A 288,358-nucleotide genomic window follows, 5' to 3' on the forward strand; every position below is an offset into this window, starting at 1 on the left:
TTAACTAAAGACAGGTAGGGCGCCTGGGTGGCTCAGCTGATTAAGTGTCCGACTTCAACTCAGGTCATGATCTCATGGTTCGTGGGTTCCAGCCCCGCATCGGGCTCTGTGCTGACAGCTCAGAGCCTGGAGCCTGCTTCGGATTCTGTGTCTCCCTCTCTCTCTCTCTGCCCCTGTCCTGCTCATGCTCTGTCTCTCTCTCTCTCAAAAATAAACATTAAAAATTTTTTTTAATTAAAAAAGACAGGTAAAGCCACTTTTCTGCTATGGTTTAAAGATGCTAACTCATGGATATTCACTGCTAAAGTTCTGATGTGCTCACTGTTAGAAAATGTTATTTGGATTGTCTCCCTTTCCCTGTCTAGGGTTCTACTAGTCTCAAACTTACAATAGGATCTTGAGCAGGCTAATTATCAGTTCTTCAATTTCTTCATCTGTAAAATGGGATAATTCAGTACAATCACACTATTTCTAATGGAACTGTGTAAATATTTCCCCAAACATATGGTTTTAATATAGTTCAAAATGCAGTCTTGTAACTACATTAACAAAAATTGGCAAGTACTGGCCCTTTAAGGACTAACCTTAAAGAGCTAAGCATAATTGTCAATAGTCATTGTATAGCGATTATTCAAATGTTAACAGGTGGTTCACACCTGAAAGCAATTTCTTATGTTAAATAAGTTAAACAGTCCCTTGGACTTCCATATAGGTGATCGCTTTGCTCTTCTAACAAATAGTGTTCTACCAACTGGGCTACCAACATTAGCCTAATCTGAGTGCACACACCTATACGGTTTTCTTGCACTTTTCCATTCTTATCCATTCTGCCACAGTGATGTCCAGTATTCATCATCTGTAGGGCTGACTGCAGGAATGAAGAGAAGGGGTGGGGGGGGCGATACCATCTGCCGCCAGGGGTTTCACTTTGCTCGCATCCCCCGACACAATCTGAGCTCCCCACCCTTCTTCAGCAGGCACATGTATTTACTTCATTATACAGAAACTCTCTTCAGGGGAATTTTTCATCACTAAATTAATAAAACGGGGACTCCGTTGGAATCAAGAAACAGAAGCTCCTCTACCTGATCACAGGTTAGTGCTGAAAATCTTATTCCTAAATCCATGTATTCATAAACACAGAGGAACACTCTGCTTCCCATCTTTGTAGTGCCTATGTGTGACCGGTAAAATCACCTGGCTGGCAAAGCTGGCCATCTTTCCTTCTGAGATAAATTGTGTTTTCACTTCTCCGAAAGGTCCTAACATTCTCTACAAGTTTATAAGTAGAGGAGTTTCTGAACCCAGAGTCCTATTTTATCAAATTTCCTTGCTTCCAATATTTTGACAGGTGGAATTTTCCATTATTTCCACATGTGTGTTCTAACAAGTGGTCTCTCCTAAGGGCTCCTCAATCTCTGTTGCATTTGATGTTTTGCCTCTGCTGTTTCTACATCCTCTGCTTTAGACCGATCATTACCTCTGGGCCCACAAAGTGCTAGAAAACAGCATCTGTAGAACCAAAGAGGAACATGTCCTGAGGAATGGCTTATAAATTTAAAAGCAAGATGGGCTGACTCTCTGTTCAGAGGGGCCTCTTCCTGGTTTTGTTGTTGTTGTTGTTGTTGTTGTTGTTTTTCTGTTTTCCATCTAACTTTGGATAAGGTTGTAACGGACAAATAACCCACAGATAGTCTGCATTCATTTTAGAATTAAATTGAGCATTTTACTAAGAAATAACATCCGTCCTTTAGATATAATGATACTTCCAACAATAGTCATTATTCATGAGTGCTTACTATTTGCCAGGCACTGAGCCGAGTGCTTTTCCGACACATATTTAATCCTCAAACCCACCATACAAGATAGATGTTATTATTTCCATTTTCAGGTAAAGAAATTGAGACTTAAAAAATGAAGTAACTTGCCACAGTGACAGGTGTGATAGAACTAGATCTAAGTCCATCGCATTTGCACCTAATGGACACACTATACTGTGTCCCAGAGGTTTGTTTGGAAAGGTTTTTGTTAATAATTAACAACGTATTCACCCTCTACTGTGTGCTACTGCATTAGTCTATCCACAGGTCTTGCTGTCCTTTTCCTCTCTAGTCTGTTATCTGTCCATACATCAGAATAGCGTCTCCCAAGGAGTAATTCTGAAACCATTTGCATCAGAATCATCTGGATGCCTGTTCAGACTGCAGCTCCCAGACTCACCCCAGAGATACTGAATGAGAACCACCTGCACTTTTAATAAACACCCCAGTTGATTCTCCTGCACGCTAAAATTTGAGAATCACTTCTATCAGTACATCATCTGTTCATAATCTTCAAATGGTTTTCCCAAAATGATACAATGCTCGCGGCAGGCTGAGTAATGACCTCACAAAGATGTCCGCATCCCAATCTCTGAAACCTGTGAATATGTAACTTCACAAGGCAAAATGGACTTTACAGATGTGATTAAGTTAAGGATCTTGAGATGGGAAGATTATTATCCTGAATTACCCAGTTGGGCCCAAGGTAATCACAAGGGTTATTAGAAGAGGGAAGCAGGAGGGTCAGAGTCAGAGAAGATAACTTGACAACAGAACCAGGCAATGGAATGATGGGGGTGGAGGGTAGCACACCAGCCCAGGGATGCAGGCAGCCTCTAGAAGCTGGAAAAGGCAAGGAGACAGATTCTTCCCTCGAGCCTCCAGAAGGAATGAGGTGGTCTACCAGCAGAGTTTGGAGTTCTTACCCCCAGGCTGTAAGAGAATATATTTAGTGCTTTAAGCCACTAAATTCGTGGAGATTTGTTACAGCAACAACAGGGGACAATACATTGTTTAAAGCCCTCCACAGGTCCTCAGTGGGCCAACTCCTTCTCACTCCATGCCTCTTCTCTCCCATCTCTCCACACTGAACTTGAAGCTCCGGTCATGCTAAACCACATCCAATTCCAAAAATGCCAAGCTCCTTAATACTGTACTTGAACATTTGCTTCCCCCAAACATGTCAGCTTGAGGAACACCAGTTTATCCTGGAAAGAAATCCAAACGTCACTCCTTAATACCTAGAGATGGAACCAATTCTCTCCTCTGTAATGGAACTTGGATATATATATACACTGTTGTTCTCATCACGTTCTGCTATAAATATGTGAAGCCCACAGCTACAACCCATTCATCTTTATACCCCAGGGCCCATTCACAGTGCCTGGTCCAGAGTAAATGCCCAATAAAAGTTAGTTGAATTGAACTAAACCCTGAGTAGTTGGCTGGAAAGCTGTAGATGTATTCCCAAATGCCACCTTTAAAGAAAAGCATTTAAGAAAGTCCTATTTTATAACTTCCAGCAGATCCTATATCACTGCTGTTTTCCCATGTATCCTCAGTGATAACAAATTCCCACCCATCCTTTTGAAAGGTTTGGATTTAGGAGGTAAAAAAAAAACAAAAACAAATGAATACTATACAAAGATATCTACTAACCAAGGAGGATGATCCAGCCATAAAGTATGATTTTAGATCGAAATGAGTCAAAGCTATCATGTGAAATGACTCGTAAACCAGCTCTGATGGCATTGACAATATTCAAGTTCTGGTATTTTAGTCTTTTAAAGCCTATAAAGTATTTATGATTATATTATCAAAGTATACTATTCGCCCAAAAAGCTGAAAACATGACTCTCCTACAAAACAGAATGAATGCACGTGAAAGGATGTATCGAGCTCATGAGTGAATGAGGAAAACTGTAAGTTGGTAAACTGATTCAAAGAGCATTGGAAATTTAATAAAAGGCTGTTAAAACAGTTTGTTAAATTAGATACAGAACTGGTTAGTGCCCTGTAAGGCACCAAACCAAAACCTTTACGGTTACCTTATCTGCTTAACAAAGATGATTTCTAGCAAACCATCTACCTACAAACCCACAAGTCAATGTATAACTTCACATAGTTCGAGCCCTTAATTATTGATAGACAACAAAGTCAATGAACAGTACCCTCCCCCAGAAAAGGAAATAAACCGAGAGAGGACATGTGGTTATCCTTATAGTTTAATATACAGGTTTTTGATAACTTTTTCAATAGTATTTTAAAAAATAGATTACAAAGATGGCATCTGACTAGTACCACAAAACTTCAGAGGAAGTAAAACACATTGGGAAAATGTGGAGATTCACATAGAACTGGGCCTTAAAGAAGAAAAGGACAAGTAGACATCAATAGGCTTTAAGTATCATTTTACAATACATTAAGACCAAATTTTTCTCCAAAGAAAGGACTCTAATAATTTTAATATGTAAACAATTTAAAGAGATTTAGAAATTCACTTTACTTTTCCAGAGCTATGACTATTCTGAAAATCAAGGTACAGCTGTAGCTCCTGTTGCCAAACTCTGAATCCAGAATTCTCTTCCACCTGCAGGCCAGTGCACCTGTGTCACCACCACCAGCGCTAGCCCCTGGCAATCCCCCACCCTTTTCTCCCCCTACTGCGCCTGCACTTCAACCACACCAAACAACTTTTCACTGGCCACATAGGACACGGCCTTTCTTTACCTCTCCACCGTTGTGCAACTACGGATGTGTGTGTGAGAGCGCATGCGCATGTGTGCTCTACGAGAATCTCAGAAGAGATGCTACTTGAACGTTAGAGGAGTAACGAGGGAACTACAACACTAAAAGGAAGCTCCAGGGAGATGAAGATGAACAGAAAAAAGAAAACAATGATTGAAAGCTTGGGGCAAGACGCTGGAGGGTAATCATTCAGACACATGAGATGTGAATAACTGTAGGGCTGTAATCAACGTGGAGGAACACAGCGAAGGAAAAAGGTGCTGCTCAGCCCTGAACTTGTACGCCGGCCTCCTACTCCACAGGCCCTTTGTTCTGTGTGGTCTAACTTTTAAAATCGTAATTATGATTAACATAGTCTTCTATTTGGTTGCCTCTCAGTAACCACCAAGTCACAGAGCCTTTTGACAGTATCTGCTTATGGTTTCTGAAAGCTATAGGAGTGTGCACAGCTGTTCATTGTCCTCTTATGGATTCATTCAAGTTAGATTCATTAAGTGTGAACTCTGAGAAAATATTAACTGTGTATATAATTAACTATGTAAATAAAGTACATTAATATTTTATGAAGTACTATTAAGATCTGCTAGAATGGCAGAAACTATACTTCGTTTAGTTAGGAATATTACAGTATTCTGCATTCATATCTTCTATCTCTCCAGCTTGGTTATAATGTAGTTAGATATATTTGAAGATAAGGAGATTTCTCACTCACTTTTGTATTCCCACGGTGGACCACAACGTCTGAGAAGAACATGGCAGGAACATGCAGTAATTGACAATTTAAGGAATGTTAAATAAATGAGCTGAGGGATGAACAGAAAGTAGTGTTCTTTGATTTTCAAACTTTTTTGAAAAGTGGAGCTTCTTTAAAAATGTATACAAAATCCCGATACATGGAAGAGATCAAAGTGGATGGCTCGGAGAGAAGCTGAACAATGGCGTGGGCAGAGCTCTCTTCCCATTCTCTCCACCTCCCACCAACATAGCTCAGGAAAAAAGTGGCATCAGAAATATCATCCTGACAGATCAAGGTAGAAAGTGACTTTTAAAAAACATTAGCTCTGGTGCAGAGGTGCCTGAGTGGCTCAGTTGGGTAAGCGTCCAATTTCGGCTCAGGCCATGATCTCACGGTTCCTAAGTTTGAGCCACGTGTCGGGCTCTGTGCCCACAGCTCAGAGCCTGGAGCCTGCTTAGGATTCTGTGTCTTCCTCTCTCTCTGCCCCTCCCACCCCCCCCCCCCCCCACTCTGTCTCTCTTGCTCTCAAGAATGAATAAACTTAAAAAAGAAATTAGCTCTGGTGCCTTTTCATACTTTTCCCCCCTATCTCCATAACAACTTTTAATAGAGTAAAACAAGACTGTATACCATCTCAAATTTTGTTTGCCAGGTCTGTGATGTCTCATGAAAATGTGCAGAAATTGTCAATCACTTTGGAAGTGAAAAGTTCAACCAGATAACATATTGCCAGGTTCTTTCTCTTTTTTTTCTTTTTCATTCATTGGAATGCTCTAAAAATCATTCTTCTATTTCACAGGCATCTGTGACGAGCAAAAAGTACTGAGTTCTGTCAAGTTCACACGAAACGGAAATTCACAGAAGTCAACACTTCCAATCAATGCAAATGATCTTGATGGAGAAATTGACAAGATTTACTGAGGGATGTATCCAGGCGCCTTCTCTTGTCAGGCCATAGAATCCCCAAGCTCTGTGATCTGTCATTAAACTAACTGGGGGACCCAGGAATTGGTGCTGGGGCAAGGTCAGGAACAGGAAAAAAAAAAGTTTAAGACAGGATAAAAGAGCAATTTTAAAATCATTACTTTTTAACAATGAACACAGCTATTATTCTGAACCCCAAATCATGGATGTGATTGTCAAAAAGACAAAAGAATAGCAGGATAAACTGTTGAAACCAATCTCTTTATAGTAGATAGTAAAAATCTCATTGCAATTCAAAAGATAAATGGCAATTAAGTACTTTCTGTTAAGTGTTTATTGTTCACCTTTTATGTGGGTGGCCTTTTAAGTGATTTTCTTTTTAAAGGAAAAGAAAGTTTGTTCTCTCCACCATTTGAACCAAACATGATGCAAATGCATGCAACCATCAATTTTAAAATAATAATCGTCTTGATTTTCTAAGCCGATAAACCAACCACCATGCACCACTTCCTTTTCAGGCGGTTGTTTGCTTGGCTTATCACGGTTAACTATTGCACTGTGACTCTGCATGAAGACGGTAATGTAATTAAATCCTATTAACACATCAGGAATAAAGCCCTTTAATGGGCACACAAGGCTTTGAGAGGCAGCTCGTTCCTGAGCAGATTTAATATCCTTAAATTAAGCAAGTGTGAATGGGAAGATGAATCTTATTAAAAACTTAAATCTGATTATATTTGAAAATTATTGGTTTCTTAATGTAATAAATTATCCAATACAGACTAGAACAAATAATATGTCCTAGCTTCACATAACTCCACTCTATAACAAGTGACAAAAGAAATTATGTGTGACTGTGGGGCAAAAAGAAAGGTCTTTTTATAAAAGTCATTTTGCATAATGAAATACCTAAATCATTTTAATAAACATTTGGGGGGGGGGAGTGCAAATGACACAGTTGGAGAGGGAATCATTTACCCTATTCAGAAAGGGAATGTGGAAATAGTGATGCTAATGTTTTTTTTTAAATTGCCATTCTGGCCAATTTGTTGTAAATTCTGAAAAGAAAAGCTGCAGCTTCTGTTGTTGGTAGCGAATTCCTTCTCCAGAAGGCTAATGCAAATGTAAGCCATCTGCCACGCATTCTGCTGAGAAAGCTGGAGTCGCAAACAATGGGCCAACAGTCTCTGAATACTAACACACACACTCCGCGGGCAAGAAAAGTTTGCATTTTCCCCAAAGGTATACTTTGCCTTGCCTCCTTTCCCATCATCACCAGGACCACCAGGCACCCACTCTCTCTCCCCCAATCCAACTGGCACCAGGCAGGCTTCCACATGATTAGTCTGATGATGTTCACAAGGAGAAGCCCCAAGAGAATCATTTCTGTTCAAACTGACTGAAGCAGGAAGGCGAGACCTGTTAAATTATTTAACCAGACAAATGCTTCACAGTGTGCGTGTTTTAACTTATTCCTATTTTAGCAGAATCTGGCTTCGCCCACTGCACTACACATCCGAGCCTCTGCGTGGGCTTTATCCTTTCATGACTGGTCCCTTTCCGAGGGCTCAGGAACACTGACCTCAGCTCATCTGAAAGCCACCGCCTCACCAGCAGATGGGTGCATTAAACAGAATGCACCGGGCAAGGGTGCCGGCGCGTGAAACCAGGGTCTGCTCGCACACTTTCAAGTAATTCTTTCCACTCCATTCGAGGAAACTGGAATGCTCAGTTGTTTGGCAAGTGTGCCCAAATGGCTCATTCGACGACGTGATGAAACATTTTAAGTATTGTTTGGAGTTTGGTGACGGGGCGGAGCGAGAGGCGACCCCCAGTGAAAAGCCATCGCACAAATGCTAGCTTCCCTTCTCCCCAGATCTGGCCCCTGCCAGCTTTCCTCTCCAATCTCTTCTTGCTCCGATTACCATGTACTCTCGGGCCTCTTGCTGGAGGTTTCCCAAACTTGCTAGACTGTATCCTATCTTCCTGCCTGCGTACAGCTGCGTTCACTGCCTAGAATGCCTTCGCAAGACCCTCCCGCTACACACCTCCTAGGCAGGGGTCTAGAGTTTGCTCTAGAGTCGATCGTCCTGGGTTCAAATCCCAGCTTCCTCACTTGGTAGTTGTGTGGCTGTGGACACGTTACCTAACTTCCCTATGCCACAGTGGACTCCTAGAAGGAGCATAATAAGAATATAACCTACCCCGGAGACTAACTAGGGGAAGACACAGAAAGCACTTGGCACAGTATCTAGAATACTGCGTGTTCAATAACAGCTATGACTAGCCTTTCTTTTCTGGAACCTCAGGCTCTCATTTGCCATCCCCTCTCTCTCACTCCTTGATATTAGTTAATCTTTCTCTGCATGACCACGTTCTTCTGTGCAAGTACATGCTTATGCTATGCCATTCATCATCTATTTAATTAGGTGCTTATATCTGTCTTTTCTGTTAGGCTATACATTTCTTAAGAGCTTATTCTTACTTGTTGTATCCACAAGGCTTAATACAGTACCAGACTTATAAAAATTGCTTCATAAATATTTATTAGCTAAATATAAGAATTAATGAATGAATGACTTTAGTTAAGAGCTGGATTAAGCGTATAAACCAAGATAGAGAGGAGATAAATGCTTCCCATCATATATTTAACGGCGATGGCCAGAGAAGACCAGAAAAGGACTTTCAGGTACTGAGGAGGATGGAGAGCAACTAGAACGTTTAATACATTGCTGATGAGAATGTAAACTGCCTCAATAACTATAAAAAGCTATTTAGCAGTAGCTCTAATAAAGCTAAATATATCCCTATCTGATGGCCCAGCAATTCCACTATTTAATATACACCCAGTAGAAATGAATGAACATATTCGCAAAAAAGATACGTAAAGCATATTCACCACAACTTCTCAAAATAGCCTCAAACTTGAAACAACACAAACACCCATCAGCAGGAGAATGGATTAAAAATGCTTACAGTACCTTTATATAGTGAAATATACCTAGAATTTTTTAAAAAAGAGGGAATGCAAGAATCCCCCTCATCCTAAATTTTACTTTCCACAGTTTCAGTTATGCCGGGTAAACCATGGTCTGGAAGCAGGTGATGTTCCTCCTGACATATTTTCAGAAGGTCAATAGTAGCCTAACAGGGAGTCACAAAGCCTGCACAATTCACCTCACTTCATCTTGCAGGCATTTTATCATCTCAGATCATTACAAGAAGAGTAAATACTATACAATAAGATATCTTGAAGCAGACCACATTCACATAACTTTTATTATAGTATGTTATTATAATTGTTCTATTATGTTATTGGTTCTTGTTGATAATCTCTTACAGTATCTAATTTAGAAATTAAACTTGGGGCACCTAGGTGGCTTGGTCGGTTGGGCGTCCAACTTCGGCTCAGGTCATGATCTCACGGTCCGTGAGTTCGAGCCCCGCGTCGGGCTCTGTGCTGATCGCTCAGAGCCTGGAGCCTGTTTCAGATTCTGTGTCTCCCTCTCTCTCTGCCCCTCCCCTGTTCATGCTCTGTCTCTCTCTGTCTCAAAAATAAATAAACGTTAAAAAAAATAAATAAAACGTTTAAAAAAAAAAGAAATTAAACTTTATCATATGTGTATGTGTATATATATATATATATATATATATATATATATATATATATGAAAAAACACAGAATATATAGGGGTTTAGTACTACCTGTGGTTTCAGGCATCCACTAAAAGTCTCCTATGAATAAAGGGTGCTACTACACTGATATAAACAAAAATAGAAATAAATCTCCAAAATATTATGTTTAGCAAAAGAATCCAGATACACAAAAGTATGTATTATAGAATTCCATTTATATCAAGTTCAAGAACAAAGCTAACTAGGATAGCAAAACTCAGAATAGTGATTATTTCAAGGGGGAACTTTCTAGGGTAATGGGGATGTTCTATATCTTGGTCTGAATGGTAGTTAACACAAATACATACATTTGTAAAAATCCATTGAGCAATACATTTCAGGTCTGTGCACTTTACTCTGTATAAATTATGCCTCAAAACAATTGTCATAACACTGCTGGCAGGCATGTACATTGGTACAGCCTTTCTGGAATGCTGTCTGTTAATAGATATCAAAAGCATCCCCAAACCATTGACTCAGAAAGCCCACTTGTAGGAATTTATCCAAAGAAAATAATTAAACAAATGCACAAATGTATATGTATAAGGATATCTACTGAACTGAAGTTTACAATAACAAAAACTGAGAATACCATAAGCATTTAATGGTGTGGAATGTTGCACAATGAAATACTAGGGAAACAAAAATTTATAGGTCTATAATTATTGAAATGGGAAGATAATCCCAAAAGATTATTTAGTGAAAAAAAGGCAGATGACAGAGGAGTACTTTGGTATGATCTTATTTTGTTAACACATAAATATACATATACACACATACATATATATGTACATATATATTTGCCCAGGAAAAAAGTCTCCAAGAATACACAACCAAGTGCCACAATGGTTTTCTCTGGATGGGATTTCTCTGATTTGGTTGTTTTATTTTTGTCTGTTGCTTTCCATTAATTTTTTTTTATTATGACCATTTGTCAGTTGGGAAATTTAAATAAATACATAGATACACGATAGCTGAATACACATAAATGTGCATGTGCAGACATCCATTCAACAGAAATGCACCAACATGACCTAAGGCCGTATATGATACAAGAAGGCTGCACTCTCTTTTTAAGTAAAAAGTTGTCTTGAGAAGGCAAGGAGGCTACAGGCCACCTCTATAAAACAAGGGTAAGTCCTGCATGACGGATGAGAACAGGAGCAGTCCCTGGGGAGGTGCCATTTTGAAAGACTTGCTATGTTGGACAGAGTCAGATGGGAGACTGTCTTTTTTGGGGCCCCCTTAGGGGACATGTTTAAGAGACTCATGACCTGCTAAAATCCAAAAAGAAGAATATCCTCTTAATTAATCCTAAACTGTAATTGGATGACCAGCCAAATCTTCAAGTTCAAGAATGTGGTTTTACATACACACTAAAGTCTTTTTAACATCAGATTTCATCAAATAATAAAAAGCTGGGGGAGAAGAAATAGATAGACAGAGAGAGATAGGGATAGATACAGAGAGGAGACAGAGATAGAGATGCCCATTTCTAGTCATTGCCAGTGAAAAGTAAATTCTCATTTCTGGCATTCTCGTGTGATCATGCTTTGTCTGAGTTTCTTTCTTTTCTTTCTCTTTGATTTTCTGTTGATTCTCAATGGTTGGGTGTAAGGTCACTAAGATTCCTTCAGTATTTTTCTCAGTGTATAATTATTACAACTCAAGGACTTGGAATCTGTCCGAGATTACAGTCCGTTTAAACAACCTTGCCCCATCCTATATGCCCCACACTACTCATCAACCTCTTCTACTCTGTTTTTAGACCTAGATGCCCTGATCCAAACCACAGGTTATAATTTTTATATAATTATTTTTAATTTGGAAAAAGCCCAGAAACTTATAGAGACATTGCAAATATAAAGAACTTTTGCCTTAAAAGATTTTAGAGTAAGTTGCGGGCCTGATGCTCCATCATCCCAGAAAACCTTACTATGTGTATCTGACAAACACATTCCCCTGTATAACCAGAAAAAATCGGGACATCAACACTGATACATCACTAATAATCCTCAGAATCCCCTTCAAGTTCTGCCAACTGTCCTCATAATGTCCTATAGATCAGATGAATGCAGTTCAGAATCACACAGGGCATTTAGCTGTCATGTCTCACCTATCTCTTTCAGTCTGGAAAAGTTACTCAGTCTTTCCTTGACTCTTAGGACCTCAACATTTCTGAAGATTATAAGCCATTTATTTCGTAAACAACCCTCAATTTAGATTTTTCTGATGTTTCTCATGAAACAGGTTATACATCTTTGACATGAATGTCACAGGAGATGCTGTGTTCTTCTCATTGTTTCCTCTCAAGGGGCACAGAATCTTGATTTGTCTCATTACTGATGTTCACTTTGATCACTTAATTAAGTTGGTATCTACTAGGCTTCTCCACTGAAGTTATTCATTCTCCCTTGTAATTAATAAATTGCTGAATATACTGATATTTAAAGGCAGTCCAAGGAAGAAAAAAAATGAAAAAGGATTAATCAAAAGTAATAGGTAAGTGAATTCGAAGAAAATAGTTCCATGAAATCCAACACAAAAGAGACCTTCTGAAAATGAGAATAAGATCAATCATGTGAAAAGTTACAAAAATAAAAGATCTAAAGAATAGCCATTGGCTTTTGCAACTATAAGATCAGTGGTGACAGTGGCTAGTCAGTTTCAGGAGAGTGGATGTCATAGTTTGAGGACCGAAGGGAGAGCAGATCAAGAGGACATGGGTAGGATGGTCTTAGTCTTTCCAGCCCGAGTCAAGAGGGAAGATGAAGATGAACAGAGTCAGAACAAAGAACAAAGAAACTATGGGAGTTTATACCTGATGGCTTCTATTTTCTCCACGAACTTGTGTCAACTACTAATGGAAACAGGGCATGGATGAGGTGGAGGTTTGGGGAAGATAGTCAAGGTGACAGCTGCTAACCATGGAGGTTGATAAAGGGAGTTTCCTAGGAAATCAGGAAGCACATTCGCTCTAAGAGAACTTTTCTCTTTAGTCATTTGCCTTATGTCTCCAAGCCCTCTAGGCAATGTTTCCTGACTGGAATTCTACTGCTGATGGCTGAAATCTCAGCATTCTATATCTCAGACCCGAAATGAAAAGAAGACAGAGGAAAGAAATGCGTTACAACCATAATCACTGGAAAGATGGTCAAGGGAGAGTCATATAGCAGGTGATTATTTTGAAATTGGCCCTCTAACATATGGTTTTAAAGAACACCACGTTGGCCACATCTCCCCTGGTCACATATGCCTTTCGGGCTTACTGACTTCTCCAGTCACTCTTGTCCCTATGTGCAGACCCACCTCAGGCCAGCACTAGCCTCATACCAACTATGGAACCAGGAGTCCATACCCTCTTCAAGGGCTCCCACATAGTGCAGATCTTGGGCTCTGATCTCTCAGCTGCTTATCTTGCTCTGTTGTTCTGAGCAAGAAAAAGCAGCTCTAGTGTTTCCTGTATTCAAACTTCAAATACCTCTTTCTTTCCATTGAATCATCTTTTTTCCCTTTAAAAAAAAAGTTTATTTATTTATTTGGAGAGAGAGAAAGAGAGTGTGAGTGGGGGGAGGGGCAGAGAAGGAGAGAGAGAGAGAGAGAGAGAGGGAGGGAGAATCCCAAGCAGGCTCCATGCTGTCAGCACAGAGCCTGATGTGGGGCTTGAATTCACAAACTGTGACATCATGATCTGAGCCAAAATCAAGAGTCGGATTCTTTTTTTTTTTTTTTAACGTTTTATTTATTTTTGAGACAGGGAGAGACAGAGCATGAACAGGGGAGGGTCAGAGAGAGGGAGACACAGAATCTGAAACAGGCTCCAGGCTCTGAGCCATCAGCACAGAGCCCGACGCGAGGCTCGAACTCACGGACCGCGAGATCATGACCTGAGCAGAAGTCGGATGCCCAACCGACTGAGCCACCCAGGCGCCCCAAGAGTCGGATTCTTAACCAACTGAGCCACCCAGGCGCCTGGTTGGACCTTAATCTTATGTCCATACATAATGAAAGGCTTTGCTATTCCTAGCCAGAGAATATCCTCACAATTTTTAAATCCACTGGCATCTCTTCCTCCCACCCCTACCTACCTCCATGTATACTTACATATATACCTGCATGCATACATACGTATGTGCACCTGTCCCATCATTTCTCCCAGACCTACTGAGGGGTTTGTGCTGTTCCTGTCATACTTACCAACCCTATGCATTTGTGAGCAGTTAACTAGCCAGTAGGATTAACTGGAACAACTGATGATTAAACATATACAGTCTTAAGCTAGTTACTCTTGTGCTCTAAACACCTGAGTTCTTGGCCACAGTGTCTGGGCACATTAGTCACACACATTCAGCCCCATTAAAGCCAAATTCCCTTGTGGCCTTTAAGTGGAGTCTGAAATGGTTATTAAACCTTGTCCTTACAAAAATATTTTTATATCCAGTGTCATGGTAAGACCCCTTAGAACATATTTGCATACATTGGATACCGTTGGCCAACCATAGCTTCTCACTCTCAGCAACACTGCACGCTGTAGGAGCCATCCATCCTTTATTTGTGGCAGAAACTAAAAACCTCTATAGGACAACAACAAGCCAGAAAATGAGTTTGGAGCATAGTAATTTACACATGTATCACCAGGGCAGGCCACGAACATAATCTATGGGACTCTTTAGGCCTCCAGTCTTTCATAAGACAAGCAGCAAGTCAAGTTGTATTTGAGAAATATTCAGTCTTAAAATGTTGATAGGAGACGCTGTTCTCTATAGTGAGCACCCCACAAAAATACTCTGCGCACACACAAACACAGTTTCCCAGCAAGCAGTGCTTGTACCTGCAAGTTTTCTCTTAGCTGTGTGGCCGTAAAACTTGCTCCTGTCACAGCAACCACAACTGTTCTGGCTTGTGGATTCTAGACACAAGTATCCAGACACACAATTGGCCCAGTTTCCCCATCTGGTTCTGCAAAACACAATGCTTTGTCCTTCTACGATGATAAGACGAGGCAAGTGCACACGCACACACACACACGCACACACCACTTACTTGGAAGGAGGGATACATATTTTTTCACATTAGTAAAATATCCCGAGAACTTCTCTTCAGTTTTATGGCAACCGGACTCTAAGAAAATAGTAAATAAAGCACAAATTCCAAATGAATAGAGGAAAGCTGCCATTCTCGTTGGGATCACTAAAGCATATGATGTTTTAACCATCTCAGTGAGTCTGTTTCATGATGTCATATGGAGGGGTCATTTGAACAAATTTAAAGAAAGAGTGATATGTGTCCTCAATGTGTATTCCTTAACCACACTAATCTCAAAGACCACATCCCATCGCCAAGCCCAAACCCTACCTTTGTGCTTCCCTTCTCACACTCACTACCTTATGCAGAGCTATCACTGGGAGCTGGTACAATGGTGTGATTCCCCAGGTCCTGCATTTTGAAGGGATTCATAGCCACAGCAGAAAGAGGTAGAGATGAAGAACTGATGTCTGGTAGGTCAGGTTTCAGCATGAAAAAAGAACCTAACTCTCACTGTCTTCCATTTTAAAGAAGACCTATTCCTGGCCCCTCGGGACCCACCAAGTGCTTTCCTTGATCCTCTTACACCTGTTGATCAAGAATGACCTTTGTGCTCATTTCAACCCAAATTTCTCTTCCATTAAAAGGTAGGAGGGTGATGGAAATACAATTTGCTTAGTCCCAAGCTCCACGGCTCCTAAACGTGAACGTGAGTCTCTGCACTGTCTCCTTCCAACCTCCATTCTGTGGGGCTGACAGCTGGGCTGTCTCAAATGTGTCTCCAATACTGTAAGCTCCCACACTCATCTGCCTGTAAGTCCAAAATCTAAAAATTAAAAAGTAATAAAAAAATGCCAGCTTTACTTAACACTTAAATTAATAAATTATCTTTCTCTTTATCAAACATATTTTAACCATTTAATTATATGTCTGTTCTTAGATGATATCGAAAGCACAGTTCCTCTTGGGTAGACACATAATAAATGTTAAGCGGGAAAAAATACATAAAGTAAATGAATAGCTGGCTATCTTAGCTATAGTACATCTGTCAGGGTTAACAGCTTCCACTGCTGGTGAGCACATTTCTCTTTGCACTTCACATTTCATTCTTTCTTCCTGAATTTTTCCCCCAAGTCCCCACCCTCATCCACTAACATTTAACAATTGAAATTTTCAAAATTCTTAAAATTCCCTTTCTCACTTGTCTATCTCTTGATCAACATGTTTTAGTCATGTTGATTTTCTATCAACTCCCTTAACACACATTTGTATACATTGTCTTCTACACCTGAAACACAATTTCTCTACTCCAAGGTCATTTCTTCTGTCCAACTGCTATTCACCCTTTGGGTCTCCTCTTAAAAGTCCTCTCTTTAGAGACTTCCAAGCCTAGATTAGGAAACTCTCCTGCCATAATATCTCCATGGTATACATCATAATTGTATTCAATAACTATAATTATGTTTATTATTTGTTTCTCCCATTAGAGTCTAAGCTCTTGAGACTGTCGTTCCCCACTGACTAGAAACTACAGCACTGCTAGATTAAATTTTAAGTATCTATTCTAAAACACACACACACACAACTCTAGGTGCATAAGAAAAACTGAGATGTTAAAGAGAAAAAGAGCAGTAGGCAAGAGTTAACCCCTCCATGCAGAAGTAAAATTATGACAACAAAAGCACAATGTCTGGGAGGGAAGAAATGGAAGTCTACTGCTATAAGCTTCTTAGGTTATATGTGATTAGCATATCCCTGAAAGTAGACTATGATAAGTTAAAGGTGTACAGTATAAACACTAAATTGACCACTTAAAAAAAAATAAAAAGTTGCAACTCTAAGCATGTTTTTTTTATGCCAATAAAACTGACAGCTTAGATAAAATGCATATATTTCTGAAGAGATACAGACTACCAAAATTTATTCAAGAAAAAAAATGGATAATCTGAACAACCTTATATCTGGTAAAGATATTTATTTATTTATTTTTAAGTTTATTTATTTATTTTGAGGGAGGAAAGGGCAGAGAGAGAGAGAGGGAAAGAGAAAGAATCCCAAGCAGGCTCTGCACTGTCAGCCCAGAGCCCGACACAGGGTTCGATCTCAGGAACTGTGAGATCATGACCTAAAGCTGAAATCAAGAGTCAGTTGCTTAACTGATGGAGTCATCCAGACACCCCTAAAGAGATTTAATTTGTAGTTAAAAACCTTCCCACAGTGAAAACTCCAGGCCCAGAAGGCTTCATTGGTAAATTATACCAAGCATTTAAGGAGGACATAATACCAATTCTATACATACTCATCCAGAAAATTGAAGACGAGAAAATACTTCCTACCTCATTTTATCAGCATAATCCTGGTAATAAACCAGATAAAAGTACTATGAAAAGAAGAAGAAAAAAACCTGCTCATTCACTCACAAATATAGATGCAATTCTTAACAAAACTTTATAAAAGCCAACTTAATAATATATTTAAAGGGTAATATGTGGTGACCAATGGGATTTATCCTGGGCATGCAAGGGTGGTTAACATGGGAAAATCAATCAATGTAATTTGTCGTGTCAACAGACTAAAGAAAAAAAGCGTATGTTTATCTAAAAAGATACAGAAAACGCATTTGACAAAATCCAACAGTCATTTCTAATTCGTTTTTATCTCCCAATAAATTAGGAAGAAAAGGGACTTCCTCAACCTAATAAAGGGGTATCTATGAAAAAAGTAATGCACATCATACTTCATAGTGAAAGACCAAATGCTTTCCTCCTAAGATCAGGAGCAAAGCAGGGACGTCCTTTCTTACCACTTCTGTTCAACATAGTACTAAAGGTTATAAGAACTTCAAAAAGGCAAGGGGAAAAAAGACATTGAGAGTGAAACGGAAAAAGTAAAACTGTCTCTACTCTTAGGGAACATGATTGTCTATGTAGAAAATCCAAAGCACTATTTAAAAAGCTATTAAAACTAATAATGGAATTTTATAAGGTTGTAGGGTACAAGATCAATTTAAAAAATCATTTGTATTTATATATATTAATGATGAACTATCAAAAATTAATATTTTAAAGTAATATAATTTAAAGCCCTCAAAAAATAAAATACTTAGGAATAAATGGGACAAAAGATATGTAAAATCTGTACACTGAAAACATTAGAACATTGCTTAGAGAAATTAAAGATCTAATAAATGGAGAGATAGGTCATGTTCATGGGTCATATAACTAAATATTGTTAAAATGCCAATTTCCCCAAAACTGATCTAGAGATTCAGTATAAACTCAATAAACTTAAGCAAGATTTTTTTTAGAAACTAAAGAGCTAAATCTAAAATTCATGTGGAAATGAGAAGGAAATATAATACCAAACAATTCTGAAAATAAATAATAAAACTGGAAGACTTACACTAAGTGACTCCAAAACCTTTTATAAAACTATAGTAATCAAGACAGTCTGGCACTGGCATCAAGACGACAAATAAATTGATAGGACAGAATTGAGAGTCCAGAAATAAACCCACATGCATATGGCCACTTGAGGCTTTCAAAAATTTTATTTTGAAATTATTAAATTATTATGGTTCCCAGAAAGTTGAACAAAATGTACAGGGAGATCCTATAAGCCTTTCACTCAGCCTCCTGCTATGGTAACAACTTGCATACTACGTATAGTACAATATCACAACCCGGAAACTGACATCCTCAGATACAGTTAGTTTTACCGTCTCATCTGTGTGTGTATATAGTTCAATGCAATCTGATCACATGCGTATCTTCATGAAATCACACCACAATCAAGTGACAGCTCTGTTCTATCAGCAAGGCTCCCTCTTGCTACCCCTTTATAGCCACACCCACTCTCTCCACCTTTTACTTTCTAACCTCTGGGAACCGCTAATGTTTTTTCCATTTCTATAATACTTTTATTTCAAAGATGTTATACAAATGTAATCATACAGTGTACAAGATTGTGAGCTTTTTTCACTGAGCACAAATTTTCCTTAAAATCCATCCGTGTTGTTCCAGGTAGGATCAATTTATTTTTGACAAAGGAACAAAAGCAAAAGAAAAATAAGTCTTTTTAATAAATGTTGTTGGAATTAACATTCCATTTTTTTGCATTAACATTCCAAATAATGGAAAATAATTTCAACTTATATAATATGCAAAAGTTCATTCAAAATGAATTATATATCTAAATGTAAACCCCAAACCATAAAATTTCTAGAAGACAACACATATTTGTAATCTTAAGTTAGGCAAAGATTGCATTGATAGGACACAAAGAGAATGATCCATAAAAGAATATGTTAATAAATTGATTTCATCAAAATTAAGAACATCTGCTTTTCAAAAGACACTGTTAAATGAATTAAAACACAAGACAAAGACAGGGAGAAAATATTTGCAAAGCATACATGTTAAAGTACTTGTGTCCACAATACATAAAGAACCCTTTAAAGAAATTATAAGAAAATAAGCAAACATTTTAAAAATGGACAAAAGTCTGATTAGACATCTTACCAGAGAAATAACAACAGCCAATAAGCACATGAAAAAATGTTTATCGTCATTAGTCGTTAAGAAAATGCAAATTAAAACCCAGTGAGGTATCACTACATATCTATCAGAATGTCCAAAATTAAAATGACCTACCTCCAATACAAAGTTAAGTGCTGGTGAGAATTTTGAAGAACTGGAACCATCATACACTTCTGGTTGGCAAGAAAAGTGGTACTTTTCCTTTAGTTGGAAAATAACTAAGCAGTTTCTTAAAATATTAAACACACCTACCATATAACTCACAAATTCCATTCGCAGGGAAATGCAATCATATTTCCATATAAAGACTAGCACATGAATGCCATAGCAGTTTTGTTTGTAACAGCCAAAAATTGGAAACAGCATAGATGTTCTCAACAGGTGAATGGATAAATAAATTATAGTATCTACATTTGTTCTAGTTAGGATTCTCCAGAGCAACAGAAACCAATAGACTATAAAAAGAGATTAATGAGGCTCCCGGGTGGCTCAGTCAGTTAAGTGTCAAACTTCGGCTCAAGTCATAATTTCATGATTCATGGGTTCAAGCCCCGTGTCAGGCTCTGGGCTGACGGCTCAGAGCCTGGAGCCTGCTTCAGAGGGAGCCAGCTTCTCCCTCTCTGTCTGCCCCTCCCCAGCTCATGCTCTCTTTCTCTCTCTCAATCTCTCTCAAAAATAAACGAACATTTAAAAAAAATGTTTTTAAAAGAGAGATTTATTATGAAGAAATTGCCCTCACAATTGTGGAGACGGAGAAATCCCACAATCTGCAAGCTGAAGACCAGGAAAACCAGTGGTGTAATTTGATCTGGGTCCAAAGGTATGAAAGCCAAAGGAGCCCCAGTCTGAGGGCAGGAGAATGGGAGAGATGTCCCAGCTCAAACAATGAGGCAATGAAGAAAAGGAGCAAATACCTGCTTCCTCCACATGTTTGCTCTACTTAAGCCCTCAAAAGATCGTATGATACAACTCACATTGGGGAGAGCATCCTACTTTGTGAGTCCACCAGCTCAAATCGAATCTCCTCTGAAACACCCTGACAGACACACCCAGAAATAATGTTCCACCAACTTTGGGGTAATCCTTTATGCAGTCAAGTTAATACATAACATTACCTATCACACCACACAGTGGAATACTACTCAGAGGCAAAAATTAATAAGCTATTGACATACTCAAAAACATGGATGGATCTCCAAATTATTTTGCTGAATGAAAGAAGTCAGACAAAAAGAGTATGTATTGGATGACTGTATTTATGTAAAACTGTAGGGGAAACAACTGTAAAATGCAAAGTATTCTTTAGCAACAGAAAGCAGAACAGTAGTTGCCTTGGGTTGGTGGCGGGGCAGCGCGGGGAGATAAGTTAGGAGGCTGTAATATATGGCAGGGTGACTATAGTTAGCCATACTGTATTTTATATATGGAAGTTGCTAAGAAAGTACATTTTAAACTTCCTCACCGGCGCGCCTGGGTGGCTCGGTCGGTTAAGCGTCTGACTTCAGCTCAGGTCACGATCTCGCGGTCCGTGAGTTCGAGCCCCGCGTCGGGCTCTGGGCTGACGGCTCAGAGCCTGGAGCCTGTTTCAGATTCTGTGTCTCCCTCTCTCTCTGCCCCTCCCCTGTTCATGCTCTGTCTCTCTCTGTCTCAAAAAATAAATAAATGTTGAAAAAAATAAACTTCCTCACCACACACACACACACACACACACACACACACACAATTGTACCTACAAAAGCAATAGGTGTGTTAACTAATTTAATTGTGGTAATGGTTTCACAGTATATATGTATATTGAAGCATCACTTCATACACCTTAAACTTACACAATGTTAGGGGCACCTGGGTAGCTCAGTCAGTTAAGCATCTGACTTCAGCTCAGGTCATGATCTCACAGGTAGTGAGTTGGAGCCCTGAGTCAGGCTCTGTGCTATCAGCCTACAGCCTGGAGCCCACTTTGGATTCTGTCTCTCTCTCTCTCTCTCTCTCTCTCTCTGCCCCTCCTCCACTTGTGCTCTGTCTCTCAAAAATAAATAAACGTTAAAAAATTTTTTTTAAACTTGTACAATGTTATATGGCAATTATATCTCCATAAAGATGGCGGGGGGGGAAAAGTACTGAGAGAAAAATGACTATCAATTTAGAAAATTTATAACCAGCTAAACAATCATTACAAATTAAGATCAAAGGAAGCATTTCAGACCAAGATCAAGAAAGGGTTTTGGGTGAAAGAATGGAGAACAGATGTCCTTCCATAAGAAGGAAATCAAACCTGGGGGAAATGAGTATGTTGCAAGAAACAAGGGTGAGCAAAGGAATGGGCCAATGTTTCAGGAATCCTAAATAACCATTGACTGAAATAAAATTAAAAAGGCAAAACAATGACTAATATTGGGTAGTTAAAAACATGATAGAATTAAAATACTAAGTAACAATCACATGGAAACAAGGAGGGCTTAATAAAGTCAATCAGTAAATTGTTTTAAGTCCGTCCATATGCTCTTCAGGAGGCTCACAAGATGATCAATTTTGAATTTTTAAGGCAAGACTTCACATTAAAATCTAAAAATAACTACCAAAGGGATAAGCAGGCAGAAATTCTGGTTAGCACAGAACCAACACAGAGAAGGTGCTTGCTAAAATGGCTAAATAAATAACTTGCATGTTTTCTATATTTCACATAGCATGTGCACCAGTACTTTTTAATGTGATGGTATATCTATTATTGAGCTTCATAACTCAATATAAGGATTCTCCCCAGAAACAGAACCACTAGGACACACAGTTGGATTCCATAGTCTTGGGACAGAATCCACTGGAGGCAATGAGGCAGGAAAGCACAGTGCATACAAGTTTGACCTCCTGAGTAGAAATCCCAGCTCTGTCATTGATGACTCAAATGATCTTGAGCCAGAGACTTAATCTCTGATTATCTCAGTCTCCTTACCTTTAATGCTATTGAACTTTATGTGGTGCAATCAATTACTGACATAATTCATAAACAAATGAAATGTTTAACACAGTGTCTGGCACATGGTAAGCATTCAATAAATGGTAGTTTCTATTATTTCTTCATCTCTAGGTCTTTCCCAGAACATGCTGGTAAGTTATGAAGACAAGGCCTTGGTCAGCTGGTCAGAGGTAAGTATTAAATTGCTCATGAATAATCCCCTTCTTTCTGGCCTCCTAGGATTCTGGCTCCTGCAATTCCATGGAGGCGACCTATGGCCTAGTGCTTAGGATGACCAATCCTGGTCAACCCCAAGCTTGGATGCCACACACAACATGCCAAGGGAGAAGCTAGTACCAGAGAAATGGATGTGGTGAACCCTTCCCCTAGATTGCCCTGATAGACATTTTCAACTGCGAGACTTAGAGCTCTGTTCCCTAATCCCACAAGTGAGGGCCTGGTTCTCCCTTTACCACTAATGCTGAGCTGGCAAGAGAGGGCTGGAGCCAAGGCTCTGCCACGTCATATTACTGTTATATCGACACCACTGATTTTGTCAAAGGAGGGCCCAGTGCTTCCCTACTCAAGCAGCTGGTACATCTCCCAGGCTCCTGTGGCCCTGCCAGACCGCCATGTGTTGCCCTGGAATGCAATGGACAGTGGCAGACCTCACACCATTGCCGTTCCAGCTCAGAATGTTTCCCTAACGAACACTGCTCCAAAAGTCTCTGTGTGAACACTGCTTGGCTATTTGCCCTTGTGTATATGACAACCAGCTAACTAGAAATAAGATACAGCAACAGATATCCAACCATATGGATCCTGCTCTCCTGGCTGTAACTTACCTTCCCTGACACACTGCAGGCATCCACAGCCCTTGAGATCCTCTTGAGGATAAGCACTGATGTCATTTTTGTTCTGCCTTATCTTAAGCATCAACTCTTTGACCACTTTTCCTCCTCTGTTCTGCCTCTGCCTAGTCTGTCTCTTGTCCACGGCTCTTCTCCCCTGGCCAATGTCACTGGTAACTTTACACTACAACTAAGATCTCATTTAGTATTAAGTAAAGAAATGGAGATCCTCCTCTCTCCATGGGGAAGTTGGGAAGCAGGGATCAGGGTAGGTAAAGAGACGGAGGTCCCTAGAAGCACTCCCTAACACTGCTGGCCTGGGACTGTTTACTGTGTGATCACTATGCAACTGTTTGAGGAAACTGCTATGGAAAGCAGGAAAAGATCCATCAACCTCAACCTGCCAGTCTCTGCACACCCACTAGAGCTAGACGGTGACCCAATTAATGAGTGGTCAACAAATATAAAGTGGTAGTTGAAAAAAATGAAATAGGAAATTGCTAAAAATGCAACATTCATATTTGCAACAACCTAGATGAATTAAATAACAGGCTAACCAATCTCTTTTTTTTTAAACCCTGCATGGCATAGATTTTTTTTTTTTAATTAAGAGGCTAAAGATACATAGCCAATTGGGACTTTTTCTAATGCAGATGTATAGAAACATCATAGAAAGACACTTTCTACCTCCATCTTCCATTCATTCAACAAACATGTATCGGGAATTAAGGCTACATTACTCATATGCATAGAGTGGAAATTCTAGGATACTACTTGAATCTTTGTCTCTTCCATATAAGAAACAATAAACAATATCTGTTAGAGAGACTAGGTCTGGAAATACTGACTTCAGAAAAGAATTTAGCATAAGGCATGTCTAAGGGGATTTCATTAGTGGTGGAGCAGAAGGTACCCAAGCTGAAGGGATCTCGGCCTGGGGCAGCTCGGTGATATACACCCCAAAGGCAGTGTTACAGCAGGACTCTGCTGCAGAATCACCTGGAAGGTCGCCTCTCTTCCTACCAAACTTGAGTGCAAAGAAACCTGGTGGCTATTTATTTCTTCAACTTGAACAGACCTCTGACCTGATGGCTAAGGGGGGCTCTCTTTGTAAATCTTCACACCCAAACAAAATCTATCTGTCAACTTTCAGGGAAGCAAATACAAAAACAAAATGTGCTTTTTAAAGACTTGACTAATTCATATCTTGGGAAGAATCTCACCTTGATTCCTTTGAGGGCTCATCTCTTAAACTCCCCAACTCACTCTATGCTCCTTATTAATTATCAAAAATTTCATATGCCCTGGTTATTTGGATAGTCTGCTAAGTTCTTATGGCAACAAGCAAACACATTTTTTTTTTAATTTGCCAAAATCTGCTGTTCTCTTTCCCTTGGAAGCACAGAGAATGAGTTCTTGTGGTTTCTTAGATGGATGACAGATTTCAATCTAATTAATCCAGAGCCCTGTGTATAGAAATGACTGCAAAGCAAACATGTCTATTAACAAAAAGCAGTGATTACTGGTTGGCACTGGGCCAGTATCTCTACATAAGCAATGAACTGATGCCTACAACTGTCTCTGTGCCATATGGGTTCTGCTGTAGCAATGAATTTGATCCAATGCAAGGTTAAGGAATGTCAAATTTAACTGGGGTTTAATTGATACTGGTAAGAGGTTCTAAATAAAGAAACAGGGAATGCACTATCAGAAACAGGCAACATGTCAGGCCCCATCCTCCCCACTTGTTGTCAATGCAGTCACAGCTAGACATTCAAAGTAGTTTTCAAACTCAACCTTACAGATATGGTTTTTTTTTTTGGGGGGGGGGAGTTAGATTAACAAGTTTATCAGCAGCTAATTGAAGCTGAACACCCTCTCATTAATCAGTCTGGTTACTTCTCTTAAAGTTCTTGCTTACACAAACCATGCAGATAACGCAAACTCAACATGGCCAGCACGACCTCCTTCTATTCCCCAAACTCACTCTTCCTTCTGTATTTCCTGCTCAGATTATGGTCCCACTGAATGCCAAAGTGAAAGACCTACAAGTCATCTTGACTCCAACTTTCTCATCTGCCACATCCAGTAAGTCACCGAGACCCATAACTGCAACTTCCTAGACATCTCGCTCAGGTGCCCACTTGCCTCCCCTGCCACCTGCAACAAAAGCCCTCATCATCTCTCACCTGAATTAAACAGCCTCTTAGCTGGAAGGCCTCCCACCTTCCTCCAAGCTGCTGGACACTTTCCTGCTTAAAACCCCTGAGGGTTTGTTTTCTGTATCTCCTAAGACAGAATTCAGACCTTGCTCCAGCCACCCTGGGTCCTCGTCCTTCCCCGGGCATGGGCATTCATCTTTGCCAGCACTTCTCCCTCTGCTGAAAACATCCTCGCCATCCCCTTAAATTTTTACTTGAAAATTAAGAGGGAAAAGCTCCAATCTTACTTTTCTGAGAAGTCTTTCCCACCCTCAAGCAGAGCTGGTCTCTTTTTCCTGTGCTCCCACAGCTCTTTGTTCATAACTTTATTATAGCCCTGATCTGATGCATTAGAGCTGTGTTTATGTCTATCTATCCATCTCGATTATGAGGCCCTATGATTCCTATCCATCTCAGTTATGGAAAATCATGCCATTTATCTTGATACAGCCTCGTTCCCCACAGAGCTGGGCCTGACTCTCCGGGTGGAGGGAAGAATACACAGAAGGGCATATTCAAGCATGTGGATAGGCTTATGAAACCACATTAACAACAGAATCCAGCATCTTGCTCATAATGTGACAGAGCAGATACCTCCTCTACATCCAGGAGTTGGACTCAAGTTCAACCAGGTGTGTCTTGTACCAATTAGCAATGACAACAACTAACGTTTGTTGAGTACTGCATTTTGCTAAGCACTTTATTTGATTTGTTATTCACAACAGTTCTATAGGATAAGGATTTTACTCTGCTTTGTTGAGTCTCCACTCTGGGATTTGGCACATGTTGGGTACGCAATCAATATTGTTAATAAATGAATGGTATACACACTGCATTATTACCCTCATTTTACTGATAAATTGAGATGTACAAAAGTTAAATAACTTATTTAAGAGTTATAGACTGAATTATAGTTCTCTAAAATTCATGTATTGAAGCCCTAACATCTAATATGACTGAATTTGTAGATAGGGCTCTTAGGAGGTTATTAAGGTTAAATGAGGTCATAAGAGTCCAATAGGATTAGTGGCCTTATAAAAAGAGGGGTGGAGAGAGAAAGATCTCTCTCTCCATGCACATGCACAAGAAAAGGCCAAGTAAGAACACAGCAATAAAGCAGCCATTTGTAAGCCAGGAAGAGAGTCCCCACCAGAACTCAACCATACTAGTGCCCTGATCTCAGATTTCCCCCAGAAAGTTGAGAAAATAATTTTTTTTAATGCTTATTCACTTTTGAGAAAGAGAGAGAGAGAGAGAAAGAGAGAGAACGAAAAGGGGAAGGGCAGAGAGAAGGGGGGATAGAGGATCCAAAGCGGGCTATTCACTGACAGCACAGAGACCAACGCAGGGCTCGAACTCATGAACTGCGAGATCATGATCTGAGCCAAAGTCAGACACTTAATGGACTGAGCCACGCAGGTGCCTCCCACCTCTTTTTTTTTCTTTTTCTTTTTTTTTTCCTTTTTCTTTCTTTCTTCTTTCTTTCTTTCTTTTTTCTTTTGAGAAAATAAATTTCTATTGTTTAAATTTCTATTGTTTCTATTGTTAACCTGGTCTATCGCAGCCTGAATTGACAATACATCAAGTTACTCAGGGCAATTAGGAAATTTAAGAATCAAGCTTTGAACCTGGATGAACAGATTCCAAAACTTTTACTCAGCTGTTCTGCAATATTTATCACACTATATGTGATCCTTTAGTTGGCCCTGAATTCAGTCTAATGGTTCATAATCAGCCATTTTTTTTAGGAAATTGAGTGGGCCAGTATAGAATAGAGTATGATTGAATAGAATAGAAAAATACCAGAGTGTATCACATGTAGGAAAAATAAGTATTATTCTTCTAAAACTTTTGTTCTTAGAGTATGTGGGTGTGGAGAGGTATATGTATCCCAGTGTAAAATGTATTTCTTACTGTGAGCCATAGTCAAAAAAATATTTTTAAAACACCATAGTTTCTCCTATACTGCTTCAAAAACAGCCCATTGATCCTATCTCTAGCCAAACCTTATCTGATATAAGCACCGTTGGCAAACCCCAATATTTGTATTATTTATACAATGTCATATTCACAGTTCATCCCAGCACAGCATGGCTTATCACTTAAGATCTACATATCACATATATATATATATATACCTTACTCATTTTATGCCACCATTTTCCCTTAAAGAGGGCATAGAAGCTGGGCTACAAGCCTGACTGCCCATCCTTACTCCCTGTTTCCCATGACCCTTAACTCTGTATCCCTGTGGTGCTCAGCTCAGGGCATATCCATTATACATGCACACTCAATATATATATAATAAATTCAATCAGCTGAACAAATCAAGTGGATTATATCTACTGGAGAGTCTTAATAGACCCCCATAAAAATCTGGAGATTACAAACAGGAAATTCAGTCCCTAAGGATTCTAGATCCAGTTACAGAAAGATCAAGCAGGCACTAGCTTTGTTCCTAGAAAACTTGGCTTTTCAAGCTTAGAATCACTCCATCAGTGAATTTTTTAATGCTAAGACAGTGTAAACATCCAAAATTTTCTTTCTGTCTCTGTCTTGATTTCCACAAGGTAGTCAGGCTTATCAACAGTGGTGGGGGAAGGTGGGGGATGTCCACCCCAGTGAGACAGGCTTGGGAGCACAGGTCACAGTCACCTCAGGGACCAGTTGGAGAGAAGAGGACCTTCCCCAAAGGAAGCGACTTCACCTAGGGAGACAGGCACAGGTACCCAGGAAGCAGGACACAGGCCTGCTACTCTCTATTCATGGAATTTGTAAATCAGCATGAAGTCCTATTGACTGAAGATGTGTGACTTTGTTCCTCCTGTACGCTGAGGGAAATGCAGTGCCAATGCACAGTGCAACGACACACCATGGATTCTTTAACCAGGAGGCCCAGAAAAATGGGAGATCCCACATGCTATCAGCTAGCAGATGCTGAAAGGACCAGCCCCAGGTGACACTCAAACCACATGGGCTGGCCCTAGGTATGATGGGCCATCCAGCTGTGCATTCACAGCTCTGTGTCTACACTTGGGGGACATCACTACTGGGCTGCCTTCATCAGCACAACCTTACTCTCCCAGAAGACTCTCATAAAGAGCTTTATTGTTCATTCCAAGTAACTTCTGGAAAGACCCATCAACTCCTCAATAGGAAGCAGGAAACAACAGTTTATACAGTAAAACTCTTTGAACCTTTGGGGAAAAAAAACTGGATCATATGGGTAGCTATCGCCACAGAATGATCTGTCTGGATCCTGAGTATGGAAGCCAGACATGCTCCAGAAGGACAGATGTAGGGTGTGCTGTCCATTGGTCAGCACTATGGACTGTTCTGAAGTGTACCTGTCTGACTTTCGAATAGTGGAAATCCCTTTGATCTGGGATCTGTCCCCAAACACCTGGCTTGTTGGCTCTCTACTATACAGCCACTTCACAAAGGGTGCCTCAAACTGAGAGTATGCATTCCAGTGTCAGAGCCGATCTAACTCTCCACCAAGGAGTCCCCTCTTCCAATTGCTGAGATAATCCCTCTTCTTCTGGATGGATATGGTCTCTCATGGGGATAGGGGTGAGGGAGTAGAAGAGATAGGTTCAGCTTTCCCCCCACTCCTCAACTCACCATCATCCTTTTCCAAGGTCCTATACATTCTGTGACCCAGATCAGAACCTAACACAGGTGGGAGTCAGTGGAGAGAATCTCTGGTCCACCTTATTCTAATGTAAAGTGTTTTTGTTAGTTTTCTGACTGCTCAGCATCTATTCCATTTTAATTTAGTAATAGATCCCAATTTTTGACAAGCTACTTCTCTCCCTGTATGTCTAATAACCAAGAGACCCCATCATCCCCAGCCAAAGGGGCAGCCATATGACCCTAACTGGCCAATCAAGTGCTCCCTTCCTAGAATTTGAATCATGAGAATAACAGTAAAATAGAACTCTTTTATTGCTAGGGCAGCCCTCCACCCTGACAAGACAGTTGGGTAGAACTTCTGGAGATGCATATTTCCTGTGTATTCCAAACCCAGTTCTTTGATCTCATGAGCAACTTCCAAAGCTTTTGATAAATATCTCTTTTGCATAAATTAGCCAGCATTTGTTTCTATTGCTTATAACCAAAAATTCCTAACAGTTTCCTATAGTAAGAACAAAGATCAAGCCTGGAAGTCTTGGGATCAGGAGACAGAGGGTAAGGAGGGTAATAAATCTACAATTGTCAGGTAACCACACCCAACCAAGAGACCATGAGCCCAGACTCTATATTACTTATGTCTAAAATTTTTAATGTTTATTTATATGAGAGAGAGAGAGAGAGAGAGAGAGAGAGAGAGAGAGAGAAAGCATGAGCAAGGGAAAGGCAGGGAGAGAGGGAGACACAGAATCTGAAACAGTCTCCAGGCTCTGAACTGTCAGCACAGAGCCCGATATGGGGCTCAAACCCACGAACCATGAGATCATGACCTGGGCCAAAGTCAGACGCTTAACCGACTGAGTCACCCCAGGTGCCCCTATATTACTTGTGTCTAAATCCTTACACATTTAGCACACACCTTATGCAGAGCTGACACTCAAGATATATTTATTGAATTGAAGCACAGATAAAACTTACTAGGAGAATATGACTAGGAGAGAGAGGAATAAATGGTGCTAAAACATTGTGAACAGTAGACCTTTTGGAGGAAAGAAACAGCTCTCAAAAAAGTCACTGTTACCTCTTTGCCTCTCTCTCCCTCTATCTTGCTTCCACTCCACACCGCCCCCCCCCCCCCCGCCCACTTTCAACAACAAATAAAAATTTCAAAGCTTCATCCTGGCCCTCTCATTTGTTAGGGCAGAAAATGCAGCGTCTGTTATACCATGGAGTAAAGCATCGAAGCAATGTAAAATAAAACCAATGTAAAATAAAGGCTTTTCAAAGAATTCCTAAATTTTGATCCTTTCTGATATTCCCCTGACTCCAGTTAATAAAAATAGCTACAGTTAATAAAACATTCTATCCACTCCTTTTCAATGCTGCCTATTATTCTTGAATGCTCAAAAGCCCCAGGCTCCCAGCCAGGTCAAAAGGTTTCACAAAACATCCACGAATTATTTCGAAGCAGAGAGACTCCCACAGCATGTCTCCCCGGAAGCTGTAAGGCAAGAAAATCCATCCTCTCTTTCTGATCGAAAGCCAGAATTCACTGGAGGAGACATAAAGAAACCACCAGATAAAGGTTTCTTCTCATTTTGCACCTTCAACCTGTAATCCCAGGTACACCCCTCACCTAAGTAGGCGCATTCTCTCCCAGAAGAAGAATCCCAGTGTACCTTCTATGACAATATATTTTCAACTTCTTTTTATAACAACTACAAATTCAGTTTAAAAAAAAAAAAAAACAATTCCATTCTCCAGTGTGCTGGAGGGCACGAGTAGTTTTTTTCTCCCAAGCATGAAGGGAGAAAATTCTCCCACCTTAGCCCTATTGCCTTTTCTCTTTCAATAAGACTTTAGCGGGTTCAAGTTGAGCCTGCTAAAGAGGAATCTCTGTTCACTCCCCTGTCAAACCAGACCTTTATGTTCAGCCCTTTGGCTTTGCTGGATGTTGTCATAAATACTGCAGACCCTGCAAGAAACGCAGTATTTATGGCCCAAGGGCCATCTGCATCTCATTCCTTATCCCAAACCCCATTTCTTCATGTGTGGATTGTGACTTTAGGGTGAGACCCTTAAACCCCAAATTCCTGTAGCTGCTAATATATATAATTCTACCCTCATTCAGGCCTGATCCACCGCCAAACAATTGATCTAGGGCGGGACCTTACATATCCTACTAACATTGTCAGCAGCGAAAAGGCTTTGAAACTCAGAAAGGTAATACAGGTTCCAGAAAAGGCCAACACAGTGAGGTACAAATCACTCTGCTGTAATTTTTGCATTTTTGAAATCAAATCGAGCTATCTGGTAACCAGAATCCACACTCTCCAATGCACTCAAAATGTTCAGTTATCAGTTAATATCTTGCCTTTGTCTCTCGTTAGGATGGCTTCAACAAATTTATGATAAGTCTGCCGGAATCAAGTGTCCAGAATCTATTTGCTTTATGAATTCTTCAGTCAAATCATTCCTCATCTTGGTCTGGTGAACCTTAAAATTTGGAGGACATGGTGGGCATTTTTTTTTTGCTTTGTTTTTACTGCATAGTCTTTGTACATGACCACTGAATAATAATTTTAAGCCAAGTGAATATTGCAAGTACCACTTCCCGAGCCCATAACATTTCACGTTCATTCATTCAAAAGTCATTCCTCGAGCACTTATGTTCTGTCAGGCTTGGTACTAGGCACAATACAGGAAATAGCAAAGCAGATGGTGCATTTTTATATTTTAGCATTTTTTTGAGAGAGAGAGAGAAAGAGAGAGCAAGAGCGTGTGAGCAGGGGAGAGAGGCAGAGCAAGAAAAAGAAAGGGAGAGAGAATCTTAAGCAGGCTCCAAGCTCAACACAGAGCCTAATGTGGGGCTTGATCCCATGATCTTGGGATCATGACCTGAGCCGAAGTCAAGAGTCAGACACTAAGCCAACTGAGCCACCCAGATGCCCTATTTTAGCATTTTGAATGTGCCACTGGCCATCTTCACCCCAGGGAACAATCTCCTTCATTAGCAAAAAAGGCTTTTTTGTAGAGATTGCTTTGCTGTCCTATTTCTGGGCAAAATTACAACTTCTGTTAGAGTCTGCATTTCCGCTTAGCCTTCTATCAGACTTAGGGTTTTAAAAATTATGACATTTTATTGCAGCAAAATTGAGTCCTCAGGCCAGATCCTTCTACAGCAATTACAATTACAACAAAAAAGTTCATTATAACTCAAAAAATATTCCAAAGACCTGCTGATGACGAACAGAGGCAGTGTTCTATTGACTTCTAAGTGTCTTCCCACTGGCAGTAAGAGCCACATTAGCTGGTAGGTCTCTGTGGCAGCTTTTGTTAACTGTTGTGCCCTCTCCCCACCATTACTATTTGCAGGATTCTCTTCCAGGAGAGGGTTTTGCTGTAACTACCATCCTCTATAAACCTTGCCCCACTTCCTTCCTCACAGTGATCTAAAACATCCAAAAACTAAAAATTAGCTCCTTCTTACCAAAAACAAAGGAGAGGAGTGCTGCTCAACTCTCTAAATCCAGCCAGGGGCGCCTGGGTGGTTCAGTCGGTTAAGCGTCCGACTTCGGCTCAGGTCACGATCTCACAGTCTGTGAGTTCGAGCCCCGCGTCGGGCTCTGGGCTGATGGCTCAGAGCCTGGAGCCTGCTTCTGATTCTGTGTCTCCCTCTCTCTCTGCCCCTCCCCCATTCATGCTCTGTCTCTCTCTGTCTCAAAAATAAATAAAAACGTGAAAAAAAAATTAAAAAAAAAAAAAAAAAAAAAAAAAAAAAAAAAAAACTCTCTAAATCCAGCCCGTCTCTTCCACTGAGCAATCAGGGTTCAACTAAATCATGCCCTAACCCAGCTTTCTACTTCATTTTCATTAACAGGAAATTCTGGTCAGCTGCTCAGCTCAGCACCTTCCAAATGGGCCCTATTTTCCTCATCATGATTCCTTCACTCAAAACATCTGCCCCACCTAGAGTATCCTTCAAAATTCTAACTATTCCTGAATACTAATTCAAATCCCCACCTCACAAAAGCCTTCACTTACAACTGATCCAGACTGAAGTCATCATACCCACCTTGTTCCCAGTTACAGTAATTAGACAACTGAAAGACATGGAGGGCCTGAGTTAGGACACTGGTAGCAAGAATCCACAAAGAAAATAGATTCAAAATCCATAATGGTGGTCAAATGGTCACGGCTACATGGCTGCTGGTGGATAAAATTATGGATGCTTCTTTGCCAGAAAATTGATTAGGAATGAGGCTAAGGCCATGGAAAGGACATGAAAGATCCCATACAATTTCTACTAAGGTACAATATTTAGAATCTGAGGCAGAAATGACCACTGGTCTGAGCTATGGGAAAAATTCTCAAGAGTTTGTATTTCCTCAAAGGAAGTAAGAAGAATCATCTCCATACCACAGAGATCTGCTGCTGATTCTAACTACAATAATCTCTCATTCTGAAATTGCTTCCCCTCCCCCCACCCCACTGGTTCTTTCATCAAAGACACCCAACTTGAATGAAAGATAACTGACGTCACTTCTGAGATTTTATTACTTGAAGTATGGAAAGTGAAGGTTATAGCTCTCACGGCCCTTGAGCTATACATGTGCATGTCTCAGTCTGTCTTGCCTGAAATAAATTTCCTACAATCACTGTTTTACAATATGCTAAAGATATATTACCAAAATAAGCTTGCTTCTCCACAGACTAAGTGAGCCAAAGGCATTGTGTTCCATCTTTACAATGAAATGCAGATTTCTCATTGAAAGACTAATCTTCAGTTTCAAAAGATTGAACAAAATGGTGCTTAAAAAGAATTATAGCTGGTTAAATATAAGCTGCTAAAAACATCCAAGACAAGAATATTCTTTGAGTATCAAAGCATTTTTATCTGCTTATGAGTTAAACAATTTTTTTTCAACAGAAGACCATGTCCTACTATTTTCTTCCGAGATCAGCAAACGAAAATCAGTAAATATGCTAACCCAGAGCTTTCTTCACCTAAATGATCTTATTTCTCCCTAATTGTGTCAATGAGATTACTTCGTACTGGGAAGATTGGCCCCTCCACTAGCCTTGACATCTTACTAGCAAGACTGAAGAGTTAAAATTCCCCTCCCCTGGCCTGGACCCACTTACAGCAGGATTGAAGTGAGTACTGGTGGCACATTCATGCACCACTTCTCCAGATCACTGCTCACTGGCAGGCCAGTTCAAGAACACTCTGCTTAGGGGCACCTGGGTGGCTCAGTCGGTTAAGCATCTGACTTCAGCCCAGGTCATGATCCTGCTCTTTGTAGTTTGAGCCCCATGTTGGGCTCTGTGCTGACAGCTCGGAGCCTGAAGGCTGCTTTGGATTCTATGTCTCCCTCTCTCTCTGCCCCTCCCCTGCTTGCACTCTGTCTCTCTGTCTCCCCAAAATAAATAAACATTTAAACAAAATTTTTTAAAAAAGAACACTCTGCTTAAAATTATCCACCCTTTCCTTAGAAGATTTGGGAATGAATTTCAATGTTTTTTTTTTGTTGTTTTTTTTTATCTCTGTCACCTTCTGGGCACCAAATAGTAGTCTCTATCCCTCCATATAACCCACTCTCCTTTCCCCTCACCATCCCCCAGACCCTTCCCTTGGGTCTTCTAGAACTCATGGTCTGTCAGGACTAAAAACACCCATATATTCAACTTCTCTGAATACATATGTTACTTTCTCACTCCAGCTGATAGCTCAACTAGATCCTACAGGTACTGCTTTCTCTGCAGCCCTCAAGTGGTGGTTATCTGTTCTCTGATCCCATCTGTCTCAATCGAAGGGGTAGATCTCATTTCTCATTGCCACATCCAGATGAATACTCCTGATTCTGCCCTGCAAACCTCATCTTTACCACCTACACTTTTCAATGCAATGATCTACTTTCCTCTCTGCCAATCGAAAGAATTTTCCCCTTGCTCACTCTCTTTCTCTCCACTTCTATTCCTGTAATATTTTTTGGTGGGTTCAACAGCCACAAGAATCCTTGATTTTTTTCACCTGCCATTGGAATCATCCTGTATCCCATCTCAGCCACTTGCCTTCATGATCACACCCTCTCTCTTTTCATCACCAGTAATTTCACTTCAAATTTTCAGTTTCAAGTATCCCTTTCTCTAATTATCATAACCCATGATCTTTTTAACTCATTTCTCTTTTTACTTCAACTCTAAAAATGCTTTGGCTCCCTTAGGATATCCAAATTGGCTTCACCACTCTTCTGTCCATCAGGCTCTCACTTCCCCCATACAACAGCTTAAATTCCATGGTCCATGTCTAAAATCACTGCCTCATATCCATTCCTGGTTCTCCTGCTCATCTCTCCTCCCAGGTACTCAGCTGTCAATACTGCAATCCTGGCTAAATTTGGCTTTCTGCCTGCCCCATGCCTACACCCAAACTAACACAAAGTGTCAGAGACAAATCTACAACCCTTCTAAATAATTCCACTTTAAGTCCATGACCACAAATGTCGACTCTGCCCTCAAGAGTCACCAAGAATGGCAGTGTCCTGTCCTAGTCAATTCATTCTCCTACCCTCGGAGACAAGTATATCTCCCACTCCTTTCTTCACTTAGAACTCCAACCCATCCTATACATTCTTCTCTCAGGTGATAACTTCATTTCTTATTTTACTAAGAAAAACAAAACACTCAGAAGAGAACATTCTCATCCTGCAGGCAATTTTACATCCTATCTCCTGCTGTGCCCACATTTCACCTGTCCTTCCTGTAACAGTGATGGAACCATATGTCCTTTCGGAGGCCTCCCCCTCCCCTTATGTAGTGAATCCATCCCCTCTCGCTGGCTCAAGAACTTTGGCACGGCAATTATCTCCAGTCTCTCCTGAGTAAGCATGTTTGGCTGCCTACCAGGTCACACACATCAGCAAACATATTGTAATATTTTCGTTTTGATAAAACCAAGCCCTCCCTTGGCCCCGCATCTTCCTCCAGGCTCTGTTAGTGCCACTCTCCATTTCTTGGCTCCCATTCACAGCAAAACTATTTAAAAGAGTGTGTATGCTCTCTATACCCAATGTCTCACTTCCTATTCTTTCTTGAACCCCTTCCATTCGGTTTAATATCCCCTCCGTGTCACTAAAGCCACTCCTTTTAAGGTCTCTAATGACCTGTGTGTTGTCAAACTTGAAAATCTTTTCTTAGACTTCACCTAATTTGGCTTTCCAGTATCATTTGATAATTTATCACTCCCTCTTTTTTGGAACACTTTTTTCCCTTAAAGTTGGAACATGTTGTGTTTCTAGTTTATTTCTTACCTTGATGTCTGTTACTTCCCACTTTTATTTACTGGATTCCTCATTCCTACCTGAGGCTCAATCTTCAGATCTCTTCTCTATCAACACTCATATCCCTCAAATGATTTGATCTCTTCCATTGCTTTCAGTTCTACCTATGTGCTACAGCCCCAAATTCACATCTGCCTCCTCTGGCTTCTCCCATAAACTCCACATATATCTAACTGTCTACGTGACATCACCACTTAGATGTCTAGCAGGAACCTCTGCAGGTGTACTTCAGAACAGTCAAAGAATCCATGCCACTGATGACCAATAACCACAAGGTGTTTAGCTTCACTAGTAATCAAGATGTGGCAAACAAAAAGCAAAATGCGTTTTTCCCATCGCATCATTATTACCAATTATGCTGCCACAAATATTTATGTGCAGGTCATCAGTGCACATGCACATGCAATTCTGTTGGGAATGCAGTTCTGTTGGGTCCTAAGGGCTTGCAGAAGTTCAACTCAAGATAAAGTCAAATGTTTCCCTTTTTTTATTAAAAAAATTTTTAATGTTTATTTATTTTTGAAGGAGAGAGAGACAGAGTTTGAGTGAGGGAGGGGCAGAGGGAGAGAGAGACACAGAATCTGAAGCAGGCTCCGGGCTCTGAGCTGTCAGCACAGAGCTCTACACAGGACTCCAATTCACAAGCAGTGAGGCCATGACCTGAGCCGAAGTCAGATGCTTAACCAGCTGAGCCACCCAGGCGCCCCAAACCCAAACTTTTCAAAAGTGTTTATACACTTTTGTTTAATTTCCTTGACTATGTTTCAATTTCCTGTCTTAAACCAACCTGTCTCCACTACCAGTCATGTTAATTTTCATCATTCTGCTGTGGGGGTAGTGTTATGATATCATGTTTTTAATTTGCGTCTTCTTGATTCCTAGTCAGGTTCAACTCCTTTTCACTACAGGCCAAGCAAACTAAACTCTGGTATTTAGGGATGCAAGCTCAGATGGTTAAACTAGAAAGAAAACCAATGGAGCGATGATCATAAAAATCAGAGCAATGGTTACCCTTGAGGGCAATGGAAGTGGGGCAGGGGCCTTCAGAATGCTGCCAGTACCATAGTTTTTGCCCTGTGCCGTAGGGACACAGTGCTCACTTTGTGATCACACACTGGGCTGTAAAGCCTTCTTTTGTACATTTTTCTGTATTCATTTTATTTCACAGTAAAAGTTTCAAATAAAAGGGTAAGTCACAAAATCAGTATTATTTGAGTACCTACTGTGTGCAGGGTCATATGACAGATATTGGGGATGCAACAATTAATGAGGGAGGTTCTTGCCCTCAAGGTTATTGTGAATCACATGATTAGTAGGTGGGCAGCATGAACTGCTCCTGTAGAACTGAGAGAACCTGTAAGAGATGTCAAGGAGAAGGGGGATTTGTGATGGGCTGTCAAACATGGGTAGCATTACATAAGCCAAGAATGGGAGGAGGCATTATGCACACCTTGTAATTTGTGACTGGAGACAACTCAGTCTCTACACAGGCACACAGAGACACACACACTGACACTCAGGTGCCCATAGTCACACACATACTCATTATATCTGTGTGCTAGGGCTGCCATAACAAAGTACCACAGGCTGGGTGGCTTAACCAACAGAAGCATATTGTCTCAAAGTTCTGGAAGCTAGAAGTTGGAAATCAAGACATGGGAAGAGTTGGTTCTTTCTGAGGTCTATGAGGAAGAATCTGCTCCTGGCCTGGAGATGGCCATCTTCCCCCTGGATCTCTTCACATTATCTTCTTTCTTTGAGTGTCACTGTGTCAAAAGGTTTCATTTTATAAGGATACTGGTCATATTGGATTAGGGCCCACCCTAATGACCTCATTTTAATTTGATGATCTCTGTAAAGACCCTGTCTCCAAATATGGTCACATTCTCAGGTACTGGGAGTTAGGACTTCAACATATGAATTTGAGGGGGTTCGGGGGGGGGGGAATTCATTCCAGAACACTCACACATACATATATACTCACAAATACATATATACATGTACTCCCATACACCTACACAATCACACATACACATTCCCATTCACACATAGACTCATTCACATACCCTCACATACATCCAAGCATATGAATTGCTCCTGGAGAGCAAACTCTCCCACATACTCATACGCACACCCACATATTCTCAAAATACACTTACACATCCAGATTATACTTTCTCACACTACTCATACACACATGTGAGCATCACACACACACACACACACACACACACACACACCTCACATCGGTAGGGGAGATGCTCTTTCTCCCACTCTGCCTCTCAGGGCACCCTGTCTCCTTGGAGGAATGTGACCTAAGCCAAGGAAAGCAGAACTTTTGGCAAGGGTGAGTCAGACTGGAACTAAGGGAAGATGGCCCCCTCCCACTCTGGTGGCAAATTTGGGAAGATGTGCACCAGGCTGCAACTGGAAACACTATTTCCCAGACATCTGTGGGATAAGCCTGTCTGCTAGAGAGAAATGAAGGAGAGTCAAGTGAGAGAAGAAGAAAAAGCCTCAATGACCCTTACCCCCGGTTCCAGCTATCCATGCAGTCAGCTGCACCCTGACTGGCTAACAATTTAGTAACTTCCCTTCACTGCCCCTGTTAGTTTGGGTTGGGTTTCTGTCACTTGTAATTTAAAGAATCCAGGTTCCTTAAAAGGGCTTTCTAATGGAAGCCTAGGGAGCATGAAGGGTACTATGATAATAGAAGGCGAGTGACCAAAATGGAACTTGTGGCCACAGCTGATTTTTCCTTTCCTTTTGGTTCCATTTTGTTTTATTGTTCCAGAGGCATACTGTTCTCCAACCACACCCTTCTTTCAACACTTCACCAACCTCTCCCCCTGCAAACTTTGCAATCCTCCTTCCTCCTCACAGCACAACTGTTTGTAGGTCAGTCTCTCCAAAAGCACAGCCTACCCACTCTATGAAAGCTCTGTACCCTCATGGGATCCCCTAACTCAGAATTTTGATTGTTTCCTCCATAGCACTTAATTCCACTTTGGAATCATTTGGGGTGCTATTTCCTTGAGCTTCTCTCTCTTCTCCCTTGGACTATAAGCCCCCTAAGGAGAGGAACTGGGGTGTGTTGTTCCCCATTTTCTTTCTGGAACCCAGCACCTAGTGCGGTGCTGCTGGGTGATCCAAGGTCAGGAGGAGAGACAAGGATGAGGCTGATGTGGCTTCTCCATTTCTGCAGTCACTTCCCAGCTGCGGCCCCCAATCCAGGCCTCCTGCAAAGACTGTTTTCAACTGGCAGTTTCATCTGGCATCTCTTCACCTCTAGCTCACTGAAAGTTGTGCCGCTTTCAACTCCTCCGCAACCCCTTCCCTCAGTCTCCCGTGCTTTACCCTGCAGAAATCTCCCGCGGCACTACCTGTGTGCTTAAGGGACGTGATGTCTGGGCCCCTTATTTTTAGCACAGCCACAGGCCCGTCACTTTGTTTTGGTTTCCACCAATGAGAAAATAAATGTGTTGAGAATTTTAAAGCGACCAAACGAGTTTTAATTCAGTGTCCTCTCCCCTCTCCTTCCCTGTTTGGAATTTCTTAACCCCTAAGGCTTTTTCAGAGGGCATGCCACAGGCAATGCTGGACTTTTTGGGACAGAGTGGTGAACAGCAAGGTCTTGCTCAGAAACATGCATGGTGACACGCATGCCACTTTCTGTTTGGAGAACCTCTTTGGGGCTAAGGAGAGAGGATGGCTCTAAAGTCCCTATTCACAAAATCCTGTCTGAGGGAAAACAACTGTTTTTCAAAGTAACCCGCGTGGGAGAAATGACCATGGTTTATTAACATTAGATACGAGAGCTCTCATTTACCACAAAGAGTGCTCCAGGGGAAAAACTAGTTAACTGTGGTGTATTTAACACACCTGAAAACCACATTTCCTCCTCCCTTTCCTTTCAGATACTCCATCTCTGGAAGGCCAAACGTACAAGTTACTGATAACAGTACCGTGTAGTATCGCGTGTCAGAAACCAGTGTGGAATGTTACACTCGTTTTGCCTGTAACTTCTTACAGCCTTTAAATTGCCATCTCTCTAACTACATGTCTTCAAACAATATTGCCATTTGAGCGGTATCAATCAGACAGGATTGCCCTTGGACGTCAAAACTCTGAGTCAGCCCTCGTGAATAAATTCTGATGACTCCTGTATTCCAGAGAGAAAATGTATTTTTTTCAGACGGTCATGAGTTGTGAGCGAGCATTTAAGAAAAAATAATATCGACTTCTCATTTGTAGGTGTCTGATGCTAAAATTAGTGTATTTTGCTACCAGAACCACCCCAGGCCTAGCTCCTTCTTAGCCGTGGCCTTAACACTCCATTGCTTTGCCTAATTCCTAATTCTAAGCAACTCTCATGACCTAGTTTGTTTTGTTGATTAAAAAAACGCACCGGTTTAAACATCACATTTCAAGTTTGATTGCTGTGGGACAGACTGGCTCATAAATCTTCGCTAGGCTACTAGTAACTAGGGAGAAGTCGCTCTCTTCAGTAAACATCCCCTGCTTCTCAGTAATAGGGTGCCTTCCATCACCCAGAGGTTTTTTCCTTTTAATTGAGTGTTTGTTGAAGCATGACTCTGAGATAGGAGGCCTATTCAGGAATAGAAATTGCAGCCCAAAGTGCCCATTACTTACCTGAGACAGGGCCCGAGACCAGCTGCACCTTACAGAGCTGGGATGCCTGGGCATGTGATTCAGGCTGCCTGGCCAAATAGCAACACTGCCGAAAACCATGGAGGCGCAGGGAGATCAGGGGAGCCTGGGTCTGGGTAGCCTCTCTACCTCCTGCAAAGAGGACAGCTAAAGAAGAAAAAAATGCACCCTCTCTGTCTTTGCTTCCTCCCCACCCCCCACCCCCACCCCCGGGCAAAATTCCTCCCCAGAATGGAAAAATTCAACTTCTCTGCACACCAGAACACCAGATCTGTATTTTCCCAATCCATTTTTCCTCTCTAGAAGTCAGGGAGTCTGCTTCTAAAGCTCCCCCTACTCTTTGAAAGGAGAAGAGAACGAACGTTTTCTGAATCTCCATTTTGAGCTAGGCATTGTATTAGCTGCTTTCGGTACAGCATTGTCTTAATTCTTCCAACAAGGCAATTCGCTTGGTCCACGTGTTGTGAACAGCTACTGGGAAGACGTTTGCTCTGTCTTAGCTTTCCAAGTGCTGATCTCGTGGGCCCCATTTTTCCTAACCTGGAGTTCTTCGTACACATCAATATGGATAAGGTTTTACTTTGAACTGTTCATTCTTCCAGGAATGACAGATGTCAGATTAAACTGCAAAACTCCCCAACTTTACATTCACTGCATTCACCTCCAATCAATAAACGCATCCTGGTGCTTCTCAGCAGGAAGACACTCCTCATTATGGCCTTCCTCAGCAATGCCAGGGAACTGCTCCTCCCAGCCCTTCAGAGCTTACACTATTTTGCACATACACTTCTCACCCCTGATGGGAAGCAGTATAGTGTCTTCAAATGTGATTATTTGAATTCTAGCAGAAACAGTTGAGGTATATCTGAGTGGCCCCCTGTCCTGAACTGAACCTCCCCGTGCTACAGAAATGGGTTATTATGGATACCTAAGAATAGCTATAGCTTTTCTCTTTGCTGGGATAAATTACAGTGTGACTCCTCCCTGGCATCCAGCATGTTGTGAGCCCTTTGCCTTCAGACAAAATGGCGCCAAAATCACAAATATGTGCCTCACAGAAATACTCGAAGGTTGTTCCTCCCTCTATTCTCCAACACAGCAAAATCTCTGCTTTGATCCTGGTCCTCACTACTCTATTCCTTTGCCCCAACGTCTTCTCTGTCAATGGGCTCCTGAAAGTCTCTGTTCTCCCTCCTATCACCTATCTACTTCTCAGTAACAGCTTAAAACCCTCCCCAAGAAGGGGACTGGCTGCTGAGCTGGGTTTTCAAAGCACCGTAACATGCAGAGCACTGCAGGTGGAAGAAATACATGCCCGAGAATGAAACATGTGTTTGGGGATATCATGATCAGGGATTATTAGCCTATAAAAAGCAGACACCAACTCTGCTTCAAGGTCAAATAAAAAGGAAGGTTATTATTAGGACTTAAAGGAAGAATAAGGAAACCAATTTCAGGCAGTAATGCCAGGAACTAGTGCCACACAACCTCTTCTCTCCACTTTAACCCGAACATCTGACCCATTCTCCTCTCTGGCAATCAGCTCCCTCTGCCTCCTATTTTATGCCTATTCTCCTAATTTTGGTATCTGTATGGGAAGGGCTACCTGGGAACATTAGCCTTAATTCCAAAGGCCTCAAAGCTTCAACATCTCACTGTTCAAACTATATACAGAAAAGTAATCTGATTGGTCCAGCTTGGGTCAGGTAATCACCCCCAGTCCAATCGGCTGTGGCTGGTGTGTTCTACTGTGCAGGTGGCTGCTTAGATCTATTTCTTCAGCCCCTAAGTGGGGTGGAAGTCACCTCCAAATGGAGGAAGTAGGCAAACTAATTGTGTCTAGGCAAAGGGAGCTCTCAGGGCTCAGTATTCCTGTAACTTAAAAAACAAGAGAATGGTATAAATGTGTTGTTTTTTTTTGGTTTTTTTTGGTTTTTTTTTTGCTAGCTGATGAGTACTCCTAGACATGACGCGTATAAATTGTTGCTTATTGGTTAAATGAACTAAAAATATTTTTATGTATTTCCCACCTTTTTAAAAGTAGATTTGATGAGTCCTTTTTCCCCCATGTTAAAACATTATCAACTGGTCAATGTCTCAGGAGAAAAGAAAGAAATACTCCAATCAAACCTTTCTTCTCTAGCATTTTCCATCAACTCTAGCAGGACCTCGGTCCCTTCTAGTGAGAGTGATTTTCATCAGTATTCTCCATGCCAGATACCTAACCATTTCTCTGTAGTCTTTTCCTACTTCTCTGTGCCATGGAGTCTGGCATTGGTTTATACAGTATCTAATTCCCAAGCTAGATTACAAGCTTTTAAACATCAAAACCTGTTTTTATTTTCTTGCTTCTGTATTTCCTTTAGTGTCACATTAGGTACTTAAATACTCATTGGAGATTGATTCTTTGGGCATCTATTATAATAAACTTTAACACTTTATTACAGTTCAAGAAGCAACCATCTATGACATATATTGGCCACTATAGTTTTGGTCACAAATTGCAGAAACCAACCTAAACTCGCTTAGGCAAGAAATGAGAATGTATTGGAAAAATATCAGAGAATACCACATCTAGGTTATGGAAGGGACAGAGGTGTAAGGTGGACAAAGATCAAGGGGGCTCACAGATTCAAAAAGAAGTCTCTCTCTTTTTCTCTCCACCTCCCTCTCTGCCCATCTCTCCCACAGCCTCTCTCCTTCTCTCTGGCTTTCTCTGTGTTCATTTTCCCTCACAGTTACTTCTGATGGTTTTTTTCACATCTTACATCTTTCACCACTGGAGAAGGCCTGACTCTCTTTCTTGGTATGAGTTCTTAAATCCTGAGATAGGATACCAGTTGGCTCAGTTTAGATCAGATGCCACCTTTGAATCAATAAAGTGTATCTGGGGATGGGGCTGAGCTGTGGACTTTAAGAACGTGGCTTTGCCTACATGCATGGAGAAGAAAAGCACTTCCACAAAAAGATGTTTGAGCCAGGGTAATACTAATTACTGGTGATCGGTAAGCCCCTATGTCTCTGTGGTTTCACATGATGAAAGTTTATTTCTTGCTCATGGCATAGTTCTGGTCAGATGACTCTTCTCCACAGGGTGCCGAGGAGGAAGGTGCAATGGGTTTTGGTGAAATCATCCGGTGTCTACTATAAGAGGTGTACTGTTCCCTCGTGAAGGGAATCAAGGAAAGGGCATTCCTGATCTCTCAAACAATAGGTGTCCATTGTGCTGGACATAATACATCAGTGTGTAACACGGTCACCAAGGAACAGTTATTTATGAAAAAACTACAAACAGATAAAAAAAAAAGATACAGATAATCAACAAAACTGAACATTAATTTATGAAAAAAACAAGAAAAATAAGAAAAATGGGGATTTTAAGAAAACGTCTCATATGTTCAGATGCACCATCCTGAGTAATACTCTTGTTTGACTACATGATGGTCTTACGAAGTACCAGGTTTTTGTTTTCTCCTCCACTGCCCCAGAAAATGATAAAGTCATTTTATTTGTATAGCTGTCCCCACCAGAGATCTTTATAAGTGCCAGAGATTGCAATGAGCTAACACAGTAAAAGCTGGAATCAAGACCTTTCCTCGTTCCAATTCCTTGATCCCAGGCTTAACTGCATTTCCTCACAGGATCTTTATTTGCCACAAAGAGACCGCAGCTGATTCCTTCCTTTTTCCGGCCCTGACCTCATCATTTCAATTAAGCAGCCTTTTGGAACAAAGCATATTGCAGTCTTTATCAGTCTCTTTTACTTATCTCCAGGTCAAAGAGCTGCCTCAGACTCTCACCTGCACTTTCCTATGACGCCTCTGGGCCCTGCTCTCCTACATGTTCCTCTTTTCCTTTTCTCCCTCCTAACAGAACATCCACCAGCTCTATCATTTCCCTATGTCACTGGTGAGAATGCCTCCATACCCCATCCAGGCAGGTGCCTCCGGCCACCCTTATCACCTTGTTTTCTCTTAAACCTTATGCCAAAGTGATTGCTGGGACAGTCCTTAGGGAGGGGGCAGAGCAAAAACAGCAATCTTGGATGAAGCTAAAAACTGCAGGACGGGGGGCGCCTGGGTGGCTCAGTCGGTTAAGCGTCCGACTTTGGCTCAGGTCATGATCTCGCGGTCCGTGAGTTCGAGCCCCGCGTCGGGCTCTGGGCTGACCGCTCAGAGCCTGGAGCCTGTTTCAGATTCTGTGTCTCCCTCTCTCTGACTCTCACCCGTTCATGCTCTGTCTCTCTCTGTCTCAAAAATAAATAAACGTTAAAAAAAAAATTAAAAAAAAAAACAAAACTGCAGGACAGAAAGAAAATCTACCTATGCACAATGACAGCTCCAAAGAAGCCTCCAAGACTGGCGAATGGGTACAAACATTTGTAATTTAGGGAGAAGCTCAAGTCAAACCTTTACATTCACAAAAGCATCCCAAATGACTGCCTCTGAGTCATAGTTCATTTTTAGGACTCAGGACTTAAGTCCAACCTGAAATAGGACCCAATAAGCATCACACAGTGTTCCTCCCCAAATCACCCACATTCCCACAATGCCTTTACAAAAGAACCTACCCAATATGCCATCCACTTGCCTCTCTTCGATTGGAAACATCGAAGCATGGTAAAAAGCAGAGTGAACCACCCACCACATAACAGAGTAGCAGAGATAGTTCGGGAAATAAAACTCAGGATTTCATCCCTGGAGCCTACCTTAGCATGCAGTCATTCTGCTGCACGTGTTTTTCATAATGTACCTCCGGGGTTTGAATTATTGCTGGGTTTTGCTTTTTTAGGTGGACAGGGAGAATTCAGGTGGAGAACACTAGTAAAATGCAAGAAGTTAAAGCATTATTGGTATAACAAATAGAGAATGTTTTGTTCCAGTTGAAAGAGCTCCAATATTTCATCCCAAAGTCATCTTCTGGGAAAACCGAAATGTAAGGAGTCTGACACACACTGAATAAGATTTAGTAGGCACATTTCCAGGGTATGCACAGAGCCCGTGTTTTGCTGATTTTACACTTCCTCTTTAACCTTAGGTCTACCTGGCCAAATATCTATAGTGCCTCATGCGAGCAAACTTTCAGGGCAATGTAGTCAACAGAGCACAACATTTTTATTATATATTAGTTTCTCTTTTCACATGCTCGCATTTGCAAGACATAATCCCTGATCATAGTCGACTTTTCCCCCAAATTACACAAAAACAGTTTGAATGGCATTTAGTTCCATAGGAAAAAGGATTGGAATAAAAAAATTGCCCAGATATTAATAATGATTGCTAGATAAAGGTATTATTATGTGTGATTTTTTTTTCTACTTCTATTTTCTATTATTTCTGCAATCTCTGCCTGGAGTTCCAGATTGCTTTTTTTTTTTTTTTTTTTTTATCATAAATGAAAAATAAAGTTAAAACCTATGAAGGAAATGTCCAGTTCCAAGTTTGCCCATGTCACCTCTAGAGGCAGATAGGGAGCTCCTTGAGGCTGTCGTACAGAGGTGGTGTGATATTCGCTCCACTGGAGCGCCTGGGTTTAAACCCTAGCACAGCTCCTGGCTGGATACCTGTTTGACCTTGGGCTCACTGCATCATACCTCAGTGCTTCGGGTTTCTCATTGCTCATCTGTAAATCTATTAGAGTAGGCAGTTAGTTAGGTTCTAACAGCATACCTGGAGGTGGGCAACCAGGAAGTCATGGCCAGCATTCGGGAAGGTCAGAGGTCTGTCCTGGCAGCAGTCTATAAGAAGCCTGGATCAAACCAGACCGGACCAAGATGGTGGATACCATGACCGGAAACCCCTGACCAAATTAGGAAGAAAAAGCGCGGAAACCCTGCTTCCCGCCCAAGTAATGAATCTTCCGCCCAGTAGTTAGCAACTGTCAGTAAAGGAAAGAAACCCAACCCCCAAGGCGCGGGGCTCTCTGGAGCTCACCTGCCCTGTGTGCTATTCGCTTTAATAAACTTTCCCGCTGGTGTCATTTGTCCAGTGTGATGCGTGTCTGTCCTTGTATTCATTCTCCTAACAAGACCAAGAACCTTCCCTGGCTCCCTCGGGTCTGGCTGGGTCTAGACTCCAGGGCCAGGCATCTGCCCAGTTCACCCCGGAACAATCAGACAAATAATCGTAATACCTATGAGACAGGGAAACCGAAAGTACCTCGTGAGAATAAAGGTTGGGTTTGGGTTTTTTTTCCCTTTGCTTCTTATCCGGCTTCTCTTCTTACTAGGACCTGCACCCCCGCCCCCACTCCACTCTATATACGCCTCAGAATGCAAACACCGTATGTCCTTCTTGTTTTTGTTTTTGTTTCTTTCAGTAGGCTCCATGCTAGGCGTTGACGCAGAACTTGAACTTGGGACACTGAGGCTGATAATGTGAGCTGAGATTAAGAATTGGATGCTTAAATGAAATTAGTCAGAGAAAGACAAATATCATTATGACTTCACTCCTATGAGGAACTTAAGATACAAAACAAATGAACATAAGGGAAGGGAAGCAAAAAGAATATAAAACAGGGAGGGGGAAAAAACATAAGAGACTCCTAAATATAGAAACAGAGGGTTGCTGAAGGGGTTGTGGGAGGACGGATGGGCTAAACGGGTAAGGAACATTAATGAAGATACTTGTTGGGATGAGCACTGGGTGTTATACATAGGGGATGAATCACTGGAATCTACTCCTGAAATCATTGTTGCACTATATGCTAACTAACTTGGATGTAAAGTAAAAAATGAATGAATGAATGAATGAATGAATGAATGAATGAATTTTTAATAAAAGGATTGGATGCTTAACCACATGAGCCACCCGGGTGCCCTGTGTATGTCTTCCTTGGGACAAAGGGACAAAGACTTAATGGTTTCTCTAGAATAGATAACATCTGAGTAAGGACCAGGTGAGAATGACCTGGTGAAGGTACCATAGGCATATTCTATACCACTGGTACTAAACATCTTAATGCCAAGATCCCTGGTTTCAGGGAGTAAGTGACTTATGATGGACTCGTTCGAAAGGACATAAGCACCAGACCACAGTCCTCAATAAAAACCCCCAGAACCAGAACAAATACGAGACCCACGCTCCTTTCCTTTCCAAGTCTCCTGGATGGTTCATCTATCTGCTTTCTCTCTCTCTGTTTAATAAACTGCTTTCACCTCCTGCTGGCTCACGTTTGATTTCCATCCTGTGTGAAGTCAAGGACCCTCTTGGCTGGTCCTGCGGGACCCCCTCTGGGTCCTTGGACCTGGCCCGCCTACATCAAAACCTCTTTACAAGCTAAAAGGCACAGGAGTCAGGAAATTATAGTTTCCTCCAATATAGGTCAGGGTTTATAAAGGTAGGGAATAAAGTTGAAAGTAAATGGGCAAATGATTGGCATAGCCATTATCCTTATTTGCCAAGAAATAGCTCTTTAAAAGCATTTCATATTTGCTTAAAACTGCATTAGGTAGTATTCCATTCTGTTACCTTTTTTTAGCTTCCTCCTAAGCAAATTTTGGGAATACACCAACCCCCAGGGTCAGGTCCAGTGACTATCCTTAAAGAATATTGCCTTCCACCCCCACACCCACCAAGACTCAAGCCCATAATTCTCTTGAAGTGTTGTAAAGTACACTGACTCCCTTCCAGGACCATGTACATAACAGGGGCCTGATTTCCTCACGTGCTCCTGAAGACACGCACAACACATTCTTATGCATAGTGAGACTTATGTACTTCAGTTTTCCATATCTGTGGCATGGAATGCTATTACCTATCATACCTTGAAGCCCAGTTTTTGCAAAAGTACCTTAAAAACTGTGAAGTACTTTTACATGCATGACTTGTCATTATCTTTTGATTACTGTTCTTTATTGCTACCCCATGCCACTCCTCTCATCAGGGACAATTTGGTCATTCTGATGTGCTAAAAAACATCATGAATGTGTGTCAAAAAAAAGTAGTCAACAAACAGAATAGCCTTTGCTAAATTTCCATGTGATCCCAAGCCAAATCAGCCTTAAGACGTCCTGATACAGAAAATGAATTTAGGGGATGCCTGGGTGGCTCAATCAGTTAAGCGTCCTGTTGAGGGAGCATAAGGCAAGCTGACAGGCCGCAAACCCCAGCCCCCTCCCAGGTAGGATACGCGTGATATTCCTCAGGCACTCCTGGCTGCCCAAGAACAAAGCAAAGGGGGAAAACAAATGGTAAACTGATAGAGATCAGAGTCCTGCAGGACCTAAGTCTCCATCACCCCTCCATAGTGATGTGGGGAAACAAGGCAGGAGGAAATGGCAGATAGAACTAAGTTTCCTTATACCCTGCAGCCCATTGACAAACTTGAGGCAGGCAGAGTAAAATGTCTCTCCAGGAACTCCCTACTGTCTTAATGCTAATGCTTTTGCTGGAGGGAAAAACAACCTTAGCTTGACAATAGCCAGGCCTCTAGTGTCCTGTAAGTCTTTAGCATATGAAAATCTCACTGGAAACTTCCCTTGGACTTTACCTCTCCCAACTCCATGGTTTGTATTCAGTCTCTCCTCATGGTCCTGGGACAGCTCTTCCTGCCCACGGGTCCTGTCCCCATGCTTCAATAAAGTCACCTTTTTGCACCAAAGATGTATTCAAGAATTCTTTCTTAGCGGGTGATGGGCATTGAGGAGGGCACTTGTTGTGATGAGCACTGGGTGTTGTATGTAAGCCAATTTGACAGTAAATTATATTTAAAAAAATAAAGTGAGGAAGGCTAAAAAAAAAAAAGAATTATTTCTTGGCTGTCAGCTCTGGACCCCACGAACCCCATTATCACCCCCCAAAAAACCTCATCAGGACCGACTGTTGATTTCAGCTCAGATCATGAATCCAGGGTTGGGGAGTCGAGCCCCTTGTTGGGTTCCACACTGAGTTTGGAGTCTGCTTAAGATTCTCCCCCCACCCCTAGCTTGCATGCCCTTATTTTCTTTCCCTCTCTGTCTCTCTCTACAAAAAATAAAAATAAAATAAAATAAATTAAAAAAAAATAAATTAAATTAAATTAAATTAACCTGGTCACATGTTAGAGTTCTCAGCCAGCCTGACCACACAGATGCATACAAGTTGGAGTCATCTGCCAAAATATGACAATTGAGGGGTCTACAAGCATGCTTTTGTTATCTCAAAAGCATTCTTAAGCACATTTTTTTCAATATATGAAATTTATTGTCAAATTGGTCTTAAGCACATTTTAAAACACACACCATTGAGCGAACAGAAAATCTAAGTCAACCCTAAAACAGAATCACAAGCACTGCCCCCTTATGGAATGTACATAGTACAGACATCATCTCATTTTATCCTCACAGTCTCCTCTGAGATGAGTATTATTATCCCCACTTTACTGATGGGGAAACTGAGGTTCAGAGATCTATAGTATCTTTCTCAGGACCATGCAGCCAGTAAGCAGCAGAGCTAAAAGTTGGACCAATTATAACGCTCTGGCATTCTATCCACTCATGACACTGCATCCTACAATAGAATGTGCCCCTTCATGTCCCCCCATAAATATTTCTTCTCATCAATCTCTAATTTGTCCAACCCAGCCTGACATCTGCTCCTTAGAGGACCCAGACTAAACAGCATCTCTTATTTAGTTCTAGTTCTTTCTCTCGCCTTCCGGTCTCAGGTTCCAGCACTCAGGGCCCCAGCACCCAACTTCAGCATCAGCGCACCTGGGCAATGCACCCATCCCACCCACACCACTACTCCTGGGCCCCCAAATGGGCGAGGGACTAAATGTTTTCCCCATTTGCAATACCTCTCACTGCAAAGCATCAATTCAATCCTCCTTTGCTGCTTGAATGGTCCCTCATCAGAGAAGAAAAAGAATGTTATAAATCTACTGCTGCTAAGGTGTAAATATTAACAGCTTAATGTGCTCTCTCTCCAGGGAGCCTGCATTTTAAAGAGGCCAAATCGAGAGGGCAATCACTTAACCCAAAGAAATGAATAAATCTACAGATATTTCTTGAGTACGCAAGTCAGGGAGCTCAAGAGAAGCTGAATTCAAATTTAAAGAGTGTAGCTCCCAGATGGAATTTAAATAATGGTGCCCCTTGGCTGGGAGAGCTTTTCCTCTCCGAGCAACTTACCCTGCTCAACAACACTTTGAGGCCTTCTAGATAAAACCTTCTCTCCCCACAAAAGTTGCATTTTGTTTAAAGGTTGACCCAGACAAGATCTTGTTCCTGCAGGGGATAGAGGAGTTTCAATTCAGCCCGAGACCATCCAAGCTCCAGCAGGCGAGGACCGTCAGCATGATTCTCTACTCTTGTCTTCCCCTGGTTCCTTCAAGTTACAGCCTTTCAGTTACAACAAGCTGGAGAACTCTACCGTGCCATGTTTTTATCAGAGGGGACTCCATCTTACAAAGCACTAGCCAGGCTCTTCACTGAGCACCTAGGGCAGGCTGTTTCATTTACATAGGCTTGCTCCCCTGAACAGAAGAAAACAAGCAATACCGTCAGCTTCCTAAAAGCTGAGTGAAGAATAAGTTAATACTTTCTAAGTACTTTAAAATATACGACAGGGTAACTGACCTCCTATTGTTGGCTGGAAGGTGTCATGGGTGCTTGAATATTAAAACAAAATAAATACCTCAAAGCACTTAACAGGGTGAATAACCATGCAGTCATTCAAATGAATGCCCTCAGTGTAGAGTCTCCAAAGTCAAGCAGATTACATGCACACAGACCTCTTTTTTCACTCCAAAAAAAAGAGAACAAAAATGCTCTCACCCATGCACATACATATAAAAGCAACAACAAAATCATGTCATACGTGGGGCACCTGGGTGGCTCAATTCGTTCAGCATCCGACTTCAGCTTAGGTCATTGATAAAGTTTTGGGGGGATGCTGGGGTTCATGGGGTCTGGAGCCGACAGCCGAAAAAGAATTCTTGAAGACGTCTTTGGTGCAAAAAGGTGATTTTATTAAAGCACAGGGACAGCACCCTTGGGCAGGAAGAGCTGCACGGCAAGTGTAGGGGGTGACCATTTTATGGAGTTAGGAGAAATAAAGTCAAGAGGGAGTTTCCAAAGACACTTTCACAAGCTAGAGACTTACTGGAGGCCTCGCTATTGTCACATTAAGGTTGTTTTTCCCTCTAGCAAAGTGTTAACATTAAAACAGTAGAGAATTCCTGGACTTTAGGCCATTGATGGAATTGCCTTTTTCCTGTAAAATGGGGGAGACTCTTACTTGTTTTTTGTCCTCTCCTGTTTTGGGGTAGCCAGGAGTGTCCAAGGAATACCATACATGTCCCACCTGGGATGGGGGTGGGGGGGGGGCTGTTAGCCTGTACTTTCCCTCAGTTTGCCTCACACTCCCTCATCAGTGATGATCTCAAGGTCTGTGGGTTCCAGCCCAACATCAGGCTCTGCATTGACAGTTCAGAGCCTGCTTGGGATTCTCTCTCTCTGCCCCCCTCTCTCTGCCCCTCCCCCACTTGTGTGCATGTGCTCTTTCTCTCTCTCAAAATAAATGAGTGAATTTAAAAAAAAAATCCATGTAATGCAAAGTTAATGCATCATTATTTTTCTGCATTTTAAACACAAAAGTCTAGAAACTTGCAGTTATTATACGTCAAGGTCTCTGGCTCCAGGCCAGCTAGCAGCTGATGGACAATGGCCCCCAAGTTACTAATCTGCAGACCTGCTTCCACTTCAGTCATCAGCTTACCATGGGACACTAACAAAGGCATTCATCCAACCCGTGTCTGCATTTTCCCATCTATAAAAGTAAAACAATGCATTCAAATGATTTTGTGTTGGCCATTAGCTTCACAGGAAGGTTGTGAATATTCATGGGATGTGCCTCAAAATTCTTTCTTACTCTTAGAGGAAAAATCTCACTGTGAATCAAAGACATTCCAAAAACAGAGGGATGTCATGTCTCCTGAAATAACTCACCCTGAGTTATCAGAGTGAGACTGCTGAAGAACATTGGTGGATCAGAAAGGACATTCCAACCAAGAGAGAAGGAACTGAACCAAGAAAAGGCTGAAGCTGATGACTATGTCCCTTCCAGTGATGGGATCCAGGGCTGCAGCAGCCTGGGCATCAGACAGTTTTAAGTAGCCTTATTCAAAAGCAAATAGGCTGCACCTTCCCTCCCCCACCCCTTCTACTCTACAGGAGAGTTACTTCAAAACACAATCTCCTCAATACCAGAAAGTTCCTCCAGAGGGCTATAGGTGCAGATCAATCATCACCTCCTCCTGAGAGTCTTCCCTGATCACAACTGTCCCTTCTCTAGTTCCCCCATTAGATGCCCCTGTCTATGATCCAGTGAGACCTTTTATATTGCACTGTAAATCCTGCCCTACTCCTATGTCTTCCTGTAAACCATGTGTTCCTTGAGGGTAGAAGTTATAGGGAAGGAAAAATAATTCTCCCTCTACCTCTCTGAGTTTTTGTCTGAAACTCTTCCAATAAAAAAACAGGTTAATGGGGCACCAGGGTGGCTCAGTCAGTTGAGTGTCCAATTCTTGATTTTGGCTCAGGTCATGATTTCAAAGTCTGTGGGATTAAGTCCCACAACAGGTCCCATGCTGACAGTGTAGAGCCTTCTTGGGATTTTCTCTCTCTCCCTCTCTCTCTGCTCCTCTCCCAACTATTTCTCTTTCTCTCTCTTTCAAAATAAATAAATAAACTTAAGAGAAGATTAATAACAGAAAACAAATAGACATTGATTAAAATGTATATCCCATATTTACATGACAGATACACATAGGGAAAAAAGAGTAACTCAAAGGGGAGGCTTAGAGTTCAAGCTTTAAAAAAAAATCTTAATAAGATAAGGGGAGGGGCACCTGGGTGGCTCAGTTGGTTAAACATCTGACTTCAGTTCAGGTCATGATCTCATGATTCATGTGTTCAAACCCTGCATCAGGCTCTCTGTTGTCATCACAGAGCCCGCTTCAGATCCTGTCTCCCTCTCTCTCTCTCTCTCTCTCTCTCTCTCTCTCTCTCTCTCTCTCTGCCCCTCCCCCTCCCCCACTCTCTCTCTCAAAAATAAATAAACATTTTAAAAAATAAGAAACGGGGAGAGGGTATATATAGGCAACTTAGAGGAGAGTGAATGGTTTTTAGGAAAGATGAATGGGCCCTCAGAAAAGTAGATAGGAGGTGTGATAGTTTGTGACAAAGTTTGTCTGGCTGCAGTGTTAATTTCCAGTCTCCTCTCCTGTGATAAGAGACAATCTTCCCTGGTTGATAAAACTCTTAAGAGGGTATGTATGACAACTGAGTTCTTTTTTGGAGGATCTGTCTTGGGGCAGATAAGGGATGTTCATAGAAAGTCCCTTCCTGCATTTGCCACTTTTCAAGTACCTACAGCTTAACATACATAATCGATATGCCAAAGTAACATATTTTGGAGTGGCATATTTTGGGGGAACATAACCTTCAAGGTTATGTTATGTCTTTAACAGGGGCCTAGCACAATTCCTGGCACATAGTAAGTGCTCAGTAAATGTCTAATGGGTAAGTGAATGAATGAAATTACAAAGGGAGATAAATTACAGTTATGCCCTTAAACTGCTAAAAACCTAGAAAGGTGGACAAGACTAGAAACCAAAGATTTAGGACAAAGCAGAATATTTAAAGGTGCAATTAAAACTCTGTATGAATTTAAAAGAAGACGGGCACCTGGGTGGCTCAGTCAGTTAAGCATCCGACTGACTCAGGTCATGATCTCACAGTTAGTGAGTTCGAGCCCCACGTCAGGCTCTGTGCTGACAGCTCAGAGCCTGGAGCCTGCTTTGGATTCTGTTTCTCCCTCTCTCGCTACCCCTCCCTCACTCATGCTCTATCTCTCAAAGATAAATAAACATTAAAAAAATTTTTTTAAAGAAGAAACCATTCCAGGAGGAAAGGAAAAACATGAGGCTTTAAACAGGATCTTAAACAAGGAATGACATCCAAGAAGAGACAGGACCTCTGCAGTCTTTACTGGGCTCCCAAGGCCCCCAACCATATATCCTACAAGCCCCTCACTCCCTTCACACCAGCCATACTGACCTCTCACTTTTCTCTCAAGCTCACCAGCAATTCTCTACCTCAGGACATTTGCGCCTATAATTCCTTCTGTTTGGAGTGTTCTTCCTGCAGATACTTGACTGGTGAACTTCCTCACTTCCTTCACATCTTTGCTTCAGTGTTACTTCTCTAACCACTCTGCTCTAAACTGAAACCCACCATACCCCATCCCTGCTACCAATGCTTTTATCCTTCCCTGCTTCGATTTGTCTTTTTTTTTTTTTAATGATAGGTCTTATTAAACATACGCTAAAGCAACTTTTTAAACTGACTAATTGTAAACTCGGGCCCAAGTTTTATTTCAACTCACCACAGGGAAAAGACTCCTGAGAAAGCCAATTCCCAGATTTTTTTTCTTGTTAGACATGTTTCTAGCATGGGGAAAGTGGTTAGATAATATTGTTAGACTAGGTACAACAAAAGATGTCTGGTTAAAAGTTATTAGGACTGTCACAAGACAGATGATTAGCTGAGCTGAAAAATCTAACTTCCCAAAAGGGAACCTTAATCTCATTCAAGTGTAGTGACATAAGTAGCATATTTAACACTCAGAGCAGACCATTTTTTCTCTCTCCTCTTTACAGTAGAATTCGTTTTAGGAATAATCATGAAATTAGCAATAATAATGGCCAGAGGAGAATCAGAAACTGTGGACATTTTCTATCATTGATCCTTCTACACATATGCATGCCAGTAATAAAATTTAACAATGAACAAAGAAAAAAAATAAATATCACAGTACAAAAAAGGAATAAAAGCAATCGGTTGATAATTTTCATCGCATTTATTCTCTTTTTTGGAAAAAAAGAGAAATAGTATGCCTACATAATGTTTGCCTCAGAAATGAATACATTTCTGTTTAATAACAAATAATAATTTTCTAAGAATGAGACAGGTGTTGGAAATCACCCTGAATGCAGTGATGGCCAATCTGCAGGTGAGAAGCATGGCCATCAACCCTCCCCTTCTGCATGTCTGCCAGGGGACTGACCTGGGCTTTCCGTCAGTCAGTGACTAAGACCAAAGCACAGGACTCTTCCCTCAACACTTCGGGGCACCACACAATAAAGATGAAAGACAGGGGGGAAAAATAAGAATTTTCTAAAAACAAATTTCTATTTTAAAGATATTATTCAAATGCAGTAGAATATCTCACGTATGAACTGAAATTTTCACTTACCAAGCGAAAATATGCCACTTCACTATTCACACTCTGTTTCATTGTTTTAAATTGCAAACACAGATAAAATCTTCAAGTGGTCATAAGGAATGACAGAATTGATACAACCTGAGTTGTTCTATTTCTTTGCCTCAATAATCACTCAGCTATTGTTGTTTACATCAAATCTACTATTTACATGCAAACATGGATACTAAGCTGGGGATAGAGGACATGTACTGAAGCAAACCCTAATAATACTGCATTTACTTTGCCAGGGGCAGGGGAGAACACTTTATTAGTAGGAATTATCTACATGGATTTTCCTGTACAACGCAGTATTTATTAAATAGGCAATGCATATGTGCTACTTGGTGTTTACATGTATATTAAAATTGAACAGTAACCATAACAATTGTTTAGAAATTAGATCAACAAAAGGTTTTCTCAAAGAAGACTACTCTATTACTGGCATTGTTTAAAAGTACCAGTCTATGGTGACAATTACAGGAAGACCAACTTTGTGTCAGTTTCATCACTATTTTGTTACTCTCAAGCCCTTTTTGCTGGCACTGGGGTGGATATTCCCATTGTCTTCCCCTTGCTAGGCCTCAGCTCTCATCTAACAAAGTATTCTGGAAGCATTTTATCAGAAATCCAAAAAGTTGGGTTTCGGATAATTCTCTTTCTCATGTAATAGGTAATTTACTTAATTATTTTGTTTATTGCTTATCTCCTCCATAAGGGCAGGGATACATGTCTGTTTTACTCACTGTTATATTCCAAACATCTAGAACAGCATCTGGCGCATGGGAAGTACTCGACATTTATTTGATTAAATTGAAAAATCTTCACTAATTCTCAGCTATCATTAATTTATGGATAGATTCTCATCTGTGTTGAATGAACTGTCTTTCTCTCCAAAGAGCAATGTCCACGACCCAACAAGCTGCTCCCTCAGTTTTTGCAGTATCACAATTAAGAATTCTTGTTCCCAATCACATAAGCCCCGTGTCCCTTCCTAGAACTGTGGAGCTGTGCCTGCTAATTCTCCAAGTTCGTTCTGAGGACACTAATTCTGGGAGGTAGTAATGCTGGTCTGCAGGAGGAGACAGGAGAAAAAGACCCTGGGATCAAATCAGTTTAGGAAGTTTTTTATTAAACAAAATTAAGGAAACATTACTTTGTTTTTGTTTTTTTCCACTGCAACACATTTCAGGGCTTGTGCTATATTGTCATTGTGACTTTCCAGTATTATAAGCAGGATTTCCAAAACTTATCCGATCATAATTGTGAAAATTTCTGAAAAATTCTGTACTTTAGTAAAGTGATCTCCTGATCTCCTAGCACCGTGGACTCTTACTCCAAACATGAATATGATCAAAGTGGCTGCCCCACGGGACAGCTGTGAGAAGAAACGAATCCACAGGCAGTACGTTGAACCATTGAACACTGACTGATGCATGATCAACATGCAGTGAATGTTAGCTATTGGTCATATAATTTTGTGTGCAGTTACCTTAATCTGAGGAACTCAGTATTTTTCTTAGTCCATTTTATAAATGGACAAACCAAGGCAGAGAGAGAAAACAATTGGCTTGGAAAAAAACAAAAACAAAACCACCAAAAAACCATTGCCAGTAAGATGACTTTAAGCAATAGTAAGGCAATGAAAATCACAAACAATGACAATATAGTTTGTCCTCAAATTTAACATAGTACTTTACAGTCATGTTTATCGCCCTAATATTCCCGTCAAACCCAGGGAAATATGACAGAATGCCAGGGTAAACAGGGTCATCTTCTTTGGAGTATCCATTGTGCGTCAGGATTTGGGGATAAAGAAGTGTACTACTTTAATAATTTTAAATATATGTACCTTTTATTTTTTTATTTTTTTCATGTTTATTTATTTTTGAGAGAGAGACAGAGCATCAGTGGGGGAGGAGCAGAGAGAGAGGGAGACACAGAATGCAAAGCAGGCTCCAGGCTCTGAGCTATCAGCACAGGGCCCTACTCAGGGCTCGAACCCACGAACAGTGAGATCATGACCTGAGCCGAAGTTGGACGCTTAACCGACTGAGCCACCCAGGCGCCCCAAATATATGTACCTTTTATTTATTTATTTATTTTTTTGTTTTTTTGTTTTTTTATATGTACCTTTTAAATGGAACTATTTCAGAATTGAATGCAATTTAATTTAAAGAAATTTTTAAAAAACATGAACATTCAAAGAAATATTTCCTGCCTGCAGGAGGCAGCATTGAGCAAAACCTCAGTGCCCTTGAGCCCTCTTTCTCCTTCCTCTGACAGGAGGGGTACTTTGACAGCCGCCCTCAGATGCACTGCCCAGTACTGAGCCCTGTGTGTAAAGGAAGCAAAGAGAAAAGAACATATGCTATCAAATGTGATTCACAATTCAAATACGTTTTGGTGTCTTATTCTTTTCACACTCTGAGAAACCATCTGATAATGTGCTTGTTTTGTAAAAGAGTAAAACTCTTCAGATAATATAAAGATTTTATAGCTGCTGCACAGATTTAATAAGCAAAAGACTTGCTAGCATGAACCAAGTTCAAGCCAAACCACTGTACAATTTAATTCAACACAATATTCCTCTGTTTAAAGTGCATGTAATTGCCAATTTATATAGTCACCAAGACCAAAGGTTTGCTAAATAGAGCTCTGCAAACAAACACAGTATGGAAAGCTTTATCCCCAAGTACCATACACCAAGAATGAACGAAGCTAATCATTAATCAATCATGCATCTAATTCATTCCCAGGACTTCTTTGAACTGTACAATTATACCAATGAATAAAATCAAACCAACCTATGTTAGTATTCCTCTAGACCTTATCACCATAAAGTTTTAAAAAATCTTCACAAACTCAACACAACATGTAAAATGAAAATGACATTATCTTAAATGGTATTATATCATTGTTTCCCTCCTTTATAAAGATTTCCTTTATGAAGAGTTATTCTTAAATAGCACTGACCTTTCTGAAACTTTATCCAAGTGCTCTCTTATACTTAAAGAAGTTTTAATTTAACGCCTGAACAATATAGCACTTTTTTGTGGGTGGGTGTGTATCTCAATTAAGTACATCCTACTATAAAAATCCATCTGGCAACTTTCCTTTTGCATCTAGTTGTGATTTTTGAGATGCATAATGCTGCATACCGATAAATCTATTGGCACTGACTGGAAGAGAATATTCAACATTCATGACAGAGGTTTTTTCTGGGGAACTGGGGAGAAGAATGAGACAACAGGCATGTGAACTTTGTAATTTTATTTACTGTATTAAATATTGAAGTAAATCTGACAAAATGGCAACAATTGCTAATTGTGTATGAGGTATACCTGGGTGATTTCCTTGTGCTTTTCTGCCATTTTTTAATCTCTCAAAACTAAGTAAATATATTAAGGGTTTGAAAATATATTCCTATTCTCTCACTTAAATAAACAAAAACAAATCTTCTTTTTATAAGAAAATCTCGGTTTATTGCTAAAAAAAAAAAGAAAAAAAGAAAATCTGGGTTTAAAAGATGGCAGAGTCCTTGATTTTGCTCCTTCCTTCCCTCCTTCCTTCCATTCCTTCAGAAACTACTTTTTTTTAAGGGCTTGCTCTATGGCAGGCACTGTCCTAGATGCTGGGGATATAATGGTGAAAAAAAGAAGATCCATCCTCAGCATTGACACTCATAAAAGAGTGGGTAGACAGACAATGAAGAAATTAAAGAAATAATTGCCTGGTACCTTACAAAGTGATAAATACTATGGAAAGTAATAGATACAGAGGATTAGGAGTGGGAGTAGTCAGGAAGGTGTCACTACAAAGGTAACATCTGAGTAGGCTGAAGGAAGAGATGGTGTGAGTCAGGTGGCTATCTAGGGTTAAAAACATTGCAGGCAGAAGAGAAAGCAAGTGCAAAGTCCCTGAGGTAGGATCATGCATGGAGTGCTCAAAAACTGGCGAGGAGGCCAGCACGGCTGGAGTACAGTAAGCAAGAGGTGTGTAGCAGGAAATAATATCAAATGTGTAATACAAGGGATGGGGAGAGGTGGCTAGAAGGAAGCCCAGGTGGATAGGAAATTATAAAGTTGGCTCTAATGTCTATGTCCATGCTAACTCAAAGTGTGATCAGCAGATCAGCAACAGCATCCTCACCTGGAAGCTTATAAGAAATGCAAATTCTTGGGGCACCTGCGTGGCTCTGTCGGGTAAGCATCCAACTTCAGCTCAGGTCATGATCTCACGGTCCGTGAGTTCGAGCCCCGCATCGGGCTCTGTGCTGTCAGTTCAGAGCCTGGAGCCTGCTTCGGATTCTGTGTCTCCCTCTCTCGCTGCTCCTCCCCCACTCACGCTCTATCTCCCTCTATCAAAAAATGAATAAATGTTAAAAAAAAGAAAGAAATGCAAATTCTTGGAAGTCACCCAGACCTACTGAATCAAATCTGTGGGGGTATTTGAACTCTCCATGTGATTCTCATTTACTCTAAACCTTGAGAAACATTCTGTAATAAAAAGAAGAACCCGCCAATCTTAGCTTCAAAACTCCTGAAAATTCAATTCTGTCCCTTAGGAATCATCTAACAATAGACTAATTGCACAATCTGTCCAGGCTTCAGCTTCCTCATCTGTAAAGCAGACAAATTCATGTCTGCCTCCCCTTTAATCAAGAGACTTCCTTTAAATTTTTTTAAATCAAATTTGATGGCGAATGTTAAAGAAATGTGACTGCAAATCTTTTGACAGACGTGAGTCTTTATTATTATGAACATGAGCCCCCAAGCCCATCTGCCCTCAGGGGTTTGCTCTTTTCCTGTGCCCCCATCCCCATGTTGTTGAGCTAGTTAAGATATGTGTGTGAAAGGCCTACGGTGAATCTGGCCTGGTTTTGTTCAACTTGGCATGGAACCTCAACATTTGAGACTGCAGCTGGTGTGGTGCCATTATGATGTATATGGTACCTGGCCTCACTTTGGCAGGCAAGACCGACTCAGCCAAGCATTTCAGACTAGGATAATGGGACGACAGAGATGCTGTGGGATGCTTAGCTCAAAATGCTTCCATCACTCTCTCTACCCCAAAGTATTTGTTACGTTTTATGCAAACAACACTTGTTTGCTGAGAGTTGGTATATGCAGTGGGGAAAACCCTGGGATTTGGAGTCAAAAGAGAAGGGCTCAAGCCCCCAGTTTGACTATGCATAAGCTAGATGACCCCAAGAGCGTACATCACCATGCTAGCCTGCCTTCCTTCTCTGCCCTCCAAGTTGGTGGGAGGTTAAGCAGGATGTTGTGCATGAAAGCTCTCTGTAAAAAATAAAGCAGCACTTAGGAGAATAGGACATTGTCATCATATCCAGTTTCCCAGTCAGCAAGTTGATAAACATTCAATGAATATGTACTGAGACCGGAACAAGCCTGGCTCTGTGCTAGGCTCCAGGACACAATGAGTAAGACAGATTAAAATCACACCCCATGTGGCACTTACATCCTAGTATGGGAACAGAGAGAAGACAGGGCACCACAAATAAAAAAAATATAGTTTGTCAAATGGTGGTAAGTGCATTAGAGAAAAATAAAGAAGAAAAATGAGCAGAGGGAACATTGAGGGGAGAGGTTACAATCCAGAGAAAGGGTGACTGGGAAGGCTTCCTCAGCAAGAAGGACAATTTGACCAAAAACCCGAAGGAGGGGATGAAGTCCACCTGCCACCTTGTTGATACCAATTTCGGATATACTTGGTCGTTACACAACTGTGATCCAGAATATTTGCAGAATTTTCCTTATTTGTTAATATTTCTACCCTCTTATATCACTTTTGGGGCAGTTAGCCAAGTACCACCCGTGCCACGGGTAACACAAAGGCACAAACTCAAGCCACATGAGCACCTTATCTGAGAACATGTTGTGTACTGGGGTGTCTGGGACAGTGCCCAGTTGTTGAATGAGCTCCTCTTCTGTCAACCCCAGGATCCAGCAACCTTCCCTCAATGTTAGCATAGGAATCACATACTCCATAGACTAGAGATAAACTCCATGTCTGCCTTGTTTTTATTGTTAATATCATTGTTTTCATTCTATCATTAGCTTTCATTTGCATCTTGCACAGGCTTAATATTTTGCAGTTTTAATGAGTAGAGGAACAATTATTGTTTCACAGAAGAAAGGACTATAGCACTTTCATGTAGTAAAGGAGGGACAGACATTCCTTACAGAATAGATGGATTCTTAGGTGTATTTTTAGATTCAACAACAGTGGACTCCAGAAACCTCATGTGAAATGGCAATATTAAATGCACTACATAATCAAGTGAGAAAATGCTTCTGCTTTCCAGTGGCAGATGTGAAGATGGGGATTAGGAGACCTGGAAATATGAGCATCTGAAAAAAGGTGGAAGGGAGTGTGGGAGTGGATCCCAAGAGATGAGGGGCTGCCAAAGTTGAAGAGGCAAGACAGCAAATGGGAATTCCCTGGGCCAGAATGGGCAGGGAGTTTAAGACCAGTGAAAATAAACATTTCATTTTATTTCTTTTAAATGTTTATTTATTTTGAGAGAGAGAGAGAGAGAGAGAGAGAGAATGAGCAGGGGAGGGGCAGAGAGAGAGGGAGAGAGAACCCTAAGCAGGATTCTTGATGTCAGTGCAGAGCCTGACATAGGGCTCAATCTCACAAACCAGGAGATCATGACCTGAGCCAAAATCAAAGTCAGATGCCTGACAGACTGAGCCATGCAGGTGGCCTCCTTTTTAAAAATATTTCATTTTAAATATATTTCCTATCTCATGCTCTAGCTCTGCTCCATTATTTAAACCTTCAGTAAAATCTGAAGGCATGTGGTATTATCTTTAGGGGAAGAAGGAGAAAGGACCACATCTGCAACAGCAACTATGGAAAGCAAGATGGCAACCAAAGTCTTAGCAGGGACCAGAGTTGAAAGCCAGAGACAACCAGGCAAATGTGAGCTCCCAGTAACCACACCCAAGAGAATCCTAGGAAACGTGAGAAAGGAGTTGGTCTTGCCTCAACCGAAAAGATGGTGGCTTAAGTCATTTTGTGTTTACCTTAAAGTTAAGGTAGGTCTCAGATAACTAGAGGTTATGGGGACTAGAATCTCACTGCACACCTCTAGAGGGCATCATTCACATCACAGTCTGCGTCCAAGATGGCAGCCTTGTTGGGGACACTCATACATCATACATCATCTCATCTAATCTTCACAACACTCCTGGAAGAAAGGCATTATTATCCCTGCCTTAGAGATGAGGAAACTGACACCCTGAAGAAACACCATTTGTCCAAGTTATCATGTGTCTGATAATTAGGTGAAATCAGTAATGACATTCAGCTTATTCCAACCTCCAAATCCTGTCTAATTCCATATATCCCCTGCTTCCATGAAATGATGACTACCAGAGGGTCCTTTCCATACAGTGCCTCACTGCCACTTTAGAACTACACTCCTCCACCTAAAGTAGAGCAGCAAAGACAAAAAAAAAAAAAAAAACAACAAAAAAAAAAAACACTAATTTTTAAGCACAGCACCCTGGGTAATGCAAATTTGTGCAAATGTGTGCACATAGATCTGAATAAAAAACAGAAGTGCAGAAGAGTTAATACGTAAAAGGAAATTGTAGCATATGAAACACCTCACTTGCTTCTTTTGCCTTATTCCTAAGTCTAAACATCATTCCACTTTAAATACATAAAGCAGTTTCCTAAGACAACTCTAAAGGATCAGCATATTCTCCTCTTTTCCTCTCCCCTACAAATACAACTTATTTTAAAAGTCACTGAGGTGTTAGACTGACCTTAGCCAATCAACTTCCAGCACCAGAGGAGTTCTGAAAGCAAGTCAAGTCTTATTTCCCTGGAGATTTCCCCCTTTTCCATTATCTTCCTCTCTCACCAATAACATCCTGATATCTTCCATTTCACTCACAATCAGAACATCTGGCTCTGCCCACCTCCATACGAAGCCTTCTCTGCATTTCCATTTTCTTGGTTATATCTTCATTTTCATGCAGTCGTTAGACCCTTCTCTATGTGACTCAACCTTCAATCAGACAAACTTTTCTCTGCTTCTTTGATGTCGTGACTCCAAGGGAAATCAAGTGGCTACAGAGAAGTGTTCTACAGTTTGTTGCTCTAATTAACCAACAAGAATTTAGGTTTGTGACAAGTTGATTTCTTAGGATAAATCATATCATGTCACTCTGCTGGACACTGTGACCCTGTTCCTGGAGAAGCTTGTCAGGAGTGAGGAGACTTCACCAAAGAAAGACAGGGGGCACTATTAGTGGTAACTGAAAAGGGGGCATCCCTTCTCCTTCCTAGGCTAGCTCCTGGTTATTCCTAGCCACTCAAATAAAAGCATGAGATCTTCCAGAAACTCTGATGCCTGTTTTTTGGGGGCGGGGTGGGGGGATCTGTTTTTGATGGTGTAAGCTTCCCCAGTTCATATTTACAACAAAAATTTTTTAGGAAGTAACTGGACAAGGATAAAAAAAGATGTTTTTCTTTCCTTTCATACAACTGTTTTTGACAATCCAGGTATTTCTCTGCTGTAATAATCCAACCCATGAAACTCCACCTACACCATGGGGACATTTCTGCAGGGGCTGTCACCTTGATCACCTGCACAGATCTTTTCTACTTTAGTTCAAGTTGACAGAGGAGTTATTATATCCCTTCTCTGGCTATTCTTCAATGGAACTGCATAGAGAAAGATACAAGAAGCACTTTGGAGGCTGAGAGAGTTCCTGTCTCCCAAATTTACTAGCCTTCCATTCTGTGAGATGCAATGACCTTGAAGCTAAGCAGGCGTCCTGGTAGGTGGATCTGTTAGGAACCAAAATCCTTGAGACAAAAAGGAAATGTATGGGTTCATGTCGGTCAAAAGCTACAACAAATGGCAAGGCTGAATTCAGGTGCTCCAAAACTGGAGCCTCTTGAGGCACCTGAGTGGTTCAGTCAGTTAAGTGTCTAACTCTTGATCTCAGCTCAGGTCATGATCTCATGGTTCTTGAGATCAAGCCTTCTGTTGGGTGCTGCACTGACAGCGTGGAGCCTGCTTGGGATTCTCTCTCTCTCTCTCTCTCTCTCTCTCTCTCTCTCTCTCTCTCTCTTTCTCTCTCTCTCTCTCAAAAGAAAGAAATAAAAACTTTAAACAAAAAGAAAAAGAAAGAAAGAAAAGAAAGCTGCCTCTTTCAATGCCATCCCCCTGCACTGCATGGCAAGCAGGCTGCCAGCAGCTCCACATCCATTTTCTATCATCCTGTAAAGCCTACTGGAAGGAGGGATTCCTCCAAGAAGCTCACAAGCAAATCTTAAGATTGTACGTCATTGCCATGATCCTAGGAGGTAAAATAGATAGAGCACAAGCCCACCCAGGAGCTGACAGTGAGGGTATAGACAGAACCACATAAACTGTGAGTCACGGGAGAAATGGTCGCAAATGAGATCAAGTTGTTGTTAGCAGAAAAAAAACGAGCAAGTACTGGACAAAGACAATAATTCCCTATAGGGAGATGAACGAAGGTGGACCCTCAGCCCAAACACAAGCATTTTACTCATTTCCAGCTGACCCTAGAATTTGTCAAGTTTCCCACACTCAGTGTTTTGGAGGATCTGCACAATCAGATGGTAAAGAGAGGAAGGAAACAGTGTACGCTAACCCAGCTGTGCTAGAAAAGGATGGATTTTCCTTGTTGAGGGGTATGATCACACACCCTGGACCAAAGCCCACCGCCATCCCTAGAAAACTGAGTGAACGACTATTCTTCCTCTTCCAGCCCACCTTCCTCACCCTAAGGCTGCAGAATAGGACCTTTTTTTGCTCCTTTCTTTTCCCTCCCAAGTGGTCCTTGATGATCACCTAAATCTAACATTCTTTTAATGTAAATCCCCTCTTTACTGATGGTAGGTCAACAAGACCACAGGTAAGCTCAGCTACACCAATAGCTAACTGAATTTTAAACTCAGAACTCTACAATAAACATCCGAAACCAGTCATGTCAAAACAAATTCTTAAATACAGCACCACCAGAGCAAAGATCAAAATTCCACTGATAAGCCAGAAGTCTCTCTGCATACAACTGGGGGAAGCAGAAAGAAACACTTCAGTTTGCTCCAGATGTTATGCTTCCTTATAGATGATTTTATGTTCCACACTCTGTGGGGGATGGCCCCAATGTCCACCACTTACTCAGTAAAAAAGAATCAAAATATAATTCCAACTATATACTTGTTGGATAGTTATTAAGAGATCCAAAGCCTAGATTGACAGAAAATAGATTTGGCAATTATGGTGAATGCTTCAGGTACCTTCGACAGTCATGAAGGAAGAGATATTTTGGGGGTGCTCAAGGTGATCCAGGAAGTTCTGTCACACAATATGGGATGGATGTCAGTGTTATTAGTTATATCTGATAGGATCCATTGGTTACAAACTATTGAAATTCACTCTGGCTAGCTCAACCAAAATGGGGATTTATCGCAAAGCTACAGCGTGGCTCACAGAATTGAAAGAGTAGCTTAAAAATGGATGCAGAAGGGGCAAAAGTAAAGGTTGCTCCAGGGATCAAGGCAGCAGCAGCAAATTGATATCCTGACAGGGTACAGCTCGGATAAATCATCTCCAGCTGCTTTTCCATCCAGGTACCATTCTGCCATAGTTTAGTGTCTCAAGAGAAAAACTGGCCCAGATTGGGTCACACATCATTGCCTGGCTAGAGCAGGTGGCAGTACAGAGAAGGGGTAGAAGTCACCCTGATTGACTATTTCACCAAGGCTGCACCCAATGTGGGGAAGGTAATTCTGCATGCCATCGGGGAGCTAACTATTTAGCTACAGAAAAGGGCCATGGTGCTTAGTAGACAAAGAATAGAGAGAGAAGAGGAGGGAGGGAGAAAGAGAAAGAGAGGAGAAAGGGAAGAAGGGAGGAGAAAAGGAGAAAATGAAAAGGGAGGGAGGTGGGAGGGAGGGGCAGAAAGAAAAGGGACAGAGGAGAGAAGAGAGGAGAAAACAAACTCTCCACCATACTGTAGTCATTATTCCTGCATATCATCTCTCTGTGTTTTTTACACCTCTGTAACATAGTCATAATACCAACTTCCCAAAGTATTGCAGAATTAAATGAGATCATGTCTGGCATGTAGTAAGAACTCTATGAATGCTGGCTCTTTTTAGATTGTTATTATTATCTCTGCCACATGAAGTTCAATCCCCAAGTGAGCAAAGCCTTGGAGGAGGAGGGAATTGGGGAAGGCATGTGGAAGGGAGGCACTCTGAGCAGGAGCACTGAGGCAGGAATGCACACAGAGTATATGGGGAAGCAGGGGGATGGTGAGCTGGCTTCAGGAAAGGGGTGACCAGGGGGCCAGAATCCTTTGCCCTTCAAAGTGATGGATGCTGTTGAGCATTTTTGCCTACATCTAAACTCTCTGGGTGATCTTATGGGCTTCCAGAGCCATCAGGCCACGCATGATGAAAACGCTAGCTGAATCAGCCTTTGCCTAAAATGGCTCCATTGTGTCACGGTCAACAGAATGACTTGGGAGTCAAAGTTCCGCTTGAATCCCAGCCCCACCTCTAAATGGCTGTGCATCCTCGGGGAAATTGCCAAATCTCCTTTGTCCTCAGTTTCCTCAACTGTCAAATGGAACAGTAGGAGTGCCCTTCTCATGGGTTATTGAGACAATTAAATGGGATAATGCAGATGTTCCATTAGCCATAATGACTAGATCATCCCTCGTTATGAAGAAGCTAGGAAGCCCTGGCCAACCCTTAGAATGGAGCAGGGATAGGTGAATGACACACATCTAACACCCACCCCTAGGAACTCTAAGTGCCACTGAATTTGCTGTGCTTCCACTTGTGACCCTTCAATTTGCCTTCAGGTCAGTTCACCACACATTTATTACCTTCCATAAGTCAGACGCAGGCTGGGTACTGGGGATACAAGCATGAGCAAGACATACTCTTTGCCCTCAGGTAGCTCTTATTCTTATAGAGTAGTATGTAAATGGAGAATTATAAAAGCATTCTAAGTATTCAGACAGAAATCCGGGGAAATCCAGAGGAAGGGCAAACATTAGGCCCAATTTGAGAAGCTCCACCAGAGGCAATGACCCCTGAGCTGAGTGTCAAGGTAAGAATGAAAGTTGGCCAGGAATAAACGTGGGGAAAAGATGTTCCAGGCAAGAGAAGCAAAGGTCAAGGCACAGAGGAGTGAAACTGCATGGGGTCTAGGGAATCACAAGCAGTTAAGCATTGTGTCAAGTGCAAAGCACTGCATACGGAGCCTGGGGAGATGGGATACTCATTCCTGAAGTCACTTTTATGCCACAAAGAGATAATGTCCCTTATCATCTCTGGCTCACATTTCTCATTGCTTTCCCTCCATTCAGTACACTCAGTGACCTGCTTCATGGCATTTAAACACAGCACATGTGTTCCCACCACATGGCCTTCGCCTTTGCCATCAGCTCCTTCTTCCCACAAAATAGGCATGTCTGGCCCCTTCTCATTAAGGTCCAAGTTCAAGTGCCATCTCCTAAGAGAGACCTTCTCTAACCACCCTGTCTACTCCTTCTCTTTTCCACCAGTCACTCAAGTACCTGATCCTGGGTTTTCATACTTCCTTATTCTTATTTAAAATTATCTTACTTGTTTGTTTGACATCTGACCTCCCCCATATCACTAGAATGAAAGCTCCATGAGATATTTGACCTATTTTAGGTACAACTCTAGCACCTACATCAGAATCTAGTACACTGGAAGCATTCACTAAATACTTGTTGTGCCTGACAGATGCCATGCCAAGGAACATCAGGTAGGGCTTAAGAGCCCAGACCCCAAGATCGAAATGCTTGGATTTAAATCCCTCTCTACCATTCACAGTCGTGTGACTTTAGACAAGTCACTGAACCTCTCTACAGCTTAGTTTCCTTTCTGTAAATGGATGTAATTATCGCATCTACTTTATAAGAGTGCTAGGAGGACCACGTAAAATGCTCAGCCCAGCACGGTGTCTGAAACATAGTAAATGCTCAATAAAGTTTGGGCATGTATTTTATATGAAAAGCCACTTAAGGAGCTATTATCAAAAAGAAATGGGAAACCATCTGTTCCTCCCAAATAACCGCTAAATTCTAGATAACCTTAACTTACTTAAAATAATCAAGCAATCAATCATCCAAGATGACAGTGAAGCAACGGAAGGAGATGCAAATGCAGTGTCTTCAAAATGGAAAAACTCAGGAGTGCCAAGGCACAGATGGGACGTAAGTTGACAGGATGCTGCCTAACCTGGAAGTGGGGTATTTATCCATAAGGTCTGAATCTGCATTTTCGGCAGGCATTGTAATGCATAGGTGAAGACTCAGGCCAGGTCCCAGATGACCGACATCCCGGATACATCCAACGAGCAGGTACACACTTCATCAGAGAGGTACAGCCTCTGCACTGTCCATTAATATACCTTCCCCCTGCCACACCAGCACAAGCTCCCAGGTCTTTCACGCTTGGCTTCTGCCTAAGTCTGCTCCAAATGATGCCAATCACAGTCCCACACTGCCCGGCAATCCCTTCCGCCCAGGTGACCTAAAGGAAACCTCCAGCAGAGTAGAGGTATTATCAGAGTCGAAATGAGCACTCGATTTGCTCTGTTCTTAGACGCCAATTACTCACAACTCAGAGTCAATTTTGACCAGGGGGGAAAGAAGGGATATTTGAGGGAAGAACCCTGAAATAAATACAGCTTCCAATGAAGCAAGCTGTCCTAGTAGACACTATGTCCCTATTCTGGTCCATCAGCTACACAGACTGCCAACTAGCTAGCCTATTCTACACACAAACATATGCATATACATAATAGCAGTGCATTTCTGATGGGCATTTCTCGGCAAGCAAGTGTATTATTAAAAAATAGAGATTTGGGTTGCGGTGAAATGGGAAGGGGGAGGCATCCCCATCAGCCTGCTACGTTTTCATTGCTAGTATCAGCTGCTCTGTTCCATCCTAAAAGGGAACTGCTCTCTTCCCCATCATCATGTCATTTTTATTATGCCAACAAATGATAAGGCAAAAACCCATCATCACAAACCAACCTGTGAAAAACCAACTAACAATATGAAGTTGAAAATGAAGAAGAAAGTCTTGCATTTCCTTTTACCTATAGGGGGAAAAATGATGAAGCCCAAGGAAAGCCCCCATCACCATTCAGCAGTCCATCTTACTTTAAAATATACAGCACACAGACTGAACAGGAAGATTTCTGCTATGCACGGCAATTGTTCCATTTTCTGTATTTCATAACCTGCAATTTTGAAGCCATGCTTGGTACACACGCTTGTAAAATAGTCATATCAGATAAAAGCAGAGGGATGCTAAACTATTGGAAAATAAATCAAATTCTCAGCAAGCAGTTATATCCATCATGTTGCAGCAAGCACACGTATAGTTTAAGCTCTGCGCGCACAGTCTATCCATTGTAATGATTTGGGGTCAGGATCCTGCCACATGCATTTAGCATTCACTAAGAAGTAAGCCCAGGAGTGTAGCAGGAAAGAGTGCCGAGCTATAGCTCATGGTCCTGGAAGTTGCCCTCAGTGCATTTGTTTGAGTACAGCCATTGTATCTAAGTCGCAAGGCAGAGAAGAATTAACACATGCATAGAACTTGACCATTTACAAGGTGCTTACATGAGCAGTATCTCACTTGATCCTTAAAAGAACCTCAGGAGACAAATGGAAAAAAGCATTCATGTGTTATAGCACCAAAAGACATTTGGAAACATCTATAAAATGTTGAGAAAAAATTCTGAAAACCCATCCACATCCACTCCCCTTCAAAATTGGGAGGGAGGTGTGGGAAGGATATATTTCAGCAACATCTTGCCCTGGATTCAACATATTCACATGTGACATCGATGAATATTTCATGGCTTTGACTTTTCTCCTTGTAGTACAAATAGCTAGTTTATTAAATTAATTAAATAAGGCTAGTTTATTAGACAATCACACAAGAATCTGTGATGCCTCATTTAAGCACCAAATATGAAAATTACTCAGGGAGAGGAACCAAAGCTTAGAAAATACCATTAAACAAAAGAACTGCACATCACACAGTGCCCTATTATGAGGTCTTGAAAACTATTTCATAGTGTTCTAATGTAAAAAGTAGAGACATTGAAAAGCCATAGGTTTACTTTTATAAAAAACAAAACGTAAAGCTTCAAATTCCAAATATGAATATCACAGTAAAGCCTCATGACCTCATCTAAACCTAAGTATTGCCCAAAGGCCCTATCTCTAAATACCATCATATTGGAGGTTAGGGCTTCAACATACAAATGGGGCGGGGGAAGGCAGGGGACACATTGAGTCCATAGCAGCCCTATTTCCAATTCTTGATGTACATCCTCTTCAGGACCTTCAGGGCTTAACAGGAATTCTTTTACTGATACCTATCATACCTCATCTCTTAAATTTATATATAAAGCCAAAGAGTTGACCTGGTCATAGCTGAGGCTATGTAAGAATAATGCTGCTAGTACCCTCATATAAAAGGATCAAAAAACAAAAGCTGACATATTAAAGAGCCCATATAATAAACCCTTTTAATGATCCTGAAAACCCCTTTCAGGTGTTCTTCTAAAGGTTTAAAAATTCTTTGCTACTTAAAATCATTTTTCCCAATATGTAGCAATTAATATAAATAAATATTGGTTTATTTATCTTTCAATCTTTATATTTTTAGTCTTATTTGCTATTTTAGTAATTGTTTTCTTCTCTACTTTTCAATATAAATGTATGGTATTTCAGCTGCATTACAGATGAAAAGAGTTGTATGGAAAACTCACCATATTTATGTGGGAAAAGTGCTTTCAGAGTTCCAAATAAGCATTTAAAAAATAAATAAATAAATTTATAGGGAAGAAATAATCGGTAAATTGAAGACTATCCCATAGATGACATCCCATTTACCAACATAATATGTAAGATTTGAGGCAATATAATAACATTCAGAAAAATGTATTTTCAAATTTAATGAAACAGAGGAAGATAAAGCCAAGAATCAGATGATAGCAAGTACCAATGTATAATTACTGATTATCTATGAAAGTGGAAAACTTTATTGCAATACCAGGGTTGCCAAATATGAATTGAAGAATAAATCTTTCTACCTTATTAGAAAAGTTGGCACTTGCTCCAAACAACTTAAAAAAAAATGTTCTAGAGCCAACAGTATTTCTGTGGCATTTAGAAACCAAGAAGAACAATCAACCAAAATGAAATCAACCAGAGATATCTAGAGATGACTTTCCCCTAAAGAGTAGATGTCATCTGCTCGGAATCCCCCAGTTCTCAGTCTGAAACTGTAAGGAAATTCCAATCTCTTATAGTTGTGAGCAGAAGTTCCCCTGCCCAGAGTTAGCCAAGATATGTCATATATATCAGGTCCTGATGAAGAGGATGTTCAAATCTGTTACTGTTTCTACACCCTACTCCTTCCAACCCCACCTTCAACTTCTAAAAAACCAGCGGATCTAAGGTTATCTTTGGTGGAAGTGCCCAGCACTGTTCAACAAATGCTACATGACCTACATGATCACTACTCACCATGTCTTCTATTTCTACAAAGTTCAACTCCAACCTCTCCAAAGAAGCAGATCCAGGGCATGGGCACCATGAACTGAATCTTTCCAGGATTCTGATGAATTTTTGTCTCCCATTTTGAAATCGTCTTTCCCAAAAACCTCAAGTATAAATCAAACAAGATCACTGAACTGGGAAGAAAACAAGTTGAAGGGAAACTCCTGGATATAGGACAGACAGGAGATACCCAAATCATTTGAAAGCCCCCCTGCACTTCCACCTTCCTGGAACTTTTGATCCATTATTTAAGAGGGTGAGAATCACTCATCACTGCCCTTTTTAAAAAGACATGAGAAGATGGTAAGGTTAATGATATTAATAAGGTAGTTTATATAGCAACTTTAGTCTAATGAGTTCTAGATTCATATTACAAGTGCTTGGATTCTAGAATTTTTGCTTTATTAAATGTACCCTCTTTGTAGGTTTTTTTTTTTCCCATTCAAATGTGAGGTATTATGCCTACACACTTAAAAATACGCCACATAAATTATGTTAAAACTCATAGTAAGTATCTGTACTGGAAGGAAAACTCTGTTCTCTGAGAATCTAATGCCTGAAACTTAGTAGAGACTCAGTATACACATCTCAAAGAAATGAATGAAACGTTACTCGTTGTGAATGTACTAAACTAATGCCATGTCCATGTACATTATTCCATCACCTAGGTATTGTTCTTATTTTATGAATGAGGAAAGAGTTACTTGCCCAAGGACACAGAGCTGATAAATGGTTATAGGGAGACACTATGAGTGGCTGGGAAGTTGGCACAGGGTCAGTGTCCACGAACCTAGGTTCTCGTTCTGGCCATGCCAACAATATTCTGTGACCTTGTGTATGGTTCTTAACTCATCTTGTCCTCAGTTTCCCTAGCTACGGTTCTCTTCCAGTTCTCAAATACTACAATTCTATAAATGCATGCCATCCTGCACCTGCATTTCAGTTAAAGATCCTTTCAGACAAGTGGCTGGATGAAATTCTCCCAGATGTGATGTAAAACCACGCGGTTCTTCTATCGTGCAACACTCTTCGTATTAGTCATGCCTTGAGTGCACTACCTCGATTTTCTAATCCATGCAAGTGCTTAATTTGTTGTATGTAATTTGTTCCCTTTCAAGTTAATATCCCTGTATTATAAAAATCAATAAACACACATTGAAAATAATTACAAAGATATAAACCTCTTACTTTGCAAAAATACGTGGTAATGCATGCATTTTTCTACTCAGCAACATTTACTACGTGTTAAAATGATGCTCTATGCAATCTTAGGCAGAAGAAAATGTTTCCTAGGGAAATTTCAAACATCTACACGAAAAAAGAGAATACACATAATCAACATAACGATCTTAAGAATGGGATCAACAGAAATAAAATCGCCTCCTTTGGTTCTTCTGGGAGAATAGCTAGTTAAAGATAAAAATCAATGCTAGCAAGAGGGGTGGCTTCGTTAGCCAGCATCAACTTACTGCTGTTCAGTGGGCACATTTGTTTATGGCTTTGCTACAAAAGCATTGCAGGATCAATGAAGTTGTTTGGGGGCCCTGGATTTCTTACTCTGTAGGATTACTAGCGCCAACCCCATGCAGGCTAGCAAGGTAGGCAGCTGGGCAACACAGGCCCACATGGTGGAAGCTTGTGTTCTGGGCTCTGACCACCGTGTCCAAAGAAACTTTGAAGTCAGACTTCAGTGGATTCAGGCATTGGGATTCAGCTTTTTACAAAGTGTGCTTCATAAGACACTCATTCAGGTCAATTAAATTTCAGGAATATTGCATCTCTATTCTCTTTTTGAAGGGTCACGAGGCACATTAGCATATTAAAGTTTCTAAGAAGTTGTAAAGATATATGCTTAAATTGGCTTAGGTCACAATCTCCGAGTTTATTTGCCAATAGAAGCCCCTCCACCACAATATCTATGAAAACCTTACAGAGCATTCTAGGGAGCACATTCTCTTTAGCCACTTCTCGAGCTGCTGATTCTCTAACGTGAAGACTCAACAAGAGAAGGAAGAGGCACCCCATTCGTGGATCACCTACAGTGGGCCTAGCTTTGCTCGCTGGGCTTTGCACGCACGATTTCCTTTAATCTTCACACAATCCTATGAAATAATACCTTATTATCCCCACCTGACAACTAAGGGAACTGAAAATTATAGGTAAAACTAACAAAGATGCTCACAAATCAGGTTAAAAAATCAGGTTATAAATACATATTTATAAATATATGCATATATTCCATATATCTAATGTAAAGATTGTTATCTAGTACTTTATAGGGATTTATTTTTAGTTAAAAAAAACATTAGGGGCACCTGGGTGTCTCAGCCAGCTAAGCATACGACTCTTAACTTCGGCTCAGGTCATGATCTGGCATTTGTGAGTTCAGCCCTGCGTCAGACTTTGTGCTGATGGTGGAAGCCTGCGTGGGATTCTGTCTCCCTCTCTCTCTGCCCCTCCCCTGTTTGCTTTCTGTCTCTTTCTCTCAAAACAAATAAAAATAAACTTAAAAAAAATTACAAATAACATTAGCTGCCAACATTTAAAACCCAAGAATATTTCAAATTTAAGAAAAAAATCAGAACTTTTAGCAATGAGAGGATACTTCCTCTGTGTAATGTTCTGTTGATGTAAAGTAGTAGCTGCCCCTTTAGGCTGATGTAAAGAGGCCCCCAATCTCCACTTTCCTCAAATCCCACCTGCTGACTTGACTCACGTATACGAGCTGTCGCACCTATACAAACATTCAAGTATGTGACACTTGGTCTAGAATGATCTACACCAAAATGTTCTTTAGTAAAAAGTACTGTGACTGGTCCTAGGTTACAACCAATCACAATAGCCCTTACCTTCTCAAAACATACTCCAGCAGGAAAGACAGACAATTAAACAAGGAATTTCATAACTGCTTGGAAAGTATTAAAAGATAAGAAAATGAAGGGGGACCTTAGGAGCTCAAGATAGGAGCACACAGAGGAAGTGGTTTTTAAGCAGAGAACTGAAAGATTAATAGGCATTGTCTAGGAAAACAAAAAGGAGGTAAAGACAATTACAGGAAGACCTCATCAGTAAACACCTACTGAGCAACTTCTATGAGCTGATAATCATGTGGGGAGATAAGGCCACCAGACCATCAAGAAAGATGAGCACATGGTTCATACAGGTTAATAATTTGAGCTAGGTCCTGAGGCAAGGAGGTGTTCTTTTTTTTTTTTTTTTTTTTTTTAGTGTTTATTTATTTTTGAGAGAGAGAGAGTGAGACAGAGTGCGAACAGAGGAGGGACAGAGAGAGAGAGAGAAAGAGACAGAATCTGAAGAAGGCTCCAGGCTCTGAGCTGTCAGCACAGAGCCGGATGTGGGGCTTGAACCCACAAAACATGAGATCATGACCTGAGCCGGAGTCGGGTGCTTAACTGACTGAGCCACCCAGGTGACCCAGGGAGGTGTTCTTTTTAACAAAGTCACTGAGACTGGCAGGAAGAAGGCTGAGAAAACAACATGATATGGTCATAAGAGCAGAGTGTCCTCAGGCACTGCAAACTCTGGTCCCCAACATGTATGGGATCCCTGTATACAAGCCCCACATCCATAGGGAGCTGGCACGAGCTGAATTTGCATAGAAGGAATGTGTTAACTGAGCATACATGGGGGAGGTCAATGGCCGTGGGAACAGGTAGACCAGGGAGGTTTGATATGTCAGCAACGGATATGTCTGTCCCACCACAGTCCTGAAAAGTTGGATCATCAGATCTGTTAGTCTTGCCAGGACTTATCTTCTCAATCAAAAATAAGGTTTGGGTCTTATGACCACTTGAAATGTTTCAGGAAATATGCCCAGCAATGTAAATTTATATATATACACACATATACATAATTTTACTCGTATATTTGTATATCTATTCAAATGCTTATATATTTGTATGTGTTCTCATTTAATCCAATTTAATTACAAAATAAGTAATTAGGTAGAAATTAGTATCTCATTTTATAGAAGACATAACTGAGACTCACTGGTTATACATTTTTTTTCCTTTTTTTTTTTTTTTTTTTGAGAGAGAGAGAGAGAGAAGAGCGGGAGACGGGGCAGAGGGAGACAGAATCTTAAGCATGCTCCACACTCAGCGTGGAGCCTGATGCAGGGCTCAATCCCACATCCCTGGGATCATGACCAGAGCCAAAATCAACAGTCAGGAGCTCAACCGAGTAAGCCACCCAGGTGCCCCTCACTGGTAACATACATCTTACTGAATGTTACACAACAGTAGTAGTAAATGGAGGAGCCAGGACTGAACTTAGACACTCCAACCCCAAAGCTCACATCCTAAGTTGGGGTTTTGCAAACTATAGGTTAAGACCCATTACTGGGTCATAACATCTACTTAGGGGTTTGCAATAAGTGTTTTTAGGTGAAATAAAATAGAATAAACTATCATGCTTCACACTAAGTATTATCTCATGAAGTTTTTATTTCTGATTGATGTGCCTACTAGGTCCCAATGTAAAATTATTTCTTACTATATATCATGGTTGAAAGAGTTTTAAAGCCATTGTTCTAAGATCTTATAAAGGTATATAAAAAGCAAGTCAAATCTACTTTTACATTTAGTAATTGACCCTTTTTGAAAGGATAAAATTACCCAAAATGAGGTCTGCTCTGAAAAATTCGTGGATTTATGATCACTCAGTAGAGGAGGGGGGTGGAGATAAAGATTTAGGAATTATATTCATTGGAATAGGAGGTTATGGTGTGGTAACAAACACCTAGCTTAAAATCACAAAGGTTTGCTTCTCAAAATCATGACATGCCCAGGTGCTCTGTGTCATACTCACCAGGGCCTTTCTATGCCTAAAAAAGGACTTTCACAATCCCATTGTGACTGAGGAGGAAATGTGGACAATAAGGTACTGGGTTTCAAGCTTCCACACTGAAGTTACACATGTCACTTCTTGCATTTTATTAGCAAACAAAGCCCTGTCATCACAGCTAATTTCAAAAGGGCAGCAAGTACATCCTGCCATATATCTGGGAAGCAGAAACCCAAAATATTGGATGACCAACACTGATGACTGCCATAGGAATCACAGTCATGTAGACAACAGGTGAAGCTATGAGGATGAATGAGATCTTCTACTCCCAGGGAGGAAGAAAATTATAAAACACATTTTAATAATATCACCCCTATACTCATATTTCCAAAGCACCTACTGGTAGCTTAAACTCACGATGTCCTGGGGCTCCTGGGTGGCTCAGTTGGTTGAGCATCCGACTTTGGCTCAGTCATGATCTCGCGGTCTGTGAGTTCGAGCCCCGCTTCGGGCTCTGTGCTGACAGCTCAGAGCCTGGAGCCTGCTTCAGATTCTGTGTCTCCCTCTCTCTCTGCCCCTCCCCTGCTCATGCTCTGTCTCTCTCTCTCTGTCAAAAATAAATAAAACATTAAAAAAAATTTTTTTAAATAAATAAACTCACGATGTCCTAAATCAAACTCATTATCCTCCCTACAAAGTGAGTTCCTTTGACTGTGCTTCCATTTTGATTAATATCACTACTATTCACTTAGTTGCCCAAATGAGTCACCTTGGAGTCACCTTCAACTCCTCCTTCACCTTCACTGGCATAGCAAATCAATCACAGCCCTGCCTCCAATAAATATCTCACAAATCCACCCTTACTTCTCTATTCCCTCTCTATTTTTCTTTTCTTTTTTTTTTTCTTTTTGGAATTTTCCAAATATCTTTTCTTGAAAATTCTCCCTATTGTGGAAAAACCCAGGTAAAGACACAATTAAAGAAGAAAACATTTAGAGAAACCTTAAGAGAAGAAAAATGGGGAAAGAGGAACAAGTGTCAGGGATATGTATATAGTTACCTGCCTCAAAAGAAAGTCACCCTTTAGAGTTCTTCTCCCTGCCTCTAACTTGGAAGGTTTATACTTTTTGTTTTATTTTGTTTTTTATAAATTTATTTATTTTTGAGAGAGAGAGCACTCAAGTGGGTAGGGGCAGAGACAGGGGAACAGAAAATCTGAAGTAGGCTCTGCACCGTCAGCAGAGAGCCCGATGAAAGGCTCAAACTCACACACTGTGAGATCATGACCTGGGCTGAAGTTGGACGCTTAAACGACTGAGCCACCCCCCAGAAGGTTTATAGTTTTAAAGAGAGAGCCTGATTCCTTGCACAGAATAGTTTATAGTGTTCCAGGAGTTGAAATTGTGAGACTGCATAAAATCTCCAAGGGAGAAAATGGTGAAAAAGAACAGAAAGATAAAGAGTAAACTTTGGGATGTGTATATACTGACGAGTAAGGAATGAAAAGAAAGCAAAGTCAGAGAAAGACAGTAAAGAAATGGGCAGAAGAGTGGGAGAAGTAGGAGAATGAAGTGTGCACCAAAAGAAAGATAATCAACTGCTAAATGCAGGTACAGTCCAGGAAGAAGACCACCCCCAAGAATTTTTGACTTGGTCATTGAGTGGTTGTATCCTTAGAGTCAACAGATACAGTGGGAGTGTGAAAAGAGGAGCTCGAACCCAGGCAGCAAGAAGTAAGGGGATGGTCCTGTGGCAGCAAAGGTAGCATCCTCCACCAAAAATTTGCTAGTGAGGTCAGAGAGAAAGTTCCATGAGACAACGAAACCAAAGGAAGATGTTGTCCAAGGTAAGGAAGACATGAACATTATGATTTTTTTTGACCAAGTGGAAAGAGAGAAGAGGATAGACTGAAAAAGGTAGAGAGAAAGGATAACTAAAGGAAAAATATCCATTTCCTCTAGTCTACCCAACCCCAACCTAACCCCATTGGTAGAATAGCAGCTAAGGAGGGATAAAGGAGTATTTTTATCACTCCATTTTTTTTCTGCCATTGCCCTTTAAATGTACCCATTACTTCACATAAAATTTTTTCACATAATAACTTTAAAAAAAGACTCGTCCATATTGATGAGAGAATTTTCTAAGTGGTATTTTTGGTAAGGTTTCCAACCTTGCCCTCCTCCCTCCAAAAAACTCCACTCTTTTATGAAGATATAGTTTGAAGTAATATTATTATTAGCTAGCATTTATTTCATCCTTATCATGTGTCAAAACTCTTGCTGATTGTCAATACAAATTTATGAAGTAGTTACCACTTCCATTTCCTGAATGAGAACACTGAGGTCAGAGTGGTTAAGTAATTTGCGAGGGTAATATTTACTCCACTATCTAGGGCTTTCATCCACTCTGGTACAATGACTAAGTTAGCAATTCATCATCATACAGAAGAGCTAATACAAACTTTGGAATTCTACCGCCTTTAAAATACTAAAAAAATCAAGAGGAAGATATATAGTTTATTTTCTTCTTTTCCTAGCCATTGAGATGAGAATCAAATACAAGTTACAATGTTTGTATTCATCTTCCACCAGCAATCGATGAGATTCCCTACAACTTCCTCAACACTGTGTGTCATCAAACATATGGATTTTTGCCAGTCTGTAGGTTAAAATATGTCATCTCAGAGGAGACTTAATTTGCATTTTTCTGTGCATGAAGTCTAGGATTTTTTTTATACATTGAAAAGCCACTGGGATTTCTTTTTCTGTAATCTACATGTATCTTTTTTTCCATTTTCTGCTATATTATTGGCCTGTTTCTTATCCATTTCTTACCCGTATATATTAGAGTGATTAACCCTTTAGAAGTTGAAAATTTTGGGGACGCCTGAGTGGCTCAGTCAGTTAAAACTCTGACTCCTGATTTCACCTCAGGTCATGATCTCACATTTCCTGAGATCGAGCCTCCAGTCATGCTCTGTGCTGACAGTGTGGAGCCTGCTTGAGATTCTGTCTCCCTCTCTCTGCCTCTCCCCCACTCCCTCTCTTTCTCTCTCTCTCTCTTTCTCTGAAAATAAATTAAAAAAAAAAGAAGTTGAAAATGTTTGCAATTTATATTGTCTTTTGACTTTGATTATGGTGTTTTCTACGTGCAAAAGTGTTTTTTTTTTTTTTTTTTTAGTGTAGTTGTATTTATCATGCTCTTCTTTTAGATTTTACATTATTGTCAGAAAGATTTCCCACTCTAAGGACTTAAGGGAATTTCCTTCGCCTCCATGTTTTCTCCCAGTACTGTCAAGGCTTTGTTCCTTAACTTAAATCTTTGATCCATTTGGAATATATTCTACCATAATGGTTGAGAAGATCTTTTTTTTTTCAGATGTTTATAGAGTTGGCCCAACACTAATTTTTGAATAATCTACTTTCACCATGTACTAAATTCCAATATATATTGAGGTCTATTGTTGTGTATATTTGACTACTTCTAGATTCTCTACTTTGTTTCATTAATCTGTTTCTATTCATTTACCTGGCACATGGTTTCATCTACTTAAGCTTTAAAATATGATTTGATATATGGTATTACCTGTGTCGTTTCCCTCCCACCAGGTCCACCACCATACCCTTCCTTCTCAGCATTTTGTTGGCTATTCTTAATTTTCAGTGTAAATTTTGTAATTGAACTATCTAGTTTCAAAAAACCAAATTCTTATTTTCATTAGAATTAGCTCAGAAAAAAAATGACATCTTTATGATGTTAAGCATTTCTATTGATTTGTTCAAGGTTTGCCAGTAGAATTCTTTTGTGTTCCTAGGGAGTGTTTTAAAGTTTGTTGTTATTCTTACTGTTGTTTAAATAGGTCATTTAAACATGTATTCTTAGGTTTTTAATATTATGAGTCACTACTATATCTAGGGTATTTTTCCCCATCCTATCTTCTGTTCGTATATGAAAGCTATCAATTTTTTTGTACTAATTTTGTTCCCACTAATTACCAAATTCTCTATTTGTAACATTTTTTTCAACTAATTCTCTTGAGAATTTCAGGTAAAAGATTACATATTATCTACAAATAATGGTGTTTTTATTTCCTTCTTTTCAGCTACCTGCTTTGGCTAGTACTTCTCAAGCAATGTTAGGTAATATTAGCAATAGCAGACATCCTTAACTTTTACTTGTCTTTAAAAGGAATGCCACTCTTTTTGCCAGTCAACTTGATTCTGGCATTTCCATTGAGCCAAATACATTTTATCACATTAAGAAAATATTCATCTATCCCTATATTATTGGGATAAATATTTATAACGACTCTATTAGACTAAAATTTGAATCCTTTAACACTGTGGCAGATTTGAAACATGGGCACAAATTCTTTGACACTCCTTCCTCTAGAGAAGTGGGGTGTCTCTGCTTCCTGCCTTGAGTCTGTGTGGACTGGTACTTCAGCCAGTAGACCACAGCAGAAGTGATGCTACATGACTCTAGGGCTACTTCATAAAGGGCCATGCAGCTTTCTCCTTTTTTTCTGGGAACACTTGCTCTTAGATTGCCAATGTAAGAAGTCTGGTGATCCTGAAGGCACCATGCCGTGAGGGAGCCCAGACAATATGGAGATATCACACTTTGGGGCTCTGGTTGATTTCCAGCTGAACCCAGGCTTTAGTCGTCTCAGCCCATGCACAAACCATGTGAGTGAAGAATCTCCCAGATATGTCTAACCCCCAGCCATTCAGATGAGGCCCCAGATACTGTGCAGCAAAGTCACCTGTGCTGTTTTCTTACTCTCCCTCTCTTTCTTTTTCCTACTCATTTCTCTCTCCCCTTCATCACCCACTGGTATATTATTAATTTTCTGTTATCTTTGTACTGATAAATAAACTTTTCACTTTTATTACTTTATCTCTCAGCTTTAAATAAAATAATTTGTCAGTTATTCCCCATGAGGACTCAGCAAACTTATTCTGCATTTCAGTATATCTTTCATATTTTCCTTTGACTCCCACCTGTCTTCTGTGTTCTTCTATTTCTGCTTTGTGGTCTTCATTCATCAAGGTAATTGCTTCATTGAGTATATTTTTATTTTAATTCATAGAAAATTGTGAGGACAAGATTTTTATCTACTTAGGAGTGTTCTCCATCTGCTGGTTAGTTTTGTTGCTTTTTCCCACGTTTTTTCATCACAGGATCTTTCTAGCAATGCATTAAAAAAAAAAAAAAAACACAACTTTTCATCAGTGAATGAGTTACAATTTCCCAAATCAGCCATTTTCAAGAAGTTCTTTTACTAGGGAGGGGCCAGGGTAGCCTTCCAGGCTCCATTCTCCTTCACTGCTGCCCTAGAATTAGGCTGTTCCCTGCCAATACAGCTCATCTTCAGATTCTTTATTAAGCCCTTTACTGTATTTCTCAAAGCGGGAGAGGAGCACTCCCACACCAGCCCTGCTAACCTGAATTCCTGTGCAATTTTGTTAACATTAGCACTTCAAGTGAGCCCTGCCCCTTCAGGAAGAGTACTTTTGCTGGCACCCCCTATGTTCCACCATCCCCGGGATGTCTCACCATCTGGGCTGCTTCTTTTTGTTTCCTCCTCTACAGCTACTACACAGTGTCAGCTTCTCCTGGCAGCTCTAACAGGTGTTGCCGAGTCTGTGGTTTATATTTGTCTCCTGGTTGAAAATGACAGGGGCTCTTCCTTTTCTGTTTTTTTTCTTTCTTTTCCTTTTGTATGATCCCTAAGACAAGAAGGGGGGAAGTGCTGTCATGCAGCCTCATGCATACCAGGAGTCTGACAACATTATTAGGGATATACTCTTCTCTTGAGAAGCTTTATGCTTCCCATTTTATCATGGTTGACTTTGGTTTTGTTACTCTGATTTTAATGAATTTACCCTCGATAAAAATAGTTCACTTTCTTCTCACTCAGTGTGTGTATAAAACTTGTTTAGTCCATCAGAGGCTTTCTTAGCTAGAGTAAACCATCTCATCTGGGAAAGCATAAAAATAATGTAAAGGGAATGATAAGCCCAGATGCAATAGAATTCTTCCACTCAGTCAATCCTGAAATGGAAGCAGGATTATTGCAAACCAACTTATGATGCCTTACCAGCTGCTGAATTGGATCCCGCTTTAACTCTGCAAGATGACAGGATGAACTTATTTTCTTTCATGTAATGAAACCAGGATCTTTCATGGTCAGTAAGAGTGTGGAAGCATCTGGATTCATTGACTGCAACAGACCTTAATAGTGTGTAACTCGCTGGGGGAAAATTGTGTGTATCATATTGTCATTTTGCATCTGTTACTCTGATTAGGATCATTGTAATACATTCAAATTCATTAATGGTGGCTACTTTGGATCCCTAAATAATTAATGGAATCATAGGTGTCTCCCTGAGCAACAACCCAATGGCACTGAGTATTAGGCAGTGCTGTGAGCTCTGAATAAACAGCTCTGACATGGCTGCATCTGTTTTACCAGGCACCTCCTCTTGCACCAGCTTTCTTAGCCAAGCCTGCAAAAAGGTGCAGAGCCAAGAGTAGAAACCAAAGGACAGAGTAAAGCAGTCCTCGTGCATCATTGTGGTTTTAAATGTAGGATACCAGGGGCGGCTGGTGAAGCATTTCTTGGTTTCGGCTCAAGTCATGATTTCATGGTTCATGAGTTCAAGCCCCGCGTCAGGCTCTGTGCTGACAGTGCAGAGCCTGCTTGGGATTCTCCGTCTTCCTCTGTCTCTGCCCCTCCCCCACTCACTTTCTCTCACTCTCTCTCAAAATAAAGAAATAAACATTTAAAAAATAAAAGATAAGTGAATGATGCCAGGACCCAAGTCATCCAGTGACATCCATCTCTGGATGGTGGTGCCTGGGAATCAGCATTTTAATAGCCACCCGAGTGATTCTTGTGTGCCCTAAAGACTAAGAAACTCTGGATAGAGACCTCTTGCTCAGGGACAAAAAAAAAGGTTAGCAAGATGGGGAAAATATTATGTTGTGAATTTTCCTTACCCCAATGCCTAATAGCATTTCAAGGCTTGAAGGAATTTCTCCTACTTCCTCCTTACAAAAAATCTCTGCCTACTCTGCCTGATTTTGTTTGCTCTGCCCAGTTCAGCATGCACTCTGAGGATGAACATTTGACCACATGTGAAGCAAAAATGTTAATATTCTGAGATATTTCTGAGAGCAAATTTAAAGGCATAAAAAGGAAAAGCCAATTTATTAGACCACGATTAAAAACGCGCACGCAATTAACTATGAAAGTGCTTGTTTCCCAATATCCCGAGGACAACGATTCTTGGCAGATTTTTCAATTTATCTGCATTTCATCAAAGTAGAAGACTATACACATAAACGGCAGTGGCATATCCTGGGGCATTGCAGAGGTCATGAAAGATCTATAATCCACACAAATTGCAAACATTAATAAAGATAATACCCTAGTCAGGAACTGTGGAGTTAATGTGTGTTTGTAAATGTCTCAGAGACTAGATGGAAAGAGGAGGAAGAGAGAGAGAAATGAAAGTAGAAAGTGAAGGGTACCTGGATGGCTCAGTTGGTTAAGCCTCCGACTTTGATTTTGGCTCAGGTCATGATCTCATGGTTCCTGAGTTCGAGTGTCACATTGGGCTCTCTGCTGTCAGTGCAGAGTCCGCTTCTGATCCTCTGTCCCTGTCTCTCTGCCCCTGCCCCTGCTTGCGTGCTCTTGCTCTCCCTCTCAAAAATAAACATTAAAAAATTAAAACAAAGAAAGAAAGAAAGAAAGTAGAAAGCAAAGGTGGGGGAGGGGAGGAGAAGAACAGATCAAGGAACTCTGAAGCAATTTACACACCAGAAATCACAGTCATCCTGTGGAAGGAAGCCAGCATAGGTCGGCCTTCTTCAAGGCTGCACTTCTAGACGCCCTCTAGAAAGTATCCATAGATGAGCTCAGTGGCCCCACTCAAGGTGACCACTAGAAAATTAAACAATTAGCAGTATATCAAAGTAGCCAAAAGGAGCCAGAAAAATTCTTGCAAACTCCAGATGTCTAAGTCACTACTCACACAGCAAAATGTCATGAGCACATGAAGCTAATACATGGCAGGCAAGAGACATCATTTGCAAATGGAAATGAGTATTGAGAGAAGAACAAATTTTAGCAAAATGGTACTCGTTAGCCACCATTTGTCAGGCCTTATTAAGTGTCATGCATTAATTTATTTAAATTTAATCCTTTCCGCAACCTTTCCAGAGTACACTCATTTTACTGAGGAGAAAACTAAATATGTGGTAAGGACGTTCATCTTGTGACTAGTGGAGCCGGCCGTACAATCTAACTCCAAAGTCCGTGCTTTTAACCACAATCCTACAGAAGAGGCTGGATCCCTTCAGTGAGTTACGCTTGAAAATTGCCCTTCTGGTAAGATACACAGGAGGGAGAGGCTCCATCTTTGGGTCTACATTCAGTTTGGCTGGATGAGAGACGCCGAGAGGTCTAGGGACACTAACCTGGCTTTGGACATAGGCAGCACAGCTGACATTATGGATGAGAGCTGAGACTGGAAATGAAGAACTTCTGGGTCCATCAGACTGTAACTTACATGTAGGTAGTAGATATTCATTAAATAAATTACTTAATTTTTACTTTGCCAACCTGTATTCCCACTGTTAAACATAATATTGCCTGTCACATAGTAAATGCCCCATAAATTCATGATGAATGAATCAGTAAATACATGAACTGCTAAATGAATGCATAGGTTTATAAAGAACTAAGCATAGCCATACTTATCTGTAGGAAATCCTGGCACACAGACCAAAGCACCAGCCCTACTATCACCAGTTGTATTTGTAGACATTGGCCCCTAAGCTCTACACGAGTATAGTCACTGTCCGAGCTGCTTATGTAACAGACTGTGCCAAAAGCAGTAATAAATGAGGCTTAGGCCATTAGCATTCCCAGGCTATGACACACACCACCAGGGTTTTCGTCCATGGACATTCTTTTTTAGCATTTCCTTGTGCTGCCCTTTTACAGAAGAATCAATCTGGACTTTTAATCATTTGCTCTTTGACCTAAAGCCTATGGATTTACAGCATCCTTTTCAGGGCCATGGGATCTTTATCTTGGATTTTCCCAGTTTAAAAATCAATCTTAACTAATCAGAGCTAATTAGAGATCAACAAAAGCTTCCAATCTCTATCTAGGACCTGTGAAAGTATTTTAAAACCTATACAATTTATAACTGAGTTGAAGTTCATTTTATGGGCAAGTATAGGAAGGACCCATATTTAGCAAATAGATTCTTTAGTTGTACAAATTTCAATTAACAGATGCCTTAATGACGGAAAGAAACGGAGGAAAAGAAGTTAGACCTCCAAAGTTAGAAACATGTTTTCACCACTATTAGGCGTGACCTTGAACAAATCACTAGGCCACACTAGATCTATTTGCCCCACTGAGACATGAAGTGTTGAGCTCTCTGCTAGTTCTACAAACACCCAAGTGTCATTTATTATAGTGCCTTGTTTATCAACAAGATGGTGAATCATTTAAGGATGTGAAGTAAACTTTCTTCTTCCATCCCTCCCATTGCTTCCAGAACAGTTCAACACAAAAAGCTAATTATTTGGTCAACTGGATTGTAGTAAATCAAGGTCCCGCATGTTTGCCTAGCAAGAATATGAAAACTTTGCCAAATTTATGTAAAGAAGGCACTTCAGTAATCAGAATATACTGCAGTTGGGGGGATTTTTCTTTTTTATTTCTCACACATGTGTCATCGTGTGTGTGTGTGTGTGTGTGTGTGTGTGTGTGTGTGTGTGTGTGTTTAAGACAATCCATGCTTCTTTCACTCTTGGTTAAAAATTTTAAGGGTATTCATGATTTCCCCAAGTGAAATTTCCATTGAAAATGGAAAATACTCAATTTCTGTTTGCACTAAATGGTTTAAAATGCATGACAATTAACAAATGAGTCACAAGCAGCCTCTTCCTGTATCTAATGCACTGCAAGCCAGATTCATCAATTACAGCAAGGATACAATATTCACTTTACCAAACATCCAGGTTTCTTAGGCTTTGTGCCTGTTTGTTTGTTTGTTTGTTTGCCTTCTATTCTCTTTCTACGTGCTCTATTCATAAATTGTCTCCAGCAAATTATAGCAAAGGTGTCTCTCTTCTCTATTGCCACTTTGCAATCTATACTTAACTGCAGGGTAACAGCAATGGAAGCCATAACTAACAGCACCAACTCCAGCCTTCTAAATCTGCAACTACAGCTTGGGAAGAATCTTGTATCGGGGTGTTACATGCTAGATTTGATGTGGATGTTGTAGTCTGAAGCGAAAATTATTTCTACAGCTGGAATATAACATTTGCATAAGTTACAATTAAAAGGGAAAATATAATTACAAATTTTCAACTTAATTTGAATGGTTTGTAAAATGCTCATTTGGCATAGGCAACAGCTTGCAGGCAAACAGAACACAGTCTCAGAGTTGTGTCCCTTTGTCTGAGTAGCAGTGGTGAACTCATTCTGAAGGGTTTGCTTTAACCCCTGAATCCCAACATAACCAGCAGTGAGAACCTAAGGTACAGGGCACTGTTTGCTTTCAAAACAGGATTGCAACATACACAGCAATTCACAAATATTTGCATCTTTTAATTGTTTCTAAAACAGAAGTGGCAAGTGGCATCGAACAGGAATGTTATTTCTCTTGTGGAGTGAATGAGCAGTGGAATTTTAACTAGTTTCATTTCCTTTCAGCTCTCAGATCTGAAATCTGTGGTCACATCTCCTGTACAATGTGTTCTTCATATCACAGTCTCTTTAATGGCTCCTGTTTCTGATTTTCTCCCCTCCTTAATTACATGTCTTTTTCTTGTAGCTACTTCATGCTGAAGGCATGTCATTCTTCCCAGACGCAGACTCGGCTAGGTGTCCGTGCACTGAGTCCGTCTGTTCGTTTGTTTTCAGGGTTTCTTTCTAAGAAGCAAAGGAATCCTTTTATTATCCTCAAACGTGAGAATCAAAATTTTCATAAAATACTTTGTACAGCATGTGCACTTGAAATCCTGCGTCCCCAAAGTCATGATAACCGTGATTATTATGGAACATGCATTGTGTTGCATCAATAGTTTTGAAAAACGAGAGAAAAAGGAGAAAATTATTCCATTCAGTCTTTCTCAGGAAAAAAATGCATCCAAAAAGACATATGAACAGGAAAAATTGCTATTATTATGAATTACACAATTAAGTATGCTTTTCTATGTTTTTGATCCTTCTTTTCATAGCAATCTTCCAAATAATGAGACACCAGAACATACTCTTGGAAAAAAACAAATTATAAAAACCTATCCTTTGTTCTATTTGCCCTGGAAACTGAAAAAGAAATTCTATGGCAAAAGGAAAATATAAAGTAATAACATAACCTTATTTTATCTTTTTCCTGAGAAACCACAAAGGCGCTGGGTTGATTCAGAGTATTGTTAAGTAGCATGATTTTTTTTTAATCACAGAAACCCTGTCTATTTATGGGATAACAAATACAGGACAGTGAGAGGGCCACCACACCACCTTCAGGACAATGCGCCGCTACTTGGAATGACTGGCTGAAACTAACAAGCAAATTACCTAAATGATGTTCTGGTGCAACGTCATCTTCTGTGCCCCAGACTTGGAATAATTTTATCACTCCAAACTAGGGTACAAAATGAAAAATACATATGCATATATATTTTATTTATGTTGATTACACATATATTTTATTTATATTGAAAAAAATTCTAGGATTTTAATAAATTTTATACTGGGACCTGTAGGCTCCTGGCAATCTAGTCCAATAGCTTTCCCATTTCTTTTCTTCTTGGTGCATAAACCCTAAGTTTATATCCAAAGTCATAAGCCAGAAGCAGACCATTTACCATAATGAATGGTATTTCCCAAATGGTAGAACATTTACTGGTGGGAGGATAATTTTAGTTGCCACATAGCCAAATATTTTCATTGTTACCTATTTTTTTAAAAATATAACATCACATTATACTTTTGATTTCACCAATTTTATTACTTAGAATTGCTCCCTTTTAAATTGATTTAAAGATGGGGTGCCTAGGTGGCTAAGTCGGTTAAGAGCCCGACTTCAGCTCAAATCATAATCTCATGATTCATGAGTTCCAGCCCCACGTCAAGCTCTTTGCTGACAGCTTGGAGCCTGGAGCCTGCTTTGGATTCTGTGTCTCCCTCTCTCTCCCCTGACCTCTCCTGCTCGTGCTTTGTCTCTCTCTCTGTCTCTCTGTCTCTCTCTCAAAAATAAATAAACATTTAAAAAAATTAAGTTGATTTAAAGAAAAATGTGGAGAAAAATATCACAGATGGTATGCAGGCATAGCAAAGTCATGAAAGAGTTATAGAAATGACTTATGTTTAAGAAACAGTATTCTAGAAAATCACTTCTCTATCAGGGCTGAGTTCTTAATTAAAAAAAATTAATGTTTATTTATTTTTGAGAAAGAGAGAGCATGAGCAGGGGAGAGGCAGAGAGAGAGGGAGACACAGAATCTGAAGGAGGCTTCAGGCTCCGAGCTGTCAACACAGAGCTCAACATGGGGCTTGAACTCACAAGTCTCAAAATCATGACCTGAACTGCAGTTGGACTCTTAACTGACTGAGCCACCCAGGTGCCCCTGAATTCTTAATTTTTTTTTTAATTAAAAGGGCATTTCTCAAAAAAATTTTCAAGGAAAATGAACACCTCAAGAAAGAATAAACTATTTTAATGTTTACTTTTCTCCTGGACTCATGGAAAACACTTCTCAAAAAGAGTAAAACCACTACAGCATAGTGATTTGCCTTGAACACGGAGAGTAGATTGGGAGCAAGCACTCTCAGGAAGATTCAGGAATTTTTCCAGAAGGCATCTCACAAGAAGCCAAGAGAGGCAGGGATTAAGAAGAGTGTTGGCCAGGGGCACCTGGGTGGCTCAGTCGGTTGAGCGTCAGACTTCGGCTCAGGTCATGATCTCACAGTTCGTGAGTTCGGCCAGCACTGGGCTCTGTGCTGACAGCTCAGAGCCTGCAGCCTGCTTCCGATTCTGTGTTTTCCTCTCTCTCTGCCCCTCCCCTACACGCGCTCTGTTTCTCTCTGACTCTCAAAAATAAAGAAAACTAATAAAAAAAAATTTTTTAGAAGAGTGTTGGCCAAGTTGCAGACAAGGTACAGGTTATTCCTAGTAGCTCAGCAGGTGACTTCAGGGCAGGATTGGGGTGATGCCACCCATGAAGGAGACCCTGGGTGGAGTCCCAGAGGCGGAAGCAAATGAAAGTGCCTGAATGGCCAGCCATCCTTCTCTCCCCATGCTCCATGCCACTCCACATCTTATGCTTTCCCTCCGGCCCTCTCCCTCCTCCTGTCTTTCATCAACTGAAATGGCAATAGGGGCATAGAAATCTAGTTTTTCATTATTTACTTTCTATAAAGTTTTTCATTTTTTCTTCTGAATTTTAAATGTAGATGACTTTAAAGTTTTATATTTCCAGTTCTCCAAAAAGACTAGAATTAGTCTAAAAATAGTCCTAAGTTGGTTTTCACTTATAAATGGTTCTAGGATATATATTTTGTATGATTCAGTGCTCCTCCCACCCCCAACATTGAAAATAGAGCAATAATTACAGCTGAAGCAAATGGACCCTTTTCCTCCTCTTGGTGGGAAGAGTATACATGTAATATAAGAATAATTAATGGACTGGAAGAAGACAAAGACCTTCAGACAGATGCTTCTGAGAACCACTGTATTTTGGTGTTCTTTGTAGTAATTTGAAGAAGTCATGCCATTTCAAATGGTAATCAAGGGAAATCTAGAGTAATTCACTATGAAGAGAAAACAGACCATTCTTAAAATGTTTCTTTACACCGTTTTCCATATGAACTGTACCTCCTAGAGTAAATGTTAGAATGAATGGATGGGATAGAGCTGGTCTTTTCCCATCAAATTCTTCAGAGCACTGCAGCAGTTGGAGGCTGGGGTGAGGAGCTGTAGGGTAAGGAGAAAGACACTATTTGACAAGCTCTTGGGACTACACACTATCCCCTCTGACCACTGTAACTCCACTGTTACCTGTCTGATAGATGGGAATCAAAAAAATGTTCCTTTTTTTTTTAAATAAAAGGGTGCCCCTGTTTTTAAAACTTGGAAAATCATGGGAATAGAAAAATTCATGTTCCCGGATTGACCCTGGAAAAACAGAACCAATTATAAGGATGGTGAATGTTTCTTCAGACTGATCATTTCTTTTTAATTCCTCAAAGGCTCATTAAGTTAGATCCTGCTCCTCTGTGACCTTAGAAATCATTTCCCACTCTCCATACCCCCTACTCTTTGTGGGGTGGAAGGGACACATAGATTAGATTGATGGGGTTATTCTCCCTACTGTTTTATGTAAATTTGCCAAAGAAATAAGATACCTGTTCTGACAAGAGTCAGGCAAGTCTAAATATTTCTTACAGACAGAGCTGACAAAATTCAAAAGTAGTTTGGTTACAAGAGACTCATTAATTTCAAATGGGCATTTGATTCCCAAAGGGAAGACAAACTTCATCAGTTGGAGCATTGTGATGTCACAGAGGAACTTCATTAGTGCACCACTTAGAAGGGAGCCATGAGAGTAAGTAAAATGAAATGTAAATAAATGCCTAATTAGGTGTCCATGAAAAACTGAAGAGTATCTAAAGTTGTTAGAGATGACTGTACTTGGAAGGCAGCTTCTTAGACTAAGAATCAGTGCTTTCATAACCTTCATGGAGGAGGCTGGAAGATTCTGCGGAGGTCTCCAGAAGACTGGTTAACTTGGATGAAGCCATTGAAGACAATCAGGTATGACATCATTCCCATGGTTGAGGTCCTCTGGAGCAGAAGTTCTAGAACTTCTTAGGGCCATTCTAGTAGAATAGAATACTCAGAAATCACCCCCACTTCTGCTGAGGGTGGGGTGGGAACAGGCACAGGGAGAGGAAACTTTATCACAAGGAATGAGCAAAATGGAACTGATTTTGATAAAGGCATTGTAAGTATTCAGTTAACATTAGAACCATGAAGATACGATCTTGTCTCAACCAATATTATAAAAGTTAGTCCACAGACCAAGCAGACATCAAGTAGACTTTAAACCATAAATTGAAACCTTCTACTCAACAGGAACACTAGAGAGCTCTTTTCTCTAGCACTCAGGCATTAAAGCTGTTGCTACTTCTCCCGTCTTTCCACCCCATACTTGCCTACAAAATAACGTCCAGATTTCTTAGCATGCATCAAGGCCCTTTAAGATCCACCCCATTCTCTTTTCCCCAGCTTACCTCTCACCGTGTCTTAACCTGTTCCCTTATACATCATGCAGTCTGTACTCGGTCTAGTTATACCCTTTTATCCAAAGTCTCTGAATGGCAAAATCATATTCATCTTTCAGAATCCAGTTCAAATTACACTTCCTTCCCTAAAGAGTTCCCTAAAGAAATCCCTAAAGGATTTCTCCTTTGTGTGTTACAGACACATTTCAAGCGTCTACTTTAGCACTTATCTAATCAAGGGTATCAGGAGGGCAGTTCTCCCTCGGCTTATGGTTAGATACATCTGCACAGATCTAGAAGACAATGGTTTGCACGCAGGAATTGTGCGCATAGGGCACTGAGAGGGCTAACTGAGTAGGTAACAAGCCCCAGGATGACAGGGAAAGGGAGAATTGGAGTACAGTGTGGTGTTGGTCTCCTGTATCTGTCCCTAGCCTACCCCCACAGACATATGCCTGGGTCATATAGACTGGGATTGAGAGTGTGAATTCTAAAGCTCTGTGTCTGGATTCAAATTTCACTTCTGTTACATACTAGTTGCCTTGAGTGAGTCAGTTAACCTCTCTAGCTTCAGGGCAGATGGTAATAATAGCGCTCCTGCCTCATGGTTCTGTCATGAGAATTATACAAGTTAATGAATACAAAGCTCCCCAACAGTGCTTGTCACACAATAAGCATCATATAATAAGTATCAGCTATTATACTTAGGAAGAGAGATGACAGTTAAGTAAAAAACTGAAAATCCTATAAGGCCTTAGGGCACATGCAGCACTAACTTGGAACCACTAAGTTGAAAGAAAACAAAAATAGGTGTTCTTCCCAACTCCACCATTGGCCAGAAGCAGCATGGCGCTTTGAAGTGGTGGCATCTATTGGGACTGGAAATAGAGGGCTCCAATGCTTGACAGGGGCAGCTGTGCTCAGAGGGGTCGATTCTCAGCAGAGACAGAAGCAGTGCCCATCAGGAGCAATGGCCATCACTGTGTGGCCTTTGTCATACCGAGAGGTGATGTTGCAAGACATCCAAGGTGTCCGGTGAGTGCAGAGCAATGTAAGTGATAGAGGAGCCTGGTTCAAGTGAAGCCACCCAGTGGACACAGCAACTGTCAACAAAGACAGGGATGGCACCATAAGAAGGGTCAGTACTCCGTGGACCCCACAAGGTGAGACATCAGTCTTACCCACATGGAAATATTTTCTGGGTCACCCAAAAATACTTGGGAGGAGGGCTTTTGCCAGGGTGCAGAGGTCCTCTAGGGTGCAGTGTGATCAATTCCTCAAATTATCATCGGTGTGGCTTTATTTGTACAGAAAGGGAATACTGAGACACCATTAAAAGCACAAGCTTTGGTTTCAGACAGACTTGTGCTTCAGCTGAAAGTATTTACTAAGCATCTATTCTATGCCCCAGGCTCTGCTCTGGTCGGTGGAAATACCACAGTGAACAAGGCAAATAGGATTCCTCCTCACATAGAGCTACCTTAGAGAGGGGACACAGACAAATAACAAGAAAACAAATTAATGGGACCTTGCCTGTTTAAGAGCCATGAAGGCAATAAAATAGATGATATGGTGTACAGATTGGGTGGAGAGAGCTGCTTACATATGGCAGCCAAGTAAAGTCTCTCCATCACAGTGAGGGCTAATAGCCAGGAAGAGGCAGCTCAGGGACGATCTGGGGACAGAATGTGGGACCCTAAGGTAGGGAGACTTGGCATATTAGAGGAACATAAAGAGGGATAGTAAGTCCGAGGGCGCCTGGGTGGCTCAGTCGGTTAAGCATCCGACTTTAGCTCAGGTCATGATCTCACTGCTCCTGAGTTCGAGCCCCACATGGGGCTCGGTTGCTGAAAGCTCAGAGCCTGGAACCTGTTTCAGATTCTAGGTCTCCCTCTCTCTCCATCTCTCCCTGACTCGTTCTCTCTCTCTCTCTCAAAAAGTAACAAACATTAAAAAATTAAAAAAAAAAAAAGGATAGTAAGTCCAAAACAAGAGTCAGCAAACTATGGTATGGGGGCCAAATCCAGCCCGCTACTTGTTTATGTAAATAAAGTTTTATTAGAACACAGCCCACACTCATTTGTTGTCTCTAGCTGCTTTCGTGCTATAATAACAGAGTTGAGTGCTATAATAATAGAAATGAATAGTTGCCACAGAGGCTGAATGGCCTGCAAAACCTGTAAGATTTAATATCTGGCCCTTTACACAATGTGTGCCAATCTCTGGACTAAAGCCTAGTGAACAAGCGGGGTGAAAGCCGTAGGAACTGAAGTTTAAGGGGTGCCGGGAGGCAGCAAACTGCAGGGTACTACAGACCATGGCAGAGAAGTCAGCTTATATTCCACACGTGACGGAAAGCCCCTGAAAGGGTCCAAGCAAGGGAGACACGTGATCTGATTCACGTTCTCCACTGTGGGAACTGCATAGAGAGGGACTGCAGGGGCAAAGTAGCAGCAGGGAAGCCAGTTATGAGGATGCTATCCATGCAGATGGGGACTAGTAGTCAAGATGTATTCGCTCAGGTATATAACAAGCATGAGAATCCCAACTCGGCTGTATAACCACACACAAGTTACTCCAACGCTTTCAGCCTCAGTTTCTTGTCAGTAAAACCCTCAGACCACTATTGTGTGGGTTAAATTACAAATGCACCTGAGGTATATGTCAAAAAGTAAGTGTTCAGTGGATGTTAGCCATTATTGTTCTGTTGTTGAGTCGTTGTTGACTGGTGAGGCCCATGGAGCACTGGGTCCCAGCATGGGCCTCTCCGTGCTGGGTAGTGTGGCACGCTTCTCTCCCTGACTAGACCTGTAAGTACCCTGGAAACCAGGAAGCTTTTATTCATCTTTATATCCCCCAAACTGTGCCTGGCACATGGTAGATGTTTAATAAATATTTATTGATTAAACTATCAAGGCGTTTTTGGTTTTTTTGAAAAAAGGGAAGGTATTATTCATTCTGCCATTTTCACCAGACATGTTTTGTGTTTTCAGGGTTGAGGTGGTATATTTTGATGGCACAACCATTCTGAAGATACAGAGGTAGTTGTCTCTATGGAGAGCTAGTACCTAGCGCCCCCTCTGGTGCAAAGGGAAACTCAGATACTGCTCCCCATGAACCTCTAACACGACAAAATATGTCAGTGACGGTAATTATATATGAAATCTGGACTAAAAAGTCGCCATACCCAAGAAATTCACACATATCAGACACCATCTACATATCAAAAATCTCAGCCACAAAGTGGACCCAATAAGAGTCAAAAAATATTGTTCTTAGTGTCAGATTTTTTTCAGACTTTTGCTTCAAAACAGTTGGACATTGTGATGCCTTGTCCAGCCACATCAAAGGGAGTCTCTACTTTATATCATTATCTCGTTTCTTTTATTGATTCATTATCCTGCCTAGAAAACTAGAAGGATCGCTCCCCAAATTGAAATTTCAGAATTTTTTGTCAATTTTCTTATTCTCTGACACACCATGACCAAGAAAGACTGGAAATCTACCCTTCACAAGGAGTTAATTTTCTCATCATAAAATGATCCATACTGTCTAAACAACTGTTTCAAATGAAATTAAGTATGATAGACACATTTGCAAATGGCATATGATATCCATAAAGTAGGTGCATACTTTGTGACATTTTTATTTTTCAAAAAAGAGGTTTTAATGCCAGATGGGTTGTACAATACAGAATTATAAAACCCTGGAAGGGCCAACTCAAATGACATGTTACTAGGTGTATATCATCTGTGTTTTCACAGTGCTATATGTGTCCTTCCTATGCATTTATCACTATATCAAAAACATTAATTAGAATTTTTTTTAAATCAAAGTAAGACTGAGAAAAATGTCTCAGTAGTAGTCACCAAATCTAGCAGTCCTAAGCAAACTTAGTAATTTAGCCAACAAACTCCAAAAGTACAGGAAACTTAAAAGAAGAAAAAGATTTAAAACAACACAATATTAAAGATGAGAATCCCCTACAATAGTGAAGGAAAAGGTGGAAATCCTTGAAACATCAGTGAGCAGCCATGAGGAGGTAGTTGTGTGTGTGTGTGTGTGTGTGTGTGTGTGTGTGTGTGTGTGTGTTTAACAGGAAGCCTGGCATCTCACAAATAACGTATGTTGCATATTATGTGGCAGTTGCTATAGTAACAACCTTTATTTTCTGAAACAGTACACAGATGTGTACAACATACTAACTTGCTGGTTATAAATTACGGCTTTTCCCATAGTTCAATAACTTAAGAATTCTATGTTTTTGAAATCTCAGAAGTTCTGTTGTTATTCAATCTCTTTTATGAGATAATTTTCCTTGTACTTTCAAAATGAGAGCATTCCGAGACAGGCTGAGAGAAAGAAGGGATGAGAAAATGGGGGATATCAGAGAGTAACAACAGACTGAAGACTGTTTCCTACGGAGTCTGGATGGAACCCACTGACTGAAATGAGAACATTATTTTAATGAATTAGGCATCATGTACAATAGTGATGAGAAAGAAGTTGCTAGCAAAATGATGTTACAAATAAAGTTATGAATTGATTTTTTATTACAAGGTGCCATATTTACAGTTTTAAAATAAACAGAGATTATTTCTTAGAAATGTCACAAACATTAATATAATTTTATAAGCTACAACAGTGTGGGGGAGTGAATTAGCCTGGTTACCTGACTTCAAATGAAGTTTTTTTGAATCTTCATTCAAGGCCTGAGTCTGGGAAAAAATGTATATTCCTATTTTCATAAGAGATTAGCATCCCTTTGTCAGGTTACAAAACAGAAGACAGATTTTTACTGAGTGGGATATTTTTCTTTTCATATTTTAACCTTAATCAACAAATATTTATCACGTGCTTTGTACATGCAGGGAGCTAACTATCTGTGCCCAGATGTGCATAGATACATGTAGAAACACAAATTATAGAAAAATTGAGTTCTGTAGATGGTTCTTTTCTGATTCTAAATATTTACATATGTTTTCCATGTGCTGGATCTGAACATTTTCTTTAATAGACAGTTCACACTGTAAAGTTTTAAACCTTGTCAAAAAGAGCAATCTCTGCAGGATTTGTCAGGCTAAAGTTTATTACCTGGGAAACACATTTGAAAATAAGGTTATATAGTTAACATTTATAGTTAAAAGCCAACTTTCTACAATTTTAGATAGGTAAGTAGGTAGGTAGGTAGGTAGGTAGGTAGGTAGATAAATAGATAGATAGACAGATATAGATATAAGGAAGGGTGCAAGGATCCTCATATAGAAAGTAAAAAAAGACCCCTGATTGAGAAAGTCCAGACCTTACAATGCTACTAAATTTACCTAACAAACACCAAACACTCAGAAATGCTATTTCAAGTGACAATACAGTCACATTCAAATGAAAAATTGTCTTATAGCTGCAATGGCACAGGATGAGAAACACTGAACACAGTGCAGATAAGAACAAATCATTTTGAAAAGCTTGCACCATTAAGTGGCTGTTAAAATTTTTGCTAATGCTTTACACACACACACACACACACACACACACACACACACACACACACTCCTTTCCGTATCATTCTGAGATATATTAAAAACAGGACCATGACTAATCCATTCAAGTCCTTACGTTATCAGAGAGAAAAGAGAGAGAGAGGGAGAGTTAAGTTATCACCTGATGGGGGCTTAGAGCCTAGAACTGGGAACCCAAAAGAAAAAGAGTACTTCACTGGTAGATGCATTTTAAAAGTATTACTTAAATTACATTTAAGTCATCAGACAATTATGAACTTTCTTCTCTTTTATATTTATATGGCATATTTATTGAATTGCACAGTATGCTTTTACAATAAAGTGCTTTTTACGTTGCCGCCTTTGTTCATCCAAAATAAAACTGACAGTTATCCTTTTATAAGCTATTCCGAGAACATTTTCTCTTCTTTGAAGCTGATTGATGCACTACTTTAAATGTTCCTGCAAATATCTTTTCAATTCAAGTTTTTGCATAATGTAATAAGAAGATAAAAGAATTCTATACTTCAACGAGAGACATTACAAAGCAAGTAGAGACATTATCAAGGGCATTAACATGCTCCTAATAGCAATAAAACCTTTTAACTGTCTGATGTAGAACACGCTCCCACCAAACCACCACATATTATGGTAATTGGCTCCAATTTCTGAATCTTACATTGTAAAGTTACAAAGAGTTAGGTGGAACTGAAAAACAAATCCAGAACACTCATCTTGTTAGCGTTCCCATTATGAAATGTTTGCTTGCTACCTTGAAGGAGAACTGGTCTGGTCTGTGGAGCTGTTCTTTCCTGTGCTATCATATTTTTGCATCCTGTCTCATCGTTATTCCTACTGACTCTGATATAAATACATATTTTTCCCCCAAATAACCCTTTTCTAACTCCAAAACACCACAGTAATATAAATAGCATTTTTCTCAGAATTTCAGTGTAACAAATGGGTTCTCTGTTCATGCCTGTGTCACATCTCATTCACTTTATGTGTTCTTTCATCACAGGAAGATACAATAGGGGAAAATATTCCGCGAGGACGCTTTGATTTTTCTTTACAACACACCACTAAATTACGTGAGTAGCCTTTCCATCGTGGTGGAGAGGAAATATAATTTCAAACTAAAGTTGAGCCCAGTTTCTGTTAAATTAAATAGCAAAGAAAAAAAATAGTTCTTGGCTTTATTCTTCTTAGATGGGGAGCAGGGCAGTAGGGAATTGACACAAGTCGGTCCTTGGTGATTAACCTGCAGTTTATGGTTGTGTTTCCCGGTGACGTGCCCATCACGCAGGAAGCTTCTCGGAGGCTGTGGAGAGCAGCCTGTCTGCTTTGAGAAGTGCAGATCTATCAGGATCCAGAATCGGGCTCTGAAAAAGCTGTCATTTCATGTCTCTAAAACAGCCTCTGATTTAATGTACAAGATGTCAAGAAGTAAAGGACAATAAAATAAAAGCCAAAAAGGAGAACTATTTCAATTAAGAAGCATTTCTATACCAATTCTTGGAAATCACGTAAAATAAAAACTGTCAGAATCAATCTGTGTTTAAAAGGTTGATTTTTGTGGCACTTACATAGAAACTGCAAGACAGGAAAAAAATACAAATTATTAACAGAGCAATTGAACCTTAAAAAATTCCTTTCTCACTAGATAGATATTTGGTTATTAAATTTTCCTAAGGGACCTAGGGGAAGTGTTTGTATAGCAGATGCTGGGAGTTGGGAGAGAGAAGGAAAGCAATAAATCCTCATACGGAAAAAAGTAACAAATGGAAGCTGCAGTCCTGTAAGAAGAAGGAGTTTTGTGTATTTCCAAGAATTTAATATTTTGATTGCCGATAATTAGAACCCTCATATAAGACTTTAGGAGTTTACCTTTCATTGCCATGATTTTCCAATGGTGTTTGAATGTCCTTTTCAGAGAAAGATAAATATTTCTTCAAGGACTGCCCTATCACCCCAGTAATCAAATATCTTAAAGGTGAACTGAGAAAAAAATCTTTGTGAAATTTGAAGCAACCTTTTAGCTAAGAGTATAATAATAATAAATAAAGAGATAAGCATTGTCAAAAATAAATAAATAAAATCCTTCCTTTGGAAGGCATAAATTTTATTTTTATTTCTTTTTAAAAATATGCTATTTAAGAAACATACATTATAACTCCAACCTACTCCTGTCCTTAGAATTTTTATGATGCTATGCTTTTTATTCCATATTTTCTGTTAGGAGAGAGATTGGGCAGGGAAAGAAGAGGTGAATTTACTTGCTGTCCCCCATTGATTTGTACATTTCAGGGATATGCCCCTTTCCATGGTCTATTTCTAGCTCCTTTATTTAAAAAAAAAAAAGTTTCTCTGAAGGGAATACTTTACAGAAGAAAATTCACTCCCTTATCATCAAATCAAGAACTTTTCTTAAAGTAACTCTAAGCACAAGCAATAAGAGGAGCAGCCTAAGAACTGCCTCCAATCACAAGAAGAAAAATAACAAAATCAGCTCACTCGTGATTTCCTTAATATACTTAAAAGAGATACAATCCCACTGATGCCTCTAAAAATAAAATGAGGAGAGGGCAACTTTATTGATTCCCTGCAAACCCACGAACGTGTAACTTATTGATAATACTAAACACTGTCTAAGCCTTTAGTGATTTCCAACCAAAAGTCTGCCTCTGAATGAAGGTTTAAATCATCGTATTAATATATTAAGGGGGGAAATTATCATGGGAGACACTTGGAAATTAATTAAAAACTCTGCACTCAGTTTGTTTGTGAGAGGAGATAAATATCACACATGGGAAATGATGCCTGACAACCGCCATAGTTTTCAGATCCAAAATTAGACCCTGACAGCTATGTCTTTGTATGACTCTCCTTGGGGTATAATATGCAGAGATATAGAATGGGAAGATTTCTGATAGAACTATTTATTACTGACACTTCTGAAACACTCCACGTGTGGCATCAGCAAAGCATGCTCCACCTTAGACAGAAATGTCAGGTTTTCTTCCAAGATTTTCCTTCTATTCCTCTTCCCCCCCTTCCCATCCCTCCCTCCCCATCCACCACCACCCCCCCTTCTTCTCCAAAATATGATTTTTTTTTAGAAGTTCAACAGCAGCCCCTGGTGGAACTCAGCAGTTGTTTCAGCCTGAGCACAGTTGTTCAAGAAACTCCATCCCTGCTGTCAATAGACAGAAAAGTATGTCCATGTGCCTATCACCACACCTGCGTGCTGTTCCTACAGGTCAGAGATCAGGATAAAACCCTGAATGTACAAAAGCTGTGCTTTGTGATGGTAATTGTAGCCAATTTCAGTAGCTGGAGTTTTGAAAAAAATATATATGTAACAATCAATAAACATCTGTCTCAAATGTCACATTCATTTTATGCATGAAGACCAATAATTAACTGCTCGTGAATAATGCTTACCACAGAGTGCGCCGAAACGAGGAGATCTCTCACACTTGAGCCAGCGATCACCATTTTGTTTGGCTTATGTTGTGACAGAATCAGCTTTGTCACTTAGCAAAATGAGCTATACAAAACGACAATTCTATGCAAAGAAGGGATTTCTCTGGGTCACAGCTCCCAAAGTACCACAGAATGCCACTATCTGGCCCCCTCAAAATGGCAAGCTAGACTTAGAAGAAAGCCCACCAAAATGCTCTTCAGAAAGATCATGACTATTCATTTTCCTGCTTAGTTGGCAACACGGATTATCATTTGGGGACAAGGAGGAGATGGGAACATCTTTGGGGACGAAGATGGCTCTTTGCCTTAGGCAGGGTAAGTCTGTGCACTTCATAAAGGTGCCTGGTAGAGGCGCGCAAATCCAGCTTCCCTTCCTAGGGAGCCATCTGCCTAGAGGACAGACACCTGTGTCTTAACATAAAGTCATGGTTCTATTGCTGAGCTCTGGGCCTTTGGAGCTGCAGAGAGGTTGCCTTTTCCTCATTCACACAAAGGTGTGAGCCATATAGGCTAGAGGTAGCCTTGGTCCTAGACAAGGAAAGAAGAGAATTATATACTGATGAAGTTCACTTTCCTGATTCTCAGGTGTAACAGGGTTGGGGGACATGGTAGGCATTCACCTCCATGAGGCTCGTGTGAGGACAAAGGAACAATGGGTGATTTGCTCAAAATACCCAAAGGTTTACTTGAGTAAATTTACTCACCATCTTTCACTTGTGTGTTTTGACTTTTCACTTCTTACATGATGCAGTTTATTAAAAGGAAACGCAAAGAGAACTTCTAAAGCTTTCAATAGCTTTATGATAAATACTAGAATAGGGGCGCCTGGGTGGCTCAGTCAGTTAAGCGGCCGACTTCGGCTCAGGTCATGATCTCGCGGTCCGTGAGTTCGAGCCCCGCGTCGGGCTCTGTGCTGACAGCTCAGAGCCTGGAGCCTGTTTCAGATTCTATGTCTCCCTCTCTCTGACCCTCCCCCGTTCATGCTCTGTCTCTCTCTGTCTCAAAAATAAATAAACGTTAAAAAAATTTTTTTAAAGTACTAGAATAATATTCCTATTAAAAAGTGGTTTTTAAATTTTGAAAGCATTATACTTTACATTAGCCCTTCCCTTGCCCCTGAGACCGCTTACATCTCTTGATTAATCTCATGTGAAACCAAATCAGCGAGCTGATATGTTGAGACCAGAGATAATCCCATGACAGGCTGCCTCCTGAGAACCTCATGGGCACTGTATTTGACACTAGGGAATAAGAGGTATAAAAAGAAATAATACCAGTCTCCAATGAATTACAATCTAGTGGAGGAACTATATCTATCTAGATAATTTTAATATAATGTGGTAGCAGCATGCAGAGTCTTAACAGACAAAGTGAGACCTCTATCTTGCTTTCTATAGGGATGACACTTACACAGATTCTTAAAGAAAGATTATAAATGAGCTACAGAAAAGAGAGGTAGAGGGCAAGATAGGAGGAGAATCACTAGGACCCAAGGGTAAGGGTGTAAAACTACACAGTAGATCTAAAGAACTTCGGGCAGTTTGATACTGCTAGAACACCAAGTACAAGATGGTAAATAGGAATAGAATGTAGGGAAATGGGTAAGGCCAGTCATGAAGGGCCTGCCTGCCTTCCAAGGGAATTGGGATTGTCCTTTAGGCCATGGAAAGCAATGAAAAGACTTTTTAAGGAGTTGCTCTTCTGAGAGCGGACTGAGACTGGAGGTTGGAAGACTGGTCAGGGCTTTTTGTGATTGTCCAAGAGAAAGAGGATAGAGACCTGAATCCTGGGGGTGGTAACAGGGTTGGAGAAGAAATGGTAGGTTTCAGAAATCGTCACAGGTGAAAACCGAGAGCAGTTAGTGACTTAGTGGTTATGGGCACCGAGGGGGCTGTCTTGGATAACTCCCAGGGTCTGGGTGTAAGAGACAAAGTAGATTGTGATGTTGTCAAGTGACTTAGAGAGTACAGGGGCCAGAATAGGTTTGAGGGGAGAAGATGACACTCTAAAGTAATACTTCTCAAAATATGTCCTCAAGTACCCTCTACTGACCTCCAGACAGCTGCTTGTAACACTGGTATTAACACTGCCCACAAATGCCATGGCCAGAGAGGACCTCACAGATGAAGTCCAATTGCTTTCAAACTGTGTACCGTGGGGGTGACGGGGGAGGTAGAGCCGGCCGGGATACAGTCTGCCTTCCCTGATTCAACCCAAGAGAGTCTACTCTTCCTATTGTATATATTAGAATTCTTCAGAAGATTTGGTTTGAAAAAGGAAAACCACAGTTTGGAAACCACTTCCTTTTACAGAGAGGAAACTGAGGCCCACAGAGGTTAGAATAACTTGTCTGCAGACACAAGTTGATAGCAGAGGCTGAGCTACACCTCAGGCACCTAGTTTACCCATGTCAATCCTGCTATGCTGTGGTTTCCTGCATGAAGTAATTGTTTACTTTTGCTATGTCTTAGAAAATGGGCAGAAACCTCCTCATCTCCACCATGCAGTGAGCAGTTTCCTTGGGTTTATTTTTTCAATAAACGTTTATTGAACATCTTCTGCATGCCAAGACCTCTTTTACCGAGACTACCTGAGCGTTTCTGTTTGGACCCCTGGCTGTGGTTGTTGATTCTTTGGTAGAGTTCTAATGATGCCCCATTAATATTCCACCATGACTGGATACAGTAAGATCCAGGATTAGGGATACTGGGGACTATTTTAGTCCCAAGTAAACAGTATTATTATCAAAGGCATGAGTTTCCTAATTCACTGGGGGATATAGCTAACTTATATTTTTTTAATTTAATTTTTGAAAATACATTTTTTAAAAAATCCATGAAACTCCTAACATACAATAAAGTGCTATTCATAATTTTTTTAAGGAATTGCTTCTCAGATGTCACATTCATCTTTCCATACACAGTCCAGGGCTCACCGGAAATAATGCCTCAACATTCAATAAGCTTAACTTTATGAAACTTAGAACTCATATCTGAAGTAATTACAGGATAAATTGCTTTCAAAAAGTGAGAATTCAGACCAATAAACTTGATAACCTTTCTTCCCCATCATAGAACTCAACAGCTGCTTGTCCCAATAAGGTAATTTCTAAAACAAGGAAAAGCACATCCCTATTCAACCTAGAGAAACAAATAGAGACACATGTTAGCTGAGGGATGATGGTAGCCCATTGATATCTCAAGACCATTCCATCTTGGGAATCTTGTCCCAAATTCCTAGAAGGGAGGAGCAGTCTGCTTCTCTGTCAGGTGTGTGAGTGAGGGTAGGAAATGGGACGCAGGTGGGGGAAGACATCCTGCTTGAGAACTGCTTGAGGGTTGAGATTCGCACAGGTCTTTCTAGAAAGATTATATAACATCTGAACTACAGAAAGGAATCCATTGCTCTGTCTCTCCTGTTGGGGAATCCATTCGTCATATTTTTAATTTTTTTTAATGTTTTATTTTATATTTGAAAGAGAGACACAGAGCATGAGCAGGGGAGGGGCAGAAAGACAAGACAGAATATGAAGCAGGCTCCAGGCTCCAAGCTGTCAGCACAGAGGCCAACGCGAGACCCAAACCCACAAACCACGAGATCATGACCTGAGTCCAAGTTAGATGCTTAACCAAGTGAGCCACCAAGGTGCCCCCATTCTTCATCTTTTTAAATTCCTTAAAAGAAGGGACCAGGGAATTGGTCTTTCTTCAACTGTCCCTATGTACATCACTACCACACCCCAATCAATCCTTCATTTTCTTTCTGTGCTCTATTTGCAGGTAATTTTTAAAACCAGAAACTCTGTGTATACCAACATATAGACAACCCAGTTAGTTCATAAAGGGCATTAAGAGTACACTTATCTTAATGAGCACTGAAAAATGTATACAATTGTTGAATCATTATATTGCACACCCGAAACTAATATAACACTATATGTTAATTATATTTGAATAAAAGATAAAAACAAAGAGCAGTTGAGGAATTGGGGTTTACAGGCAATCTGATAAAGGAATGATAGAGTAAAACTGTCACATTAGGTACAAAACTGGTTAATGTCCTCAGGGTAATTAATTAAATCTTTGAGATTATTTTTTTCCATCAGACAGAAATTTACAAGTTAATGGTGTGACCTCACAGTGCCTGGGCTCTACTCAAATAGTAAACGGCAAAAACGAGCATAAGTATATTCTCCTGGAGATTTTCAATATGGGGGTGAGCCTCTAAAATATAAATAAAAAATAGGGGCGCGTGGGTGGCTCAGTCGGTTAGGCGTCCAACTTCAGCTCAGGTCATGATCTCACGGTTCATGGGTTCAAGCCCCACTTCGGCTCTGTGCTGACAGCTCAGAGCCTGGAGCTTGCTTCGGATTCTGTATCTTACTCTCTCTCTGCCCCTCCCCCACCAATGCTCCGTCTTTCTGTCTCTCAAAAATGAATAAACATTAAAAAATATTTTTTTAATAAATAAAAAATAAAACAAAGTGAGTAGAGGTAAGTTGCAAGTAAGATAGAAAGGGAAAGAAAGAAAAAAACCCAAGATAATAGATCAAAAAAAATTCAAGTCTCACCTGTTCAACCCCATTTCCTTAAAGATGAAAAACCCAAAGTCAAGTGACTCATCTAAGATTATCTCACCCCACTGTTTTTACATAGCAGTAAGGTTGAAGGTAGGAGGCAAATAAGCAAAAACAGTTTAAAAATTCAAACAAAAGCTTAATTGGCTCCACAGGTCCCCATTTATACCAGCCTCCTTTACACTGGAAAGTGTGCTGGTGAATGGGCACACTGACTCTTGAGGGAGCAAGCATTTTTTATCACTTGTTCCCATTGCCCTGGCACTGTCCCTCTCCTTTGCACAAGTAAATCCAGAGTTAATGTTCTTTGGAGATGATCATGTTTTTGGTATTTTGTTCTAATGTCCTAAAAAAATCTTTCTTTAGAGCAAGTTCTTTCATCCACTCACCAAAAGTTAATTGGACGCTTACTATGCACCAGCCTCAGACAGTAGTGAGAGAGAAGTGACTACTTCTGCTCTCTTGTTTATCTGCCCACAGCTTTGTCACTGTGTGTCACGATGTAGGAGCCGCATGTCTTCGCCAAATCCAATAAATTTATTTATCCATGAGCTTTTTTATACTAATAGGTTTAAAATGGTCTGAAAATTCTTTGAAGCTCATCTTCTGTGTGGTAAATAACAATATTGGCATATTACCTCTATGTTCTTCCTTTGGGTATTCTAGTATCCTCCTTTCTGTGAAATCCTTCCTCTGAAATCCTGCCCTCTAGACTGGCCTTGTCTGAATGCAATGACATTGAGTTCCTAATTAATGAAATTCCACATACCACATGGAGGCTCACTGGGAGCATTTAACAAAATGAAGTGCCTCGGTGAGCTCTCCAAATTCCTCAGAGTCCAATGACTAAAGATGTCCCAGAATGAAGAACTGAATGTGGTTTAGAGACACAAGGTAAATGGGGCACAGAATTTTTTGTCAGGTCCTTACAAGCATCTGATGAAATGCTATTAAAAGATTCAAAACCTTTAACATAACTATGAAAATTACCATAGCCTTACATACCTAGGACTAAAAGAAATTAAGCGGGGCCTAAAATACAGTTGGCCACCTTATTAAATTTAAAAAAAGGAAAATGTGACCCATCTCTGGAAGGCACTACTCCTAAAGGTTAAGAACATGGTTCATCTAAGTATTCAACAAATTTAGCTATTAATACTATTTCTTCTCTGAGCATTTCAACTTACTGCTTATTACTACGATTAAAAGTATTATACAAAGCCTCCAACAAGTCTGTGAAAATTTGCTTTAATTACAATGTTAGATATAATTTTCTTTTTGGAAATAATAATGTATTATATGTAAAAAAAGATTTTTTTAATCCTATTTCTGCCTTGCTTGCTTTCCAGCCCTTTTATTAAATTTGGTTATGATGGGGTCAAAAGCCAGAGCAAACATCCTATTAGTTAGCGACATTCTACTGACACCAGGCAAGTCCAACTGGCATGAGAGGTCAACTACAAGTAAAACACTCTAAAGATTTACTTGCAACACATCTTGCAACAATCCATCTCTTTCAAAATGATCCAGCTGCTCTAGAATACCTAAGTGATAAGTATTTTTCCAAGCAATATAAATCAGTAGATTTAATCACACATTTATTGAATATAAATTTTGCACAAAATATTGTGCATGGTATTCCAAGAAAAGTTAGGATACACCATACATATCCCTGTCCTCAAGGAGCCTACTGTTATGAAGTCCATTTCCTCAGAAGATTTTGATTCCATACTACTCCCCAGCCTAATCTGAATAAAGATGAGGAAAATCATTTTTTTTTCTAAACTATAAGAAGCATTTGATTCAATCACTACATCTCATACCATAGCTTAAAGACTATATTTTCCTTTGTGCATTTGATATTTGAGAATAATGAATTCAAAAATTATTGGGGAAAATAGGTCTGTAATTGATCTCCTAGGGAAACTACATGAAATCCCTTCAAAATTTCCACCAGGAGTAGAAGAGAAGTGGATTCAGTTACACCATTCTGAAGCCTTCCCAAGCTTTCTCCACTGGAATTCTAATTAGTAGACCCCTGTAAGCAATTTTAAATATGCTTCATTTAAATACAGGAAGTATTTCCTTGGGCTTTATAATACTTTGGCAGAGCTGATCCTATTTCCTGAGATTAAATAGGAGAAAATTCTTTCCTCTGGAGACTAAACTACATACAGTAAGATCATTCATTACAATTTTCATATAAATTCAAAATATACCACGGGAAGAATAAATGTCTTCTTCCTAAAAGAGAACACCCTACAAATGCTAAGTGGAGCCATGATTGGTTTTACTCTTGAGTTTTGGCCTTTGTGAGATTAAAGTTCTCCAGGAAGAATTACTGAGGTGATAACTCATTTTGACAATGAAACCAAGTACAAGATAACTAAAACAAAAAACTTAATCCTTTTTCCTAAATAAAAAAAATCTGTCAATATTATTTGCTTCTTCAGAGTTTTGCTTCCATTCATAAAAATAAAGCTGTACCTTTTGTAATCTAATTCTTACTCTGTACCACTTAACACGTAGCAGTAGGGAAATTTCAGAAGCTTAGTACCAAAACCTGTTACTCAAATGGCTGATTGGTAAGGGGAGTGGAAAAGGATATGCTTCTAATACTTTTCTATTGTCCAAGAAAACAAAGGGGAGCACTTTTCAATCTCTTGCTATCCTCTTGCAAATTTACATCACCACACTAAATTTGATAGCTAAATAGTGTTCTGACAGTGTTGTTGAGACTTGTATGTCAGATTTAGAAATGTTATTGTGGAGACTTACTTTGATGGTGAGATTTTAGAAGCTTATTTTCCTCCTAAACAAATGTATTATAGAGTGATGGATAACAGAGATTCAAAGGATTACAATGAGAGATCAAGGAGTTCACCTGTAATATCTATTGCATTGACAGCCGACTTTATTGAAGTTTCACAATATTAACTGCCTCTCTGTGGACTGGCTTATCCGGCTAGGTGATTATCAATTTATCACCAGTCAAAACACAGATTGCTTCATGTACAGTGTCTGTGGCATAATCATGTACCTTGAATCCGATCAAACTGGAATGATCCAACTCGGATGATTCTTGTAAAAGTGAAGAAGAAACATTAGTGGGGAACTTCTCTAATGAAATGATATCTAATTCAAGGTTTGATAGAACATCTTTCCTGGAGCCTACATCAAGAATGCAGCACTCCAAAAGGAAGTAAAACAAAGCCCAAGTGATAGAATGGAGAGAATGTTAGAAACGATTTACTCCTTTTTGCTAAGCCTTGTTTCTCTAACCACCCCTCAGTCCCACTTCATGGATACCGAGAAGGACTTGACCAGTCTTTAAAATCACCTCCACAGTGGAAGACTTGCACCTTGAAACTCCACTTAGTATTATGAGAACTAACTGAATTACATGTAGGAAATTACCTGGAATAACAAAGGATCAGCACTGAGATGCTTACATTACATCTTTGACTTGTCAATATAGCAAAAGCTTTTAAGAGGTTTACATTTCCACCCTATTTCCTGATCCTATCCTCTAACAAGGTCTAATCTTTCTCCACATATTGAGCTCCATCAGTAGCCACTCCAATTAATATAATTGTTAAATGCAGGAATGGAGAGAGATTTTGGCCTTAGATGTCTGTCTGATCAGGGCAAGAATTAATAGGTACACTAGCAAACACTTATTGACCACTTACTATGTATCAGGTACCAATCTAAGTACTTTTCACATATGGACTCATTTAATTTTCTTAACCACCCTGTGAGGAAAGTACTACTATCTTCCCTGTACTATCAATGAAAAAAGTGATGAATAGAAGTATTAAATAACGTGCCCAAGACGACCGAGCCTACAAGTTGAACCCAGGCAGATGACTCTAGAGCCTTTCAAATTCTGAAACCCAGATTCTATTCAGTCATACCCTGATTGGATTGAGTTGCTCTGCTCCTATTCCAGCTGCCTACCATTGTATACAGTTAACCACCTCTAGAGGAAAATAGCATCATCCAGAGCCTTTACAATTTTTTAAGTGTCTGGCATTCAATAAAAAATTAGCCGATATACCAAAAAGTCAGAAAAAAAGAAAAAGAAAGAAAAGAGAAACAGGGCCACAGATAATTCAGATGTTAAAGTTATCAAATACAGATAAATACATTCAAAAGTAGATGACAACATATCTTCACTAGAGAAATGGAATCTGTTAAAAAAATAAGTGGAAATTCTAGAAGTGAAAGGTACAATAATTAAAATTAAGAAGTCAACAGAAGGGTTTACGAGCAGATTAAACACAGGTAAAATGAGTATTAGTACTGTAAGATAGCTCAATAGGAAATATTCAGACCAAATAAGAAAGAAAAAAAAAATGGAAATATAGAAAAAAGTGCAAGAGATACTTGGGAGATGACGAAAGTGCAATAGAAGTGCAACTGGAGCTCCAGAAGTACATTAGAGAGGAAATGGGGCCAAATCAGTGTTTGAAGACATAATGTCTGAGAATTTTCTAAAATACATGAAAGATATCAGACTCCAAGTATGATAAATAGAGTATTAGTCACATCATAGTAAAACTGCCAAAAGGCAAAGACAAAGAGTAAACCATAAGAACAGCCAGATGAAAAAGCATTATTACCTTCAAAGGAGCTACAACAATGACAACTAAGTTCTGAACAGAAACCATGGAAGCCGGAAGAAAACAGAATAACATCTTGAAGTGCTGAGAGAAATTTTGACAACTTAGTAGTCTATATACAGTAAAAACATCCTTCAAACACAAAGCCATCAAAAAAAATAAATAAAAATAAGAGCACTTGTTGTCAGCAGACCCACATTAAAAGAAATACTGAAGGCGTTTTTAGACAGGAGGAAAATGACCCCAAATGGAAAGACAGAAGTGCAGGAAGAAATGAAGAGCAACAGAAAGGTAACTATGAGTATAAATATAAGTGACTATTAGCTACAAAGCAATATTAATATACCCTGGAGTTTAAAATACATACATGATTAAAATGCATGACAGCAGTAATTCTAATAGCCAAAGGGGATAAATGGAATTAATGTGCTATTAAGTCTTAGCATTGTCTGGGAAGTGGTAATTCATATTAGACTCTATTAAGTAAAGGATGCATGTTGTTATACGCAGTAAATATACTCCAAAATATATCCTTACATTAATTACATTAAATGTAAATGGACTAGGGGCGCCTGGGTGGCGCAGTCAGTTAAGCGTCCAACTTCAGCTCAGGTCACGATCTCGCGGTCCGTGAGTTCGAGCCCCGCGTCGGGCTCTGGGCTGATGGCTCGGAGCCTGGAGCCTGTTTCCGATTCTGTGTCTCCCTCTCTCTCTGCCCCTCCCCCGTTCATGCTCTGTCTCTCTCTGTCCCAAAAATAAATAAAAGACGTTGAAAAAAAAAAAATTAAATGTAAATGGACTAAATACTTCAACTGAATGATAAAGTTTGTTAAAATAAATTAAAAAATAAAAATTCAACTCTACATTGCTAAATAAGTACTCCGAAATTACAGAGAAAGAATGGAGAGATATGTAAATACTATCATTAAACATAAAAAGGGGCATTTCATAAGAATATTTAAAAGCTAATCTGCCAGATATGAAGATGAAAAAATGATAAAACTAAACAATAATTTAGGGATACTAATACTTATGACAAGACTCTTTAATTTAATTTTTTAATTTACATCCAAATTAGTTAGCATATACTGCAACAATGATTTCAGGAGTAGATTCCTTAATGCCCCTTATCCATTTAGCCCATCCCCCTCCCAGAACTCCTCCAGTAACCCTCTGTTTGTTTTCCATATTTAAGAGTCTCTTATGTTTTGTCCCCCTCCCTGTTTTTATATTATTTTTGTTTCCCTTCCCTTGTGTTCATCTGTTCTGTCTCTTAAAGTCCTCATATGAGTGAAGTCATATGATATTTGTCCTTCTCTGACTAATTTCGCTTAGCATAATAGCCGCTAGTTCCATCCACATAGTTGCAAATGGCAAGATTTCATTCTTTTTGATTGCTGACTAATACCCCATTGTATATATATACCACACCTTCTTTATCCATTCATCTGTCGATGGACATTTGGGCTCTTTCCATACTTTGGCTATTGTTGATAGTGCTACTATAAACATAGGGGTGCATGTGCCCCTTCGAAACAGCATACCCACATCCCTTGGATAAATAGTAGTGCAATTGCTGGATCATAGGGTAGTTCTATTTTTAAATTTTTGAGGAAACTCCATAGTGTTTTCCAGAGTGGCTGCACCAGTTTGCATTCCCACCAGCAGTGCAAAAGAGAGCTTCTCTCTCTGCATCCTTGCCAACATCTGTTGTTGCCTGAGTTGTTAATGTTAGCCATTCTGCCAGGTGCGAGGTGGTATCTCATTGTGGTTTTGATTTGTATTTCCCTGATGATGAGTTATGTTGAGCATTTTTTCATGTGTCAGCTGGCCATTGATAAGACTCTTTAAAAGCACAGGCAATTAAAAAATTCAGGATAGTGGCGTAAGAGAGAATTAGGCAAGAACATAAATGAGGAGAACAAGGGTATCTTTAAGTCGTGTTGTGGATTCATAGACTCTTATTTTTCTATTATTCTTTAAACTATATATTTGAGACATTATTTCTCTTTTGTGTGTATGATTTATCTGACAATAAGAAAACTCTTTAAATAGTAAAAAAAACTTAACCTACTAGAAAGATGTGACCATTTTAAATTCATAGTCTTTCAAATTAACAGAACTAAATATAGAAAGAGATAAGTCCACAATTATAGTAGGAGACTTCAACAAACTTTCAAAAATTACTCACTGAACAATCAGACTAAATGATGTATTAATTGACTTAATTGATATATGTAAAATTATCTAATAAGGGAACATGAGACATTTACCAAAACTGACCATATTCTGGGACATAGAATGAGTCCCCAAGTCCCCCCATATTTCAAAATATTGAAACCATTAATGTATTCTCAGACTCAGTGGAATTAAGCAAGAAATCAGTAACCAAATGGAAACTAGAATATCACTCAAATATTTGGAAATCAGTCAAAGAAGAAGTCAAAATAGAAGTCAGAAAATACTTTGAACTAAGAGATTATGAAAACATGACATCAAAGCTTGGGAACACAGGATAAGCTTCACTTAGTGGGAAAAATCAGTGACAATGGTTACTTTGAGGAGGGAAGATGACTGAGAAATAGTAGAGTAGAGCCTGGTAATATTCTATGTCTTGCTGGAGGAGGTAATTACATGAATGTTGTCCCTTTGAGAAAAATTCACCATGCTCTACACTTATGATTTGGGCATTTTTCTGTATGCATGATTATACTGCAAAATAAGATTTACTTTAAAAATATCAGAAATTATTCCTGACTCTTCTTTTTCTCACACCTCACATTCAGATCATCAACATTTCCTGTCAGTTTCAATTCAAAATTTATCCAGAATCTGGTCATTTCTCACTACCTCCAGCTGCTAATCTTGTATAAACCAACATCATCTCTTTCTTGATTCATCTCCATTTCATGTCTAGTCTTCCTGCTTCTGCCCTTGCTCCCTATTGCCACTTACCAACACAGTCATTAGGGTGAGCTGTTAAAGCCGAATCAAATACGTTACCACTCTCCACAAAATTGTCCAGTTGGCTTCTCATTTCACTCACAATAAGAGCCAAATATTTGTCACGACTATGTGTCTACATCATCTGGACTGCCATCCCATCACTTACTTCATCTCCTACCCCCACATCTTGACCACTCTGTTCTACCCTTACTGCCTCCTTGCTCTTTGCACAACTGCCAGGCACATTCCTGCTCTGTGAGATTTGTATGCATTTCTCCATCTCGCCTGGATGTTTCTTCACCTAGATCCACACAGCTCATTCCCTTACTTCTTCAGATCTCTGTATAAATATAACTTTCATCCCTGACCATTATCATTGCAATTCTTCCCATAAACAACAACTTCCAATCCCTTTTCAGTTAAATTCACCAGATATTTATCCAGTGCCAATATAAGCCAGGTACTTAGGTGCTCATGACAAATAGGTAAACAAAACAAAGATCTCTGCCTTCATGGGGCCTACATTCAAGAAGGAGGAGACAAGGAATAAGCATAGATATACCAATTATACAGTGAGTTGAAGGTAAATAAATACTCTGGAAATAATACTGGGACAGGTTAAGCAATGTTTCTCAGACTGTTAAGAGGGGGTGAGAAAGGAGTTTAAATTATAAATAAGGTGTTCTGAGCAAGCTTTATTGAAAGCAATAACATCTGAGCGAAACTTTGGAAGTAGAAGGGAATTAGCTACATGGATAAGGGAGAAGATTGTTGAAAATGGAGAGTAAGTGCAGAAGCCTGAAGTAGGAATGTGCCTGGCATGTTGGCAGGACAGTAAAAAGGCACATATGGTTAGAACAGTGGGTAGGGTGAGCAACTGTCCAAGTCTGCCAGGAACTCAGAAGTTTCCTGAGATGTGTGACTTTCAGGGCATCCAGGACAAATTGAGACAGTTGGTTGGTCACCCTAAAGAGAAAGAGTTGGAAGAGGTGAGGTCAAAGAAGTAATGGGGCCAGATCACGAAGATCTATGAGGGTCATTTTAGGGACGCTGATTTTTAAAATGAGGAAAACAGCAGAGCACGTGGGTGGTTCAGTCAGATGACTGATTAAGATGACTCTTGATTTTGGCTCAGATCATGATCTCTGTGTTCATGGGTTCAAGCCCCGTGCTGGGCTCTTTCCTGACAGTGCGGAGCCTGCTTGGGATTCTCTCTCTCCCTCTCTCTCTGACCCTCTCCTGCTCACACACTCTCTCTCTTTCTCTCAAAATAAATAAATAAATAGATATTTAGGGGTGCCTGGGTGGCTCCGTCAGTTAAGCACCTGACTCTTGATTTCGGCTTAGGTCACGATCTTGCAGTTCATGTGTTCAAGCACTGCGTGGGGCTCTGTGATGACATCACAGACCCTGCTTGAGATTGTGTCTCCCTCTTTCTTTGCCCCTCCCCCACTTGCTCTCTCTCTCTCTAAATAAATAAAAATAAAAATAAACTTTAAAAACAATTTAAAAAATAAATAAATAGGGGTGCCTGGGTGGCTCAGTCGGTTGAATGTCCAACTTTAGCTCAGGTCACAACCTCACAGTTCATGGGTTTGAGCTCCATATTGGGCTTTGCACTGACAGCTCAGAGCCTACTTCAGCTTCTCCGTCTCTCTATCTCTCTGTCTGTCTCTCTCTGCCTCTCTCTGCCCCTCCCTGCTCATGCTTACTCTCTCTCTCTCAAAAATAAAAATGTTAAAACACATTTTAATAGGGGCGCCTGGGTGGCGCAGTCGGTTAAGCGTCCGACTTCAGCCAGGTCACGATCTCGCGGTCTGTGAGTTCGAGCCCCGCGTCAGGCTCTGGGCTGATGGCTCAGAGCCTGGAGCCTGTTTCCGATTCTGTGTCTCCCTCTCTCTCTGCCCCTCCCCCGTTCATGCTCTGTCTCTCTCTGTCCCAAAAATAAATAAAAAACGTTGAAAAAAAAAATTTAAAAAAAAAACAAAAAACACATTTTAATAAATGAGGAAAACAGGGAGCCAGTGGAATGTTTAAAAAACTCTTTTTATGGTTGTGTTGAAAATGGGGCATAGAAGGACAAGTGTGAAAGAAGGAAAACCATCATGGATGCTATTGCAATAATCCAGGTGAGAGTTGATGGTGGCTTGCACCAATGATTTTTTAGTAGAGATGATAACAAGTGGTCAATTCTGGATGTACTCTGAAGGTAGAACAAGTAAAATTTCCTAAAAGATTGGACGAGGAGTGTAACAGAAAGAGGAAGGATAACTTTCCAGGGGTTTGATCCAACCAACTATAAGAATGGAGTCGCTATCAGCTGAAATGAGAAAGAATGAACATAGAGCAAGTTTGAAGAGAAAAAAAACACAGCTCTATGTTAGACATGTTATAAACCCTTTTCTGCCTCATTTTCTTCCATAGCTTTTATCCACACTGACATGCTATGTACTTTATTTACTTACTTATTATCTGTATTTGCCCACTAGAATATAATCTCCAAGAAGGCAAAGACTTTTGTTTGTTTTGTTCACTGCTCTATCACCAGCTTCCAGAATAAATTCATCTACTACATAAGCATTTATGGAGTGCCTCCTGTATGATTGGAACTATGCTAGGCTCTAGGAACACATCAAAACATATGACATGTTCTTAGGATTGCGAGATAAAATACAGGATGGAAGGCCACATTTGAATGGCATATAAATAATGAATCATTCTTAGTGTATATATATCCCACATTCAAATATGTATGCTCCATAGACAAAAATTCAATTATGGGAAATAGTTATACTAAAATTTATTTGCTGTTTATCTGAAAATAAGTTTAACTGGGCATCCTGTATTTTTATTTGCTAAATCTGACAACCCTTATGCTTTCTGAGTATGAGGAACCTAAACAATAATGGGATATATAGAAAAATAAGTAGTCTATATATAATAACTTTAGGAATCCAGGACACCATGGGAGCATACAGGAAGGGTATCACACATAGACTATGCATATTGTAACTGAGAGTAGAGTTATCTAGTTGAAAAGTGGAAAAGCATCCCAGGAAGATGGAATAATGTAGGTCAAGCTTAGAGGACAAAGAGACCTTGGGACATTTGTGAAGCTGCATGGTTGACCTGGTGTCTTAGATATACCTAGAGGACATAATTGTGTGAGACGGGAATCGGAAGAGTTAACATCTCCAAAAAGCACATGTGGCTGAGCAATTACTCTACAAGAGATCTAGGCAAAGGCCAGCAAACACAGGCACCTGCCACCAGAAGCAAGAGCAGCAAGGGAGACCATCTTCCCATCCACCAAGCAGTTGTGGCAGCAACAATACAGGGTTCTTTTTGTTTTTTTTTAATTTGAAAGAGAGAAAAAGAGTGCAAGTCAGAGAGGAGTAGAGGGGGAGAAAGAGAGAATCTTAAGCAGGCTTCATGCTCAGCACAGAGCTCAATGCCAGGCTCAATCCCACGATGCTGAGATCATGGCCTGAGCCAAAATCAAGAGTCGGAGGCTCAACAGACTGAGCCACCCAGGCCCCCAACAATAGAGGGCTCTGACATTCACTGCCCACCAGCTGCATTTCACTGGGCTTGACCATCATGACCAAGGACAAAATGGAGGACAATTCTTTTCCAGTCCATCCTTGAGAGACTGACTGTGTTCCCAGTTTCCCCACAGGTAGAAACAGGCAGACAGAACAAAACCTACTTTCATACAAAACAGGTAAACACTCCTGAAAATCTGGAGGAGGGAAGAAATCCCATAGAAAAGGCTGGAATTTCTGTTAGCAAAATGGGCAGAGGTTGGTACCCTTCGTAATCTCTTCTGAATCCACAATCTGGCAACATTTGAGTTCTACAAGAGCATGCATTCTCAGCAGGAGCGATCCAACTCCCAGAGAGGTGAAATTAATTCTTGGAGGTAGGAATATCTTAGATATTATAATGGTATGTTACCCTGCAAAAGGCTATCGTACATAAACAGATCTATAGTATATCTGTGATTCTAAAATTACACCAGAGGATAGGGGAAGAGAGGATGAGAAGACCTTTTAAAAATATCTAAAAAGGCTACTTAGGGATGGCAAGAATGAGAAACAAATTGATAAACACAGAAGTAGAACAAAGTTCTACCTGAGGGATGGAGACCAGGTTGGTGTGACAGATGTGTTCTTCTGGAAGAAGGGGTAGAGATAGAAAGGAGCAGGAAAGGAAGGTGTTCTGGGTGGTGCAAACACCATATGCATAGACTTCCAGAAAAAGTAAAAGGTAAACAACAAAAATGCAATAGCATGGTCAAGTAAGATAAGGTCTGGAAAGGCTTTATTGGATTTAGCAATTAGGAGGTCACTGATCATTTAACCTCTTTGTGCTTCAGTTTCAATACTTGTTAAATTAAATTGAAAAATAATCTCCCAGGCAACTTAAAGCTCTAAAGACTCTCATGTGGACTGGGTCTCTTTACACACAGAGACACACACAAAAGACACATCCACACACTTATACACACTCCCAACACACATGCTAATCTCTTTCCTTAATCTAATTTTCTTATCTCTCTGCAGCTATATTTGCTTTCGAAGAATTCCAGTTCTCTTTGTTTAATGATAACAATACTTTTTAAAAATCAGTTACAAGAGTCTACAGTTCCCTGATAAGCTGAGTTGCTGGACAATAAACGGGTTAATATTAGTTCCTATAAGCATTCCTAATGCTTTATAAATACCTTTTATAATGCAATAAATTCTTTAGAATGTGGATGCCAGATTTTTATTTCATTTTAAAAAATGATTTGAAAACCCAGATTCATTCCAATGGGGGGAAAAAATGATTTCCACCTAAACTATCATTCATTCATTAAATATTTTCTAAGTGCCTACTATGTATCAAACAGTACAATATGTGTGTGAGAAGTCATCAGCGAATAAAGACAAACAGTCCATAGCTTCCAGGAACCCAGAAGGAGGAAAGTAAGGGAATAACTGAGAAGTTGGTAATGTTAGCACCATGGACTCATTGCTACCATGTGGCCACATGGGTAACACATCCGGACCTTGGACCTGCTCCTGAAAAGAGCTCTGGGGAGAGGTAAAGTATCAATTTACCAAAGAGAAAAATGGCAGCAAAGACAACAGCCACTCTAGAAAGAGGAGTTCATCACCATTTGGAGGCCATAGACCCCTTCTCAGAATCATGTATTTAAATGTCTAACATAAGAGTACAAATGCAGCCAATTACACTGAAATATGGTTATCATTTTAACAATTTGTGGTATGTGCATTTCTTTCCTAACACATTAAATAACCAGATCCAGCAGCTGTCCCAAGAACAACTATCATTTTGAAGCAGTGATGAGCACAAATGGCCTGCTGAGCTACTTGTAACCCTGTGTTACAAAAATATCTGTGATGTTTATTGATGACAAAGTCACAGACACTATTAATAATTCTGCAGTCTGGTGCCTACATTTATAATTGAACAGAATGTGAAATTTCAGTTAGAGCTTAAGGGAAGTAAAGAATTGTTTTACTATCTAAATCCACAGGCTCTCCTAAATTCCACCCAGGGAACCCTTGGGCTGCAGCCCCCTGTTCTAAGACATGAAGCTCAGTCAGGATTTTCTCCTTCAATAACATAGTTCTGTAGTCACTTGTAGAGCTATCATTCCCTCATTGGGATTTCCCAAAGATGTAGCTTGTCCATTATTTGGGGCACACTGCCATCCCATGGCTCCTCCTGAGGAGTTTAGCATTAATAACATTCACAACAAAGCAGCCTTTTAGGGCATTAGACCAAACCTGCAAATTAATGCACTGGCTCATCACAATTCATTAATCAAACTCAGACCGGATTTAACAACAGATTATTAAAGACTCAAAATTATACCCACAGAAGAAGAAGGGAAAAAAAAAAAAAAAAAACCAGGCAGCTCCCAGAGGGTCAAATGTAATGTGAATGGTTTTGCATAAAACCATAAACCTGCTATTAAATTAAAAACAGGAAAAATTATGTCCACTGCTTATCTCCAGTCATTTTTTTTTTAAGGAACGTTACGCTAATTTATTTCTTTGCTCTTCCTGGTTACACAGTAAAAGACTAAAAGGTTACAATGCACTGGTTCTTTTGATGTTTGGTTGAGCAACTTACACTAACATGTACTGACTGAGGTAAAGAAATTAATGAAATTACTCCCATAATTCATTACTAATGGAACACTGTCAATGCTTTCAACTGACAGTTCACACACATCTTCGGCAGACAGCGAGACACCTCTTGGAAACTGTAGGGCTCACTCCTTCTGATAATGACCAACGAAGCAGAAGTTGGCTGCTTTGTCCTACAATTTCACTGATCTCTCACCTCCATGTGTTTGCTCTTGATGAACAGGTCTGTTCTCTCTGGGAACAAAAGCAGGAAGGGGGGAACAATGATTGGAATTTTTCTTTCCCTTCAGGGAAGTTAGGTAGACCAGCTGGGGATTCCCAAAGATGTATAAACATTCAGAATGCTGTAATTGGGCAGGACACAGAGCTACAACTGACTTTGCAATGAACTTTTTTAAAGGTTAATATTTTAGAGCAGCAATCATGGATAAAGAGCATAATCCTAATAAGAAGTATGAAAAAAAAACTAAAGAACTGTGTGATTTTGTGACATCTTTGCGCTTTCCCCATTAGGACTGAATCATTAGTTCTTTCTGTTTTTGCAGAAACAGAAGCAAAAATTACCAGCACACATGCTGATTAAAGTAGGTAAGTGACATTTCTGGAAATACAAAATGTTTTATTCAATGTAGGTACCTGTTTGATATTTATAGAGTGTTTTGGTCTTACTACTGTCTGGTTTAAACTCTAAACTGCTCAAGAGAAGTGTCCGTGTCTTTGTTATATACGTGAAAATAATTAATAACGTCTCTCTGAAGATAAGCTCCTATACACTGATCATACCAAGTTAGTATAAAATGACACTATGGGTGAGGCAAAATATACCAATGACCATATAATATATGCATAATACAAATTATGTATAATAGAAAAAGGTCCAAAATAGTCAACACATTCAAAACACTTTATAAATACAGGAAGATTCTTTTTTTTTTAAGTTTATTTATTTTGAGAGAGACAGAACTATGCAAGTGGGGGGTGGGCAGACAGAGATGGGGAGAGAGAATCCCAAGCAGGCTCCCCACAGTCAGCATGGAGCCTAATGTCGGGGCTCAAACCCATGAAACCGAGACATCATGACCTTACTGAAACCAAGAGGTGGACATTTAACCGATGGAGCCACCCATGCATCCCAATATAGGAAGATTCTAATACAACATGATTTGGGTTGGGATTCTGCTCATACTGTTGTAGTTACATTATATGCAGTAAATACATAGGCCAATTCTGTCATCCCACTCCTTCAGCCCCTGGCACTCTTTCCTGTCTGCTAGGGATCACAATCCACTTCAACACAGCTGTAATTGTGTTACACTGCAAACAGCTTCCATCAATTGCTTAATGACTTCTTAAAAAGAAATGTATTCACTCTACCCAGACACAGTATCTGGCACATGGTAGGTATTCTCTAAATATTTCTTGAAATGAAAAAACAATACTTCCTCTCCTCTTTCCAAATGAAAACCTACTATGTTAGGACTGTCCTTCCAAAATCAACATAAACAGTACTAATTCCCACCAAGTGTTATCTTAGAGATTAACTGCAAATAAGTGCCTCATATAAATATCTTGGAATTTTTCATTGAACCTCCAATCTCACGCAGATGCTTATTACCCTGTCATGTGGTCAAATAGATGCACCAGAAGAGAAAGTTATATCTATTTGAAAACACAATTGTAAAATCCATATCATAGAAACAAGGGCCATCGTAAACCACCAAGATTAACAAAAATAAAGCCAACCTTAACTTTTGAACAGGAACACTTTGGGCAAAAGGGTACAACTGAGATCCCTTATTTCTCTAAGGTGTGATAAGTGGGTAAATTCTAACAACAGCTACTGTGGATAAAGCCCCTGCTCTGGACCAGGCATCTGCTGCGTGGGTGACATGGAACGACAGGCCCATCAAGTGGACATTAGCATCACTACTTTACTAAGCACTAAGCAGGAAATTCCGAGAGCTTCGGCAGCTCATCCGGAGGTCAAGCTAGGGTGTTGCACAGCCAACGTGTAAAGTCACATCTCCTGCTTCCAAAGTCCTATGACACAACTACTCTATTGCACCGCTCTTCTCTCAGACCCTTTCCCATGTATGCCCTCCACTAGAGCTACTTCCAACCTAAAACAATCACTGAAGGAAAGATCTGGTCTTCAGACATACCTTTATACCAATTCTAGATAACCCACAGATTATAAGTGGCAGAAGAGCAAGGTATTTAGCTGTTGGACTATGGTATCAGATTGCCTAGATTAGCTTCCCAGTCCTCTGACTTCCTTGTGTGGACAATTTTCTTTTCTTCATTGTGCCTTACTTTTCTCATAAATAAAATGGGAGTGCAAATAATGCCAACCTCATGAGGCTGTAGTGATAATTAAATAGGTTAGTAAATGTGAAATGCTTTGTGCCTGACATAGAAAGTGCTGAATGGTGTCAGATGCTATCTCCAGCTCTTAACAGCTACAACAGAGTGGAGACTTGGTCACTCACAATTCAGTATCTTCACTGACCGGCTTCCAATCACTAGGCTTTACTGAGCATTGAATACAATGCAACCTAGATAACGAAATAGCCTGAAAGTGGTTTTAATGTTAGACCTCAGGCTGTAGATTCTTTGCCATGAAGGACAATTGGGCAATTCCTCCGAAGTCCCAGTGGTAAAATTCAGCGCTCCATCCCCCGAGGGAACATTTGGTTCAACCCGAGGACTGAGTGACCTGGAAAAGTCTATCTGCATCCACTACTCATTTTCATTTTTAAATTATTTAGTGTTTTACCTCAATCAATCATTTCATCTTTCCGGGCTTTAATTTTTCCAACTTGTGAATACTGAGGGGTAGAGATGAGCAAGTGGTGGTGCAAACAGGAATTAGAAGGGATCTTCACCACAATGCTGTCAATGAAACCACCAGAGCTTTCAAATTAATATAACTTTTGAAAGTTAAGTAAAGTGGGAGCTGCAACTGAACAAAATTCGTACATCCCAATGTACAAATGTAGAACTTCAGACCCAAGATCACCCAGCCAGTAATTACAATTTTGAGATTTGAACTCACAGCCTACTGTCCTCAGGTGCCTATTTCCACAACTTTAACCTGCTTTTCTAAGGAAAGGAAGAATTCAAACATCCTCTTTCATTACTATTATTTCTTAGGTATAACTAATTTTAACATATTACCACTATTAGACTCTCTTAGCTAATTATATAATGATGATGATATATGAACAGCATAGAAATCTGTAAATTATGAAAGTAGCTTGAAACATCATCTTCCATACTGGCTCTGATATACAATAAAACTAAGAATCTGAATATTTTATAATTATTGTTAGAATTGATGCAGTGCTGAGTTAAAAATCACGAGCCATAGTGTCCACACCCACGTAACCTGAATTAGTCCTTTGATAGAAGACATTCACTGAGTGAATGCTGAATAAACATTTGCATTCCCTGCCAAGAGGAAATTTTTAAAAATTACTGTAAGCTTGAGCCAATGAACTCTGTAGATACTGGTGACAAAGACCCTCTACATCCTTTCCTCCTGGTTGGAAAAACAAAAGGAAGTGAGGTGGTTCACAAGAGAAGATAACGAGAGGAAAGAATACACAGCAGTCTAAGGTAAACAGAATAAGGTATAAAATCCTTCTTCTCCGAGGAACATATCCTTTCATATCCTAAGGTAATCTCCAGGCAAAAATGTCTAAGTGACAGACACTTTCACCACAAGTCAAAAATCCATATGACCACAGGTGAACTGGGCTGCTGAACCTTATCCTAAACTATATTTTATAAAATCATTCTCTCTGGATCAATAAAATGCAAATGCTGAAGTTATCTTGTTAACCATCAAAATAAAAGGAACCTTGAGAATAACGTCATTCTTAATTAAAATGGGCTTTTTAATTCCTTTAACTAAAGTAGATATTAATACTGGAAACACTTTGCTAACTAAAGAAAGACTCTACCGATACCCCCAATTAGAGAACACTTCATTTATATATGATGCAGTTTATAACTACTTAGCGGTATGGTTGGGTTAAGTCTCTTTGGCCTACTTTTTAAATGATTAAATACTCTCCATCCAAGTAAATAGATGTCTTCAGAGCCGCATTTTGCATGATAAAACATTCTTTAAATGCATAAACCTTCGCTCAAGATTTAAGAGGGCAAAAAATCTTAGTGACAGTACATTCATTATGTCTTTATTAAGGCCAGACTTTTCCATAGGGTTATGCGTAGCTGAAAATAAGGCTCAGTTTAATAACAAAGCAAGCTTTCCTAGGACTACAAAAATTGTAAAATTTTAATGTTTAATGCATTCCTTAATTATAGAAAACTCTGCAAAGAATAACATCCTTGAAATTTACTATGCAAATGCTCTTAATTTATGACAAATTGCACTTTCAAATACAAGTATTAAATCTCTATGAGATTGTTGAGGTAATGTACTAATATGCATCACTAAGATCTTAAATTTCTAAGTGGCAATGCTGTTTGTTAGATGCAAACAAGGATTACCTTAATTAAAATATACTATCCCCAGCCTCTCAGCAGATTTAGCTCAGTTTTTATATAGGACAGATTCATTATCTACCTCAAGTTAATAAAAGTCTGACCTACTGTGGTTATTTCCTTTAAAATTTAATTTTAATTACTATTTTGTTAATGGAAATAAAGCACTAAAGAATTGTGAAGATGATCCAAAACCAATTCTGAAAACTTAATTAAAATACCTCTTGAAAGCTTCAAAAGGAATTTAACACTTACGTGGTTTGATAACTGATGGCCTTACAAATACCGCATTAGATACCAACTCTGTAAAAAAATCATCAGATGAAACATGCTTTAGAACTATAGCACTTCCTTAGTCTGTATCTTGAACTAATGGTCCAACTAAATACATATAAACATCAAGCCTTTCATTCAAAATTTTAACATTAGACAAAGGTTCTTAACAAAGAAATAAAATGAGTAACCATTACACAGCGCCTTCACAATACATAAACCTTAAATGCATTCAGAGTTTTTACATAAAACCATCTGGGCTAAATCCAGATAATTTCAGAAGTGTTCAGTTTGTCTTCTGATCCTTGGGGACCCGAATATAAAATTAAAAGGCTGGTAAGAAGTTGTATAAAATTCGGTACCAGAGTTTTATTAGGCAGCTTCCTCTCCAATCTAAATTTCAAAGGTTTACACATATATTATTGATCTTATCTGTGAAAATATTGGTTCAGTAAATAGCCTTTAAACATAACACAATCCATAGATTTTATTGAGATTCACTCCTCATGAAAAAGATAAGAATATGAGAAGCAGGGTATAACAAAGAGCATGCTCCAGGGAAGAAGCACAGACTTTGTGATATTTAAAATATATTTAGCAGCTCTTATATTACAAACCTCACAATGTTATGGTTCATAATGCAACGTGCATTTTTGTACCAGACTATTTGACTACTTCCAGTAAGTAAAATGCCTGCATTCATTAGCAATAATGAATTTTTCTTCTCATAGATCTATTTAATGAAAAAGGCATTTTGCCAGAAACCACCCCCTACCATGTCCCCCCCCCCCAAAAAAAAAAAAAATCAGTATACCATTTCATTTAACATAAAGTCAGGGATCTATTTTTCTAAACATTAGAATTCCAACTCCAGAAATTAAAGAAATTTTACTAAAAATGAAAAATAAATATATGACTAAAATAATTGGATAACAATTAAGCTAAGGTAATACTGAATTTCTGTAATTCTATATTAACCTTGAAATGTGATTTAAATTCAGACCCCAGGGATGCCTAGGTGGCTCAGTTGGTTCAGAGTCTGACTTCAGCTCAGGTCATGATCTCGGAGTTTGTTGAGTTTGAGCCCCACGTTGGGCTCTGTGCTGAGCCTGGAGCCTGCTTCAGATTCTGTATCTCCCTCTCTCTCTTCCCTTTCCCCACTTGCACTCTGTCTGTCTCTCTCTCTCTTAAAAATAAATAAACATGAAAAAACTTTTTTAAAAGAATAAATAAATAAATAAATTCATACCCACAAAAATGGCCTAATTGAACAAGGTAAAAAAAAATTCTGTAAAAATACAAATCCATCCTTTGTTATTTTTTTATTTGCCACACAGAAAATCACCAATTTTTGAGTGAGTTATTTTCTAAGAGTTTACTTACATGTCAGTTTTTTAAAAATTAAGATGAATATTACCCTAGAAGCAATAAATAAGGATCAGGTTCATCCTAAAAAAAATCTATAAAAGCCTTAATTTAGCTTTATAGCATAGCTGCAAGACTTGCAATGAAATATAGCAGAAAGCAAAACTGTTTCAATACTAGTAATTAAAGCAAATGGAAAGTTAAATTGAATAAAAGATAGTTTATTATTCTTAAATGCTCTGGGAATAATAGACTTAATTGGAAGAGAAAGCAAATGTAGATGAGACATTTGTGAGAATTCTGAACAGGACTTCTGAGCTTTTTCAAGGTTTTTGGAGGTTATTGTCACCAATCCAGTATTAGGTCTTAATTTCATGTGAAAACATAACATGTATTACTTTACGTGGTAAAGGTAAGTTTAAAAACAAGTGTTCCTCCCTTTTCTTGTTGCAAGTAATCTCTAATATTCACTTGATTTTCATCAACAATGATAACAGTAATTTTTAACTGATAATTGCAACGACAAAAGAGGGATGGTGGAAATTTTCCTGGAGACTCACTCATGCTCATGCACAAGCACACACACGTACACATGTACACACACACATGCTCGCGCATGTTGGGACAAAGGTAAGGAGGTGAGAAGGAACAACAGAAAAGTATTAGAAAGAAGGGACGCAGGGTTAATAAGGAAAACTGTACAGAAGAACCTAGGTGGCTCAGTCCATTAAGTGTCTGACTCTTGATTTCAGCAAAAGTCATGATCTCAGGGTCGTGAGACCAAGTCCCACACTTGGCTCTGTGCTGACATTGCAAAGGATGCTTGGGATTCTCTCTCTTCCTCTCTCCCTGCTCCTCCTCTGTTTGCCCATGCACATGAATGCTCTCTCTCTCTCTCCAAATAAATAAACTTAAAAAAAAAAAAATAAGGAAGCCTGTACATGAAAGAAAACGGTAACTTATGGTCTGTTGGTTGGAATGTTTTATTTGTTCGGTTTGTTGGTTGTGTGTGTGTGTGTGTGTGCATAAAACAGTGAAGGAAGAGAGGGAGAGAGGCCAGAGTGATTTCCTGATACCCATCTTTCCATTTAAGTTAGTTTTTTAATCTCGGTAGTTTCTTTTGAGAGTAAAATGTACCAAAGTGGCCAATGATGCATATGATTCCTTACATTCAAAATACAATGGTTTATAGTTTCTACACTAATAAGCATTGAGAAGCCTTAAATAAATTAAATAAGGCTTAGAATAATTCAGAGTTTTCGCATAAAACCACAGTGCTATATTACTACAAAACATTTTGTTTGTATTTTGATCCTCTAGGACCTACTCAAATTACCAAGCTGATAATGTACTACATAAAATTCAGTACCAGAGCTATATTAGGCAAAGACCAAAAAACAAACAAACAAAAACCCAACAACAACAAAAACTTAGAGCTTTTAACATGCTCATGTGCATTGGGACTGTCTAAGAATATATAGTCTGAACTTTTCTCAAGGGGTATCTGCCAGTGTTTGCATTCTGTGAAACATACTCTGGGAAAAGCAGAGTTAGAGTCAGTAATAAGACAAAGATTCCCATGGACACCCCTGTTGTCCAAGACTGTTTTGGAGAATCTAGCCAGTAAAATGGGTTAGTAAAATGGGTTAAAGAAATGTGGCATGCATTAGAATGGGAGAGAGAGCATTATCATTCTTTGCAAATGATATTAGAAAATCTGAGAGAATCAATTAACATCTATTAAAACTAACAAAGAATTTAGAGGAATAACAAGATATGAAAGCAATAATTTTCACTTATACTAACAATCAGTTGGAAAATATAATGGGAAAAAATATTTTACTCATAATATGAATTTAACAGAAAGAAAGAGAGATCACCCAAAAGAAAAATGGGCAAAGAATATTAACAAGCAATTAAGAGAAATATGCAAATAGTCAATTAACATAGGAACAGATGTTCAAACTCAATAATAATCAAAAAATATAAATTAAAACCAGATACCATTTTCCCCTTATGAGCATTGAAATGATTAAAAACGTGGGCAATACCCCATGTTGACATGAAATGTGGAGGGAAAACATACCCTTCTGTGAGTGGTATTACTCAGAGTCCTGACAGGAAATTAAGAGTACACTCAAATTGGGTAATTTGAAGAGCATTTAATAAAAGGGTTATTTATTCATAAGGGTGCCAGGCTGGGTGGAGGGAACCCACAAGAAATAGGGCAGTCTCTAGGGCTAGAAGGAGAAAAACAGAGCTGAGCAGAGAAAACTGTGACCTTAGGTCTGAGAAGACAGCCAGCCCCCAGTAATCCCACAGGAGGAGCCAGGAGAAGTAGTTCCTCCTAATTCTCCTCCTTCCTTCTCATCTCCTGCCAGTGCCCCCATCCCAGACACCGCAGCCCAACCAGAAGCCCAAAGGCTAGGGACCTACACATCCAGATCAGCCTCTCAGAGCTCAATACAGGATAGAAAAGGGTAGAGGGTACACCCCAAGGTGCAACAGAAGATATCTAGCATGTAAGGGTTAGGAAAAGTATAAATTAGGAAAGCCAAATTGAACGACGGTTTGGCAACATTTACACTTACCATAATATTTGTGCAATCATTAAAAAAAAAACGACAAAAACAGAAAAATATCAAACCATTAGAAGAGGTGGTCTCTGAGGAAGTTTGGGAAGGAAGCTCAGGGTTGCAGGGTCAGACAGATCTGCGTTTGCATCCTGAGTCTAGCTGCTCAATTAGTATTTTTTTTTTTTACTACAAAAAAAAGGACAGAAAATCAAACTGACCTGATGAAGACAGTTCAGTCTTCATCAAGGCTCACACTGCCAAACCATGGAGAAGCTCGGGATAGGTCTGCCTTCAGAAATACCTGGATCCAGGGACTCAGACCTTATCAAATTTTTCTCTCTCTCTCTGCCTTCCATCCACTGTCCCTTCCCTCCCATAGGCTACCAGCTCTGCTCCCTCTAGTTGGCTTCATTCTCTCAGGCCAGCTGTTCCCACAAGTTCAATCCATAGCCAAATGCAGTGATAAAAGTATACTCTTCAAGCCTCAAGGCTAGAGAGAAAAGAGTTTCCCAGGTACTTCAGTTGAGATTCTTCTACAAAATGCCACTGCGTGGACAAGCGTAGATCACATGGCCAACCATGACTGAATCATATAGTAGGCCACAGGACGAGGGCATGGCGACTGGCCCTTTCTGGAACAAATGCCCCACTCTGTGACTAAAGGACATGAGAATTTTGGGGTGCCTAGCTGGCTCAGTAGTTTAAATGTCTGGCTCTTGATTTCGACTCAGGTCATGATCTCACAGCCATGAGGTCAGCCCAAAGGTTCCATGATAATTGTAGAGCCTGGGATTGTCTCTCTCCCTCTCTCTCTCTCTGCTCCTTCCCCACTTGTGCTCTCTCCCCCTCTCTATTTCTGTCCCCCCACTCTCAAAGTAAATAAGGAAACATTAATTAAAAAAAAAAAGGACATGAGAATTTTGATTAGCTTTCACCACAACCACATGTTTGGGGTAGAAGAACCACAATCTCCCTAAATAAGAAATTTTCTTCCGGACACTAGAAAAGCAAATAAATGGCAACCTCGGACCCTCAGTTTCCTCATATGTAAAATAAAGGAGATGATGGTGTTCATCTTATTCTTATTCTCTTATTATTCTTTTTATCTCTGTATTTCTATATTATTTCATGTTTTAAAAGAACATGTTGCTTTTAATCATGAATAAGAAATCTGTTTCCATTTCGAGAAAAAAAGGAGAGGCCAACAACATTAATTCAGGAAGAGCTATCAGGTTAAGTTAATTACTAATTACTTAAAATTTGTATTACTTTTATATTGACTCTTCACAAAATACCTACTACTAATAATTACTTGTCTATACCTAATCAAATTTAAACCTCACAAAGACTTCATAAAATTGGTGCAGTCCCCATTTTACTGACAAAATTTAAACTCAGAGAATTAAACTAATTTACCCAAGGACACAAAGCCAACAGCTAATAAAACTGCTATGTAAACCCAGATCTGTCTAAAGAAGAGGTCTGCAAACTATAACCTGTGGGCCAAATCCCACCTGCCCCCTGTTTTTTTATTGCCCACAAGCTAAGAATGGTTTTTTCACTTTTGAATTGTGGAAACAAAGGAAGAGAACACTTTATGACACATACAAATTATGTGAAATTCAAATCTCAATGTCCATCAGAAATGTTTTATTGGAACACAATCCTGCCCATTTATGCCAGAGAAGATAGATTTACATCCTCTTGGTGGCTGCTTTGGCACTACGATGGCAGAGTAGAGTTGGGAGAGTGATCATGTGGCCCAAGAAGACTAAAATATTCACTATCTGGTTCTTTACAGAAAAAGGTTTGCCAACTCTGGTCTAAATCCCAAACACACTGTCTGTCAAGGACCTCTTACTACCTATCCAGATACTGTCTAAAACTTATTGGATGATGCCGCTAGAAGGTCTCTTGCAGCCCAAGCAAGGGTATTTCAATGCAAGAAAATAGGAGAGCATCTGCCAAGTTCATCTTGAGGGATGGAGAACAACAAAGGAGGTAAAAAAATGTCTGCTGCCATACCACCCTGACTGACCTGATCTCAGAAGCTATGTAGGGTTGGGCCTGGTTAGTACTTGTATGGGAGGTGAGGTAAAAAATGCACCAAATAATGACACCTGCTTAGGACAGAGGAGGGGAAGGAAACAAGGTTATTGGTTCCCAGTGGCACATGGTGTGACCATTCACTTACATAAAATGTTAAGTTGAATTCCTGAACACAGTATCACACATCATTCACAACACCTAGTAGGGTCAGAAAAAAATTTTTTTTGAGAGAGAGAGCATGAGTGGGGAAGGGCAGAGAGAGAGGGGGACAGAGGATGCAAAGCAGGATACGTGCCAACAGCAGTGAGCCCGACATGGGGCTTGAACTCACTGTGAGATCATGACCTAAGCCAAAGTTGAGCACTCAACCAACTGAGCCAGCAAGGCACTCCAGAAAACTTTTTTGGTATTAATAAGTTTAGAAGTAAATCCTGCATGACAATTTAAGTTTATAAAACTATTCTAAAGCAAAAAAAAAAAAAAAAAAAAAAAAATGGAGGGCATGGAGTAAAGAATGACCTATTCAAATTCTTAAAATGGAAACTAAAAAACTTTCAATCAGTTTGTAAATATCAGAAGCTAGTCTGCTAGTCTGCCTTTCACTATACATAAGCAGTATGGACTGCCAGATTCACAGCAGCCCTAAGGTGTATTCCCTGCTTCATTATACCCGTACTAGATTTATACCATCCTCGGAAAATAGTTATCTACTATTTTCTCAAAAATCTCTGAAGACTATACAATCACTGGTGTTCAGAAAATAATTTCTCATAGCCTTTATACTTAAGCTATGTTTCTAATATAATCAAAATATCAACATTAAGAATAATTTCAATCAGAGACATGGGACAGTAAATCCATGACTTCCTTTTATTTCATCACTGACTTATTGTGTAGCTTAGATGTATATGAATCTTATCTAGGCTCTGGGTTTCTTAATTTATGAATCTAAGCTAATATAGAATGTTTTAAGAATTGGACTTAGAAATTGTATTGGGGTGCCTAGGTGGCTCAGTCAGCTAAGTGTCCAACTCTTGATTTCGGCTCTGGTCATGATCTCACCTGAGAGGAGTTTGAGCCCTGCGTTGGGCTCTGAGCTGACAGCATGGAGCCTGTTTGGGATTCTCTCCTTCTTTCTCTCTTCCTCTCCCTCCCCCCACCCTCTAAAAATCAATAAACTTTAAAAAAAAAGAAACTGTATGAATTCCCTTATGGTCTCTGACAATAGATATCAAGTAAGTACAGGAGATTCTCATCATGGAATCACTAGACTCTATTTCTCAAAGTGAAAAACATGATTCCCTCTAAGAGAACTAACGAGCCACTAGGCCACAGAAGAGAGAGTCGTAAGCAAGACAGAATGTGAATGCTAACCACCACTTAATCTCCTAGCGTCTGCCTTCTCTACTTCTGAGCAGTTGTGTATATTAGGTATACTGAAGCCCTTTATGAACTGCTAAGCACTGTAAGATGTGAGTTTCTACTACTGTCCTTGATAATCACCCTTAGGATCGTAAATGCAACTGATTTAGAAACACAATACATTGCGTGGACAGAGCCAGACTATCTTTAAGCAAGTTTCTGATGTCTGCTTAGGGTTAAGTAATCATGGCATATATTTCACATGCAGCATTACCAGTAGGAATTCAATAGGAAAAAGTTGATGGGTTGCAGGAAATAGAGAACATGTTGTTCTAACTAACTCACAGTTTCTTTGTCTCATCGGGTTGATAAAACTATGGTGAAATCTTGATTGGAGGTTGCATATTACCTGGCAGGTTAACCTTTCTTTCTACACGACAGGATTTGGGTTCAAAAGCTGATGACAAAACCACCATGTGTCTAAAAACTGATCTTTTCATTTCTACTGTGTAAGCAGGTTGAAACGGTTGTGCCTGTTAATTAACCCCCGAATCCCGTCAAGATAATTGAAGCGTAAACTTAAGATAAGGTTTACATGGCAAAGTAAAGCACTGCGGAGCACCAGCGCTCTTGCCTCTCTCCACCCTGCGCCCTCTTCCGATCTTAGTCTGACAAAAAGCAGACTCGACAAGGCTTCACCCCGATCCACTTCAAAGGAGTGAAGTGTATGCTCCAAAATCGAGTAAAGACGTTAATGCCTCACACCGTATTGTCTAACATATATTTTTATAGATAGCTGGTCTTACAGAATTTTCTTGCCTTCCTTGCGTGTATTTTTTGCATGCAGAAAGGATAAGCAGATTCCATTGTTGTCTTTTCTCGTTTGGTTAAATGTTGTAGTATTAGGCAAATGATAAGATATCAACCACTTTTATTTAGAAATTATTTTAGTTAGAGACAATGATCTGTTTGGCTTTGTTCAAAATCAGCTCCAGGATGATCCTTCTTACATTTCCATTAACTATGAAATTAAAGAGAGGAGGCAATTTTTAAAAGAGAAATATTGCTTTTAGCCTGAAACCCTAAGTGTTGAGTTTCTGCCTGCAGTGGGTTTTTTCAATTAAATTATAAACCATGGGTAATAGAGATTTATAATGGGAGTGCTGATACAATCTTAACTATAGGGAAACCATCCGACACGCTCTGTGCTGTATATGGCTGGATTATTTGCATTAAATTATCTTCAGGAAATGCAAACAAAACAAAGAAAAATGTAAAGCTTGTCGCATTATTAGCATAAAATCAAAGTCCTTGAATGCATAATTGTTCCATACCCAAAGCATTAACGGATTTTATTCTTCAAGTTCAAAGACCTCCTAATTAATATGCAAAATGGCCTCATTTTATAAGCAAGCTTTTTTTTTTTTTTTTCCTTCTCAGCCAAGTGACAGTTCTTTGCTGGAGGAAAATACTATAAAGAGTAGATAACACTAATATTAATATAAAAGCCCATATATCCGTATAGCCAAAAACAATAATAACTATATGTTATCAGAATATTTATATTTCTTCAGTCTATGTATAGGTATAAATTGTATGTTTAACCAAATAATACCTAGATTTGGAACACTAAGCGTACAAAATATAAACAGAACACGATCTTTCTCTACAAAGGTTTACCTATTTGTATAGTTTTTTTAATTATTAAAAAGAAAGAAAATCCAATAGAAAGAAATTGTGGACCTAGTAATATAAATGTAAATGATGTGACTCCAATCCAAGTTTACAAAGCAGTCCCACTCCAATTTACATAGCCCCACTAACCAGGATTTGACACAAGAAAAAAGAAGTTTATACAATTTTTTTTAAAGTGTACCAACATATGGATGATTTTCCAGAATTCTGATTTCTCCCTTATTTTTCTAAATAAACATCAGAAAACTATAATCCTTGGAAGTGATTTACTGGGTTATTTTCTCTAATAAATTTCATTCCAGTTTGGACTGTACAGAGTAACGGATTTTTAATCTGAGTATTTATGTAGTTTTAAATAATTTATGCTCTTTTTAGAGTACATGACATATGTTGCAAATCAAAGTATAACCACCACAACATTGTCATGTTTTAGAAAATGTAGTAATTTCTCTTAACCAAGAAATAATGTTCCCACAAAAGAGATATGAGGTCTTAAAATACAGTGTAGTCTCTAATGTGTCTCACTCATTTGAGCAATGGGACATCAATCTACAGGACTCAACCTCCTGCTGTCACACCAGGCTCACTACCAGATTAGGAGTAATTCTTCCCTAATAGTCAGTATTCATGAGGCCAATAATGATTAAGAATGCATGTGCCAGGAAGTGTGTTGGGCCCCCCATCAATACCTTTATCCCATTTGGGTTTCACATTTATATTTTGCATTTACATTTATACACATTTATATGTACCAACTGTAACTGCTCCAGCTAGTTTTGAGATTATTCCACTTAGCAGCACATTAAACCCTTGGTCAGAATGTTCAAGATATAAATTCATGCCAAGCACTGTAGGTAAAAAGTTATTTTTCCAAAACTCTGGTAGAGTTAGTGAAGAAAGAAGGATAAACAATTTATTAATGTCTTTTTCAAGTCCTTAACACATAATCAACACTCAATAAGCAATTGAGAATGAATGGTCAGATTACAATATTAAACCATATTCCCACTTTACTCAAAATTAAAATAAGAAATGTTTAGAATTAAAGTGTAAAATTTATATTTTAAAATGGAAGAAATACAGATTACATATTTGCAACTGTACTTTAAATGTGAAAATGGTTCTATTTACTAAATGCCTCATCAATAGGAGATTCTGCCTATTTCTTATTAAATAAGTATGCATGGGTTAAAAATGGCATTTATCATATGCTTTTAATGCATTTATCACATGTTCCAAAAAGACTTCATTATTTAAAACTTGTTTAACCAGTACTACAACATAATGGCTGAGTTTTTAAAATTGCTTTTCACTTTTGCCAAGGAAAAAATACCAGCCTTTTTGCTAACTCTATAGACCCAAAGGTTGAAATCAATGTTGTTAATGGCAGGGAAAAATTCCTTGATTATTTTTTGTATTTTTAAATGGAATGTACCAAAGCTTTTCATTTATAAAGCACTTTACAGTTTACCAAGTGTTTTCATACAAGCCACCTTCCTTTAAGGAACTTAGGAGGCTTCCATGAGAAATTACTACCCACAGATCACTACCCATGACAGTTCTATTGGATTTCTAGCTAGTTAAACCACATCTATAATATAGAAGTCAATTCCGGGTGCCACATTTTAAGAGGGACTTTGACCACTTAGAATGTAATGAAAGGCAAATGTCCAGGTGAATAGGAGAAGCTGTAATTTTTGATAAATTATTCAAGCAACTTGGGAAGGAAAGAATAAGAAAAGGTATAATATCTGCTTTCAAATATTTGAAGGGCTGTCATGGAGAGAATCGTATACTAATTCTGTGTTGCTCCAGAGGCCAGAACTAGGATAAAAAGCTGGAAGTTAAGGAAGGCAGACTCTGATGCAATGCAAGAAGGAACTTTTTATCCACTTGTGCCGTCCAGTAACAATAACAGCTGCCTCTTAAGGATGATACCAGTCTCTGGAGGTTTTCAAGCAGAAGTTGGATATCTGTCAGAGTTACAACTTTTAAAAATTCCTGCACTGGGTGGGGAGTTGAACTAAAACTCTACGTTTCTGTCCAAGTCTCAGAATTTACTTTTCTAGAGAAGGTGAAATACCCAAATTCAATGTAAAAGATTTTTATTATATGCCCATTATTGTAAGATGTTTTTAAGGTTTTTAAAAAAATAAATATAAGACTCTGTGATATTCAGAGTGCTTACCCCTGACTAAAAAGAATCATTTAGCTGTTTAAAACATACAGTATGTATGAAACAAGTTTCAGGCATTGGGTAATGTATGTTCTATCCATACATAAACAATTGCAATCATAGGAAAACAGCTTTCATTTGTGAAGAAACTCTGTGAAGTAACTATGAGTATATATTTAGGGATAATTTTACAAATCAAGAATAAAGGAGATTCTCTCTCCTCTCGAAAGTGCCAGAACAGAATGGAGCGGATATTTCCCTGGAGACTGTAGTTACTGGACAACAATTGTTTGCTTGGCTCCTTGAGGTCTCCTTGCATTATATATTGGACTAAGGAACTAATATAATTCTCTTCCAAATGAAGATTTACAGATCTATGTCTTAGTCCTGGTTTTGCTACCAGATGTATGAACGCTCTAAGATAAATTACTTACTTCAGTATTCTGCTTTTAAAAAGGTGTGTGTGGGGGGGGAGGGGGCAATTGGATTAAACCATCTTTGTAGGGGGAGAGGCCAAGATGGAGGAATAGCATGGAAGTTTTCTTTGCATCTCTTGTCCATGAAATACAGACAGATCAACACTAAACCTTCCTGCACACCTAGAAAACTGATTTGAGGATTAACACAATCTGCACAACCTGAACCACAGAACACAGCAGGTACGCGGTGAGGAGAGGTGAACTGGGAGAGAGAGAAGCCGCGGAGGACAGGGTGCTGTTTTTACTTGCAGAGAGAGGATGGAGACAGGGGGAGAGTATGGGACCCCCCAAAAAGCAGCTGAAGAGAAAGTGGAAAAGTGTAAACAGCCACAGGGACTGGGGGAAAAAAAAGGAGAAAGGAGAAAGGAGAGGGTTTAAATTCCATTATGACTCTATAAACAGGGGGAGTGCAGAGTCTGAAATTCCGCAGCTTAATACCTGGCAGTGCTCTGGTGGGAAGGCAAATTCCCAGGAGCAGAGAGCAAGGTCTAAGGGGTCCTCGGGCCAAACAAGGAGAGGCAGTTTTCCTGTTGGGAGGACATTTGGTAGAGGCTGTGCGGTCACCCCACAGGCAAAGGTCCCAGTGGACTCTGGAGAACAACCACATTTACTGGTGCCAGAACAAAGACGTTAAGGGGGAAGCCTGGTGCCAGATGTGTGTTGTGACTTACTATAATCCCTGAAACGTTGCTACTACATGATTGCATGAACATTTTCTGGGGTGGGCTGGCACCTAGCTGCAGTCTCTGGGCATCAGCAGCAGCACGGTCCCATGAATGTCCCTGGGGTGGGTGGGCACCCAGCCATTGCTCAATGAGACCCTCCCCCAGAGGATCTGAGCAGGCCAAAGCTGCAGTCCCTCAGAAGTGAGGGGTTGGGAAACACAGCTGCATCTGAGATAAAACACAGGAGGGAAGGGCCGCCCAGCAACCTGACTGCTTAGTCACGGACAGTGTAAAAGTGGTGAATGAACAAAAGCCAGAGACGAAGGAGGGGTGCACAATTGCTGGTCAGGGAGGACAGAATTCTGATACTAGAGTCTGGGTAGCTGGGTGATGCCATTTTTACCCCTCCCGCATATGCGCATACGCACCTACAAGTGCCACAACAATCGACACCAGTAAGCTAAGCAGCACCATCTAGTGAGAACAGAGCTGTTACACTAAGCCCTGCCTAACTGGGCCAAGCTCGCTCTTCAGGAACACTGCAAGTCTCTCCGCCTGCTTAATTTATGGACTATAAAGTGCTTCATAGTTTCACTTCTAGGGGAAACAGATATAATTTCAATTGTATTTCAGTTTGTTTGCTGGTCCATCTATTCAATTTTTTTTCTTTTTCTTTTCTTTTTCTTGATTATAGAATGAGAAAAAAATATTTGTATTTCCAATTTTTATTACAAATAGTTTTCTTTAATGTTTTTTCTACTATATTTTTATTTTTTTGTAAATTTTTCAAACGCTATTTTACTTACATCATTTCATTTTATTCTACTTCATTGTATTCATTTTTTTCAAATTTTCAAACATTTTCCTTTTTTTTCCTTTTCTTATCTTTCCCTTTTTTCTCTGATCTACCAAGCTCCTTTCAACAACCAGACCAAAACACACTTAGGATCTAGCATCATCTTTTGATTTGTTTTGTGTATATATGTAGTTTTTAATTTTTTAATTTTATTTTTTCACCTTACTAATTCATTTTCTTCCTTCAAAATGAGGAAACAAAACAATTCACCCCAAAAGAAAGAGCAGGGGGAAATGACAGCCAGGGAATTAATCAACACAGATACAAGCAAGATATCTGAACCAGAATTTAGAATCATGATAATAAGAATACTAGCTGGGTTGAAAATAGATTAGAATCCCTTTCTGCAGAGATAAAAGTAAAAGCTAGTCAGGATGAATTAAAAAATGCTATAACTGAGCTGCAATCTCAAATGGATGCAACAGCAACAAGGATGGATAAGGCAGAGCAGCAAATCAGCGATACAGAGGTCAAACTTATGAAGAATAATGAAGCAGACAAAAAGAGGGAGACTAAGGCAAAAGAGCACGATTTAAGAATTAGAGAAATCAGTGACTCATTAAAAATGAACATCAGAATCATAGGGGTCCCAGAAGATGAAGAGAGAGAAAAAGGAGTAGAAGGGTTATGGGAGGAAATCATAGTGGAAAACTTAATCCTAACATGGGGAAAGATATAGACATCAAATTCCAGGCAGCACAAAGTACTCCCATTAGATTCAACAAAAACTGACCATCAAGAAGGCATATCATAGTCAAATTCACAAAATAGGAAAGGAAAGAATCATGAAAGCAGCAAGGGAAAAAAAGTCCTTAACCTACAAGGGAAGATAGATCAGGTTTGCAGCAGACCTATCCACAGAAACTTGGCAGGCCAGGAAAGAGTAGCAGGATATATTCAATATGCTGAATCAGAAAAATATGCAGCCAAGAATTCATTATCCAGCAGTGCTGTCATTCAAAATAGAAGGAGAGATTAAAAGTTCCCCAAACAAAAATTAAAGGAGTTCATGAACACTAAACCACCCCTGTAACAAATTTTAAAGGGGACTCTCTGAGGGGAGAAAAGATGGGGTTTTGGAAAAAAAAGACCAAAAGCAACAAAGACTAGAAAGGACCAGAGAACACCACCAGAAACTCCAACTCTACAGGCGACATAATGGCAACAAATTCATATCTTTCAATACTCACTCTAAATGTCAATGGACTAAATGCTCCAATCAAAAGACACAGGGTAACAGAATGGATAAGAAAATAAGATCCATCTATATGCTGTTTACAAGAGACCTACTTTAGGCCTAAAGACACCTTCACTTTGAAGGTAATGGGATGGAGAACCATCTATCATGCTAATGGTAGATAAGAAAGCCAGAGTAGCCATACTTATATCAGACAATCTAGACTTTAAAATAAAGACTGTAGTAAGAGATGAAGAAGAGCATTATACCGTAATTAAGGGGTCTATCCACCAAGAAGACCTAACAATTGTAAATATTTATGCTCCAAATGTGGAGAAACCCAAATATATAAATCAATTAATCTCAAACATAAAGAAACTCATTGATAATAATACCATAATAGTAGGGGACTTCAACACCCCACTTACAACAATGGACAGATCATCTAAACAGAAAATCAACAAGGAAACGATGGCTATGAATGACACATGGGACCAGATGGGCTTAACAGATATATTCAGAACATTTCATCCTAAAGCAGCGGAATCACATTCTTCTCCAGTGCACACGGAAAGTTCTCCAGAATAGATCACATACTGGGACACAAATCAGCCCTCAACAAGTACAAACAGGTCAAAATCATAACATGCATATTTCCAGACCACAATGCTATGAAACTCAAAATCAACCACAAGAAAAAATGTGGAAAGATAACAAATACTTGGAGACTAAAGACCTTCCTACTAAAGAACGAATGGGCTAACCAAGAAGTTAAAGAGGAAATTAAAAAGTACAGGGAAGCCAATGAAATGATAACACCACAGCCTAAAACTTCTGGGACGCAGCAAAGGCAGTCATAACAGGGAAATATATAGCAATCCAGGCCTTCCTAAAGAAGGAAGAAAGGTCTCAGATACACAACCTAACCTTACACCTTAAAGAACTGAACAAAAAACAGCAAATAAAACCAAAACCAGCAGAAGACAGAAAATAATAAAGATTAGAGCAGAAATCAATGCTACTGAAACCAAAAAACAAAACAAAACAAAACAAAAAGAAAACAAAACCAGGAAAACATATCAATAAAACCAGAAGCTGGTTCTTTGAAAGAATTAACAAAATTGATAAACCACTAGCCAGTTTGATCAAAAAGAAAAAGGAAAGGATTCAAATAAATAAAATCAAGAATGAAAGTGGAGAGATCACAACCAACACAGCAGAAATAAAAACAATGATAAGAGAATATTATGAGCAATTATATGCCAATAAAATGGGAAGTCTGAAAGAAATGGACAAATTCCTAGAAACATATAAATTGCCAAAACTGAAACAGGAAGAAATAGAAAATGTGAACAGACCCATAACCAGTAAAGAAATCGAATTTGTAATAAAAAATCTCCCCAAAAAACAAGAGTCCAAGGCCGGAGGGCTTTCCAGGGGAATTCTACCAAATATTTAAGGAAGAGTTAACACTTATTCTTTCAAAGCTGTTTCAAAAAATAGAAATTGAAGGAAAACTTCCAACTCATTTTATGAGGCCAGCATTACCTTGATTCCAAAACCAGACAAAGAACCCACTAAAAAAGAGAACTACAGACCAATATCCCTGATGAACATGAATGCAACAATTCTCAACAAGATACTAGCCAACCAGATCCAACAATATATTAAAAGAATCCTTCACCACGACCAAGTGGGATTTATAACTGGGATGCAGGGCTGGTTCAATACCTGCAAAACAATCAATGTGATACATCACATCAATAAAAGAAAGGACAAGAACCACATGATCCTATCAATAGATGCAGAGTAAGCATTTGACAAAATATAGCATCCTTTCTTGATAAAGACCCTCAAGAAAGTAGGAATAGAAGGATCATACCTCAAGATCATAAAAGCCATAAACGAGAGACCCACTGCTAATATCATCCTCAATTGGGAAAAACTGAGAGCTTTCCCCCTAAGGTCAGGAACACTACAGGGATTTCCACTCTTGCCACTGTTTTCAACATAGTACTGGAAGTCCTAACCTCAGCAATCAGACAACACAAAGGAATAAAAGGCATCCAAATTGGCAAGGAGGAAGTCAAACTTTCAGTCTTTGCAGAAGACATGATACCCTATATGGAAAACTCAAACAATTCCACCAAAAAACTGCTAGAACTGATCCATGAATTCAGCAATGTGGTAGGATATAAAATCAATACACAGAAATTGGTTGCATTTCTATACACCAATAATGAAGCAACAGAAAGAAAAATCAAGGAATTGCACCATTTATGGTTGCACCAAACATGATAAAATACCTAGGAATAAACCTAACCAAGGAGGTGAAAAATCTATACACTGAAAACTATAGAAAGCTTATGAAAGAAATTGAAGAAGACACACAAAAAATGGAAAAGTGTTCCATGCTTACGAATTAGAAGAATTAATATTGTTAAAATGTTGATACTACCCAAAACAACCTACATATTCAATGCAATTCCTATGAAAATAACACCAGCAGTCTTCACAGAACTAGGAAAAACAATCCTAAAATTTGTATGGAACCAGAAAAGACCCCGAATAGACAAAGCAATCTTGAAAAAGAAAACCAAAGCAGTAGGCATCACAATCCCAGACTTCAAGCTGTATTACAAAGCTGTAATCATCAAGAAAGTATGGTACTGGCACAAAAACAGACACTCAGATCAATGGAACAGAATACAGAACCTAGAAATGGACCCACAAACTTATGGCCAACTAATCATTGACAAAGCAGGGAAGAATACCCATCCGATGGAATAAAGACAGTCTCTTCAGCAAGTGGTGCTGGGAAAACTGGACAGCGATATGCAGAAGAATGAGCCTGGACCACTTTCTTACACCATACACAAAAATCAACCCAAAATGGATGAAAGACCTAAACTTAACACAAGAAGCCATCAAAATCCTTGAGGAGAAAGCAGGCAAAAACCTCTTTGATCTTGGCCACAGCAACTTCTTACTCAACATGTCTCCAGAGGCAAGAGAAACAAAAGCAAAAATGAACTACAGGGACCTCATTGACATAAGCAAAACTTCTGCACAGCGACGGAAACACTCAGCAAAACTAAAAGGCAACCGACAGAATGGGAGAAGATATTTGCAAATGATATATCAGATAAAGGGTTAGTATCCAAAACCTATAAAGAACTTATCAAACGCAACACCCAAAAAACAAATAATCCAGTGAAGAAATGGGCAAAAGGCATGAATACACACTTCTCCAAAGAAGACATCCAGATGGCAAACTGACACAAGAAACAAATGCTCAACATCATTCATCATCAGGGAAATACAAATCCAAACCACAATGAGATACCACCTCACACCTGTCAGAATAGCTAACATTAACAACTCAGGCAACAACAGATGTTGGCGAGGATGCAGAGAAAGAGGATCTCTTTTGCACTGCTGGTGGGAATGCAAACTGGTGCAGCCACTCTGGCAAACAGTATGGAGGTTCCTCAAAAAATTAAAAATAGAGCTACCCTATGACCCAGAAACTGCACTACTAGGTATCTATCCAAGGGATACAGGTATGCTGTTTTGAAGGGGCACATGCACCCCTATGTTTATAGAAGCACTATCAACAATAGCTAAAGTATGGAAAGAGCCCAAATGTCCATCGACGGATGAATGGATAAAGAAGGTGTGGTATATATACAAAGGAGTATTACTCAGCAATCAAAAAGAGTGAAATCTTGCCATTTGCAACTATGTGGATGGAACTAGAGGGTATTATGCTAAGCAAAATTAGTCAGAGAAAGACAAATATCATATGACTTCACTCATATGAGGGCATTAAGACTCGGAACAGATGAACAAAAGGGAAGGGAAACAAAAATAATATAAAAACAGGGAGGGGGACAAAACATAAGAGACTCTTAAATATGGAGAACAAACAGAGGGTTACTGGAGGGGTTGTGGGAGGGGGGATGGGCTAAATGAGTAAGGGGCATTAAGGAATCTACTCCTGAAATCATTGTTGCACTATATGCTAACTAATTTGGATGTAAATTTAAAAAATAACATTAGAATTTAAAAAAAGAAAGAAATTACTTAGAAAATTACTAAGAAAATTTACTAAGAAAGAAGGTTAGAATGGAAATTAGGAAAACACCTAGTGATCTCTACCAACACTAGCTTTTCTCTCTCTCCAGAGGATATACTACTCTTGGAGGCTAGGGATGAAAGGGGCTTTAGAGGAGGTGTTTTGGGAGAGAGACAGCAGAGCCTGGAGATAAGAAGAACCAACCTGAAAGGAGCAGTGCATGAAAGCGATGGTCATGCTCAGACCTCCTGCTCCCAGAGGGGGCCCAGGGCTACTCCAGGGAGCCCCAGAAAATGGCACAGGAACAGAATCTGCGTTCTCCCATGCAAGTGAGCACCACATCTCACCAATGCGGAAGAACTGTGTTAGTCGCCCTGCCCACTGGTTTCTGGCAAGGCCACCCAGTGGTTGGCTATTAGTGTACGTGAAAGAATGTGCCCCTCTAGGCCGTGAGGCTTGTCAAGATCCTGGGTGGGCAGTCTCCATTATAAGGCCTCTGGACATTCAGAATTCCACTGAAACAGAAATTATGACACTAAACATCAAGATGGGTCTTGTGATCATAGGTTTGATTTGGTTTTGAGTTTTTGAATGTACATTCATAGGCACAGAAATCAGGCTGTCCAGAATCCAAAGGAGGGGTTGAAATGTCTCTAGTAACACCATTCATATTCGTTTCCCATAACTCAGTAAGTGCTAAGCTTCTAATAAGCAAAGTTCTACCCTCAAAAATCTTCTGATATAGTGGGGCACCTGGGTGGCTCAGTAGTTAAGCATCCAGCTCTTAGTTTCAGCTTAGGTCATGATCTCACAGTTTCATGGGTTCAAGCCCCGCATAGAGCTCTGCACTGGCAGTGTAGAACCTCCTCGGGTTTCTCTCTCTCCCATTCTCTCTGACCTTCCCCCACACACTCTGTCTCTATCTCTCTCAAAATAAATAAATGAACTTAAGAAAAAAAAAAAACTTCTGATCTAGTAGTGGGGAAATTAAAAGTATATTTAAAACAATAACATAAACTACAGAGTATTCTAAGTAAAAGCAAGGAAGGAGGAAGAGAAGAAAAAGGACTAGCCCCAGTTGAGTTCCACAATGGGTCTCACACTGTGCTAGGTGCATTTGTGCAGGATTTAATCCAGTGACAAGTCTGAGAGGTAAGACAGTGATATGATTCTCATTTTGCATACAGGAAAACTGAAGCTTGCTAAAAGAATTCAGACCAAAGATCAATTATTGATCCCAGAATGGGGATCAAACTGTTTATGGAGGGAAACATTCTGAAAACAGAGAAAAATGTCAATAGTTAGTTGGCAGAAGAATGGACAAGAGGCAAGGACATTACAGGAAAAAGGATGAACCTGAGTATATGTAGAAGAAAAAATAAGAAGTATTTAACCAGTTGAGGTAGATCAAAACAATATGTAGATGAGTGGAAGATAAAAGCAGAAAATAATGGCTTGTGGCCAAATCGAGAAGGCATTTGAAATGGCAGAGTGTAGAGTTTACAACGAACCCAGCAGGAAATGGGAGTGATATGGTTACGTGAGGAAGATTTACCTAGTCCACATCTACCACGTCTTCCCCACAGTTCCAAAACCAAAAGTCCCAAAGATCAAAATGATGGGATGTTATTTTGGTTCTTTTTTGCTAGTTTACTTGGAAACAAAAGCCAGTCTTATCTAAACTCCTTTGGCATTAAAGTTTAACACGAACAATACAAAACCAGTGATACTTTTTATTTATCTTCCTTAAAGTGAATACTCATACATTTCACTGCAGAAAAACAAGGTTGGACTATAGGATGCTTCTCCAGACTCCATTAGGGAGATTTTGTAATATAAAGTATCTTCTCTATACTACCTTTCTTTTTTTAAAAAAATTTTAATGTTTGTTTATTTTTGAGAGAAAGAGCATGAGCAGGGGAGAGGGAGAGAGAGGGAGACACAGAATCCAAGGCAGACCCCAGGTGCTGAGCTGTCAGCACAGAGCCCTATGCAGGGCTCAAACCCACAAACAGCAAGATCATGACCTGAGTCGAAGTCGGATGCTTAACCGACTGAGCCACCCAGACGCCCCTCCGTGTTACCTTTCTAAAGCTTCAACAATCAAAAAGAAAAATCTGTGGTTCTGAAACATATCTGACCTCAAGGTTTATATGAGGGAATATTAACTGTAGCAATGGATAGGATGGGACAGAGGGAGAACAGAGATGAGAATACTAGATTGGAGACTTCCAATAGTCCTGGCCAGAAAAAAATAAGAACTTGGCATACGGTGTACCCACGAGAATGGAAAAGATGGGAGAATATAAGAATCAGTAGAAACTCGACGTGACAGCTAATTGGATGCAAGAAAGTGAGGAAGAAGTCAATGCAAACATCCAAGGTTAATCCTAGGAGCCCAGTGACAGTTTCGGTAACAATATCAACAACAAGAAAAATGCAATCGTTTGTTTTAATCATACTAGATTTGATGTATACAGTTGTGTAGATTGTACAATCCAAAATCTAGATTGTAATGTCAGGCAGAATTAGAAATGGGTGTGTAGAGCTCAGGAAAGAGGTCAGGACCTGAGAGGTGTAAACTTGAGCCTGGGCTACACGGAGGGGATAATGAAAGCTCTGCAAATGGATGAAATTCTCAAGTAATAAAGAAGTGAAAAACTCCATGCATAGAAATTTGGAAACCACTAGCACTTTACAACATAGCTTTCCTGGTTGCATGAAAGGTCTACTGCTGAAGATTAGCAGAGACTAACTGTCCCCCAGTGATGGAGAAGCAGGATTGTCAGACACATCAGAAAAGAACTAGGCTGGCGTTCACACAGAAGGAGCACAATTCTAGAATTTTCTCCTAATAACACTTCAGGGTGTCTGTTGCCAGCAATGTACTAAGCAAACACAAGTTTAGAGCTCTTGAAAGTTGTCCCAAAGCAAGTGAGTTCACTTTTTTAAAAAAAATCAATACATGTCTTTGAGTCTATGTTTTTAATACTCCTGGGCTAGTAGAAATGCAACTTTTTGTGGAATTTATTATTGTGGCCAGTTCTGACTCAAAAGGAGCCAGTCAGGCCAAAGAAAACTATAGTTTGTCAGGCTGTTAACTTGTTTTGTTAACAGTATCTTTCTTACCAGTACGACTACAGATTCATAACAGTATCTAATGTTTTGTAGCCAACAGACACAGATACAGTAAGAGACAGCAATGAGTGAAGCAGCTAGGAACTGAAAGCCACATTCCTCCCCTCTAAAAGCAAAGCTACGGATGGCAACTTCCTGAGAGGTGTGAGGGCTAACTGTGTATGTCAACTTGGCTGTGCCACTTTGCCCACATATTTGGTCAAACATCATTCTGGATGGTCCTGTGAGGGTGTTTCAGGGTGAGGTTTGCATTTTAATCGGTGGACCCTGAGAAAGCAGATTGCCCACCAAAATGTGGGTGGACCTCACCCAATGAGTTGAAAACACAAATAGAACAAAAGCCTGACCTCCCCCAAGCAAGAATTCTACCAGCACAATGACCACCTTCACTGGCTTTTTCCCTAGGGCTCCACACAGGCAGCCTTGGACCTAAACTACAACATCGGCTCTTACTGAACCTCCAGCCTGCAGGCCCACTCTATAAATGTTTGGTTTACCAGCCTCCATAATCACTTGAGCCAATTCTGTAAAATAAATAAATATATACCCTGTTGGTTCTGTTTCTCTGAAGAACCCTAACTAATACAAGAGGGTATAGAAAAAATAAAGCAACATCACTTCAGATGATCTGAAGCAATTGAAACCTATGATCCAGCTTGTTTGGGGGAAAAAAAAAATCTAGTCAAAAACCAAATGGTGGAAAGCAAACTGAGGCATTAGAGTAGCTGAAATGACAAAGTGACCAGAGAAGAAGATTCCATTCCCCAGCTTTTCTCATCTCTTGAGAATTTTTATACATCAATGGCAGGTTTGCAATCCTCAGACATTTTTGTCTATTTTTCCTAATACGGGGGCATTGCCCCTGTTTTTAGTCTCCTTATTTCAAACTCATTTTTGTGCCCTCTGCAATCTATAGTAGTGAAACTTTAAATGTAGTTTTTCATTTATCAAATCCAGACTTGGGTGCATCAACTGACAGATAGACAAATGAAGCTATTGTGCGACAATGCCAGAACTGTTAACATCTTCATCTTCTATCGCTGTATTTGTACAATTATTTGAATGCTACATTTTCCCTTTTGTATAAAAGTAAATGGAAAACAGCAAATTGAAGGGTCAAAAATAGTGCTGACAAGCGAAAGTCTCATAAAGCTAGCATCACTGAGGGAAGACAGAGGCCATTTGGCATGCTAAGAGAGGCGGATGTACAGCTGCTGGCACAGAAACCTCAGCCAGTTGAGTCTACTTCAAACAGGCTATGTTCCTTCAGGTTCGTGTCTGCTACACTTACAGGGCCTGCTGCCTGGAACTCTCCACTGCCTACTTTTCTCTGGTTGGTCTCTCATTCAGGCACTGGTTCAAATGTCACCCCCTTAGAGAAGATTTCCCTAACCACTCTACTTAAAATAGCCTATTCTTCTGTGCCTCCCTTCCAATTTTTGAATGTGGCTGAGCCTTTATGATGGGAGAAGTTGCCATTAATTACAAAGATTTAAGAATCACCTTCAATATTTTTCTTATTTACGAAATATATTGTAATAACCGGCATTTTTAAAAGCCAGGCCTACTTTCACAAGAGAAAAAAAAAGTAGAAATAACACATTAAATACCCAGCTTAATGAATTACTACAACTGAAATGTCTGAGAAACCAGCACCTGGTCAGGAAGTAGAGCGTAGCCATCGCTCTCCCTCCTCCACCCTCATCCCCACCCCCCAAAAATAATCGTCACGTGCAACACCAACCACAACCCCATCCTTTCCCCCCACAGGTAACTGTAAGCCATATAATAAAAGCCAAGAATGCATCTGTAATTTAGTGCCACTGTGCCTGCTTTTGAACATTTAGAATCATATGGTACGTATTCTTTTGTGTTCACTTCATTTGTTCAGTATTGCCTTTTTAAGATGAATCCATGTTGCTCTATGTGGCCATACTTCAGTCACTTAGTTTGCTTATAGGATTCCATTGCATGACTACACCACAATTTACTTGTCCGTTCCGTGTTGGTGGAGGTTTTGGGTTGCCACATTTGGGCTATGAAAAATAATACTGTTATGGACATTCTTGTATAGGTAACCTCACACATTTATGCACATGTTTCTGGAGGGTACATACCTAGCAGCAGAAATGCTGGGTTATAGGGTATGCAATTGTCAGTTTTTCTAGATTAGATCAAACTGTTCGCTCAAAGTACCTGGGTGGATTTATACTCCCGCCAAGGGTGCATCAGTATGGACCTTGCTCCACTTCTTAGTCAACTCTTATTATTAATCATCTTGTAAATTCTTCTAGTGGGGGCACCTGGGTGGCTCTGTCGGTTAGGTGGCAGACTCTTGATTTCAGCTCAGGTCATGATCTCAGCTCAGGTCATGATCTCACATTTCGTGGGTTAGAGCCCTGCTACGGGTTCTGCACTGACACAGGGAAGCCTGCTTGGGATTTCCTCTCTCTCCCTCTCATTCTGCCCCTCCCCTGCTTGGGTTTTCTCCCTCTCCCTCTCTGTCTCTCTCAAAATAAATAAAAAACATTTTAAAAGTCTTTCAATATGAAACAAAGAAATAAATTCTTCCAGTGGGTGGCTGGTGGTATCATCGTGGTTTTATTTGCATTCCCCCCCCCCCCCCCCCCCCACCAATTACCAATGGCATTGAGTACCTTTGCATACTGTTTTTGGCCATTTGGATAGTTTCAGTTGTGAAGTACCTATTCAAGGTTCCTTTGCCCATTTTTCTATCCGGTTGCCTATTTCTTATTAATATTCTGGAAATGAGACCTGTATCAATAAAATGTTAAATGCCTTTCCCCATTCTGTGGCATGCCTTTCCATTATCTTTAATGGTATCTTTTGATGAACATACGTTTTTAATTTTAGTGGAGTCCAACTTACTAATTTTTCCTGTCAAGATTTTGCTTTTGTGTCCTGTTTAACACCAGGATCTGAAGGTGAAGAAAATATGCTACTGTATTTTCTTCTAAAGTATTTTTGCCTTTCACATTTTGGCCTCTAATACATCTGGAATTCATCTTGGTTGTGAAGTAGGGGCAAAATTTAATTTTTTTTTTTCCAATGCAGACACTCAGTTGTTCCAGGACCTTGTTCTGTCCTTTCCAAGCATGATTCCTGGAACATCCTCATTTAACTCAACAATTGGGCTTGGCGGAAGCAGATGGGTCTCAGAGAATGGCTGCAGAATATCAAATTTGGGTAGGTAATGACTCCAATTATAATTGCTATTCCAGATGTAGTCTTATCCTGCAGCAAATCAACATAGCCCTGGGTACGTGGTATCTAGCTCTGGATCTGGCAAATACTTTTCCTTGGTATCAATTTGTAAAGACCACTAGAAGTAGTTTGTTTTTACCTGGCAAGTGCAGCCTGACACTTTCACTTCAGGACTATATCTTACTTTAGGACTATGTCAGCTCTCTGGCTCTGTGTCATAATTCAGTATTCAAGGACTTCTTCATTCATTTTAACATTCCTCTGAACATGATGCTGATTGGACCTGGCAAACAGAAAGTAGCAAGTACTCTAAATGCCTTACCAAAAAGAGGGAGATAAAAGCCCATGAAAATTCAGAAGCTCACCAGCATGGTGAAGTGTTTAGGGGTCCAGTGTTCTGAGGCATATCCCAGAATATCCCAAGTTGCTTCACCTTACACTCCTACCACTAACATACAATGCTTCCTAGGCACGTTTGGATTCTGGAGGCAATATATTTTATATTTTAATGTGATTTTCTGCCCCATTTGATGATTAACCCTTGGAGTTGCCTGTTTTGAGTGGGGCCCAGAGCAAGAAAAGGCTGCAGATCCAAACTGAGTATAAGCTGTCTTGCTGCGTGGGCCTTGCAGCCCAGATGACGCAATGGAGCCCAATGTAGTCAGAGTACAATAGAACTTAAGGTTTTATATCAAAGCCATGCTCTTTTACATATAGTTATCCTTCTCTTGAAAAAGAGCTCCTAGCTTGCTCCTGGTTCTTCATTGACACTGAACACTTGACTGTGGGACACCAACTGACTATGTGACCTGAGCTACCTGTCATGAACTGGATATTATTTCATCCATGAAGTCATAAATATGGGTATGTACAATGAAGTGATGTGTCCAAGAGCAGGCTCCAGCAGGTCCTGAAGGCACAGGCAAGCTGCATGACCAAGTGACTCAGATGACCATAGAAACCACTACATAGCTGCTTCTTCCAGGATCATGCCTCCAGCATCACGGGGAGTACCCATAACTTGTTAGCCGAGGAAGAACGAACTCAGGCTTTCTGAGGATGGTTCTTCAGCAATTACCATTCCAGTCTAAAGTGTCTTGGAGAGGTGAAAGTGAAGAGAAAAAACCTTTTCAGTGGGTAAATCTCTGAGTTGTACTTCTGGTTATATACTTTACCTAGGTAAAGAAATGTCCATGGTGGGGCGCCTGGGTGGCTCAGTCGGTTGAGCGTCCAACTTCAGCTCAGGTCATGATCTCACAGTTTGTGGTTTTGAGCCCCACGTCAGGATCTGTGCTGACAGCTCAGAGCCTGGAGCCTGCTTCTGATTCTGTGTCTTCCTCTCTCTCTGCTCCTCCCCCTGCTTGCGGCCTGCCTCTCTCTCTCTCTCTCTCTCAAAAATAAATAAACATTAAAAAATAAAAAAAATTAAAAAAGAAATGTCCATGGTGTAGATCTATAGTATATCATGGGCACTGGCTAATGGATTGGCCAGGGAAATCAGTCACTTTGAAAGAACTAGATCAGAAGACTAATGACAGAGATCTGAGGCAGATATATATGAATGGACCCCTCAGGATGAGCATAAAATATGAGAATATTTACGTCCCATGTGATGTTTATAAAAGGACAACCACTGCAGAGAAAGCCTTCACTGATTAAATGGACAGGCTAACTCATTCTGTAGACTTCAGTCATCCTCTTTCCCTAGCACCCCCGTGCTTGCTCAGTGGGCTCTAATACAAAGCAAATATGGCAGCAGGGATAGAAGTTATACATGGGCTCAGCAACATAAAATTTCTCTCCCCAATATTGATCTTGCTGTTATCACTGCTGAGTGCCTAACCTGCTATGAACAGAGATCAATGCTGAGCCACCAGTAGGGCCTCATATCCTGGGAGACACTACTGCCTCATGACTAGTTAATTACATTGGATCTCTTCTCTAGTGGAAGGGCCAGCAATTTGTCCTCAGAGAAATACTTATTTCAGTTATAAATCAGAAGTTCCTTTCTATAATACTACCAACCACAATATTATAGATGTTGTGAGAGCACAATATAATTTCGAAGTGAAAAATTCATTTCACAACAAAAGAAATGTAGCAATGGGCTCATGACTATGAAACGTATAGGCCTTCCATGTGCCAAATCTCCCAGAAGTGGCTAGCTTGATAGAATAATATAATGACCTACAAAAGAGTCAGTTATCTGGCTAGCTAGAAGACAAGACTCTGAAAGTTGAGGTGCTATCATACAATACAAAGATGTACTTTGAATCCGTGATCAATATAAGATATTATTTCTCCCACTGCCAGAATACATGGGTCCAGAAATCAAGGAATTAAAATAAGATGGATTTCTGTATTATACATATAATCCACTCACAAAATTTTTATTCCCAACTCTGTAAACTTGGGCTATGCTGGTTTGGCAGTCTTAGTTCTCATGGAAGGAATGTTTCTACCAGCCACACAAAATGGTTCAAATGAATTAGAAGGTGAGACTGACACCTGAATATATTAGGCTCCTTAGAACACTAAATGAACAAGCAAAGAAAGAGGTTCGCAAAATGGCAGGGGTGATTGATCCAGATTACTACAGGAAAACTGGGCTACTGCTACACCATGGGGTGACAAGAACTATGTCAAGAGACCAGGGAATACCTCTTAATATTTTTTGTTCAATAGTCAAAGTTAATAAGCAACCCAACTCCTGAAAACGTAGATCCTTCCAAAATGAAGAGTTGGCTACCCTACTAGATAGAGAGCCTTAACTAGAGAAAGTGCTGACCAAGAGCAAAGAAAAATGGAGTAGAAGGAGAAGTTATAAATATCAGCTACAGCTTCAAGATCAGTTATAGAAACAAGTATCAAAGTACTCATGCAAATTTGCTTCATTGCTTGTTCTGTGTATCTTTGTATATATTAACTGTCTTTCCTTCCCACTTTCCTCAAGTTTTTCCCTTTCCTTCTCTCAAGTTATATAAGAAAGGTTGGTAGCGGTGAACTTTACAGTTTATCTTCAGGTTACAGAACATCCAGGTGGGATTGTGACTGAACAAGAATTAACACCAGGGGCGCCTGGGTGGCTCAGTCGGTTAAGCATCTGACTTCGGCTCAAGTCATGATCTCACGGTTTGTGAGTTCAAGCCCCACATCTCTCTCCCTCTGCCCCTCCCCCATGCTCTCTCAAAATACAGAATTAAACGTCAAAAAAAAAAAAAAAAAAAAAAAGAATTAACACCAGTGAGTCTAATAGTAACTGATGGGACCTTATTTCTCCACTTTTGGGGGGAAAGTTAAAAGTCTTCATTTGTACAGAAAAAAATAGTTAAATCTGATAGAAGCATAAACCTGTACTTGTACAGAAGTTTAAATGTGGGTAGGGAGTAGGTGTGAATGCTTAAAAGCTAAAAGGGAAGGCTGTGCTGGTTACTTACTATAGGCACACAGGTCTCTCCCCTCTCACTTCACACACACACACACACACACACACACACACACATATCCATCCTCCTACATTTTGTGGTTCTCCTGGGGTCAGGTTATTCAAATGACATTTCCCAGACTTCTTTACCAGGTGGATTCCTGTTGAGTTTGCTCAATAGGAGGCACTGCTGGGAACTCTGCTAGTGGTACAGGTTCCAGCACTGTGACAGCTGTTGGCATTTGCTGCAGTGGCAGCAAGTGGCAATTCCAATAGACCAGAGATAGTACCTATCAGCAGCGGTAGCTCTGGGACCAACTACAATAGTCTTTAAAGTGCAGCAGCAGGTAAATGTTTCATAATTTCTAAACGCTGAGTAGATCGCCCTCCCCTCTTTTTTTCTTCTCTGTCACCTAGCTCCACTCCCTCTCCTTTTTGCTCTTTTGGTCTTCTAACCAATTCCTGTTTTAGATTCACTGTTTCAAATACCTAGGCTGGTTTCTGGGTTCCTAACTGCACTTTAACTAATGAACCATTCTTGAATTCTTAATATTTTTCAGTTCTAGAATTTCTATTTTTGTTTTGTTGTTTTTCAAATATAAATATAGCATGTCACCTTTCACATTTTCTAATTCCAGTTCCAAGTTTGGCTTTTATCTCCTGGAACATACTAAGCCTGTTTCGTGATCTATGTCTAATAACTCTAGCATGTAGAGTCCCTGTGGTTCTATTTCTATTGTCTATTATTTCTGTTGTTTCTCATTAATAGTATCTTGTCTCTTCATGAGTCCAATTATCTCTGATTATTTGAATACTGAATTTTAAAATTACTTATAAATTTGACACCTAGGATAATGTTATCTGATTCCAAAGAAGACTTAGAGGATATGGGGCATTAGAATCATGGACTACCCTAATCCAAATTCAAAGCTTAAGACATTCTGGACCTAACAGAACCCACCAACTTTAGCTATAGTACTAGGACAACTAGTACTTACTCTCACAGTGCAGTCCTTCAGGGGTCCCAGCCCTTGGCCCCCCATCTTCTATCTTCTGGAAGTCCTAATTAGCTTTTCAGAAGTACCTCAAGCTGAAAAGAAAGCATCAGGGTTTTAGTAAAATCTTCCTCTAGTTAAGAAAATAAAAATATAAGAAGATAAAAAAAAATCTTCCTCCAGTTAAGAAAATACCAGAGACTCTTACAGACTTTTTGCACATGATTTTAAATTTTCTTTTATTCAGTGATCATCAAATTAAATTCATATAAATCTCTAACACCGTCAAGGTTAGTTTTACATTCCAATGTGTATACATTTGTGAAAGACTTAGATGTGAACATCCACAAAAAAAAAAAAAAAAATCAAAACCAATACTTTTAAAACATTTTAGCAAATAGAAATGTAATTAATTTGGAGAAAGTCATTACCAACATTCAATTTTGCCTGATTCAAGCTCTTCTCTAGGGGTGGAAGGTCAAATCTGAAGATAAGAGTTTGAAGGAGAACCATAAATTAAATCATGGTGTGGCAAACACTTGAGCACAGAAGAGTCAAGGCAAAATGAAGCACTCGCAGTTCTCTTGTGATAAAATTCAGACCCAGCCTCCTACTACTGCTACTGCTACAACCTTGATGGCAGTAACTTTTAATCCCCTCGTTTAGTTAAGTCAAAGAAAGTGGTAATAACGTCCAGTCCCAAATTTTCAAGCCTATTTTCAGTTTAGCATATCAGTAGCCTAGTGTCTCCTTGCCATACCGTTCCCATAGAACAACCTAACAACATTTACCAGTTCTCCAGGAAAAAAAATCACAAATATCCTTGAATGAGATAAAATGAACCGAAAATCCCCCTTCGCTGGAACCCCATAAAATGATCATTAGGTAGGAATAACTTAATTGTAAGGGTGCCTGAAAAGTGAGACAATCAGACTGAACCACCACGATGCCAGAGCAACGCTGTCAAGGAACACTACCGGCATGCTCGAACGTGCCCTCGCTTATGCCTCCCATCGGTTAGGATTTTATAATTACATCACTGTACTTCATAGATCGCAGGGAGAGGGATTTGTGTGGCCTTTCCTCCATCACTTGGCCCCTTATTTCAGAAGTACAGTTGGCTTTGTGAACACAAATATCCTTTCTGAAATGTAAATGGCTCCTTACACTTGTTAGAGATTTTAATGCAAGCTTTTATTTTCTGGTGTCTTCTCTTCTTCTTTACTATATAGTAAAAAAATATATATATATATATATTTTTTTTTTATTTTTTTTAACGTTTATTTATTTTTGAGACAGGGAGAGACAGAGCATGAACAGGGGAGGGTCAGAGAGAGGGAGACACAGAATATGAAGCAGGCTCCAGGCTCTGAGCTGTCAGCACAGAGCCCGACGAGGGGCTAGAACTCACGGACCACAAGATCATGACCTGAGCCGAAGTTGGCCGCCCAACCGACTGAGCCACCCAGGCGCCCCCTATAGTAAATATATTTTAAGATTATCATACTTTAACAGATTTCCTAAGAAATAAAATAATGGTATCTTGGGGCGCAGTCGGTGGTTCAGTCAGTTAAGCGTCTGACTTCAGCTCAGGTCATGATCTCGCTGTTTGTGAGTTCAAGCCCCGCGTATGGTTCTGTGCTGACAGCTCAGAGCCTGGAGCCTGCTTCAGATTCTCTGTCTCCCTCTCTCTCTGCCCCTTCTCTGCTCACATTCTCTCTCTCTCCCTCTAAAATGAATAAACATTAAAAAAAAAAATTTTTTTTTTTTTCAACATTTTTTATTTATTTTTGGGACAGAGAGAGACAGAGCATGAACGGGGGAGGGGCAGAGAGAGAGGGAGACACAGAATCGGAAACAGGCTCCAGGCTCCGAGCCATCAGCCCAGAGCCTGACGCGGGGCTCGAACTCACGGACCGCGAGATCGTGACCTGGCTGAAGTCGGACGCTTAACCGACTGCGCCACCCAGGCGCCCCTAAAAAAAAAAAAAAATTTTTAATGGTATCTCTGTATCATTTCCTCCATCCAACAAGTCAAGTTCATTTTGTGTGAAAGTTTTCCCCTTGTAAAACCAGAAGGTGAATTTTTCAAAAAAGAATTCTAATTTAAATAGACTCTCTAGTCCTGTAACTGGCAGGTACTGTGCTATCTGGGACCTCAAAGAAAGCGATCATAAATCAAGTTCTACAGAACTTCTTTGATTTTATTCAAGCTAACAATTCATGCACTTCCACAAAGAAATCAGTGTTATATTTTTCTTAACATTCAACTTAAAACATTAGATATAATAAGCTGAATAGGGGAAAATCGTGATCAAATGCTAAAAATGTAAACATGAGAAAAAGTAAACACAAAAACAAACCTTTAAAAAAATTCATTTAATTACAAGAAAATTAGCCAGAAAATTGCACAGTTCCAAACAAATCTGCTATACAAACACAAGGGCTCATTTACCATCATCATCTTATATTTATCTTGCAAATAACATTCCATCTATTGAACCTAGTCTTTGCTGGCAAAAATTAGAATACATGGATGTTTTTACTGTTTAATATTCCATAAGCAAAATTGGGTTTTGTTCCTGAAGTTAGAATGGTAGCTATCATTTTGCTTCAGAGAAACTTTAAAATTGTTCCCTTGTGAGGATTTCAATTAGCCATTCCCAAAACCCAATGTGAAACACAAAACAAAACAAAACAAAACAAAGAACCACTGCTATCTTACTAAAAGATTCCTGTCTTCCATTTCATTTTACCAGCCCAAGCACAAATTCGGAGAAAAGCTTCTTAAGTCCTGCAGTTTCAAATTCCTTTTGTAACTCATCCAACGATGAATACTCTTTGACTTCAAATGCCAGAAACCTGCATTATACAAGAGAAACTCATGAATATGCCTAGATTTGTCAGAGTATAATTATCGATTCAGTTACTTTTCGTTCTGCAATAGTACTAAATTATACCTTTTGTGTTCTGTCTGTACTTTTGTTTCAAACAGTACACTAATCATTTTCTCTTTGCATTTCTTTCCACTTGAGTCCACATCTACTTTGGAGGTTTTCTGAAGAATCAGGTATTCCTAAATGATAAATCAGTACATTAAAAACAGATGCTACTCTGAATCTCAAAGTCCTAGTTTCAAAGGAGCCATAAATCTGCAGGCTTATTTTCCTACGTAAAGAGTACCCCCTTTCTGAATCAAGCAATAAGAGGGCTATGGTGTCTTTCTACACTAGGCAGCATAATGTGCTGGTGGAAGGATGCAAACTACACAGGTTTAAATCTGGACCATGCAGCCTACTAGATCAGATTCCAGTCTGGCCACCTACACCCTCTGTGCCTCAGAGCCTGCTCCATGACATGGTACTCATAACAGCACCTACCTCATGGGAAGCTGTGATGGTTAAATGAGTTAATACATGCAAAGCACTCAGAGAGGCTGCCACACACAGCTATGGCACAATTAATAGTACCAACTACTGCCATTAATGTCACTACTTCCATGTCTGGAGGAGGTTAACAGGCACACAGCACTTGCCATTCCAAATGGCATGGCATCTATAAATATGTACCTGTAATTCTCCACCCTGATACGCAATCTTAGAAAATCGAACAGAGATATTTACATGAAGTGGCATTTTAGGGAAAGCTAATAATAATAATAATAATAATAATAATAATAATAATAATAAGGACTCTTTAAAAAGTGTAATTTCTCTACATTAGCAAAGTTCGAGTCAAATGAATAAATACTTGCTAATTGATTGATGGATCCAATCTGCAGAACATCTGCAGAACAGCTGCGCTTAGACTAACGTTCCTGAGCTGGCTTAAAGAAAAATCTGAGACTTTCAGGGAAATACGAACACGGAAATTAATTTGTATTCATTTTGTCAGTCAGTAGTTTACTTGAAATATCAAGTTTTGTAGATATACTATAAATCACCTTAAAACACCTGGCTCTTTGGTCAGACCTCAAACCAAGATTTAGATTAAGCTTTAATTATTTGTGGTATCTGTATGCTATAAACCCAGCACTCATCCGGTTAACCAAATACCAATTACGTATTGTGATAAGCGCCCACCCTAAAAAAAAGCTAGGTAGTTATTTTACAAATCTTTCAGATTATAGGTTGTGCAAGCTTAATCGGTTTTGAATAAATTCAATTGTAAGTATTCTTGACCCAACCTATCTGAAAGCACAAAACCTATTAAGTGATTTGTAGCACTTTCAAGATATAAAATATAATAAGCAGCTTTCCTTGTCTGGTACCACATAAAACAGGTGAGATGAGTTGAGAATTCGAACTTGGAAAATCTGAAGATGATGATTTTGAAAGCAGCTGCTGAGACAAGTCATGTGGAAAGCAAAAGTTAGGTGGGTGGTGACAAGCTGACAGCCCTAACGATTCTACTTCCACTAACACTAAATCCTCCTTAGGAAGGACCAGCGCCTCTTTCCAGGTATTAGAGGAGCCAAATTAAAGTGTCAGAATGTGTTTTTAACTGCCAAAAAGTTTAACCTTTCACAGACTACCCACAAATAGACACCGTGCTGTGCCAAAGAATGAAATACAAACACGCACAAACTTTTCGTGCACATTTATAAAGTTAAGGCTCAAAGCTAATTACAAACATTCATGCACCACAGAGATCTTTTTTATAACCCCTTACTTTTGTTATGCGGAATGATTTTTTTTTTTAAGTTTATTTATTTTTTTGGGAGAGAGAGTAGGAGAGGGGCAGAAATAAAGGGGGACAGAGGACCCAAAGCGGGCTCTGTGCTGACAGCAGACAGCCTGATGCAGGGCTTGAACCCAGGAACTGTGAGATCAAGACCAGAGCCAAAGTCAGACGCTTAACTGACTGAGCCACCCAGGTGCCCCTGGAATGATTTTTCAAATATCATCTACTTATTCAAGCTTTACAAGTTTGTAGATATAATTAGAAGTTAAAGACACTCTTAAGAAGATAGAGATCCATTAACACCATTTTGGCAGAAAATAGCCAAATTCATACTCAACATTAAACTTTCTGGCACCTTGATATTGCTTCGGTCTCCTTGTAGTAAAATCAGTATTATTTTACCCATGAACATCAGTCTTCCTGTCAGTTGTAGATCAGAAGCCCACTTCTCAACAGTTTGGACATATTTGGTCTTTGCTCTCATGTGATCTAAATGCAAAAGAGTCATCCACAGTCCATCATCCACAGTCGTGCCTGTTGCAAAGGTACACTTTTCACGGCCACTTCCAGTTTCTGGTTGGTTGAGGACGTGCCTGAGATTGTGCTGAATCCAGAGAACCAGCTCATGAACCATAGGTTCCGACAAAAGGTTCTCTGCTTGCTTAAGTAACTTCTCTTTCACGGTCATGGACTGGGCCCGGGTCAAGTGTTCCGAGTGAACCGAGATGGCAGGTAGACACGACGGGTAATTTACCGGTAAGTGGAACAGCAATTCTAAAGGTACATCCTCACCCATAAGTCCTTCAGCTTTTGTGAGAATTCTGAACACGGTCCCATCTGTCTCTGGAAAGCACCCAAAAATAATTATTAGCTATACATAATGTGATTTGAATGGAACACTAAGAAGTCAAAATTTGTGTTTCCAGATCTACTTATTTTTCATGAGAAAACTTGAGTTATTTTGCGAAGAGACACATAATACTAAGCGAGCTGTGAATTACAGATGATCTCCTTCAGCCATACATATATACTCATGGATTCATGCATACCAGCACCCAGGACTTCTCTGGCATTTACACCAGCTATTGCCCCATTTTTATTCAGATTTCCCAGAGGGTTTCTCATCACAAATTTTTTTCCCACCCAGACCTAGTTATAATTCTGGAAACTCGTAATAAACTCATATGAACATTCAGAGAAACAGTATTGTGTATATATAAAATCAGTAATTAATTAAAAAGTGATACAGTACGTTCAAGGAAGGTCACTTTGGGGCAAATTCAAGTCAAAGCAAACACTGGGATGCTGTGTGGTTGCAGGGGCAGAGAAACCGATGACTGTGCATGATACAGTAACTGCCCGGCCCTGCTCTTTTCTTACTTCAAATATATTAGTATCAGTGCAACATGAAGGTAGCAAGATGAACTAAAATGGGGCGGACATCAATTCAGCCCTTTCTGGCTCCAGAAGGAGGAGGGGGGAAGCACACACAGGATAGGAGATGAAACACTCTGCTCTCTTTCAGATTTGCTCCACTTCACCCCTCTGATGTGTTCCACACCACTTCACCCCACTTTTCAAAAAGTTGATAAAACGTCAGGCTGATTCATTCTGCAGGGGGCAAGCAGCACACAGATCAGAAGAGCAGAGTAGAAGAGAACTGGGTGCAGACGGATCTCTTTGAAGCCGACTTGCCTCTCTCTACCCCTACTTCTTTCTCCACACGCCCTCGTTCCATTCTCCTTCACAAGAGAGGCAGGCAAACCTTTCTCATTTTCATACCTGGATTGCTGCCCCACAGCCTCAACAACTGGAACCTGAATGTGTCTCCCTTAAGAGAACCAAACGGAACATTAAAACGGCTTTCTAGCCATCTGATCCCATTAATACAGAAGCTGTTGTGACAGACATTGATTCATACAGGACCAAACAGATCTGCTGCACAGAGGTTTTTGTCGTGTTTTGTTTTTTGTTTTTAATAGACTCTTCAGTATCAGCTGCAAAGCACTACTATTTTAAGACACCACCCAGAAACACGAATGGTAACCATTATAAAGATTGTATTAAAGTGATACAGCCAAAATTTGTTGACATACGAAAAATGTGTACTGTATAAAGAAAAATTCTCTAAATTTTAGTACATTCCTCTACGATCCATCACATTTCTCAAAACCCTTGTTTCTTCCGGCCAGTTCCTCATTTTTAAATATTTTATTATTAAATAGAGTCCATATATGTCAGATCAGTACACTTCACTATGTGAAATGGGCATTATAAATACACCTACAGGCAACGTATAACCATTAGGCTGAATAAACTCTCCAGAAAACCTCTAGGGAGCCCAATTTTTCTCTCGAGGGGAAGCTTAACTTTTGAAGATCTTCATACATTCATCAGTCAACAAATATTCACCTAAAATCTGTCTTATGATTCCCATGGTACTTTGAACTTATTTTGTGGTACTTTCATACCAGAATTACTACAGTTGAACCAAATGAACTATTTTCTTCACATTGGAATATCTCAATTTTCTTTTTAGACAACAACCAAGAAGTAATTTTACAAGTTATAAGAAACTTTTTAATTTTACAGTTACACAGCTCTAAGCATTAGGTGGCTAGCTCGTCACCATGGGTCTCACAGGTGCAGAAGTCACTGCTACCTGTGCGAGACTGAACAATGGTCCAACGATGCATGTGTTCTGATCCCCAGAACATGGCAAAAGGGCCTTTGCAGATGTGATTAGGTTAACGAACCCGAGACGGGCACAAAATATAACACAAGTGTCCTTATAAGAGTAAGGAAGAGGGAGATTGTACCACAGAAGGCAATATAGTCACTGAAGCCAGATACCATGATGTCAGCTTTGAAGACAGAGGAGGACCATGAGCCAAGGGGTGCAAGAAATGCAGCTATAGAAGCTGGAAGAGGCAAAGAAATGGATTCACCCTCAGAGTCCCCAGTGGGAACACAGCCCTGCTGACCACTTGATTTTAGCCCAGTGAAAGTGATTTCAGGCTTCTGACCTCTGGGACTATAAAAGCAAATATGTGTTTTAAGACACCACATTTTCAGAAATTTGTTACAGTTGCCACAGGAAACTAATACTATACCTGTACCCATAAAGCAAGCTTTTCCGTTCTAGCCAGGATCTCTTTCTGACAAAACTCTGAAACCCACAGTGTTCTCCAATCCCTGTCATATAAGTACCCACTGGTTCCTCCCCAGTGCAGATAACCAACTGACAGAAACAAGCAGTCCAGGGAGAAAGTATGAAAAGGCTACTGAGCTGGCCATTCAAATCCTTACCAATTTTCATTTTCCTCTCCTAGTAATTTTCTGGTCCCAGTCAGCAAAAAGAAAAGCAATGGGAGAAATCCTGACTTGTCTTAGAAAATTGTAAAATTATTGGTTGTATGTTTAGAAGAAAAATTGCTTTGAGTCTTTCAAAAACTGGAAAGGATTAACATTCTTCCTAATTGGTCTTCTTGGTGACACTGGGGCTGCAAACTAAAATTACACAAAATGATATTATCGCTGCAGGAAAACGAAAAGCCCAATAACATACACCACTCTGCTGATATAATAAAATTACATATTCTTTTAAAAACTCATTTTCTTCCTAAAACTCTAGAAGTATGCATATTACCCCTCCATTTCATATCTGCCTTGGTTTGTACATGCAACTAAACTGGGTGTCTCTCAAGTCAGAATTTTTCATGTAACCACATGTACTGTCAATCTGATTTTCTCGTTAAAAAAAGAGATTCAAAAAACAAAGTTGTCTCTATCTGCTTTAAGATTATTAACAGCTTAGAAACAGCGATTAACAGAAAAATAATCATGTTCTAAATCTAATGCTAAGCTCTGCCATTCCCTGGCCTCAAAAAACTCATTATTAAGTTTAACTCACAAATTCATCATTGTCAATAAACACCTATGCCCTAGAAAACTTATGCTTGCCCTAGAAAACCAAAATTTTCCGAAGTCCCAAGACGATTTTAATCTAAAGACCCCACCAAAAGATGTAGGTCTTGCCTCTGGTTGAATTAACAAATTCCCTAGTCTTTTTTTTTTTTTAAATAAGTCACTCTGCCTTATAATAAGTGTATCAATTTCATAAGTAAAACGCAAACTAAAATAGGTTTCAAACCTTATTCTTCCTTACAAATACATGAAAGAAATTATATACCTAATCACACTCTAAACAACAGAAATTCAAACTAGAAAAGCTGAACACCGAATTCCACAGCAATGTTACTTTTAAGGCTTTCCCCTACTTCATAGTCACACAGGAGAAACTTAGTAAATGCTGTCCAATAACAGAAGACATCAGAAAGTGTAAACAATCTAACAGAAGTTCTTCAAGATTCATTTAGACTCATTAAGAAACCATATACAACTGGCTTTCCTTATACTTGATTTTTATTTTTCAATTTTTAAATATCCTCAGAGTAAGACTTTGTTCAGAAAACCGGTAAGAGGCCCCCAGTATCCTCTGATACTTCCCTGCACAGGGTTTTCTTTCCTCTTGCTCCCAAGCAGCTCACCACAAGCATGCGTCCCCCTTGTGCTTGTTTTTATGTTACAGCTGGGTTTTTAGGTGTTTAAAATGTGGTTAGAGAAAAAAGGAAAAAGGGAAACTAAAAATAAGGGAAGCTAAAAGTGGCAATCCCATCCTTTAGAAGTAAAGTTCAAGGCTGAATTGGTTTTACAGAGGTGAGCTCAGTACTGACAAACAGCAGGAAACAGAGCTGAGCAGATTTAGAGGGGTCAGTGGGTGACAGTCATGATTCATTTTGCAAGAGGGCCCAATCCAATCTGAACGTGAGTGTTAGCAGAATACAAAAATTCACTCTGAAGCTACCGTGCAAGCATATTATATGCTATTGAGTCTTACATACCTCCCATTTTACAACTTTCTGATCCGCAAGATAATTTCTAGAAATACAACTTCACATATAATGAGCACCGACTACAGCAATACAATCTGTGACCCTCAAGTATCTCATCAGGAAAATGAGGATTTATAACAGTATCACTCTCCTCTGATCGGTGTGCACGCATATACATGCACAACACTCCCCTTCAGACTCATTCCGAACAAAAGTTGGGTCATACCCATCTCTTTTCTCTGGGTGCTCATTATTGCTCTTTCACAAGTGTTATCCTTGCTAAGAATTATCTTCCTCACGCAGCAGCCCCATTACTATCAAGGAGTATGATACAGTGCAAGGGTCCATACATTCTGGTGCCAGGTGGCTACTTAACCAGCAGCCTGAGCATCTGTGAACTTCTCGATGCACTTGAAGTATCAGGTACATGGTAGGTGACTCCATTAAATCTGGCACCTGGACCGACTGCACTGTACAGGGAAGGGCAGAATATTCCTGATTTGGTCTACCCACAGCCCTGCCTAGTAGACAGGAGTGTGAGGGTTTACATAATTCGTACCCGTAAGAGAACAGTTATACCTGATGCCTCTTACTGTAAGCTTACTATAACCTTTGTAAAGACGCCATGTGCTTAACTTCCCTGAAAATCCCAGCACAAATTAGGCCAACTTAACTGATTCCAGTGATTCAGCCTCTTCAATCTCAAGGCCTTTTAGTTGACCCTCGGGTTGACAGCCTAACCCTTCCTGGGCTACCTCATACAGGAAGTACAATCCCACCCACAATGTCCCATGATGTTCTCCTGATTCCAGTGGCAACAAGAAGCAGCATATTTGCGGGGAGGCCAGAAAGGAAGTGATGGTGTTAAGAATATTCTGGTATCAAGCTTATACCCTCCAACCCAAGCTAACAGTGACTATGAGAATGGCAGCCAGCAGCCCACTGTATGTTTATTGTGGTCTGTTAAAGAAGTCCTTACCTTACCCTGAATTCCCAGTTGTGAACATCAAACATCCCTATTTGAGTCACTGAATTGTTCTATTCTCCAACGAACCTTTCAGCAACAAAATGTCCTAAGTTGTTACACTGAATTCTTTTATAATTCAATTACTTATTGATGCCAGAACGCTGAATTAAATTAATTAGGAGGCATGGCTTGAAAGTCATGCTCAATTTAACAGCAGATAAAGGGTCCACAGTGTTCTCACTATTAAGAAACTGCTTTCTTTCTATGCTGACTTTTTTGGGTTTTTTCTGACCTGTTGGCAGCGTCTTACGCTCAGCCCCACTACTATTTCATCCTCTTGGAGGTGTGATGGGAAACCATATGTTCATTTTTCCAGGCTATTCCCAGCTGAGTCATAATGAAGGAACTTAGGAAAACTGATGATCTCTCAAATAGCCTGCCTCAGACAGAAGTAATTACCAATAAAAAGAGACATGGAGACAGTAAGATGATGAGAAATTATGAATGCTATCCAATAAGAAATGGGATGACAAGAAAACACTACAGGTAAATTCCTTCATATGGATTATAAAGCTAGATTATCCGAATTGCTTCACAGTGTCTGGAACAGAGCAGTGGTCACACGAACACAGGTGATGCAAGGAAGAATAAACGAAAAGGCCCAGCTCTGGCTTCCTGTGTGAAGAGGCCACCAGACGATACCAGGAAACCTTAGTCCTAGATGGCTTTCTCACAACACCCAGACCATTTTTAGACTACCTACTTAAAGGTCAACCAAGTTATGGCCACAAAGGCAATTTTAATAGCTGCTGAAACATAACAGAAGGCTGAATCCCATGCCAAAAAATGTACATAATGTATTTAAAATCTAAATGAAAACTGAAAATTATCTGCATCACTGCACTTTTTCATAATCTGCAGTTTTGATTTTTACTTAACAGAAGTCACAGACAGGGACAGAATTAGCTTTAACTATCATCAACAAATAGCCAAAAGAACCTTTCTAGACTGTAAGCTCCTAGAGGGCACGGGCGGTGTCTTTGAAACCTTGTCAGTGTTTACAGGGAATCAGTGTTTACACTGATAAATACAGTGTAATTTACACGTGTAAATACGTGTAAATACAGTGTTTACACGTGAGCTGATGGTTCGAGTCCCCAAGAGCAACAGACAGCCACCTTTCAGTGGACTAGAAAAAAGCAAAAAAGCAATCAACTTGGAAACATGACCGAGAAAACGTTTGGATAGAGCACTGGGCGAATTCAAAAATTCATTTCACATTTACTGACTACCGTATGCCTGGCACTGTCCTGGGGCCGTGGAGTTTTGTGATTACGTAACACACAGGGTGCCTGCCATCCCGTAAGCTGGGACACTGAATGCCCAGATGGAGTTAAAACCATGGCGAATGACCTGAAGGAAATAATGCAGAGCTTACAAAGCACAAAATGCAATTTGGGGCGGCCGGGTTTAAGCAGAAGGTGGCAGGGTAGGCCTCTTTCCAAGGTGAGATCTAAAGTCGATACAGGCGGCCTGGGAAGCGCGGGGGGAGCGCGCTCCGGGAGCAGGGCCCGGCGCTCGGCCGATGCCAGTGGGGCGGGGCGGGCCGGCGAGCGCTTCGCGCCACTGTTCACGTCGGAGGCGGGGGGGGGGGGGGGGGGGGGGGGGGGGCGGCTCCTCACTCTCCCGCCAGCTCCCACACATCTCCGGTCCCGAGGCGGGTCGTTCCGTCCTTCAACTAGCCGGGTCCCTCAGAGCGGGCCCCGGGGCAGGGAGCCCAGTCACGGTGGTGGGGAGGAAGGGCGCCCGGCCCCTCCGGCGCGGGGTAGTCACCTGAGTGGCTCAGCACTTCCCACTCGCCGGGCCCGCAGAAAATCGCGGCCAGGGCCGAGAGCTCTTCCTGCGCTGACTCCACCATGGCCACCCCGCCGCCGCTGCCGCCGCCCCTCCCCTTCCGCCGCCGCCGTCCCTCCCTCCATGGGCCCCGAGCGGTGCGGCTGGGCAGCCACTGGGGGGCGCCCCGCGCCTCTCCCGCGCGCTGGACCGCGAGGGGACGGCGGCGGTAGGAGTCCTGCCCACAAGCTCCTGCTGGTTGACTCGGGACGCGAGGCTCGGTCGTTCTGGGGGTACTTTTCCCGGAGGCCTGCGGCGATCGTGCAGCTCACCCGTTGCTTTCCTGACAGAGGGAGGAGGCCTCCCGGCAAAGCCCAAGATCCCCTAAATTTAGCCCAGGCTAAAGCTTTGAACGCCCACCATTCCCTCACAGACTTGGCCTTAGGCTGCCTGGGTAGAGAACAGTCTGGGCGAAAGGAACTTTGGCGATTAGGGAGATAAAAACAAGCAGGAAAGTGACCAGCGGGGAGGTGAGCCCTCGTCCGGCTCAGAATTGAAGTAGGTGTTGGGGACATGAGAGGTAACAGAGCAGGTGAGACTCTGTCCGATGAAGCTTGCAGTGACCCTGGCAGCGTGGGACTCCCGGAAAAGGCCCCGGGGCAGTAACAACCCCAGATGCTGAGCTGTAACTGGCGCTGGGACTCTGGACCAGGGCTGGATTCCTGGGACCTCTTTCTCTCAACCCGGCAAAAGCAGAGGGCTGGACCTGCCGGTCCTGCCATTCTACGGATGTTACTGGGGTGGTCCTGGATAGGCCTCTTAACGTCTTCACCTTCCCCATTTGTCTCCTGCCTTTACAGAGGATAGCCCAGACTCCTTGGTCTTTGGGGTACAATCAAGTGTGTAAATGTAGCAATCGCTGGCTTTTCAGTATTATTCATTTTGTGATATTCGATGCTTACAAAACATGTGACTCTTAAAGCTTAATAATGTAATGATCATCCTTGAATCCAGCACCTCAGTTTAAGAATTTGAGCAATACCAGTAGGGTTTTAGAATTATCAATCCCTTTTGTTCCAGTTTTGATTTAGTGAACAAGAAGATTACGGTGATCCTCTGTGATAGTTCTATCAGTCAGCATGTTTGGTTTGTCCTTTTGTTTTTCCAAATAACAATTTAAAATTTTGCAATGCCAAGAAGTAGCTGGTCTAGCTCTTGGAAGTTCCACAATTTTTGTTTGTATCAGGAATAACATTTTGTAAGATAAATCAGAGAATTTAGATGGCTACACAGTGACTCCTGTCACTGACCTACAGATGTCACAACAAAAGGGACTGGTTTTAAGATTCTGAATCCATGTTACCATCCTCAACATCATTACCACTGTTGCTAAAGAGGGATTTTAAAAAGGAAAGATGCTGACTTCCAAAAACAGAAAGGAAATCTAACCAGATAGACTGCGGGAGAAATGCATTTCACAGGATGCCTTGCCATGGGATTTCTGTGACCCCAAGTAATTAAGAGCACTGCCATGCACATAGTTGGAAAGTTTATTTAAACTCACAATTATCTCTGAGGTGGCCAATTTGTTTAATAATAATTTTTTAAATTTCTTTGAGTTATTTCCAAAATATCAGCAGTGCAGTAGGTTCATAACTAGTTTCTAAGGAGTTTGGTGAACAAAAGAATAAATTGTTAATTTAACATATCACTAAGTTATTTAATTTTAAAGTCTAATGTCAGTATTAAAATACAAATATTAGTTATTTGACTTATTAAAAGTGGTCTATAAAAAAATCAAATAGTTCATATCTTTTTTTTTAATTTCCCAAATTCAACGTAAGTGATATGAGTGAAGTAATGTGAACAGCAAGACTCCGGTTGTCAGAAATATTAGGAGACAATCAGGAAGGCTGCTGTCAGCTAGGATTCCATGAAATTTATGTAAGAGTACATCAATCTATTCAAAATTTTCTTGTCAATAGGTTTCTTCTTTGCTCTTCCTTTCTCTGTTGATTTCTTAACCTGCTTTTCATCCTCCATTTAGCATGTTTAAATAAAAAAGAAGTCGATGTGAATGTCTTTTAAATTGACACTATCCTAAGGCCCTGAAATCCCATGAATAAGTTTCTACTCTCTGACATTTGGAAATAATCATCACAGAGAAAGTATAATGTCAGCTTGATATTTCTCACACTATGAAAATATCAGCTACATGTCAAATATCTAAAGCCTACCTTAATGTAATAAATTTTCTTGTATTCACAGGCTACTGAAAATTCTAAATATTTAAATGTGGAATGAATGTCTAGACATGTGGATGAATGTCTAGTTAGATCACTGTCTCTTTCTCTGCCTCTCTCTCTGCCACTTCCTCTCCCTCAAACAGTGTATGGGTGGCTAGAATATTATTTATACATACAACTTTTCTAAATAGTTGTTTTCCCAAGACCATAAGGAGGAAAAGTTTTCAATCTTTCATCTCCAGTTAAAACCACTAGCCCAGGAGATAGTTCCTTTAACTTCTCTTGGAAAACACTTCTATTCACTTTATCGTGAGTAGTGTGTAGATCTAAATACTCACTCTGTATCTGAAATTTTAAGTCAAACCCCACTTGGGCATAGAAGTGGAACACACAATTTTAAGAGTATTAGGAGAGGGGCGCCTGGGTGGTTCAGTCAGTTGAGCGTCCAACTTTGGCCCAAGTCACGATCTTGTGGTTTGTGAGTTTGAGCTTTGCATCCGTCCCTCTGCTGTCCTTGTGGAATCTGCCTTGGATCCTGTCTCCCTCTCTCTCTGCCTCTCCCCACCTCTCAAAAATAAACATTAAAAAAAAAAGAGTATTAGGAAAGGTTGGTTAAACGTTAGTATCATGTTAAAAAAGCTAAATACTGAAGTAATGAGACGTGGTAAGGAAAATGATCATAACTATAAGACAAGTAAAAATGCTTTTAAGAACCACCAAGAGGATTGTACACTTGAAACTAATATAACACTGTTAAGTTAACTAACTGGAATTAAAATAAAAACTTAAAAAGAGAGAGAGAGAGAAAGAACCACTTAAAGAACAAAAGAGGCATTAAATGCCAACATGCTAAATGAACCTGAACTTCAGTTAAGTTGTGCTACTGGTTTTGTCTAAAGAATTTCTGTATTTTTCTGTATTTACTTATTTCACAAAAAGTTCTTGGGCACACCTGGACTGTTGACTGCTCTGGCCCTAAGAGCTGAGTGTTTTGAAATATAGAGATGAAAGCAACGAACCTTGTTCTCAAAGACTTCAGTCTTCGGTTAGCTGGGTAAACACAATGAGCGACAATTACAGGTTCTTTCACCACATTTCCATATTGGTGCGAAGCTTAGTATCAATAGGTGAAAGCAATGGGTGTACCTCCCACAAGTTCCCAGAGGAGGAATATGTTTGTAACGCTTGGGAACACTGTAGGTTTCCAAAAGCACACAGAGTCAGTTGTGTTGATTGGCCATAGCTCTTTTCGTTCTGTTACAGTGTGAAAGTCAACAACTTTATTTTTCACCAAGATAACAAAATAAGAGCAAATAAAATCCATGAGAATTTGACAGTGACTCTTATACCATTTTGTGGCAAGATCTGCCTCTACCAGGTCCAGATAATCTGTACTTACTCCAAAAGATTGGTTACACTCTGCCTATGAAAAACACGCTTGATTCTTATGCATGAGTGATAGCAAAACAGTTCCAGCTTGCTTTGTGGGAAAACATCCACATGGCCCAGGTCCACAATGCCTTATCAATTTATAAAAACAAGTCTTCAGTACCATTAGGGTTTTAGAGTTTGTATAGTTAAAATAACATCCAATACTTAACTTTGGCAATTACTGTAACTGGATTCCTCTTATTAATTATATTTTCTCACATTGTACTACCAATGTAGCCAGTTTTTATTATGAGGAAAGGGGGGGGGGGTAGTTTGGAGACTATGTGACTTTTTAAAAATCCTTCCTTTCAGACTCATAAAGGGACTATAAATGAGGAAACTGCCATTTTGGCAAAATAGATTCTCTGTGGTTGAAAATTGAAAGAGGGAGGTAGATCAAAGAACCACATCTATGGGAAAATTAGACCTGGATTTCCTTTTTTTTTAAAAAGTGGGGGACCTATAGGCAAAAGATGTATTAGATACAGAGAGAGGGAGGGGACAAGGGAATGAGGGAGAAAAAGAGGAGTGGGGGAGGAGCAAAGAGCTGGGAAATAGGAACACTTCAGAAGATGATACAAAAAGGATGATTTTTTATGAAGTAAAGAAGAACATGAGTTAAAATTTGGCTTTATTTCTAAAAGAAGAATATTGCTTCATCTGCTTTTTAAGCAACAGAGAGACCTGAAAACTTCATTTGGAAATAATATGCGGTCTGAGATTTGCTTCAAAATAATGTAGGAAGATGGGGAGAAGCTAGAGTGTGGATGTGGCTGAGTTGACCATAGATTAATAATTGGTGAGGCAGAGTTTTGGTGCAGAAGGATTCGGTATTTTATTCTGTCTACTCTTGTGTATTTTATATTCTCTACAATAACAGTTAATTTTTAAAATGTATTCAATAGAAAATATGTCAGATATTTGAGTTTTGCATACTGCTCATAAGGAAAAAAAGAACAGAAAAAAAAGGGAGGAAATAGGAGGGAAGGGAAAAGAAAAGAAGATAACAGGTTCTAAAGTTCATACGTGTGTTCACATACATGTGTTCAACAAATGTATGGCTTAGGATTCATTCCTAAGAAAAAGCATAAAACCTGAAACTTCAGTGCCCTTATCAAGAGACAAGTGGTTTTGTCTTAAAGGTTCAAGAGGAGGGAGGCAGGCAGCGCTGGGGTACCCCGCAGCGTAGGGACCTACTGTCTTTCCCTTCGGTGGCCCTACCCTGCACAGCTTTGATCCCCCGTGCATGCCGTGCTGTGCTGCAGGGCGGCCATCGGAACTCCAACCACCAAGTCTATATCTGGGCAGGAGAATAGGATTCTGTCCAATCTATTTGACTGGAATCTAGTTCCATGACCACTCCCAGCTAAAAGAGAGGTTGGAAAATGTCATTTTTACTGAGAGGCCATGTATCAGGCGAAAAGTAGAGGAAGAAATGAACTATTATTATTATTATTATTCCTTTCTTATTATGGAGAAAGGGAAAATATTGGGAGGCAGCTGGCAGTCCCCACCACATCAAGTGGAGTTTTAGTCAAGAGATTAAGTTGTCACACACATAATTTACCCTTTTTCCATCCCTTGACCGCGACCACCCCTCACTGTCTGTCTCATTGTCTCGTTTTATTTTTCCCATAACATTTACCATTATATGAAATCAACTTGTTTATTTGTTTACATGTGTCTCGTGGTTGCTCCACAGAAAACAGGATCGGTGCCCCACCAGCACCACCAAAGTGGTTCAGATGTACAAAGTGATGAGGACACACATGCACCAGGAGGGTCTGAAAGGGTTTATTGTTCACATGCTGAGGCTTTCTGGGAAGAGCGGGGCAATTCAAAATGGCCTAACTGAAGGCAGGGACAAATGGCTCTGCTGTTCACTGTGGTTAGGGGGTGGGTCCGGGGTTAGAATTCTCCTGTGCCTCCCTGGGGTTTCTGTGGCCTGAACAAGAGAGGGAGTGCCCAGACTTTCTTACCCACTTGTCTGGAGGTGGAACAGAAGAGAAAAGGGAGGGCTGGGGCTTGAAAGCTGTCAGCAGCCAGACATCAAAAACAGAGTCTGACCCGCTGATTGTCTGTCTCCATGAGAATTTTGATTTCCAGGAAGCTCGGGGCCTTATCAGTCTTGTTCACCTCTGTACCCTCCATGCCTAAAAGAGTGCCTAGCAAATTAGGAATTCAGTGAGTATTCGTGATACAAATAAGCTCACTGCAAAGTGTATCAACTCTTTATACAATTTCTTATTCAACAGAGTTATGGAACACCTACTATATGCTAGTGACTTTAGGAGCTCTCAGGCATTCCCTGACTGAATAAGACACAGTCACTGTCCTCCAGAAGCTCCAAATCCAGTTTGGGAGAGGCACCAACCTTTCCTGGAACCAGGCGATAAGCGTCCTGCCAGGTAAACTGAGAGCTTTCAGAGAAGGCCGAGGAGTCCTGGTTTGGCCATTATGTTAGACATTCTCCAACATAGGCTACAAGGAGGAAAGTTGGAGTACAAAATGGCTGGAAGATAAAACTTTACTTTCATTCAGTAAGCATTTATTGAGCTCATTACGATGTGCCTAGTATTATGCCAGGTCCCACGGAGATGGTTTTTGACACAGACCTCTCAGAAGTTGTAGTGGAGTACAGGTGATAGGTTTTGAGAGGTAAGTCATTTGGTAATCTGCAGTCTGTTGAAATCATGGGAGTAGGTGAGATTCTCTGCCTGCATCTCAAGAATTTCATAATGACAGTGATGTATTTCCCAGCAATTGGAACAGAGAAGCATTGGTTTGCTAGTGTTTCTAACACAATCTGGATCAAGACAATAGTCCCTTTGTGGTAGGGTTTCTGTATTTCCCTACTGTTTTCACTTTTCTGTTTTGTTCTATTTTCTATGGAGAGACAAACCAAGTCAAGAAAGCAGGAAAAAAAAATTCCTTTGTGGCACCTTTATCACTTGGAAGGGACCCTTTTAAGGGTCTCCCTTAGAAATACAAAAACGATCTTAGAATAGGAAGGTTGAGCTGGAATACTTGGTCTATTGTTTCAGATAAAAATCCTGCTGTATTTATGTGATTCTTATTGCTGTTTGAAACCTTAATTGGCCAGTAATTTCTTCACTGATAGCTTCTTTAGTTTTAAAAGGAACTTTACACTTTAAGGAGAAGCATAGCCAGGGTTCCTACTATTGGGATCATATTACCAAATACTTTGTCCTGTCTCCTCTCTCTTTCTCATAAGATACTTTCCCACCTCTTTGCCTGGTAAATTCTTACTCATTCTTTACATCTGAATTGCACCTCTCCCTCTGAGTCTGAGTTGAGGGCCCACCACTTATCGTATTTACACACTTGCGAGACTGCATTGTAATTGCTCACGTGTCTGTAACTCCAGTAGAGTATGACTTTCATGAGATGAGTAATAGACACTGTGCTTGTCCTAGCTCTCTGGACAGTGATTGACTCTTTGCTGGGTGGACAACTTATGAGCCCTGACTCTGTCCAAAATTGTCTTCGATTCTGGTCTGGCTATTCCATCTTTGGTTGTATCTCCAACATTGGCACAGTGGCTGGCATTAAAAGGCATGCAATATTTGTGGAATAAACCAAGAATGAGTGAACCCAGAGTTAGAGTGTCAAAGTAAATAGACTGTAGTTCATTTTTTCTTATTACTTCTACTCCGATTCCCACCAGATTTTATTAGCCCTTGAGCATGTAAATACACATCAACGATTAGGCAAGCAGATTATTACCTGTGTCTTTACTGGGATCACATTCAGAGTGATGAGGTAACGGGCAATAAAGAGTGGATTATTCCTACTAATACCCAACAGTTTCATACAGGAAAGTGAACGGGAGAAGTATATTATCACCTTTATAGTAATTCTATGTTTGAGTAATAGTTCCCCACAGTTGACACTTCACTTTATCATATGCAAATAAAAAATAAATTTTAAAGTAATTATCACAGCTAATATACAATATAAAGCTTTGAGACTGCTGGGCTGTCTGGAATTCATAGGGTAGGTAAAACTATATAGTGTTTATGTCCTGAACTGAAATGGGACACTACATGGTGCCTGATCCAGCCTGGCTAAAAATATATCATATTTCCACCTGTGTGTGTGACTAGGGTATGTATTTTATTTACTACTCAGTTAATATTAATCATTTAAAAAATAACAAAGTCACCTGAAGACAGGCTAGTTGTATATAACAACATAGATGTAGTAATTAAAATTAAGTTACTAAACTGAGATTTTTTACCCTATAACTCATGATCGCTTAAGTTTCTTTTCTTTTCTTTTCTTTTTTCTTTTCTTTTCTTTCTTTCTTTCTTTCTTTCTTTCTTTCTTTCTTTCTTTCTTTTCTTTTCTTTTCTTTTTTCTTTTCTTTTCAACAATATTTTGTTGACCATGATTTAAGTTAAAAGACCATGTTATGTTGAAGGGGACCAGAGCTAATGACTGGGGAGGGGCCCAGGGAACTTTTTTGTCATGATAGAAATGTTCTCTTTTTTTTTCTTTTTCTTTTTTAAGTTTATTTATTTATTTTGAGAGAGACAGACACAGCACAAGTGGAGGAGGGGCAGAGAGAGGAAGAGAGAGAGAATCCCAAGCAGCGCAGCACCCAATGTGGGGCTCAAACCCACAAAGCTGCAAGATCATGACCCGAGCTGAAACCAAGAGGATACCCAACCGACCGAGCCACCCAGGTGCCCCAGAAATGTTCTATTTCTTGATTGGGGTGCTGGTTACATGAGTTTATGCCTTTTAACTGTACCTTTTTAGACCTATGCATTTTATTTTATATATAGTATATCTCAGTTTAAAAAAAAAAAGAGTACTGGGGGAAGAAGACAGGTTAGTAAGTTCATAATACTTTTTTAAGACTCTTTTTTTTTTTCCTGAATTTGAGCTGAGTATGCCCTCAACTTGAAAACCGAACGAAGTTGTTCTTTTAAAAATCTTTAAGCCTTGCTGCTGCTTGATCTTTATAAGAACAAATCATGACAAGAAAAAGCTGCAGGTTTCGAGTGTCTTCTATGGCACCAGCTTGTCTCCATGAGTAGGATGCTAATAGAACTGAAGAAAACCACTCCTGCACTTAGGGCAAGTTGTTTTTAGCCTAAAATTCAGCCTATCATTCCCTGTTGGTGTACAAAAAAGAAAATGTGATTGATAAAAGTACCCTTCATTTTATATGGACTAAAGAGGAATTATTCAAATATTTTTTAATGTGCTGAGCAAGCTCACTATTTCAAATAATTTTATAGAGACATTTTTTTCTAAGTGAGGGACCTGTAATGACATGGGCTATCTACCATTTGTACCTCAATTCTTAGATGCACATATTTTTCACATTTTAACAACTCTGAAGATGAGAATTTTGATACCACTGATGGCACTTTGCATTGGCTATTGGCCAGGCAGCCGACATCGATATGGCTTGCACATGCATTAATTTGGATGTTTTCCTTGATCCCACGATTTCTGACGAGATCATGAAAGCAGCAGTCTCAGAACTTGCAGAATGGCAGGATGGTATTAGCAATTTGGGAAAAACTCTAGAACACTAGTGTTAGTGGAAGTGACTTCTTTAAAAGAAATGCATCTCACTGATGCTCTTGATGGAATAAAGGATGATACATGTGGAAAAACACAAGCATGGATGCCTCTGACTTGATATGTTGATTCACAGTCATCAGACACAGAATGTGAAGGAGTTTCAGGAATATTTTAACCGGTTTTTTGCTTATAGTTTCCTTTTTATGTATGCACAATAGTGGTATTTGATAATGTGTCTAAATAGGTCTAAAAAAGCTTTCTCAAGAAGTATAAAGAAAAATTCTAAGTGATTAGAACGTGAGCTGTAGTATAGTTGGCGGCATATCTTATTTTTTAATGGTGCATAAAATAATGGCTTATCTTACAAGTGATGGCATCTTAGATGCCATTAAAGCTGATCTTTGCAACTTTTGTATGTTAGCTTTTCAGCCAGGGAGAGATGAAAGAGCAGGCAGGAAAGAATATTAAATCTATAACAATAATACTATTTATTGAGTAGCTACTATAGGCCAGTGTTACGCTAAGTGCCTTATGTATATCAATACATGTAATTCTCCCCAAAAAGTCTGAGAGAGAGTTATTGCTGAACTGACTTCTGTCTGTTCAGAGCCATTAAATAGGTAAATTTGCAAAGCTGAATTTGAACTTAGTTTTGATTGACCCCCAAAGCTCTCGATCTTTGTATAGTAACTTCTTCGCCTACCTCTCCCCCATAACAGCACTCTAGTCATTTTTTAAAAGTAATCTCTACACCCAGGGGCACCTGGGTGGTTCAGTCGGTTGAGCGTCCGACTTCAGCTCAGGTCATGATCTCTCTGTCTGTGAGTTCGAGCCCCGCGTTGGGCTTTGTGCTGACAGCTCGGAGCCTGGAGCCTGCTTCCGATTCTGTGTCTCCCTCTCTCTCTGCCCCTCTCCCGCTCATGCTCTGTCTCTCTCTCTGTGTCAAAAATAAATAAACATTAAAAAAAATTTTTTTAATAAAAATCATCTCTACACCCAACATAGGGCTCAAACCTACAACCCTGAGATCAAGAGTCACATGCTCTATCAACTGAGCCGGCCAGGAGCCCCGGCACTCCAACTAGTCTTAAGGGTTAAGTTGCTTCAAGTTTATGCACTCCTTGCTTGCTTGCATTCCTTGGTCTATAGTGGAACTAACTTCCCTTCCTTGAGATTTGCAGACCACTGGCCTTGAGGAGTGAAGGACCAGACTTTGCCAGAAAATAAGGCTTGACTACATTTGTCTGACGACAGCTGTCATGGCTGCCACCAACTCTGTTCAGGGTCAGGTCAACATACAACTCATTGCCTGGACACCTGCTTCTCCTGCCAGTAGTCCCCCTCCCTTTTTCCATGCCTTCCCCCTTTAAAACCCTCTGGCTGGGGTGCTTGGGTGGCTTAGTCAGTTAAGTGCCTCCGACTCCTGATTTCAACTCAGGTCATGATCTCATGGTTCAGTTCATGAGTTCGAGCCCCACGTTGGGCTCTGCACTGACAGTGGGGAGCCTGCTTAGGATATTCTCTCCCCCGCCCCCTGCTCCCTCTCTCCCCTTTCTCAAAAATAAATAAAACTTAAAAAAAAAAGCCTTCTGTCTTCCCCCAGACTGGGAATATTGTCTTGGTAACGTAAGTCCACTATCTTCTCAAGTTGCCAGCTTCCTGAATAAAACAACCTTTCCTTTTCCATCATCACTTCTCTCTCAAGTATTGATTTTGGAACCACAAGCACCCAAACCTGAGTTCAGAACCAGTTCTCTGTTCAATTTGTAATTGTAGAGTAACACCCCTACTCCACCATCCCCAGAAGTTCCAAGTGGAAGCTTAAAGAAAAGAGAGAGAGAGAATGAGAGTCTAGCAGCATTCAGTTCTGTTCAGGCTGTTCTTGAAAACAACTTTATCTTGATTTGGCAATGCAGCTCTTCTTCGATTGTGTGAGATACCCCAGAATCCTAACATCCTTAACACCCTTTCTTTGGCTTAGCGGGTTCTTTTTGGGATTGTATCCCCTGCAACAGAAATCACACTACTGTAACAATTCACAGTTTTAATACATTTACACATTTTACTAATGATAATAAAATATTCCTTCTAACACACCTTCAACCCAAAGTCTGAGCCTTACCTACTTACTTGAGCCCGCATAGGAATGTTTCTGTTACAGCCCAAGCCGCAGAGGCACCTGATTCTTATTGGACTTAAACTAGAGTAGTGCTCCCTTATCTGCAGTTTTGCTTCCCGCAGTTTCACTTACCTGGGTCAACCGCTGTGGACAAGCGATGATCCTCCTTCTGACGAATCATCAGGAGGTCAGTAGTCACCCCATCACCCGTCTAGGTCACTCATCTCACCGCATGTTCTCACGCAGGCATCTGGTCATCTCACATCATCAAAGGAAGGGTGAGTCCCACAGAGCAAGGTATTTTGAGGGAGAGAGACCACATTCACATAACTTTTATTACAGTTATAGCATTATAATTGTTCTAGCATTATTGGCTTGTTAAATTTTTTTAATGTTTATTTATTTTTGAGAGAGAGAGAGAGAGTGTGTGTGAGAGAGAGAGAGAGAGAGAGAGCGAGCTGGGGAGGGGCAGAGAGAGAGGGAGACACAGAATCCAAAGCAGGCTCCAGGCTCTGAGCTGTGATCACAGAGCCTGACTCAGGGCTCAAACTCAAGCACCGTGAGATCATGACTTGAGCTGAAGTCAAAAGCTTAACTGACTGAGCCACTCAGGTGCCCCATATCATTATTGCTTTTAATCTCTTCTTGTACCTAATTTATAAATTAATTTTTTTAATTTTATTCTTTATTTTTAAAATTTACATCCAAATTAGTTAGCATATAGTGCAACAATGATTTCAGGAGTGGATTCCTTAATGCCCCTTACCCATTTAGCCCATCCCCCCTCCCACAACCCCTCCAGTAACCCTCAGTTTATTCTCCATATTTATGAGTCTCTTCTGTTTTGTCCCCCTCCCTGTTTTTATATTATTTTTGTTTCCTTTCCCTTATGTTCATCTGTTCTGTCTCTTAAAGTCCTCATATGAGTGAAGTCATATGATTTTTGTCTTTCTCTGACTAATTTCACTTAGCATAATACCCTCCAGTTCCACCCCGTAGTTGCAAATGGCAAGATTTCATTCTTTTTGATTGCTGAGTAATAGTCCACTGTATGTATATATATATATATATATATATATATATATATATATATATATATACCACATCTTCTTTATCCATTAATCCATCGATGGACCTTTGGGGTCTTTCCATACTTTGGCTATTATTGGTAGTGCTGCTATAAACATAGGGGTGCATGTGTCCCTTCGAAACAGCACACCCATGGATAAATGCCTAGTAGTGCAATTGCTGGGCCTAAATTAAATTTTATCATAGAAACGCCTGTGTGGGAAAAAACATGGTATATACAGGGTTCAGTGTTACCCATGTTTTCAGGTGTCTGCCCGCAGATAATGGGGGACCTCTGTATGCCTTAATCAGCACAGCAAGGGGTGGAGGAGGGAGCAGGGAAATCCAGCTCAAAGAACACAGGACCCCAAAAGGGCTCAGTTTCTCTCAGAGTAGCATTCTGTTTCACCACAAGCTCCTTAACTCTGAGAACTCAATTTCCCCAACTGTAAAAAGAAGCAAATTAGAAGATGATTTCTAAGAACTTCTCTGGTTTTTAAAATTCTTGGCTCCTGCACCAATTAAAGACATCCAGATATTGCATGAGTCACACTATATATAAGTAAATCGAGTGGCTTTCATGGCCAGTTCCACCCCCAATTTCTTTGATAATATGTATTTTTTTTAGTAGAATTCAGATTCAATATTTCAAGTGATATGCTTAACAAGATTAAACTAAGACAGTTATGCTCAGTGGTAAGAATTTTTTTAACTATAACATATTAATGGATGATATAGAAGAATAAAATGATGTTAAAAACCTTATCTCCAGGAACTATCTGAAGATACTTTTTTTTACCATAAGACTCGTGACTCATGGAAGGGAAACCGCCAAGTTCTGGAATGGTGCACTGATTTCTCATTCTTACCCCAGAAGAGTGGCATACATCCTTGAAACGGAAGTCAGATCTTTAACATTAGGCAATAAGAAGGAGGCTGAGTTGTCCTTGCTTTTCCATATGCACTATTGATTTCAAATTTTAATACCAAAACAGAGTAGATAATTACTTTTTTCCCCAAAACAATGACCTTTAAAAATATATATTAGTAAATGATTTACAATTATTAAAATGTGTGTATTCAATCTTAGGTAACCGATACAGTTTTACAAATAAAAAACTGAATGCTTTAGCCAAAATGTTGACTTGGAAAAACAAAACATGGAATGTGATTGGACAATTCTGATATTATTAAGTATTTCTTCCAAAAGCACTAGGAAATTTTTTACAACAGAAGTGGAATTGATTCAATAAACTGCCTTCAGTTTACAATGTATTTGAGGAGAAACCCCTGTGATGTCTTGTAATCACCTGGCGCAGCTATTTCCTAACTCAGTATTAAATATGGCTTGGAATTTTTCATGGCTTTCTATGATATCTAACTTGCTTATACTCGGGAAATTATTCAGGGACTGGTTTCCCTCCTGTGTTCATTGCTTGGGGTAACATTTTAACAAAAGGAAATCAAGGAAAAGAACAAAACTATCTTTACTGAATACTCATTATGTCCACTGCCCGCAATGTTCACACCAACAGACAGAACCTCAGGTGTGAGTACAGGCATGTGTGTCCACCTGTCTGTGCTTACACTGGGAAGGGCTTCCCAGCATGCCTTGCTGATTTAGGCAAAGCAAGAATACCTTCTGCAAGAGCAAGGTTTCCCTTTCAAAATCCATCACGGTGAACCAATCCCTGGCTCCACACCTCCGGATCCCCGGGAATCAAGGCATCTTAATTATTTACATGTAGTGAGGGCAGGCCCATATGACACCGCTAGTTCCAACAGTACATAAATTAATGGCTGTGAGGGCCAGCGGGAAGCTGACTCTGCGTGTCTCGCCAGTAACTGACAGCAGAGATGTTCAACATACTTAACACTAATGCAGCCTGGGCCGTGACCAATCTAACGAACGTGAGGCATAAATATATATAAATATAGGTCACAAATACATCTTGAAATATATTATCTTCAGTCATCTGTGGAATTTAAGAAACAAAACAAATGAGAAAAGGGAAAAAGAGAGAGAGAAGCAAACCAAGAACAGACTAACTATAGAGAGCAAACTGAGGGTTACCAGAGGGGATGTGGGTTGGGGCATGGGTGAAACAGGTGATGGGCATTAAGGAGTGTGCTTCTCTTAATGAGCACTGAGTGTTGTATGCAAGTGTTGAATCACCATATTGTATACCTGAAACGAATATTACACTGTATATTAACTTACTGGAATTTATTGTTTTTTAATTTTTTTTTGGAATGTTTACTTATTTTTGAAAGAGAGAGAGAGAGAGAGAGTGCGAGTAGAGGAGGGGTAGAGGTGCCCCTAACTAACTGGAATTTAAATAAAAAATTAAATATATATATATATTTCATATATATGTGTGTATGTGTGTGTGTGTATATATATATATATATATATACACACACACACAGAGAGAGACAGAAACTTAATCCTCAAAAATGTTGTTATGTAGGGATTATTCTTTTTCTAACTTATAGGTGAGGAAATGGAGGTTTGCTTACAGAAGCAGTGGGTCACAACTAGTAAGTGGTAGAGCCTAGATAAAGTACAGCTGCTTACTGTACCAGTTTTACTCTGTAGTTTCTCTTTCATTATCAATGCTAATTATCAGGACATGAAACTCAGTAACTTGAATTTTTTAAACAGTCTTATGTATGCAGACACTAGAAAATTTTTTTTTTAATTTTTTTTTTTAACGTTTATTTATTTTTGAGACAGAGAGAGACGGAGCATGAACGGGGGAGGGGCAGAGAGAGAGGGAGACACAGAATCTGAAACAGGCTCCAGGCTCCGAGCTGTCAGCACAGAGCCCGACGCGGGGCTCGAACTCACTGACCGTGAGATCATGACCTGAGCCGAAGTCAGACACTTAACCGACTGAGCCACCCAGGTGCCCCGAAACTAGAAAATTTTAAATGACAGAAGTGTTGATAACAGTATTTCAACTTCATGTTATTCAAATCACTCAGTTTTAAGTCAGTCCCATTAAATGACTTTTTCTTGGTCTGTGGAAATGTTAACGGCTAGCAGAAATATGTGAGTAAAACGCTTTCAGTATTATTTTTGTGAGGCTCTTCTTCAAAGCTCTCAATTTCTGCTATGTCAGTATGTTAATCTGTATTAAAAAATATGAATCAAACAGCTAACTTCCTGGATGAACTTTGTCCTACGAGTTTAATCTCAGTAAGCAAGGCAAGAAGTCATTGAGTCTTTCACAGGGGGACTAAGAATTGACTTACCTGGGAGAGAAGAGACAAAGTTCTTATTCAGAAAAACTCCCAATAATTTATGTAAATACTCCACCCTCAAGCAAGTGGAACCTGGCCCCTGACTCCTTAAGAGGGGGCTTTGCATAGTGACTTCCATCCAAACAGGACAGTATGGAAGGGGAGGGAGGGAAGTAACTTTACAGTGGAGAAATTTGACAAATATTACCTTGGCCAGGTGATCAAGCTTAACATCATTAGTGATGAGTCATGTCGATGGTATGTACCTTTGATATGATGTGATTAAAATGACATTCTGAGGTCTTCCTCTCAGAGACCCATAACCCCAGTCTAATTAGGAGAAAAGCACCAGACAAAACCCAGTCAAGGGACATTCCACAAAAAATACCTGGGCAGTACTCCTCAAAACTGTCAAGGTCATGGAGTGCCTGGCTAGCTCAGTCGGTAGAACATGAGACTCTGGATCTCAGGGGCATAAATTCAAGCCTCACGTTGGGCGTGGAGCCTAGTTTAAAAAAAAAAAACAAAAAACCACCTGTCAAGGTCATCTAAAACTAGGAAACTCTGAGACATTGTCATAGCCAAGAGGAGCCCACAGGGATATGATGACTAAATGTTATGTATCCTGAATGGGATCCTGTAACAAGAAACACCAGGTCTTAGTTAACTCAAAATCCCTAAAGAAGCAGATAATAAAAGTGAGGCTGGAATTCCTTGAAGCTGCCTTTATTCTGAGAAAGGCTAGCTCCAATATCACCTCCCCACAGACACACATACATACAAAATCATCCCTTCTCACTTCCTTTTCACAGCCAAGGTTCTTATAAGGAATGTGCAGACTTAGTCTCTTCACCCTCATTCATTTTTCAAACCAGTGCAATCATGTGTCCACCCAACAATGACTCAAAGACCAAATCCTTCTTAGTCTCCACTTATGTAACCTGATAAAGACTGAAATTATTAATCACTCACCTCTATAAAACTCCTGGTTTCCTTACCACAGTCTCTCTTGTTCTCCTCTTAAACTTTTCTTCTCCTTTGCTAATATAGCAGGATATCTATCCTCTACTATTTTTATTTTTGCCTTTTTAAACTTGATAGAACTTGAGCTTCTGGATCTGGAGAAGGATCACTTGAGTAACCCTCTTAGTTATGCAAATATAGGGTGAGTGGACACCCAACATTCTGGAATAAGGGACTTTTTTTTTTTTTTTTTTTGGTCTTAACAAAACCTGTCTCTCCCATTGGTGTGCTGAGCTGGTCATTGGGGAGGAGATGACTCAGTCTCTGTTAGAAACCTAGGGCCTTCTTGGAGAGAAGATATCAGGGCCCCATACTCCAATCTCCATGATTCAAGTGTAGAAAAACCTGTGAAGGGTCCAAAAAGGAACTGTGACCAAAGTCTGCTAGAAGAAGAATTGACCAAGGATTCCAAGAGCTGAACACACCAGGAAAAGAAGATATATGTCAGCACAAAGACTCTGCTCTCTGTGCAGGGGCCTGGGGGTGGTAGCCTACTAAGAACTATCTCTGATTGCCACAGTTCTGTGGAATCTGGGAATGCAAGCCCCCATAGCCACCAAAGCCAGGCAATCAGGTGGTGTTGCCTGGGTAGCAGTCACAAGAACCAGGGCACCAGACAGAAAAACCAGGGTACCAGATGCATGTAACCCTCCCCTCCAGGAGAGAGTTGCACTCTGGAGCACAGCACAGGGAGAGTGTGAAGATAGTGCTGACCCTCTGAAGTCTCTGGAAGGAATTACAGTCAGCCACTAGATGGGTGTTCAATTAGAAGCCTCCTTCCCCACAGGCTGCAGCCATGATGATTAGCTAAGAAGCCTCCTTCACAGAAAGACCAAGCTCCTGGGTCTGCTGAGTCTTGCTGTGCTCTGGGGGTAGTACTGTTTAAGAATCCTTTCTCCCTTTATTACAGTCCTGTGGGATCTGTGAGCACAAGCCCCACAGGCCACCAGAGCCAGGTGATATAGAAGTGCCATGGTGGCAGCTGCAAAAATTGGGGTACCAGAAAGGGGTATGAGCTCCTTTCTGGGTGACACCAATAATTATAATCTCATGGGAGCAAGAACACAAGCTCCGCTGACTTCCAGAGCCAGGTAGCCAAGGCATCCCCCAGGCTGCAGCCACAAAAAAGCTCCCTTCCAGAAGATGCAAGTGCTCTGGAGCATGGCAAAGGGATAGAGCAAAGGTGGTACCTGCTAGAGTCCATCCCAGAGGATGCTCCAGCAGGCTCCTACATGTGTGTGTTAAGTTAGGTGGCTGACCTTCAAGCAGATGCTTTCATATGAGCCTTCTTCGCTTTAAGCCTGGGTGCAATCAGCTGCCTCTGAGCTGGGTTGGGCGGGGCTGGCCCTTTAAGAGCTGTTTCTTATATCACTTCAGTCTTGTAGATATTGAGACATGAGTCCCACTGGTTTCCAAAGTTAGACGTTCTGGGGGCTCATTTCTCCAGTGCAGATCTTAAAAGTTAAATTGACTGATATGGGGTACAAACCCCTTGTTTTTTGGAGTGAAGAGGTTTTGAGTTTTCCAGGCTTTGAATTTTGTCCTGGTTGTGGGTCAACATGCTGAGGAGGGATTTATGGTGAGATTGTGTCCCAGCCTTTCTTATCTGCTTCAGTGTGGTTTTCTTCTCATTTGCCCAAAATGTAGTCATCACTCAGTCACACTTTAGGTTCTTTAAAGAGGAGTTGTTCCGTATGTAGTGTGTCTGTGGGTGGAGGTGAGTTCAGGATCTTCCTATGTTGCCATAATGAACTGGAACCAGGAGTCAATTCCATAGAAGAGGAGGGAACACTTCCAAACTAATTTTATGAAGCCAGCATTACCTCGACACCAGAACCAGACAAGGATGCCACGAGAACATGAATATAGATACAAAAATTCTTAATAATATATTAGCTAACCAAATTCAACAATGCATTGCATTAAAAGGATCACACACCCGACCCTGATCAACGTAATTTATCTCAAGGATGTAACAATGGTTTATCTTCTGCAAATCAGTGTGACACATAACAATAACAAAATGAAAGATAAAAATCATATGATCATCTCAATGGAAGTAGAAAAACTGTAGAAAATTTTATCAAAATTCAACATCCACTTATGATAAAAACTCTCAACAAAGCGAATACAAAAGGAATGTACCTCAACATAATAAGGCCATATATGATAAACCCACAGCTAATATCATACATACTCAATGGTGAAAAGCCTAAAGCTTTTCCTCTAACATCAAAAATAAGACAAGGATGCCCCCTCTCCTCATTTTAACATAGTGTGGGAAGTCCTAGTCAGAGCAGTTAGGCAAGAAAAAGAAATAAAAGGCATCCAAATTGGAAAAACAGAAGTAAAACCATCATTATTTGCAGATGACACGATATTATATATAGGAACCCCTAAAGATTCCATCAAAACACTGATAGAACTAATAAACTCAGTAAAGTTGTAGGATACAAAATCAATAACACAAAAATCGGTTGCATTTCTATACACAAATAATGAGCTATTAAAAAGAAAAGTTAAGAAAACAATCCCATTTGCAATTGCATCAAAAGAATAAAATACCTAGGAATAAATTTAACCAGGAAGGTGAAAGACCTGTATGTTGGAAACCACAAGACACTAATGAAAGAAATTGAAGAAGACACAAAAAAATGGAAAGATATTCTGTGCTCATGGATTGGAAGAATCAATATTGTTAAAATGTCCATACTGATCAAAGCAATGTACATATTCAGTGCAATCCCTATCAACATTCCAGTGGCATTGTTCATGGAAATAGAACAAATAATCTTGAAATTTGTATGGAACCAAAAGACCCCGAATAGCCAAAACAATCTTGGGAAAGAAGAACAAACCTGGAGGCATTATGCTCCTTGATTCCAAACTATATTACAAAGCTATAGCAATTAAAACATATTGGCATAAAAACAGATACATAGATCAATAGACACAATAAAGAGCTCAGAAATAAACCCATACATATATGGTTGATTAACTTATGACAAAGGAGCCAAGAATATACAATGGGGAGAGGATAGTGTCTTCAATAAATGATTCTGGGAAAACTGGACCACTTTCTTACACCACACACAAAAATCAACTCAAAATCGATTAAAAGACTTGAACTTTAGACCTAAAACCATAAACTCCTAGAAGAAAACATAGGCAGTAAACTCCCTGACATAGATCTTGGCAATAATTTTTTTGGATGTGACACCACAAGCAAAAGCAACAAAAGCAAAAATAAATTTGGAGACTACAAAATTAAATAAAATTGGAGACTACATCCAATTAAAAAGCTTTTGTACAACAAAGGAAACCATCAACAAAATTAAAAGACAACCTACTGAATGGGAGAAAATATTTGCATATTATATATTTGATAAACACACAAAGAACTCATAAACAATAGCAAAAAAAGAACCACCCCACAATCCAATTAAAAATGGGCAGAAGATCTGAATAAACTTTTCCAGAGAAGACATGTATGACCAACAAGTACATGAAAAGATGCTCAACATTATTAATCATCAAGGAAATACAAGTCAAAACCACCATGAGATGGCCCTTCACACTTGTCAGAATAGCTATTGCCAAAAAGACAAGAAATAACAAGTGTTGGCAAAGACGTAGAGAAAAGGAAACACTTGTGCACTGTCGGTGGGGATGTAAATTGGTGCAGCCATTACAAAACATAGTATGCAGGTTTCTCAAAAAGTTAAAAATAGAACTGTCATATGATCCAGTAATTCCACTTCAGGTATTTATCTGAAGAAAATAAAAGCACCAACTTGAAAAGATATACGCGCCACCATGTTCTCTGCAGGATCACTTATAATAGCCAAGATATGGAAGTAACCTAAGGGTACACTGATGAATGGATGAAGAAATTGGGGCATATATCCACATACAATGAATATTGTTCAGCCACAAAAAAGAATGAAATCTTGCCGTTTGTGATGATATGGATGAACCTCAAGGGCATCATGCCAAGTGAAGTTAAGTCAGGCAGAGAAAGAAAAATACCATATGATCCTTCTTATAGGTAGAATCTGAAAAACTAAATAACTAAAACAAGCTCAGAAATACAGAGAACAGACTGGTGGTTGGCAGAGGCGAGAGGTGGGGGATGAGAGAAAGGGGTCAAGGGGGTCAAGAGGTAGAAAAACATTTTTAATAATAATAAAAAATTATTCCAAGCTAATGGTATGACACAATCCCAGACAGAAGTGGGGTAGGGCCAGACACAGAGCCAGAGTGAATAAGCTCTTTGTAGGCTGGGGATCGGCTTTGAAATGGAGTAGAGCTTCCAGATGATCATTTTAGATCGCTGCAGGGCCTGGCCAAAGATTCGGGAGCAAGAAAACACCGTTGGTTGCAGCGTCAGGAGCGATTTGGAGAAAGTTCTTGCTGGAGACCAGCAGGGGTGAAAAGATTTAAGTATAGCTTGGGTCCCGTGTTAGCCAGATGGTTCCAACAACTGGTGAGAAATTCGCCTGACGTTTTGTCATTTGGCAGCAATGGTGGAGCTGATCTCAGTCATTAGAGGGAAAGCCTATAGCTCTCCTAATCTAGTGGGAGGTGAGGGGAATGGCCAGGAAAGTGAGAAGCCTGACACCCCTGGTGGAGAAGCAGCGTCCAATGGCATTTTTGCCTCTTCCCCCCCCCCACCCCCCCATTCAAACTACAATGAGAACTCACAGTGGAATATCTAAGAAGTACCAGGGCAATATGTTTTACTGCTGAGAGATCAAGAATGCAGGAGGAGGTTATGCCTGGCTGGCTCAGTCAGAGGAGTATGTGGACTCTTGGTCTCGGTGTCATGAATTTGAGCCCCACATTGGGGGTAGAGATTTCTTAAAAATAAAATCTTAAGAAAATAAAAAGAAAAGGATGCAGAAAGAGGAGACCTGAACCAGAAAGTTGGTGAAAAAATAAACAAAACAGTTTATTCTAAACCTACCTCTTTGGCTCTTTTCTCTCTCCATAAGAATAACGTTCTACAAAGGAAAGGACTGATAAGTGCCAACTGAGCAGTACGTTGAGTATCTGTTTACTATAAAAACCTCAAAAGGAGCAGAGATCACAGTAGGTTGGAGCCACTGAGGAAACAGTGACTGAACTTGGTCTTCAAGGATGGGTAGGATTCCCATTAAGTGGAAAGGGGAGGAAAAGGAGAGGCTTGCTATGTGAAGGAAGATGCCATATACAAAGGAAGCGGAAAGCACAAGGCCACTGTTACTCCTGGTCTTAATAGATGAGAAAAGGCTCAGAGAGACTAACTTATCTAAGGATACACAGCTCATATGTTACTATGCTGGAAATTAAAGCAAAGCTACTTGATGCAGAAGTCCACATCTCTTCTCTCAGGAAAAGGAAAAGAAGAACTGGCATGTCCTGACACTACCCTGGGCACTGAATTCACTTCTTGGGTCTTAGGTCTCAGCTAGTACTCTGCAGCCAGGCATCTCTCCAGCTTGCTGGCACCCTGGCTGCCTAACCCACATCTGGGAACTGTAGCCCCGCAAAGAGACACCGAGAAGCTGAAAAACAAAACAAAACAAGACCAGCTATAACCTAGTGCCCAGTGTATGGCACTTCCGCGATCAGCACAGCCATCGATCAGACCAGCAAGGGCATCCCAACATCGTCCATCAAACTGCAAAACTGGTCTTCAATGGTGATACCTGTGGACTCAAACGGAGGCAACCGACTTATCAGAGTCCAGGGTTCACTTGATTCCTGGAAGGGGACGGACCCACAAAGCTCCGCGCTCGGGTTGAATCTGTACCTGCCATTATTGGACATTTCTGAGGAAGACGAGTATGGAAACTCCTTGCTAACATGGACTCAACTTATTAAACGAAACATGTGATCACGTTTGTAAATTTGTAAAGGTCACACCAGCGACACGGGTTTTGCTCTCTCTGCCTAACCCACAAATATTGCCATTTTGGAAGATTATGTGCTTCATCTAGAAAATTCCGTCCAGTCTGTCACTTTACTATCTCCATGTTATACGACTCTGAGAAAAAACACAAAGGTAATTATATTTTTCTTCTGAAATGTATTGAGAAAGAGAAAAGCAGCTCTTGACCTCCGGAAATTGGCCTGGTACTGTCAGCTAGGCCTTGGGGCTCTCCTGTTGCACATCAACAATTTCATAGAACGTCAACATCAGGCAAGGCCACTTTGTGACCATGACCATGAAGGACCATAAAAAAAGGCCACTCCGTAATCATGTCTGCACACAGACATAAACATTGTGCAAACCACAGAAATTACTAAACAGCCTTCTATCCTGCCTGATATGAATGACTGCTGCTTCTTTACCAATTATAGGCTAGCCTCCATCTAGTCTTCTCTCTCTTTTTTTAATGTTTGTTTATTTATTTTGAGAGAGAGTGCATGCATGTGAGTGGGAAAGGGGCAGAGAGAGGGGGAGAGAGAGAATATTTTTTTAATGTTTATTTACTTTGAGAGAGAGAGCATACAGGAAAGAGAGAGAGAGAGAGCAGGGGAGGGGCAGAGAGAGAGGGAGAGAGAGAATCCCGAGCAGGCTCCACACTGTCAGCACAGAGCCTGAAGCCAGACTCGATCCCATGAACCATGAGATCATGACCTGAGCTGAAATCAAGAGTCAGACACTTAACCGACTGAGACACCCAGGCACCCCTAGTCTTCTCTCCTTTTAGGTAAGATTGATTAAGATACTCAATCATGGAATTACCTGTTTCCTGACAACATCCAATCCTAAGCACAGCCCTACTTCCTCAAGTTCTCCCCAAATCACTTAGCATAAGCCCAAATCCTATCATGTGGAGACACCCCACAGCTCCCCATGGTGTGCGTTCTTCCTTTCTGCCATGAGCGCTGCTAAACGATGGATTTTCCTGGATCTATCCAGACAAAAAGAAAGTTTTGGCCGGCTTGTTTTAAAGGAGAGTTCCAGATGGGTGTGTGATCATACGTAGCTCAACTACCAGCTCCCTGCCTCCCTTAGGAAGCATGAGCTCATGGGTGACATTGCTACCATGTAGTACAGGGCGGATACAGCACCTCGCACAGTGAGAAGACTCAGATGTTGGACTCATCCTGTGGAAGCAGGAGCCCACAGTTCCTTTCAGAGTATTTGTGCTTGTGTCACGTCAACTCCTTTGTTTTCTCCCCTCTTGGTAAAGCCTGCAGACAACATCTTTGTTCAGGTGGATTTTTTGAGGAAATGAGAGAAAGGCCAGGTCTCGCCTCTAAGTTCATTCCATAAATTGTGGGAAAATCTTTGGTTTTTCAGAGGCTACAGAATTAGTGATGTGTTTTGATCTAATTTTATCTAGATCTTGAGAGCAAAGAAAAGCTTTCTGTTGACATCTGGGTTGCACACGTAATCTGAAAAATAAGCTGAGACTTTTTGAACTACAGTGGAGAATGGAAATGGCTGTCACTATGCTATGGACTTTTTGAGGACGGACCATTCCCCCATCCTTGCTACTCAAAGTGTGGTCTAAGGTACCACAGCATTGGCACCACCTAGAAGCTTATTAGAAACAGGAATTGTAAGCGATGAATCACGGGAATCCACCCCCAAAACCAAGAGCACACTGTATACATTTTATGTTAACCAACCTGACAATAAATTATATTAAAAAAATAATAAGGGGTGCCTGAGTGACTCAGTTGGTTGGCTCAGGTCACTATCTCACAGTTCGTGGGTTCAAGCCCCGCATCCAGCTCTGTGCTGACAGCTCGGAGCCTGGAGCCTGCCTTGGATTCTGTGTCTCCCTCTCTCTCTCTGCCCCTCCCCTGCTCACACACACTCTCTCTCTCTCAAAAATAAATAAACATTAAAAATAATAATAAAATTAAAAAAAATAATAAAATAAAATGTCCTAAAAAAACCCAAAAAACAGGAATTCCAGTCAACCCCAGCACCAACCCTGCACAAACTACAGAATGAGAATCTGCATTTGAATAAAACCCTTGATTCTTTGTAAGCACAATGAGAAGAGCTGTGAGTCTGGTACTATACCTCACTCATTGTGGAAGGAAAGAAAAGTAGAAAGAAGGAAGGAAGGCAATCTTCCCTTATGCTAGGCTATTAATAAATGAGTATTTGAGGTCTTTAAAAATGGAGAGATGATAAGGAAAATATTTTTCACTGAAATTCATAAATGTTATCTAGTCCATAATATGCTTTTTGTTCTGTTTGTTCTCTAAGATCTCATATTGTTGCTACAAAACTTCTCCCAACTGATTTTTTTAACTTAAGTGCTATTACGGAGGAAGTAATACATGAAATCATCTTTTTCTATAGCTTACTTAATTTGACACAAAAATGCTGCCAACTTTGACTTAAAAAAATAAGGGCATCTATACTCTCTCTTTCTTAGCTACCCTGATCAGCACTGCAGTTTTTACATATTATGTCCCTTTGATAGCTGTTGTTGTTGTTAATATTCTCCACCAGAGTTGAGCACCAACTTTCATTCATTTTGTTTTGGTAGAAAGTAAGGTGCCAAAACTAAAGTTGTACTAAGTCAATATTCACTTTATAATTTCAGCTCCCTCAACATTGTGAAATAAAATTACAAGCACCCTTCAAACTTTTTCGGGCTTTGGTAAAATTAAAGAAATGCTGGAGGTCACAATGACATTTGATAATGAACCTTGTGCTGAAGTAATCCTGTTTGTAGAAGTGCTTTGAGAATTCTAAGTGCTGTGCTGGCTCTCATCCTCCTCAGCAAAGATAAGAGAATGTTGGAAGTGCTCACACTCCAGTGACCTCAAGAGCACAATAAACAGAGCACTAGCCTGCCGGGGTAAAGCTTTACTTAAATTTAATTGCACTTCTCCTCAACGTTTGCTGAAGAGCAAGAAGCTCCCCCAAGATAGTCAACCATTAGCTATAATTTTTTTGTTTGTTTCCAGGAAATCAAAAATTATGTGAGGACCACGCAGCTTACAGATAATATTTATTATAGGAAATTTTTTTCCCCATGGAATCTGTTTAGGATGTTTATTATTTAAATGTTTGTTATTGAAACCATTTAATCAATAGATTATTTAGTATTTAAATTTAAATTGTTCAGCATTCTATAAATGAATCCACCAGACTTGTACAGATTACCCTCCCTCAATATTTAGTGTGAAAGGTCTCCTTAGTCAGACTCTAGCCTTAGCTTTCTACCAGCAGTCTGCTCAAAATAAAGGATGCCCCAGGTAGATACAATTCCAAGCACACCAGAAAGCCTCATTCTTCCACAGAACCATAATTACACAATCACTATTTATCGCTAAATTAAAGACTTTCCTTCCAACCAAAGTACTTCCCCACAATTAAATAATATTTTAAAATATTAGCTTGAAAATACTGTGTTCTGGGGGAAGAAGGAGAGAGAAGCTCTCCCTACAGCATAAAGTAAGCGTTTCAAGTGTTTTAGAACAAACTTTTAAATCCAATATTCTAAAGCCAAGGAGGGGTGTTGGTTCCCTTTTGGGGCAATGAATCCAAGAAGGCTCCAGCAGGGGATTTTGCTCATTATTTTCCCCCTAAAGGCTCATATTCTTTTATATCACACAACTGTTAAGACAACCATTGGGAGCACACATTTACATGGTTTTATTTTAAGTAAACTTTTTATTGCTGTATAGCATCCAGAAGTTTGCACAAATCACCTGAATTTTACCAAATGAACTTACTCATGTATCCAGCACTGAGATCAAGAGACGGAACACGGCCAGATCCCAGAAGCCTCCATCCTGCCCCCTCCCTATAATTACCCAGCCCCCATCCCTCTCCAAGGTAACTGTTAACATCATAGATTAGTTTTGCCTGTTTTAGAAATTTATGTAAATGCAATTATATGGTCTTACCTCTGTATCTGTCTTCTTTCACTCAACAATAACATGAGTTCATGTGATTCATCCATATTATTCCTTGTAATTGTGTTCATACTTTGTCGTTGCCGTGTAGTATTCTGTTGTGGGAATAGATAGCAATGGGTTTTCCATTCTATTATTGATGAAATTTGAGTTGTTTCCAGTTCAGGGCTATTATGAATCATGTTGCTACATATATGGTTTCAAACCCTAAGTATTATAATCAGTTTGAATAGGGAAGAGTTTGTCCGATACTTTCCTTTTCATCATTATTTTCTTCTAAAAAATGAAGCTATTGGATTAGATAGAGCAGTGTTGAACCTTAGAGGCAAACATTCTATAATCCTACAATATCTTAGGAATACTTTCTTCTTTTTCTAAAAAGTAGTCAGCTTACCAGCTGCACTAGTTTCTATTGCTGCTGTAACAAATCACCAATTTGGTGGCTTAAGGCAACACAAATTTGTTCCCTCATAGGTCTGGAGGTCAGAAGTCCAGAATGGGTCTTAAGGAACTAAAAGCAAACCACGGACAAGGCTGCATTCCTTCTGGAGGCTCTAGGAGAAACTGTTTCTTGCCTTTTCCAGCCTCTAGAGGCTGCCCATGTTCTCCGTCTCAGAGTCTCCAGCGGGTAATCCCATCCCTGCCATGGGCACCTCTTGTCACCTCCCCCTGCCTCCTTCCCTATACAGATCTTCCTCAATTTAGGATGAAGATCCTGAAAAACCCATCAGAAATTGAAAATAACCTAAGACAAAAATGCATTTAATACTCCTAACCTACCACACATCGTATCTCAGCCAGGCCTACCCTCAATGTGCTCAGAACACCAACATTACAGTTGAGTAAAGTCATCTCACACAAAGCCTATTTTATAATAAAGTTGTGAATACTCATGTAATTTATCGACTACTATAAAAATGAGAAACAGAATGACCGAATGGGCACAAAATGGTTTTGGTTGTTTACCCTCGTGATCACGTGGCTGACTGGGAACTGGGGCTGCCGCTGCCCGCCTCTCAAGAGAGCATCACACCGCATTCTGCTAGCCTGGGAAAAGATCAAAATTCAGAATTCAAAGCACAGTTTCTACGGAATGCATATTGCTTTCACACCATTGGAAGTTGAACCACTGTGAGTCAGGGACCATCTGTATTATAAGAACTCTTGTGATTGCATTGGACCCATCTGGAGAATCCTGTATAATCAAGATCCTTAACTTAATCACATCCACAAAAGCCCTTTCGCTATGTAAAGTAACATTCACAGACTACAGGGATTAGGACATAGACATCTTTGGAGGGCCATCATCAGCCTACCACAACAACCCTCTGAAATTATGTTCAGCTGTCTCTACCCAGTACATTTTGCCCTTCCCGCTTCACCGAAGGAAAGCAGGAACTCAATGTCCTTTTATTCTGTGATCTCAACTCAAAAACATTTATAAATTACTGGAGAGTAGGGAAAGTAGGGAGTGAACAGCTGTATTGCTGTTTCCGTACCAACTGAATAAACTCTGATATACAGGGGGCATTCAGTGAGCACTGGGTGGTTGAACGACTGCATGAAGGACTATTCCCTACATCCTCACATCTTCTCACTGGTAGGTGAGAAGCAGCCATGTTATACTCATGGACCTGGGGATGGGCGCCTTCAGCTGTGGTTTTACTTCATACTCTGGTCTTAACCTCCACTTCCTCATCTGATGAATGAGGTGAGTGGCACAGGGAAAATCTAGAGTAGCACTAATATTCACTTTAAGTGGAAACAATACTTATGATCTACTGTAAAGTGAAAAGTTGAGAATTCAAAATTCTATAAATGGTATGATTCAAACTGACTGTAAAACTATGTACCATAGTAACAAATGATAATAAAAGGGGAAACTGGGTTTGGGATACGTGGGCACTGTACTATCTTCACAATATTTCAATAAATTAAAACTGTTCTAAAATTAAAAGTTTATTTTTTAAAAGTTATTTGATGGAGTGCCTGGGTGGCTCAGTTGGTTAAGTGCCTGACTCTTGATTTTGTTTCAGGTCATAATCTTGTGGTTCATGAGATCAAGCCCCACATTGGGCTCTGTGCTGACAGCAAGAGCCTGGTTAGGATTCTCTCTCTCTCTCTCTCTCTCTCTCTCTCTGTCCCTCTCCTCACCCCCTCTCAAAAAAATAAGTAAATAAACTTTAAAAAGATATACTTTATATTTTTAAAAAAAAGTTGTCTAATGAGGAGACTGGATTTATAAACTCCTTGAAGCAAGGACCATGTTCTTCCTCATATTTGTTTATATAAAGCCCAAGACAATGCTTCAACAGAGTGACTAGTAAGTGATGAAATATAAGAGTATGTATTTTTATGGATTTGAGATTACTATAGACATAGTATCTAACAGTTATCAGAACCATGAAATAAGCTTTGCTGTATGTAAAGACCAATCGGGCTTGATGAAAGCCCTGGTCATTAAGGAATGGGGTCATGGAGTAAGTTTCAATGTATAGAGATTTTAAAGAGATGCATCAGAATGAAGAGTGAAGGAGGCCAGAAATGACACATGTAGTTTGGACAAGCATGTTTAGTTATTATTTTATATTTGAAGAAAATTTTAAATCCTGGATGTTGGAGAGTATATGGAGTATATATGTCCCAATCTGGGCACATATATGAAAGTGATGAGAAAATATGATGTGATCATGTGTGTAGATATTTAAAGTTTGAGAAATAGTGGATTAAATAACTGGGTTTCCCATTAAAATCACCTATTATTACAAAATAGAGCTACTTATTAAGCATCAATGACCATGAACCTCACTGTTTCCAAATCCACTGATTAGCTCTAAACTACTTACATAATTCCAATCCTAAACAATTACCTGTATAAAAGCCTAGGTGATGACAAAAAAATGCATAGAAAAAGTTACATTAAGGAAACATTTAAAACATTCATCATGGGGGGGGGGGCCTGGGGGGCTCAATTGGTTAGAAGCATCTGACTCTTGATCTTGGCTCAGGTCATGATCTCATGGTTTGTGGGCTGGAGCCCTGTGTCAGGCTCTGCACTTGACAGTGTGGAGCCTGCTTGGGATTCTCTCTCTCCCCCTCCTCTGCTCAAGCATGTAGTCATGCCTCTGTGTGCTCTCTCTCTCTCTCAAAAATAAATAAATAAACATTTTTAAAAAACAAACTTTCCTACATTAAAAAAACCAATCGTGGTCATTTTTATGCGGCCATACCATGGATCCCATTTCTTTCTCTTTTATTTTAGTAACCAGGCTTTACTTCTATCATCAAAATAAAATGAACATTTTAGAAGCATTTTTAAGAGTCTACATGAAAAGATTTTTTATTGTTGGTTTGTGATTTGCGCAATTAATATTACACATATTCTATATGTATATGAACATTTGTAATCAGAATTTTTCAAAGTGTTTAAAGATTTCTTGATTTCCCCTCTACCCCTCCCTTCAAACATATTCCTTCCTTGGTCTTCCCCATCTCAGGATATAGAGCCATCCTCCCATTTGTTCAAGCCAAAATCATAGGGAATCATCATTTATCATGCTTTTTTCCTTACCTCCCCACAAGTCTGTCAATAACCGCTGTCAACCCTACTTCTAAAATATACCCCGAATCTGTTCATTTCTCTCCATCTCTACTGTCAGCACTTTAGTTTGAACTAGTATTTTACAAAAATCACGAGTTGCAACCCATTGATGAGTTATGAAATCAGTTTAGTGGGTGACAACCAGTATTTCTTCTTTTACAGTGAAATCGAAAAGAAAATCTCAGAGCACATCACTCATGGTAAGGGGACTGTCTCATGAACTTGTTGTTTATGCATATGTGTTTACGTACAGAGTCATAACATAGAATATATGTCTTCTTGGGTATTGTGCTAACAAATGTGCGAAAGCCTGCATGTAAGCCGCAATATTTCTCCCCTGGACTGCTTCCAACCTGGAATGCTTCATCTAAGCATGATGAGAAGCCAAACACCTTACAATGGCCTAATGGCCCAGTATGATCTGGTGCGTGCTTACCTCTCAGACCACATCTTATCTCTCTACTCCCCCTCACTAACCATACTCCAGTCACAGCGACCTCCTTTAATGAAACACACCAAAGCATCCCCACCTCGGGGACTTTGCACTGGCTATTTCCTCTGCCCGGACTGCTCATCACAACACTTGGTCTTAGTACAAGGGTCATCTCCACAAAATGGCCTTTCTAAAATGCCTCCCAATCCCCACTGTCTTTTATTTCTTTCACAGCACCTAGCATTGCCTGAAATTACCTTGTAATTTCTTTTTTTTCGGGCTTGTTTACTGCTGTTCTCCAGTGGCTAGAATGTAAGTTCTAAGCAGGCAGAGCCTTCCTTGTCTACCTTGTTCAGTGATGTCCTCCAAAGCCTAAAATAGAGCCTGGCACATAGTAAGTGCTGACTAGATGTTTTCCGATCGCGTGACCTACTATATGTGAAACACTGTGCTAGATCTGGGATGAAAGAGGAAAGGAGACATGGCCCATGGAGTCGCTTGACATATATATGCTTTGCTGCTCCTTACCTCTGTTCCCTGTGGAGAAGGACCCGACAGTTTTGTTCACTGTTTATACCCTCTGCCTTGCATGGTACCTGGTACCTAATGTGTAAGTGTTTTTTAAGTGAATGACTGAGACCATGAACTTGTGATGACTCCAATTACACAGGCTTTCCGGCAGGTCTCTGGAGCCTGAGTCAAACATAGAAAATGTAGGCATTTGGTTAGATCCAGGATAAGGATATTTAAGAGTTGAAGCTAATGATTGGGGAGTCACGAAAGGGATGGACAGTGGAGTGTAGACTTCTTTCTGGCTTCGCAGTTTTAATATTTTTTTAATGATTTTGAGAGAGAGAGAGCGAGCAGGGGAAGGGCAGAGAGAGAGAGAGGGAGACAGAGGATCCAAAGCAGGCTCTGTGTTGACAGCAGACAGCCCAATGTGGGGCTTGAACTCACGAACTGTGAGATTATGACCTGAGCCAAAGTCGGACACTTAACCAACTGAGCCCCCTAGGCACCCCAGGGTGCCTCACATTTTTAATACACAGCTTAGATGCCTTACTAAAAAGAATGGCCCAAAGTTATAAATAAAAGTATTTTAGTCATTTTTAAAGAAAAAAATTAACATACTGACATATTCATTTTCTCACTCCATTCTTTAGAACATAAATCCTAATTAGTATTTATTTTTACTCATTAGAATGCTAAGGAATCATTCGCATCTTCCCCTAGAGCAATGCAGATTTACTTATTTCATTACTTTTCTTCATGACATGGTGTCTTAGGGTGTAAAAACCTGGAGTGGATCTTTACTATAGATTATTCCATTACCAGTCAGCTGAAGACCAATAAAGTTACAGGAAACAACTAAGTGTACCGCCCAACTAAGTCACAGACGATAAACATTGTTAAAATAATTTCCCCATCCTAGTTGATCCTGGACTTCACTCTGCACAGAGCCCATCAAATAGCCCTAGCAGGCCATGATGCTTAGAGTCACTAAGAACACAGAAATCTTATGGAAAGTCTGATTTACCCAGTACTGAGTCAACCAAGGTAATTGACCTATTAGTGGTAGACTGACTTCTCAAGATAATTGGAGGATTCAGATTTTTTGTTTTGGTGAGACAGGAAAAAATAACTTACTATTTACATTTTCATTGGTTGTCTCTTTTCCTTTCCGATTATATTTTCTTGTGGGAAATAAAGAAAATGGGTTCCATTTTTGGATACCATGATCAAGATGTTTACATCTTTCAAAGGTTAACACTGGGAAGAGTATTTAAAAAATCAACTTGGCTTCAAGTATAGTGGGAAAGTACATCATTAAAACTTTATCTCTTTCCCCTAAGAATCTTGAAGCACTCAGCAAATATTATACTCAGCCTCTTTTGGCTAGGTTCATCGATTGCAAGTGATACCATCTCCTCCTGCAAGTGGGGAAGAAGGAGGCATAGACAAGGGGCCTTACTCAAGGGCACACAGTCACAATCAAACTTGAATTCAAGCCACCTCCAAAAACTTATCCAACTGAAACCAATATTCTAGAATTGCTGGCTGATGGGAATTATGCTCATAGGCTGCCCAACCTCGATTCCAATTACTATTATCATAGGATGTTGGAATTTGAAAGAAAAGGGCCCTTCAATTCACCCAGCCGAACTCATCACCTGACAGATGAAAACCAAATGTCAAGAAGGTGAAAACACTTGCCTAAACTGGTCACTAGCAGGTGGTGAACTGGAACTGGAATCCAGGTTTTCAGACTCCCAGATGAAGTCCTTCCACCGTGCTACTCAAAATATGAAAGCCTGTGCAGAAGTCTGAGGAGGGCTGAGCTCCTACTACTTGCCCCAGCCAGTGGGGGTGGTGAACTAATGTCTTTGATCTTTAGGCTGACAGAAAACATAACAGCTTGGCTATGGCCGTAGAAGCTTCCCCAGGACAGAAAGTTCTGAGATCCAGGCTCAGTCAAGAATGAATTTATTTATCCTGGTTGTTCCAGGAACTCACTGGGCAATCTAGCCAGTGCTTAATAAATACTAACATGATTTAATGAGTGTATTCCTCTTAACTCTATCTGGACGTGTTTGTTTTGTTTTTAGTGGAGAAAAGAGGAACGGATTCTCTTAGCATGTGTCTTGAGGATACGTAGGTGACAGATTTGTGAGAGTCAAGGCCCTCTAGGCTACAGGCACAGCAAGTGTGCAAGGGTGTGTGCAGCTGGCCGAGCAGGTGCAGGTAGTGGCACCCGTGTGCCGGAACCTGGATGGATAGGGTGTGGCAAGATCACGGAGAACTTTAAATTTCCTTGTAGGAGTTTAGACTTGGGAGGAGAGTATTCTCAGAATATTCAGAAATTCTGAGCAGGGCTGTGACACATATTGAGGATGTGTTTGAAAGTGAGTCAGTCAGTAGCGTGTGTGACAGATGGGCAGGAAGAGAGTGTGTAGTGGGAGAGACCAATTAGGAGACCGTATGGCAGTCCAAGAGGGAACGTTTTAGAGTGCTTCTCCGTGTCGCCTTCCTGGCAATTCATACACAGAAACTGGAGACCTAACACATTCACAGCAGCCTCCCTGTGCCTGCTCCAGGTTATACCGGCTTCTGCTCCCTGCTTTGAACCTTGCCCCCCCCCACCATCCAAAGACCACTGCACCTAGGCAGTTAACACCCCCCCCGCCCAAGGCTGCAGCTCTCTCCATCTGCAGCAGCCCCCAACTACCGGACCTGCAGCCAGACTCTCCAGAAGGGGCCTTAGTACGATCTAGAGATGATACCCAGAGAATAAGGCCCCTGGGTATCATCTCTAGGCTGTACCCAAGCTCTGAAAGGACCATGGGGAGACTATGGGTGACAGTCAGGAACACAGAACACACAGATATGAGGGGTCAAGGCAAGGCCATGGTTCAGAAATGAGAAAAGCAATAGAAACTACAACAGTGAGGCATTTTGAGAGACTTCTTCTTTCCCCCAGATTGAATTCTTCACATTGCCATTATGTTAGAAGTCCACCCCAGGCTCCACTCTGCTCTTCCAACTACTGTACCTTGCCCTTCCTCATTTATAGAAAAATGCCTCAGTCCCTGACTTCCCTCTTTCCTCTCATCCACAGTGTCCCCTTAAGAGCTGCCGACAGTAGTCATTCTCCAACCTCCAGCTGAGTCCTCGGCTCCCCATGTTCTGACATCACATCCAATGGCATCTGTCACCTCCCCGCTCCACAGCCTTAACCGTCAGTTCCGTTCAGTTTTTCTAAACCATTCTGGTTCTCCCTTTGCAATATTTACCAGATCTGGCCCTTTTGTTTTTCTTCCTTGTCCAAGGGCACACATCAGGCTTAACCATTTCACCGTTGCTTAGTCAATTTCTCCATTACTGCCTACTTCTCTGTACTCCCATCTGAGAAACTCCCTCAGATGTTGTTCCAATCACATTCACTAAGCCTTAAAGCTACACTTGCTCCGTTCTAATTGCTTTGTTTCGAATTAAAGCTCTTACTAACAGGATGGGAGAGTTGGAAGGAACATCAGAGATACTTGAAACATGATTTTACAGATCACAAAACTAAGACTCTCAGAAATGAAGATACTTCTTCACCGGTACCTTGGGCTCTCGGGCACCTCACTCTTTGCACATTGCTCTTTTCCAGTTTACAATTCAAGCAAAATCCTACCCTCTTGTGCCACATCCATTCAGACATCCTTTCTGTACACAGCGCAGTATACTTTTGAAACTGCACATTTCATCTTCTAAAACCTCTCATGATGAACCTGACAACACAAATTATTCCACAAAGCTTAATCATTGGGCATAGTTGGGTTTTTTGGTAACTACAACAGACCAGGACTCAGGGTCTGCTGTGGGCTCAGGCAGTCCACCAGAATCACTGTTCCACTGGGATGCCTGCTCAGTCCTGCCTCTGCATGGAGACATCCGTCAGGGGCACCTGGGTGGCTCAGTCAAGTTAAGCATCTGACTTCAGCTCAGGTCATGATCTCGCATTCATGAGTTCGAGCCCCATGTTGGGCTGTGTGCTGACAGCTCAGAGCCTGGAGCCTGCTTTCAAATCTGTGACTCCCTCTCTCTCTGCCCCTCTACCGCTCATACTCTGTCTCTCAAAAAAATAAATGTTAAAAAAAATTTTAAAAAAAGAGACATCTGTCAGCAGTGGGTGACACACTGCTAAGATGGAAAGATGATAGATTCATGCACACACACCATACCTGCATGTATATGCATACACAAAGACAAATACCATAGGATTTCACTCATAAATGGAATTTAAGAAACAAACCAGATGGTTACCAGAGTGGAGGTGGGTGGGGGGATGGGTGAAACAGGTGATGGGGATGAAGGAGGGCAATTGTGATGAGCACTGGGTGTTGTATGGAAGTGATGAGTCACTAAATTCTACACCAGAAACCAATATTACACTGCATGTTACCTAATTGGGACTTAAATAAAATTCTGAAGGAAAAAAGGCATATACAATGAATGTTCATATTGCAATTTAATGAAGAAAAGACAAAAATTCTTGTAACGTGTACATGAATTTCACCATAGTCACTTTTGAGAAGTTCGTGTCACCCAAAATGCAAAGCTTACCTGCATAGCATTTTATTACTTTGTTTTTCCTATTTCCTGAAGTTTACCTCTCTTTTTCTGTCATTCTTTCCAAATTTCCATCTATCCCTGAACTTTATACTCCCTAGAAATGCAGCCCATCATCCATATTACATTTCATTTCTCCCTACAAGTCCTCTTTGAAAGTACTGCCCGGGTAATTTCTGGAGTGGTATAATTGGGTAAGAAGACAAGACTAGACGTGGAAGAATTTAGCGGGAGGCAGATGAACAGAGGAAGGGGCTATTTCGCCAAGGTGGGAGTCAGGCTCCAAGCCTAGTAGCACTGTGCCATAAGCAACCATGGGCTACTCAAGCAGCTGCGAAGAGTCTGATTTGTGAGGAGCATCTAGGAACAGATTATCAGTTACTAGAATGGGGGGAAATTGCAAATTTGCCAACTTGCTTATTTTGTGCATGTCTAAGACCCGTGACAGGGAGGGAAAGCAGTAAGTTCACTTTGGTAAAGACTAAGGAACAGGAAATAAAGGGTGGCTCATCTTTGAGACCGCCTGAGGTGTGTGAGAGAGAGCACCCATTTACACTTGCTTCGAGGGGTTTTCAGTCCTTGTAATTTTACCTGTGGCCTATCTCCACTAACAGCTGTGGCTGCTATTTTAATTTTGAAATTCAGCTGTTCCTTTGCCAGTCTTGACACAACATTTTAGGCATGTTCTGAAGCATGACTCATGATACTCTTTCCAAAGGCCAAACCACTTCAGTATTCTATTCAATTAGCTCTCTGCTTCCTGATCTACTGGATATTCTCGGACCAAGATGCAAGATTAAGGCCAGGGGCAATTTGAGAAGGGAGGAATTTCAGCCAAGACATTTGGCAAAAAACACTTGAGACCGCATGAGAGGCCTAAAGGACATGGGGAGGGAGATTAAAAACATAACTGCCAAAGTTTTACCTAATCTAAAAGAGCCTATTGATTAGATAGCGCCATTCCTTCCATCAACAAGCATGACTATGCTGTCTGCTGGGCCTTCTGGGTTGTTCCAAGGCGGGGACCTCAGGGAGAGAAGGGAGGGAGCAGAGTGAACAAGTCCTATAAGCATCGTGAAGAATAAATAGGAGCTTTAGGATTCAAGAGCTAGAAGAGAGGATTGGGTTGGAGGAAAGTAATTTTTCTCATCAATGTATTCATTAATTACTATTAAAGTGTACACTTTGCAGACTCGAACTTTTGCACTAAATAACTGTGGTTTTATTAATTTTCTCTCACAAAATACAAAGCTTCGCACCACATTAGTGTTCTAACACAAGAAAATCTGAAGGTTTTCCTTGGGAGGTGGGATGATTTATATATAGGATATTGATTTTATACACATTCTTAAAATTCATATCAAATAAAATTGTCATGATAAAGGAATGCCAACCTTGTATAACATGCAGATTATTGCTTAGAAGTTGCATATACCTTAAATTGGCACACATATAAAGTATACAAACATTTGAAAATGTTAAGGGAATTACCTAGAGATATTAAGTAATCCCCTCCAAATTAAGCACAACCAGAGACGAAAGTAAAGAATACTAAATTGCTATTTTAAATGCTGATAAATCTGAAGAACACTGATGTGTAAATTACCAAGTCTCACATTTTGTAAAGAAAACAAAGTTCTTCATTCAGCCTTATGGAAATAAATTAGAAGGCGTGTTCTCAAAGTGTTAAATGTATTTTGAAAGACTTCCAAAATCGTTCTAACAATTAAGTAGTAATGTTGTATATATTCCCAGAAAAAAAATTGTATATATCACTATGGCTATCACATTTGCTGCAATTTTCGAGTAACTTTTTCAAATGAAATCTATGTCTAAAGGTTATTTTTACAAATTCTAATAATTACCAGAAAAACCTCATAACCATCCTAGTTACAAGTCAGTAAGAGAATATTATCTGTGCAAAAATTCCTTAAGTAAAAAGCAGATATGACCACACTAGAAGCAAACCAAGCAAGAAACAGAAAAAATATAGCATATTTTATTTACAGTTATATTTTCAGGCTTCATTAACCAAGAAGCAGCAAACACCTAACGCGCGCTTAATTACAGAAAGAATTATGTAAAGATATAAAGAAAAACATATACAGATGATAATTAACGAGTTTTTAGCCAGAGGTATTGTATTTCTATCTTTAAGATTTAGAAATATTTCTCATTGTTTTTGGTCTTATATATAGGGCCTGATATCAAAACTGTCTACTGCTCAAGGGAATCAGTGTAAACATTTTCAATGCAAACAACCCAATCTTTAGCAGCTAGCCTTCAGTTCTTCATTGTTATCCAAAATATCTTCAAATACAGGTACAACTTACTACCAAAGCTATATAGAGGCAGTTGGAAGTCTAGGCTGGAAAGGGACAGGGCTCAAGTCCTTGGGTGTTGCACTTGTAAAATATGCTGAGTAATCCACTTGCTGGTCAGCTTGTTTTTAAAGGATACACGACCATAACTAAATTTGGTCAACTAAAGAGCAGGACTCAGTAACGCTGCCAGACACCTCAGTTCCTCCTCTTCCAGTCATAGGGTCTAAGGAAGAGCATTTAGATAATGTGCATGCCTGCAATGACTCCCCAGCTGAAACGTATTCTAAAGCTCTTCCTGCTGAGCCAGTTTAAGAAAGAGACTACAGATGTTTCTCAATAAAACTATAGTCTCATTAGCCTTGTCTCATCTTGTAACAAGTGTTATTAAGTACTAAATGGCTTCCGATAGCCTCTTAGCAATTATGGTTTGTCTGATTCCCACTTAAACTTACTGTAATGCTTCGCCCCCACCCCCCGCCCCGGAAGAACATGCTTGAATACTTTGAAATTTGCCACAATAGGCTGGGAAGCTTAAGGGCATGGGGAAGCCTCAAGAGTTGACATTGAAAGGTGTTGGCATAAGAGATGGAGGTGCCGATAAAATCGTCAGGGTGTTAAGAGGAGGAGATGGAAGGGCTGGGAGGATTCAGAGAGAAACTTCTACATGATGGAGGAGCATCATGACTTTTAAGGGAAAATCAGTCGTGGTGTCTCCAACTCCAGGTCCTGCTGGCTTCCCACTGTTCTCACACGTACTACGTATGTTTCATGTCAAAACTCACTTTCGGTAGCTTTAGTGTGCCTGTCGTCAACCAGCTGTGGGTAAGGCTGGGTGGTTTGTGCGTGTGCCCACGGTCTCCAGACACAGGAGGGGTCTCACTGCTGTGCTGGTTCATAACTGCGGAGAAACACTGTGCCACATTTCTGATAAAATTCTACGAGTTTGCTTCTTCTGGAATTCAAAACATATAAATGCATAGTCTTCCATGAATATAAGTGATGATGTCAACAATGACATGGACTTTTCCATTTCAAGCAACAGAGTAAACCACTGATAAGCCAATTCATATGTATATTTATGTATTGGAGTTAAGAGTAACCTAGAAACAGAAGTTTGTTCAAACGTTTATTTTAATAGTGTCTTTTGGAACATGTTTATTTCCCTCAAAAGCAAAACAGAACATGAATATTACAACTCTCCCCTAGACATCTCCATAAGACTGTTTCTAATGCAGGATGACAAATGGTGTAACGCATAAAGCTGGCCCTTCATGCCCGTGAAGGGACGGTTCTCCAAACACCGGATACACCTCAAAGAAAGTATCCAATTTAAAAACTGATAGTTTAGCAAACGATTGAATCAAGTAGATTAAAATTTAGAAAAGGATTTGATTCAAACACCCATATACTAGGCAGTTTTTAAAACTAGACCTTTACAATAGTTCTGGGGCATCCACGGTATATCAGTCACCCTTAGGAATGGTGAAGACATTATTATTTCTCTTAACACAGTGCTAACTCATGAAACAACAAAACTAAACAGGTGGAATAAAACAGGTGGAATAAAAATTGCATCTTAACTCACTATAAGGTATCAAGACACAACTTATGCAGGAGTTATTTTTTTTTACTCATATGTAACTCCATTTTGAGTTTTAAATAAATGCAAACAATACTCACTAGAAAGATTTTCGACACAAGAATGCAAACTCTATGAACTCAAACTCATAATTTTTAAATTCTCCCAAATATCAGATGCAGAATCTATGATCTTGCATGCTGATTTTCATTCATTTCTAAAATTTTGTAAGAATCGTTTATTTTTTTAGACAACTACATGTTCAAAGAACATCTTTATAGTTACAGGTTGTCACTAATCTTTTTCTATAAAAATAGAGTTGCTTAAAAATTTATACCAATTTGCTTTTATGTTCTACAAATATTTTAATAGAGTTGTTAAATATCAGAACGCCTAATAGAATCATTTAAATTAATCCATGTAGTCAAAATATTTAATATGTAAAATGTCTAGCAAAAGTTTGTCATTTAATAAATGAAAAATTCATCGTTTAATAAATGATATGTTCTGTCTTTAACGCCTTGTATCTTAGGTAGGTGGACACAATCCTAGAAGAGCGAAGTATAGTTCCTATGAAAATCTGATTTAAAGTAGCACGGCAGTTTGCAGTGTCTCTTCCATTTCATGTGCGTTGTGAGAGGAAACATGGAGCTTCTACTTTTGGGTATTGAATCTGGATGTTGAATTAGCTGTCATGCAGCCAGCATAAAATAAGAATTGCTGACCAAGGGAATGACAAACTTTAGTTCAAAGCATTGCTATTTTAAACACACTTGCTCACTGAGCAGCTATACTGATGAAAAGTACTGTCAATGAAAGTAAAAATGAAGTTTTAAGCATGAAGTAGCAAGCATAAAAACCCAAACTACTATATGGAAACTCACTGAGCAGTGAGTTTTATATTACAATACATTGCAATATATTGCTTTATACTGACTTCATTTTGTGGTGGGTTTAAAATCTGTTCAGAAACTATAGAAATATCCAAAGAGTCAAAAATATTTATTTCAAGTTTTGCTTCTTTCTAAAGGAATTGATTTCCAAAATAGTTTTCTAATATAAATGTGTTCCTTTTAAAAAGTCAGTTTTCTTGCAAAAGAGCAAGAAAAGAACAAGATAAAACCATGTGCTTTCCTACCCTCTCTAAACCACCAATACACATTTAAGTGCCTATGATGTGGAAGGCACAAAATTTGGTAACAAATTATCAATGTAATATCAGTAGCTTTAAAAGCAAATACCTATACTTTACATTACTTTAAGTCATTCAAAAATAAGTATACCTAGTATAAGCTGATCAATTTGATTTTCTCACTGACTGAGATTTCAATTACCTTCTTTAAATGGTCTAAAACTTATCAGGCTCTATCTGCATTAGACAGCCAGATCAAATCAAATCAAATCAAGTCAAATTAAATCAAAGTTGATTCATCATAACATGAACAATGAAAAGAGAATCATTCTTCTACCAACTGAGAAACTGAGTGGATTCGATCTTTTGGTTTGGGTTCAATTAAATTCAAGTATCTGTCACTGGTTAAATTTCTTTTTTTCTTACGTAAGAACAATCATTAAAGTCAAGTACTTGAGAAAAATAAAGGCAATAATAGATAACTATATAATTCTATATTTGGGTTGCAAGAATCAAAGAAAAAGCAAACATATACTTACACACACACACACACACACACAAAACCCAAAAAACAAAAAACAAAAAACCAGAGTCCCTAGTCATGTATTATCGCATAAGACAAGAATATTGATGATCAGAATACTTGGATTAAATTAACTATTTTTTTTCCCTGTACTTTAGGAAAGATAGAAAGTCAAAGCACTCAAAATATTGACTAAGCAAGCATGGGTGTGAACTGTGAGTAAAATGTGAATACTGATTTTTTAGAGTTTTGGTCTCATCAAGGAGAGGCCTACCTTAGGAGCATGATATATACATACTGCATAACACTTTGGTGCTGATGATGTTGGGTTCTGAACTTAGGGGAGGTTTTGCAAATAGAAATCATATTTTTTTTTCATGGAAAAAGTGCCAGGGAAACCGAGACAGCAGTGTTAAAGCTTTTTTCTTAATGATTCCTCTTATTAGCCTAAATAGTCATCTACAACATGCGTTTTTAGAAAGAGGAATTCATCTCTCAAGGAGCTCTGAAAGATCTGTCTTAAGACTTACTACAAATAAAAAAGCAGTACTTTGATAAAATGTTAAAAATAGAAATAATAAAGTGAGGTCTGAAAAATCGAAAAATGAAAGAAGTATTTTCCATGACTGAACTAATTAAATATTCCCAAAGCAAGCAAAATACTTCACCATTAATAGATGATAGAATATCTAAACAAAAAAATACATTATTACTAATAGCCTAAGAAAAAGAACAGCTCAACAATTCAGAAATTAAACCCTCCACAGGTATTGACAGCCATAGCACAAAATGAGCGCAGTACAACGAAAGGTTGAGAGCTATTTACAAATTTAAAAGCAGTTTCCATTCTTTCAGAAAACCTGGTGACACAAAACAAGCTCATCAAATTAGAATAGTCATCTTTTCACAGAGAAAAATACCAATGCAGGTTAACAGATTTCTGGAACGATTCGCCACTATATTTATAATTTTTTTATTTGAACCTTTAAGATTTTATCCATGCTTATAATGCAGAAGAAAATCAGAAACGAAATTTTGGACTAAAAGTTTTAGTTTCTCTTTTCTAAAGGTTAAAAAAAGAGAAAGCACTGAAACCCTCGATAACAAGTATAATTAATAAGAAGCACAAGAACATGCCGAGAATTCATCCTATCAGTAGATATAATGCGGGTAGTAATAAAGTATGCTTATCAACAGCCAACTTTTAGTCAAGTTTTCCATTCTGAAGACTACTTTTGGCTTTCTCTTGTCTGATGAGAGAGATGACTTTGACGCAACCTTTTGTAATTTTGATCATCCACATGACATTCATCACATCCAAAACAATACAAGTAGAGATCCAGGAGCATTGGGTTAAAAATCCAAGCCTTATGTAGGCTTCTGTTCCTAACACAGAATAAATGTAGCTATAAAAAGGAGGCATCGAGACAATCCGCACGATGAAGAACACCACTGTCATGAGAATTCCATTGATGACGTTAGCCTTGGAAAACTTAGGATACTTCAGAGCTTCAAAGAACCACCTGGAAAAAATTTTTAAAAGCATCACATTTACTCGCATCGCTGAGGATTAACCATTTTAATTTTAGTTTCCAGTTTTTAAAATTCAGTGAACATCCCCCCTAAGATTTATATGGAGAGGCAAAGGGCCTAGAATAGCCAACACAATACCGAAAAGGAAGAAAGTTGGCAGACTCATACTACCCACTTTCAAGACTGACTTGCTATATAAAGCTACAGTTATTAAGACAGCATGGCATTGGTGAAAGATCAACAGTGTTAGCTTGGAAACAGACCCACAGAAATATACTGAGCTGACTTTTGGCTATGGTGTAAAGGTAATTCAATGGAGAAAGGATCATTTTTTCCAACAAACAGCTGAAACAAATGGATGTTCAGATGCAGAAAGATGAACCTACACAGAGACCTCACACTTTGCACAAAAAATAACTCAAAATGAACCACAGACATAAATGTAAAATGAAAAACTATGAAACTTCTAGAAGAAAACCCAGAAAAAAATCTGCATGATCTGAGGTTTGGCGATAGTACTTTAGATATAACACCAAAAGCATAAACCGTGGAAAAAAAATGTTGGTAAGTTGGACTTTACTAAAGTTAAAAACTTGCTCTGTGAAAGTCACTGTTAAAATAGACACCCATACACTGGAAGAGAATATTTCAAAATACATACAGGATAATATACCCAATGTATGAAAAGAACACTTACAACTCAACCATAAGGCAACAACCCAATTAAAACATGGGCCAAAGACCTTAAACACCTCATCAGGGAAGATACACAAAAGGAAAATAAGAATATGATAAGATGTTCAACATCATTGGTCACTAGAAAACTGTAAATTAAAACAATGAGATACTACTGCATATTTATAAACATAACTAAGATCCTGAAGTCTGAAAATCCCGATTGCTGGCAAGGATATGGAACAACAGGAACCCTCAAACATTGCTGGTGAGAATAAAATGGTAAAGCCACTTCGGAAAACAATATGGCAGTTACAATGCTAAACATATTCATAGCATACAACCCAGCAATCACACTCTTAGGTACTTTTCCCAACTGATTTATGTCCACACAAAAAAATGAATGCAAACATACATACAATATGGATCTAGAATATTTTTTACTACCAGAAAGTAAGAAAGTGCTCAAAAGCAAAATGATAAGGTTATATCAAAGGGCCACAGAAGCCAAGTGAAAGAATTCAATGGCAAAAGCTGTAACATTCTGAACAAAGTAAACAATGAATAAATAATGTGGTATTGGATTTAAAAAAAAAAAAAACCTGATGTATAAAATAAATATTCATGGATCCATAGTAATATAAACAAATGAAGGAATTAATGATTGGAGGAGAAAAGATAAATATCCTGTACAGAATAATTACAAATGATTTATGTAGATATTGTAACCTCAACGAGTTGAAACATAACTCCCCACTGCTATTCACAGGGACTCCATTCCAGAGTTCAGTATAGAAGGCAGGTGATGTAGTAAGAGTAACTTTAAAACAGAAATGTGACAAACTCTACTTCAGCCAGGTGAGCAAGGTGAACATCAACAGTGATAAGTCATGTTTATAGTGTTCAGGCCTGGCACGCTGTCGTGAGAATGGCACTTTACTTACACGGTCTTCCTCCAAAAACCCATAACCCGAGTCTAATGATGAGGAAAACATGAGACAAATCCAAATTGAGAACTACTCTGCAAAACACCTGACCGGGACTCCTCAAAAAACAACCAAAGTCTGAGAAACCATCACAACAGAGAGGAGTCTTTGGGAACCTTCTGTAACATCCTTGCAACTTTTGGAGACGTCTAAAATTATTTTTTTATTTTATTTTTTTTCAATGTTTGTTCATTTTTGAGAGACTGAGCACGAACAGGGGAGGGGCAGAGAGAGGGGGAGACACAGAATCTGAAGCAGGCTCCAGGGCTCTGAGTTGTCAGCACAGAGCCCGACATGGAACTCGAACTCATGAACCATGAGATCACGACCTGAGCTGAAGTCGGACGCTTAACAAATGAGCCACCCAGGCACCCTTAAAATTATTCTTAAATAAAGCTTCTTTTTAAAATTGTAGTACTTTCTCTATTCTACTTTTTTCTCCTTAAAAAAAAGATCTTGCCTAATTTTACCTCATTATTTTAGAGATTAAGTTGTAACTATAGTAAAATATGTCCATGTATCTTAATATTTAACTTGGCTGAATTAGTTACGACTAAGCTAGAAACTGCTCAACCTCGGTAGCTAAAGTTTAACAGTTAAGAAAACCTTAAAATATTTTACTAAGAGAGATCAAAAGATCAAGTAGGAGTAATTGGTAGGATAAGAGGTATGTTACAATTTCTAAGTGTACGTAGGGTGACAAGAGAGAAGCTCAATTATTCAAGGCAATTAAAAGAGAAACTATTTAGGCAGCAATGGTCAAATTAATAAAATATCACAAATAGGAAAAGCGTCACGGAAGCAGTCAAGTCAAAATCTTTTGTTCTAATCCAGATCTTCCATCCTACAGTCTCCTCTGCTCCAAGGACTTCCCGTTACCCTCAGCCATTCACCTCTTCGACTATACGGTGGCCTTGGGATCACTCAAATGACCTCTGTCATCACAACCCTTAGCATCCCACGTTTCACTTTGCCCATTTCCACCTAAAGCCATTCTTTGACCTCCTGACTCTCAAGTCCCTCAGTATCAGCCTTCAGACTTTGATTACTTCCGTTCCTACCTCCCTGACCTTGGTTGGCTTCAGAAGACCTATCAGCGCCCTCAGGTCTCTCGCCACTTTACCCATCCCACCCTTGTTGCCTACCTCCAAAAGCTCATCACACCAGCTTTCCCAGGCACGTCACGTACACCGCAGGTGGGTGCTGTGCTCTGCAGACAGGCTGCCGGGGCTCAGAGCCTGCCTCTGCCACTTAACGCCTGCACGGGCTTTCCTGTTATTGACCTCTATGCCTCAGGTCTAGCTCTACAAACCTGGGGACGACGACAGGACCTCCTTTCTGCTAGGAAGCTGTTACGACACACAGTAAGAATCTCCCCCTGCCGTATTAAGAACTCAATAAATAACTATTCCTCACCCACATATATTTTTTTAAATGTTTATTTTTGAGAGAAGGACGGTCAGAGCATGAGCAGGGGAGGGGCTGAGAGAGAATCTGAAGCAGGTTCCAGGCTCTGGGCTGTCAGCACAGAGCCGAATGCAGGGCTCGGACCCACAAACTGTGAGATCATGACCTGAGCCAAAGTTGGACATTTAACTGACTGAGCCAGCCAGGTGCCCCTCCTCACCCATATGGATATTAAGGGAAATGGCAGGCACAACTATAATTTAAAGAGAGCTGGGCTTCTGTTGAATTCTCAAGTTTGCTTTAGTCCCTTTACTTAACTCTACACTCTCCATAAAGTGCTTCCAACCTCTGTGTCACCACTCAAGTCACTTCTCTTCCTCATTCCTTTCTACCTCTTAGTCCCTGCAGAGGAACTGGCTTCTTCTAACTACTGAGGTATTAAGGTTCCATCAAGCATGAATTCCCCAAACTCTGACCTCAGGGTCTCGAAACTTCTTTTTGGGCACCTTTACCTTTATACTCAGATGTATACTTCTTTGCCATGCCCAGGACCCCACCCCACCTTCTGGGACTTTAGTCCATCAATTCTCCCCTTCCTCTGTTCCATCTAGATCGATCCTTTCTTCTTTCTCACCAACATGCTCAATTCTAATCCAAAAGTCTCTCCTCTGCTTGTCTTCCCTATCAACTTTTTGAAAGAGAAGTCAACAGTATATTCACAGACATTTTTGTGATACTTCACAGCCCAGTACAATATGATCACATTCCCCTGCAAAGGAACTGGTCACCAGTGGCTTCCCCAGGCCCAAGACAGTGGGCTCATCTTAGCCTTCATCTCAGGTGGCCTTTCTATAGCATATGACACTGCCAACCATCACACTTCCGTCTCTCCTGACTTCCATGATACTATTTCCTCTTCATTCCCTATAATCACACTTCTCAGTCTCCACTTCTTCTGCCTGTCCCTTAAATATGTGTGCCCCCAGGGGCGCATGGGTGGCTTAGTCAGTTAAGCGTCTGACTTCAGCTCAGGTCACGATCTTATGATTCGTGAGTTAGAGCCATACTGGGCTCTGTGCTGACAGCTCAGAGCCTGGAGCCTGCTTTGGATTCTGTCTCCCTCTCTCTCTGCCCCTCCCCTGCTTGTGCTCTGTCTCTCCCTGTCTCAAAATATACACATTAAACAAAAAATTTTTTTAAATATGTGTGTCTCCCAAACACCATTCCCTTCTATATGTGCTACCAAGGTCATTTCATCCACTCTCAGAGGCTCACCACCCTAGCACAAATCTTTGACTTCAAGTTCTCTCACACAGACTACTTGTAGTTGCATATTTCTAAGTTACTGTTGAACATTTTCACCTAATTTTTGGTGAGCATTTACAAATCACAAATTCTCAAATATGCCTAAAACTCAACATGCCAAGAATCAATACCTTACTCCCTGCCTGGCAACCCCTCCTCTACATTACCACCACCACAAAAACTGCCTGTTTCTCTTCTGACCCTCTCAATCATTTGTTTGTTTGTTTGTTTGTTTTTGATACATGGAAACATTTTTATTTTCAAGAATAAATGCCATTCTAATATAAAAATTAAGGAATTTGCACAAGCAAGCTTTCATATAACACTGAGCCATACAAAATTGTTTTGTATAATTAAACGGCCATATTTCAGACAGCTAGATAAGACTAGAAAGAGTGCAGGGGCCATCTTTTCAGTACAGTTTGTGTGTTCGTGTGTCACAAGCATCCCAATGTCTGCTTTTTCTTTGTTCAAATTCAGGTCTTTCTGTGAAAAATGCGCCTGCATGTTTGTGTGCGTGTGTGCGTGCGTGTGCGTGGTTTGTAGATTTTATTGATTGATGAAACTGAAGTATAGTTGACATAACATAGTATATTAGTTTCAGGTATACAACATAGTGGTTCCACATTTGTATACACCAGAATTGATCACCACAGTAAGTCTAGCTAACTTTTGTCGTCATACAAAGCTGATACATTATTGATTGTATTCCCCACACTGTACCTTACATCCCCACTCATTTTATAACTGGAAGTTTATACCTACTGATCTTCCCAATCTTCAACAACGGTGTCACCAATGACTTAGTCATCCAAATCAGAAACTTGCAGTCACCCTAGACTATTTCCACAGTCTGTAACCAAGCCCTGTCTATTTTATTTGCTAAAAGTCTTCCTTATCCCTTCCTGATTCATTCCATTCCCGCTGCTGCCATTATAATTTTTGGTCCTCAGTATGTCTTACCTCGATGACTACATTGACCTAACTGGTCTCCCTTGATTCTAGCCTTTTCTCTTTTCATAAGTCCTGTATTTGGTCCAGACTACTTCCTGTTCTCCAAGCACTTCGTGTACTTTCCAAATTTTTGATTGTGTGGAAGGGTGATTATGTAAAAATCCAGACTTATGGAATTTGTCCTTTGGCTTTACTATGCAATCACCAACCATATTCATCGTCTGCCAATTTTTCCATGTGACTAGTGCCTGGTCTTTAAGTCAGTCTCTTTTAAAGGGAAGAGCTCATATATTGATACAAGGTGAAATAATATTTATATACTCTTATCTTCCTCTCTCACATCAGAAGGACCACTTATTTTGTTGGCATCTACTTCTTCCCTAATTCGAACACACTTTCATTCCATCAAATAAAGGCTAACAGTTTGTGAACATATGTATTGAAGCTGAAAGGGAAACGGGCAGGAAGAAGAAGGAAGACATGCATGTGAGAAGAAAGAACAGAGGGAAAACACTCTTTTACCCACATCCACAGTTATTACTAAGACAGGTGTACAGAAAAGATAGCAAATTGTAGGCGTTTATAATCTTCACCCAACCCCACAGAGAAAAATCTGTCTTTGGTCATTTAGCACTTCTTCCTCCACTGCCCTTCTAAAGAAAATTGAATCTTTTAATTAAGTCCTGGGAATTAACTGTGCAGAGTGTGGTACTAACTACAAATCATGTAAAAACAAGGTATTATTTGGTGTAATTCACATCTGGAAAGAGCAGGAAGGTTCTTTGCAGATAGAGAAAGAAAAAATGTGAGGAAAGAGGATGGGATCATAGAATCAATCCCTCCACACAGCAATGGTTCGGGGAGTTTCTGGAGTTGGGAGTTAAGGATCAGAAGTTTGAATGAGCCTTGGGAAAACTGCAGGGTCTCGGAGATATTGTGAGTTCAAGAGGAGCGAAGAGAATTTTAAGAAGTGTTTCTGTGAGTAACAAACGATCTTTGTTGACACCCTTGGAAAAACTCCAAAAAGGTTTTGGATGCTGTACTGTTTCTGGGACTCTACACAGAGACTGGGCAGTGAGCTGACCCTGGTTATATCCTGGTTGCAAATGTAATTCAGGCATGTAAACACTGGTATTTAATATTAATCCTGAAATTTTAGGGGTTCAGGAACTTAATTTTAGAGAAGTTGCCCCACACCCCAATATTATTTTGGCTCTCCTTCCCCTTCTAAACTATTCCTTCATTATATGTAGTCTTCCTTATCTTATGCTTCAATTCTAGACACTCGTCATTTAAATGCCATCTTTTCTCATGGTTTCAAATGTCACCTCTACCTGATCATCCCAAAATTCCTCTCTGTACCTCTCACTACATTTCCACTCAGATGCTCTGTTTGTCCTCTTATCTGACATCTCCAGGCCAAATCCACCACCTTTCCCGCCCCCAGTCTTCCTCATACCCTGTCTCTTTTCGTGGGTCAATTCCTCAAAGGTATATAATTAAGTGATCTTAAACTCATCCCTTTTATCTACCTCTAATTTCTCATCCATTGCCAAAATCCCCTTTTCTTCCCTGAAAATCTCTATTTCGTTGTCTTTTCTCTATCCCCACAGCCTAATTTGGACTCCTATTTATTTTCAGGACTAATGAAATCACACCATTCATTCACAAAACTAAGAGCTGTCTGCTAACCTCCTAACTCTACATTTTGCCTCCAATCTTCCAATCTATCCTACAAATACCAAAAACTACAATTAACTCAGGGCTATTTTCAGAATGTCTTCCTCTGCTAGACTACATTCTCACTGTCCACTGGATCAAGTTCAATCAGCTCTCTCTGACACTCAATACCCTCTATGCCTATCCATCCTCTTCCTAAGGCATACTCTTTAATCCCACAAGTCTGGGTTTCTCTTTCACATGGCATGTTTATCTCACTTTTTAAAAACTCGTGTTCATTTCTTCCTGCTTGAATGGAGGGCCTCCCCTCCCCACCCACTTCTAAAATCATCCCAAAACATTTTAAGGATAGCTCCCACCTTCTCAGGTGAAGACTTGCATGGCAAATATCAATCAATGATAGATCTTAAAATGTGGTCCCTGGACCTCTGAGACTTTTTGGAGGGGGTACAGGGGAAAACTATTTTCATAATAATATTAAAATATTATCCACCTTGCTCCTTGGGTTGATTTCTATAACGACGGTGCAAAGCACTGGTAGATAAACCTGGGATCTTAGTGCAAATCATGGCATTGGCACAAAATGGTACTAGTAGACATTGTATTCTCTCCTGCCAGACTCTTGCAGTTTAAAACAAAACAAGGAAGTAAAAAAAAAAAAGAAAAAAAAGGACAAAGTTAAAAAAAAAGGGGTGGGGGGTAAAGCCAGTTTCACTTAAGATAAATGCCCCTAATGAAGAATAATAATTTCATTGCATCATGGCCTTTGAGTATATCGTTTTAATATTCTGTGTGATAAAATGGGAAGTATATACAACACACGTCTGCTACGAAGTATAATAGTTGTCTGGAGGAAATACCCTTGGATGATGATTTGAATTGTGAGCTAAACTACATGCTTTTTCCATGGACCATCATTTGTACTTGAAAAAAAAAAAAACCCTGAAAAACTATGGTTATTTCAACTCGGGTATTTGGCAGGCGTTTTCTCAAAAATGAAAAGTGAGTTTGTCACATCGAGAGAAGAAGCTTGTATTTGTTGCCAATAACAGAATTTGAACTTTCAAATGAAAATCAGAATTTTGGAAAATTTTTATCTGCCACTATGAATTTGGTAGCCTCCCAATACTTAGACTTTTTAAACGAGATCAGTGGTGATACTAATGTGACTTTTTTTAATATTACTAATAAACGTACCAACATTTGGAAGACCTACATAACTCAGCGACCCAAACGGCCAAATGACCAAGGCATGATGTTACATAATTAGGCATGTGCAAAAGATTCAAAGCGCAAGAAAGACCAATGGACTTGAATGTAACTATGTATAGAAAGTTTGTTGATATGGTTTCAGATTCTACATTTAACTAACCTTTAAGAAACTACCTCTTGGTATATTTTGGTGTAATGTTCAAGAAGAATATCCACAATTATGTGAAAAGGCTACTAAAGTGTTTCTACCTTTTCCTACTACATTATTAACTCTGAGAGGCCAGCGTTTTTTGTTTTTTGTTTTTTTTCATGTGCTTCTACCAAAACAACATTTCACAACAGACTGAAAACAAGAGCCAGCCCTGAGAATCCAGCTAAATACCATCATGCCAGACACCAGAAAGATCTGCAAAAATGTACACCCGGGACACTGTTCCCTCTAGGATTGTTTTCATTTTGGCAATGCAGTTATTTTTCATACAAAAAACACATTATGTTGACATAAAATATTATTGTTACTATTAAATGAATTAATAAATATTTTTAATGTCGCAGTCTGAAGTTCCAATCTGGCAAATATCAATAGATATAAGCCCACAGGAAATAAAAGTTCATTCAAGTCCTCAATAATTTATGAGATCTACAAGTTTGAGAACAGCTGTTTTATACCATTAATACCAGCACTTTTTTTTTTCACATAATGTCTTGTTTTACTAGCTCATTATTTTCTATTTTTAAGTCTTATTTTCTCAAACACAGACACACCACTAGACACCAGTGGTGTCTGGAAGGCAGGGACTGGGACATTTGGGTACTGAGGAGGTATTTAGTAAGTACTGAATTCACATATCAAGGAGCATATGTACAAAGTTCTTATAAGATATTGGATTTTAATATCAATGCAATGCATAAATATGTCCTCATGACAGTTCATTGCATTTAGGGAAGAAAGAAGTTACCGCCACTGAATTAGTTTTTATAAAAAGAAACCTGATGCACGGGTATAACTCAGCAGCAGAAATTTAACTGAAGCCCAGGTGTCTAAGCTTTATTTTAGTCCTCTTCCCTCTAGAAGCCACCACATGCATCCCATGTGTCTTCTTAAATTATACAAAGCTCCAAAATAGAGAAAACATAAAAATACCACAAACTCTAAAGAAAACAATTAACCAACAGAAAACTCTAAGAGAGCTTAAGTGGCTGCGCTTGATTTTGTTACTATCTGCTTGCTCTTCCGTGATACCATTTCTTGTTCACATTCCAAACACACTTCTCCCTTTCTTAATTTACTAAAGACTCAAAGATTTTATTTTTTTAAAAAAAATTTTTTTTTTCAACGTTTATTTATTTTTGGGACAGAGAGAGACAGAGCATGAACGGGGGAGGGACAGAGAGAGAGGGAGACACAGAATCGGAAACAGGCTCCAGGCTCTGAGCCATCAGCCCAGAGCCTGACGCGGGGCTCGAACTCACGGACCGTGAGATCGTGACCTGGCTGAAGTCGGACGCTTAACCGACTGCGCCACCCAGGCGCCCCAGGACTCAAAGATTTTAGATAAAGGTGTAGAATTAAGCTATCTCTAATTTTATGAGTTCTCAGAGAGTTTCAAACAAAAACAAATTGAAGTTCCTTTAAGCGTCAGTTAATTTTCTCCTGCTTCAAAGTCTCATAATCTGAATCACATTCAAGAGATGCTAAAGTTTAACTGATCACTTCCCAGGGGTCATTTTTTCAAAAAGCAATTAAATGGCTACTATGTGCCAGACAATGTTGGAGTACTGGACCATGCAAAGTTGAACAAAATTGCACCCTTGATCTAATGAACACAGAGATGAACCAGAAGAAACAGAGAGAGAGAGAGAGAGAGAGAGAGAACATTATCATAAAATACACTAATCCTAATGGGGTAAATGTATGTCACTATTGCGGAAGCACAGGTGAGGGACACCCAGCTCAACCCAAAAGAGATGGGATTCAGTGATGGAAATAATCCTCAGGCTGAGTCTTGAAGGATGAGCCAGGAGACCTTTTCAGCATATGGACAAGTTGGAATGAGAGGAGATTTTGGAGGGAAAAATGTGGTGGAAAGAGAGAAGACAGCTATTCTTGGAAAATTTTGTATCACATTGAAGAGCCCACATCTTATCCTGTAATGCAGCAGGAGCCACTGAGGGGATTCAACCAGGGAAGCTGCATGTTCGTTTTTGGGTTTTAGGGGGATCATCATGGAAGATACTGATAGAGAAGAGAGACAAACGGGGAACAGGACCGGAGACAGGTAGACGATCTAGAGCAGGGATCAGCAAAACTTCCTCCACAAAGAGAGAGTAGACATAAAGTAAGAGGTTTTGGAAGCTGTATGGTCTCTGTCACAATCAACTTTGCTGTTGCAGTGTGTCAGCAGTCATGTAAACAAGTGAACAGAGCTGTGCCCCAATAAAACTTCATTTGCTAAAGAACAGCAATGGGTTCGGCCCTCGAGCCTTAGTTTGCCAACCTGCAGTCTAGAACAGCACTGTCCTAAAAAGCTTTCTGCAGTAACGAAAATGGTCTATGGATGTGCTACCCAATTCAGTAGACACTAGCCACATGGGGCTGTGAAGCATTTGAAATGTTACAAGTTAAACTGAGAACTGAATTTTTAACTTAATTTAAATATTAAATAGTTACATGTGGCTTGTGGTTACCCTACTGGGTAGTACAGGGTTAGAGTACTAGTACAGTAGCTTAGGCAAGAGATGATGATCAAGGGCACTGACAGTAGAGATGGAGAGTCAGTGGCCAAGGCAAGAAATATTTAGGAGGTTTTCTGGTAAGACCTGGTGATGGACCCAAATGTGGGTAAGGGAGAACAGTCAAAGGTGATTCCCACATATCGAGCGGGAGTGACCAAGAATGGCTGGGCCACATGCTGAACAAGAGGATATGAGACTACAGAGGGAAATATATTGCATTCTATTTTAGACATGTTGAATTTGATGTGCCACCTGGGAGGAGAAAACACTTGACTAAGACACAAAGAAGTGCGTAGTATTAAATATGTTCTTTTTAAGGAGAAAACAACTGTAGTACAGGGATGTTAAATAACTTACCCAAGGTCAGGGCAGGTAAGCGGCAAGGTTGAATTGCAACTTGAGTGTATCTGATTTTAAAACTCACACATTGCTCATTATGCCAAAATGAGCAAACAGGTAATTGCTGCTGCCTTGAAAATAGAACTCACCCCAGGGAGAAGCACTGGGCCACCCCAGAGGAAGATCAGTGGGCCCAGAAGAGAGCCTCAGGGAACACCAGCATGTATGGAACTGTCTCTTACTAAGGAGACTGAGAGAGGATGGTCAGAGAAATACAAGGACCAGATGAGTGCAGTGTCATGAAAGCAAAGGGAGTTGGGCCTTAGAAGGAGGTGAGGAATAGCATCGAGTCCACAGAGAGACACAAGACAGGCACCAAGGGTGTTCACTAGATTTTGCAACTAGAAGTCACTGGTGCCTCTAATGAAGCGGTTCCAGCAGAATGACAGAGGAGAAAGCCTAACTTTAATGAGTTAAAGAGCAAAAAAGATACAAAAAAGTAGAGAAAGTAAGTATAGACTATGCACTTCCAGTTTAGCATACTGAATATGTACGTCATTTAGAACTTATTGAACATATACCAAACGGCAAGCACGAAATCTCATTGAATCTCACAACAAACTGTGAGGCCTATAGGCATCGTTATCCCTGTTTTATAGGTAAGAAGCCAGGCTTAGAGAGATTAAATAGTCTTCCACTCATGTCCAATGGTAAGTGGGAGAGCTTGGGTCTGAATGTGGGTCTTTTGACTTCAAAGAACGTGCTCTTTGCTCTATACTTCCACGATTTCAGTCTTTGAGGATTGCAGAAGAATTATTATTTTAAAAAATTAAATGGCAGAGCCCAAGGAACTGATTATCTTCCTCAAAAAATAAGATTACATAGGGGTGCCTGGGTGGCTCAGTCGGTTAAGCGTCCAACCTTGGCTCAGGTCACGATCTCACGATTCATGGGTTGGAGCCCCGCGTCGGGCTCTGTGCTGACAGCTCAGAGCCTGGCGCCTGCTTCAGATTCTGTGTCTCCCTCTCTCTCTGCCCCTCTCCTGCTCGTGTTCCCTCTCTCTCTCAAAAATACGTAAATGTTAAGAAAAGATTACACCATCCGAAACAGTGGCATACAAAATAAGATAGTGTATAAGCACTTGGGAAAGAAAAGGTTAAGCAGCAGATCTATAACCCATTCTTTCCTGTTTTGGGGGTGGAAGGACCACTCCTCCCCCTTCCCCCACCACCTTTGGCAAGAAAAAAAGATCAGGCTAATTGCTTGGTAAGCATACTAATGACAGGCCTCCCAATAAATAGACTAATGGTATGTGTTGCTGGAGAGTCTCATCCACGAATGCTTTTAGGACTTAACCTACTCTAGGACTGCTTATAGCAAACAAACCTAGAATGTACAGATTTATGGGGCCTGACCCTCTGGGGAATGTTACATAAGTTATGTAATTATCTGAGTATTATATGGAGATGTGTCATAACCAAGAAAGCTCCTTCTATGTCCGCAATATAAACTATGCATATTGTTTATGGCCCTCATAGATAACTTCCAGTGTGCCCAATGCAAAAAGGACCCAGGGAGCCATTTTTATGTATCAGGATCCTTGAGATTATTAGTAAGGTTTAATACCGGATATATTCTCTAACTCACATGAGTCTGATTTGACAGTTTCAATTCTCTGGGTTATCTCTATACTACGTCACAAAAGGCTACATGCAATCATGGGAGCCTCCCCTGGCTTGGGACTTTGACCTAAGATTTTAAAGATAGGTAAATTTTTCAAAGATGGAGGGTAAATGGATGATGTGAATAAAGAAAGAAATGTCAGAATAACCCAGAGGTGCATGAGACAGTAAGTGTTCAAACCTGACTCTAATGAGTAGTAAGAAATAAGGCTGGAGACACAGGGAGCATGCTGCAATGAATGTCAAAGAGAAGAGTCTAAACAGGATTCAGTTTGTGGAAGAAAATAAGGTATAGAAAATGGAACACAGGGAACACTACGTCAGCAGCACTGTGAGGAAAGGATTGAAGAGAGGGTGAATCTGAAACAAGGGAAGTCAGTTGGAAGGCTATGGCAGTAAGTGAACCATGGACATCCCGAAGGTCCCCAACTAGGACCATGGATATGGAGTGAAAGGAACAGCCAACACTGCACAGAAAAAAACATCAGTAGACCTCGTTAAATGACAGGATAAAGGTAATAAAGCCTCATTACAAATCCATTGGCAAATATGAGTAACTACCTCCCTCCATGGGGTGGAGCTTAATTCCTTCTCTCCCTTGAGAGTGGGCTACATTTTGTATCTTGCTCTTAAAGAACAGAGTAAGGAAAAGAAAAAACTTCACAGTGGAGAAACCTGGCAAATACCACCTCAACCATGTGATGAAAGTTCAAATCCCCACTGATGTCATGTGGACGCATGTACCTCCTGATACGATGTGATGACAAGGGCACTCTGCCTCCATGGAATTCCTCCCCAAACCCCATAACCTCCATCTAGTCATAAGAAAAACAGAAAAATCCAGACTGGAGGACTCTTTATAGAATAACTGGACAGTACTTCTTAACACTGTCAAAGTCAGAAAAATAGGGAAAGACTCAGAACTGTTACAGACGACAGGAGACCAGGAAGACATGACAACTAAATGCAGTGTGGCAGTCTGGATTGAATCCTAGAACAAAAAAGAAAACACTAATGGAAAAACTGGTGTAATCCAACAAAGTCTGTAGGTCACTTAAGAGTGATGTATCAATATCGGTTTCTCAGTTTTGACAAATGTCCCAGGGTAATAGAAGACATGGGCAATAGGAAAAACTAGGTGAGGAGGATATAAGAGTTCCTGTGCTATCTTTGCAACTTTTCTGTAAATCTAAAATTAGAACACTGTTTTTCTTAAATGAGGAACTAAGGTAATGTCAATATCAGAATTTGGGAACAGGAGTCAGTTGGTGTCAAGAATATGAACAGGAAAGGCACCTGGGTGACTTAGTTGGTTAAGCATCTGACTCTTGATTTGGGCTCAGGTCATAATCTCATGGTTCTCGAGTTTGAACCCTGCGTTGAGCCCTACATAGGGCTCCCCACTGACAGTTTGGACTTGCTTGGGATTCTCTCTCTCTCCCCCCCCCCCACCATGCTCTCTCTGCCACTCCCCTGCTCACACGCATGCACACAAGTGCTCACACATGCTCTCTCTCAAAGTAAATAAACTTAAAAAAAAAAAAAAGAATATGAACAGGACCCAAGATGAACCCAAGTATAATAAAGCATCATCACCTTTCTGAGAGAGCTCTGTTCAAAAGCTAGGACCACCACTTTCTAGCTAGGGGATCTTGGACAAGTTTCTCCAACCCCTCCAACGTTTACTTTCCTCATTTGCAGAATGGTGATAACAGTTCATATCACATATTCTCATTTTTATTTAGTAGCTTTAGGATCTTGGAAAAAAATTTCCCCAAACTAAAGGTAAACAGCATAAGTGTAAAATAATGATATCAATAACCTACCGCTGATTCACAAAAGGGCTGGAAAGTTCTGCAAGCAGGCGAAAATTCCCAATGTATGCCAGCACTCCATCCTTCTGGATGATAAACATAAAATACAATGTCAGGGAGGCCATTCTTATCAAAATTTCCAAATATTAAAGGAACATTCAATAACTTCTCAGCATAAAATAACAATCAATGTCAAAACAGACCAAGTCTCCTAATTTTCTTCATGAGAAATTAGAAATGTCACTAGAATTCTACATTATTTTTAAAAGACAGCATATTGTATACACTTATGTTCATTTATAAAAACAGATTTTAAGCTGTTGTCTCATGTTGAATTAATGAATTCTGTAAATAGCCATCAGTAACGGCATCCTCAAATTGCTGTAGAAATAATTACCAAAGTAGCGTGAATTTCAGCACTTGAGGAATTTTAGAGCAATTAAATACCTAATAGAAACTCATTCTTATATCTATTAATGAAAGCACCTTAAAATCTCAAAAGTGTACTTCATATCCTAATTAACAACACGTGAGACTGTGAGCCGATGCTTATCTGCCAAATGTAACAACACATGCTAAAACTGATCTATCACATTTGACCTGCAAAAATATTTGTCAATCGGAAGATCCTACAGCTAAAACCCATACTTTCAGGACCTTTCTGAATTTAGAAACATAATACCTAGTACACTGTATGAATTTAATAATACGAAAAGTAGAGCAGAGTTAATAAGCATTAGAAAGAACACCAAACGTATACATTCCAAAAGTATCATGTAATTTAAAAACTGTTACTAGGTAAATAGAGTCATTCCACCACTTCCAGTTAAATCAGAATTATGATTGTACATAAAAAGAAATAATCCTACCTGCCCCCAAAACATTAGGTATACATGGAACTTCAGTCCTAAAAGCTATATACATGCTGCTTTCCAAATGGGAATATAAAGCAAAAACAAAAAACAAAAAAACCCTTTTTATTTGAAGGGTTTTCAGTTCTTCTCCACGGAAATTATTTTAGAGATTAAAAATTCAGAGCTGGTTTCAAGACTTAGCTTTTCCAAGACTAATCTAGAACTTTTTATAATCTCAAACTCACTGGCCTTAGGGAAACTGAAACGTGTGATGAGGAGAAATGGAAGGAGGAGGGACAAAGGGGCAAAGGCAGTGGGCAAGGTGAGTACAGCCACACCAGTCCAAGCACACATGACAACATAGGAGAAATAACTATGTACATGTGTCACGACTTTATCACGGAAATATAAAGAATTGGTGTTTATTTGAAATTATATATTTTTCTGTATTATTTACTTTTCTGTTACAATAAAAGCTTTTATTTAAACAAACAAGATTAGTTAAGGGTGGTAATTAGTCGTAATTAAAAATAGGACTAATTTAACAAATAAAATGCATGAAACTGTAATATTTTTAGGTTTCCTTTTGCCCTTTTAACTTTCTTTTGGATATTTAAATTTAGGAGGCTACATTATTATATATTTTTAAGAGACATAAATCTGAGACTTTGTAAAAGGAGAATGTAAATACAATGGGACTAATTAAATAGTTGTTACCTATATTTAATAAAAAATAATAGTGACATCTTCTTATCCACAATACAGATTTTTCTTTTTCTTTTTCCAGTATTACTTCTCTTAACTGCCTACAGCCTTTGGTGTGTGTGTGCGTGCGTGTGTGTGTGTGTGAGTGTGCATGTACACAAGCAAGTACACACACACACACATACACGCACACACACATATTTTTTTTTCAAGAATGAAATACAGTCTAACATAAAATTACTTTGACTTGTAGCTCTGCTCTTAGGAATCCACATTACAGTATCACTCCAATAGGATGACCTCAACCTAAATATTTTCTTAACAAAGGTGTGAGCATAAAATACTTGAGACTTTTACTAGCAACAGCAGGCTTTTTGGAGTTACAAGAATTAAGTTCCTAGCTCTCTGAAAAGGTCCATCCACTTTGTATCTATAGGCTTGTTTTGATAGACCAGCTATTTGTCTCTAAGGTCTTTTGCATGTACAAATTCATCATATAAACTATCCACTTCTAAAATATCCATCCTTTTTCAATACTGGAAAGCATACAAAATGGATTCCAAATAAGTTACAGTTCTAGTGAAGAAAATCCTGTTCAATGTGGCTACCATTTTCTGGTAATGCTTTTGAGTTCAGAAGCAGTTTTATTTCCCCAAATGAGCCATTCTTCCATTGTATGCTTGTCACAACCCTCAGACTACATTAACTAACAGAGGTGCTAATAGTTCATCCTTTTCTAGATGCTTACGGGTTCCTCAGCAGTCATCAGTTTTAAAGAAACAGTACATAAATATCTGATTATTTAATGTAATATTTTTCTGTTTTCTCATCCTCGATTTATTTCCAAATTACAGAAGGACATTCTCTTTGCCTCACACTCTACACATGTGATTTTACGGCTGGCCAACGCATGCTGGCAATAATTGTAGCTATCTTATAGGCACAGGTCTATGGAAGCCATCTCCCTCCATTTCTGTGAAGTCAAAACTCTCATTGGTTCTTCAGGTCTTGAGGAAGCTAAAGGTGGGAAAGAACTTTCATTATGAAAGCCTCAACATCAGAGGTAAGCAAATCACATCTCTTTGTGGCACTGTTCTATGCGAGGTGTGGAAGGTGTTTCACAGGTAGTATCTTTTCATTTTCTTTGGTGAGAAGTGTATAGACCGAATGGAATTTGCCACATTTACATTTGCACTGTCTGCCAAATGTGCAGACGTATTGAGCAAAATCTAATTCGTCTTTGAACAACACATCAACAATTGTTATTTCATGTGGTTTCTTTATAATCTTCATAGGAGTCAAAAAAAATTCAACTTGAAACTCCATTTTTCAAATCCCAGGAGCTAAGAGTTTTTATTGCTGTGATTCCATGCAACATCTGCTAGAGGAAAGAAAGCACGATTATTGGGAATATCCAACAGAGTAAGCTCTCTCTACTGTGAGAAACCAACACATCTGTTATTAGAATTTACCCCTTTTTCGCCGACAGGATGTTTTCGTTGCAACCTCTGGATCAGGAAATGTAACTTTACTCAGTTTCGTAGAACAGTCAAGGGAACAATAAAATGTGTATATCCATGTGGTATGTCCAAGTTTTATGCCTGCTATTATTTCAACTGAGCGTCAGTGTCTTTTTGGAAGATGAAAAACGTACAGCTCCATTTAGATGTACTTGTCTGTCTCATTTCAGACTTGTGAGATGCAGTCTCTTTAGGCGCTTTTCCATCCCCATCTCTAGCAGGCCTGTATTAGATTGCTGGGGGTGCCATAACAAAGTACCACAGGATGGGTGGCTTAAACAACAGAAACGTATTGTCTTACAGTTCTGGAGGCTAGAAGTCTCAGATCAAGGTGTTGGCAGGCCCATGCTCCTTCTGGAGGTTCTAGGGAAGGATCTGCTCCAGGCTTCTCTCCTAGTTTCTTGCAGTTCCTTGGCTTCTAGGCATCCCAACTCCAATCTTCACATGGCATTTTCCCTACGTGCATGTATGTGTCCAAACTTGCCCTTTTTATAAGGATACCAGTCATGTTGGATTAAAGGACCCATCCTATTCACCTATGACCTCATGTTCACTTAACCAAAAACATCTGTAATGACCCTATTTGCAAATAAAGTCACATTCAGTGGTACTAGGGCTCAGATCCTCAACATAAGAATTTGGGGGTAGGATACAATTCAATCCGTAACAATGCCCAATCCTAAATTCTTTTCTGCATATTGTACAGTCTAGTCTCTTTTGGTTATCTAATACCCTAACCCATGTGTCTTTCCATCCACCCATAACATCATTATATACTAATGTATATAATAATATATATTATACATATTTCCATATATAATAACTATAACCTTCTTTATTGGTGAACTTTGGGGGCATTCTGGTGTTGGTATCATAGTGTTCTCATTCTCATCTGATCTTCCAAAGGGCAAAGATGACTGTTAATGCTCATGATTACAACACACTTCCATGGTATCATTCAGTGTAATGCGACAATAAATGATCCATTATTATGAACTGCAAATCGTGGGTGCCACAATTTTTTTGCATCAAAGGGAAAGACTTCACAGGATACGGGATTTTCAGTAGTAAAACAGTAAAACCAGGATGGACTTGGGCAGGCCACTCCCTTCTTTATTATGAATTTTATTATAATGAATCCCAAATGGTAGGTAAACTTTTTCATTTTAATACATAATTAAAATCACATTCCTAGCTCCGAGAAAGAGGAATGAATAAAGAGTAAACGTCTGACCTCTCTAACTCATCCAGCACAAAGAAGCACTTTCGAGTAATAGGAAGCAAATTGCCTTTCATATTCCAAGTTCCTGGATGTTTTATGGACTTATTTTTTAGTTTTGGTGATTTATTTAAAGTTTAGGTGAGTGTTTCCAAAGGAAGTGATTGGAATATTTCAGTTAAGAAAAGGTCAGAAAAATAAGTAATTGTGTTTAGTTGGAGACCATCCTGGTAAAATTAAAAAGCTGAAATGTTCTGCTTTCCTCTTCTCCCATAGTTAAATTCTTCAGTGACTAGGGGAAGGGAGAAGAGCTTTGAAAATAGTGCACAACTAGAACATGACCCTTGGGGAGGCAACAAATGCAAAGAAAAGAGTTACTTTAGTGAGATTCTTACTTGAACCAGACAGAAAAATTTCAGAAATAGTTGATTAGTATAATCCTCTATCATAATAACTTCACGTACTTAACACTCACTTTTGTTTTTAAAGATAAATTTTCCCATCTATAACATTGCCTTTCTCCCTCAGTTAAAGGTAGCTCTTTTTCCAATCTACTTTTCCTAACAATCTTCTTTTGTTTAGTTTTTTTAAAATGTGTGGCATTCTAGGTAACTATACCCAATGTTTAGAGAATATGACATACCAAATTGCTATAAGATATGAGTTAATATATTCCTAAGGTCAGCCAAAGCCTTGCTAAATTACTTACTATATCTTTCAAATAAATCATTTTATCCAAATATGAAATGCAATACTGAAATTTTTTAAGTTTTTGTTTGTGATTTCTAAAATATTTTTAAGCAGACAGTCCAAAGTCATGCAAAATATTGAAATAGTAGCAATCGCCTTACTCTTAAATTTTAAGAAACAATTGTAAACATTGCTTTCTAGTGAATTTTAAAAATACAAACTTATTAACTATACTATGTCTAAGACTTTTTTGAGAGTTTAGAAGATTTCTTTGAACTCCTTTCAAGTGGTTATAAAAGTAACTTTTAGGGGCGCCTGGGTGGCGCAGTCGGTTAAGCGTCCGACTTCAGCCAGGTCACGATCTCGCGGCCTGTGGGTTCGAGCCCCGCGTCAGGCTCTGGGCTGGTGGCTCGGAGCCTGGAGCCTGTTTCCGATTCTGTGTCTCCCTCTCTCTCTGCCCCTCCCCCGTTCATGCTCTGTCTCTCTCTGTCCCAAAAATAAATAAAAAACGTTAAAAAAAAAAAAAAGTAACTTTTAACCAAAGTGTCAAATTAGTATCAGATAAAACTGGACTCTATAATAGTCTTTAAATACTAAAAGTTACTAGTAAAAATAGTCAATTTGATATGTTGCTTTCATCTAAATTTAGCCAAAATGCAGTATCTCCACACTGAAAAAAACCTCTTGAGTTTATAAAAGAAATGGGCATAGCATCCTGGCTTTTCTTCTAATTTCTCTTCCCTCTTCCCAAAGAAAATGGTTCTCTCATATCTAACACAGTCGTTCTCAAAGTGTGGTCCCCAGACTAGCAGCATCACCAACACCTGGAAATTTGCTAGATGTACATTTTCTTGGGCCCCATTGCAGACCTACTGAATTAGTAACCGTGGAGGTCAGATGAGCAATATATTTCTAATAGGCCCTCGAGGTGATTCCAATATTGACTAAAGTTAGAGAACTACCATCCTAGCTTACAGATGATCTAGGAATCTCGAAGCCCTTAGGAAACTAGCTCCATACTTCTCTGAAATTGTAATTAGTGAAGATTTACAAACCCCCCATCAGATCCTACAGCATTAGCAAGGTAGACCAGCTGCATCCGTCTAGAAATATTTTCCTGACTCCTGAATCCTGAGCTAGGTCAGGTGTTTCAACAGATTTCTCTGCCTGTCTGTTAAAGTACTTACACCCTTGCAAATTATCTATATTCCTTGTGTCTCGTTTATTGTTGTATCCATAAAGCCTCGTACAGTGCCTGGTGCATATTTCCTGAGTTGAACCTTGCCTACTCCTCAGTGTGAAGCAAGGAGAATCACCTCCAAAACCAATTCCTAAGAGTCCTGCAAACCTATATCTGAATGGGTGAGCACTCTGATGAGAATATTAGTGTTCCATTGTAAAAGAAAAGGAGAAAAATATCCAGATTTTAATTTTGTAAAGAGATCAGTAGAAAAGAATTAGAGGTCATGAGAAATGTGTTATGATAAAAAAAAGTCTTGATATTTAATCTCCAAAACTTGATACATTTAGATTAGTGAAACAAGACAGAAAAAAGTGGGTTGGCAAGTAAGAGGTGGGGAAGATCAACTCACACCCATCACATTGGCTAATATCAAAGACAAAAAGTAAGTGCTGGCAAAGGTATGGAGAAAAGGGGACCCTCATGCACTGTCGGTGGGAATATAACCTGATGCAGCCACTGTGGAAAACAATAGAGGGTCCTCAAAAAATTAAGAATAAAACTATCATATGATCCAGCAATTCCACTTCTCGGTATTTACCTGAAAAAAAAAAAAACAAGAACACCAACGCACCCCTATATTCATCACATTATTTACAACAGCTAAGCTATGGAAGCAACTGAAGTGCCCATCAATAGATGAATGGACAAAGAAGATGTGGTACGTATATACAATGGAATATTAGCCATCAAAAAGAATGAAATCTTGCGATATTTGAGAACAAGAATGGGCTGGACCTGGAGGGTTTTAGGCTACATTAAATAAGTCAGACAAAGAAACAAATACCATATGATTTCACTTATATGTGGAATCTAAAAAAACACATGAATAAACAAAAGGGAAAAGAAACAGATTCTAGATACAAAGAACAAACTAATGATTGGCAGAGGAGAGGGGTGTTGGGGGGGGGGGGGTGTCAGAAGCCTAACAGAATGGAAAGGGAAGGGTGTTAAGAGGTACAAACTTCCAGTTATAAGTAGGTCATAAAGATATAATGTACAGCAAGGAGAATATAGTCAGTAATATTATAATAATTTTATATGGTGATAGATGGTACTAGACTTAACATGGAGATCACTTGGCAATGTATAAAAGCATAAAATCATGATAATGTAAGCCTGAAACTAATAGGATATTGTTTAAGTATACTTCAATTGAAAAAAAAAAAAAAAAAGAGGTAGGAGAATTTGAGACCTGCATGACAGCTATGGATCAGAAGGAAAATGGCTAGAAGCTGGTTATGTATGGGCATGCCAGCAAACTAAGAAGCCCTTTCTTAACTGCATGATTTGTGGCTATTACTGAACTTCTCTAACCCCATTTCCATATCTCTATAAATATGGTGAATACTTTTTAAAGAGCTGCTATTAGGAGTGTATGGCTGCCCCTCCCACCGTCCTCATCTTCCCCATTTTATGAAACAGTGGAATGACAGAATTAACTGAGAAATGGAAGTGTCTATGAACCACTATATCCTGCTGCTGATGGCAGAATTTCCATAAATATTTATTGGCCAGCTGACTGCTAGAATCTTTCAAACTCTTATTCTATTTGGGCAATTCATTATGATAATTAAGCAAGTAAGTCTGGGGAGGCAGGGATGTTAGGACAGGATCACAAGCCTGTGGCATGGAGGCCAGGATTTGAACCCTAGCACTCCTGGGTGACCTCTGGCCAAGCTGACCTAAATTTCAGTTTCTCAGGGCACCGAGATCCAGTTAAGCATCCGACATCAGCTCAGGTCATGATCTCATGGTTTGTGAGTTGGAGCCCCGTGTCGGCTCTGTGCTGACAGCTCAGAGCCTGGAGCCTGCTTCGGATTCTGTGTCTCCCTCTCTCTCTGCCCCTCCCCTGCTTGTGCCGTGTCTTCTTCTGTCTCTCAAAAATGAATAAACGTTAAAAAAATTTTTTTAAATAAATAAATTTAAGTTTCTCCATTTGTAAAATGGGCATAATACCATCTTTTTTGACAGAACTGATGTGAGAACAAGATATGTACTAATAGCAACCAAGAAAAATATGAAAATAGAAAAGGCACTCAAAAAGTGGAAAAAAGGGGCATCTCGGGGGGCTCAGTCAGTTGAGCATTCGACTCTTGATTTCAGCTCAGGTTATGAACCCAGGGTTGTGGGAAGAAGCCCGATGTTGGGCTCCATGCGGAGTGTGGAGCCTGCTTAACATGCTCTCTCTCTCGGCCCCTTTCCTCTGCTCTCCCACTCTCTAAAAAAAATAATAATAATAAATAAATAAAAAGTAAAATAGTGGAAAAAATTTTGCAGTTAAAGGTGAAACTGAACCCAGTAATTTTTCATATCCTGATTGTACAGAAGACTGATTAAGTTTAAGAACAAGTCCTAAAAGGGCCTATGCCATCCTGTCTATGTAGAAGTCTCCACCTCACTGATATTTGAGTGACTTCACAGGACCAAGGGCCCAGCCTGAAACGATGAGCAGAAAGGGATGATAATAAGAATGACAGGTCGCCATCACAATTAGTGAGGACTAAATGTTGGTTCACTATTGCTATTTCAAGATAAAACAAAAATTATGTCCACACATCACTTCTCAAAAAGTCGTCAATCTTACTTTCTAATTGTTGCAGGAAAAAAACATCCAGTTTGAAAAGAAAAATAAATACTTCCACGGGGGAACAGTTTTATCTACCAAATAGGTGACACCAACTTTCCACCTCACAACTATATTTCACTCAACTCAAATTTCACTCTGTTCAGGACAACTTTATGTTTCTTACCATAATAATGTGGTAGGGTTGAAATGGACTCTGAAGATGGCCTCGTTTTATTACCAACCGATTTTTAAATCCCATCTACCAAAGCTCTTCCAATTTGCCCTTCAGCCTGCACAACTCCATGGTGAGAAGTGTAGCATCTCCTAAAGCTGCCTGCTCCTTCCTGGGAGTGCTATTCATAAGTTTCAGAACTCTAATGCACCCTCTCTGACTTCCATCTACCAGTCCTACTTCTGATCATGGTAATCCAAAATCTCTTCTTCACATGATAACCCTTGAAATATTTAAAGACCATTCATGTCTACCTTCTTTCCAGGTATCATTTCCAATTTGCTCAGAAAATTCTGGTCTACCCCCTTCAGAGTTCCTGAACCTTATTAACTGGCAGTCTTCAGACAACAAGAACAAAGAGAACAAACAACAAAAACCAACCAATCTCTTGGTGAAAAAAAAAAATGTTTACACACAATAATCTCTACACATTAGCCAGTAAAGTCAAACATGTACAAACATCTTTTTGAAGGTGCAGGGTAACCTTTCCAAAGAGAATTTTAGCAGAACATGTCCATATACTTAAAAATGTACATCCCACTTGCCCAGGATTTCCTCTCTACAGAATTATTCTTTGAAAATAATTGTGGGGGCGCCTGGGTGGCTCAGTCTGTTGAGTGTCCGACTTCGGCTCAGGTCACGATCTCGCGGTCCGTGAGTTCGAGCCCCGCGTTGGGCTCTGGGCTGATGGCTCAGAGCCTGGAGCCTGCTTCCGATTCTGTGTCTCCCTCTCTCTCTGCCCCTCCCCCGTTCATGCTCTGTCTCTCTCTGTCCCAAAAATAAATAAACGTTAAAAAAAAAATTAAAAAAAAAAGAAAATAATTGTGTATGGCACAAATATGAAAAGATATAAGGATGTTCACTCAAGTTATATACAATAGTGAAGCTCAGAACAAACGTATAACAATAGGGAATTGGTTAAATATGATTATATATCCACATGCTGCCAATAGAGCTAATGATCCAACCAGATGGCCTGAGAATAAAACACATTTTCAGAACTTACAAAAAACTTAGAGAATTTACCTCCTTCACACTCTTCCTTAGGAAATCATTTGAAGTTATGCTGCAGCACAATGAGTGAGTGAACCAAGAAAGACAGACATGGGATCCAGGAAACAGTGGCCCCAAACCAGGAAAGTCATGGCAGGAAGCCCAGGACACTGGGCAGCAGACCTAGAGAGCAGTCTGTTCAGACTGAAGTGGAGAATGGAGGGTTCCAAGGGCAGGTATCTGGGAAAAAACGATCGCAGAGATGTGATGCTATCCTTGAGAGTATGGAACAACTCAAATATATGATAAAGGCCAAGAATATGTTGCAAGAAAAAAGGGAAGCATTGGAAACTCTAAACAAAAATTAGACAGGAAATGTAATCTTGTTTGTGCAGTCCACTATTTTAATATGATTGTCATAATTGATTGTCATAATTTTCATATTGATTTTCTGTGTCGGATCAAACAGATGTAAAGGAAAACTTGGTTCAAAATCTTGACAATACAACCCCCCGCCCCCACCAAGTACAAATGACAAACTGAGAAGTGAAGTAGTGGTTAGAGACACAAAAAGTAGCATAGGAGCACTAATACCCTCACCTTAAAAAGTATCAAGAGGTGCTACAGAACCAGAAATGGAAGTTTTCAGAGGAACTTAGAAACTAAAATTCCTTTAACAACACTGAAAGGAAGACGGGAAAGGAAAGAGAGATGTGAGAGTTAAATGCTTATCGTAACAAGAAGATAATGTCATCCAACATTGACAAATAAGACGGTGACAGTCTCCAAAGATGGCTGCCATCACTTCCTTCCCTTCCTAGACGTGCACAGTGTTCCTCATATGAAGAGGTGGGGTCTTATTTTCCTCCCCTTGAATCTAGGCTGCCCTAGAAAACTCACGTGACCACCAGAATGCAGTGGAAGTAACATCCTGGGTCTTCTGAAGCTCAGTCATGAGAAGCTTTGCAGAGGGGCCGCAGGAGGGGCCACAAACAGGCACTGTAGGCGACAGCCCTGCTGAGGTCCCAGCAGAGAGCCAGCATCAATTGCCAGACACTGGAATGAGTCTGTTTCAACCCAGTTGAGCCTTTAGAGGACTCCAGTCCCAAATGCTACTTAACAGCACCCACATGAGAGATCCCATGCAAGAACTGTCCCACTTTTTTTTTTTTTTATATTATTAAGAACTCATGAGTCAATGGTTTTCAATGGCTACAATAGTTATTCTAATTGATTATCAAAATGTCACATTTTTAGCCAATGAGAGAGCTTTCATGTTAGTTCTTATGTCCTTTAGACATAACCCCATTAGTCTTTGATAGGCTTCTTGCTTTCTGACATAAGATTGCCAGTTATTTTGTTGTATGCAATACTTCAATGTGTAAAATAAATTTTAAATTTTGAGCCCATTTTTGTCATATATAATCAAACACAGAACGCTATTTTTGACTTATGCATACACCCATTGGAAAAAAGTGGAAATACCTAAATGTAAATGGTAATTAAGTAAATATAGTCATCTCTGGGTTGTGGGATTTGGGAATTATTTTTTCTTTTTGCTTGTCAATATTTTCTAATCCTCAAATAAAAATTAATGACCTGTCTAATTTCTTCAAATGGCCTCTGCCTATATGTTTTTCATAGCTTTTTTAATGTTTATTTATTTTTGAGAGAGGAGAGAGGAGAGAGAGAGAGAGAGAGAGAGAGAGAGATAAGGGGCAGAGGGAGAGGAAGAGAGAACCCCAAGTAGGCTCCACACTGTCAGCGCAGAGCCGGATGCAGGACTCTATCTCATGAACTGCGAGATCAGGACCTGAGCCAGAATCAAGAGTGGGTCACTTAACCAAATGAGCCACCCCAGTGCCCTTTTTCAATTCACAGTGTTGCTATAAGGGGCCTTAATCACGGTCTTCCCAAATGTATACTTTTGTGGTTCTCTTTCTGCTTCTCTGAAGTTCTCCTCTGCCTCTTTTAGAGGATCATCCTTCTTCTGGTTCCTGCCCCTGCCCCCACAACACAAATCTTACTTCTAATGCATACGGGCCCCTTGCCCCTGGGACAGCTGTGCTACTGCCACAAGGTCTCACAGCATCTCAAAGTATCTTTCTGCCCAAACGGTCTCCCATGTCCTTCCATAGTATCACATCCCTTTAGTGCTCTGGATCCTTTTGCCCTCTTCTTTCCCTTCATTCTGTGAAATCCAAATTAGTCACCTTGCTCTGTTGACTACAAAATGGCTTTTAGATTTTTTTTTCCCTCATTAACATGACCACCACCATAACCCCTAAAATTAAATTCCTTCATAATCTATCACTCATATTATTCCAATAACCTCTTACAACATTTCCTCCCCCATGTAGCATTTTTTTCTACATATTACCATCAGTCTTATCTGTCTAGTATGCCAGTTGTATCAAGTTTTTTGTTTTTTGTTTTCTTGGGTTTTTTTGGCTAATGGGCCTACAACAACTCTGTGAAAAGTGAAAATGCAAGTGTGGTGATCTGGGATGTTGACTCCATCAGGTGACTCCATCTTATTCATCCAAATGTACAACCACTACCAAGCGCACACAGATCCACCCTGACACCCTAGTCCTTACTATCACCTCCGAAGGTCTGACTTCTTCTCCTCAGGGATTTTCCTCATGTCTTCTGACCTAGGAAGTCTTCCCCACTTTTTCCTGCTAATCTAAACATTTTTTTTTTTTGAGAATGAGGTTAAGTCCCATCTACCTCAAAAGCTCTTTTAGAAAATTCAAAAAAGCACAAATATATATAGGAAAATTTATGCACAACTCATATTCACTACAAGAATATACATCAAGTATGGTCAGTAGTTATCTCTGAAGAATCAGACCTAGACAACATTGGACTTACTAAGTCCTATATTTCAACAGTCTCAGATTTTTTTTTACATATATCCATGTTCAGACTAAAAAAATTAACAGAAGTTAACACAGTCATCTTTCCGTTCCCTAAACTGTAATGGTATTACCAATTTATCAGTGGGCGATGTGTTCCTTGAATTTTTTGATAGTTTCTTACGCTCAAATCTTAGCTACCTAACGGAATTGCACAGGTTCCATCATATGCCTTGTCCCCTGTACCCCCAGAGCTCCTTCGTTCAAAACCACACAGGGGTGGAGGACTATGCTTCAGTCTTGCTTCTATATTTTCTGCTCCTGTATATCAATGACTCATCACCTGTTTACTCCAGTACACCTGTGACAGCATTAGGTGGGACATGGCAACCATGAGATAAGCTTTAGGTTATGCGTGATTCCTCACCACCGTATCCCCTTCTCTCCTACTCAAGAAAACCTACTGAAATACAAATGAGATAGATGCGATTAAAGGGACAGGCTCAAGTCTAATAGTTTTAGACAAATAAATTACAAATTTTGATACTTTACTGTTAGCAAATTATGACAAAACTCACAATTCACTTCTGGTCAATATGGCTTTTCCACCTCTGCCATCTACCTTTAAGGAGCTCTCTGCCTGTAGTAAAACTCATACTTGCCTTGGCCTCTACGTGATTCTGTGAGGGAAAACAAAACAGGATTTGTCTGATCCCTTCCGGAGCTTAAAAGAAAATTCTCCTTTTTGCCAGTGATTATGAAAATCTGGATTTTCTTACCATGGGAAATTTAATTTTCTAACAGCTGAGAGTAGCTAGGGCCACGGCCTTCGAAGGGAAGGGAGAAAGAGAACTAAAAGTATGACGCACCTACTTCTGTTGGCGTGGTGCTACATACTGTGCTGCCATCGATGGGTGGGAGTGGGGTGGCCACCCTTTCCCACCATAGGGCTAGAGAGAAATTCTGAGCATCCCACACCGGACACTCGTGTAAAAATGTGACTGTGTTCCATGGGAGCAATAGTGAGGTGTTTTATAGGTTATTGCACAGACCCGGAGCCTTAACACATTTCCATGGAAACCCCTTTCAGAGTTCCACCAATCTAAAAGTGACATTTGGGAACAAAACCCATCCTATATTTAATAACTTTTTGCTAAACTTTAATCATTAAAGGTTTTTGATCATTTATTTACAAGACAATCGAAGGTCTGAGTGAACACACAGGATCAGATGATCGCCAAATCAGACTCATGTGAAACCGTGATCTTTCCCGGTACTGAGCTTTTAGTAAATGTTCCAAGGATACAGGCCATCAAATGATTCAGAGGACACAGAGAGAGGTGCGGGACATCAAAGGCAGCTGGTAAGTCAGGTCCTCCCTGTGCTGAACAGGCGACTCCGGCCCAGAAGGTATGAACACTCTACTAAGCGAGGTTCGCCAAGTTTCCCACACAGCAGTGAGAGTTTAACTTATAAAACATGTCCATTCTATACTCTCCAAAAGCTGTACAGTGCACATGACATTCTCCAAGGAGGCAGGCCTCACATTCCTGTGTTCTCTTTACCATGGGTTGTCTTTAACCAGGGACATCCTAAAGGCATTCCACAGTTAAGTTCTCTTCTCCCAGCAAGTGTCAGTACTCTGTCTACCCAAAGGTCCTGCTGACAAGGTTAGACTAGAGTCACCGGCCCTCCTTTCTTCCCCTCCCTTTCTCCCAAGAAACAAATGGCTTGGCAGGCCAGCTGCTTTCATCCCTTCCTTCAGGGTTACTTAGGAACCTGGTGACATAGCTTAGCTTATTCTTACTTGCCCACTGCCTACCCCCCGAGCATTAGAACCAAATCAAATCATTTTAACAAAACAGCTGAATCACAGAATTTCATCATTAAAATAAAACTTCAAAGATTTTTTTAGTGCAAACTCCTACTCAAAGTTTCTACTTATTATATCTATTTTCGTATCTATCTTATTGAAGATATCTTATGGTAGGAAGAACTACTTTAAAAGGCCATTGTTATAATTTTCTTTTTATTCAATGGTGTCTCTTCTGTAAAACAGAAGTCTCACCTGCCTCACTTTTACTGTCCCCAAAGGTCCTAGTTCTAACACCTGAATTAATCCAGAATTAGTCCATTCTCTTCTACTTAATAATCCTCTCACATTCCCCAGGACCTTTCCAAACTATCATGTCCTACAACTTATCTTTTGTGGGCTGACCTCTCTGGGTCCTTCAATTGTTTGTCTCAGGACAATAGCTTCCTATTCTAATCTCTGCTCTGTCATCTGGCAGCCCTTTCCCCAGTATATTCAAGGTCAAGGGCTCCAGATAATGAGCTTGGGTGTGGTCTAACAAGGAAAACTGTAATTTTTGTTTGAATTGGATGCTGTGCCTCCCCTAATAGAGTCTAAATTTGAAAACAGCTTTCTTTTTAAGCAGATGTGACATGCTATTGGCTCAACTGAAGTTGTGGTCATTTATCACCTCCAGATCATTCCTCCCCACCTATATACATCGTCATACCTAATCGCAAAACCTAACATTTATCATTATTAGGTTCCATCTATTTGTTTCATCCTACTGCTCCAGCTTGAAACTTTTTAAAAATGTAATACATCATCCAGCATATTATTAGTTCCCCTTCCTAACCTTGTTTCAGTCATTTGATAAGCTTGTTAAAAAAAAAAATCTTTTTATTGTGGTAAAATATACATAACATAAAATTTACTTTTAACTACTTTTAAATGTTTAAGTCTCTAGAACTTTTCATATCCCCAAAACGAAACTCCTCCATTCAACAGTAACTTTACAATACCCGCTCCACCCAGCCCCTGGTAACTATCCTATTTTCTGTGTCCAAGGATTTGACTGTTCTAGCACATCGTACAAGGAGAATCATATAAGACTGGGGTTTTTTTAATCTAATTAAGAAAAAAAAATCACTAGCTTCACCACACATAAACTGTAAAAAAAATAATAATAAAATAAAATAAAAATCTAATTAAGAACAAAATATTGACCTGGGTAGACATGGCAATCATCTTGGCTGACATCTATTTTATCTTCACACATAAGTCCAATATATGAACTATTTCCTTTCCTGGTATTGAAAGGAAGCCTGGTATTGAAAGCCAAGCCAGGTTAGAGAAAGAAAGGGAGACAGTTCTGCTAAAATGATCCAACTGTGCAAATCTGAGGGGATGCTTTTCCACACAGAAAAGAGTGAAGTGGTAAGCACAGTATATATATATACTTATATATTTCCTTATATATAAGGAAAGAAGAGGTAGCCTTGAACTCTTCCTAAAACAAAATGGAGGAAGGCCTTAAGGAGGTTTGTTATGTTCATGAAATATCGGCAATGGTCACTTCAGATATTCTATAAGAAAAAGTAAATATTAGGGGCACCTAGGAGGCTCAGTCAGTTCTGTGTCTGACTCTTGATTTTGGCTCAGATCATGATCTCACAGTTTGTGAGATCAAGCCCCACATCAGGCTCTGTGCTTAGGGCGGGAGCCTACTTGGGATTCTCTGTCTCCCTCTCTCTCTGCCCATCTCTCTCTCTCTCACTCTCTCTCTCTCTCTCTCTCTCTCTCTCTCTCTCTGCATCAGGCTCTGCACTGATGGCGGGAAGCCTGCTTGGGATTCTCTTGTCTCCTTCTCTCTCTGCCCATCCCCCCACTCTTTAAAAAATAAACAAACATTTAAAAAAGTAAATATTAAAACAAATTCCAAAACCCAAACACATTTTTTCACCCCTACATATGTACATCACATGTCTTTACATAGATGCACATACATATATAACACATATTATTTTTTAAATGGCCACTTAACATTTTTACCATGACTAAATCCCTCAATTAGTAGAGTTATAAGCTCACTGTATAATTCTAGTTGTATGCAGATTTGAATAAGTAAGCTATATAAATAATAATAAAATACTTTAAGACTTACTTCTGCTAGTTTATTGCTCATTACAGTATAAGATGACAATATTTTGATAATCTTTTATTTCAGTGGAAAAAAAGGTTAACATGTTATTCCAGTTTTTAAAATATTTTCTTTGATTTAACTATTTGATTTTTTTTTTACCTAAAAATTTTTTTTAATGTTTTTATTTATTTTTGAGACAGAAAAACAGAGCATGGACAGGGGAGGGGCAGAGAGAGAGGGAAACACAGAATCTGAAGCAGGCTCCAGGCTCTGAGCTGTCAGCACAGAGCCCAACGCAGGGCTCAAACTCACAGAGTGTGAGCTCATGACATGAGCCGAAGTTGGACGATTAACCGACTGAGCCACCCAGGAGCCCCAATATTTAATATGTTTTTAAGTTTATTTGAGAGTGTGCATGTGGGGGAAGGACAGAGAAGAGGGAGAGAAAGAATCCCAAGCAGGATCCTCGCTGTTAGTGTGGAGCCCGAGCGGGGCTGGATCCCACTAATTATGAGATCATGACCTGAGCTGAAACCAAGAATTGGACACTTAACTGAATGAACCACCCAGGTGCCCCTAACATGTTATATCATATGAAAATTTAGTGGGAAATAGAAATCACACAGACCTTACTACTGAATCTTGCTTTAGTAAGCTATATTAGGTGGCTATTTTAATACTTGCCTAGTCAACAGAAATGTTAATTTTTGAAATTGTATTACTTTTAAAATGTTGTTGTAACAGCCATGATAGTTAATTAAAATTTTTCTTTAAGACTATCTTAATGGGAGAAAAGAAGGAAATACATTATTTATGCGTAACTGAGAATAGGCAACACTATTCAAACCATCTTAAAACATTTAAACAGTTTAACACTGTTAATGATAAACTGTTAGTGAGTCATGGCATTTGTTGCATGGTGTTGTGGAAATTCTTTAGACTAAACCTAAGACTAATATTTTTCTAATTCTTGTCTCCTGATATAAATTACAACTTTATCGTATCTGACATAACAAGCCTTTCATTTTTCAGCACCACTTCCTACATACCTCCTTGCAAAGTGTTTTTAAAATGTGGACACTGGGGCAGAACATTAAACAAGAAACAAGTTCTCACCTTCAAGGTATTCACACTGCACCTTAAATACCCTTAAATAAAGGCACTGAGAGCCTATGAAACCAAATTTTCTTCCTGGATTGTAGCTGAATGGTGTAATGATTAAATTCCAGGGTAGTGTAACCAATGCATAAGAGTTGGGGAAAGTCTGTTACAGGAGTGCTTTTCTTTTCAAATTTAAATGTTTTCCAGTGTTATATAACTTGTTACCTAAAGGTGTGATTTGGGGAGAGAGGGTGATTCATAGGAAACACAGAAGAAAACTAAGGCTACCAGAGAGATCACAATGGGAGTACAAAAGACAGTGGTTTATCCTTAGAAAGAGACCTTAAAGCATAAATGTGTTCACACCCTTTATAAGAGATTACCCTGTCATATTTTCCCTGACAACTAGGATCCTGACCAAGGGAGGAAAAGCTGAATATTAGGGAAAAATCTGTAGGATTTTTACCTTTTTATATATAGAAGATTCCTTAAGCTCTAACTTATTCCCCCCAGAGAATCTTAAAATGCCAGTAAATACACTAAAGAAAGGTACAAAACTAGTAGTGATCAAGACATTATATAACCTACATATAACTTATTTCATAACCTAAATCTAGAAGAATCTTACTTTTCAACTATTCAGTACAGCATACGTTTAAAACTTACGGATAACTTGCCTCCATTTTCCACTTTAAGTTTTATTTAGTTACAATCAGAAAATCTTTTAAGAAGCTGCTACAAACAGCTTAAACAGTCTCATACGTATCAAGTCAAAGTACTTTCCAAATACCAGTTCTCATCATATAAGTGAAGAACTTCATAAAAGTTTATATAAAATAATAATAGTAGTAGTAGCTGTTGTTATTTTGTTAGCCTTAAACAGCACAAAGTGACCTGGGAATTCATTATAGTCAAATAGGAAATGTAAAATCTATAAATGACACAGGATCACTACATCTATGAACAATTATTATTTTCTAATTTTCTTGTTTCCCTATGAATAGATTCACTTTAATTCGATAGACTTACTTCATATCATTCATTTCATACAATAGAACACAGGAAGGCATCAAAAAAGCAATCACCTCTAGAAAACACTGCAGTTGATTTTCTTATCAACTTAACTAAATGAAGAGTTAATTTATTTTTTTTGAATATCCAGCATGCACTTTATTGATTTTTTTAATAAAGGCATAAAAGTCCAAGAGAAAACAGTATCCATCCCACATAATTAAATACTCAACTTGCCAATGAACGCACAGCCAGCCGTTTGCCAAGCCCGTGATTCAGTGGCCGAGGCACAATAGCAGCTCATAGTATTCACATTTACAAATCCACGTAAGTGACCTGTTATCTTTCACCAGCTTATATTCTTTTCATAGCACAATGGTTACTTGTGATTCATGCTCAGAGAACATACTTCTACACTGCAGCATGATATTAAACTCACATGGGCAGCCACACATTCTTCCCAGATTTAACCAGTGTTTTGTTAGTCAGCTTTCATGCTTTTTACCAAGTGCTTAGGAAATAAGCGCTTGTACACCAGATATTTAAGACATGTAAAAGGTAAGAGTCTATATTTCACAACTACCTATAATCAATTAAAATCTAAAAAGAAGACAAACAGTAGGAAATGCCAGTTAAAAACAGCAGATTGCTTCAGAAAAACAAAGTGATTAAGGATACCTTTTGGGTATACATAAGCACTTATTGATAGCATTAAAACCAGCATAGTTTTTGAAATATTCGTATTAACTTTTTAGATTTATTACTTCAAGTGGGTGATACAGAGAGATATTTTGATATATCTGGTTCTTGCAGAAATAATGCCAAACTGACATCTGATTCACCAGCTATCTTTGTGCAGGCCAACATAAAGAAAAATAGAAGAATATTAATACACATTAATATTTTAAAGCCCTCCAAATAGTCACAGATATCTGGTAACATAAGGACTTTAGCAATACCAAGTCAGAAAAAAAAAAGGCAGTGGCTATATTTAAGTTTTAAAAAGGAGAAAACATGAAATGGTATACCACAACTATTACATAAAATTTATACTATTCTGGTTTACGTATATCTATTATTTCCAAATATCTATTTGGGGCTTGTTGGTATATCTAGATTGACTAAAAAATAATTGATTGTGAAGAAACCTATATAATGTAAAAGGAATGTAAAATCACTAATTTACAAATGTGTAATGTAGAAAAATAATTTTAGATCTAAAATTTATTATGCATTACTGCCTGAGATTTGCTGTGAGTATCCTCTATCAGCTCAGGCTTGGAAGTCTGATGAAGTCTCTGAGCAAGACTCCTCCACTGCTCCGGTCTACTTAAATGTAATCACATATGTACATGTAATTGTATGGGAATTGAATAGAGAAGAAATACTGAATCTAGTTATACAAGAATCTATCCCTAGCTCTGGCTGTTAAGTCATAAACACATCTAGAAAGACGGGCAAATACCAACAGCTACACAATCGTAAAAATTTTAAGTGAAAATTCAAGTGAAATTGAATTAAGTGAAAAAATTAAGTGAAATTAAGTGAAATTGGGGTCATCCGCCTTTCTTAAATTTTATGAATCCAAACAGACACACTAATACAAACACACAAGTAATTATTTTTGTTAATGAATAAGATAACCTATCACAAGCATGAGCCCTGAATGAATCTGGAGTTGGTCTTGATACACTGGGAACTGGATGTTTAGGTTTCTGCTCACCAGTAAGTCATTACTCCCAATCTTGTCTACTTGTCAGGCTACCACAGATCCTGGCACTCACCAGTATAAAGGAGTATGCATACAGCGCTGTACAATGATGGATTATAAAATATTTGTCACCAATCACTTTCCAATACAAAATGAGAATCAACAAATCTGAAAGAAGGAAACATAAGTGAGATATCACATAGGAAGAAAGCTGTACTGTTTCTCAAGTGTATTTAACTCTGTCTTCCTGACAACTGGTCACAGTCCACCCTGATCCCACCCCACTTCGTTCATATCACACCAGTCCCAATACCCACTTTATTGTAAAGTATCTGTTTCCGTACAGCTGTTTCCCCCACTCTACTGTGACTGCTCCAGGACGAAGAACAAGCGTGGGAGTCTAACACAATGCCTATATAGTTAATACTTATTTGCTGAATATATTCACAGGTTACATATTTGTTGAAAGTATAAATGAATAACTTGTTTCTGGGGTTAAATAAAATGGAAATACTATTGAATGAAAACAACTTTTAAGTAAGCTTAAATTACTAATGTTTGTTACTACAACAGTTCAAACAGGTAAGCTGGTTGCAGAAAAGGTACAAAACGACCAACTCGTTTATAAGACAAATTCAACAAACAACCTTTAAAAATTAAAGGATGTGATTAAATATTAATTCAAAACAGCTAAAAAAAAAGGAAAAAAACAAAACAAGAACTATGACTATTAAAAAGATAGGCAAAGAAAGACATCAAGGCAATTTCTCTTTAAAAGATCCTGAACCTAAACACCACGATTCAGAAAATGGTTTCCTTTACCAAAACAGAATGTTTAACAAAACAGAAACTTCTCAAAATGTAAATGCAATTATTTTCTTTACCAAATGGTTAAACGTGAAATTTAGACATGGAAGAAATGGCCATCATAGATGGAAACCAGGGGAGGATTCAGGTTTAATGGGTTGGAGCTTCTATAATATGGGAACCTTTTTTCACAAAAAATAAAAATTACTGATGTGAATATGTATATGTATAAAAAGAAAAAATCAGATTAGAAATTTTAAAGGGAAATTTTAAAGGGAAAATAAACAGCACAAATGTGCAAATCATATTAGTAATTAACTGCATGATATACCTCTCTGGATACATCTTCTCTATATACTTTGGCTGTATACTCTGTTCACCAATTTATATGATAATGACCTTGTAATATTTTCCATAGAGGGTTCACTTTTCATTTAGCTTGGTTTAGAAAAGTTTGTTTCAGTTCATAATTCATAAGTGCTTCAGATTATTATCTTATTTGGAGAAAACTTTATCAAGTTTCCTTCATATAAGACTTTTTGGGTACTGATTACTCTCTGAACTGACAACGCTCATCAACCAGTGCATGAGGCAAACGTATTATAAATTTTGTGTCATCTTTGTCAATGACAGCACATTCTGTGCCAAACAAGCAAATCTTTTTCTAATGTGTTCACATGATTCACTCTTCTTTTAATTGGGCCATCAAATAATTCAACAGCTTACTCATTATTTTAATTCAAAATTTATCTCTTCCTCATAATGAATGTGTTTGGGTATAATAATCTAATCTTTTCCTTACAATTCACTTCCTGATGGCAGAAAATTTTCTACTGAGTCCCATCACTCATCGTATCACTTCTGTTTCATATCTCCTTATTTTTATTTAGATTCTCTGTCAGCTATTTATTAAATTTGAAAATTATAAAACAGGGCTCTCTATAAAATGTCCAAATCAGGGATCTGTTCTTTCTTTTGTCTTATTGAGATGGTCTACAACATCTTTGCAAAGAGTTTAAATGGCATATCGTCACTTAATTTCCCCCTTTGTCTCATAATGTAAAAGGCTATTCTAACTCCATCCCACACAAGGGGAAATATGACAGAAGGAAACATGGTGTAGGAAGAGTTCTTGATCTTAACTGATTATGGCTAAAAGTTTCCCTTTGCAATCTTTACCCAAACACTACAAACCATGAGCATAGGAACATGTTTCAAGGACCGTTACAAGTGAGAGACTTTGATGCTTAGTTTCGTGAGTTTTCCAGGAATTCCACTTAAGAAACTCTTTAAGCCAAAAATGGACCATTGCTAGTAAAAAAAAAAATAATAATAAAATAAAATAAATAAATAAATAAATATATATATGTATGTATGTATATATGTGTGTGTGTGTGTGTGTGTGTGTGTGTGTGTGTGTGTATATATATATATATATATATATATATATATATATATATATCCAGGCCTAACTGAGGCCCCACTCTGCAGCTCTATCTTCAAAGAGAACCAGAGAGCCAACAGGAAAAAAGTTTCATGCTCTACCATCACAGCAGATATTTTTTTTCCTGTGTATGAGTCCTACAAGCTACTTCTCAAATAAATAAACCAAAAGCATAGACTATGTATTCTTTGCAAAATCCCATGAGTAATTTAAAAAGAAACAGACAGTGATCAACTTATCACATACCAGAAATGAGGTAGCCCGAAGAAATAGAGATAGTCACTTTCACAAACGATGAGTCACCCCTATAAATATTTAAAAAAAAAATTCTTTTTTTAGCACATGAGTTATAGATGACAGCTACATTTATTCTACTGAAGAGTATAATTAAAATGCTTTCTATAGATTCTTGAAAGGTGAATTGTCACTTGCACAAGGCACTGTGTTAGCTGTGATATACTTCTAACTGCACGAATGATCATAATTTCTTACATGAGCTAAAAGTTTTACATAAACAATTTTACCAAAAGATAACTTGTTATAAATGTGTTCTCATATGATTTGTTTGTGAAAGGATTCCAACAGAATTCCAGATGCTGATGTTTTTTGATTCCTTATTCTAAATCAGAGACTCAAATACTTCAAGAAATCTTCTAGCCTGCCCCTGATCTTGAGACCATATACTATTGGGAAATGGTTGGAACAAGACAGCTTAATCCTGCTGTTTCAACACCTATACATATCAAGATCCTACAATTTGCCTTAATAATCATCTTTACTCCAAGAAACAAATACGAATTATCAGTCTTTTCATCAATTTATAATGTGAACTCTTGGTGAAATGAACACAAAATTAAACTGAAATGCAAATGTAAAGGTTAGATGCCCTGTCTTCTTAACAAATGTTGATCTGCAAATATGGCCCAGGAAAATTGAACCTGGAATAAATTACAGCATGAAAGAAAATGTGAAAATATCAAAAATTACACAAGGTAAACATTTGATAGGGACAAAAATTGATCAGTGAATCAAACCTTTGTCATAAAATTCATCTCCCAAAAGAACTGGTTCTGTTGACAACCATATTACTCTAATAAAATTATGAAAAAAAACCTTAGAAACTGTTTAGGTAGATTACATAAAAAACCTCATCATGGAATTAAATTCACTAAGTTGATTCATTGAAAAATACCTTCCCGATGAAAATTTATCAATACTGGTACTATCCTGATGGGCATAATTCCATATTTATTAAAATGACATCGTTGCAGTCAAACAAATAAGTCAAAAGTTATATCGTCCCACATCCCCCAGAGCCCCACATCTACTGCATCCCTATGCAGGGCTTTCTCAAAACATACCTCACCTCTCAAACCAAGCTGAATTAAGCCCTCTCCTATAATTCTAGGAAACAGTTTTCAGTATCTCTGCCATTGCAACAACATTTAATTTTTTCAAAAAGAATCACCTTAGAAATTATCCTATTATGGCTGAACACAGTTATTATTAGTGCTTCAAATCTTCTCGTGTGGTACTAAAGTCCTCTCACATGGATATGAATGATTCTCGTTGTTATACCTTTGATATCAAATGATGGGTTAAACACAAAACTCAGTCTTCAGTAGATATTATCCAAGTTGACTATCCTATCTCAATAGGAACTCATTTTTTGCTCAGAACAGTGGTAACAACAACTTGGTTTTACTCACTAAGTCAGTATAAATGTTTACATCGTTATCATCACATTCTCCGTCTTGGGTAACAATTGCAATGCTAGTGCAAAGTGGCCTTCATTATTTTTGTTCAAATCTAAAATAAATCATTTTATTGTACCTCACTAAAATAAGTCTGAGCACAAGCATTTTAATAAACCATGCACCATCAATACATTTTCTGTTTTAAAGTAAGAAATGTTCTTATTAATAATTAATATCAAAACATAAATCAAATGGACTATATTGGAAAGAAACAGCTTACCAAAGTGGATCAGCTTTTGCAGCCTCATCAAAAAAGAAAACGTAGAGGCCAAAAATCCCAACCACCAAAGAGTGGCATGTAGATACTACCCTGAAAAGAAACAAAATACATACAAAGATTTTAGATTCTTTGCAATAAACTTTAATTCTGGCAAAGACATTTAACATTTGAAGATGTGAAATCTGGAAGCATTTACGTATAGGAATGGAGTAGCTCTAAAAGCATAACAAAATTGTCACTTGGAAATCCAAGGGCTACAACTTTACTTTGGAATTAATAACGAGAAGTTTGCCCAGGTCTACAGTTTTCTGCTAGAAGACTGTGGAGTCACTTATTCGTTAAAAGTTCCAAAGTGGAAGCATATCTGATGATGCAGTTGGCAGAGTTTTGTGCAGACAGACGGCAACTGGTGAGCCCACTACCTGGCACCTGACTCCAAGCTCCATCACTAACAGCATTGCTGTGCCATTAGTTTCCTGTTCCAATCAGTTAGGAATAACTTCCAAACCTACTGGCCTTAACCAATTCCATATCCTTGAATCAGGATTCGAATGGATCATGAAATTAAAACTTATTACCTTGGAGATTTCAGTGTCAAATGCACATTCACATGCATTGCTGCACTTGATTCCTGTAACCAATTCATGAGAAAGCTAGAGCAGCTATTATTAGTCTCTTTTTGTCATTATTATGAAACCACTTCTAAACAGAAAAATTGAGGACCATGAATTTATACAGAAAATCTATTTTTAAAAGACATGCTCAAGCGAAGCAAAATGTTCACGAAATCCAGGCTGAATTTTCTTGCATAGAAGGAGAAAGGTTTAGATGAAAAACATCAGTTTCTACAAAGAAATCTTGCTAATAATTTAATGGTTCAACCAATACCCAAGCTCTCGGATTTGCTAAAGAACTGTACACAGGATGCAATATATTTATTCACATAATGAAAACATTGACAAGTAATGAAGATTCTTTTCTCTTCATTAGAATAAAGGACAAAGGAATGACAAAATTTTCTCTTTAGAAATTAATGGGGCACAATAGACTTCTGTCTAAAATATGACCCCAATTCTTTAACAGTGAAATATATCAACTAATAGGGGTCCCTGGATGGCTCCGTCGGTTAAGCATCCAACTTCCGCTCAGGTCATGATCTCTCATTTCGGGAGTCTGAGCCCCGCGTCGGGCTCTGTGCTGACAGCTCAGAGCCTAGAACCTGCTTCAGATTCTGTCTCCCTCTCTCTGCCTCTCCTCCACTCAAGCTCTGTCTCTGTCTCTTTCTCAAAAATAAACATTAAAAAATATATATATAAACTTAAAATATATAACATAAACATAAAATACATAAAAATATATAACATAAACATAAAACATATAAACATAAAAATATATATTAACTAACATAAAGCTTGATATTAGAAAATTTTACTGTAACTTGAAAAATCAGTATGCTCGATCTAATAAATGATGTGGTCCTAAATAGATATATCATGTTAAATCAAATCATATTTAAATGCTCAAAAATCCTCACTAATTTAAAGGCACTAACAAAGAATCCTTTGTAATACCAAAGGATCATTTTGAAGTGTGAATAATTAACCCTGTTTATCTGGTTTACAAGTCTGGAATTTTCACGCCAAACACACCTATATACTGAACATAGCAGTCTAAGGATTTAAGTTCCTTTATGTCAAATAAAACACTCCATTTAAATAATCATACAACCAGCATTCTACTGCCATTCAAAAATTCTACGAAAGGAGAAACCACAACTTCTTACTAACTTGCTCTAGTGTTTAGTAAACTTAGATCAGAATGTTTCCCCTTGGAAAAATGACAACTTTTTGTTCCTGATACTTAGTCCTCAAATTCCCTTTTGTGTTGAAATGTTACATGGTAAATGGGAAGGATTAAAAAGGCTTAGCTGATTGAAATGACATATAATTCATGAGAGAAAAGTTAAAACTTAACTTGGGTCAAACAACCTCCCACTACAATGAGCAGAAAAAGAAAAAACCCTGTGCTTACATACTGCAAGATGTAGATTCCTCACTGTCTAAAATGAAACACCAAGATTCTACCCAAAAGAACATACTTTTTTTTCAAAGAAGGTTAAAAAGAAACGTTTATGCTAATGAAAAGGCAGTGAAATAATGGAAATAATGACCACCGTAGAACAGCAATTTAAAGTTACTGACTTAATCATTCACAAGTATTAAGAATATTGCCAAGAGAAATTATTTAGCTCAAACAGATAAGAGTTAAAAATTAGAGAAGTAGATTTCAAAATTAGGAGTATTCAACACAATTGGGCTTTCTATACCATAGGAAAACAAGTGGATATAAGAAAATGTTTTTTAATTATAAGATATAAATAATACCTACAGGTATGCTTTTTTCCAGAAAAAGCAACGATGAATTACAGCAATTTGTCACTTATAATTAATTAAACTGTTATCCCTTGGGTGTGAATTTTCTGGGTTTTTTTTACCTCCTTTTGCTACTGTACGGCTCAGACGACTAGTTGTTCAGAAACTTTCCTGATTAGTAAGAATTATGTGAGCTATATTGATCTTGGTGTTTTAAGACTAGAAGCTGAATTTCAAGACATATACATGTACTTTACACAAAAAGCAGCCAATTTTTTTTCTTTCTTTGCACTCTACCTCACAGCTTAAGTCTCATGTAAACCAAGCTGGAGTGGGAACAGGAGTAAATATGATAGAGAATGAGAGAGAAGAGAACATCATTTGAGTAGGGTAATGAGTCTTCTATAATCCTAGACTCCTTTTCAAATAGGAACTTGGTTTCCCAAATGGTGATTCCGCGCATCATAGAATGGCAGCGATAAGACTGAATAATGCAAAGTATTTTTCAATTTCGTTTCATTTTCATCTTTGCCTCTCTCTCTGTACCATCCCTATTTCTTTGGCCTGCTGCTCTCCAAGATTCAAATGCCCTTACCTACCCTAACCAGGGTGAAAAGGAAATGAAAAACAGTTCAAAATTGACTCTCAGCAAATCTGGTCTCCTAACCCAGTCCCTGGCCCCTTCCTTCTCTTTCCCTATTCTCCACCTATCTCCAGGTTAGAAAGGGTTTTTAAAAATAATGGTTAGTATCTTTTGTATCCCACATTTTAACAGCAGCTTCGCACTATTCTTAAGACAAAACAAAAATCCTACTTCTTATTTTTCAAAAATACAGAGAGAAATAATTCTCACTTTTAGGGTAAAAAGAGCTACAGCATGTATGAACTGGACAAATCACTGTAAGGTGCAGAAGGAAACTCGAGTCTTATTCCCAGTCTGAGTTATAAAAGTGGATGCCTACAAAACAATTTGGCTCAAAGACAGGGAATTTCTGGTCAAATGTGACCATTCTCAAATAAACACTTCGACTTTGGCAGAAGTTAATTCTAAAAGGAAAATTCAGTGAGAAATCATTATAGCGATTTTAGAGACCTACTGAATTCATTTTACAGTTAGCATCAACTTCAAGTAAGTAACAACAAAAGAATATGCCCATAGTTGCTCCAATGCACTGCAGTTTGCAAATGCCCGGTGGTTTGGGGGCAAAATGCTCCAAAGCACATGAAGCAGTCATCAGAGTCATTTTGTGTTTGACATATCGTGAAAGATTAATGAGTTGCACTCACACAAAAACTGTAAACCAACGAATTAAAACTCCTGCAGATTTCTATCACTTACATGTACTACGCATTTTCCCTTTATTTTTTGTTTAAAAAAAATCTAAAAAGCAATTTTTATTTTAGCAAAAGAGTCGATTCTGGTCTCTGAATTATAATGAAAAGTTCATTAAAAGAGAGATACAGATGTGCTAACCATACACCATGTTCTTTGGTGAGTAGCATAACTTCCCCCAGTCTGGCTAAGCCAGCCAACACTATATATAGGCTACTCACAGCCCTAACTAACGTTTATTTATGTTATCATTTCCAAAGACATGTGTTTGTTCTCATAAATGTTTCAGAGAAGAATGTAAAACAGGACTCTTCTGCAATCAACTGAAGCCTACTTAACCTTCCCACACTTCCCCAGAAAGTTCAATTTTTCCCAACATCTTTCAATAGAAGAATTTTTAGAATTTTCTCATACAAGATCTATCTACTTACTTTCCTTTTATTTATTCCCAAGGTCAAATTTAAAAAAAATCTGACCTTAGGGGCACCTGAATGGCTCAGTCAGTTAAATGTCCCACTCCTGATATTGGCTAAGGTCACAACTCACAGTTCCTGAGTTCAAGGCCCAAGTCGGGCTCTACGGCAGCACAAAGCCTGCTTGGGATTCTCTCACCCTCCCTCTCTGCCCCTCTCCCGCTCAACTGCGTGCTCTCTCTCTCAAAATAAAAAATAAACTTAAAAAAAAAAAATCTGACCTTAAATTTTGTTAGATTTTAAATGAAAGATTTTTTGGAAACATTTTAAATGATTTTATTTCATAAAACTCACTTTTTAAAATCAATTACATTTTCATATGCTTTACCTTGAGTTCCATTCAATCTTCTTTTCAAAGCTGAGACTATTAAAACCTGGAGAAACTTTTGCTGAAAACCAGTAACTTATAAAGTGGAAAAGAAGCTGAAAGGTGAAAAAGCTGGTAAAAACAGTGCTGAAGACCAGTTTGGTGTTGGTATCCATATTTCTTCAACCTGTTAAGAGAAATAATGGCTATAAATTGCTTTAAATTGATCATAATAAACCTACATTAATTTTTAATTTTAAAAGAGTATGTGGTTATATTTTTAGTAATTTATTTTAATTTAGCACAAATCTAAGAATACAAAGAAACTAAAAGACTTTTAAGTCTTTACCAGCTATTTGTCATGTATCTTATATCTGTATTAAAATAAAAAAGGGGGAAAATCGGTTATCTTAAATATTTCACTCTTACAAATCTCAGGTGGCAAATTTAATAGCATGATATTCAAAATTATCTAAGTCTTAGTGTTTAACATTAAGAGGAAATTTCAAGTACTATAACTGAAGGTATTCTTTTAGTAATATTAATTTTTAATTAAACTTAGGACAAATCACCTGATTTCTCTATGCCTCTATTTCCTCATCTATAAAATGAGTTCATTAGATAATTTCTAGGAAACAAGCCAAAAATCATAATAAAACTAACATTATCTGCAACAGCAAAACAAAAAATAATTATGTTATAAAAACTAATTGTACAGTGAGACAAAAAACATTTAAACCAAAATTAAAATCTTAAGAAGAATAATACCATCTGGTTCTTTTCTACTTAAATTAGTATTTAACTTTTAAAAATAATTCTGCAATCACACACATCCTTGGACCAAAAATCCTCCATGACTTTTTATCTTTATAATAAAAGATTTTTATAAAAGCGTTTCAGGTTTTAAGGGTAGAGTTAGCAGAAAGAATATGCATATATACACATTCAAAGTATGTTTCCCTTCTCATTGAACTGAACTTTATTTGTCTCCTAAAAATCTTAGGAACATTCAGACCAAAAGAAAGACACTAAAGCATTTACTTATATCTAGCAAATATAGCATTTCTAGAAATGGCTCCATCTTTGATAGAGCTGACCCTCAAATGAAAAGGAAATGAATCAATACATATTTCCAGCTGCCTAATGTGAAGAAATAAAGTCACCTCGTGGAGCCAATTCACTAGAGAAAAACCAAGTCATTGACTGCACTAGCAATAACCCCACTTCATTCCCTTCCAACCAGGACCTTGTAATAAGAATCAGGCTCCCACAGGGCCCCTTCTGACAGAACTCATGTGTCTGTAATGAGTTCTTTCCCCATTCTTTCTTTCTGGTGTGTGTGCTCAGTGAAAATATTGATAATACCACTCTTCTGCAGGAGGTTCCATTAACTTTATTGCTCATTTACTTTTTTTTTAATTCAACATGTGTTTTGGGGTATTAAATTTTTTAATTTGTGATCTTTTAGCCTATTAACCAAATAATACATAAAAGTAAGTTTTGTGCATAAATTAAACATCATTATAATTCACTAAGTGAGATGTAAAAGGCAAAATGGTTTTCTAAGATTAAAGCAAATGGGGGCCAGGTGGACAGATAAATGAAGAAAATAAAGCCACTAACCAGAAAAGAGTGGACAGTCTAATCTTAAATGTGAAGGATGGTTTGCCCTGAAGGGTTCTTTCTACACATTGCCTACGAGTCCTGGAGGGTGCTGGATATGAGCTACTCATTCACTTTTGTTAAAATTCAACGTATATAATGAGCATTTATTTCATTAATGTTTGCTAAAATTTGTATTATAAAACATAGTATTACACATTATCCATTTTATGAACTGTTGATGTAATCAATACATTAAAAAACAAAAGCACTCTAACAACTCACCATTAAGAAATTCCCCGATTCCTGAAACAGCTAGTTTTTATTAAGTCTTTGTTATACTGGCTACTTTATATTTTTAACAGATTTCCTTTCACTTAACTGGGGTCTTTGAGGGACATGTTGAGAGTCTCCCTTCACAAAAACATTTCATTTAAAACTAAAGAGCTCCATATAGTCCAGTTGTGGCTTCTATTAAAGGCTCAACAGACAGAAGCTAATTAAATTGTTCTACTCTCAGCTTTGCTTCTTATTAAGCAGCTGCTTGCTTCATTAGTCATGCCAAATCAAGGACAAATCTTGTGATTTTTTAAAATAAATTTCCCCCAGAAAACCAAGGCTTCTGGTAGAAAGCAAGTACCTCTGTTCATTCACCAAATCAGGCAAGAGAAGGAGGAAAATGGACAAAGCCGAACAACACTAATTACTGACATAGATTAAGTACTTTTGAGAGTTTGGAGATTATTGAGTAGAAGAATACACAGTAAAAGGAGAAAAGTATTAGACCTGGTTCCTACACCTCTACATGTGGCTAGGAGCTGGCAGAAAGTGGGGATTCTAGGCTAGGAAGGAACAGCCAGAACAGGAAGTGGGAAATATTTCTGTGGCAATTTACAAGGGGAGTGTCTAGACATGAACTTTACAATGTAATTAGCCCATCTTGATTCACACCAGAGAAACTCTTCCAGAGGACTCCAGAATGCAATGATGTTTGAACATTTTCTCCCAAGACGGTTTCCATAAGCTTCCATTCGAGCTGGTTTCTTAGAAGAAAAACATGAGAAGGTTTGAAGTACATCTCTTTACTGTCAGCTTATAAGAGCCCCCTCCAGCAGGACTCCCAGAGGCAGGGTCACCGGAAAAAGCACAGCCAAACTGACTCAGCCCTCACTTCAGCCAACAGTTCATTGGACATCTGTCACATGCCCACCAGCCAACTCCTGTGCAAGGTCTCGAATACAAAAAGGGACACGCTTATAGGCCAGTAGGGAAGCAAAGAAACTGATCACCAGCACATAAAGTGCCAAGCTCAGGGTGCTAAGGGAGTATTCCCCACTTTCCGTGAAATAAATACCCAACAGAGAGGACAGTAAACAGTGAGGAAATATCGGAAGGTATTCAGTGCAAACCAACAGGACATCTTCTCTTCTGTTAAAGTCCCAACAAGACTCTTTAAGGCTAAAGTGCAAGACTCAGTTCCCCCAGCTGAATCTAGAACTGCCGACCTGGAAACACAATGATTACTCTCACTTCCCATGTTCGTTATTCTCTTGTAATACAAGGGCTTCCCTAGGAAGTATGCCACTTCCAGACACATGCAGAACTGCACTCCTTCCCATTCTGACACAACATGAACCACTGCTGTAGTGATCAGCAGTAAAAATGTTAAAGAGGAAAAGGTCTTGTGTGGTTGTCTTTAAGGGCAGCAAGGAAGGGGGAAGCTGGGAAGAATGCTTCCTTGTGTTTAGCATTCCTTTTCCCGTCCTTCCTAAGTTTCCTTTCCTATTTCCCACATTGATTCCAAACACTCACTGGACTTAAATCTTCAGTTCTCTCTCTCTTATAATAGATATGGTTCCTTCGCATTTCACCAAAAAGTGGAGGCTGTTGAGCAAGAACTCCCTCAAGTGTTGAAATGTCTACCTCCCCTGCCCCAACCCAGAACCTCTTCTTTGCACTCTATAGGCTCTGCCTGGGTATATGACCCAAATCTTTAACGTAGCTTCTGTTGTGTGCAATCAAACCTCACCATCCCCCAGCATACTAGTCCTGGATGATCACCTTCCCTCTGGATGGCTCCTTAGGGGCATCTTGGAGGCCCCATGGGCTCTACATGACTCAAGCTGAACTTAATCCCAAACCAGTACTTCTCCCAGAGTACCACAGCTCAGAGATGGTGGTGCTATCCACCACACTTTCCCATCTTCCAATCTAGAATAGCTCAGTCACTCTGGTCCCCTTCCTATCCCTTATTCCCACAATTAACTGACTGTCAAATCCTGGCAGAATGAATACCAAATGAAGGATAACTTGATTCCAGGAGAGTTCTGAAAGTTCCTCTTGAAAGCTTTATGAATAATATGAAGAAATGTGGCTGGAAAACAAAATTAGGTAGATCCAGAGCTAGCTGAAAAACTAGAAGCAGCCTGTGGATCAATGAGCTAAAATAAACTTGAGAAATATATTCTAATATCCTATAAGGTTCTCTCTTTTTGGTTTGTATTAGTAACATTTTTACAAATATTTATATGATACTCAACCTGCACATAATGCAGAGCTGGGAAGGATAGCTAATGTAATGGGTTAACAGAATCAGGTTCCTAAATTCTCTTCATAAGTGGAAATAGTGAGTCCCAATCAAAAAGAAAAAGTATAACAGGAATAAATTGTCCAAAGGCAATGCCTAAGTATAGGACTTAACACATTGGCTACATCTCTCTCTCTCTCTCTCTCTCTCTCTCTCACACACACACACACACACACACACACACACACACACACAGTGGAAGCCTCAGCAGTTGAAGATACACAAACCTATGAGAGATGATAATGTAATGAAGATACTAATAACAAAAAACAAACTTCAGGCTCAGGTAGTTAGCATAAAAATGTCCTTTGGATCAAGACACTTACCAGTCCCACTTTACTCTGAATTAATCACAAACCATTGGGAACAAGATTACTTAGAAAGGACTCAAGAGCATCCTTCAAACATCTTCATTGTCGTGTAAAAAAGTAAAAGATGGAACTTATTCTGCATTACTCAAAAAGGCACAAATGGGCAAAAATTACAGGGAGAGGAGAGTTCAGCTTAATTCAAGGAAGAACCTTCTAACAATTTAGAGGTGCCTGGGCATCCATCACAGAAGAGATAAAAGGACATGGGGTGGGGGTGGGGGTGGGGGTGGGGGGAGAGATGTTGAGCCCAAGTCTAGCCTTCAGAGAGCTCTCAAAGATTCTGGGATTCTAGGACTGAACTGAACTTTGGTATCTAAAAAGACAATTTTGCATTAAATACTACATGAGCTTCTAACAGTCCATCATTTAGGTTTTTAAAAATCACAACTACATCTGTAGGAAAACATTAAGTACACGTAACATGATGGGACAAACACAGGCTCAGTCGTGGTCTTGGGATTGAACCTTATTCCACTGCTTGCTGTGTGACCCAGGACAGATTTCTAAATTTGCCTTATCTGGCCCTCAGTTTCCTGCACAATGGAGGTAACAGCAGTCCTAACCTGGTACAGATGTCCTAAGGCACAAACCACATGTGTGTTAGATACTTAGAACAGTACTCAGCATATGGCAGACACGAAGTTTCTGCTTCCACCGTCATCCATCCCCGGCAGCAAGATGGCATGCAGTTTCTGGGTCTGTTACCACTCCAGCCAAGGGTAACAAGACCAGTGTCTGACCACTAGCCCTAGGCCCCTAACTCATCCCTGTTTACATCAGTCAACACACACCCATGCAGGCAGACCCCACTGCAGAAATCTATCCTCTACCACGGGACTACCTCTGTCATGCTCCAAAGTTCCTTCCCGGCAGCCACCTGACCCAGTCCCTCTCTCCCTCCACCTCTCCAACCTGTCCACTAAACCCCCTGGGGTTGCTGCTCCCCACCCATATCCCCTGCCTCTCCTCCACGTGCTCTGAAGACACTCCTCCTCCCCGGCAGCCCCTCTCAGGGAGCGGATGCCTTAGTCTCCCACACTTCAGAGTCAGGAGGCCAGCCTATATCCTCTTTGCTCCTTGTGGTCTCCTTCAGGCCCTACTCCTCCATCCCCCTGCTCCCTGGAAACACCCAGAGTGTTTTGGTCCTACTATTCGGTAATGCCTCCTCTCCCCTCCTCAGTGTTGTATTCCGACCTCCTGAACATTTCCTTCCATTCGGGGACTTTGGTCTCAGTTCACTGATCCCCTCCAGCCCTGATATCATCCTGAGTGACTTCTTACTATGTAGGAGGCCAAGATTTCCTTAACAACTCAGTCCTTCTTTATCAGAAATGGCACCTCTTCCATGCCACCTCAACCAATCAGGGACCTTCATTGTCCCTTACTCATTGTTTATCTGCCTCAGAAACAGCATTTCAAGTATTCCCCTGTTGACTTTTCCTTCAGGTGTGCTCAGTATTACAACATTCTCAAGACTACTTGACCTCTTTGCTTGTTCCTATGCGTTAGACCTTTCCTCTGTTTTATTTCCCTCTTTCATCAGCTTAGATCCTAGAGACAATCATTTCAGTAATACTCTTACTAACACCCCACATTCCCTTTCCACTGCCAAGAGCTGGCAAAACTCCAACCCCAGAGCTGCTCAACTATTTACTCAGTGATGAGCCCTAAACAATCAGAGCGCTGTTGGGAAATGTCACATACCCGCAGAGATTGAGGCTGGTGAGTGAGGAATGACAGTGGGATCAAACAACCCTCAAGGCTGCACAGTGCTCCCACGCACTGCCCAGGCCAACCAATCCTTTCCCAGTCCACAAATGATTTTCCAAATCATCCCTACTTTTCAAACCTCTAACCATCCACCCCCATTCTTAACAGATAACCCCCATCTGACTTCACACACACACACACACACACACACACACACACACAAATAGAAGCCAACATATGAAAACACTACCTGCACACAAACTACCTGCACCTTCACCCATCTGTCCTTCCACCTCAGCGCAAGCTCTCTAACCCGTGCACTTTGAATCCATCCTTTCTGGCTGCCTTGGGAGTCTTCTGCTCCCCATTACCCTTTATTCTCTGCAACTTGATCTTTCTATTGGCTACTCCCGAGTTAACTCTCAAACTTCTTCAGCTCTCAGGTCAACCCTCACTTCCTCAGAGAAGCCTTCTCCAAGCTCCAGCACCAGATCAGTCCCCCTCCCCTCATCTGCTCTCAGAGTGCCAAGTCCCTCGCCTTTACAGCTGCAATTTATTTTTAAAAATTTCTTTTTAACTTGAGTATAGTTGACACACAATGTTATATTAGTTTATGTGCACAACATAGCAATTCAACAATTCTGTATGTTACAGCAGGCTCACCACAGGCATAGCTACCATCTGTCACCATACAACATTACTGCAGTACCACTGACTGTATTCCCTACACCGTGCCCTCCATCCCCGTGACTTATTCCTTAACTGGAAACCTGTGTCTCCCTCTCCCCTTTCCCCATTTTGCCTACTCCCCACCACCCTCCCCTCTAGCAACCATCAGTTTGGTCTCTGTATTTATAGGTCTGATTCTATTTGTTTGCTTGTATATTCATCTGGTTTTTTTTAGATTCCACATGAGTGAGATCATATGGTATTTGTCTCTGTCAGATGTAGCTGCAATTTCAATGAATGTCTCCTTCCCCCAGAGAAATGTGAGCCCCATAAAGGTGGGAAACATGAACATTTTCTCCCTCACCACTGCATCCCTATGCCTAGCGAAGGCCTGCCATATAGCATGTGCTCAATAAATGTCTATTAAATAAAATGACAATAACAGATACTCATATTCTTATATGTGCTTTTCATTCTGCTAGTATCTCATCAGCAACAGGTCCCTCATTTTACAGTGTAGTCAGAACATTGGGAAAACCTGAGAACGTATTTCCTTCAAAAGGAAAATCACTTCAAATGTCCAAGAGCAAAAAGTACCCATCAATATTTTAAAGTGACCTAATATTGAATAAGTGCTTCAGTCCATTTGTACAGCTGTAACAAAATACCACAGACTGGGTGGCTTATAAACATCAGAAATTTATTACTGCTTACAGTTCTGGAGGCTGGAAGTTTGAGATCAGGGTACCAGTATGGTTTGGTGAGGGCCCTCCTCCAGGTCACAGGCTTCACCTGGCAGAAGGGGCAAGGTGGCTCAAGTGGGGTCTCTTACAAGAGCACTGATCCCATTCATGAGGGCTCCACCCTCATGACCTAATCACTTCCCAAAGACCCTGCTGGCTCATACTACCACCTCCTGGGGGTAGGATTTCAACATATGAATTTGCAGGGTGGGGAGGGGAAAACAAACATTTAGGTCATAGCAGTAGCATATATAGTTTGTCTACCCCAAATTCCTTATAACAAATAGTATGTGTTCAAAGGTTTCATAATAATTATAATCTGCACTGTATTTTCATACTCTTACCAGCTACAAAAGTACTTACTGATTTATCTACCATGTCAGTAAGCCTAACATGTGAAAGTGTTTTAAAAGTCTCTACTTGCAAACTATAAGCCATTTTTAAATGAACGCATGACTGCAGAAGATGAGACATTTACCAAACCAAAAAAAACCCTTTCAAAAAAGCCACACCAGCACCTCACCTATTCATTCTGGTTTCTGTTTGCATTTAGATATGGGCAAATGCTTACCTAAGTGCTTGTGAAATGTTAGTAATTAACGGAGACAATAACACCCCCCCCCCTTAGTAAAAAATAACTACCACACTACCCACTTTTGTCTTTTGATTCTTGTAAAAACCATTAAACATCTAATCAAATATGTACAAAGCTCTCAACTAACTACAGTTATACTTTGTGTTTTTTATTGTCATTACTGTTATTTTCATTCTACATCAAAAGCTATATGAAAAAAAGTTAGGAAAACTATGTGCAGAAACATTCCACCTCCTTTCATTTCCTGAGTACCAAGTACCATTAGCATTAGTGTGAAGGTCTACCAGAAGGCAGCTACATAAGAAATCAACCTAACTTCCATAAATCCTCAAATATTCATGGTACTGCTTTTTAAACAGAAGCAATGGGAAGAAAATGAAGACTAAACCAGGAAGGAGTAAGGAACCCTATATGAAAATGATTAAATTACACTCCCTTTCTCAGATACATGATGTTACTTAAGATTTAACAAGGAACTGCTCATGAGGATAAGAAAAGAATTCTCTATGGTTCTTCCCTGTCACTTAAGATACTAAACTTTGAATAAGGGTATCCTTTATATTTTTCCCATTCCTTCAATCCTTTTTCTTCCAAGAGCATATAACAGAATTCAAATCAAAGAGAAATCATTCAATTCTCCATGTTACACACCCTGGCAATGGACACCTCCCTGAATTTTTTTTTTTTTTTTTTGGTTTATAGATTGTCTTAATAACAAAATTTTAAATATTTAAGGTTAAATATTCATACTTTTCTACCTGACCTTTATTTTTCCCACCGTCCTATGTAATAATTACAATCACAGGATGTACAAGCAGGAGGGAGGCTAAAATTCTGTTCCCCAAACTGACTCTGTAAGAGACCCCCACACTCAGGGGCTGTGGGGTGGCCCCATCTTGCAACAACTTGGAGAACTGTTGTAATAGCTAATTCATATTGCTACAAATCACTTTAGTCCAAGATTTCCCTTTTGTCTCCTTATGCCAGTGCCTTCTAGATCTTTCTCTGACCCTTCTCATTGTTTTTCAAAATTTCATATCCCAGAGCTTCTCCCTGCCCCTCTCACATGTGCTCATACAGTACTTTCTCTGTATGTATTCTTATGCAGACCAGTCAAGAAGATTCTGTAGTCTTCTTTTTAAAGTTTGGTTGTTGTTGGGGGGTTGGGAGGTTGATATTTTTTCACTCAGCCCAGAGTCCCCACCACGACATTCTGGCACAGCAAGGACGGGTGGGTATCTCCTCCTTAACCCCTCCCTGAGAATTCCTGCTCTTTCAAGAAATAATTTCTCTCCTCTGTTTCCCACAGCACTTGATTAGGTCTCCCTTCTATTATAGGTTGTTTGTTTGTTTGTTTGTTTTGTTTTGTTTAAGAAGGCTTCATGCCCAGCACAGAGCCCAATTCAGGGCTTGAACTCACAGCCCTGAGATCAAGACCTAAACTGAGATCAAGAGTCAGAAGCTTAGGGGCACCTGGGTGGCTCAGTCGGTTGAGCAACTGACTTTTGCTCAGGTTGTGATCTCACAGTTCGTGAGTTTGAGCCCCATGTCAGGATCTGTGCTAACAGCTCAGAGCCTGGAGCCTGCTTCAGATTCTGTGCCTCCCTCTCTCTCTGCCCCAACCCACTCACATTCTGTCTCTGTCTCTCTCAAAAATAAATAAGCATTAAAAAAAAGAAAAAAGAAGAGTCAGAAGCTTAACCGACTGGACCATCCAGGTGCCCCTATTACAGGTATTTTCAATTAGGATTTTAATAAAACATTTATTCTTATTTTCCTAACTTATGCTCATTTATACTTTTTACATATTCTGGCTACTAACTTAAAAATAAATAAAATGAAATCTAATATAATTAATCTATGCTGTGTCAACTTTTTAAGTTTTTTGTCTTATTTACATTTTTTTATTTCATTTTACACTGACTCTCTGATATGGGATTTGTTTTTTAATGCCTAACAAGAAGTATAAGGGAGTGACAATTGAAAAAAGGCCACCTTCCCCCAGCTTTCCCTTCTACTTTGCTGGTTCCCAGCCCCCAATCCACCATAGAATTCTCCCCTTAGAAATTCAGTTCACTTTCTAGGGCCTTAAGCCTGAGAGCACAGATGGCACATTTTATTTACTTGGTAAATGTTTCCTAGCATCTCAACCCACTTAAAAGTTTATTGTAAAGAAGGTTTTGTTTTTCAAACCTAAGAGCTCCAATGGTAGCCATTAGCTTTTGGTTAAACCAGAATGTCTTAAACCAAGGCATTGAAAGGCCTTGGCAAGTAATTGGAAGATCACACAAATACAGTACTTGGCACAAATAATAAGGGGTTGAAAATGTATACAATTGGAGGTGTCACCTTTAAGGAAATCAACATTTCAAATACAACACACTCTCCTAGTCTTAGAAGAGGTTAGCGTGTGAGGAGCCCTACAGCTGAAGCAGGTGGTGTCATGTCACCTGGGGGACTCAGGAAGAGGAATGAGGTTCTGCAGCCAACCTCTACCCAACTTTGGATGTCCTGATTTCCCTGCAATTCCCTTCCTGGAAGGGAGCCTCTTGGCTTGGGATATCTCTTGGGTTCCTGCCAACACTGTGAAATCAAGGAAAAGCTGGACAGAGCAAGATTTTTCAAAATATGTTTTGTTCCTTTTCTAAAGGAATCACTGCCAAGCAAGCTGGGAAATCAGAACCTAAGGAGAGAGGGAGGTCCGTCTCACCTTCAAATTGTTGATCCAATTCCCCCTGAGAGAGTCTCTGGGATGCAGAGAAGTGGGTGAGGTAGAACAAAGCCTGCCTGCCTTCTATGTTTCTCTCTGTTCGCCTGCTCTATACAGGAATCAGAGACAATATTAACTGCGTTAGAGGAGCTGAAGAACAATTGAGCAAATCTCCCACCTGTTGAGTCTTAAAATGCATTTCATTCAACTAGAGAGAGACCTAGAATCAAATCCTAGTCCCAGGATTTATCAAGTTGCCATGGGCAAGAAGAATATGACCTTTATAACTTGCAAGTCCAATGAAAGGGATTAAGAACGCCTACAGGGGCGCCTGGGTGGCGCAGTCGGTTAAGCGTCCGACTTCAGCCAGGTCACGATCTCGCGGTCCGTGAGTTCGAGCCCCGCGTCAGGCTCTGGGCTGATGGCTCGGAGCCTGGAGCCTGTTTCCGATTCTGTGTCTCCCTCTCTCTCTGCCCCTCCCCCGTTCATGCTCTGTCTCTCTCTGTCCCAAAAATAAATAAAAAATGTTGAAAAAAAAAAAATTAAAAAAAAAAAAAAAAAAAGAACGCCTACAGTGCAAGAGGGTTGTCTGGCTTACGTGAGATGAAATCAATGCACCAGGCACAGTGTTCGGCACATGTAGCTACTTGTGATAATTCCTCAGTAGTGTGACATTGCCACCCCTGTCACCCAGAGGTGGAGTTTATGCCTCTGCCCCCATGAATCTGGGCTGACCTTGCCATCTGCTGACACGCAATCTGTAGGAGAGAGGCTGTGAGGTTTCTGAAGCATAGGTAGGCCTCAAAAGACCTTGCAGCATCCGCCTTTTGCTCTCTTGAGCACTGCTCTAAACCCACCATGTGAAGAAACCGGTCTAGTCTATTGGAGCATGAGACCACCTGGAGAACCGAGACACCCAGCTGATAGACAACACTCAGTACGGGCTCCCAGCCGCGCTGGCAAGCCTGTTTCCATCTTCCAGCCCAGCGGACCCTCCAGCTGAATACTGACCCTCCAGCTGAATACTGCCATACGAATGAGCCTAGAGGCGGCAGGGTAACTGCCTGGCCACCCACAGAGTCACGACAAATAAGAAATCATTGTTGTAAACCACTAGGTTCCGGGGGTGGTTATTCAGGAATACATCAAAACACCACTCAATAAAGGATAGCACTTATTATCACCACCTTTTCCTAACCAAGAAATGTTACACCCATCTCTCAAATGTTACCAAGTCACAACGGGATAGATATTTGGTATCTGAAGCAGTGTCATCGTTTCCCTCTCCTTTTTCACCTTTGGCTTAGGAGCCCAGCAGCTTATATTCACCTCTAATCTGATTGGGGGGTGTAGTGGCTTAAATGAGAAGACAGCCAAGGGGTTCCTGAATTTTCTAGGTGAATTTTCATGCTGGTCCCTAAGGGCCACTTAACTAACACCCCTACTAAGGTACTTTGAGAGCGGTTTCTCTTCTGACCTCTTCCCATAGATTGCCTTTGCCAAATGCACTGTTTCCCAATACATGTGGCACTTAGCAGCCTGATTCAGTATCTGGTTTGACACTTAATCAGGCAGCCAAAAAAAATCTAAACACACAGACACGTTTCTCTGAAACACTTCACAAGCTAAGAGGTGATGTGCAAATCAGTCACACGTTGCTCTGGGTGACCTCAAGGTTAACACTGACAAACATACAAACCTCATGTTTAAATTTAGGGTAAGTCCTGTTAAAGTACCTCAGCTTGACCGACAGACTTGGTAACAAAGAACTGTCCTGGGACGATGTTCTGAGGCAAGACTTAAGTGGATGTGGTCATGGAAACGCAGACCCAGATGGCTCGTGAGAGTGGAACTTTCCCAGCTTCACAAAACAGGGTCACACTGCCCCAATCTGTAGACCTCTGAGTCTTGCTAATACTCTCCCATGCTACCACCTAGTAATAACTGGAAGCTTGGAGATGCTCTCAAGATTTCTTGGAATGATGGCTCTGGGCCTTCTCACTTGCGGAGCTCCTCAGTGTCAACACATACCATCCTTCCTGCATGGACCAACTGCAGACTTGGGCATGTGTGTTTTAAGAGGAAAATATTTTGTTCATTGTTACAGTGCCAATACATTAATTCCATTTAAACATAATCCTCACTTCTGGGAGGTGGGTGAGGAGCAGGGGTTAAATAGGTGATGGGGATAGAGAAGCGTGCCTGTCGTGATGAGCACTGGGTGATGTGATGTACAGAAGCACTGAATCAGTAAATTGCATACCTGAAACTAACATTATACTGTATGTCAACCGGAATTTAAATAGAAACTATAACAATGGGGGCGCCTGGGTGGCTCAGTCAGTTGGGCATCCGACTTCGGTTCAGGTCCTGATCTCATGGTTTGTGAGTTCGAGCCCCATGTCGGGCTCTGTGCTGACAGCTCAGACCCTGGAGCCTCCTGCTTCGGATTCTCTGTCTCCCCCTCTCTCTGCCCCTCCCCCACTTATGCTCGGTCTCTCTCAATAATGAATAAACTTTAAAAAAAATTAAAAAAAAAAAAACTATAACAATAAATATCCTCACTTCTTGCTTTGTAAGTTGCAAGGCTAGTAATCTCAGGGAAGTGGGTTCTACTCACAGAAATTCCACTAAGATTATATATCCTGTATTACCTTGTAGAAAACATGGTCTAAGAATAATACCCGATTGCTACTTTCATTGGTACTCCTAAAGCTCTCTCTGGATTAAACCCATGAACTTACCCCTCACCCTAATGACTCTTACTGAGGAGGGCCAAGGTATGTTACCCCTCACTAGCAAGGAGGAACAGGACATGAAATGGCATCTTGAAGCAAGGTCACTAGGTTTTGGTCAACATTGGGGACGTTGTTGAGAATGCTGGCCATTGCATATGCAGTGTTTTCTTGCTGAAAATCCAAAGAAGGTTCTCTCACCTCCCAGAATCAGGAATAGATGGATTTCTCCAATTTGGTTTCTCTTCTGGACACCTTAAACCTTGCTGTGGGCTGTTTGTCTCTTCTCCTAGGCTGCTGCAAAGCCTACAGCCAGAACTTGAAGGTACCCTTACAACCTCACTCATAACTCCATCTTATTTTCTTTTGGCTTATTTTTCTTTCTTATCCTAAATCTACTGTATCTTGTCATATTGTATGGATCTTTGTAAGCCATCCCAGATCGCTTTTGGAACAAAGTAGGGTATAAATAAAACTAAAGGCATTATGGGGTGCCTGGGTGGCTCAGTCGGTTAAGCGTCCAACATCGGCTCAGGTCATGATCTCGCGGTTTGTGAGTTCGAGCCCCGCGTCGGGCTCTGTGCTGACAACTCAGAGCCTGGAGTCTGCTTTGGATTCTGTGTCCCACCCTCTCTCTCTCTCTGCCCCTCCCCCACTTGTGCTCTCTATCAAAAATAAATAAAATGTAAAAAAAAAAAATTAAAAAAAAAAAAAACTAAAGGAATTATAACCAGTGTTTATGCCTAGCCCCCCCCCCCCCTACTTCAGATGGGGAGCTCCTGGAAGCAAGGGCTGTGCATTGCCCCACTATGTGTCTAGCACTCTACTTTTACAGCTGAATGAATATTTGGGGAACTAAATGGTAGAATATGTAAATTTTGATAGCACTGTGTTAACTAGATTATAAAATGAGCAGTATACTGATGATTTCATCTTTTATCATTAAAACAAATGCACAGATGTGTCAAAGGATGCATGTCCAAGGGTGTTTAATACAGCATTCGAAGAAACCCTAAGGTCCAATGATGGGGAAATGATTATACTGGCACAGCCACACCACAGCTTACACAGACATTCAAATACACAAGATGATACAGAAGGGCATTCACCATTCACTATGGAGTGTGTGTGTGGGGGGGGGAACAAAAGCAGGCTATGAAATAATACATATTTCATAAATACCTAACTGGATTATTTTGGCATTTGTAGAGAAGAAGGGCTGTGCCCCCAAATTGCTACCTGGCTGTGTTTGGCAGTCAAACCAGAGGAGGCAGCAGGTGGAGAAAGGGGAAAGTGTGAACTGTCATTCTCTTCAGTGTTGGCTGTTTTAATGGTTTTTCTTTTTCTTTTTTTTTAAACGAGCAAGTTTCGCTTTTGTCATTTAAAAATAAAGAACACTGCAGAAAATATGTAACGACTTGAGGTTGTTTTTTTTTTAACGTTTTTATTTTTGAGACAGAGAGAGACAGAGCATGAACAGGGGAGGGTCAGAGAGAGGGAGACACAGAATCTGAAACAGGCTCCAGGCTCTGAGCTGTCAGCACAGAGACCGACGCGGGGCTCGAACTCACGAATTGTGAGATCGTGACCTGAGCCAAAGTCAGACGCTTAACTGACTGAGCCACCCAGGCACCCCGCGACTTGAGGTTTTAAAGCATTCACCAATCCTCAAGATGCCTAATGTCTCGAGGATTTGGTTAGGAGATCCTAAGCTGGGATACTCCCAACCAGCTGCCCTTCAGTCCAGGCAGCCAGGCCTCCCAGGTGGGCAACTTGGTTCCCCCCCCTTACAGCCTTCATCCCACCCTGGGTTCCTCCACTAAGCAGGTAGGAAATTGGACTGTTTCCTGACATTCACACAGGCTTTTAAAATTTGAAAAGGCAACGAATCTTTCTCAATTAGCATACAGTCGAAGTCTTTCCGAATCCTTAAAATAGCAGGTAATAAATTAGAAAACATTTAAATTCTTAACTGTCTCAATGTTTTTGCACGTATTAGAGCAAAACATGTTAATTAATTGAGCAAGACCAGTTTGGGGAATTCTGTCCCTAAAATGTTAACACTTTGTAAAGGAGGATGGGGGGTTAATTGTTCTAAATTTTTCCCTGAATGAAAATTCCTTCTTCCCCATCGCACCAAATAAATATATACCAAATAGAAGTTTTCTCTGTCTTCAAAATGTAATTTTGAAAGGTATTTTTAAGCCTATTTGGAGAAGGTAATTAAATTAACTTGACCAAGATAGATTCTCCATGTCCCCAAAATGTAAAAATTAAATCAAAACCAATGTATTAACCCATCAATGTACAGTTATTTCTAGGGCGGCCATGACGGGATATGGTGGTGACCAACACAACACAGGCCAGAAAACAACCACGGGACTCTATGGAAATAGTCGGGTGGACACCGCTAAGTCCAGAGCTCAGAGGTAACATCGGAGAAAGCATTAGATATATATACCAGACAGCTGAGAAGTAAAGCCACACACTGAAAACATATCAACTGAGGTAAGAAAATCAAACAAAGCAAGGATGAGTCAAAGGGAGTCTCCACCTAGGTCAGAATATGGATGATGAAAACAAGCAAATAAGGAGGCAACCAGAGTGAACCCTGACCCCCGTGCACGTTTTCTTCTGTGCTCTGTTGTGCTTGCCCACTGGTGATGGTGTCAGGTGGAGGAGGCTGGTGGTAATTGTTATGAAAAGGCGATCAAAGGCGTGCAGATACACTGCCCCTCATTAACTCTAGGCCACAGATCTGGAAATTAGCTCAAGGATGCTGCATGCTGCCTCACCTATTTCTCCAAGAAGCTTTTTTGGCAATCCCAACGCCTATGGATGATGATTCCAGTTTGATTGTAGATCTTGAACTAGAGGTCTAAGGAAGCTTTGATAACCTAACCCTTTTACACAACGTAATGAGAGTACTTTTCCATTTCTCTGGGAGGCAAGCAGCTAATTTCCTAATGGGTTTGATCAGCACATGGAGTTTTGAAACAACACACTGCACTGACTTCTTCTGTAAGAACTTCTCAAAGCTGTGAGGAAAGTTATGAGCCTACACTTCGCACTATAAGCCCCTCTGCTCCCTATCCAGCTGATGAAAGTGAACGTGGCCTAAATCCACCAGCCAATTTGTTTTGGATCCATTTGTCCTCTTCACCTACAGAGAGAAATCTGCTCTAAAGACACTGTTTTCAAATTCAAGTTTACTCCTTCCACGCTACCTTTTCCCTCAAAACCATTTTGCTTTGAAGTGGATACAATTGATAGGAAGTCCCCTTTGGCACCTGTCCATCCAGGTGCATTCACTAATGTGAGTCCTGCATGAATGAGCATACCAGATGGGCTCCCACACTCCCACCTGTCCCATGTGGACCAACAGGGGTCCAGATTTCCCGATCAACTCTGTGCTCCCCTCCACCTCCTCCAGCATCTCCAACCCAAATGCAACCTGTTTATCCATCCATTAGGCAAATGGTTTCCTAACAGTGGACTCTGATCCACTAATAGATGATGAGTTTTTCAGAACACTGAATAGGAACAGAAGCATAGAAACAGAAACCAGAATGCGGTACACAAGAGAGTACATATTGTTTCATGAAACTGGTTTCAGACTCACACATACATACTTCCGTCCTGGGTCGCAGTGCAAAACCCATTCTGTACTGTGTTGTAATCCAAAAACGTTTGAAACACTGCTATAGACAAGCCTTTGTCCCTCTAGTCAGACTCCCCCCCCACCCACCCCTTGCTATCTGTCCCACTGCTCAGCAACTCTTCCTCATGCTGGCTCAAGCTCTGAACTGACTTCCAGCTGTCTTCTTTACCCGCTGTTTTCACAAACCTTGGCCTTTTACAATGATTCACAAGCTCCTTCTCATGTAGCCACAGGATTGCCTTCTCCTTGAACAGACCAATGTTCTGAGAAAAAAACAAAAAATCCTTTGCTATTCCTGCCTTCTTTTCAGGTCTGGGATCTGCTTGCAGAACATCCAACTGTCTCCCTATGAATAACAAACCTCAGAGCAGTAGGACTCCGTTTCTTTGTGTGCTACCTTTCATCTCCAACAAGAAAAAACCACCACCAAAGTCACTCTCACAATACCTCAGATTTTCTTACAAAATGAACCTTGCTTTCCTGATGTAATGCATTCTCCGGTGTCATACGTTCAGTGCCTGATAGCAATGGCAGGTGAATATAGCTCATCTCGAGTGGTGAGTTAAAGTCTGGTTCCCATCCTTGAGAACAGATGGTTACTCCACCTCCATATTGCTATCTTCTTCCACTCACAAGACAAATGGAAGGAGGGAGAGCACAGCAAGGTGGCTCTACGCGTGTGGTGGCATCTTTTCCTCTCTCAAGGACGAGAGCACAAGCTGTCCGGCACAGTTCCACCACCCCCTCCTGCCCTCCCTTGTCCAACCGCCCACAATTCTCGCCCAGACAATAAATTCATTATCTTCCTCCACAGAAAAAAACTAGTTTGCTGTATCTTCCTGTACACTGTTCAGTTTACTTTTTTCTGCCAAAATGACTACCCTACTTTTTAACCTTCCAAGAGATATCAAAGCTAAAAGGAGCCTTAATGTGTAGGATATGGGACACTGATCTGAGAAGAAGGGGGTGGGGAGACATGGAGGTCTGAAGTTTTCTGCTCAGTTTCTTCTCAGACTTGGAAGGCCAGCTTGGAGGGAGAAACATAAGCACTGGGTGGGCTACTTTTAGAGCACCAGGGGAGGGGAGGGCTGCACTAGACTCAGAATGGCAAGAAACACTCTCTGAGGGTAAGGGAGAGAAGGAGAGGTCACACCTAGGGCACATTCTAGAGTTTGCCTGGAAGCTCCACTACTCCCTTCCTGTAGCCCGACTCCTTTCCCACTTCCCAGTCGGGATTCCAGGGCCCCTTTACTACCTCTCTGGTTGCTGGGATGGCCCTCCCTCCCCTCCCAAGTCGCCACTTCCTCCTCCCAACTCCGTTGCTGGGAATGCTCTCAACCAGTGTAGCTCAGAGTTACGTTTCTGATAGCTCCCTGCTCCCAAGGCCTCCGTCTCCCTTGGTAATCAAATCAACCTCTCTCCATGGAGGTTTCAAAAAAGCAAGGAAAAGATAAGCCAACTCTTGCACCATACCCCCAGGGTCTTTGAGAAGACCCAGCTTCTTTGGGTTACCTTCAGCTTCTTGACCTTCAGCTTCCTAGGCACCTCCAAGTGTACACAGCTTTAGCTGCAAAGAGCCTTTATTCTTTCCAACAAGGTCAAGAAGGCTTAGAGTGAAATGCGTAGGCATAGAAAGCTCATAGTGTAAACAATTATGACCGCTGAGCGGCTGGATGCCAGGTGCCCAGCTCCAGCAGGTAAAACTCATAGGAGATCACACAGCAAGGATCCCAACGCTGGAGGGAGGTATTGCAGCAAAAGGAATTGCAGGGGCAGGAAGAAAAGAAGCACTCTCCAAATACATTCTCCGGATCATCTGATGATGGCACAGGAGCAGGGAGGTGGTAAGTCATCCGAAGTCCACCGCTCCCCACGCCATTCTTTCCAATTTTCTAGCACGGCAGGGGGCCACGTGTCTAATTCAGTTTCATCCCTCCAATTTAAGGAAAAGATTAACACGGGGAAAAAATTCTCTACTTCACACGTAAAAGGAAACTGGGATTCTGTCATGTTACCTTCACTGGCTCCACAAAGATGAAGCTGCATTCTAGCCTATACCATGTGCCCAGACGGCAGCATCTTTCTTAATTAACACACACACAGTCCAAGATCCATTTGTCTCAACTCTGCTTACGACTGAGCGAAGATTTCACCAAAATGACGGTTTCTTCCTGCTTCACATGTCAACTCCTAATATCCACACAAACTCTTCCATCTTGTCCCCAAACTGGTATCATATTCATTTCAACCTGGTCACAGATCACTCTTTAAGAACAATTTTATAATTTCACATTAAAATGTGAGCTAAACTAACACTCAGATGTGTACTTCAAAAAAAAAAAAAAATTACTGGCCAGCAACAGTAAGCCTTTCTTTAATGAACTTTGACAACTCAATGTACTTTCACAGAGGGTTTCCCACCCTCTTGGGCTGTAGGAAAATGCTAGCATTAGGGATCCCATTTCAAGGCTGGGTAAACCGAGGTTCTCAGTCCAATAAACTTGAGGGGGTTACAATGGTAGAGCTATAAACAGAACCCAGCCCCTTTCCCACTAGACCCTACTGCATGAGGTGGCTAAAAATGGGACCCACTTGAGAACTACAAGGGTGGGGTGAATAAAAGCTTGTTTTACTTAGTAGAGGGGAGGTGGGAGAGGGGGAGACTTACCCACTTGATGCACCAGACTATGTACCGGCCTCTAACAAGAAAGCTTTCCCTGACTGCCCCACGCACCCATCCCTTTGAGCTGAGACCCGAGAGGCACCGCCGGGCAGACCCCGCAGCACGAATCGCGCACACCGGAGGCGGGGATGGGACGCGGAGCGCCCGGGCGGCGCGGGGCCGCGGGCCCCGGGACACACGCCAGCGCCCCGAGCGGCGCCCGAGCCCGCGGGGCCGGGAAGATGCTGAGCGGCCGCACACACCTGCTGCAGCCCGCCCGGGCGCCCCTGGCCGCCTCCCGCGCTCGGGACGCCCACCCAGCTCCGGGCGCCGGAGCCCGCGGCCGCGCTAGGCCGGGGGCGGGAAGCCGCGGCGCCCCTGCCCGGGGACTGCGCTCGGCGGCGCGGGGGAGCCGCGGGGCAAAGCGAGCCCGCCCTTTTCCCCGAACCCCCTCCAAACAGCGTCACCTGTGCCGGGTCCCGGGGCGACTAGCGCGCGGGCGGCGGCTGCACCGGGCCGGGGAGGGCGGCGGGTGGTCACGGGCGCCTGGTCAGCCGGCCCGGCCCGAGGGCTGGCGCCGGCCAGAGCCGGCCCTCGAGATGCTCGGCGGGAGCCAGGGGAGCCGCGGGCCCCGGGCCGCTTGGAGGAGCAGTCACACGGAGGCTACAGCTACCGCCGCGGCCGCCGCGCCCGCCCGGACTGCGGGCTCGGGTTACCGCAGAGCGGCTTCTTAAAGGGGCCGCGGCGGCTCCGGCTCCGGCTCCGGCTCCAGCTCCCGCTCCGGCTCGTGGCGGCTCCGACCCGCGGCCAAAGGGGGCGGGGCCCCGAGGCCAGCTGTGGGGCCGACCTTCGGGAGCTGGGACTTGGGTCCCGGAAAGGGCTCGGAAACGGGAACACCCAAGGCGGGCTGCGGTGGGATCGTGCAAAAACCCACCTCGCTAGGGACAGAGCGTGCGGTGCCTCGGTTTCCCAAAACAAGTAGCGAAACTAGCAAGTGACGAGAACGGTCTCAGTCCGCATCCGCAGCGGTCAGTATCCGGGGCTCGCCACGTAACCCAAATTCTTTTCAGATTATCAATTTATATTGTATTTATAACAGATAGGAGATGGAAGAGTAACTGCTGATTTTTCATGCCACGTCTGACTTGGCCAAATCCGAGTCAGCCCTATTCTTGCTTGGGGCTGCAGGTGCACTCCAAACTGGGTAGGGGGCGTGTGGAAGAGGCACGTTCTCTCGGAGCAGCCTCCTCCGGAATCCCTGAAAAACCCTAGAGAGTGCACTAGCAAGGCGCCTACACCCAACACCTGGAGCCCCTCTGCTGTCAGGGTGGGGAAGTAGGATTTGATTTTTGGTGCTGGTAGAGAATTCCAAGTTGTCCAGCGCATAAAGTTTGCCATTCAATAGTAGCTCTTCTGACCTACTAAATAGAGCCTCAAAAAGCTTCAAATGTTCTGGATCAACAGGATGGAATTGTTTTGAATAAAACAAAATAATGAAGAAGTACATTTAGGCTGTTATAGTTTGTGAAAAGTGATCACAAATATTTTCTCAGAAAGAGGGGAGTTCTAATGTTAATTAGTAAGCACCTCTATTAATAATGTAGAGCAGTTATTTGTAAGAAATGCCTATCAAGGGGCGCCTGGGTGGCTCAGTCGGTTGAGCGGCCGACCTCGGCTCAGGTCATGATCTCGTGGTCCGTGAGTTCGAGCCCCGCGTGGGGCTCTGTGCTGACAGCTCAGAGCTTGGAGCCTGCTTGGGATTCTGTGTCTCCCTCTCTCTGACCCTCCCCCGTTCATGCTCTGTCTCTCTCTGTCTCAAGAATAAATAAACGTTAAAAAAAATTAAAAAAAAAAAAAAGAAAAGAAATGCCTATCAATAGAGCTAATATGTTTTGCCTAATATTTACATGCACACAAATACATGTTAGCTAACTGAACTTCACTGAGGCTCAATTTCTCCATCTATAAAATGGCAATAATAATTCACAGTTACCTATGGAGACCCAGTCTTGGCTAAAGTACCTCAGACTAACCTAGAAAGACAAAACCTATTCTACCCTATAGGGACAGGAACCTGCTTGCAGTCAAGCAGGGAGGAAGATCCTGTAGGCCTCCCAGTGCATTTCTCCATTCTCTCCCCAAGACTCTAGGGACATACCAGGGCACCAGTGCCGTTTGACCTGCCGCATCATATTTATTTCACACAGTTCTTGACAACTTTGGTTTGCCCCATACCTGCGTGGGCAGGATAGTTGTGTGTACACTTCTGTGGGGTCAGCCCTAAGTGTATAGACTGCACGTGTCATCTCAGGACTCTGCCTCAAGATACTTCCTCCAGACCCTCCCCTGTGCCTGTCTCGTGTCTGATAGTTGCTTTTTTTCCCCTGATAAATGCACCATCATTATCTTTAATATGCATATTTTCTAACACCCACAGCAGCAGCCAAAGCCAAGTAAACCCACAGAAATCCACTCTACTCTATGTCCCACTATATTCCTTCATGTTAGGCCTCTGCAAATGCACCATCAAATCTGCAGGATTATTGTGAGATTATACAGAGCATGTAAGTGAATACATCAAGGACAAGGCCTGAGATAAGGAAAGGAATTCAGTAAATATTAGGTGAATTTTGAAATTTTAAACTAGTCAAAACCCAAAGTGACCTTAGGAGGTAGAAAAATGTATCAACTGCATATTTTTCATGAAAACTGTAATGCAGCTTAATTTCTTTAAAAATAGTCACTTCATTATTCCCATTTAAGTCTTTAATCATTCTTAACTTTGTTTTCCCAATATTTCCCCCCAATGGAAATTTCCCCCATGGAAAGTTCCCCCCAATTCTATATTTACTATCTGAAGTTTGTCTGCTTGTTAACTGTTGAACTATCAAAGCTGAGCAGTACTTTTCGTACTTTTGTTCACTGAAACAGAGAAATGAAATTCAGAGAGATGAAATTTATCTTTGCTTAAAAATAGAGGAAAATACAAAAATTCTTGAGGCAAATTTTTCTGATAAAATTTTTTTTCATAGTCTCTAGACAAGAGATATGGTTTATTACACCTGTTCCTCTCTATGTATCTTTTCTGTATTTGTTTTTTTAAATTTGTTTTTTTAATTCCAGTATGATTAACATAAAGTGTTATATTAGTTTCAGGTGAGCAATATAGTGATTCAACAATTCTATAATTCTATACATTATTCAGTCCTCATCATAAGTGTACATTTAATCCCCCTCACCTATTTCACCCATCCTCACACACGTGTATATACACACACAATATCTACTTTATCCATTCATCTGTCAGACACTTGGGCTGTTTCCATAATTTGGCTATTGTAAATGATGCTGAAATAAGCATACGGATGCATATATCTTTTCAAATTAGTGTTTTTTTGGATTCTTTGGGTAGATACTCACTGGTGGAGTTACTGGATCATATGGTAATTCTACTTTTGATTTTCAGAGAAAACTCCATACTGTTTTCCACAGCGACTGTTTTTCATACATACTGTTTTCCACAGTTTGCATTCCCACCAACAGAGCACGAAGGGTCCTTTTTCTCCATGTCCTTGCCAACACTTACTGTTTCTTGTGGTTTTGATTTTAACCATTCTGACAGGAGCGAGGGAATATCTCATAGTTTTGATTTGCCTTTCCCTGATAAGTGATGTTGTGCATCTTTGAACACGTCTGTTGGCCATCTATCTGTATGTCTTCTTTGGAGAAATGTCTGTTCGTATCTTCTGCCCATTTAAAAATTGGATTATTTGGTTTTTTGGTGTTGAGTTGTATATGTTCTTTATATATTTTGGATACTAACCCTTTATCAGGAATGTCATTTGCAAGTATTTTCTCCCATTCAGTGGGTTGCCTTTTAGTTTTGTTGACTGACTGCTTCCTTTGCTGTGCAGTTTTTTGTTTGTTTGTTTTTGTTTTATGTAGTCCCAATAGTTTTTGTTTTTTTTTTTTTGCTTTTTTTCCCCTTGCCTTAGAAGACCTATCTAGAGGGGCACCTGGGTGGCTCAGTTGGTTAAAAGTCCAACTCTTGATTTCCGCTCAGGTCAAGATCTCACATTTCTGAGATCGACTCTTGTGTCAGGCTCCATGATGGGTGTGGAGCCTGCTTCAGATTCTCTCTCTCTCTTTCTCTCTCTCTCCTTTTGCCCCTCTCTGCCCTACAGGCACACAGGTGCTCTCTCTCAAAAAAAAAAAAAAAAGAAGAAGAAGACAACGACGATGACATATCTAGAAAAATGTTGCTATGGCTAACATCAAAGAAATTACTGCCTGTGCTCTCTTCTAGGATTTTTATGGTTTCAGGTCTCACATTCAGCTCTTTAATCCATTTTGAGTTTATTTTTGTGTATGCTGTAAGAAAGTGGTCCAATTTCATTCTTTTGCAAGTTGCTGTCCAGTTTTCCCAGAACTACTTGTTGCAGACAAATTTTCCTGATGAATTTGTTTCCAAAAATTCCTAACCTACTAAATAGAAACAATTATTTAGCAAACTGAGACCAAAAGCTGCTTCTCTCTAAAATAACAAGATAATTAAAGTAAAAATATTTTGGAAGACTGCTGCAATATCCACTCTGCTCTGTTAGTGAGGATATAACCAAAATAAAACCAAGCATTTGATCAGAAAGATTGATTTAGTCAAAAATTAATAACCGGTACTACTTTTTATAATTATTATTGGTAGTTTTAATGTATCAAGAATTTGTGAGGGGTTTTTTTTTTTTGAGTATTTAAAAGTCCTTTCATTTGCTTTTCCGAATTTTTGAAGAAAAAACTATTTCAGGATATAATGGTTATCTCTGGGTGGGTGAGATCTTTACATATTTTGTGTACTTTTTGCTTATCTTCTGTGATTTCTTTCCTGTATGTATGCAGTACTTTTGTGTGTATTTTTATTTTTAATGAAAGTAACACATATAAGTGAAAATTCAAATAGTTCAGAAAGGCTTATAGCAAAAACACCAAGTCACATCAATCCCCTGCCCAACTTTCCCCCACATAGCATCACCCCACGTTTCACATGACCCTGCTAGGTGTTCATTTCCTCAATGATATGCTTATGCCAATGTTTTCTGACTCTCAGTGTTAGACATTATTCATTGACTTCTTGCCATGGTATTGAGGATTTAGCTCTTTTCCACATACCACCACCACCACTTTGCCTCCACCCTTCCTTCTCACACAGCTACATCACAACTTTTATTCAAATCAATAATTTGTGTTTATATCATCCTGTCAGTGTAAATACAGTCCATTGCTGAATCAAGTAAGGTGCCATGATAATGCTTCTCTTGACAATCTCCTGTTCTCCCTGGAGTTAATAACTGCCCAGCTTTTTCACTTTTTTTTAATGTATCTAACCCAAATTTTATTCAGATTCTTCAACATATCTATCAAATGCCCATCAATAATATCTTCCAAGCCCAAACATTGGAAGTTCACTCTCTGATTTAAGCTAAAGCAGATTTTGGTAGTTGACTAAGACGGTGTGCTGGAAGGTAAATTTTTTAGAGTGCTTGCATATCTGAAAATGTCTATATTCTAGTCTCATCCTTGATTGATAATTTGGATAGGTTGAAGATCATGTTCCCTCAGCATTTTAAAAGCACCGTTTCACCGTCTTTTACTTCCTGTGGTTGCCAGTGAAATACATGCCTAGTGCCTTTCCAGTTCCCCTTCCTCTGTATCTGGCCTGTTTTTCTTTCTAGAATCTTCCTACTATCTTTATACTCTCAAATTTCACAACGATGTACCTTGGAATGGGTCTTTTTTCTTTGATTGTGCTAGACCCTCAAGGGTGCTTTGAATCTTATCTGCAAATTTTTTTCTTTTATTATTTCTTCACTAATTTTCCTCATATTGTATTTTCTCTCTTTGTGAACTGTTGTGAGCAGGATGTTGGGACTTCTTTATTATTCTCTAGACTTGTTGTCCTTTTATTCCACTGATGATCTCTGCATCTTTCTTTTTCTATTCTTTATTGTCTAAGATAGAGGTTCTCAATTGGGGCAAGGGCAGGGGGTGTTGATTCATTGCCATTTGGCAATGTCTGGTGATACTTTTGGTTGGCATGCATGGGCATCTAGTGAGTAGAGGCCAGGGAGGCTGCTAACCACGTTACAATGCACAGGACAGCCTCCTACAACAAAGAATTCCCAATCACAGATGTCTGTCATGCCGAGATTGAGAAATCCTGGACCAGGAGAATTACTTCCAACCTTCTACTGAAGTTTCCATTTCAAACATCTTTTTCTTTCCCATTCTCCAATCAGCCCTTTTGTTATGGGAACTCTCCATCAAAAGATAAACTCCTTTCTCCCAGAAAAGAAACTTCCTACTTCATGGAGGGGCTTTGGTGGTAGTACAGTCAGTGTGAAGTGCATGAATGCAGGATGGCTGAAGGAGGGGGAGAAGGGACCCAGTGGTGTCCAAGAACTTCGTAAACAACTTGAGGGCAATTCTCCTTCTTCAGGTCTGCGCCTCACCCCTGCTTTCCATGCCTCACCTCTGCCTTTGTGGTACACTGATGGCCAAGTGCTAAGTCTCTTTGAAGCACTTTGGTTAAACCCCTCTTCCACTTTGTCAAGTCAATTATCTCCACTCCATCCAACTTCTGGCTTCCAAAATTTATTGAAATCTTTCATCTATTGTAGACTTTTCACCTCTTTTCTTTTTCCTTGTGGATTGTATCCTGTTAACCCCTTTCTATACTATCATTTTAGTACCACTTTGCAAAGAATAAGGATAAACAAAAAAAAATTTTTTTTAATAACAGAAAGGGATACAGAACAGAAAAAGGGAAAAACACAAATCTATTTTTCTTAACTGTTTTTCTTAACTTGTTTTTAATTGTTCTAAAATATTTTCATGAACTTTTAAAAATTTTTACAAATTTTTCAAATTAGTTGAAATTGATGTTACCAATCACCAGTTTATATTCATAACTTTTTTCCATTTTATAAACTTATTTATTCTTTTCCTTTCTTTTTTATTGAAGCATAGTTGACACACGATGTTACATTAGTTTTAGATAGACAACATAGTGATTCAACAACTTTATACATTATGCTATGCTCATCATAAGTGTGTTGCCATCTGTCACCATGCAATACTATTACAGCACCATTGATTATATTCTCTAAGCTATACCTTTCATTGCCATGACTTATTCATTCCATAAGTGGAAGTCTGTCCCTTTCACTCCATTTCACCCATTTTAAACATCACCCAGCCTCCTCCCCTCTGGCAACCATCAGTTTGTTCTCTGTTTATGGATGTTTTTGCTTTGTTTGTTGTGATTTTTAGATTTCACATGTAAGTAAAATCATATAGTTTTTGTCTTTCTCTGTCTGACTTATTTCACTCTGCATAATACACTCTAGTTCCATCCATGTTGTCGCAAATGGCAAAATCTCATTCTTTTTTATGGCTAAGTAATATTCCACATCTTATTTATCCATTCATCCATTAATGGACACTTAGGTTGCATCCATATTTTGGCTACTATAAATAATGCTACAACCATATATTTATAACTTTTAGACTAGTTTGTTGAATATCCTCCCAGATACTTTTCCATACGTATTTGTGTATACTTTGATTTTTTTAAACAAAAAGGACTAACACATACATATTATTTTGTAATTGTTCAGACTATCCCATTCACCAGATGCACCATAATGTGCAATCCCTTACTGCTAGACATTTATGGACCTTACTGTTGAACCAAACTGTCAGTTTTCCAGGAAGAGCAAAATAGCAATGTCTGACTAGCAATTAATTCTAAGATTGAAAGTCAGTTTAGATTAGATGGAGAAAGACTGGAGGGTTCCTGCTTAGGTAGAGGAGGACAAGGGGATACCCACTCTCCCACTGATAATACAGTGATAATTGAAGTATCAGTCAAGGTAGTGAAAGAGAAATTGGGAACTATTGGGAAAAAATTACAAAGTTGTCATTATTTGTGGATTATATGATTATATACCTAGGAGACCCAAGAAAATCAACTGAGAAAATATATAAACAACAGAAAATTAAGTATGGAAGCAGGATATAAAATTTATGAAAGTCTATGATATATATGTGTTTGTACATATAAATATATATATGCACATGTGTATATTTGTACACATACACCTACACAATATCCCCTTACAAAATAAAAGAAAGAAAAGACTCCACATACAATTATAGCAAAAATGTAAAGTTCCTAGGAATAAACTTAACAGGGAATATGCAAAGCTTATATGAGGAAAACTTTAAAACACTCCTGCAGGAAACAAAAGTAGACTGAATAAATGAAAAGACAGACCATGTTCTTAGATAGGAAAAGTTCATGTGTGTCAAGTCTCCCTAAATTTTAATTTTTAAATTTATTGCGATCTCAATGAAAATACCAAGAGGCTATTTTTTTAGAATAGGAAAGCTGATTCTGAAGCTCATATGAAAAAGTAAACAAGCAAGAATGACCAGCAAAACACTTTGAAAAGGAATAGCCAATACTACAAAACCTCAAAAATGAAAAATTAGGGATTACCATAGGAATAGACTAACAGAATTGAATAGAAAACCCAGAAACAGACCCAAATAAGTGGCATCTCAAATCAGTGAGATAAGAAGGACTTTTTAATAAATGTGTATTATCTGGAAAAAATGAAGTTAAAACTATATCTCACATTATATGAGACAAATTCCAAATGGGTCAAATATGTAAAGTATGAACACTCAAATGTACTATAAGAAAATATGAGTAAGTTCTCTTCTTACCTTGGAATGGGAAGGTCTTTCTAACTAGGACTTAAAATCTAGAAGCCATAAATATTAATAAATCTAACTAATTAAGAATCAAAAACCAGTGGCGCCTGGGTGGCTTACTTGGTTAAGCGTCCAACTTTGGCTCAGGTCATGATCTTGCAGTTTGTGGGTTGGAGCCCTGTGTCAGGCTCTGTGCTCACAGTTCAGAGCCTAGAGTCTGCTTCAGATTCTGTTTCTACCTTTCTCTCTGCCCCACCCCTGACTGCGCTCTGTCTTTCTCTCAAAAATAAATAAACATTAAAAAAAAAAAAGAATCAAAAACCACTATGAGGTTAAAAAAAATACCAATAATAACATATGCAAAGTCGAAACACAAATTACAGACCAAGAAAAAAAATTTTGATACTCAAATCACAGATAAAGAAGGCCTCCCTCCTTAACATATATAACAGGCTTCTAGAAATCAAGAAGAAAAAGACCCATCACTCCAAAGAAAAATAAAGGGCATTAACAAACAGGTGACAGAAAAAGAAACACAAAAATGACCTGTACACATTGTAAGTGGCCCTCATTCATAAAAGACATACAAATTAAAATTAACCAACTTCATCCCAGAAATAGATTGTTATTCTACTTTCCCACTACTCTGACTCTGGAGCATTTACTTCTCACTGTGTTCTCTTCTGATTGGCTCTATCATCGTTTTAGGAACAAGTGGGAAATTTATGAAGCTATATCTTTAAAAAAATTTTTTTTTAACATTTGTTCATTTTTGAGAGACAGAGAAAGACAGAACGTGAGTGGGGGAGGGGCAGAGAGAGAGGGAGACAGAATCCAAAGCAGGCTCCAGGCTCTGAGCTGTCAGCACAGAGCCCGACATGGGGCTCGAACCTACAAACTGCGAGATCATGATCTGAGCCAGAGTCGGACACCTAACTGACTGAGCCATCCAGATGCCCCCCACCTTTTTTTTTTAAGTTCTAGATCCCAAACACCTCTAAGAAGTGTGTCTGCCTAAGAAGGCAGATAGGATTTAACTGGGTAAGAGTAGAGTATTATTGTTTATCAACATATTAAAATTCATGCTTAATGTTTTGAAACATGAAAAACCCATATACCATATGATAGAAGTCAGAATCTATTCCCTATCCTATTCTATGAACAAAGATGTTCTTTAAAAATAAAGTTGATAGTTGAATTATTCCTAAGTAGTTTTCACAGACCTTACAGCTAAATGCAATTTTAGAATTTAGAAATATTCCTTAGTATAAACATCTGCCCCACCACATCCACTCATAAGCATATTAAATTCCAAATCAAATCTGTGTAGTCATATAAATCTACTACTTCACTGGTTATATGTTTACTTGCACTATTTATATGAACTATCCTAAAAATAACTGAAAAGAGAAAAAACAGTATTTATTTAATATACATAATCTCTCCCTTACATGACCCAAATTGATTTCCCAGTGTCATTATAACAAATGCTCATGCAATATACTATTACTATAATAAACCCACGCCCATACATCTAAATCGTGGTCATCACCAACATATGTTCCTGTTCTAGACACTCTACATGAAAAGTTATAATTATTATTTACATAGAAAATGTATATGCTGCATTCAGATCTCCCACTTAATCTTGAGGTCTGCATTCTTTGCATTTTGGTAAAAAAAATTTTTTGCCCTCCAGCAAGTAAATGTTTTGCCATCTCTTTTCAAAATCCTTTTGTTATACTTTGCAATATACTAAGAAATTTTTCTTACTTCAAAAAGAAGCCAATATAGTTTTATTTTTATTTTTTTTAATTTATTTTTTAATATATGAAATTTACTGTCAAATTGGTTTCCATACAACACCCAGTGCTCATCCCAAAAGGTGCCCTCCTCAATACCCATCACCCACCCTACCCTCCCTCCCACCCCCCATCAACCCTCAGTTTGTTCTCAGTTTTTAACAGTCTCTTATGCTTTGGCTCTCTCCCACTCTAACCTCTTTCTTTTTTTTTTTTTTTTTCCTTCCCCTCCCCCATGGGTTTCTGTTACGTTTCTCAGGATCCACATAAGAGTGAAACCATATGGTATCTGTCTTTCTCTGTATGGCTTGTTTCACTTAGCATCACACTCTCCAGTTCCATCCACGTTGCTACAAAAGGCCATATTTCATTTTTTCTCATTGCCACGTAGTATTCCATTGTGTATATAAACCACAATTTCTTTATCCATTCATCAGTTGATGGACATTTAGGCTCTTTCCATAATTTGAAGCCAATATAGTTTTAATTAAAAAGAAATCACCTTGTGGGAATTTATTTTCCACAAGGAAAGGTATGATTCTAGTCGCAGATTTTAAAATTCACATTGCTACAAAATATGAGGTAAAAACAGGTTTTTGAAAGATGGTTACAATTAAATATTTTCAATCTTTCTCAAATATGTTTCATAACAACACATGGAGTATCCCAAAATGCTAACATAATGTTTAATAACCAAAATGTAGGAAGAAATTGATTGTGGGGTACGGGAAAGGTTAATTATTAGTACTAACTATGCATAATGCATTAGAAACTATAATATCAATAATGAAAAGACCATCAGGATATTTAACTTAATCACTGAATTCTTCCCCTAAAATACAAATCAAACATTTCACAAAAAATATTATGTACACCAAATTGAAACAAAATGTCCAAATTTTTTGAAGCATAGAAATTATTTCTTTTGATGTAAATATATGAAACTCATTTTTCCCCTAAATAGTTACGGACACAAGTTAAAGTCTCCAGGATTTGGACTTTTGGAACACTATCTTCAGTGGTTCTCAATCTCTCTGCAAGGCTACATGATCCACCAACCACGGAGTCACCTCTGACTCCCTACTGCCCCACAGAAGCACCCCCTGTGTGCCTCAGAGCCACCATCACCAAACTACTCTCCTTGGCTCCAGCCCTCTTCGTACAACTTCTAATTCACCTCTGTTATCATCAGTAGGAAAATAATAAATATTTTCTGAATTTATAAATAAATTAGATCATATATTCCTTCAAAGTCCAGCTGAGTTCTGGACAAGTGCCCCGTTATCAAGGCCCATCGCTGAAGGAAAAGACAACATTATGGTCCATCAGAGTCCAAAGCACAATTGAGAGTCTCACAACTGTGTTCTGGGAGATCGGTCACTAAAGACACCTGTATTTTAAGCTGCCTAAGGACAAAGTTTCTGTCTATACATCTTTGCACCTTATACTGCACCCTGCAAGCAGGGTGCTCTGCATGGATTCTCCCCTCACATCTTTTCCTTGCTTTTCCCAGCCTGTCAAGGAATTCTTTTGGGAATCCAAAATTCTACAGCTCAGGGAGAATCTTAACCAATAATCTACACCCTACAGAGGAAAAGAGCAAAAGATGACTTATTTCTCCTCCTTTTTTATCCTGAGCAATTAAAGTTAATAAAAGGCAATCAAGGGGCACCTGGCTGGCTCAGTCAGCTAAGCATCTGAACTCTTAGTTTCCACTCAGGTCATGATCTCACAGTTTGTGAGTCTGAGCCCCGCATGGGGCTCTGTGCTGATAGCGCGTAGCCTACTTGGGACTCTGTCTCCCTCTCTCTCTGCCTCCCTCTCTCTCTCTGACTCTCCTCTGCTCTCTCTCTCTCTCAAAAAATAAAAAAAATTAAAAAAATTAAAAGATGAAAAAATCAAGTAATTTAAAGAACCACTTTGCCTTTCCTTTTAGAGCCCCTACAGAGGAACTGACCACTGGTTTGCACTGGAAGTCCTGTACCAGATGACATTTTAAAAACTATCAGGATGTGCCTTTTAACACAGTTTTACGCACACAGTATTCTACTAGGAGGGAAAGGGAAAGTAGTCCCCCAATGTATCAATGTAGAGGTGAAAGGAATTCCATTTCAATTCACCCTGACTTAACCCAAATTATTAATTCTTTCAACAAAGAATACACATTTTAAGAGCATCCTGGGAAACTTTTAAAACAATTGTGTAAATTCTGATTGCTAGCCATGTAAGAAATTCTTGAGAAATAAGTAACTATAACCAACTATTAAAAGCAACTATTTACCTTGAACATTTGTTATACTGATTTGGAAAGTGGAGGGGACAAATAGAGCTAAAGTTCAAAACCACGTGTCTCCTAAACAATGGAGCCGCAGATGTGTGTGTTTGTTTTTTGTTTGTTTGTTTGTTTGTTTTTTGCAGATCTGCCCTTCTTTGGTTTGTAATGACCATTCCAACAAGAAAAACTAGCCATTCTTTGAATTTGGAAATCAATATAAAAATACAGAGTTAACTCACTGACATACCTGTTATCACCTAATCATCCTGAACCCAGAATTCAGCCCTTCCTAGTTTCTGTAGAAGATTATCTCCAAGAATTTCAAGATTTTTCCCCAACTTCACCTAACATTAGGGAGTTCCTGAGGAGTTGAATGGCCTCCCATCAGCTCTGTGTACTTCTCTCTTTTCTTCCCTCTGTGGGAATTGAAGGAGTATTTTCTGTCGCTTAAACTTCTTGGGAGCTTCACTGCTCGCCGTAAGTAGCTCTTCCAAACAAATGTAGCAGTAACCCCTAAAGTCGGTCCTGGGAAACACATTCTCTAGTGTGATCTCCCTTCTTTGCTCTCATTTCTTAATAAGCTCTTGCATACTCCTAGCCCTTGACCTTTTCATCTCCAAGCTTTGATGATTCCTTGCACCCAATAGCACATGGGCCTTTCTGCTTAATTCTGAGCTCCAAAGTCTGCAATTAACCTTTTGCTCAGTTCACTTCCACCCACTCCAAGAAATGGCTTCGTCCAATTTGGACCCGATCTCAGCTTGTATTTATCTTTGTCCTCTCTATTCTCCCAAACACTGAGGTATATCTGGTACCAACTCAACTTATACAATACCTAACACTCTCTTTCTTGAGCTCCAGATCTTTATTCCCAACATCCTACTACATAGTATGTTCTTTAAATGCAATAAAAGGTTCCAGGTTCTTTAAATGCAATAAAATAGATGACCTGGGGTCATCAGGCTTCTAATCATCAAACCTAAGAAACCTCAATTTTCCTAGACTCTCCCTACACACTCTCCTCCGCATCTAAGTAGACAACAAATTCTGTCAATTCTACTTGCTAATCACCTTCTGTATAATTACCTCCTCCACCCTTCCTCCATGACTCTCCAAACTTAGACCTGTATACCTTCTCAGAGAACCTCTGATGTCTCTCTGGCATCTTCCCTTTTTGAGCCTTTGTATATCAGGATAATAATTTCTCTTCCCATGTTCTTCTAGTGCTTAGCACTTCGTTTCACACACAACAAACCCTTGGTAAATATTCATTAGTTAGACATCAAATCCTTGTGATCTCACATCTTTCCATTCCTTGGCATTCAGAGATTGACTCTGTCTCTCCATCCTCATGTTTCTTCAGGATTCCTCTAACTTGCTGTTGATGATCTTACTCTTTCCCTTTCAGTCAGCTTTCTTTATTACCTATCAAATACATGAATGGCATGAAAGGCCTCCATTCCAGCTGGAACCTATCCTTTCCAGGCTTATGGTTCATATTCTCCCTCTCACATTCTTTACTCAGTCTAGCTAAATCCAGCCACTAGCCATTCCCCCAAAACGCCATGCATTTTCCTGACTCCTTGCTTTTTGGCTCATGCTGTGTTCTGGAACACAGAAAGTCTTTTCTTCCCCCTCTTTCCCCGCG

General features: G+C 39.7%; 2 protein-coding genes across 12 annotated transcripts; both read right to left on the minus strand.

Moving 5' to 3' along the window:
• Positions 1–31,360: 31,360 nt before the first annotated feature.
• Positions 31,361–178,997, minus strand: RWDD3 (RWD domain containing 3). 9 transcript variants are annotated; one of them, XR_008418509.1, is made up of 8 exons: positions 166,856–166,968; positions 159,516–160,003; positions 157,438–157,553; positions 157,203–157,339; positions 154,481–154,572; positions 125,200–125,247; positions 45,824–45,935; positions 31,361–31,597 (listed from the first exon to the last, which is right to left on the minus strand). XR_008418509.1 is itself a non-coding variant. In XM_019457578.2 (4 exons), exons 1-4 carry the CDS (start codon positions 178,392–178,394, stop codon positions 157,225–157,227), a joined length of 768 nt encoding a protein of 255 aa, XP_019313123.2. In that variant the 5' UTR covers positions 178,395–178,997; the 3' UTR covers positions 156,661–157,224. The 9 variants fall into 9 exon arrangements, 4 of the variants coding, with proteins under 4 accessions (XP_019313123.2, XP_053748119.1, XP_053748120.1 ...); XR_008418506.1 differs by lacking the exons at positions 31,361–31,597; positions 45,824–45,935 and adding exons at positions 88,437–88,781; positions 89,430–89,496; XR_008418514.1 differs by lacking the exons at positions 31,361–31,597; positions 45,824–45,935; positions 125,200–125,247 and adding exons at positions 88,437–88,781; positions 89,430–89,496.
• A 24,783-nt stretch (positions 178,998–203,780) lies between these two features.
• Positions 203,781–274,651, minus strand: TLCD4 (TLC domain containing 4). 3 transcript variants are annotated; one of them, XM_019457575.2, is made up of 7 exons: positions 274,329–274,651; positions 253,838–254,003; positions 249,332–249,421; positions 247,601–247,659; positions 245,177–245,271; positions 224,475–224,548; positions 203,781–209,662 (listed from the first exon to the last, which is right to left on the minus strand). In XM_019457575.2, exons 2-7 carry the CDS (start codon positions 253,990–253,992, stop codon positions 209,344–209,346), a joined length of 792 nt encoding a protein of 263 aa, XP_019313120.2. In that variant the 5' UTR covers positions 253,993–254,003; positions 274,329–274,651; the 3' UTR covers positions 203,781–209,343. The 3 variants fall into 3 exon arrangements, with proteins under 3 accessions (XP_019313120.2, XP_019313121.2, XP_019313122.2); XM_019457576.2 differs by lacking the exon at positions 274,329–274,651 and adding an exon at positions 273,868–273,977; XM_019457577.2 differs by lacking the exon at positions 274,329–274,651 and adding an exon at positions 272,712–272,799.
• Between the last annotated feature and the right edge of the window lie 13,707 nt (positions 274,652–288,358).

The sequence above is a fragment of the Panthera pardus genome, unplaced genomic scaffold (assembly GCF_024362965.1).
Source record: "Panthera pardus isolate Hobbes unplaced genomic scaffold, ASM2436296v1 HiC_scaffold_11, whole genome shotgun sequence".
NCBI classification, from domain to species: domain Eukaryota; kingdom Metazoa; phylum Chordata; class Mammalia; order Carnivora; family Felidae; genus Panthera; species Panthera pardus.

Coding starts and splice junctions, on each gene's coding strand:
- RWDD3 (XM_053892144.1), bottom strand. CDS start 166,940: ATGGTGGAGTCAGCGCAGGAAGAGCTCTCGGCCCTGGCCGCGATTTTC. Junction 160,004..166,855: donor GGAAGTGCTGAGCCACTCAG/GTGACTACCCCG, acceptor GGTGCTTTCCAG/AGACAGATGGGACCGTGTTC. Junction 157,554..159,515: donor GAGACCGAAGCAATATCAAG/GTGCCAGAAAGT, acceptor TTTATCATTTAG/GAATACCTGATTCTTCAGAA.
- TLCD4 (XM_019457575.2), bottom strand. CDS start 253,992: ATGGATACCAACACCAAACTGGTCTTCAGCACTGTTTTTACCAGCTTT. Junction 249,422..253,837: donor AAGATTGAATGGAACTCAAG/GTAAAGCATATG, acceptor GTTTCTTTTCAG/GGTAGTATCTACATGCCACT. Junction 245,272..247,600: donor TTCGGGCTACCTCATTTCTG/GTATGTGATAAG, acceptor TCCTTCTTTCAG/ATTTGTTGATTCTCATTTTG.